This window comes from Rousettus aegyptiacus, unplaced genomic scaffold (genome assembly GCF_014176215.1).
Source record: "Rousettus aegyptiacus isolate mRouAeg1 unplaced genomic scaffold, mRouAeg1.p scaffold_m13_p_12, whole genome shotgun sequence".
Lineage (NCBI taxonomy): Eukaryota > Metazoa > Chordata > Mammalia > Chiroptera > Pteropodidae > Rousettus > Rousettus aegyptiacus.
The window spans coordinates 65039304-65290835 of NW_023416287.1; the positions used below are offsets into that span (position 1 = coordinate 65039304).

General features: G+C 34.7%; 1 protein-coding gene across 8 annotated transcripts; it reads left to right on the plus strand.

Moving 5' to 3' along the window:
- The first annotated feature begins 39077 nt into the window (after positions 1 to 39077).
- ASXL3 (ASXL transcriptional regulator 3) lies at positions 39078 to 199568 on the plus strand. Of its 8 annotated transcripts, none has more exons than XM_016153916.2 (14): positions 39078 to 39258; positions 68689 to 68810; positions 70848 to 70930; positions 76995 to 76997; positions 103767 to 103875; positions 105157 to 105262; positions 120615 to 120736; positions 129132 to 129249; positions 130174 to 130293; positions 139600 to 139763; positions 180652 to 180748; positions 182616 to 182721; positions 186709 to 188662; positions 191335 to 199568. In XM_016153916.2, exons 3-14 carry the CDS (start codon positions 70875 to 70877, stop codon positions 195043 to 195045), a joined length of 6666 nt encoding a protein of 2221 aa, XP_016009402.2. In that variant the 5' UTR covers positions 39078 to 39258; positions 68689 to 68810; positions 70848 to 70874; the 3' UTR covers positions 195046 to 199568. The 8 variants fall into 8 exon arrangements, with proteins under 8 accessions (XP_016009402.2, XP_016009401.2, XP_016009407.2 ...); XM_016153921.2 differs by lacking the exons at positions 68689 to 68810; positions 76995 to 76997 and adding exons at positions 86929 to 87126; positions 87375 to 87377 and having other exon boundaries at positions 39236 to 39258; XM_016153920.2 differs by lacking the exons at positions 68689 to 68810; positions 76995 to 76997 and adding exons at positions 86918 to 87126; positions 87375 to 87377 and having other exon boundaries at positions 39237 to 39258.
- Positions 199569 to 251532: the final 51964 nt, after the last annotated feature.

Sequence of the window (251532 nt, forward strand, 5' to 3'; positions counted from 1 at the left end):
AGAATCAATGAAACCAAAAGTTGCTTCTTGGAAAACATCAATAAAATGTATTAATCTCTAGCCAGAGTAATCAAAAACAAAACAAGACAAAACAAACTCTTCACAGAAGGAAAATGATCCCAAACTGCTACTTGGAAATGGAGGAAGCTATGGTGAATGATAAAATTGTAAGTAAATGTGTACTTATAACCCTAAACTGATTTTTAAAATTATAATAGTAATGTATTGTGGAATGTAAAATACACGCAGAATTAACATGCATAACAATAATAGAGCCAATGATGAGAGATGGGTAAATAGAATTCAAGTGTTCTAGTATAAGAGGGAAGTGATAAAAATAACCTTATCAGATGCATTAAGTTGCATATCTGTTATCTAAAGTAGAGATCTCTAAAATAGCCATGAAAAGAATAGTAAAAGAACGTATAACCAGTTAAAGATGGAAAAATAAGATATTATATTAATTCAATTGTAGATCAGGAAGGATAGAAAATGAACATAAAGAGATCAGTTACATGTAAAGCAAATTGCAAGATAGTAGATATACACCCAAGTATACCAATAATTAAATTAAAATGGAGCAAATATGTCAATAAATGAGTAAAAATATCTGAATCAATCTTTAAAAATAACATGGTAATTAGAAGAGATATATTATAAATTCTATGATGCAGAACATTTAAAAATAAAAGAATGAGAAGCATTACCAGAGTTACTCAGGGACATTTGATAATGATAAGGAGACAAATTCTAAGTCCATGTGTGCACAACTATAAATTTAAAAATATGTCCAACGAAATCTAGAAAATGACTTGGTGACCTAAACAAATCAACAATTATATCGGGATATTTTAATGCACCTCCTTCAATAGCTAATAGTCATTCCTCTTAATTAGGCTTCTCCCCAAAAGACAAAACTTGAAACTCTGATGAGAAAAAAATTTTCCCGAATGAAGGGTGATTATTTGTGGTTTTCTGGTGTCTGTACTTCAGTAATCATAGACCATATTCATCTTCTTCCTTGGAACGTACAGTACTTTGTAACCGGAGATCTGACCTCCCATACTCATTTTCTGAGAGGAGGAAATGTCCTTATAGAATGAAACAACAAGATATTTGAACAGAACAACTATTTGGGGGAAAACGCGCTGCATAAAAGTCATTCAGAAATACAAGTATTAGAATAAACAAATTAAAAATTTTAAATAAATCTAATAAACTAAGGTCTATTAAAACATAAACAGATGTTTTTAATGTGAACTAGAATAAAAACACATTAAAAGAATGAACAGGAATAATGATTTGAAAAATAAGATAGTTGACATAAAAGGCACCATTGTTATACAGATTTGAATTGATATAACTGGGGGAGAAATTAGTAATTGGAAGACCCACTTGAGTAACTATCCAGAAGGGAGAAGTAAATATAAAGAAACAAAATATTTGTTAAGCATTAAGAAATATGGAAAGTAGAATTTTAAAAAATACAGATAATAAAACCCCCAAAAGGTTAGCATATTAGAAATTAAAAGAAGGTAATGTATTTTTTAAATAATAGAGAAACTTTTCCTGGAACTAAAAAATAAATGAAAAAATTCATATTGCAAGAGCTCATAGGTCATTAAAGAAGAGAAATTAGTGGGGAAAAACACCTGGTAATTAAAGAATATATGAAAGACAATAAGAACCTTCTTAAAGGAGCAGATCAAGGAAAATGATCAGACCAACAAACCATTTCTCAACAATGTCACTGGAAGAAATTTGAAGATGGAACAGTATTTGGAAGGAAATTTGAACATAGACACTTAGACACAACCAAACTAGTTTGAATATTAGAACATGATAAAAAATATTCACGTGAATTCAAAATTATAGCTTTTCCCCCAAAAAAACTCACATCAAAAATAGGTTTGGATGTTTTTTAAATAGCATTTAAAATAATATTTTTATCTTTCAATAAATCTATGAGATGTTACAAGATTAAGGAAAGATTAAATATGTCTTATTTAATAAGATTATATAAGTAAGTTTATTTTCTCTGTGAATACAGTGAGCATCAGAAAAAAGAAAAAATATATATATATATATATTACCCCAGAATTAAAATCTTGATAATATCAAACTAAAAAGGAAAGACGAAAGGTGTGAGAGAAGGATGAGATAGTACAGAAAATATATCATCTTGTTAGAAATGAGAAATATAGCAGTTGAAGACAATAAGTTTTAAAGTAGATATATAAAACATTGAATCAGATAATAAAACAAAATATTAGAATTAGATAAAAATACATCAAGAAATAATCTAAATTTAAATATTCTAAAGTCAATGTTCAAGACACATTTTCAGACTGGATTTAAAGAAGGACAAAATCAAGGTATGTGCTGTTTACAAGAGAAAGATCTAAAGAATAAAAACATGCAAAAATTGAAATTTTTTTAAAAGTTAAAGCATTCTATCAGACAAATAGTAACCAAAATAAATCTAGTTTAGGTAAACCACTGTTAGAAAACCTACTAATGTATACTAACGAGGTACAATCTATCTTGGCATATCCTGCTATCTCCCTAGCTTTTTGCCTGGAGACATTTCTGATCACCAACTGAGGGAAGAGGGATCTAAGCAGTGGCAGGCAATCTTACAGGGAGGAGAGAGATCAGAGTTCAGGAGGCAGGGGTAGAAAGGCATTGTAACAAAGAAGAAAAGGGAACCATGCAGAATAAAAGCTCTAGAAATGTACAAGTCCATTAAAAAAAATGGCCAGAAGATGTGAACTGCATATTCTACAGAACTCACATGGAGCTGGACAAATGTGTATTCCAATCAGCCAGAATAGAGAATCTGTTGAGAACACCTGAAGCATTCAGAAGAGACCACTGAAGGGGTATGCATTACTAGAGGGCTAAATGCCAAAGAAAAAGCACTAAAAAGCACCATAAAAGTCTTAAAAACAAGGGTCCCTTGGAAAAACAGAAAATCTGAATAACTCTCTGTCTCCTTTAAAAATTGAATTTATAAGTAAAAAAGTTTCACAAGAAACTTCTGTCCCAGATGACGTCCATGATAAATTTCTATGGAATATTTCATAAAAAATAATACCATTCTTATACAAAACATTTTAGAAAATAGAAGGAGGGGGAACATGTGTCAACTTAATGAGAAAAACAATATAACAAGAAAGTTACAAGCTAATTGCCTCAACTGATATTTAAAGGACACTTCCCCAAAACAATATTTTGTATTGCCCCTTTGTTAAATACCCAGATTTGATGTCCTCAGGGCCAATGCACTATAGTAAGATTCTGGATGGGTGAAAGGCAGATGAAAAAGAAGAGTCATCCTGATTTTAGGAAATGGTATATACAGAAGTTTGTGTCAGAAAACCGATATCCTTAACATTCTTGTTACCATTGATGTACTAATTATGTAATCCTAAATTGGATTGCTAGTAATAGTGTACAAATATCTGCCCTGTTGCCTGAACAGGGTTTAATGATTCTTCAGAAAGGAAATCTGGTCTCCACGACTATGTTCTGCTCTGCTTTTACTTAGTTTACAATAATGTTTTATTTATCTTTCATTTCAACTAGATTGTTTTTACTCACCAACATAATAAGCAAAGAGATAAGTTCATTTAAAAAATCTTCATTATAATTTTATCTTGAAATATTTATTATAATCATTATTGTTAGTTCACATAGGCATGAGAATTCTGTTCCCCATGTGACTAGATGATTATCTGATCGTGATGTTAGAATATTGTAGCATCTGCCTCCAATAAAAGTTGCATGCAAAGTACTTATCACAAGTCCTTAAGGATAGAGATGTGGGACTTCACCAAGTAGAATATAATAGTTTGGTATTTTTATGTCTGCCTGCTAATAAATATTTAATTGTGGCAGAGTTTGTCTAAAAATTGCATTAATTATAATATACAACCTAGTAGAAACTTTGTGGGGAAGGTTCCTGAAGTCCTCACCCCTACCCTGGATTGTTGAAAAATGCCACAATTATATATGGACAAACCAGCTTCTGTCAGCCCTGGTGACAACAATATCTCCTTAAAATTAGAACAATACCTCCTTACTGATCTTACTGATTATTTCTTACTGCTTTCTTTCTTCTCCCTTCTATTCCTGTCCTTTCTTTCCATAAAACAGATATTCCATTATATTTAATCCCCTTTAAATAGGTTCTTAATAATTTATCTGGCTCTAAGCGATCTCCTAAAAATAAGTATTTTGATAATTCATAGCTGGAGCACCTCTTAATACAATGCTACAGTGGCCTGAAAATATACCAGTACTTTTAAATAATTTGATTTAAGTTTAAAATATTTAAGCATTAATAAAATCAATTTTAAAATGTTAAGTAATTGCAATAATTTTTTAGTATCTCGTGCATAGTGATTCTGCTCCTTCAAGTAGAAATCATGAACATTTCTTTACATAAAAACACATACTACATCTATTTCTTCTTTAAAACTGAAACCTTAGCTGCCAGAAGAAGTTCCTTGGGGATTTTAAAAACATCAATCAGTTTCAAAGCTGAAGAGAAAGTACTTTCTTAGAAAACAATTTTAACTGAAAGAATAGGATTTGTCATTTTTGCAGGCATACAATGAGTTAAATTTAAGAAACTAGAAGAAATAGCATTCACTTACAACTGACTTTATTTGAATAGAATAAAAAATAGAGTAGGACATTCCAGTTATATTTCGGTCAACTGTGGTGATGGCCATTGGGCAGACTAAGCCTGGGGACATTGCCACTCTAATCCTACAGAAAGGCCTTGGTATAATAGTGCTAAGAAAAAAGCACTTTATGATTCCTGCTTCTCCCTGAGTGGAAAGGTATTTCAGCCTCAGGTCTGAATCTTGACAGAAAAGGAAACATAAAACCTCAATTGAAAGCATTGCCCTTTACTTAGTTTACAACTTGTGTTTTATTTACATTTCACTTGAAATTGTTTTTCCTTACAAATGCAATAAACATAGATAATTTCATAAAGAGATATCCATTATATTTTTATCTTCAAATATTAATTACAGTTCATTTAGGCAGAACATAGTAGTGAATTAATTGTGCCTTCATGGCACTTTAAAAGAAATACTTTTTTAAAAGGATAATTATTTGACATATCTAATAAAATTTGGTTCACAGTAACTTTGTTTTTACCAGTATTTTAAAGAGGATAATTTCCTTTCCTATGTCATTGTCACAATATTTTGATGAATATGCAGAAAAATCAAGGGGATACTTTTAGCCATTTAAGATAAATGTAAAAATGTACTATTGAATAAAACGTTCAATTTTATTGGCTCATACAAATGAAAGACAACTACCATGCTATTTAATAAGTGAGTCAGTGATCTCTTAAAAGTTTATAAATCTGTGTGCCAAAATGCATTTATCTATGTGGCTAAAACATGAAATAGTAATTTGGTAATTAACATTTAATTTTATTAAAAGAATTGTTTAAAATACACTTTCGAGGTTTCCTTCAGAAGACTCTATCAAACTTAGAAGCAAAGAAGAATGCTTTATTTCTTTTGTAATTTTAACTAGCTTGTATATCTGAAAATGGGAAAAAATATCACTGTGAAGATGGGTTAATATTTTAAAAATCATTTGACATCCTCATTTTCATGTTTATTGCATAAATATAAATTTATGACTCGTAAGAACTTAAGTGTACTTTGAAAGAACAACTTAAGACTTTTGGTTCTTAATTGAAGATGCTTACCGACGTCATTTGTCTTGTGTTATTTGTTCTGACTGGCACTAGTCTTTTATCCGGAATTTATTTTTCAGAATTTCCTTTAAAATTCAAATGTACTATTTTTGCTATCATCTTATTTAAACAGTTTACTTTTTTCATTAACAAAGAAAATATGGACTGAATTAGAAATAAAATAGCCTGATAATGACTGGGGAACCAGTGGGCAGGAGGATCAGCAAACATTGTAAAAGAGAAAGCATTAGCTGAATATCTATGTGAAATCATTCTAGGCACTTTATTTTTAATGCTCAGAGATACGCTGTCAGGTAATTATCATTTTTCGGTTTTATATATAAGTAAGGGAACTGAGGATCCAGAAGTTTAGGTAACTTGCCCCAGATCAGTTAACAAATGCAGAGCTATGGCATGCAAAGCCAGATCCAGTGGACTCCAAGGTCTATGAGATAAGTAAATACAATATTTTGATCTTTCTGCAGAGTCTCCTGCAGGTGAGGTAAGCTAGGACTTCTCCATTAAAAACTGTGATTTAGTGAGTCATAGCTTTCTGATGTTTTTGTTTCCTATACTGTGTGGATGCAAACACATCCACTCTCTCTTTCACCTTCAGAGTCTTCAATAATGCCTTTCTCATTGCACCCATTTCTTCCTGCCCTGTCCTCTGTTCATTCATCTAATTTTTCATTCATTCATGTATGCATTAATTCACCAAATATTGACTGTTTACTATGCTGGACATTGTTTTGACACTGAGGCTACAAATGTGAACTAGAAGAACCCCATCCTTGCCTTTGTGGAATTACCATTTAATAAGCATGGCCAGTTAGAAGTAACCTCTTACATATGCTCCCCTTTCCAACAACCTCTACTTCCTTGCACCAATCCAGTGCCCCCAGCCCTCAATTTCTGAGACTTTGACTGGTCTCTTGTATCCAGCCTCATGCTCAAACACTGCTCAAGACAGAATTCAATTTTCATCCTTGGGCCTCAGTACTCTCTAGGTCAGGGCTCGAGCTCACCCTTCAGTTCTTCCTGCTCTTGGTTGCTTTGGATGACCAGAAAGCAGAAGCCAGCCCCTCTTCCAGGAACTGTGTTTCAGCAGCACCACCTGATATCCTGCCCAGGCCTACTGTAGCTCCTCAGGAAGAGGAATTAAACTCTCACATGCCTAAACCTCTTTGCATTTCCTGCCCATGTGGGTGAATTTAGCTTGGATTCTACTATTGGATTCTCATACTGTGGTTTAAGCTCACATCTGCCTTTGGATGCAAATGTTCACCTTTTCACCTTGCTCCCTTTATTTCTTGAGGTTTGTTTTGACTTAACTGTTATGTCAGTTTGAGAATATCTGTCTGACTTTTCTTAATTAGAATTTCTCACCACCGTGGAGACTTCTGCTCCTTAAATTCTATTCTTAAACATCCTATAAAAATATGTGAAATACCAATTGACTATCGAACTGAATAGAATATAGTTGACCACTGTAGGATTTCCTATCTCTAAGAATTTCAAACTTCCCTCATCTACCTAGAATTATTCAAGAAAACCTCAAATCATCCAGAACAACACCATCTTTGTAATATCTTCCAGATCTTGAGGATTCAACCCTATCCTCCCAGGAAAAAAAAATTAGCAAAAAAATGGAGTAATTTCTACCATTTTAGATGGATATGAGGCTTTAGCTCTGACAAAGTACCTGACTGCTATAGGAAATAATAGAAGCCCCATGCTGTCTCTTCTCACAGATGGTATCCTGTGATTCTCAGGTTAAAAAAGAACAAGCAGAAATACGAGAAATTATCTCCTTCATGACTCGGTATCAGTGAGTCGAATGTCAGCCTGAATGTCTTTACACATCCTTGTTATCGCTTCATTCGCTCTTTCTTTCTCTCTCTCCCCCCGCCCCCCAAGAAAATGGAAAAAAAAAATGACAGGTTAGCTGTTATTTATTTCAGCAATGCTAGTACAAATTTATCAAGGTGCAAAAAGTTCTAGATAGAACTGCACTAGAGTTTAGGTATTTGAATTCCTACTTATCTGAAGGACTTTATCAATTAAGCCATACTTGCTTAAAAGGAAAAAACAATGCAACTAAGTTTATGTGAGGGAATCTTTTATTGTGAATTTCAGAAAATCATCATACTGGTGTACAAGTTACCATTTCATACACACACACACACACACACACACACACACACACACACACATATTTCTTTATTGCCTAAGGGGAATGTTATGGTTTTTTCTCCATTGAATAACTGCATATTTAGTTGTGTTTATAGAAAAATAGAAGAACATTTGGGCAGAAAAAAAGGAGGGTACTCAAGGGCAAGCATGACTTTCTGACCTGAGATTTATGGTCTCTCCTTGATGTGGAGACAGTTATGCACATAAATCTTTGTGCACTAAGAAGTGAATCTATTCCCTATGTTCTGTGTTAGGTTGTGGGGGAGGGGGAGCTCAGAAAGAACAGATGTGACCACTCGCTCAGTTACCCAATGAAAACAAGTAATTGCTATGGCAACTAGAGAATATCATGCAGGACACAAACTGACCTCTAAGACCTAGAGTGCTTTACGCTATAGGAATTGCATGTGCATACTTGCTTGTCATGTAGATTTCCTTCTCCCTGTAGCTCCCTCTAGTTTTATTTTTTGACTCAAAACTGAACAAACTGGAAAGAATGCATACACAGTCTTTGATGTCAGAACTACAAAATTACTATTAAAAGATGTAAATAAAAGATGAACTACCATGAAAACATGAAAGAACTCCTACTTACAAGCAGCTCATGGAATAAAAAGCTCAGGTTATGTTTGAGGGCATTTCAGCTGCCCTTCAAAATAGCTGTACACTGACCCAAAGCTGTATTCTTAGTTTTATTTGTTTAATCCCAATTCTAACCACATTTTCTTTCAGCTGGAAAAGTAATAACAGAACTGAATGGATAAATTGATTTCTGTAACAAATGGATGTGTATGTATAATCTGGATACACTGAAAGTAAAAGTAAGTCATTAAGCATTTACAATGTTTAGTGCTTTTCCATTTACGGAAATTGTTTTAAGCATATGACTCAAACTGGATAATCACAGTGTAATTACCCTGTAGTTAACATTCTCCATATTATGAACAACATCCAAAACTTAACTTTTGCACATGGAAACCTGGGCTGTTTCTAAGTAGGAGTACTTTACTAGAGAATTTCTCCGAACGTGACAACAGTTTTCTAAGAGCTGAAATTGGTCAAACTTCTGCACGGTAGATTCATTTCCGTTCCCTGCCACCTGCTGAGTGGAGTCCCCAGGAATAGCAGCACGTGTGATGTGTACACTTGCCCTTCTCTTTAACTCACTGGTTTAAACAGCCTGATTTAATCTCGTTCTGACCTTCTGTCATTACAAAGAAAGTTGATATTATCTAAAATCTGAGTTCTGACTGTCCAATGTTACTCATTTCTAGAAGGAAAGGAAACATGCTAGTTAAGAATACCATTAATTTTAATTCCAAAAAATGAAATACATCTATTTACTCTTGGAGACGCTTTGATTGTGGTTCAATTGAAATTGCTCTTAATAATGATTAATTCTGGCTGTATATTTCCCATGGATACTGAGTCTTTAGCCACAACATTCTCTGGATTTTGGTTCTATAATGTGTAAAGTGAGAAAAAAGTTATCTCTAAGGGTACATTCAGTGCTGAATTGTAGCAAGTTTTGTGAAACTAGTCTTTGATCTGTAACATATAGTTCTATATCTTCTAAGAATTTAAGTTCATTGATATCATTCATCAGAGAAACATAATAATTATAATGTATTCACAATATGATCATTATTTCAATACATTTTTCCTAAAAGTTAAACTATTGCTTTACAACCTGAATGTTAAATTGAAATTATAACTCAAGAAGAATTGAATAAGAATACTGTAATACTTTCATGGTCAATTAGAGAGACATTATAATTTACATTTCTAATAATTAAAAACAACTCATAAATAGACAGTGCTATAGTCAAAGTTAAAAGGCAAACAACATACAAATAGATATTTGCAACACAGTAAATAAAGAAATTGTTTAAATCTGGAATATATAAAGAATGCCTGCAGATATATCAGAAAAAGAGAAAAGAAGCAATAAAATATAAACAAAAGATATGAATAAGAAATTCACAAAAGAGAAAGTCTGAGTATCAGAAAAAGTACAACTAATAACATATTGAAATTTCTCACTCATGTTGACAAATGTTAAATGTCCGGCATCATTATATTTTGGCTAATAAGTAAAGAAACTGAAATTTCATTCACAGCTGGTGGGAGTGTGTATTGATATAATCATTTTGTTTGACACTTTAATGGAATCTAACAACACTGAAAATACTCCTACCCTACAACCCAACAATTTTCAAATATCTGCTCTAAGAGAAGAATAACTCCCACGTCATCATAAAGAGACAGATACAAAATTGTTCACTGCAAAATTGTTTATAACAACAAATCATGGCTGTCTTATGGAAATGGGTAAAAAAATGTAGAACATTAACAGAATAAAATAGTGTACAGTAGTAAATAATATAAAGTAGGTCTATACATTGGCAAAGATAATTTTTTAAAATGCCAGTAGCAGAATGACTGAAAAATATGCCATTTATATAAAAAATGCTAAAGTAACTACAAATCGTATTTTCTTCATGAGTACACATATACATATGTGAAAATATAAAATAAGAACTGATAGAACTTAGATCAAATTCATAAGATGAAGAGTGGAGGGGATTGGAATGGTGGACAATGGGAATTTTTTTCTTTTTCTTTTGGATGACGGAAATTTTAGCTGTACTTATAACTTTAAATCAAAATTTATGAAAAAAATAAAAGAATATGCTAGTGTTTATTAATTCTAGTATGGGCATGTAGTTGTTTATGGTATTTCTGTGTACTTTTCTCTATTTTAATTTTTTTCAAAAATAATTATGGAAGTATGTGATTTATACATACACTTAAATACTTCTATCCTTCATAGTAAGTATAAATATTTAGGAATCTAAAAATATATTTAATTGAGTCAGTCATAGTATGTATAATGAAATTCTCATATATTTGTTGATACTGTTATTTTCCGACCATAAAACAGTAAAAACTAAAATGAACATACTGTCTCTTTACTTGATGTAATATAGAATAAAATTACTTCATTAAACAAAACTGATGAAAATTAAGTATAATCTCAGGATACAAAATCTAAAAAATGCCAAGAAAATATCTTAGAAGTTTCTGCTCCACTGACATGGGAAAGGAGCTGTAGGCCAATCTTCCACATATTTGCACATTAGAAGAAGTCCATACAAACTGAAGGACCAAAGACCTAGTGGTCTGATAAATGATATTTCACATTTATAGTATTTCCAACTTATAGAACTGATTTATTTAGACACTGGTTTGCTTAACACTGAAAGATTATCAGTTAAGAACATTTTAAAGCATTCAATAGCACAAGTGAGAAAGACTGCAGCTTTTATTGGTGAAGTGTGATATATATCAACCAGCCCTTTATTGTAAGTACTCAGCTAAAGGAAGAGTGAAGCTGAGTTCTGTGAATTTAAAGTATAGCACAAACGAATCTCCAGGGATATATGACATTTACATTGTCTAAGAAAATGTGGAGAGAAATACTGCGATCCTCTATAGGGCATTTGAATATTAAAACAGCAAATTTAAAATATTTTAATTCAAATATTAAAACACTTCAAGTTACAGCATTTTCTGGGTGTTGCACCCTTCAAAATAATCTGAATAATGTCCCTTAAAGAAGCAAGGAAAAAATTACCTTCATTTTATAAAGAATGATCAACAAAATGTTGAGTGGTAGGTGGAAGCCCATTAGAGGGTAGTTTTAAAGCTTTGTGGTTGGGAGAACTTACCTCATAAAGTTATAAACCATTAAGCTGGCAAAAGGAAAAGAAAAAAAAAAGTCCAACAGATCTATTTCTCCATAGGGCAAGGTTTTTACTTTCCTCATTATCTGAAACCAGAACCAATAATCTCATTACTTTTAATGTGTCTCTCCGAATAGGATTAGTCCATTTACAAAAGAGGTACTTGTCTGTGAAGGAGTCTATTTTCAAATATGGATCTTAAAAGAGTAAATATAAGGTTTCTATAATTGCAACCAGGCAGTCCATGACAAAGGAACCAGGCAGGGTAAAGCCAAGGAGAGCAAAAAGTGGTAAGGTCAGAATAAGGGAGAAAGAGAAAACAGAAATGAAATTGAGATAAAATAGAGAGATGTGGTTTGGAAAAAAAATTCAAGCAAAGAAAGAAGAAAATACCTAGGAAAAGAGAAAGGAGGTAAGACCTAGTAATTCTCAATGTTGTATACTTTATAAGTAATTACGAAAACTGGCTTCTCTTAAATGGATACAGTTAATCATTTCAGGAGGAGCTGGATCTTCAGCTAACACATGTAGCAAAGCACTTTCTCCCAAATTAATTTCTAAGTACCTGGAAGCTAGCAAGTTATACCACATTCTGAAGAAGAGGAAAGAGAAGATTTCACTATTCATTTTAGGACTTAGATTTTGCCTAAAGAGACCCCCTCACATAAAAGTGTTAGGCCAGAGTCTCAGGCTGAAGTTTCTGCAAGAATTCTTCTCACCCTTTTTTAGCTACCAAATAAATACCTCTTTAAAGACCCTGAAATTCAAATCTACTTGTGTTGTGTTTAATGTGGGATTAAATGTAGTCGAAGTAGTTCAGAGGTAACCTTAAGAATTCAGGTTACTTTCTCGCAATAAAATGAGTTTATCCTGGAAGTTCTCGGTCATAGAAATTAACAGTAGAGTTAACTTCTATAGTTAAAAGATAGTATTTGAAGATTTTCATTAATACAGAAGAGAAAAATCAGCATAAAGGAAGATCATCAAGAAAAAATTTGTCTTTTTTTTAAAAAAAATTGATTTAATAAACTAATGATTCAATAAACTAAAATTTGATTCAATAAAATTTGATTCCAAAAGGGGGACCACAAAGGGCTAGGGGCAGAGGAGCCCTTCCACATTAAACTTCTGTGTTCTAAGGCAAGGGCTTTAACTCGAGCCTGCATGAGCATGATCTGGAGAGTTTATTAAAACATAGATCCCTGATTCCCATCTTTAGAATTTCTAATTCAGTGGATACCAGGTAGTGCCAAGAATCTGTTCTCATGTGCTTCCGTTCCGGCCTCAGAGACCTCATGTTGAAAACCACTGATGTATGAGATACACATAATTAAACATTGCCAATTTTGTAATGGAAATCCTAAGAATTTTACCTAGACATTTTAACAGAATTTTGGTTTTTTGTTTGTTTGTTTGGAGCCTTCTACTTTTTGATGGCAGTGGTTTAGGTTACCAGGGGGACACCTAGACAGAAAGGAGTGCAATATCAGAAAAAGAAGGATAATTTCCCCTCACCGAAGGAAATTTCCCAATATTTCAACGTCAAGGCTCTCAGAGGTCAAGGGCAGATTTATTAACCAGATGCTCTATGAAGATTTTAACTAGAAAACCATTAGGAATTACCATGGATTGTCTCACATATGACCATATAGGCATGGCAGAGTCACTTTTTAAGAAGAATTTGTGAGTTTCAGGAGGATAGTTCCAGCTCACACGGTTAGAGTTATAATACAGAAACAATGTGCCAGACTGCTCCAATATTAGTTTAAATGAAAAATGTTGACAACAACTCAAGAGAAAAATCTAAATTAATGTCTATTCCAATCAGCACAAATAATTTATTGATCTGTGTGAAGAGAAAGGACAAGTAACATGAGATCTCAAAAGTGAATGTCAAGTGAGTAAGCAGTTAGACATTTATTATGTCAAGTACCTGCCCTTGAGACATGCATTATTGTTGCTTGTGCTTCCATCCTTCTTCCTTCTAGACTGGAGACCCCTGGAGAACAGAGAGCATGTCTAACTTGTGTAATATTTTGCCATGACTATAGCTAAGTTATGATTTTTGAGAGGGAAAGTCTATTTTCAGAATATAAGGAAGATCTCATTTACTCTTTCAAACACAGAAAGTATAGATTGCCTTGGAGCTCTGTAGGCTATCATATTTTCTGTGGCCCAAGGTCAACTAAATTCTTAGTTGACAGATTACGTCAAAGCTCTACTTCTGAAAATTTTCCTGCAAAATGGGGCATATTCATCACTGTATTTTTACATTCCCCTGGTCTTAAATTGATTATGAAGTAGGTGAAAATATCAAGTGACCCAGGCAAGATGGAAAAGCCAATCTAAATCCCAAAGCGTATGCTCCACTACCCCTTCTCCAAAAGCTACTGCAGACCCTTGGCAATTAATGGTGACTTCCAACCAGTGATGTGCTGGGGCCGAATCACACTGGCCCATGAAAGCCTATTGTTTACACCTCTCCCCAACTCGGAATTCAGTGACAATCATATTGGAAGTTTGAAATCAGCCATAGTGAGACTATTTACAGAACAGAGTGGGCAGACTCTACAAATCAAGAGTTCTGGTTTCATGGAGAGCCAATTGTTAAACATTTGCCAGCAGACAACTACTTCCAACTCAACACAATTATACAGCTTGGGTTCATGGCAACTCAACAAGTTTCTGGTGTGATTGTCTAGAGTGTGTCATTGTTTCTTATCTGTGTTAAAAGAGTTCATAACATTTGGTGAAAGTACACGTGAGTTCCAGATAGTGCGTTGCTGAGGCCTCCCGAGGCAGAGGACTTTAAGCCATATCAGGAAAATTCTCCCCTGAAACATTTGTTGATTCCACAAGGAATGGTGAACTATCTAAATTAAAAAGGCCAGTGTCAGATGTTTTATACAACAATTTATTCCCAGATCTTTTAATGAATAAACTTTATTTTATATAGAAGCACTTTATCTTATTGGAAAACCTCAGCAATACCAATAATATGATCTTATGCCCTCCAACCATCTCTTAGATCTTTAGATTATCTTTAAAAGAGAGTAGAAAAATCTTTCTTTATCTCAAAAGTTTGTTATAAGAATCAAGAGATAATATATGTAAAAGTGCCATTTAAACTTTAAATCAATATGCAAATATTTAGTGTGAAAGCATTTCTTAAAGTACGAAAGATAACCATGCAATTCCTCTTATTTCTAACTCACATTTTGAAAATAACACATGTATTTCTATAAGTAATATGTTAAAAATGAAGCTTTTATTATTTTTGGATACTATTTGAATACATCTATTATTAAGGTTATATAGCAACTTTGTATACTACCAATATATGGTTTAAAGAAATTAGTGAAATCTTCCCGGATCAAAACAGCAATAGATAAATTAAAGTTATTGATCTAATATTCAGAGTGATGAGACATAGAAAGAAGTGATTAATGACAACTGTTTACATTTTCACTTGAAGGATTTCAAAATACTTTTGTAAACAATAAAATTACTCACACCTTACAGTATTTATTGTGTTTATTCTCTTTCAACCTGCCTCATTTAATGAAATAAGCCACTTACTTAACTTCCTAGTGCACTTCATTAAATTAGCTCTAAAATGTCTTGTTAGAGGTAATTTAGCCAACGAAAAGCTCAATATTGTGTTCATTAACATCCATTTAGTCAGAGACTGGTGGTTTTACCCATAGACTAGCCCAGAATGTGTAGTAGAAATTAAAAGACAGAGGAATGAATTGATTAGGGATTGAGGCAAAGAATTTTGTTTTAAAAACCTGAATCACCTGGCCAATTAATATAAAATCAAGCCGTGGATATGACTTTTGTAATCAAATGATTCTCAGTTAAATTTGCCAAAAGACAGATTTTCCTAAGGGTTAGTATTATGAATTTACAGCTACATTCAAATGTAACTCAAATAATGGAAGTGTATGTTTTCTTTAAATTTAAAATTCCCACATGGATGATTCTATACAAAAGACATAATTATGATGAAGATGTTTCAGAAATAAAGTGAATAATTGCTCTGATACTGCTAGTTCAAGGCAGTCACTATGAAGTGAATCCCCAGTGTTTTTTATATTAGGGATATTATCCTTTTAGCTGTGCTATAAATTATAATTATTTTCCTGTTTGTCATTTGTTTTTAGATTTGCTTCATTGTGTTTTTGTCGTGCAAAGGATTTGCTATTTTAATATGGAAGAATTACTAAGTTTTCAATATTATATCTAGATTGTGAGTCATATTTAGAAAGCCTTTTCTACATCCAAGTTATTGAGCACCTTACACATATTTTCTTTTACTACTTGTATGCATTTTGTAATATCCATTTGGAATTTTTTTTTCTTATGTATGGTGTATGACATTGATCATTATCTTTCTCTTTTTTAAAATGGCTAGCCAGTTACCTTGGCTCAGAGATTTGTGACACCATCTGTACTATATACTTAATTTCCATATGTACCTTGGTTTTTTTCTGAAATTTCTTTTAGCAGCTGGTCTATTTATAAGAGAATACTATACCATTTTCATTACAGAGTCTATCTCATACATTTTAATACCTTGTGAGACTAGTCCCTTGTAGTTTCTCTTTTTCATTGTCTTTCTAATTATTCTTGCATGATTATTTTTCCACATGAAATTTAATATCAAGTTTTCTAGCTACATAAAACTAGTTTATTGTTATTTTATTAAATTATATAAAATTTACAAATTACTTTTGGGAAAACTGACATCTTTATGCCGTTCATTTGTTCTATTAGAGAATAAGGATGTGTTGCCTTTGTACAAACCTACATTTGTGACTTTAGAAATAATTCAAGCTTTACTTCATATTGGTTTTGCTCATTTTCTGTTAAATTTCTAAGTATCAATTTCTTTAAAGATTGAAAATGGGATTTTCACTAGCATTTTACTTCTAACTGGTTATTTACATGTGTGAAAAGTATTGGTTTTTATATAGCATTTATGTATCCTGCTACCTTACTCATTTTTTGTTGTTGTTGTTTGAAAATATGATAATTGATTCTCTTTGGTTTTCTAGGTACACTATTACATATCTTTTGCTAATAGAGAATTGTTTATTTCTTATCTAATTCATAGGTCTCCAATTAATTTCATCTAGCTGTGTTGAGAAATCTTGCCAGTACAATGTTAAATAACAGAATGTAGAGTGGGAATATTTCCCTTTTCCTGATCATGTATGTGTGTGTGTATATGTGCATATATGTGTGTATATGTTTTAATGTGCGTGTGTTTTAATATGTGTTTGTGAGAGAGAGAGAGAGAGAGAATATAACCAACCTCGCATTCTTGAAATAAATACCACTTAATTGTCATTACATAGTGGGTTCATCTTCATGAATATTTTATTTATTGGTTTGTAACTTTCTGTTTGTTCTAGTGTTATTGGTTTAATTATTGATTTTAAACTGTCTTCTAAAACAGTTGGGCATTTCCTTTATTCTACTCAAAACATTTGATGTAGCATTGTAATTAACTGTTCTTTAGAGATTTGGTAAGTTTCTGCTGGGAAACTAACTGGGCCTTGTGATTTATTAATAACTCTTTATTTCTTAATAACTCTTTAAGAAATAACTCTTTATTTCTTCTACAGAAATTAATATGTTTAATGAGATTAATTTTGGTAAAAGTGATTTTCCTTTTATTAATTTAAACTAGGTTTTCAAATCTATTTTCATAGAGGTTTTAAAGTAGCCTGTTCCAAAAATTTTTTAAAACAGTTCTGTGTCAGTGTTGGTGCTTTCTTATAATTTCTTACTTTATCTATGTATTCTTTACTTCCATTATTAAATTAGCTAGTTGTTTGAATATTTTGTTTTGCAAAGAACTAGTGTATTTATTTGTTAAAGCTATCACTTTTTGTGCTTTACCTCACTAATTTATTTTACATCACTTTATTGAGATATGATTAACATATTTAATGCATACCACTTGAAGAGTTGAGAGACACAAATACACCACAAAACTGATACAATCTATGCCATAAACATATTCATCACCTACAAAAGTTTTCTCCCACCTTCTTTATTTATTATATTTTGTGATAAGAGCACTTAATATAAGATCTATCCTCTTAGCAAAATTTTAAGTATACAATACAGTATTTTTAACTATGGGTTCTATGTTGTACTTCTTCATTTTATATAACTGAAACTTTGCACCTTTTGATTCATACCTTTCTACTTCCCACACTCCTTATCAGCTGGCAAACAGCATAGTGGTATTGCTTGGTCATCTGAGAGTGTTGTTCATAAAATTTCTCTATGAAAAATAGTGAGACTTTTTTTGTGACCAAATGTATGATTCATTTTTGCTAAATTTTTATGTTTAAGAAGTTTTATTCTCTATTATCACAATGTAAAATTTGATACATATTTATTACATTGGCTAATTCATTATGTTGTTTAGGTTTTCTGTATCCTGACATATTTTGTTCTTATATTAAGAGTGGTATGTTAGAAATCTCCTATTATTAGTATTTGTAGCTATTTATCTTCTGCTTTTTAAAAGGTGAATGCTGTGTTGAAAGGACTATTCTTCCTCCACTTAATTACTTTTGAAACTTAGTCAAAAATAAGTTTGCTGTACTTATTTGGATTATTTCCTTGCTTTCTACTCTGTTTCATTGATCTCTGTATTTAGCCCTCTCCAACATCATCCAATCTTAAGGAGTGTAGCGATATAATTTGTGCCAGAGTAGACCGATTCCTCATACTTTTTTTTTTAAATGTATTGTTAGTGGTTATAGTTCATTTGCCTTTCCATATTAAATTTTAGAATAATCTTGTATATATTTACAAAAAAAATACTCTTTCTAATGTCTTCCTGGGGGTATTTGAACATTTTTTAGAGTTCCATTTTGATTTATCTATAGCATTTTTTAGTGTCTCTGCATAGCTTTTTTCTCTTTCTTTCTTTCTTTTTTTTTTTTTTTTAAGTAGCTGAGCAATCCTGCCTGTGAAATGTTAAATAATAGAGTGGAGAGTGGGGATACCTAGTTGCTCTAGGTATTACATTATATATACATAACTTGTCACAGTGTACTAATGTTAAAATTTTACTAGTTCAAGTGAAGCTAGAAACTTTACCCCCCTTTATGTACCTTCACTTTCCCCATTTATAGTAAATCGTCCATAATATACCTACATACATCGAGAACCACATTTGGCAATGTTATAATTTTTGCTTACATTTTAAATATAATTTAGAAAATTCAAGAGAATGAAAGTCTATTGTACTTATTCATATTTTTGCTTACTGTGTTCTTTCTTCCTTATTGATATTTAGAGCCTCTGTCTTTTATTATTTCCTCTCTGTTTAGAGAACTTCTTTCAGCCATTCATTTAGGGTAGGTCTATGACAACAAATTCTCTTAGTTTTCCTCTATCTGAAAATGCCTTCTTATCGAATTTTGCTGGACATAGGATTTTGAGTTAGCTATCTCTTTTTTTCAGCACTTTATATATGTGTTACCTCCCCTTGGCCTTCATGGTTCTTGATGAAAAGTTTGCTGTTCATTCAAATTGATGTTCCTTTATAAGTAATGCAGTTCTCTGGCTGCTTTAAAGATTTCTTTGTTCTTGTCTTTAGTTTTCAGAAGTTTGACTATGATATACTTTTGCATGGATTTCTTTGGCTTTGGGAGTTCTTACAGTTTCTTGAATTTGTAGATTTTTTTTTTTCTTTGGCCAAGTTTGGGAAGTTTCCAGTCATTATTTTATTGAGTACTTTTTAAACTCCACTTTATTTCTTCTCACCTTCTGGAACTCCAGTACTAAATGTTAGATCTTTTGTTAAAATCCTACAGACTCTGAGTTTCTGTTCATCTCATTTTAGTCTATTTTTTTTCTGTTTAGATTGGACAATTTTTATTGTACTGTTCTCAAGTTTACTGTTTGTTTCCTCCGTCCTCTTCATTTTGCTGTTGAGCCCATCCATTGATTTTTAAATTTCAGTTATTATGTATTTTATATATAACATTTCCATTTTCTTTTTATTTATGTTTTCTATTTCTTGCTAAGACTTTCTATTCTTTCCTTTGTTCCAAGTGTGTTTATAATTGCTCATTGAAACGTTTTTATGATGCCAGCTTTAAAATATTTGCCAGATAATCCTGACATGTGTCATCTCAGTGTTGACATCTATTGATTGCGTTTTCTTATTCAAGTTGAGATGTTCTGAGTTTTTGTATGAGCGATTTCTTATGGATACCTGGACATTTCAGGTATTATGTTAGGAAACTCTGGATCTTATTTAAATCTTGTGTTTTAGTAGATCTCCTCTGACGCTGCTCTCACAGGTGAAGGCAGGACTCGGCCTCCTTACTGCCAAAGGTAGCAAAAGGTCTAGGTTCTCCGCTCAGCCCCCTTTAACATCTGGGTACAGGAAAAGGGCTCCTCGTTACTGCTGGAAAGGGTGGGAGTTCAGGCTTTCCATGTAGCCTCCACCATGAGGGTATGGCTATTACTCCTGAGCCCTGGTACAAGTCCTGATTCTCCCATAGCCTCTCCTGATGCCACCTTGGCAGGGAAGAGAAGGGGTACCTTGGGGATAAAGGTCCAGGCTCCCTACTGAGTCTTCCATTAACACTGCAGAAGTAGAGATCCTCTTTAACACCTGGCATGAATGAAAGTCCTAGATCCCAGCTCAATCTTTTCTGACACAAACATGGCATGGGGCAGGAGAGGTTTGGGATGAAGGGGCTTGGGGCACCTTATTACAATCAGGGTGGAAATATAAGCTTCCCATGTTGCCTTTGCTAGCGTGGGTGAGGATGCAGCCGCAGCTTTTTTTCTGGGGGTATTTGGCTGAAATAACACAGTAATTGTCTAAAAGTGTCTGTCTTACTAGATTGCTCCTTTCCCTTCCCTTTGGCAAGAAATAGCAGGCTTTTGTTTGTTTGTTTGTTTGTTTATTCGTGTTTTTCCTGCACCCTTCGTTGTTTCTGGGTAGTCTAATTCTCCAGTAACCTGTTTGGGATTTGTGAGGCAAAAACAAAACCCAGGAAATTCATCACTTTGGGACTTGGGGCCTAAAGTTTCTAGCCAAGATTTCTCCTCTGACCTTCAAAGTTTTCTTATATTTATTTATATATAATATTCAGAGTTTTTCAGCTGTACATAGAAGGAGGAATAGGAAAAAGTAAGTCAAATATAGTCTATCTTCCCCAAATCTGCTGTCCCAAGAACTATTTCTTTTATTTTATAAATAAGCTCAGCATAAGCCTAGATAGTTAGCTTTGGCCAAACATTCAAAATTAGATTAACTTGTTCTTTCATTTATCAAATATTGAGAACTTAAAAGTAATAATGATAGCTACCAGTTATTAAGCTCTTACCACATGTGTCAAACACTAATATATTTAGTCTTTAGAGCAAAGCTATGAGGTAAGAATTAAGGAAACTGAGACTCATAATTGTTATACAACTTTCTTAGTTCACATAGTTTGTAAGCAGTAGAATTTGGTACCAGACCCAGGTCATAATGTGAAATCCTTTTAACTCAGTAGCCCCTGTAACTATCTTTAGCAAATTATAATCTAGTAGATAAAGATAAGCATGTAAAATAACTTGACAGTTACACTGAATGTGAAACTACTAAACTGGTAGCTTTCACCATACTATCTTGCAATGGCTCACAAGCATTTTAAATAATATAAAGTGTTAGTGCATTTATCTTTCATATTGTAATCAGTCTCTTTTTTGGATCTTTCTCTCACATGCTGCAGGCATTATCTTCAAATTTAGAACCAGTCCCAAATGAGAAAAGAAGCATGTAGAACAGATGCCATTACAACATCCAATGGGTCTTTGAATAATCAAACTCATAACTGGGATGTAATGGCCCACCCTGTCTAATATGTTCCTTTATTCCCTTATACTCCTACCCCATCAGACTTCTCCATTGTGAACTAAATAAAGCCCAATAGGTATGCCAGGGCAAATCTCTCATGCACACTTGGCACCTGGTTTCGACATGCTCCATCTGACTGCTATTATCCTGATTTCCAATCCATGATCTGTGTGATGCTATACTCTGTTATAGCATGAGTGATAATTTCTTTCAATGACTATCTTTGCTCTTTCTTTCTGCTGATTTACTGTTACTCTTGTCAAATCTAGAAAAAATGCCTTCCTAAGCCCTGGCCCAAGGGACTTCCTGAAATAGATGTTAAAGGCATATCGTACCTGCTGATACTGAAGACTCCTTGAACCACAACCAAGTTTGAACTATCCTTTATAGTTGTACTCTCCAAAAAAGGATGCATATATCCCAGGGAACATGTAAGATTATATACTGAGGAGCTGGAAACAAATATTACGCTGTTCATATTTATACCTTTCTTAAAAAAATAAAAAATAAAAAATAAAAAAATACACACTATTCTATTTTTAATGTAGGGAATGGTTAGTAGTATGACATGAAGAGAATGTTAGGTATCCCGAAGGAAGAGAAGTTACATGATACGAAGGGCCTGAGAGTGTCTCTCTAAATCATCGATTCAGTTTTAAGTCATTCGGTGTACTGTGAAGTAATAGACTGATGGAAGATATGATCTTAAATACTAGAATCTTTAGAGCACCTTATAAAGAAATCAGGAGTGACCATGAAAACCTTTGTACCATGAAAGACCGGATTATTCAATTACAAACTCTTTAAAAGTCATTGAGCTTAAAGACGAGTTACACATTTCTTTTTCTTTTAACAAAAATACATTTGTTCCAATTTTGAAGATCTTTTAAATGATAATATGTGGCTTTCAACAATTTGCTATCTACAGAGATTGAAAAATAAAAATTACATATGGTTGGTTATTGCTTTAAGGGAGAGATACCATTTTAATGATAATTGAGAAAATAGCTGCTTTTCCCAAAGAATTTCATAGAATAAAAGAGCATTGAAAATAGATGTTTGGAATGTTACTATCATTAAGTGAATTTTGTTACTGAAATACTAAATATTTCAACTGTAAAAGAAAGATTTTCATATTTGGTCAAATTAAAAAAAACCTTGGAAACGGAATTTCTAACCTGTTTATTTTCCAATTGAAGAATATCAAGAATTTATTTGTAATCGATTTGCTAAAACAATTAAAACCCAACATTTTCCAATTAGTTTGTTAAAGCAACCAATTGGTATTGGGCAAAATGGAAATATATTAGCTGAACTTCAACAAAACCTCTGCATTATTAGAGAATGTGTTTGAAAAATGTGTATCGTCATTTAGTATAGCCACTTTTTTCCATTAGTCTTATGTACCTTTATGAAGCATCTTTTTAACTTATATAGCAATTAAAAACAGGATTTTAAGTAAACCTAATTTGCAACTAAACTAGCATAATTTCTAATTTAATTAGTTAATTAAGTTAATTTAGAATTATACCAGCTTTTTAAAAATAATAAAATATTTTTAATTATAGTGCTCTCATTGAAAACTAATATTGATTATTTGATATTTCAATGAGAACAAAAATATTTAGTATCATTAATTAGCTAAATAGAAAATAGCAAATATATATTATTTAATTTTTAGAACATTCTTTTTATTTTTGTATTTTTATATGTTTGAGAATATATGAATCTGCTAAAGTACTAATATACTATACAGTGTAGTAGCAATGAGTGGATTTTGATATATTTTTTAACTCTTTGGGGTGTGTGATTAGCAAAATATGTTGCAGAACCAATGCATTTGACCATGTCAGTATCCTCTAGGTCTTTCCTGAGGCTACCTGTAGGGTAGAACTCCACACCCCCATGAACAGGAAACAGAAAGAAGGCTCCCCATCACAAACTCACCAATTTATAGCCAAAGCTATTTACATATAAAGATATAAACACATACAGAGGCAAGTACAAAAGTAATTTTTGAACCTATGTGAACAGTATATGTGTTTTCATTCCTTCAGCTTTTAGCTTTGTTTAAACATTTTTAAGGTAAAAAGTTTTTAAAATAAAGCTCTTTATGCATACATCTAGTATAAAAATATTAATTTTTCATTATTTCCTGAATCACTTCCATTCAGCAATTATTAGACTTCTGTTATATGAAGATACTTATGAAAATAATTTTTTTTCTGATATTTGCCTTAATTTCCCACTTCAGTATACATATATAAATTCCTTAGTTTCAACTACAGCTGGAATGGAATGCTCACAGTAAGAAATGTCAAGAAGAAGTATTTTTTCCCCCTATAAAGCAGTTCTAATACATGATGAATTCTTGGCAGAATACATTCTACATCTGCTATTTATATTCATTCTATTTTAATATTTTCTTTATCAATTTGTAAACAGGAGGCCAGATAAAAAAAGATGAAAAACTCAAGAGGGTTGATGTTGCCTGAAAAAAAGGTGCTGAATACTCTTCACCATGGGAACCATCCAAAAGACAAAATGTACACAGATTTCCAAAACAGCCTTCCAAATCTTCAACGGCATTCAAGTTGAATTTTATAGGTTTTCTCCCTTCTGCATATGTATAAACTGAGAATAGAAATCATTCCCTGTAAAGATGCTTCTATATATATATCAAAGGATTTTGATGACATTATAATAACCAATAGTGTGGAGCTAGGGCACTTTGTAATGACTTGGGAATCTCAAGACATTTAATTTCTGTTATAAAATATTAATGAAACAGCTGACAAGCCAACGAAATTCTAAAGGAGCACATTTCACAGGAAAGAAATTTGTTGACATTGATTTGGACTCTGAAGTGGGTTTTATGAACTCAAGAGTTATGGATGTGCCTACTGTTACATTTGTGTTAATTGTGTATTCAACAAAGAGAGGGAGTCCTTTCAAAGATAGATGTTATCTTTTTTTTTTCAATTACAGTTGACATTCAATAGTATTTTATATTAGTTTCAGGTGTACAGCATAGTGGTTAGACAGTTATATAATTTACAAAGTAATCCTCTCAATTAGTCTAGTACATACCTGGCACTATACATAGTTATTATAATATTATTGACTATATTCCCTACGTTATACCTTCCATTCTCGTGACTATTTTGTAACTACCAATTTGTACTTCTTAATCCCATCAACTTTTTCAATCAGCCCCTCCAAACCCTCTCCCATGTGGCAGTCATCAGTTTGTTCTGTTTCCATCAGCCTGTTTCCATTTTGCTTGTTTATTTTGTTCTTTAGATTTCACATGCAAGTGAGATCACATGGTATTTGTCTTTCTCTATCTGACTTATTTCAATTAGCATAATACTTTATCTTAACCTCTTTCATTATCTAATGTATTGCAAAGCTATGGGACATGACAGAGCTTGTGCTGGTGCTATTTTTATTTGCTTTTAAATAGAAGTGACTTATCTTGAACAATGAATATGGATAGGTTTCTGTTGTTTTGTGATTAAGCATTTGTGGTTTAAAATTTTTTACTGCTGCAAGAATTCCAAGGCATGGTGCTTTTTATTAGGAAGAAAAAAATATATCTAATGACGATCAGAAACACTTCCCTCTATGGTCAGGGGTTCAGTCGTATAATTTCCTATAGCCACAAAGATTAGGGCAAGAAACTAATTCCTAATGTTGGGATCTGAAAAGTGCTAGGATAATAATACTGCCAACAACAGAATATACATATATATTTTTTTTCTTTCAGTTCTTCATGATACTTCTCCTCCTACCTCCAGGATCTGGGATGATGAACTACAGTATCAAAAGCAGCCTGCAATTCTAGTGCATGCTGGGAAAGACCAACCAACTTCCAGGGCATTTAGTATTTATTTGGGTACTAATTCAGTACATGTTTACCTATCTCCTGGGTATTTTTTGTTTTGTTTTATTTTCACAATATATGCTTTGCAGTGCTAGGTTTTAACTGAGTAAGCTCTTTAGAATATTTTCTCTCTTTATAAGCAAATATGTATATCTGCAAATCAGCAGACAGAGTTAGGGTAGAAAACTAGAGAGCCACCAACACACAGAGGCACATGTATCCAAAACATTTTGTTTCTATAAATCCAAATTACTTACATAAGATTTAACTTCAATATTGACCTCAATAGCATCAATTTTTAAACAACTGTGTTAACTACATACATATATTAAATAATTGTGCCTCAAGTGATCTTGGACAAAGTTTCAAAAATATTTTGATGGAAAAGAAATAGTCTTTTCAACAAATGGTGCCGGAATTGGCCATCCATATACAAAATAATGAACCTAGACATAGACCTTACACCTTTCACAAAAATTAGCTCAAAATGGATCATCGATCAAGTGTAAAATGCAGCACTTCAAAAAAACATAATAGAAAATCTGTGTGATCTCCAGTTTGATGATGAATTTTTAGTTACAACACACCAAAAAAAAAATCCATAATCCCTGAAAAAAAATAAAACCCGGTAAATTGAACTTAATTAAAAATCTATAACATCTTCCCTAAGAAAGATTCTATGAAGAGAATGAAAAGACAAGCCAGAGACAAAGAAAAAAACCTGCAAAATCATATCCAATTAAAGGATTTGAATCCAAAATATACAAAAAAAAATCCTCTTAAAATGCAACAAAAAAAATCAACAAAAATTGGGCAAAAGATATGCACAGACAATTCAGCAACGAAAGTATACTAATGACAAATGAGCATATGAAAAGATGTTCAATTTATTTGACATTAGAGGAATGCAAATTTAAACAATAATGAGATACCATTATATACCTATTAGAATGCCTAAAATCTAGAAAAACTGACAACTAATGAGGATGCAGAGCAGTAAGGAGCCCTCATTCACTGCTAGGAGAAATGTAAAACCATACAACCACTTTGGAAGACAGGTTGGAAGTTTCTCACAAGGTGAAATAATTGTCTTATTGTATAATCCATAAATCACATTCCTAAGTATTTAATATGTCTAAAACTTATGTCACACAAAACCAAGTGTTAATAGCAGTATTATTAATAATTACCCCAAACTAGAAGCAACCAAGATGCTCTTCAATTCATGACTGGATAAACAAACAGGTATATCTGTATAATGGAATATTATTCAGCAATAAAAATGAGTTACCAAAGCAATAAAAGATATGCATGAAACTTAAATGCATATTGCCAAGTGAAAGAAGCCAGTCTAAGTAGGTTATATACTATGTGATTCTCATTACATGATATTTTAGAAAAGGCAAAACTATAGAGACAGTAAAATGAGAAGTGTTTGCCAAGGGTTCTGGGGATGGAGGGAGGAAAGGTTTGACTACATGGGACACAGGAGATTCTGTTAAAGTAATGACGCTATTTAGTATGATACTGGTTTGGGGGATACATGACATTTTAGAATGACAAAGTATATGCAGAATGCGACAAAAGAATAACTTTATCACAAATTTATGAAATAATGTCATCGAAGAGGATGGAGGGAAACGTTGTTAACCTAACTAAATTTGGAGATAAGTGGAGTTTGTAAAAGTAAAGACAAAAAGAACTATTTAAAAAGACTATATTGTACTCGTCGAAATTGTTTTTCTCCTCATGGGGGTGCTGGTTAACAATTCTAATATAGTTATGCATGTATACTGGAATCGAACAATTAAATAAATAGATGTAAGATGGTGGAAGTTGGGTTTCTCACTGTTATAGTGGAAGGTTATAAAAAAAGCAAGTAGAGGAGCATTGAATGATCCATGTGGTAATGAATTAGTTGAAGACTAATTGTATGAACTTTGAACTTGTGTTTAGTTTAATATAGATACAGATGGTTACATTTAGAAACATAAACACGTGCATATACATAGGCTAGTTTTCACACATACATATCTTTGCTCTATCAGCTTAGAGGGACTAGAAAAAACATCTCAGGAACAACAAGCATGCCTAGCACTCAGATTTTGGTTGCTAACACCCTTCTCTGATAAAAGGTTCAGGGCTTCTTGGAGAAATGGCTAATATGAGGACTAAGGCAGTAAATATATAAGATGAGCCTGGAGTATCTTGTAGTGCCCAAAGATAAGAATTTGATTTTTAAAAAATTAACAAAAAAAAGTAAAAATTACAATAATGGGGGTGTATCAAAAGTACATAGGCATGGGGCGTCTGAAAGAGCTTTCAATGGCCAAAATTGGAACAATTTGAGCACTAAAATAAATTGTTTTATTGGTTTATAATCCACAGTATAAAATATCCATGACTCTATAGTGATAGTAGTGATTATTGAAAAAATAAAACACGGAGCATAAACAAATCTCTCATGCAAAAGAATACAAATAATGTATGCCTGCCTCTCCTCGAATGTAACCTGCAAATAGTAACAACCATCCAAAAAGTAAAGCATGGAAAGAAGTGGGGAAAAGGACCTTTGCAGTGGAGAACTCTGACAAACACTACCTCAGCCAGGTGATCAAGGCCAACATCAATATTGATAAATTATGTCGATCATATGTACTCTTGATATGATGTGATGAAAATGGCAGTGTTATCTCTGTGATCTTCCTCACAAAAACACATAACCCCAACCCAATCATCAGGAAAACATCATACAAATCATAACTGAGCGACAGTCTGCAAAATACCTGTCCTGTACTCCTCAACTGTTGAGGGCATTACACACAAGAAAATCTGAAAAATTATTGCAGCCAAGAATAGCTTAAAGAGACCTGGTAACTAAATGTAATGTGGTGTCTTCCTGACATTACGTAAAAGCGATGGAAACATAAGTATGGGTTTTAGTTAACAACATATGTCAGTATTAATGTATCACTTGTGATAAGTGTACCGTACTAAGATATTGATAATTTGGGAAATTGGGCATAGGTTATAAGGGAAATAACTTTATATATCTTTGTAATTTTTATATAAATATAAAACTGTTTTAAAATTCAATATTTATTTAAAAAATAATTGTCTCAAAGGTCCTAAGGAAGTCAAACATATGTTGGGTATCTTTTTCTAAGCAAACATGCATTCTCATATACAAACATGAAGAAAACAGAATGAGGGGCATGTGCTTCTTTTATAAATATATATGGATAAATATGTCCATAATTTAGTGGACTTAGTATCTTTCTTTGTGGCATATATATTTCAGCAGAATCCTAAACATTATACAATTTTAAAATGTAGCCTTACTTTCATCTTTTAACAAAAAGAGAATATTTTGTAGTAGAAAAAATGTACCCTACTATGCTGAAGTGTGCTTAGTTGGAATAGGTAAAGTAAGAAGTTGTTACTGGATTGCCTGAAGTTTTATCTTCCTTAGCTTTGTCACATGCAAGTTGTATGAACTTTTGCAATTTACTTAATCTCTCTGCAATCTAGCTCCCTTATTTGTAAAAAAAAAAAAAAAAAAAAAAAAAAAAAAAAAAAAAAAAAAAGCTATAATGATCATATATAGCTTATAATGCTCTTGCAAATAATAGGACAAATCTTTATAATAGCCCCTATGGCATAATAAAGACTCAATAAATGTTGGCTGCTGTTGCAATTGGCATAACTCCAAGAACCACCCATTTCCATGTATGTATTATCGTTAATGTGAACTAATTTTGACATAAATATAAGTCAATAACATTTCGCTAAATGTATCCTTATAGATATGAAGTTTAGAAAATTTCATAGTGACCATTAAGGCACTGAAAAACAGAATCCAAGTGCGTCTCTTCTCTTCTTCTCTCTCTCTCTGCTCCTTTCTCACTTTTTTCTTTAATTTTACCTGCCCCCTTCAAATGTGAGAGTGGCAGTGACAAGAAATACAAGGAAAAATGGAAAAGGCATGTTAGATTGTCCTGGCCATATTAGAGTGAGATGGTTGGACTTAATTGGGCAAGCCTGAGAATTACATTAATCCAAACTAATAGTATATAATTACTTCATTTTTCTAGCTAATGCAGACACACTAATTAACCAAAATCAGTGAATAGAACAAATACTGTCATTGTTGCTTGGAAGTTCACGCATTACTTCTTTCAGATATTGGGTAACTAATATATACTAAGCCCTGGGCTAATCAATGCTGGCAGTAAAGACAGCATTCCTTTCCTTAGAAATTTCCAGTTAGTACAGAGTATGGGAAGATTAAATACTAAATAGAAAAGCCATTTGAAGATATAATGGCTGAAACATTTTTAAATTTGGTGAAAATTATACATTCAGATGCAAGAAGTTCAATAAACCCCACAAACAAGAAATATGAAGTAAACTACACCAAGCAACTTAATGATAGAATCACTCAAAGCTACTAATAATTTTTTTTTTTTAATTTTAAAGTAGCCAGGGGGAAAAAGACTCCTTATGAACAGAGGAATCATGACGAGTACTGCTGAAGATTTCTCATCCAAAACAATGCAAGTGAGAAGACAGTAGAGGGATTTATAGGGATTTCATACTAGTAGCCTCCTCCTGCATCTTTTATGACAAAAATTGATCAGTTGATTCTATTCTTTTTGTGAAATTTGAGGAATCTTGAGTAGCTAAAACAACTTTAAAAAAGGAGAACAAAACTAGAGACCTTACACTACCCGATTTCAAAATGTATAATAATGCTTCAGTAACCAAAATAATGTGATATTGGTATAAGTATATACATACATACATACATACATACATACATACATACATGTAACCTAACAGCCCAGAAAAATACCTGTATAATTTTGGTTAATTCATTTTCAACAAATGTGCGAAGACACTCCAATGGAGAGAAGAATACTGAATGACGCTGGAATAATTGGATATTCATATCCCAAAATTAATAAACCAATACCTTTACCTCACAACATACACAAAATCCATGCTATAACTCAAAATCAACCATATACAAATATTTACAAGCTGAAACTAAAAACTTCTGGAAGAGAAGATAAGAAATATATTTATTACATTAGGTTAGGCAAATATTTCTCTCAGCTATGACACAATAAGGATACTACATAAAAGAAAAAAATTGACAAATTGGATTTCATCAAAATCGAAATCTTTTTTTCTTCAAAAGACACTATTAAATAAATAAGAATATAAGTAGTAGACTGGGAGAAAATATCTATAAATCATATATTGGAAAAAGGACTCAAAGGAAAAGTATATGAATAACTCTTAAACTCAATAATAAGATAAGCAACACAATAAAAAGAATGGGTAAAATATTTGAATACACATTCCATCGAAGAATATAGTGCCGCTTTGAAAACCGGGTTGGCAGTTTTTTAAAAATGTAAACATATACTCAAAATAAGATAGTGCAAATTGAAAATTTAAACATATACTTATGACAAGATACAGTAATTCCACTTATAGCTATTTACAAAAAATGAAAATATATATTCACACAAATATTTGTATACAAATATTCAGAGTATTATTTATAATAGTCAAAAACTGGAAACCTTTCTAATGTCCTTTAACTGGTGAATGGATAAATCAAATGTATATCTATATAGTGGAATACTACATAGAAATAAAAAGAAATAAACTGCTGACACATGCGACAAACTGGACAAATGGGAAATAGATTGTGCTAAGCGAAAGAAGTCAGACATAAAGGACCACACATTTTGTAATGTCATGTCCTGGAGGCAGGAATGGGGTTTGACTTCATATAGGCATGAGGGCATTTTAGGGGGAGGGGTGATCAAAGGGTCCTATAATTAGATTAAGGTAATGGTTTCATGACTGTATAGATTTACAAAAATAAAAACATCATAGCGTACAGTTACACTGAGTCAATTTGTAGTAAATTATTCTAACTCAATAAAATTAATAAAACTTTAATAAAATAAAGTTCAGAGACACAGTAAATTAAATAGCTTTTCATACATTAAAGAAACTAAATTTTCTGTCAACGACATTGATACACACACACACATATACAAGCACAATTGCTGAAATCCAGGGAATTTCAACAATGAATTCTACCAAATATTTAAGAAAGAAATAATATTGATCCAACAACAGTTCTTTCAGTATTTTGGCACACTAAGGAGGAAGAAACATTCCAAGTCATTTTATGAATTCGTCAACACCATGATATCAGGATATCTCAAAAATACTAAAACGAAGTTAAATTAAAGGCCAATAATTCTCAAGAGCATAAAAAAAATCATTAATGAATACGAGAAAAATAAACCCAGCAACATATAATAGTATAATAAAAAAGACCAAATAGAATTTATTATGGAAATGCAAACTTGGTTTAACACTAGAAAATCAATGTAACACACAATATGAACAGAACAGTAAAAAAAAAAAACTTATGATCATCTCAATAGATGCAGAAAAACTTTTGATAAAATTTAAAACTCACCCATAGTAGGGAAGGGAGAAACTCTTAGCCTTCTAAGTAAAGAAAACTTCTTTAGTCAGATAAAGAACATCTACAAAAATCCTACATGTTAACATGATACCTAAATGAGACATAAATCTCATTACTCCAAAATTTGGAAACAGTCTTACCACTTATATTTTCCAGAGGTCCTAGCCAGAGCAATAAAGCAAGAAAAAAAAAAGCATTATATCAGAAAATGAGTATAATTTCTATTATTTGTAAACAACATAATTACAGGTATAGAAACTACTTGAAACTGTAATAATGCCATAAGTGAATTTAACAAGGTCACAATATACAATATTCTAAACCAATTTTATTTCTACATATCATAAGCAAATAATCCAAAAATAAAATTCAAATACTATTTTCCAAGGAATAGAAAATATCAAAACTTGGGAATAAAAGATAGGAGTATGTCCTCTTGTGGTTGGAGTAGACAAAGATTTCTCAAACAATACTCAAAAGTCCTATTCATAAAAGAAAAAAAACATAAATCGGACCTCATTAGATACACCAGACACCATTATAAAAATGAATAGACAAGCTATAGGCAGGAGAAAATGTAGATAGTCCATTAACAGGCTAAACTCATCTATAATGATTGAAGTCTGAAAGCAGTTATTTCTGTGAGGGGTGGGGAATGACTGGAAATGGCATAAGAAAACATTCTGAGGGGTGATGGGAATGTTCTATATCTTATTGTAAATGATAGTGTAAACACTTATCAAAAGTCATTGAACAGAACACTTGAGACCTATGCACTTTATGTTATTTATATCTTAAGTTAAAAAAAGAAAAAATAAATAAATGCTTGGGTAAATAAAAAATGCAACAATAAGCCCACAAATAGAAAGAGAAAAGGAATTAGTTTTATAAAACAAAAATTAAATAAATGATTAGGGGTTAGGCAGAAAAGTTGTGACCTAGACATTTCGGATCTACTATAGGGTCAATCACTGCTTGGTCTAAAAAAGGAGCCTCCAGAGAAAAGAATTTTCCACTAAAAAATGTTCACTGATCAAAATTCTTGCCAGCAACTCAATCCAGGTATTGTTAAAATGCATGATTCATTATTTTGACATCTAAATGTCATAACTATCTTTGATCCTTTTCCTTGGGGATATCTTGCCTAAATGTGATAGAGTGCTAGAAAGTCAGAGGGAGTAGGTGAGCAAGAATCTTTTTTTCTGGATCTCTCTATTCTCACACAAAAGGTAAATATGCTTAACTCCACCCCTATCCCAAGCCTCACTCCGGCTATGAAAATCTTGGACAGAATTCAGACACTACAGAGTCATTGTTCTCTTTTCTGAAATACAGTCCTGCTGCCTTTTCTCACTGCTACATGGGTCTTTGAGTGGAGGTGGCAATTCCTGCTTGCACATGCATGCGCGCGCGCGCGCGCGCACACACACGCGCACACACACACACACACACACACACTCCCACTTCTTTTCTCTCATCACGTAAACCAGTAGACAATTGGATGGCATTTCCTTGGCTACAATGGACTCCTAAGAGATCTTCCAGTTATTCCTGCTATTTATTTAGCTAATCAATCATGTCACCCCATGGTTACTGTAAGTGTGTTGGCTAAGATGATCAGCCGTGTCCCCTGCAATAAACTCAAAGGGAAAGCAAGAATTCTTCAGTTACAAAAGGAGCCCTATCTCCCCATTGCTTCAATCCATTCTTGTAAAAGTTGCAGAATGGCCTTATATCTTCCTTTGAGCTTTTGGTGCTATGCATGGAATGGAGAGGACATTCCACTGGTAGATTAATTATACAGTGCATATTTTAAACACCTTACTGTGTAACAAAATAGCAGCTAAGTGAAAAATTAGTGGAATAAATTACTTGTTAGTGATTCCTCTTAAGTGCTTTTGTGGGGCCTCAATCATGAAAATTACTCTTTTGGTAAACATGGAAACTGAGGCAAGCAGAAAATCAGTAACATGACCAAGATTACTTTGAATTACAGAGTCTGAGACAGTAGTTGTAATAAGAATTCTTGTCTTCTCCTTTGTGAACTAAGAATGTTCTTCCCACACAACGATGAATTTAGCAGCATGTAATTTTCCTTCTTAGCCACTAAATGTGGGATTGAATTAGAGTTTACCTACAGTAATCTAATTCGTAGTTTTGAAAATAAGCAAAAAGCTGTTAGACTGCAATGTTGATATTCTGATCACATTACATATGCATAAGAAGATGGTATCAAGCAAAGCTTTATTTACATTTCCTAAGTGTTTTTGCATTTTATATAAACTAACGAGTGGTGCCGTTTGGGAATATGTGTATCCCTCTTTGTGTAATGGATTAAGTGTGAGTCCTGTTAAACACTAGGCCATAAATCAGACTGTGTTCTCTATGCCTAATTAAGGGTTTAAAGGGGAAAAAGGTAAATTCTTGAATGAAGGGCTCTACTCAGAAGCAGAGTTTGATATTTCACAAAGGAAGTAGATATGTAAAGCAGAAAAAAAGGAGCAATATAAGAAAGTGAAAAAGAGGAAAATATTTTAGCCACTTTATTCTATTTCTCCTCAGATTTAAGAATGCTTTAGCTGCAAAAGGGTCTGGATAATGTGAAAAATTTTCAGTTAGTACACTAACATCTAATAGTAACACAAATTGATCAGAGAATTAAAAAATGAGTCTCAAAATAGCTCTAATGAACTAAAAAAAAAAAAAAAACAACTAAATGCATTGACAATGCCAATAAAAGCAGCTACAGAAAAGTTTTGAAGAAAATTTACAAGACAGGTTTTTCTTTTTACCAACACATGGCTCTACAATTATAGTACATTGATTGTAGAATTTAAGCAAAAAACAAAGTAATTACCGTTAATCCATTCATTTCCTAGTGGAAGAATTTAGGTACAATTGGTCAAGATAATATTATTAAATCACTTCTGTATATTACTGCTATGCAGCTAGTGTATATATTAATAGTATAAGCTGACTTTAAATTAATATATCGAGAGATTTGAAAAGTGCATTATATAAGATATATAGGATTGGAATAACAGAGACAAAGTTAAAATTTATTAGCCCTCAGGAGCATCATGCAGTAATATCTGACTATACATAATCGACGCTGATATCTGGCTTTATTTCACTTCACTCTTGAACTGCTCAGTGAAATATGAGAAGAGGTTAAATGAAAACAAAACAAAACAAAAAATTTTGCTACTAAAGCAAAAAGAAAAATATATCTTGATTGGCTGGATTTTTATTGTACTTAGAATAAAAAGATCACATTACTAAATTTCCAATTATCTATTTTTTATTCAGTAAATATTTATTGTGGCCTAGATTATGACAAGTAATGTGCTTAGTGCTGGAAATTCAGTGAATTGGGCAGTGGAAAAAGGAGACAAGGTAACTACCTTCATGAAATTTCCTAACTGATTATTAACAAAAAATGTTTAGGAAAAATAAGATTAAATGTTTTGATTTGTAGAATTCAGAGATTGTCAGTTTATGCATAATAAATATATTTAAGAAATAAAACTCATGTTGCATGGTCATCAAGACCACCTAAGACTTCTTCCATCTCCCATACAACTCTTGCCTTCATTCTCTCCCGTCAACTTTTATTACTCCCTCCCCACCCCACTTTCTGCTCTGTGTTGTGCATGCTGGTGGGCATGTGTGGGGGAGGGGTGGAAGACATTTCCATTCATTCCAGACTTCCATATGCAGTGGGCGTGGGGAATGGCAATAAAAGCAGCCCCAGCCCCTTATTCCTGTCTGAAACACCTAAACTTTCCCATATTTGGTCAAAACTTTGATTATATTTCTTGACAGACCAGTCATGACACAATAACTGCTATCCCAAATTCTTAAGTCTCTTTTCTCTTAGTATTGGAATGTTGTATAAATGTTAACCCTTTTCCAGTACACCAACACCTCTATTTTATCTTAAATAAATTGGCATTTATTACTGTTTGGATTTGCTCTGTATTAAGTGTTTATCAATTGTTAAACATCTTGTAATCTAAAACAAAAGAACATTTAAAGAGATGAAAAGATCTGCTGGAATTGATCAAAGGAGACATGCACGACAGGAGTTTGAATTGTTGAATTCTAAACCTAAAAGCAGGCATGGAAGGAAGAAAGAAAGCAGGGGAGTTCAGAGAAGGTGCTGTAACATGCCAGTTGAACTCTGGAGTTATCCTCATTGCTATATAATTAGGATCAGGATCTCAAAAATGGAAGCATAAGGTAGTTCTAAGAGGAACCTCTCCTCTTTGAGTTATTCCTCTTTCCTCATTTAAAGGAATACATGTGACTCTTATATGAAATACATGTGATCTTATATGAAATTCAAATGAGTGTTAGCGGTGCTTGGTAGGTGCCATCTAACTGTTTCAATATTTTCCTAGTTCTAAATTGTCCTGACTTTCACTGCACTTATATTAAAAAAGATCTTCTCCATTCCTACAAAAATTTGAATGTCCAAAACCTACTCATCTTTCAAACTCCATTTCAAAAGATATCTCTTTCTTAAAGCCTTCTTTAATCTTCCCAAGTTATTTTTCTTATTTTCACATAATTTGAATAATACATCCTGTGACTTTTCATTTCTTTCTGCCTCTTTTAAAGAAAGTATTCATGTAATTTATCAAAGAATAAAGGATCTATAATTGATTCCTATGTTCCCTCCTCCCGCCACAGACGTTTATTGAGAGATTGAGTAAGTCACAAGGGAAGGTATGGCTGAATATATACACACACATGTAGAAGAAAAGAATATAACAGCAGCAACAGCTTCTCTGGAATGGTGGCCCACCACTATTCTGGTGCTCTGTGGAACATGTTATTTGACATAGAATACTCACCAAGTCTTTAATTATATTTACCTGCTAGGGACTATTTATACTCAAATAAATAGTATAAAAAAAAAGTGAGGATCTGAGTCAGTTCATAATATTGATTATTTATACTTGGCTCACTATTAGAGAATGGGCGCAAAAAAACCTGCTTTTTGTTTCAGTGTTGTTTTTTTTTTTTTTAAACAGTTTACATCTGCTTAGGTGGGATGATATATTTCTCTTCATTAATATCCAGAATTGGTTATCAAAGAATAATAAGTTACTGCAAAGCAACTGAACATGTATATTTTTCTTTAGCTGGCTCTAAAACTTATTAAGCACTACTTCATATATAATATAACAAATTATGTTATGGTCTAATTGCTTAAAATAGGTATTTCTGCGAAAACATTAGAATGAGAATACTTTGAAAATATATCCATTACTTTAGCCATAAAGAGGATTCTTGAAAATAAAAGCAGATGTGAACGTGATTCAAATTTAATATATTTGAAATGTAAAGTAAAAATATAATACACCTGGATAGAGTTATGTAAATTGCATGGGTAAATTTTTTCCCTACGGATAACTTCAGTGTGTTCTCTAAACCTACTTATAAAAAGAAAGAAGGAAAAGTGAATATAATCTTTCTATATTTCCTTAAATTGACACATAACTTTTCTCATTCTAGTGAATTAATAAAGCAAATATTTTTTTAAAGAATTAACATAATCAGTTCTCTATGATTATGAACTGTCTGCTTAAATTTTGGTAATCATTTTTATTACTTCAGTCATTCAACAGTGTTCTCAAAGGAATCAGCTTACTATAATTGTTCTCATTCTTAGACATATGTTTTTTCATTAGATATAGATGTTCATTTCTAGTTAGTATTTATTTTTAAGCATTGTCATTTAGAATAATAGAACTAACATGGGATTAGGGTCACAGATGTGGGTTTGGTTCTTAAAACTGATTTAGCAAGAGACTTTGAATACAATGTAATGTTTTAAGCTTCCTCATTTGTGCAGCACAAGGAAAAACATGTTTAACTGCAATGTTCTGAAGATCAAATGAGATAATGTATTATTTACATCCATTATTATTACTATATTCAGGAAATAACCTCACATAAGTAAACAAGTATGAGTGCCCTTTTTGTTTTTTAGAAGCTCAAGATAAACACACACATAATTACTGTGTGGGTCATAGAGCCATTTCTTTCTTTGCTTAACAATAACTTTATTGAACCAAACAATTCACCAGCGATCTAAAAAGCTGGAAAGGTTACAATAAACTTTCAAGTTTTCACACATATTTTTGTAGTTCGCTAATAAGGTTAACTAACAATCCAACTCTTCATACATCCCAAACCTGGTGATTATAAATAATTTTAAAAATACACAAGCTTTAGCTGTGCAGTTGTTTACACATACACCATGTTTTATACTACAGAATAACGATTGTACGCAATTTAAAATAACTAGTACTACGGTACGGCATGGCACTGATTCACCGCCACAGCTCTTTGGTCTTGCATTGTTTAAGATGATGTAGGTGGCTCAACGTTGTGTCAAGTTGCACGTTCAACATTAGTTCCGAACGAGAAAAGGCTGGTTTTGTACTCTCTCAATAAGGCTTTGGAAATCCACCCAGCCAAGAAGAAAAGGGTTAAAGGAGTCCAGCAGAGGGGAGTAGTACGGAATGTGTATGTGAGAGAGAGTGTGAGCGTGAGCGCACAGGACAGAGTCATCGAGTTGCGGAGCGGACTCTTTCCTAAGTTCCAAAGGCGGCCGTGTCCGCAGTTTTCGGCCCTAGCGGGGCTGGGGTCACCCGGTCTGCGCCCAGCCGGCAGCGCCGCGTGGATTTGGGGGGCTGGGCTGGAGGGAGAGGGGTCTCGCGAGGGTTTCAGGGCGTGGCTGGAGTGAGGGGCGCGCGGCGAGTGTGCGCGGGTGTGCGCGCGCGAGAGGGCGAGTGTGAGCGCGGCGAGTGTGAGCGCGGCGAGTGTGCGGCCGCGTCGCCATTCCCCGTGACGTCAGAGTGTATTGTTGTGAGCGGGGCAGAGCGGAGCATCCCCGGAGCTGTCACCGCGGCTGCCGCGGCGGCGGCGCAGCGCGAGCCCCGCACGAGCGAGCCCGGCCGGCGCCGCCCCCGCCCCCGTCCCCGGCCCCGCCGCCGCCGCCCCCGCCCGCCGCGCGCCGCCGCCGCCCGCGCGCCCCCACCCGCCCCACCCCACCCCCTCGCTCCATCCCTCCCACCCGCCGCCGCCGCCGCCGCCCGCGCGCCTCCCCCCGCGGAGCGAGTGCGGGTCACCGGGTCACTGGGTCATTGTCTCCGCGCCCGAACCCCGAGCACCCCGTGGAATCCCCCACGTCATCATCAGAACCATCAATGAGATGCAAACATGAAAGACAAGAGGAAGAAGAAGGACCGCACCTGGGCCGAGGCTGCCCGCCTGGTACGTACCGCCCCCCGCCCGCCGCCCGCGCGTCCCGCCGACCCCGCCGCTCGCCCCGCGCCGGCCCGCGGCTGCGGAGACGGCCACTTTTAGCTGGAGCCGCCGCCCGCTCGCTGGGCTCCTGCTCTTTGTTATTCTGCAGGAGTGGGCTCGCCCGGGGGCCCCCGTATGTGTGCGTGCGCGCGCGGAGGGGCGCAGCGATTATCTCGGGGAGCCCCGCGCCCGCCGCGCCCGGGACCGCCCGGGACACTTCTCCCGGTACTTCGCTGTCGGGGCTCAGCTGTGCCTTCTCCACGGGTGAATTTCCGAGCGCTCGGCCCCGCTCCACTTCCCCTCTCTGCCGCTCCGGAGACCTTTGTGTGGCAATTACCACTCCCTCCCGTCCCCTCCACCCCCCGGAATTTCATCAATAACTCTCTGTGCACGGTCTGTGTGTATGTTCGGCGTTTGTGAGTTCATACATTTTACACGTGCATGCACGGTGTGTGTCCGACACGGACTTGTGGGGCGTGTGCATGTGGGCTAGGTCGTTGCGTGTCTATGTGCCGTGTCGTGTGTATTATGTATGCACACCGATACGTGCATGTTTTTGTGTGGATCAAGTTCGTTTGTGTTTGTAGGTATTGTGCTCTGCTCCATGTTTGTGTGTACATTCTGTGCACGTGTGTGCAATTTGTGAGTGCGTGTGTCGGGGTGTGTGTGTTTGGTGAAGTTGGGTCGGTGTCATTTGTAGTGGAAGGTTATTAAGAGTGTACAGCTAGGTGTGTTTTAGGGCTGGCTTCCTGGGCGGTGTTACTTGGCTGCTTTTCCTTTCTTTAACCTTTCGGAGCTTACGTTTTAATCATCGAAAGAATGTCTCTATAGAAATGCTGGTTGGCAGAGGGGCGTCGGCGTCTTTGGTTTGATGCATGTGTATGTGTGGGTTTTTCTTTTTTCTTCTTTTAAAGGACAGCTGTAAATGGATTTTTTAAAGGATATTTCTGTACAGTGTGTCTCATGGGAATGCAAGGCATTACATTTGAAGCTCAGCCTTTCAGGGTTTCAGCTACATAGATTAAATATTTATTCACCAACTTACTGTTATAAATTGGCCAAAAGAAAGCAGACTGCGTGCAGGGTGGGGGGGGGGGGACAGCGGGACGTGTTATTGGCTCGACTTCGTAAAGATTGTTTTACGATAACTGTGGTCTATATTTTTTTTATGGTTTTGAATAACTAACTATATCATACTCAAAGAGAAATTTGTCAAAAGTAATTATATGAGTTTATTTGAAGGGCCTTACTGGTATGTTTCAGGATTCTAGTAAAGGGTTTAAAATAATTGGCCCTATTGCTCTGCGAAGAAGTGACAAAAGTCATTTTTTAATTACAATGTAGTTATTGATAGCGGACGTGGCCAGACCCCTTTACTTCATCTCTTAATTTGTAGTAGTGTATGTTATGATTTCTCCCCTTATCTGTGGTTGTATTAATCACTAAATCATTCACTCTCTGTGGATGAATGGGTAGGTGATAGTCATTCTCTAATGAACTGCGACTGGGAGAAGAAACTTATTTGTAAGGAATATGTGAAAACTACAGTAAGTGTTAAGTAGATGCCGGATTGATGTTGTCACTGAATTTTTGCTAGAACATAGTACATTACTTATTGTTTGCCCAGGCATTAATTCAGAATTGTGTGTGGGGTGTGGAAGGCTTCTGAAAATGCATTATTCAGGTTCCTTCGAGTGGCAATCAAGTATTATTTTAGAGCTTCAGTGTATGTATTTTAAACAAGTGAACAATGGTCTATTTATACATATTTTTAATTAATGACTCATGAATTAGCCATATCTGCCTGCAGAGAATTCTTTAATAAATAACATTATTCTTATGGAATTTAAAGCTAACCATTTGTATTCAGTCAGTACACATTACTATTCTTGAAAATACTGTGCTTTATTTGCTCTAATCATAATATATCTGTATTGACAAATCTTGAAATATATTTCTGAGTCATAGTTTTTTGTTAAAAGTTGCGTTTTCCTCTCACAAAGTTCATTGATGGGAAAAGACACACTAGGAGTCATCAACACAAAAGAATTAATGATAGACCAGATGTCTCTATTTTAACCAGACATATTGAACTAGTAGTTATGGTAATTTTTCAATTTGGTTCAAGTTATTTTTCCCCTGGTAGTTGTACAAATGTGTATGTATTCAAAATGTGACAGTTGAAATAAAATAGTGAACGAAATAGCAAGGGATTGTACTGGAAGTATCTTTTTCAGAAATTTGTGCTTTGTAAAAGTGACTTACGATCATTCTTATTTGTGAATAAAAAAGAAATGGATCCATTTGAGTACTAATGACATTTTCCCATGTTTTCTTTATGATTATATGTGTGCATGTAGACTTAAAATCTCTTCCAAACTTGTATGAAAAACATTATTTTGCACATAATTGATAGTATTAATTTGCACTGAGTGAAAAAATGCTTTTTCCTTAGCATTTCTGTGATGTGAATACTATTATTACATATTTTACACTGCCCCTTGCTGTGCTTGTTGTCATTAAGGACTTTTAGCCTTTTTTCTTCATCAAATGTTAAACTAGGTGTCTGATTATAAAAGTAAAGACTAAGGATAGACTGACAATATACAACTCAGTGTGTGGTTCCTGTAATACATGAACTAAAGAGAGTATTTAAGTTAACATGAAGAATAACCTTCTAATCAATACAGTGCACATTATATAACTATATGTATATATCTTCTACTGGAGAAAGAGAGAATGGGGGGACAGATAGATACAGAGAGATATTATCTTGAAGGAGAGGATATCAGGGGAAAGGAAATGTAAAATAGATTTTTTGAACTGTGACCAAAAGCTTATGTTTAAGTGTAGCTTTGCATTCATTTTTAATAAAAATATATGTGGAAGAACAGTTCTTTCCAGAGTAACTAAGAACTTCCAGTTGACAACAGAATTTTTGTTTTTCTTTGTGAGAAAAGTATACGGTGTCCAAATCTGTAAACTATGAGTGGCAACTCCAGGGATTTTGTTTCAGATAAAGATGCAGCTCTCAAGCTGTACCAGTTTTCTCATAGAACTATGTAATGTTTTATGTGGTGGGCTTGCTTGGTTTAGGAAAGAAAAAATAGTGGTCTAATTTCTCTGTATTTCCAGGAATGCAGTGATTATTAACAGGCTGCCATTTTAAAACAGTAATACTAGATTTTTTTTTCCTTTTTTTTTTTTTTTCTTTCTGCCCTGCATCAGTTGCAGAAATTTCAGCCTTCAGCCTCCTCCCCTCCCCCTCGGCCTTCTGCAGTTGTGGTTGTTACTTTGCGCATTGCCATTTAATATGGAGTCTGCTCCCAAACCAGATGCATTTTCATCTGTTTTATCTGCTCTTCTAAGGTTGTAGAGTCTCAGAGGATCCCATAATCACATGGAAGTATCTTCTGTCTTAATATTTGTAGACCACAATGAGAATAAAAATCAAAACCATAACTCATGTCGAGCTGGGGCTTTGACTTTAATCTTTTTGACTTTTATCTCAAGTCTTCACTCTGTTACTATAAATACAGTTTAAACCATTGTGAAAGGATCTTCATGCCTCTTTGTGAAAAATGAGGATTTGACAGGACTTTGTTTTACTGCACTAAGGGGTTTCTTTGTTACTGGCTTAACAGAGAACATACTGTTATTTATATATTTACTCTAGGTTAATTCTCTCTCTCTCTCTCTCTTTTTTTTTTTTGACATGCAAAAATGTTGTTGCTTTGAGAAGTGCTTTTTGATAGTTTTATTGCTTTGTTCTATAGGGAATTCTGCTGTTAAGATAATGGTTCAATGTATTAATTTGTTCCCTGAGTTTCCTTCTATTTGTTTCATTCCTTACAATCTTCGTTTAGTCTCACTGGCACCTGAAAATAAATCTTAACAATCTTCAGTAGCTTTGTGCTTGGTAACATGGCTGATGTATTTGCTCACAATTTAGATACATTCACACAGATATGAATACCAGTGTTTTTCTTTTTTTTTTTTTTGGTAGTTCAAGGTGACCTTTGGAAAAAATTTAAATGGCAAATTTGCCTCATTGTTGGGAGAAAACAGGCACATATCCCTTTATGCCATAGCAGGGTTACTGAAGGTTTTAGAGGAATTGAAATCTTGTAAATCATGTATTAAAAATTAAGTAGGGGGTTTACTAATTAAAGGAAATTTGTTTGAATCTTTTGCATGGTGAAGATTTTCCTGCATTATGTATTGTATTCTAAATAAACTGTTAGGGTTTCTGAAAACTAAAGCTGAATTGGTATTGATAGCTGTTCAAATAGAAAACCATTCATAATTGTTAATTTGCTGGTTGCTGGCCCTTTGTCTTTGTGTTTTAGAAATAAGCATCATTTTTCAGGAATGATGAACGTGGGGATGGAGGAGAGAGCACTGGTGCTGGTTCTGGCATTGCTCACTGCGCTCATGGTGCCTGGATTATAGGTTATGACCAGGACCTAACGGTTGAGAACATTTTGACTTGTGATTTGGGGCGAGTCCCAAAGGTGCATATGAGCATAATTGTGACACTGTTTATTGGCTTATGAGCCTGGCTAATGTATGTGGCAATTGGAGTTTTATTTTCAGTCGCTTACATTTCAGTTGGTTTGATTCATCTGTTTTCTGTGCTTTACACATAGCATCATCTCTTTATGTCTGTATCTCATCATCTCTTCTTTCGGATAAGGAACCTAAATTTCCATTTTGTAATGTATAAAGCGGAAGAGTTTAGCAATTTCTATGCCTATCTAGAAAAAAAAATAATTTTAAGTTAAAAAAAAAGTGTTTGAATTAATGAGAAATGTGAACTTAGGCCTAGTGTTTAGGTTCTTAATTTTCTATTTCTTGCTGACATGAAAGAGACTTTTAAGAATTGATTCTTTCTTAGGGTTTCCTCTTCTTTGACAGATTCTTTGGTAGCAGATGAATCCTTGGGTGTTAGAAATGGACTCTTTTCTTGGCATACTATTGCTTTTAGACTTGTTGAGTTATAACTGTGTGGGGGAAGAACAAACTTTCCCCTACTCTTAAGGTTCTTCTGGCTGGTCTAATAATTAAATTGACATGAGTCATATTAGCAAGAGAAAATAACCATTTAATATATACATATGTATGGGAACCCACATACATGAGAGAGTCAGAGACCCTACATGCACAAGAGATTCAGAGATAGAAAGAGAACATGGGTATACAAGACATTTTGAGCTAGGGATGAGGTAAGGTGCCTTGAGGGTTCCGAAGGGTAATTGTGGGATGATAAGAGCAGATGCTTAGTAAATAGAAGTTTGTCCTGGCTTATAGATTGATCAAAAGAGGTTACCCTGAAAATCTCTTATGGGGAAATCCCCTAATTATGGTTCTTCTAGGTAGTTAAAGGAAGGGTCAGAAGTTTTTCTTGAGTCTGAAGCTAAAATTGCCTTAGCCTCAAAACAATCTGAATAGCACAGAGGCACATCTTATGGTGACTTGTTCTGAACCCCCACACCTATTAAGGAATTTCACTGTAAAAAAAGTTAATTTATAAAGTAATTAAATTTAATATTTAATAATGTAGTAGTTTCAGTACTTCACTGAAAATCTTTGGAAATAAGAAATATGATTCCTAACATTTTGAGGACTCCTACATATACAGTTCAAATGCTGGAGAGGATACAAAGCTATATCTTCAGGAAGTACTGAGTTCTGTAGAGGAGACAAGAAAAACTGGAGGACGACTGAGCAGACACCATCTGTAGGTGTTACATGAATGATCAGCAGGTGCTAGTTTAAAGACTTAGAGAAGGGAGAAGCTATTTGGTATGTGGTGGTTGTAGGAAGCTTAATGGATTAGATGAAACTTGGTTGTCCTCGAAATATGATGAAAAGAGAACAATCTGAGAAAACTGCATATGTAAATGTGTGGAGTCCAGCAAGAGGACGGGTTCAGGGGGGCAATGAGCAGACAAGTCTAGAGACATCAGAAGATTTGAGGGAGCAGGCACTAAAGTAAAATCGAAAATTGCTTTTTGAGGAGGGATTTGAAAGTAACATTAAGCAGTTGGACCTTGTAAATTATAGCATGGGGCTGGTGGATTAGGTGGTAGTATAAAGAGAATTAAAAACATACACTCAAAAAAGGCACAAAATACAATGAATATCCCTTGTTAAAGAGAGTATACCAGCAGTCTGGGGGTGTCTATGAATACTTACTTTCATTACTTGGTAATAAAGAATCTGAAAATAAAATTGATGTTAGAAATATTTTAAATAACGCAACTTTATTCTGTCTCATATTCTTTGCCAAGTGAGGCAAAGTAAACATTAGTCAGCAATATACATTTGTAGAAAACTTACAGAGAGCATGTATGTTTCTTAAAATTTACTCTTGAGATCTGTAGGTAGCTAGGGTTATTTCAGTAACTTGGTCTCAGAGTGTGGTTTCATCAATGCCCTGTATCACCACCCTATCTATGAGGAGCAGGTCTGGCACAAGATCTTTTTAAAAATTCTGTGCTGTCTTTCTGATTTTTTAAAAATGATACAGGCATTTTAACAGATGTCAATTTAACTGATTTGTTACATGACAGATCCAAGCCTACATCAGACTTCTACCCTGTCTTTGAGATTGCCTGTTTTTCATTTTTCCCTTTCTCCCTTTTAATCATCAAAAGTCTGGATGAAGTTGTTGTAAATTTATAGTTTTAAATTTCTCCCCCCAGAGATTGTCAGTAGTAGATCCTGTCCCCTTCCTGATAGGGCTGGGAGAAGGGGGATGTGTATAGAACCACTTTCAGCTATTTGCCAGCACTGAGTGCCTTGATTGTTCTGCTTTTGTCCCTGCACAGTTGGTAGCTGGGGAAATCTAGCCCTGACTGAAACTTTCCCTGAAGAGCCCTTGGGGAACAAATAGAAACATTATATGATTAGCCACATTGTTTTCATTATTAAACAAATCTAAGTAAAAGGGTAGCAATTAACAGCTTTATCAGCCTGAATTTAGACACCTACCTCTCCTCTTCCTTCAATATTCCCCACTTGAAATGGCAACAATTAACTGTTGCTGGTTTTAATGACAGCAACTGACAACACTAAATTGGGAATAGGCACTTCTCCAGGTTGATTGACATATAGCCCTCTGACACATTTTTATATAGTTTTAAGGCAAATTCATGCCCTGGGGTTAGAGTCAAAGGGCTTGTCAGAACATTGACTTTAATAGCTGAAATATATAACTTAAATGACATCTAAGACCTTTGCTTTGGTGGAACTTTTAGAACCTAAGGAAATCTCCAAGGCAGAGCAATTCACACTTAATGGACAAGCTTAGAAATTTTAAGATTTTTTTTGTAGGTATACAGATATATAATTTACTGTATGATACAATTATGTACCTTGGTTTATTTTGCATATCTTTAGCATAAATTAATCCATGAAACACTTTATTTCTAAAATAATTCCACAATTGGTATTTTAACAGTATTTCTATTTTTCTTTGTGCAGTAGTTGATTTCTGGACATATTATCTGCAACTTAAAAGAAAGAAGGGACTAGGATGGACCTTCTTAACCTTATTCAGAAGACTGCATTTCCAGAATTTTGTTAATCTTAATGTATTGGAATTACAAATTGAGGGCAGGTTTTTAGGCATATTTTCCAACTCAGTCATAGAGAAGACATGATATAGTGAGGCTGTTTATTATTCTTAGTTTATTTTAATGTCAAAATAAACGACTACATATGTAATTGGTACATATATCAAAAACCTTGTTGACATGATTGCTGAGCGAAGTTGCTATCTGGACCATCAGGACTCCGTATGATCCTCCAGCCTCTCCTCTCCCCTCTCCTCCCTGCCGTGCACACACACACAGATAATAAAAGTATGTATAAAAAATCTCCTTCCTTGAAAATATCTTGCAATTCTTCAAATTTTGCAATTAAAACTTCTTTCCTGAATTATTTCTGTTTAGTTTAATGTCTTATTTCTTTTAAATCAATCCTAGAAGTTCAGTTAAAACATTTAGAATCAAACTTCTTGTTCTTTTCCCATCACTCTTCTTACCCATTCTCACTTGCTTGAAGGTCCCTCCTCTGAGTTTCCTTTTTAAAGTTGATATACCCCAGAATTCTGCCTGCTCCCCTCCTTTTCATTTTATTGTCTCCCCTCCTTTGGCAATTGCACCCACCCAATGGCAATTCTCCCATAATGAAGACTCCAGCCTTGATCTTTTCCCTAAATTTCAGACATATATTAACACTTCCTATTGTTTATCTCTATGTACTATGGATATTTCAAATGAAACTTATCCACTTCAGTTAAATAGCTACTGGATACCTCCCACAAATGTGTTATGCATTGGGCACAGAAAGAGGAATGTAATAGGATTCTTGTTTGGGAGGGACTTATCTGTGTGTTACCTAAACACATGTTATCTATGGAGAGTGGTAAATTCTGTCTACTAAATATAGCTCACATTTAGTTCCTTCCCTTTCCATTCACTATATTTTATAATTCTGACATGTCAAATAATTTTGTCTCTAAATCATGCTTAATAAAGTTGTATTTATCTTTCTAGAACAGAATTAATTACCTCTGAAATTCAGCAGGTCATAGGAAGTTTTTTCAGTAGTGGCAACACTATTTTTTTTGTGTTATGTGATTGTTTTCCTTAATGATATGCAGAATTTAGCGTATATCACACCAACCTTCCCATCTTATAGCAGTTTCTGCAGCCTTAGACTTATTTTGTATTCTTTAGAAATACAACAAAGTAGTTATTTTTAACAGTAGATAGTTAATTAAATTTACTAACACGTTTTGTCAGCTTCTGTACTCAACTTTATTTCTTGTATCATACTAAATTCCTTCCTCCTTTAATAGCTTTTTTCCCTAAGTGAGGGTCTTTGGTTCATAAATAGTGTTTATCTAAAATATTTTTGTTTTTACCATCTCTTAAAAATTTGTTTTTATTAAACCTGTATTTTAAGTTAATTATAGATTCAATTGAAGTTATAAGAATTAAAAAAGAAAAGAGTGAGTAAATGACCACATTTTCTTCCTGTCATCCATAGCCTCTCCCTAAATCCTTTCTATCCTCATAAATTTAAAGCAGTCAAGACTGAGTTTACAGAAGTGGTCAAGAGAAGCCTTTAGGAAACATTACCCCCAAATACTATTCAAAAGGAGAACTCTTTACAAAGCCGAATGGATCTTTCATTTTTTTAAAAAAATAGACAAACTCAGCAGGAAAAACTAAGATCTCTGTAGCCCTTACTTTTGAGTGATACTTTAGCTAGTTATAAAAGTCTTAGTTGACAATCTTTTGCCCTAGTACTTCAAAAATGTGTCTTCAGTATGTTCTATCATCAACAGTTGTGATACCTTGTCTGGGGTGAGTTTGTTATTTTTTAAAGAGAGAATTTGCATTTCGTATCAGAATTGTTACATGTTATCTTTATCCTTCATGTTCTGCAGTTCACTCTGTCTTAAATATTTATGAGTGGATTTGCTTGTATTCTGTATGGTACCTTGAGTATCCTTTTTTTTTTTTCTTTTTGAAGTATACTTGTTACCTTTTGAAGTATACTTGTTACCTTTTTAATGCTTTAAAATGTTAATTGTTTTGTGGTATAGAACTTACTTATTTCATTGTATCCCCACCAGGCTAAGAATTCTTTGAAGTCTTTTAAGAGTTTCTTTGGCATATTATATAGCAGATTTAGCATATGTAGCTTATGGATTAGAAATGATTAAGAACAATGCAGAGAGAACTCTCCTAATACTCAACAGGATACAAAAATGAATGTGTTAGCTTTATCAGCTGAAATTATTGGTTACAAGCAACAGAAAACAATTCTTGTTAAGTAATTCATATAATCATCAGGAAAACTCTGTAAAACCAGGCTAGAAAAATAGGCAGGGATCAGTAGAGGCTGGGCAGCAAAAAATCCACAAAGTCATGATGCAAAAATAGTCTAGTTGGGATATTGCTGTAGGTAGTACTATTACCACTAATCGTCACCACTGTGACTTTATGCTGACATGGGATACTGCCATTGCTGCCAGTGTAGCATATGAATGTATCATCATCTGCTCTGTCTTTGCATCTAATGTTCAAGATTAAAATTCATAGGCAGGTTCACCTAATTGCCAGACTCTAGTTCCCATACCTACACCTTGGCTGCTAGGGACTGATGAGAAGGTATATATGACCCTTTCAATACTGTAGTGGAAACTTTTTCATTTTCATAGCAACAATAAAGTCAACAAGATTAAAACCGAATGCCTCATCTCTTCCCTACCTTCTGCTCTCAGCAAGTCTGCTCTCCTTTCTTTCATTTATTAGTGAAAGCCACCACCATCTTCATACTTGTTCAAGCCAGAAACCTTCTGTCATCTTTAATGCCTTTTTGTATTTTTTTCTTTTTATTCCCTAATCATTGAGCTCTGACAGTTTTATCTCCTTTTCTTCAAATCTTCAAATTCTTATCTTTATATTCTACACTTATATGCAATTCCACTGTAATTTACCTTGACACTGGCATTATATGGGAAAGAATATAGATTAATGATGGGCCTTAAAGTCAGGAAGATTTATGTTTGAGTCTCAAGTCTGCCACTTACTATGTATTTGACCTTGGGCAAATTATTAAACATCTCTCAATTTTAGTTCCATTATCTATTAAAAGGAAATAATAACATTAAAGAGTGGCTAGAATATTTAAGTAAGATAATACGTATAATGCATTTAATACAGTGTCTGACATTAGCAGATGCCAGTTAATGATAGTGTAGGTAGCTTCTTTTTTCTTAAGTTGCTACAACAACCTTGTAACTGATTTCACTGAGTTTGGACTTGGCTCACTTGGGATCATTCTTCTTACTGCATCCATAGCTGCTTCTTTAAAGGTAAAACTGATTTATGGTACCCCCTTGAGTTCTGACTAAAAGTAAAACTGATCCATGATACCCACTTGAGTCTGACTTAGGTCCCATAGGAAACAAATAGCTTTATCTTAAAGGAGTGATTAAAGAAAGGGAGGGTACAGTAAAAGAAAAAAACAAAAGATAGTGAGGAAAATTAGAGATTTCACTAACAGAAAGCTGTTACTACCCTTAGACTGGAAGGTCCAAGAAAAGCAGGGAGTAGTTTATTGCAATGTTGTGGGCTGTAATTGTAGGAAAGGGGGGTACCTGACAGAAACTGAGTATAGTTATTTAGTAGAACTATACAAGGGGGAGACATAGACATTGATACTCTGACACCTCTCTCCTTCTATTCTTTGATCTCCAGTGAGTACCTCCTATTGACTGAACCCATCCAGAAGTCAGAGGACAAGGGATAGTCATTGAGGAAATTCTTTGATGTCAACCTACTAGGGCCGCAGAGCTGGGTGGAGAAGGGTAGAGAGTGAATCTTGAGTTGCTGATGGTGGATATACAAATTACCTCTTTTTCAAAAACTATTTAGTTATTTTTCATTATTCTAAGAGTGTAGTCCCTTGTTTCCGAATCCTTTAGGTATATCTTTTGCATACTTCTCCAATTTCCTTGCTCGATTCTCTTGCCATTGGCATTCTAAACACCAGTCATATGAAAGTACTGTTAGATCTTTGAATTTATCATGCTGTCCCATATTTTGCCTTGACTTTGTACATGTTCATCCTTCTCTTTGTAAAGTCCTCCTTCCTTACACTTCTCCTTCATTTATTCTGGTAAGTTCCTATACTTTCTTCAGATTTCAGCTTCCTTTGAGAAATTTTCATATGTTCTCGAAGCAACTCATAGTTATGACTGTGTATTATAATTAGTTGTTTACTTTTTTGTTTATAATTATTTCCTGAGTGGCTAATGCACTACCGCATGTAAAGTTGGTACTGATTATAGTTGAATGAAGTGAACATGTCAAAGATTTTTCAGAGGAGCCATTAGAGTTAAATTTTAAAGATTCTTTAACACATCTGTAGAACTATAAAACTTATGTCTTCTTAATATATTTCTGTGTCATTGCTGAATTTTCACTGTACAATCTAGAATGTACAATCTAGAATCAAATTTCTTAAAAATCAAGTAAGTAGACAAGTGATAGATTTTGAAAGTCTGTTTTCAGCCCACTCACACCTTTTATTTCTTTGGGGTAATAATTTGATAGTCATCCTGCTTAATGGTACTGAAAAATACTCAGTTTCTGCCATTATGTTAGAAGCCATTTGAATGAAATAAGATATGGACCTTGGCCTTTGGGAAATTAGCGTAAAAAATAAACAACTTAAGGCTCAGGAGATAGTTCTCTGTAAATTTAAAATTGTGCAGTATAGTAAAAATTTAATAACCTAAAAGTAATTTTCTATGTTTGATTTTAATAAGGTGTGATGATGATATATAAAGGCTTGCTATCACTTCCAAACCAAGAGAAGAATTATCTAGTACATTAATTACAATACAGATTGGAAATGTTTGCAAAGTAAATAGTATCTTTTATAAATGTAAGTAAAATATTTGTATGTTGGGTATGATAGCCTCTTTTTGAGAGTGTAGGATTCTGGTATAATGATGGGATAATATATCAATTATCATAAAATACTACTATTACTAAAGTAACACTAATTAATAATAATGGTTAAGAGCTAATATTTACTGTATACTTATATGCCTGACATTGCACTAACTTGTTATATGCATTATATTGTTTAATCCTAAGAGCAAACCTAAGAGACACTTTGTAATATTACCCATATTTTTTCAATTAAAAAATTGAGATTTGGGGTGTCTGTCAATTGAGTTTTTTTAGTTGCAACTGAAATAAATTTAACTAAAATTAGTTTAAGCAAAAAGGCTCACATAATGAGAAATCTACCGTCAGTTGTAAGTAGATGTATAGATTTAGGTAATGTCATAAAGATATTTGCTTTCTCACCATCTTTTTTTTTTTTTTTTGGTCATTGTTTTTTTTCTTGGCTTTATACAATGGGCAAGGTTCAGTCCAAGGCCTGGACAAAATAAGATGGTCAGTATCCTCCAAACTTAGCACAAAAAGAATCTCTCTCTCTCTCTCTCCTTCCCTTCTTCTCCCCACCCCCTCCTCCTCCTCCTAATTATTATTATTATCATCAAATGCAATGCCAGGGAAGTCTTCACTTTATCCTACTTGGCTGGTACACCCATTCCTCACCAACAGCAATGGCCAAGATCAGGTAACATGATTGATTGCCAAACAAGAATTACATGGAGCAGAGAAAAATAACACAAAAGCACCAATAAAAGATAGATGGAAAATATGCTGGGAAAACTATAAATGCCATTGCCTTTACTGCAGACAGGGTAAATTAACTTGCTGAGCCAGTAAGTAGTATAGTGATTGAAATCCATGTCCATCCAGCTTTAGAGCTCTAGACCTTAAGCATATAAAACAAAGATAGTGCTTTAGAAAATTTCTTCTCTTTATCTCCCTCTCCCTCTCCCTGTTCCCTGCCCCTCCTCCTCCCCCTCTCTGCCTTGTGGAAATTTACCCATATCTTTTCAGTTTGAATGAAGGTGGGTGGTACTGAGAGTTGACATTATTCGTGGTCTGCTTTAGGCAGAGATGTCATGTGTATGGGGAAAAAAACATTTAATCCCCCAGGATTTTTAATGAGAAAATGAGAAAAAGAAATAAAGACACTATTAGACATAAACAAAAGTGTTATCTCTGTTCCAATCCTTTTTCCAATTTTTAGTATCCGTCTTTTCACTTTTTCGTAAATGTTATCTTTACAAACCGAGTTCCAGTAACTAAATAAGAATAGTTGGACTATCAGCAGGAAAAAAATCATGAGCAAATAGAGATATTTCATTTTTTTAAATCTAATATACTCTGCCTTTTTTTTTTTCCTTCCAGAATTTATACTGAGTTCAGCTTCATGGTAGGAAATGTGAGATTCAGGAAAGTTAAACAGTTTTCCATTTGTTAAAAGGTGCAGTGGAGAATGAGGCCCTTTCTTAATTAGTTCAGTCTTCCCACTCCATCTTTTCATGAAATTTTCTCTTTCTCTTGGTGGTAAGTGATAGAAATAGGCAGCTTTTGGGAAGGAAACAACTTCAAGCACATGAAAGGGTCATCCAGAAAAACGAATGAAGAAACACAGAGTAGGACTTTAATAAAACTTAGTGTTTTGTTATAATTTTTTCTTTGTATTTGTGCATATGTCTTTAATTGTGTTGGATAGAGTTTACAGAGAAAAAAAGATTGTCTTCTAAGTTATTACATTTTTTTCCCTCTGTCTTTAATGAATGGTTGACTGGATATTTCACTACGCTCAGTAAGTTGATGCACAGTTCTTTCATTTTCTCTCCTTAGGTTCATGTGGTAGGGTTACATTTCTTTGCCCCCTTGAAGTTAGGCATTACAATGTAAGTTGTCTTAGTCCCTCTAGCTAGTGTTTGATTCGCCTTCTTTCTTTCCTGGCTGTGTTGATCACAGAAGCTGGTGACAAGATGGCATTTCTGTCAGCCTGGTTTTTGGTTGGACATGTGAGTGAGTGAGAAATTGTGTCTGTTTTAATCCACTACAATTTCAGGCTTGAATTTTGCTATTCTGCATCCCCATCTATCCTGACAGATACACTCCTTATAGCAAAACAGGTGTTTTTATTCCAGGCCACCTTTTACCTTTGTTTATGAGATAATAAATGCATGATTACATGGTTAAGAGGTAAGTAAAGCAAACGAGGTTAAATTCCTTTTTTTCTTCTCCATTACATTAAATTGCCTTATAAAATCATCCTCTCCAGTATTTACGCTTTGATATTTTTAACCCAGCAAACAATAGAGAATTTTTATTACAAGGAAAATATTTTATATTCTCTCTCATGATAATTCTGTTTATATTTTTGCCTTATAAAATAATTGCTTTTCCTCCCATCTGTCTAACGAGGAAGAAAGTTTTCTAACCAGAAAGAGTAGAACAGTTATTGTTAACAGGGAATTAAATTCCAAGATAGTTGAAGAGGTAGAAGGTCACTGGAACAGTTTAAATGTATCCGAGTTCCCAAGTCCAGACAAATTGTGTTTCATCGAAAAGGTATGCCCAGATTTCCACACACAATTGAGAAGAGGAAAGAAGATACTGTAATGACACTTCCTCCTTTCTTTCTCTTGCGCGCTCTTTCTCTCTCTCAATACCTCTCTGTCCTCTTCTCCCCCACCTCTCTCTCCCTCTCTCTTTTGCCTAGAGGAGTGCTGGTAGAGAGGAGCACCCCCAATATGGGATTATATTTCCCAGTCTGTCTCCTAGATTCCTGTCTATATTTCCCTTTCATTGAGAGCTCAGTCACCCTCAGGCTATTTCCCACCGGTTTCCACTCTTCTCTAGATAGAGCATACAGAAACTTCTGACAGCTGACAGACTCCCTGTTGAGCTCTACCCCTTCATGTAGGAAAAGAGGGGAAAAATGAAGAAAACTTGTCTTGAAAGCCTACAGATTTTCATACCAGAAGGAATGTGTTGACCACATGCATCTTAAACCAGATGAACATTTGTCCAGCCCTTCAGCTCACCAATATGCAGCCATATGTGTTCCATGCTCTAAAGCAAAAAAAAAAAAACCAAAACAACAACAACAACGACAAAAAAAACAAACAAAAAAAAACCAAAACAAAAACAAAAAACAAAAACCAAAAACCTCAAAACCAGGTTTCCTAGAATTTTCTTCCAGGCTTTTGCTCAAATAGGAATAGAGTTGTTAATGCACAGTCCTTTACATGGTAAATTATATTTTCATTATGGCATAATTTATCTGCAGGAGACATTGATTTCACAGTGAATTCCTTATTTTCAAAAGTTTTTGGCCTTTCTATGAGGACGTAGGTACTTAATTATAATTATTATAGGTAAGGCCACCACTAAATTGCTGGGGTCATAAAACAGATTTTTTATCTTCCCCTTTTAATTCCCAATAATGTGGGGATGATATGTTTTAAATTTATATTCTTTTTGCACCAGGCTACCTATAAAATATTCCAAGATTTGTTCTCCTATATGTTCTCTATACCTGATGGCAGGCGTAGTTATCTCTTAAAGCCTGGATGTCAAGGTAGTTAACAGAGCTCTCAAAACTTTTGCAACATATAGCATTCTTGGGGGGAGGATTTGATTCCTTGTGGGCTTAGTGTCTACTGCCTGTAGTTGAGTGATCTAAGAGAAAGACATCTGGCTTAATTTATCTTCAGGCGTAATTTAATAATGCTGAATGGCAACCTCTGGGAAAAATCTAAAGAAGACTTTATGTAAGTGTTAATTTAGAGTTGGTTAATAGGTAACTCCTATTTGTATTTCTTTCAAAGGGGAAGATATTTTGATCACATCAGAGCCAATTATTTTTCTTCATTCTGACATCTAAACCTAGCTTTATAGTATAATGAGCCTCCAGCCTGCTTGTATGTAGAACTCGACTGGTAAAATAAAAGGACTAAGGAAGGCTAGAAAGCAATAGGGACTATCTGATTTCATAAAGAATCTTTTGTTGGCAAAGGTAAGTTTTAATGCTCCATTGCCTCCTTAAAGAGACTCAGCCCGTATTTTATATCAACAAATATTGGCTGATTGAAACCAGTTCTGTTTGCTTTGTGCCCTGATAAATATGGCTTTCATTCCTCTAGCACATACTTTAAAAAACAGGACCAAAAAGGAGTGGGGGTAGGATGGAGAAGGTTGGAAAACTTGGCTAATATTAAAGTGGTTAGTACATCAAATAGAACATAAAAACAGTGGCCCCAAGAATGTATTTAGCATGAATCTTGATGCAGATATTTTAATGTCTTAATTACTTGAGTGTAGTAACCCTGGTAGGAAATCTTTGACTTGGTTTTTAATTTAAAAAGTTATGGTAGATTTTTTATGCATGACTCTAATTAGAAACAGGGAAGCACATATCACATAAGTCTTTTGGTCTATAGAAGGCCTTCAGGTTATCTTGCTAAAATATTAGGATACCTGCTTCATGTTTTTTTAAATATTGGCCCTCTTTCCAAAGCCTGGGATTCAGAAATATTTTACTCATCAAACTTGAATTCTAGGTAAATACCTCTTACTGCAAAAATTATTTATAGATTTGCCTAGTGAATTCCTAATTATATATACTTGTTTAATTTTTAACCATCGTCCCTGGATGGGTCAAAGCATATATTTTAAAAAATTTATTGGGTTGACATTGATTTATAAAATTGTATAGGTTTCAAGTGTACGATTCAATAATATATCATCAAGAGCATTGTGTGTTCACCACTCAAAGTCAAATCTCCTTCCTTCACCAAATGTTTGACTCCTTTACCTTTGTCTACCTTACCCCTCCCCCATTTCCCTCTGGTAACATCTCAACTGTTGTCCATGTCCATGAGTTTTTGTCTTGTTCATTTGTTGCTTTCAGTTTTATATCCCACATATAAGAGAAATTATAAGGTTCTCAACTTTCTCTTGCTTAGCATGACTTATCTTGCTTAGCATGATTACCTCATGGACCATCTGTGTTGTCACAAATGGCAGTATTTCATCTCTTCTATGGCTGAGTAATATTCCATTGTATATATGTACCACATCTTCTTTATCTAATCATCTTTGGTTGTTTCCATGTCTTCGCCATTGTGGATAATTCTACAGTTAACATCAGAGTGCATATATCTTTAAGGATAAACATTTTCAAATTCTTTGGGGAGAAACCTGGAAGAGGGATTGCTAAGCCATATGGTAGCTCTATTCTTGATTTTTGGAGGAACTGCTATACTGTTTTCCATAGTGGCTGTACCAATTTATGTTCCCACCAGCAGTGTATAAGGGTTCCTTTTTCCCCACAACCTGTCCAACATTTATTACTCATCTTGTTAATAATAAGCATTCTTACAGGTGTGAGCTGGTATCTTATTGTGGTTTTGATTTGCATTTCCCTAATAGCTCTTGAAGTTAAGAAGCTTTTCATATGGCTTTTGGCTGTTTATATTTTCTCTTGGGAGAAGTGTCTGTTCTGGTTCCCTCTGCCCATTTTTTAATTGGATTTTGTTATTGTTGTTGAGTTGTATGAGTTCTTTATATATTTTGGATATTAGCACTTTGATAGAACAGAATTGAGAGCCCAGAAATAAACCCACATATGCACGGGCAAACAATTTTTGACAAAGGAGTCAAAAATATACAATGGAGAAAAGAAAGCCACTTCAGTAAGTGGTACTGGGAAAACTAGACTGCTATCTGTCACCATACGCCAAAATTAACTCAAAATGGATCAAAGACCTAAATATAAAGCATGAAACAATAAATTGCATGGAAGAATACATAGGTACTAAACTCATGGACCTTGGTTTGGAGGGGATTTTATGAATTTGACCTCAAAGGCAGGAAAGTAAAAATAAAAAATAAATGAATGGGACAATGTTAAACTAAAAGGCTTCTACCAAAAAACAAAACAAAACAAAACAAAATAAAAAACAAATAGACAACCTTCTACATAGGCGATATTTACAAAGTGCATATCTGACAAAGGGCTAACACTGCATTCCCAAGTTTTATTTCATTAAGAATTTGGTTAGCCAATGATGAAGAAATAAATTTTATCAATAGCTACTCTTCTATTCTTTACTTTTCTAAAGGAATCAAAATTTAACATCAGACTTAGAATCATGTATTTTGTACTTCATAAGCTATCCTGTGAAAGGAGCCAACTAAGGGTTTAATAATTAGTATAACAGACACATCGGCCATGAACAGGTAGCCATGAACAGACTAAAATCCAACTCTAACCAATATAACGAGGAGAATTTATTGGAAGACTTGTATAAACATAAACCAGACTAGGAGAATAAAGGTCCTCAGTAACGCTTGGAAGGAAGGAAGGAATGTGTCCAAGATGCTGTCATTTCTGCTTCTTTCTGTATTTTCTGACCCTGGCTTCTTCCACATGGCTAGGAACATGGCTTTCAGCAGATTTCAGGGTCTCATCACATGAGGTTATGACCAGAAAGCAACTGAGATTTGTTTTCTCGAGCTTTAGGCTAACGTATTCTGGGGAAGATCAGTGATTGGCCTTCCTTGTGTGCCTACCCCTGCCATCTAGCTACTCCATCATAGTAGGTAACTCTTTAGTATCTACAGGAATATGATAGCTCCCATTCAAATCAAAGTAGGACATTTTTCAGAATTAGAGAATAAAGAGTTGTGTACACAAAACAACAAATTCAAATTCAGTACATAAATCCTTGTCATTTGTTCATCTTGGTTCCATTCATTAGGCAAGTTTTTATTAAGTGCCTACCATATGCCAAGTCTGGAAATAAAAGAGTGACCATAAAGAAAAATAGATGTGATAATCATCACTACTGCATAGAATCTGAATTACAATACCACACCTAGAAATAGGGTGGGTAAGGGTCATTTCTATGTAGACTAAACTGGCATTTTGAGTGAATATGGAAGAAGGAATATAGTTTAGTCTCCTTCCTTTTATTTTAAATCTGTTTCTGAGTAAATTAGATGTTTGCTACCCTCCCCTCTTCACCTATAATAAACCAGAGGATAAGTGTCTCCAAAGATGGGGATAACATGTTTTATTGTATTTCAGTTCGATGTATATGTGTGCTTGGTAAATATTTGTTAAATCAATGAATTATTGAGGAGATGATGCTGTTGTTTAACTCTAGTCAGGAGAAAAGGGTTATTATTAACTGTGACAAAGCAGGCATCATCGTCTTTGTCATTCTTCAACATTTAAGTGGTCAGAATCAAATAATTCCATATAACAAAGTCATTTTCTACAATTATCTCAAGATATATTTTGCAACTAATTCCTTCTGGCAGCTACATCTGGATGCTGTGTCATTTCAGACTAGTCTGTGAAGATAACACTGAAGAATTTTTCTGACTCAAATTGATGAGTAATGTTTGCTTTGGAAAAAATTCAATATACCTATATTTTATTTTTTTTTACCCTTTGCTTTACAGTATAAGGTAGATAACTTTCTTTTGTTGTGTGAGTATTCAGTTTTGTTTTGGTACTGATTTTTGATTAGTTATTAAATGTTATATAATATACATGATATGCATACATTATATAAATTATATAAGAGATTGTGTTAATATACAATTTAAAGATTATGAAAGTAATTTGTGCTTCTAAATACAAAAACATTTTTAAAAGTGTGAAATTTCTTCCATCAGCTTTTGCTTTTCTACCACTCTCCAGAGGCATGATTGTTCACTGTTTGAATATTTTTACATGGTGTCAATGTGTGCGTTGGGGACTTGTGGGTGTGTGTATATATATACCACATACACTTAAATATGTACTTCCTTTATACACATTATTCTTCAACTTGCTAATATATATATATATATATATATATATAATGGCTGTGTGTTATTTTGTGATGTGTACATGCTTTCATTTATTTAACCATCTTTTTCTTAGACTATATCATTTACCCCCAAATAATGCTTCATCGAACATGCAAAATAGGCTGTGGATTTCCTTAGGAAAAATGCCTACAATGTATTAGGTTCAATAAATGGGACTGCCTACCTTTTACATTTTAATAGTATTGCTAAATTACCCTCCAAGTAAGTTTGGACTCTTTGCGTCAAGGTAGTTTATTGTGATGGTGAGACTCTTGGAGGCCAAGGACATGGGTTTTAATCCCAGCTTTGCTTGCTTCTTATTTGGAAATAGCCTAGTATAAGTGAATTAATATATCTATGTCTCAGTTCTGGTGTCTACAAAAAAAAAAAAATAATACCTACCTTGGTAGATGAATGTGAGAATTAAATATTTTAACATAAGTCTAGTTCTTGTAAAAGTGGCTTGCCTATTTCTATTAGAAAATACTTTTTAGTGTTATGTAAGAACTACCTGCTGCTGTTAATATGAGCACCTTATAATGATTCCCATGATATGGAAGTCTGTAGTCTCAATTGATTGCCACTTCAGAATGTCAGTCTGAAGAGGAAGCTGGCTTTGACCATAGGCTTCCATATGGACAGGTGTTTATTTAATGTTCTATATATGGACATTAAGCACATTTTGTGGACAAAAATGCACATTAAGTTCCTTAATTTTCATAATATTATATTAACTCTGCTATCGAAAAGTCTGGTTTTCATAGCTACTATACTAGTAAAATACAAATGAACTCCAAATTATTGTAAGACCATGTAGTCTTTTTTCTTTATTCTTTTTATTTTTTAATTTTTATTTATTTTTTTTGAAACTGTATAGTCTTAACTCAATAATATTGGACTTTGGTAAGACTGTCTACTTGGATTATTTCACCTAATTATTCTCAATTATATTTTTTTAAAAGGTTCTACGACTAAGTTTACATATGTCCTCTGCTTGCTTTTCTGAAACTCACTGATTGTTGGTCTTGTCCATTACCACTCAGGGCCGCTGTATGAATACCCATATGAGATAATTCTCTTAGTTTAGAACTAGGAAAACCTTTATATAGTCTGGCAAACTAATATTTCTTTTATTCAGCAAATAGGGGTTAACTGACTAATGTTTGCTTCTACATTTTAACTGCCATAAACTTAATACAACATTCTAGATCAGAGCCATAGCAACTTTATCATCAGGTGTGATTTCTCATTTCTGAAACATTTCATTGTATTTTTTACTTTTAAAGGAGTTCAAGGTTTTTTAAAAAACAAGGTGCGATCAAGAAAGTAACATAGAAGTTATATCCATTGTGTTTTAGATGGGATAAGAAATAATGAAACATGAGCTCAGTGGCAAGACACTGAAAGAATCTACAGATATGATCAGGAGCACTGCTGATAATCATGGAGAAAATCACAGAGAACAGGGGAGTGTTTGTCCAAGAATTAAACTACCTAGGTTCAAAGCTAGGCTCTACCACTTTGTAGCTGTGTGACTTGGAGAGTTAAATTAACTCCTCTGCTCCTTAGTTACCTCATCTTTCATCTATAAAATGAAGGCAGTAATAGCCCCTATAAGATAAGGTGGTAGTTATGAGGGTTAAGATTATATGCATGTTAGAATAATGTTTCATACAGAATACTTTTTATATAAGTATTTGTTATCATTATTATAAAAAGAGGGAAAAGAACATTTTCAAAATCACAGACTGTTGAGCTTTATCTTGACTCTCAGTAAAAACTAGAGTGTATTATTAAACAGATGACTGTGAGCATTTAGAAATGGAAGCAGTGATCCCTGGAAGGCATTATGGATTCTCTAAATTAATTCATGTCAAACTAAATTAATTTATTTTTGATAGGATTATTAGACTTACACATCAGGAGGATGCTCCTGTTGGAGCTAAATTTCAGCCAGTCATTTGACATGGTCTGTTATGAACCTCTCTCAAAAGTGATGGACAAATATAAACTAGGTGATAGTGTAATTAAATGGATTTGCAGCAGATTGAACATCCATAGACAAAGTGTATTGATTGGCTAATCCGTATCAGTTGAAAGAGATCCTAGAGGCAGCCACATGGTTTGTTGCTTTGTTTTCCACAGCCTTGTTCAGCTCTGTCATGAATAACTTGGAGGAATTCATCAAAGTCATGCTTGTCAAATGTGTGGATATCAGAAAATAAAAAGGGAAACCGAACAGTTGAACAGAAGAATAATGATTCCAAAAGGACTTTATAAGCTTGAACAAATAACCTGAACCTAAAAAGATGAGGTTTAGCTGAGATAAGTATTTTTCAAATGTGTGTATGTCACAAAGAATAGCTATTACCCTGGATAATCAGATATTTGGGAATAAGATTTCAGAGGCTGCAAAATGTATTGAAACAAACACTAGTGTGCATTAAACAAAGAAACATTTATATCTAGCAAGTTTGCAAATTACACCATAGAATTATGCATGGGATTTTAGAAGCAAATGTTGAAAGATCTGGAAGTTTTAGTTGATTGACAGTGTGAGGACTGCTAAATAAAAAAATGCAAGTATCATATTAAGTTGCATTACTGTAATTATAGAGGTTAGCAAAAGAGAAGTATTAGTTTCACTATACTGTATTATATTTTCATCAAACTACATGTAGGATGTTTATCAATGCTATTTAGTTTATTTCAATGAGTATAATTCTTAAAGGCGTGTTTTACAAGTGACATTGGCAAATAAGAATATTCAAAGAAGAGTGTTTTGGAAGGTAGTATCAGCGAGCTCTTTTATGTGAGGATTGATGGAAGAAACTGAGGCTCCATTAGCTTGGAAACAAAGGGAGACTGGGCCCCTAACAGTGTTTTCAAACAGGTAGCGATATATTATGTGAATCAATTACTAAACCCCATTTTGTAAATTTGTATAGCACAATTCCCTTACTTTAAGCTTAGATGTTAGGAAAGTGCTTGGAATTTAATATTAAATAATTATTACATTCAAAGGTAAAAACTAGTAGTACATAGTAGAAATGATAGAAAAGCAGAATTTTTTACTTGATGCACGTAAAAAACTTTTTAACAATTAGTAGGCTCTGAATAGAGTAGACTGCAAATTTCTATTGGGGGAGGATTTCTTTTTCATTAAAGGGATGTTTTACTTAAAAAAAAAGGGTTAACATTATCATTTAAATAATTATTAATTTTTTAACCTTTTTTTGCACATCGTAGAAATTCTGAGTGTCCCTCACTTTGTTTTAGTTTTTGATTTTTTCTCTTTGAAAAAGAAATGCCAGCTGTTTCAAAAGATTAGAAACTTATGGAGGTAGAGAAAAGTTGCCAAATTCCCACAGGAAATTAGAATTCAGTTCTCAGTATTGTCTGCAAATTCAGGTAATGATGACTCTGAACTGTTCTAGGCCTCAGAAAGGCATTTCTCTACTCTCAGCTATGCTCAGGTTTTATGAAACTGGACAAGTAAAATAATTTTACCTTTGTAAAACAGAATTAACTTCGGATGGATATTCTATGGTACTCTATATCACAGTTGCTTGAAAGTTTGTCTCTAAGCATACATTGTTGGAGGTAAGCTGTTACTGTTGATAGTCTATATTTTTACTTGATTTATAACACAAGTTTAAGATGATAATTTGTCCCTATAGCGTACTATTCTTCCTAGGTTACAGAACAGAGTCTAAAAGAATATTATATAATCTTACTTGCTAAACACAGAAGAAAGACTATTGTATGATGAAACTAGGTACAGCATAGTGCAGGATTACCTCTGAATGTGCAGTGGAATAAATTTGGCAGTGATTAGGTGATGAGAGATGGCAGTGTGGGGCTAACCTGATTATAGAAACTCTGGTACAGTTTATGCAGGAAATCTCAAGGATCACATCTAATATCCATCAATTCGTTGTTATTATTGTTGTTGTTGTTGTTAGCCCTCATCTTTGTATTGAAAAGATTCATGTTTCTAGGCTGAGCTCACTGCCCCCCTCCCCAAGTAATAGTATTAGCTAATGTTTATTAACACATATTGCTGTACAGTCGTTCATCATATTGGAATAACAAGTGCTTTACATTATGTCATTTAGTTCTCAACATATTTACAAATGAGGAAGTGAAGAAACAGATCAGAGAAGTTAAATATCTGAGATTGGACAGTGAGTGAATAAAGGTTTCCTTGTCCACCTGACTCCAAAGCTCATAACTTTCTTTATTATTCTATAAAAATTCCTAATGTAGAGCAACTCAAAACATAGCCCCAAATTGACTTGGTCTTTACCGAAGCCTATTTAGCAGTGATACAGACGTGAATGAGGACCAAGGTTCTTGATCTCAGGAGGCTTGCAGTATGGCAGGAAAAATATCATTAAATAGATAATACTGATTAATGACAGTTTTGACAGCTGCTACCAAGGGAAAGTACTGTTTAAACCATTATCTGAGAGTTTGAGAAAATATCTGATTATTCTTAAGTGTGAGATTACTGAAGTGGGGATTATGAGGTAGATATTGTGTATAATATCTTCACTGTAGGCCCTCAGTTTCTGTAAACCCCGTGTGCTCATGACGAGAAACTATTTAACTAGACTCATCACTTAGAGGCTGCTCATGGACTCTTTATTTTCTTGGAGGCATCTTTCTTCTGGGTGAAGTAGGCCTGATTCTCAGAGCTATTATAACAAAATTTCCATATCTTTTACGTCACAAATATTACATTCACAAATACTACTATGGCATATAATTTCCCCATGAAATGCATGGAAGCGGAATAAAAAAATTATAAGTATCATCTTTAAACCTTTACCTAGTAATCGCATATCTTAAATGTAGAGCACAACCTAATTGAGGTTTAGGCGAGGTGCTGTCACTTTTTATGTGATTTATTTCCTCATCTGAGTACTTTTAGTGATCCAAATTCATGTTTCATCAAAATGACACAGACCTTTGAGGTTTCTCAAGAATAGCGGAAATAGGGAATGTTAAATACATGAATCCTGAAATCAATTGTAAGATATGCATGACCTCTAGAGGCTTAGCATTGAGGAGCTGTCTAATAAGTATTAGATGCTCTTATTAAATTTAAATATTGTAATCATCAATATCATCATGTATACAAGTCTTGTCTTTCTACTTACTGGTTTTGTTACCTTGAACCAATTACTTCAACTTTGTGCATCTCAGAGAAAGTTAATTCTGCCTTTCCTATGCATCTCTTTGAGTTATAAAGGTCAAATAAAATGTGTTGTATGAAAGCAAATGAAATGATATATGTTTTGTGAGCACTCTGTAACTGTAGAGAGCTATGTAATGGCTTATTTTATAATCCCCAAATTATTTACCTGAGACATGAGACTTTAAACAGCTAAACATTTTAATGAACTGCCAGTATTGATCATAGGAAGACATAATACTATTAGAAAGAGGGAGAGAGCCTAGTGTTTGATGCAAATCTAAACATATATCATTGAAGTGATTTTAAATTGTGAAAATCTTTTTATTTTGAAATCAAATAAATAAACTCCAAATATTTTATTTAGGGCCCTCAAACCCAAGATTTTAACCATTAGATGAATACTGGTCTAATGTATTCACCTTAGGGATACTGAAATGACTTTCCTCTTTGAGAGACACCAGGGAAATCTTGAGTAGGCCTTAAAATATTTGAAACATTATATTTATTAGGTTAAAATAATTGAACCTATAACAGAAAAAAATATATTCTTAGCTTTGCCTGTGCCCTTCTCTTGATGGTTTGGCAAACTCTCTCTCCTCTTAACTATGTTACTGTCCTTTTTGCAGGTTTTTTCTCCTTTTACTGGGACATATAGAAGGTCTAGGGGAAGGTTGTTTCTGGGATGAATCTATCTTGACTCAAGTGGCATGAATCTAGATGTCTTTGAGATAGGCTCTGATATAGTCATGTAAGTAAAGAAGATAAAATCCTGTGGTATATTTGGCAATTCTACACATCTGCTCACAGACTCTGAAAAATACAAGAGAATCCATTGCTAGGAAGCTAGCTGATTGTATATATTTGTATTCCTAGCCCTGGAGGTTTTTTTTTATTTTTGGAGAGCAATACTGAATTTGAAACCTGCTGGGAGTGGCAGTGCAGAAGAAAGAAGGTAGTTGAGAATTGAAAGGACTTTAGTGTGTGAGGCGGAAGTGTGAGAGGTGCAAGACACAACTCCTAGGGAGTGAGAGTGAAGTGGAATCACAAATATAGCTCTAACACAGGAGAACAATTTGTTTTACAAAGAAAGATAGGACATTTTATGTGAAGCTTGAACACTGTAACAGACTGATTTGTGTAGAAAAGATAGTGATATCTGGCCAGTGGTTTCCAATTACAGCCTGTTCTTAGCAGTGCTAGCTCTACTAATTCTAGCTGCAAATATTCTTAGGGAAACTTGGTGGTTTTAGGGGGCTATTTTTGAGGACATAAATTATAAAGCAGCTCAGTTTTCAGCAAAAATTTTTGACAAGAAGTAGAAAAGATCAGTTTTTATCCAAAGTAAATAATGTAGGAAAGAGAAACAGCTATTGAAAAGGAGACACAATTCACATTACTTGTAGAAAATATGACTCTGTAATTGTATACTGTTGGATCTATTAAGTATTCAATTAGCTGTTCATAGAAATAATAATAATCACAATTCAATGAATTTTGTATATATTAGCAATAAAATGTGAGAATATTATCTGAAAAAGTATTCATCGTTGCAACTGAAAATATAAAACAATAAAAAGCTTATTACAGTTTGTAAAATGAAACTTAAACACATGGAACGATGTGTGTAAATTTCTTTAAAATTTAATTAACTGTCTCATTTAATTCTAATCTGAATTTCATTTGGAAATATAAAGAAGTGAACAATTAAAAATTTAAGAAGGAATAATGAGAGGACTATCTTATCCAGATAGTAAAATGTATTATGACAGCAATTTAAAACTGTGTGGTGCTGGCACAACAATTGATCAAAAGATCAGGGGGAACATAGCAGGACCCTTGGATCAGCCCCAAGGACAGCGGTTTGCAGTTTATTTGAGAAACCCTGAAAATTCCCAGAAGTTCCTTTAGCCATTGGAGGGAGTAAGAATGGGGGCTCTAAGCTCTTCTGTTTCCACCTCAGCAAGAGCAGCTCTGCTTTTGTGCATTTTGTATATTGGGTTCCCACATTTATATGTTGGTTTTACATCCAAAAGAGTTTTCATTGCTCTAATGTTAATATGTGGTGGAGGATGCCTCACTAACCATGATGAGCTTAAGAAACAAATTATGTTGGAGAATCTCGACTTATTAATAGGAAGCAGGAGGCTTCAGTTAGTGCTTCACCTTAGTACAAAAACATAAATTACAGATGAATTTAAATATAAAAACATAAAATAACTTGAAAGAAATGTTTTTAGATATTTGCATGCTTCTTGGGTTAAGGGAATTTCTAAACATAAGAGCAGTAGAAGTAACAATGGAAAAATCTGATGCAGTTGTTAATATGGAAATAGAAAACTTCACATCACCTAAAAATATCCAAAAAATAAGCAACAAAAGAAATGAATATGTGTTATTAATATGAAAGTAATTAATATTCTTATTTTATAAAGCTTTTTACACATTAATAAGAAAAACAGACATATCCAAAGTCCCATATCCTATTCCATAAGATTCATTTGAAAAAACCTTTATCCTCATTAGTGTTTACAGAAGAAGTATAATAAAAAGAACAATGAATTTCCTGTTAGTTGACCTGCTAAGTTGGTAAATATTACTAAAAAATTCATGCTTAACACTGGTAAAGTTGTGGTGAAGGAGGCAGATTCAGTTCTGAGAGTATAAATTATTAAAATCTTTCTGGAAATAGTTGGCAGTGTGTTAGAGACATGATGGAACTTACATTCTTTGACTCAATAATATTCTAAGAATGTTTCATCCAGTGTATTTTTCGGAAATTCATATTTATTAATTGAATTTTTTAAAACGATTAAAATACCTGTCCTTAGTGATATGTTAATTATGATGCCCATTTTGAAGAATTCAGATTACATAGAGAAAAGACAACTAATAACATATACACATACTTTGTAAAATTATATTAAAAAATAATGTGTGTGAATAAAAAAACTAGAAGGAAAACAAATATTAGCAGTAGTTAATGTTCTTGGTTATAGGCTTGTGAGTGCATTTTGTTTTCTATAATATGAGTGTGAGTTGTATTTTTCTAATTTTTGCTATCAGAAAGCAAGATTATTTTCAGTAATTATCCATGGCAAACTTTAAAATTGGATTTCTTATTTCGTCACAATTGCATTATTATTGCCCGAGCCAGTCTGAACCCGTTTCGATTATCTGAAATAGTCATTAGACCTATTTGTGGAAAAATCTTATTGTGATAAATAGTCTTAAGAATTGTGGCTGATCTTACTCCCTTCCCTGCTCCATTGCGGCCTTGACCCCAGCATTTAAAGAGGTAGTTACAAGATGGAAAACAATTGGAGGAACATGTTAAATTCAAAATAAATATTACATAACCATGAAAACATAGTCAAATACTAGTTGTATTTGAAAATGTGATGAAGGATAATCCAGAGAGTATAATTTTACAGGACATATGAAACTGTAATACCTCAGAGCCAAGAGATTGTTGGGGCAATGGGCAGTTACTCAAGCTAACATTTGGACCTGGTGACTTACGACGCCATTTCACTCTGACTGCCGCTTCTTTCACTGTAGCGTTTGAGTATGGCTGCCTGAGAGTCTGATTCATGTCTCTGCCATGTGTCACATTATTTTGATGGTATCAATGTTTGTTCTGTGAAGGTAATTTCTCTCTATCTTTTGTTCTATTAATGTTCACACAGCTAGTTCAGCGAAGCTTGTTCACACCCAGGAACCTCTCCTCTGTCTCCTTTCTCTGTCTTTCAGGAACTGAGGGTGGCTTCTGGTGTTTTGTGTGGCTTCATTTCCTTCCTGCCTCTCATCCACTTCATGATGTAATTCTTGGCACTTTTACTTCCTTTGTAGAGTAGGATGTGATGTCATAGAGAAGGGGACAGGGCTATCCAAATTCTCTCAATTGCTGGGAGGAGCTGCCCAGGTGTGCTGAGGGGCCTGTACTCAGGAAGAGAAACAGGGAATCCTCCACAGTGAGTAACCCCACTTTCGAGTGCACCCAAATTTCTGTTAAAACGTTGCCCAGTACACTGAAGTTACCTCTTCGGCCCTTTCTGGATTTAATCAGTTTGCCTTTTGGACATTCCCAGTTCAGCTCAATTTTCCTCCTGTCCTTTCTCCTCTATCCCCTTCTTTCCGCCATCCTGTACCTCTCCTCTCCAGTTCCCCCTTTCCTTGCTTGCTTACTTGTGTATGTCTGTGTCTTTTGACCTTCTGCCCATATCTTTTCTGAGAGACCATCAGTGTCCCCAGCATTGCCTATCATTTGGGGGTGATGCCCACCCTATATATGGTCCAAGTGGCCATAGCATCTCCTTTCAGTAATTCATGAGAATGTACTGCTCTGCTTACAGTTCTTATTTTACAAGTTCTGTCAGCTTTTTTGTTCTCATGTCTATTTCTTTTTCTCCCTTCTTTGTGATTTAATCTTTCCCCCTTTCAGCTCTATTATGCAGTTTCCTTCTTGCCTTTTTTTTAAACCAATATTTTTACACTTTAGTCCTCTTCCCTGTACAGCTATGCCTATGTTTCTTTTTCCCCCTTTCCCAGTTTTAAGTTCGGCTCTCCAGTGTCCTCTGTGAGGACAAGTTTCCTTCTTTCCTAATGATATACTTGTTGCCATACCCTCTTTCTAATGTTGCTTTTATTTTTATATTCTTTAAAGAACTTACCAAGTACGACTAAGGGACTGATCCAAACTGGGAAAAATGGGGAAATTTCCTGGGAACTAGACAGGGGACAAGAAGAAAGTGGCCCTAATGGTGAGGTGGGGCTGGCTGTATGTAACTCATTGGAGGACCTTGATGAACAGAACCTTTGCTAGTGACCCAGTTGAAATTTGGCCATGGATAGTAGGAGAGATCACAGAGCTCTTTTGAACAGATGTGGAAGCCTTTTCCATTTTAGTTTTTAGAGTACCCTATTAATTCTTAAAAATTGTGATCCTTCTGGTAAATAATCACAAAATAGAAATCTAGAATCTTTAAGTTGTATGGGGCCATGACTTGTGCAGAAGCTCCTGTACAGCATCTTTAAGTAGGTGTTGTCTGCCCTAGGAGGGAGTCATTGTGAAGATGTGTGTAGACTTGTCTCTTGTTCTCAAAGGTGGTCCCTGTAGTTCACGTTGGTGAGCAGTGTGGACACTGCTATTTACTGCTTTCAGTACATTTAGTTAAGTCTCTGGATAAGTAAAGGAACTTGATTTCCAGGGCCAATGGTCTAATGCCTGTGGAATTAGCTATGTCCCATGTATCATTATGTCCCATGTATTCCTAACACTTTGTTTAAAATAACTCCCTTCTATTAAAAAATAAGTAGGACAGAAGGAGAGAGGAAGAAAATGGGATTCAGTTTATACAACTGAGATGGGCTGAATGGGAAGAGGAAGGGGTTTACTTGAAATTAATTGGAAAAGGCAAAAGAAAGGAAACTGAGCTGAACTGGAAAACGTATTGTAATGAGCCTTGGGTTTCTGTATGCTTCTTTCCATTTTGGCCACAAAGTATTTTTTTCTCACTTTATTTTTAATATAAAAGAGGTTGATCAAAATATAAATCCAGTGAAGTTATTTTTGACCAGCATTTTGTTCTCTGCTATTGGTACTATTCAGGCTCCATGTTTCCAAGGTCCTGGAAATTTAGGAAACATTTTAAAAGCCTGAAAGCATGTCTTTAATCATAAAATATTAGTAATTTTTAGTAAAGGAAATTATGTGCATTTATTAACTTGTTTTTTTAGGCTTCATGTTTCATATTTTTGGTATATACACCTTTGTGACAATTTTTGAAGAATGGCCCCTATTGTTGCAGAATTTCCATAAATGTCCAGAAAAAGAAATTATGTTATGTTTTCACTTTGGACACTTGAGCTGTGTGATGGGACCTTATTTTGATATAACAGCCCCTTACCCTTTAGAATTTTAAGGAAACATTGCATGATTTATACATGTTTTTATTTTGTATGCTTCTGTGCAATAATCTATGAATCTTATGTTTATTTTTATTTTTTAGGCACTAGAAAAACACCCCAACTCACCAATGACAGCAAAGCAGATATTGGAAGTCATTCAGAAAGAAGGGTTAAAAGAAACAAGGTCAGTATTTATATTTACATTTTCTGTTTTCATTGATTAATAATTGCCACTAATTACAAAGCAATAGATGTATTTAGATATTGATATTGTCATTGATTGAGAGTTAGGTAAACACCTGCAAATTCTTTTGTGACTGCCACATACTTGGATGACCCAAGATTTCCTTGGAACTGCGTGTTGCTTCATAAATTACATTAGACAGGTTGTTATGGAAGGTACTTCGTTAACAAAGAACAGTGCTATGTGAATTGGCCACTTATTGGAGTCGCTCCTCTTTCTCTTTCTTGTAAAAGGAGATTGTGTTTCCGAAAGTGAATAATGAAAGAGAAACACTTTTACAGGCTTAATAGATAGATCCCAGGATATAAAGATGAACTCAGCTGATAAAATTCAAAGTGCCAGCAAATGTGGTTGAAAATTTAGTCTTCTTATGTTTAGAACTCCTCTACTTGGAGTGTCATTAATTAGCTTTCAAGCCTTTTTTTAAAAAAAGTTTTATCGAGATATCATACAGCATAAAATTCACCCTTTTAAATGTACAGTAATTCAGTAGTTTTTAGTATATTAACAAAGTTATTCAATTATCACCATTTTCTAGTTTTGGTACACATTCATCACCCTAAAATGAAACTCCAATACCCATTAACGGTCATTCCCTATTCCCCCAGCCTCTGGTATCTGCTAATCTACTTTTTGTGTCTATGAATTTGCCTATTCTGGACATTTCATATAAGTGGAATTATACATTACGTATCCTTTTGAGTCTGGTTTCTTTCACGTAGCATAATGTTTTCAGGGTTCATCAGTGTTGTGGCATGAATCAGTGCTTCAATACCCTTTTGTTGCTAAATAACATTCTATTGTATGGATATACCACATTTTACCTATGACAATCCTTTTTTTATTAGCTTTACAGTTTGGCTGTAGTAAGCAGTTTAGGGCTATATATATGGTATTACTCAAAGAGTAAAAAGTTTGTTAGAGAATAAAATAACCATAGAGTTGTCATATCTGTGCTACAAAGTAGATTTGTTTGTACGAAGTTGTCCACCTGCAAACCACTGAGCATGCAGTAGTTGTACCTCGGTGAAAATTAAACCTGCTGAGCTACCCTTGGAATGTTTTGACTGATGCTGAGATATTACAGCTGAGAAAAATGGATATCCTTATAGGGCTAACTTTTCCTAGAAAATCAGAATTACCTGTAACTCCTGTAATTGTGAAGTGTGGGTAATATCAACCTCTACCTGTTTAAAATACATCTTTGGAAGTTCAATCCATGAACATCACGATTTAATGGATATATAAGACACCTAGTCTCAGAATTTCATTTCTATTTTAGATGCTTTTTCTGCTTGTTCTGAAGAAACAGCCCGAGATAATATAACTACATCATGTTTGCAATAATCGTTCTCCCATATAGTGGAGGCAGCAATGGGCAGGGAAGTTGCTGACAGAGCCCTGTAGCTCTATTAGAGGAGATCCCGTTCTTCTAAGCCAGATGTCAGTGTACGGAGTTAGAGAACAAAATGGGGACACCTGGAAATTAATTTTCTCCTTGCCTCCTGTCAAAAACCCTGAAAATATTTGTGCAGTTTAGAAAACACTGAAAATGTTTGTGCCAAAGCCAGAAGAATAAAAGAGATAAAAATCTAAGGATATCGACTCATTTTGAATATGGGCTCTGTGCCAGAAGAATCTGCCAGTGCAGACAGAAAAAGCAGATCCCATAAGCAGACATTTGAAATTTGTCCATTACATTTTTCTCCACAGGAGTGACTATGCTGCTATCAGTTGTTACATACTTTGAGAGATAAAATTCCTGTACCACAGCTTTGAACAGCATTTTAATTGCCCTTTTTGTGACAGCATTATTTTATATTTTTCAAAATGCCAGTCTTCTCAGAATGGTATATTGAAGGGTTTTAAGCATGCATAGTTGTGGTTAACAAAAACAAAAAACAAAACAGCTTCTTTAGAGAGTGTAGAGCAGTAGTACCTGCAAGGAATTCACAAGTTGAACAGGCAAAGAGAGAGATGATAGTTCCCTTTAAGTTCTATTCTGTAAAATCAGCTGTGCATTGAAGGGCCTCAAACTATGCATTTTATGTTTCTATTTCTAAATTTCTTTAAATCTCCTCCTGCTGTCAGTGGGGACCTGTTCCTTATGACTGGTATATCTGTGATCACTCTTCCGTCTTTTCTAGTTCTAGTTTGCTTATTAGGATCATCTCTAAAGTAAATGTGTATAGATTTTGAATGAGTTTTGGGCTTTCCTGCATGTTATTATGTTTTAGGGAACAGATTGACATTTATTTTGCCTGCTCAGTATATTATTTTGCTACTTTCCACATTCTTAAATATTTTCCAAGTATTTAAGGCAGTTGAATAATTCAAGTATAACTGTACCTATCTTTCTTGAGTTACATTTAGAAATCCCATCATCAAATGTAGTTGTTTAATTTTTAAGTATTTATTAATGGCATATTTTTCAAGCAATGCAGATTTGTGATATGCTTGGATAAATGTAGGGGAGTGACTATGAAAGTTACTAATATGGCCGTGACCTTCTGGTGGACTCTTTTCTATGGGTGAGAGATTGTATTAATAATAGTCTTACCCCAAACAGTCCACCATTGTACCTAGCATTCTAGAAGAGGCAAGATTGGGTTTTTAGTTTATCATCATTCTTAACGTGGCTTTAAAGTAATGCTATTTGTTTCAGGTACCCTAGGGGTCCTTTATTCTATATGTTAGGTAGAGCTCCTATAGCGTTTACTTCACTGCACTATAATTTTGTCCTTATTTGTTTTCCCGATGGTCTGTGAGCTCTTTAAGGGCAGGGCACCTAACACTCCTGGCACTTGGCAGACAGTCAGTAATTATTTGTTGAGTAAATAATCTTTCTTGAGATGTTAATTTGCTGGTGCTTAGCGGTGACTTTCGCTTGCTTTTAGAGTTAAGACTTCTTTTTAACATTACATGTTATATTTTTCATCCTTTCAATAGTTTGTTTTAATCAAAAGGAATCTTAACAGTTTTGTGGGAGTCCCAATTAAATATATGCATGCTGGTAGCCGATTATCTGTGAACAAGTAAGGTTATTATACTGTTACTTGTTTTCAAGCACTATAAGTGATGCTATTTTAAATTTGTAACTTAGAATAAAAAAATACACCAATAGTTTGACAATACTGATACGAGTATTTTAATGTGTTCAGTATATGTGATATTGTTAATTTATTTGAGCTGAGATTCTTGACACTGTATGCTATCTCTTCCTTTTTTCAAGTGACACTTTAAATTACATACTTTTTGTGAAGACATGATAAAAAGAGGACAGCTTTTCTGTATTATGTTCTGTGTATCTTCATGTTATTGATGAAATGTGTAGTATATGATTAAATTCTGTTTGGAGAAGCCAGACTGAAATAAGTACTTTCCATGTGGTTTTAAAAAGCTATATAAATATAATGAATTGTCATAAGGACAAATGGTTTTTATTGAAAAGAATTAATAATATCATGCCATGATTTCCTAGAATTGTTTTTTTGATGAAAATATATTTTGGTAAGTTTTAATTCCCTTTTATATAATGTCATATAAGATTTTATTAATACAGTTTTACTCTGGTCCATCTATATACTTGCTCTACTGATTCTGAGAGATAATTTTCTGGCTTCTGTTACTTTGTGTTTGTGAGTTGTCAACCATTGATAAGACATAGCACTTTGGAATGCTTTTCAGATGATCAGAATCTTAAAATTAGTCACATAGCCATATTGCTTGTATAGAGGAGATAAAAATGCACATATTCCAATCTGCTGCTTTTGTGGCTGGACATCTGATGTGCCTGCTTGGACTCTTGGCTAAACATTCCCACTCCCTCAGGGATTTAGGGTGCTACTGTAGAATATAGATAGTCTTGTCTCCAGCAATTAAAATATTTGTAGAAAAAGAGGAGTAACTCTAGTTATTATGTTGGTTTGACTCACTTTTGGGGTTTTCCTAAGTCGTCTTTTCTGTTTTTGGTTTGCTTGTTCAGAATTGATAATTTCTTAATAAAGAGGACTAACAGATTTTTGATGCCTGAGAATATATTTGTCTAAGATCATATAATTGTTCAAGTGATGCTTCCAAAGAAATGTGTGACCAGTTATAGTGACACATCTGAGTTGGAAGGTCAAGGAACAGCCATTCATCAGTGAGTCATAGTTTCTTATGTGTTGGGCATTATCATTACAAGATACCTATCATTAGTGTAGCATGAACTGTGATATGGTTTTCATTTTATTTGATGATAAATAAATCATTTTCTAGTAGAATTGAGGCAGTCACAATAAGGGTACAAACACACACACACACACACACACACACACACACACACACATACAGCAATAAAAAACCTCACTTGGATTGGGACAGGGCAATATTTATAAGGTACATTTTTGCAATTTTATAGACACCTTACCTTAAAAAAAAATCTGAAAAGGATTTATCAGCCATTTACAGAGCAGCAGCCTGTAATTACATATCAAAGTAGGTACATTTGAAAAGGTTTGTAAACAATCTCTGTTGGATTTAGTGTTACTCAGAGAATGGATATATTTTCGATTTTGCCATGTGGAACATGCAATTGACAACCCAAGATTTTTTAATTATTCTGATATCAATGAGAACTTTTTATTCCCACTGATAATTCTGAGAATAGATTTGTTTTTAGCTACTTGTCTTAAGGCTTTGCATGTTTTCTGTTTTGTAATCTCTGTTATGATATACTGAAATTAGAATCTCTCCTTTGTACAGTGGTTTATTAAAGATGTTACATTTTTCTAGAGGAATAAAATGTCAGAAAATTCTATTACCATGTATAGTGACAAACAATAAAATTTCTTGGCATTTCTCTCAGTGAGATTTACGTTTCTAATTAGTGCTATAGGAGACGATTTTTTCTTGCTGCTGAAATGTTTTGTCTAGAGATAAGAAAGAAACACAAATAATTTCTACTGCAAAATCAATTCTTATCTCCAGACTCCATGTTGGCATCCATTCTTTCAAACTGAAATGGTGGTCGAGTTTGTTTATGTTGGGGCATTTTAAAATTACCGTGTTAACTCACATTGTCATTCCTGCTACTTGCTAACATCTAATCCTTTCATTGTGTAATTGGTGTGCACAGCCAGCTACTTAGAGAGGGATGAAAGAGGCAATGATGGTACTAAACAGAAACACAGGGCAATCTGCATATATTTATGTGTGTGTATAGGTGTGTACATGAGTGTGTGTAAACAAGCCTGTAGAATAAATAATGTATGTCTTATTTGACATAAAATTTTACTTGCCATCATTACTCAAATTAGAAATCTAAATCAGGATCATTTCTAATTCTCTTCTTCCCTACCCCCATGGCCCATTGGTTCTTGGCTAGTGTTAGTTTTACTTTCTAAATACATCTTTCTTTCTTTGTATCCACACTCGTTGATATTCATTGTTTCCACTTATAATGTCTTAACTAGATTAATACATTCACTTCTTATCTCTTTAAATATAGTCTCCCCCTTTTTAAATCATGTTTTTTCTCAAATATTACCACTTATAGTAGAATTTCATAACTGATAATCCACAATATTCGAGAGAATATATTGTAGCTGGTAAACTATGAATCAAATGATATTGTCAGTTGTATGTTTGACGATAATTAGATAAAATTGGGTATGATACTTTTTTCCCTGCCACATGGTATCTGAAGAAATGCATGATATTCTGATAATGTAGGGTTTATGATATAAATAATGAAAGCATACATTATAATGTACAGTTAGATGTGACTTGAATTTCCAATCTAGTCATTTTTATATAATTGGTTCCCTCCAAAATATGTCACTTAAAATGTTATTTGTTGGCATTGTATGCTTTTTCATACCTAATTAGTTTTAAATGAACTGGTATAAACTGGAGAATAAAAATTCATAATTTATACATGGATATCACTCATTATTTAAAGATAACTTTATAATCTGCCATAAATTAAACTATTTTTACTTGGTTCCTTTTTTATAGTGAGAAAGTGATCGAAATAATTCATCAAGGGGATGTGGAAGCATGTCCTGAGTTAATAATTATGTGAAACACCCTATGAGGTCTGTTTCCAACGCCTCAGCACACCCCTAAATCAGTTTGGACATGGGCAACTTTAAAGCCTTTGTAGTCAAGAATCTGATATTGCAGCCACAGTTGACTACTTGCCTTTCACTGTGAAATTCCCCCCCACTATCTTTTCATGATTTGGAAAGTAGAAGTAAAGCCCCACGAGGCATTCATGTATTGTGTCGTGTGTTTGGGAGTGTGTACTCACACTCACATGCACTTCTGGTAGTTATTAATAGTTTCATGAGAAACCTGTATGGTCTGATTACCTAGTGGGGAAGAAGCACTTTTCAGATAGAATGCCTCACTAAAATAGCAAATTTGGAACAGGACACTTCCTGGTTCCCATAGTGAAGTCATACTAGTAGTAAATGACTTAATCTGCTCAGGCTGCCATTAACAAAATACCATAGACTGTATGGCTTAAACAATAGACATTTATTTTCTCATAGCTCTGGAAGTTAGAAGTCCCGTATCAAGGTCCAATAGGGTAGGTTTCTGGTGAGGCCTCTTTTTCTGGCTTGCAGACAGCCACCTTCTCGTTATGTCCTCACATGGCCTTTCCTGGGTGTGTGCTTGCAGAGAGAGAGGAAAAGAGAGAGAATGAAGTCTTTGGAGTGTCTTCTTAACAGGCACACACTCCTGTCAGATCAAGGCCTCATCCTTGTGACCACAGACAACTTTAATCGCTTCCTTAGGGGTCTCTTCTCCAACTACAGCCACAGTAGGGCCTAGAGCTTAAACATATGAATTTTGGGGGAACACAAAATTTAAATTTATAACAGTCATCGGAATTTTGAACTTTATATTTCTATAATTCATGGTATACCATAAGAATATTTCTCAAATTTTGAGTATCCAATTTATCTCAGAACGAATTCAAAACAATATGCTTAATACTGTCCTGTGCTTGCATTTTTACATACTTTTAATATGTGTTTTCAAATGTTATTTCTAACATATTAACCAAAAGAATACTTAGGTTAAATTTCACGTTCAAATGTAATGTATATATTCACATAACAAATTGATTTGAATTTTATTTGAAGCCTTTGGCAAAAATAGCTGTGGCGACTGCATATAACCCTCAAGGCATCAATATTCGCTAAGGTATACAATTATAGCTGTGAAATGGCCACTTCTTTAATACCCCTTTTCATTTTGTCAGGATTTCTTCATTCTTCCAAATAGTTGAACAAAAAGGCAATTTAGCTGATTTCAGCTTTATCAAGATCCAGGTGTAATTTACTCCAGAACTACTGAGCACTCTATAAATATTTCAGTGCAGAAATAGAAGCAGAAATGGATATAAAATTACATCGTATGTGAGTCTTTCTAGGATCCTATGCAGGTGAAAATCTTTGGGGAGGCATTTAACTGGGGTGATTTTATTTAATTTTTGTCTAAGTGGTGTTTTTCTTTTTATGTCTTCATTTCATTGCTTGTGCTCTTAATTGCCACATGCCTAAATGATTTTAGTTTTGCTTTGTTGTTTTGAACTTGACAACATAATTCAAATGCAAAACAGTTGATGTGCTGACATGGAGACTTCTTTTTATAGTTGATTTGTTTTTAGAAGAATAAAAATTATGACATTCTGTTAAGCCAGGTTTTCTAAAAGCTACAGTGTATAATTTCTAAGAATAAGTCTTCATTCTTTCAGGACAATTAGGGGCTATTTATCCTACATCTCCTGATGTGCTTATGCAAAATCAAATTGAAAATTATTGACTGGGAATCTGTCTGAAATTTAGGTTATCTCTATTAGCATTTTTTTGTTTTAAAGTTAAGGCTTGCTCTCGGTGCTGCTGCACAAGGCTTGTGTTCTGGCCTTGCTTTCTCTGCAGTCTGTTGGCAATCATCTTCTGGCCAGGTTCACAGTATTCAGGTGTGTAGGTGTAGAGCTTTGCCAGGTGCTTAGTAGCTAAGTTGAAGGACATCATAGAAATGAAAATAAAGTTGTGGGGATGTAGATATTATAACATGAAATTAAGCAATTAAATACTGTACCTGCTAAGTAACTACTCTGGGCTCACTGTATAAGATACTAGGGTGGAGGGCTGAATCTTTAAGTCATGTATTCATTTATTAAGCACATGCTATGTTCTTGAGACTATAGAAGTTGCTAGATTAATAGATGAATAAAATGTGGTCCCTGCTTTTGAGGGTTTAACAGCATGGTTACAGAACAGTCTTCTCTATACAATTTCATTAGGTCTTTTAACCTCTCCTCCATGAAGCACGTTTTCAGCACAATGTATAATGTTTTTTTTTTTTAATTTTTAAATTTAGAGATTTCTAAATTCTCTCTTGAATTCTTAATAAAATATATAATAAAATATATGATCCAGCATGTCAAGAAGTGTTGTATTTCCATCATAAATATGGAGGCATGCACTCCTTTATATTTATTAATTTACTTGACATAGTGCTAAGATATCTTGCTTTATGTTGTATGTCAATCAAATTAATGAGTAAGGGCTAATGATTAAAATAACACCTAATATTTTTTATTATTAATTTATATTAAGCCCAGTGCTAAGGGCTTTACATGAAATGTCTTTTAAGGAACTTTTGAGATGGGTTGATGATACTGTATTTCTAATTTTACAGGCCAAGAATCTGAAACAAACAAGGTTAAGTGACTTGAGGCTGTTCATCCAGCTATCAAGTGACATGTCTGGGATTTGATTTCTGGTTCAGAACCAATTGCATGTAAACTTTTAAAATACTTGTAGCCTGAGCCTAATAAAATTTTGATTAAATAGAAGTATTGGTATATGATTCTATTAAGTAAACACGCCCTCACCCCCCATCCCTTTTAGTGGCTCTCCTAGCTAATGATGAGTTTCTTAAAATCTAGCCTATATATAGGTGTGTTGAGACACTTTCAATTTATAGCCTAATTGTAAATAGGATTGAAGGGTGAAAAAAACTTTTTCATAACCCATTTACATTTGGACGATGCAAAGCCTCAGATGAACTTTAACTGTTATGATAGTCCAAAGGAGGAGGATGACTTTAAGTGATGATCTGGGCTTATGAACAAGCAGCGAAACATATTTGAAATGTAACTTCTTACTGTTTGTTTTAGAAGAAAATGCTGTGATGGTAGGAAACATCCTTTGGGTAATGGGAGAACCAAGGAGTCTCACTGTTTTGTTGTTGGTATTGGATTTATAGATTTGAACTTGTTTCTGAGGAACTCGCTATTTGTGATCAGTCAAAGCAGAGTTGATAACAACATGTAGATAATCCAAAGGCAATTTTAGAGGGTGGCAGTTACTACATTTGTGAAACAACTGAATGAAAATAGTGGACTGACTAAATCATGCTTAGGTCGGGAGTAGGGGAGGCAATATTATTAACATTGTTCTGTTTTAAGAGACACATCTAGGAAAAGGAAAGGAGTCTTGAAAGAACAAGTGAGTATAGTTTCAGAAACAGCATTACTGCATTTTTCAGGAAATTTTCTTAAGCAGAGAGTAATCAGATATACTTGACTATTGTTGGTAATTTGTGTCATAACCACTTATTCATCCTTCCTTGTCTCATCTATCTATATTGTATTTCCACTGAGAGGTATAAAAAGACAACTATTTCTGTTTCTTTTTTTCTTTTTACGAAAGATATAAAAATTCCAGGCAGAGCACATTCTCCTTCAGGCCACTGCGGCTAGCATGAATTCATTACTTAGTGCTTCTCTGGCTTGTCTGCATGAACTACAACAGTGTACACAATGATTATTATTCAATTTGTTGCTTAAATTGTGTGTATTGAAGGTGCCCTGTTGGTTGCTATATATAGAAAAATGACATTCATGAAGATTTAGAACAAGTTGTTACTAGTGGAATAGTCTAAAGAATGGCTCAAATCTTAAATTCTTAAGTGTTAGGATTAGCAAAGATCACTTTTGGAATCTCCCTGTATTTCCACCCAAAAAGGAAAGCACTGAATCAGGACACAGAAAAGTAATATTTGGAATTAGAATAGTTTATACTGTCACTTCTTTTATCCATCCTTAATATTGAGGATGTTAACTTAATTTTTAAAATTATAATTTACTTTAGTTTTTTAGACACTATTATTTTGAGTCAGCCATTTTTAAACTTTAGTAGTATGTCTGTTAGATATAGTCATATATTCTTATATTTTCTCATAATAATGATGAGGAATTATGAAATAGTATATGTAGAACTGTGAGTAGGAGCAGATAATTATCTAAATTTTAAATCTGGTGTTTCCCTTACTTCATTTTCAACCACCTGGTCACCAAAGCCTTTTATTAAAATTGTTTCTTATGATAAGAGAATAGTGGACTGAATAATTTCTAATAGCTGAGGAATCACACCTTTTGGTAAAGTTAGGAATAGTTTACACAAGGGGCCATTTGCTGTTATCCAGTTTTTAAGCCATGCTTTTGAGAATTTATTTGAAAGCAAGTTTTTCTAAAAACTGAGGACGTTCAGAGCAGCCTCTACTACATTAGGATGCAATGTAAAATGTAAATGAAGTTTTTTAAGTCAGAACTATAATATTTTGTTTGCAGATCATATAGTCTTAAACTTTTATTTTACAGATCAATAAACTAAGGCTTAGAGAAGATGAGAAATAGTAAATATTTGACTTGTCTTTAAATTTAGAAGAGGCTAATCATTTCAGAATTTGAGAAGAATGTGCAAAAGCCCAGTAGTAAGTGAAGGCTAGACTGTATAAAGAAAAGATGGTCAATTCTTTGTTCTAAGGTATTATTAGAAGGGACATGTCTTTCAGCAGATTTCCTGAAGTGATGGGTTTTCATTGATCCAGTCACCCTTTATTACTTGATTTTATTTGTCTTTAGTAGTACATACCTGTAACTTGGCAGGAGTTAGGTGTGTACAAAAGAACTTGTGCTGTAATTTATACTTCAGACGGTGATCTAATATTCTTGATTCTGACCTCATTGGCTCCTTGTTACCATGAAGACCTTGCCCAAAGGAAGACAATGAGAAGAACAGGGGAAGTTGTTGTGGCCACCTTATGTTCCTACCTCTGTGGGCAGATGAAGAAAGCCAGTGAACTCAGTAAGGCACAGTGCCTTAGATCATTGTATTAAATATGCTTATTCCATTTATTCTTTGGAATGCCTGTAATATGAGGTAATACACAAAGCAAGGGCAAATAGACTTGCCTACAGACAATTTGAGGCAACCAGCTCATCCAGCACCCATTGTTCTCTTTTTCCAAATTTTCCCTTTGGATTTCTTACAGCTCATTCTCTTTCTTCATTCACACTGTGATAATATAGTTATGTTTACTTAAGATTTCTTCTGTTCTCTACAACATATAAATGGATAACAATTAAACCTTTCAATTTAATAACAAAAAAATTGAGTTGTCTGAGATGTCCAGTGGGTAAATGAAAACATTGTTAATTAATGTGAACTTACAGTAAAAGTCTAGTTTTCATTTATTGATTATTTTTCCTGCAATTAATAACTCACTTGATTTTTCTTTATAAATGAATCTTTAGTATATCAAAGCAGTATAGAATATATGTAATGACTATTTTATGGATTAAATACTGTATGGAGCTGTCAAGTACTTTTTGTAATGAATTCAAGATATGTTATCTTATTCTTCACTTGCAGTATGATAATTTTGATCTCTGACCTTTCCACTACCTAGTGTGTTTGTATAGATTATAATTTAAAAATAGATTTGAAAGCCTATTACAGTTGTATATTGCTGATTATATTAAACCCTTTGGAATTAATTTAAATTTTTTCAGATTATTTTTCTTAGGTCTTGAGAATTGAAAACTAAGATATAACTTTTAATTTGCATTTACTTTAAAGCATAGCCTATTTATATAAACTAGTGTATATATTTACATGGGTATCATGTAGTCCAAAAATAAGTGCTTAAATCAAGTTTAAGTTCATTTCTCATATCATAGTCTGAAAGTAGATAGTCCCAGGAATTATGAGATAACTATGTTACATCAGAATATCCAGGGAGCCAGGATCTTTTCTGTTTTGTTGCTTTGTTATCCTTAGGATTTTGTCCTCATCCCTGTGGGCTAACGTGGCTTGCCACCAAATCCATGTTCCAAGCAGCAGCTGGATAAAGGGACACAAGCAGTCCTTTTATAGATATTTTCTGAAAGTTGAGTGCCTCAGTTTTCTTCATGTCCTATTTGCCAGACACATAGTTATGCTTAGGTAAATGCAAAGCTGGAGAAGATGGTCTATTGCAGGAGCCATGTTCCTAGGTAAAATGTGGGAGTCTTAAGTTTAGGAAAGGTAGTTATTGCAGAACAACTGCCAGCTTCTGTTGTATCTACTTTTAAATTAAGTCTCATGCTTGGGCATGATTTAGGTTAAATATGTATTATTATTTTTGACAATTGAAAAAAAAAAACTACTAACTTGGCTTTATGCAAATATCTGTATATTTTAAGTCTCTCTGACTCTGCTCAGCCTGTAATGACCTTCACTATTTCTTGTCTTCCACTCTCTATCTTCAAAGCCCAATTTGATTGTCATATAACACCTCCTCAGTAAAGATTGCTTTAACTCTTCCTCTTACCCTCGCTATTCCACTGTAACATAATATGCGTGTTCCCTTCTTGTAGTGTCTAATAAATTTTTCTCTTGTGATAATAGGACTGCAATTTCCTTAATAGTAGAGTTTATGTCTCATTGATCCTCTCTTCTCCATGGTGCCCTTCATATAATAAGTTCATGATATTTTCTGAATAAGTGAACAAAAATTTGAATTCTAGATCTACTTCTGCTTCTAACATAATATGTTATCTTGGATAAGTCACTCAACCTTTTTTTTTTTTTTTTGGTCTTTTCTTTCCAGTAAAATGAGGGAAAATTGTATCTCCATCTGAGTCATAAGGCTATTAAGGAGATAGAATAATTTGGTAATTTGGAAAATGTGCTGTCAATTGTAAGATACTTGATTTATGAGATTCTTTATGCAGTGTTTGCTGTATTATTAGAAATTTGGGCAACTTAATCACAATTGAATGAATTGTCAAGTCAAATTTGTATTCTGAGATATTTCAGGGTAGTATTTTGGCACATTGGAGACAAAAGGTTCATGTTTCAATAAGAAGTATATAATATTATTTAATGCTTAATTTTTATCTAAAACTTCCTGAGAAGTTAAAAAAGGAATTCTAGTTTGTGTTCTTGGCTCAAATTCAATGATAAGATTTAAAACCATGGTTATTGGATGAATCGAAGCCTGAATTGTTTTTAATATGATATCTGCCAATGAGTAATGTTGAGACTTCAGTATCAGGGATTTTCCTGATTTCCAATGTTACCAGTGAGTAAATTATTTTTCAGTAAATGAGATGCTTTTGGGGGATCTTATTTGTAACTCAGAAGATATATTTCTCTAGCTAGCTCTCATAATGAGCCACTTTAGCCTTTCAAATGTACAATATCGATGCAATATTTCCACCGCTTTCTCATCCTCTAAATTTACATATGTTAACATATATCCTGACAGTACCTTCTGCTAATTATTAAACTGGTATTTGGGGGTGGGGGGGGTGGGGAAAGATGTGTCTCAGAGTCCTATTTATACTGTCATTCAAATTCTGTTTGAAATTTGATTAAGAAACTTTAAATACACAAAATGAAATTTTGGAGAATAGACTATAGGGAAAAAACTTTGCCGTCTTTGAGGAGGTCAATGTATAATATGTAAGTAATGATTAATTACATGGAAAAATCTATGCCATTATTTGCTTCTGCCATTAATGTTCTCACGGTTTTTGCTTGTTTAATATTTATTGAATGTCCATAGTGTACTAGGAGTTTTCCATTATACTGAAATGGTTTTGCTGTCCGTTAAATACAGGATAGAATATATTTTACTACTGAGTAGTGATATGATTTCCAAGATTCTGATAAATTGTATATATGATAATCCCTTAGCATCTGTTGATTATTACCATCACTGTTGCCCTTATATCTTCTTAATTAAGATACAGATCATCATCAGATCATCATCAAGAGAGGTTTTTTTAATGTATCTTTATCACAGTTCTTTTTATTTATATGTCTTTCTCCGAACTAAACTCTTGAGTTCCAAGATAACTTAGTGACATATCTTACTCATGTCAGTATATGCTGTATAGCTTCTAGATCACAGCAGAAATCTCAGCAGATGTTTGCTTAAATATGTATTACTTATTGACATCTCCAACTGACATCTGTATAAGGACTGGTTTGAGGAGACTCATGTTACTGTACTTGGTCAGACCCTTAGATTAAGAGGATCAATATATCAAACATGAGGACTAAAAGTTTAGGAGGAAAAGCGTTGTGTGTTGCTAAGCACCAAGTGGACTGTAGGTTTGGGCTAAGCAATTAAGTGATCTGTTCCTTTAAACATAATGTTTTCTGAGTCCTTTGCCTAGGTATTCATTCATTCTTTGTATTTTTTTTATGAGAACATGCCACTTTTTATGAGATGCAGTGAAATTAGTGGGGAATGTCCAGAAACACCTAATGAGTATTACATTTGGTATAAATCTCAGGTCCAAACCTGTCTAAAAGGCTTTTGGATATTTGACATCAGTGGAATAATTGACTTGGGAACCAAAGTATATGCTAAATGGGTAGAGGAGGCAGTGTACCAGGCAGATGTTACCAAGCCTTTTCATTTTTAATACAGGCTGAATAAAACTGACAAGGATTGGATGTGTCTGGTCAGTAAAACAAGTGAAATGGAAACCAGAGACAGAATTCTGCTAATTTTAAGTAGAATTACATATGATAGGCAGTTTTATAGATAGCCATTTATTTGATGCAAATAATAATTTAGGGTGAATATGTAGAAAATAATGCTGCAGTGATGTAACCCATTTAATTTCATTTTAGACACATTCTGGAACTAGAGAAACAAAATTTTGTGCTGGGATTGAAAGGTTTAGCTGTCAGTAGTGTATTAGTTTGGGAGAAAGGGGCGAGTAAAAAGGAAATGTATAGTCTTTAATTTTTGTGATAAAGATCTGAAGAAGATAAAAATAATGAATTCTCTGGTTAAACTTTGAAAACTCTATATCTATCACTTTGTTTCTGAAAAGCCTATTCATTAAGAACTGAGAAGGAAGATTGATATATTTTAAGTTCGTTCTTGCTTTTTAACATATAATAGTTCTCAGGCCTCCCTTGATCATTTTTTATTATTCCTGCCATTCGAAGTTATTCATTTAAAGGTTCCTGGCCCTGTCTGCATGATTAGCAAGTGCTGTCAGTCTAGAGCTCCATGATCAGTGGAGAGTCTGATAATGCAGTCGAGGTGATGGTCTTTAGGACTACGAAAGTGGTGTTGCACAGTGGGATTCAGGAGGAATAAGGCCTGTTTGGTAATCCCAGATGGAGCTTCAGGGGTTAATTTGGCATTGTTCCATCCTCTCTCAAAAAAAGCCAAGGTTTTTTTTTTTTCTTTTCTTTTCTTTCTTTCTTTTTTTTTCTTTCTATTTTTTTAAAAAATAATATTGGAATAGTTTGATCCTGTATACCAAGTTTAGAAGATTAGCCTTGGAAACCAATATTGTGTTTTCTCTCTTCCCTTCAGGACAAAGTATGTTCCATTTGGGACCGCCTCAACTACCTTACCAGGCAGCACCAGGTCTTCATATGCTTTCAGTTTACCCTCTACTATGGAAAGGATCTTTCTTTAAATGTTCATATTGTCACTTTGAGAAGGCAATATATACATATATATGTATATAGGATGAGTTAAGCAGCTGTAAATAAATATGACATAGTAGAATAGTGGTTTGTGGGAGTTTTACTATATATACACATATATAATATTTTCCAGTCTGGTTTCAGAACCCGGCATGGCTTGGAGACAGCGTTGGTGTGTATGAAGGATCTTCCTCGAATGAAGGATTTGGGACAACTTTCCATGATGATTATATTAGAGCCTCAGCTGCTTTCGTGTTGGTCATGAGGTGATGCTGAACCGAATGCTTGAACTAGCAGGAGTGGCTGGGATTTCATTGGAGTGGTTCCATTCATTCCTTCCGGGTAGGTACCAGCTAGTGGCGGGAGAAAATGAACATTGAGAGTCTTCCTGTATGGAACCGCGTAGTTGTTACTCAATCCCCTGTTCATGTTTAGTGGGTTTGAGAAGACAACTGGGCACCTGAAGGCCAGGCAGTGCGATTTGAATGACTGTGTAGAAGGTTATGAGGGTGATTCCCAGATCGATGTTGCTCACATAACGTTATTTTTGTTTTGTCAGTGTGACAGTGCAGACTAGAATCGAAACTGAGAAAGTGTGATTTGTTGGAAAGTGAAAATCCAGGAGGCCCTGGTGTGCTTGCTAATTTCTCTGTCTGAATAACAATTTCTCTAAACTGTGGCCATATTTTGACTACAAATTTATCTACACGAGAAAATCCTATTGCAATGTTAGACAGAAATGTTTTATTTTCCTTTCTGATATATGTATCCAAGCTTTCTTCCCTGTGAACATTGACTTCGTCTCCATGATCTTTCTTGCTAAAGTTGTAGCCTGCTTGTTTACCCTTTTGCTTGGGACTCTTTTAAGCAATGTAGCCTGACTACATTAATAAATATTTTTGAGGGTGATGACTGATTTTTCCCAGAGAATGTTTTGCTTTATCTTCACTGAGAGTGCTTCATTATTCTAACCCTGTTTTACTAAGAATCAAATTGGTTTGTACTATTAAGTTCTGCTGCATAAATACTGCCTCCGCTTCTCCTTAGACTGTTCAGGCATTTTATGTTTTTACAGAGAATGTGCTAGAGTTTCTTCAATTTTGAACATGTTCTTTAGAAATTTGATGCCTCTTAGCTGTTATTTATTTATGTAATTTATTTTAGTTATTTTCCTTTAGGGTAATGAAAATCTTTCTGAGTGTTGAACATGAAGGAAGTTTATTAGGTCTAAGAGTAGAAAATAGGTAAAAAACTGAAAAGAAGAAACACAGATGTAATGTCTGTAAATATCATTAGAACTGTCTGTAGAATGTCATTTTGGCAAAAGGGCAGGAAACTAACATTTATGCAGTAACCGATCAGTGTCAGGCACTGAGCCAAGCAGTTTCTATTTTTTAGCTCATTTAATCCACACAGTAACATTGAGAAGTGGGTGCAATTTCTCCATTCTAGAGATGAGGAAATTGATGCTGAGAGAAGTTAGGTATCTTGCTAACATCATACAATTATAAGTGGAAGATCTGGTATTTGAGCCTGGGTCTGGTTGATTCCAAAGCTCAGTCTTTACAACACAGTCAAATATTAGGCCACAGGAAAATGTTAGGCTTTAAGTGGGGTGTCCCAAAGGAGGAGAAAAAGAAGAAAAAGAATGCCTGTCAAAAGGCATCAACAAACCAAGGAAGAAATGAGAGGTGTAGGAATATACTAGCATAATGTTTGTTTTGAAAATTTCCAGAGTTTTCTTAAAACTCAGTTTAACAAAAGGAACGATTTTAGGATCATCAGAGGTTTACCACTTAAAGGATGAGAAAGTTTAGAATTCAGATTTTATCTTTGTTTATTCTATGTTTTAAAAACGAAGTACTGATACCTCACATCGAAGTAAAGTGTCTATGTCTACAAACCTTTTCTATGTTGGATCCTCAGTTTCCCATTGCCTTTTGTATGTTACATGGTGCTCGTGACTGACGATGTGGTGAATTTTTGTGTCTACTTAATTATTAATATATCTAGATTTCAGTAAATACTTTTTTTTTATCTTTGGATAAAGTTAGGATCAATATTATCAGTTTTCTTTCTTATATTGATGGGCAGCTATCTCCCATGATCACAATAGGTTCATTTCACACATAGCCAGAGAGAACATTGTTTCTATGCATATATACTATCATTGGGCAATAGAAAGGTACTATTTCATATATTAAAGTTGTTGTTGTTATCCTAACATGATACGCTATTAATTATGCTAATAGTACCTCAGAAAACACTCCTCCCCAAAGAGGTAAAGCTCTTTAACTATAACGTTTTTAATTTCAATGCTGTGTTTTATCTACTTGCAGCTTGTGAAGTAACAGTCATAATTGAATGCAGCACCTTAGGATTTCCTGACTTAGCTTAAGTGAGATATTGATTTCATGGAATTAGGTGGCAGGTGCATCGAGGAACTATTTCTTGAAAGCTTTAAGTGGTTATATAAAACCTCAAGAATATTAATTCAGGTCAAATGAGTGGATTGGAATTGTGCTTACTTAAATGTTTGCCAAATGGCCAGAAGTCATGATATTCCAAGTTTTGTATTTTTAAACATTGAAAAATAAAGGAAGGCAGAAAAACATTTCTCTTTTTGTTACATCAACATAGATAGTTCTCTATAATTTTAGCAACTGTTAAATCAGTTACCATGTAGTTAGTTGATTAAATAGGGCTCCAGTTTTAAAATAATTTTTCTTGAATTGTTACCTTGGCTCACAAATTCTTTTCCTTTCCACCCCGATTACATTTACATATTGTTCTCCCATTTTGTTACTGGAATTATCTGGAGGATTTCTGTGTGCCTAGTTGGAACATTGATATTGCTGTAAAATAATGTACAGGAATTCTTGTTTTGTCTAAAGATACATTTCTCCCCATGGGTCATTAAAATGCGCATTTTTTTTCCTAAGAAAGATGTTTATTTCTGTAAAACAGAGGTAATACATATATAATACATCAGTGGCATTGTTTTTGGAATTTATTAATATGTATGTGTGTATAAGTTTATAGTTTTCCAAAACCATTAGCCTGAAACTGTATTACTACTCTCTTTTTACATTCACATTGATCCTAGCCATTCTTACTTTTATTTTATTGTTTTATTCTGTATGGAAGAATATTAAAATGGCTTATAGCAAACATAAGCATTTCTGCAGGCCCTGCTCCCAACTTACGTTTCTCATGAATCCTGTTTCCCTAAGGGTGAAATGAAACAAGAACTAGGTGTATTAAATTTCTTTTAGGACTACTGACAGATTCTTATGTATTTTTAAGTGTCGGATACTAAGTTTGGGGAAGAGAAAGATGCTTAAATTCCCTAGTCTTTATATTTATTCTTCCTTTCTCAAAGCATATTGTTTACATAAGAGATCTGACTTAGAAATTAGGCCTTTTCTAAAGTTTGTTTTTACTTTATAATTCTATCTGAATTTTGTGGATGCATTTCATGCCATCCCAAGTAACTATAATATTTGAATTTCACAAAACTGTTTTATAGCAGAAAGCTGTGTCAATTAAATATCTTTTATACGGTAACACTTCTAATCGAAGCAGATCACTACCACTGAACAAACTGCCTTGAGAATATAAGTGCACAAAGAAAGAGGAAGAGGAGGGAAGAGAGAAGAAAGCTAAATTAAATTTTTCCTGTGATATGAATGCCAATCTTAACAATAGTGATTGGTGTAGTTATTTTTAGTCATTTCCTTTATCAAACATTTAAAGGTAAAAATTTTTTCAATAGCCAGCCAACTTTGAGCTGAATTCTTTTGACATTCTGCTGATCAAGGAATTTCCAATGAGCAGTACTAGAGTCTTCTGCAGAGAAAGGGTAGGAGGATGAATCAGAAATGAAGTAATGGACAAGGGAATTCTATTCTTTATAAACCAGAGAAAGCCATTAAAAACGATAAATATTTATCGAACATGTAATGTGCTAGTTGTGTTTATATTAAGGAAGACACAGACATGATCAAAAATTTAAATACGAAAGGTAATACCATTGGGAAAAATTTACAAAAATTCAAATCTAATATTCAATTTACCTTTGACAGGGAAATGACTTTTCAGGGTTAGAAGCTGTAAAATAAACTATAAAGGAAAAGATGGATATAATTGACTGTATAAAAATTTATGTGTCTGCATGTGAAAAATAAAGCATTAAATAACATTGGAGGAAATATTTTTAGTTAATAAGCAGGAGGTATTATATACAGAGATCATGAAAACAATAAAAAAAATAATGAGTTTTGAACATCGTGTTCAAAGGACACAAGCAGAGGAGGTTTAACTCATAAAACTAAGGAATAAACATATATGTGGATAAGCATTTGATCTTACTAATAATCCTAGAAATGCAAGGTTAAATAACCATTGGAGATTGTTTTTTTAGTTTACCTAATAAGTCCATGCACTTCACCCTGACTCTGAATGATGCTTCTTATATAGTACTGGTGAGACTGTAAACCAAAACAACTCATTTGAAAAACCAGTTGGCATTATTTGCAAAAGGAAATTATGTAACTTATATCTCCTGAATTAATGCCACTTCTGCAAGCCTATCTTAAAGTATTCTTGAATATAAGAAAAAGTATGTGCACTAAGATATTCATATCGATGGTATTTTGATTATAAACAAAGGACATAATTTAAATGTTCAGTGGTGATGTCAATGGTTCTTAAACTTGGCTGCATATTAAAATCATTTGGAAAGTACAAGAAAATGCTGGTGCCAGGGCTCCACCCAGAGATTTTTATTTAATACATTTGGAGTTACTTCAAAACTTGTATTTAAAAAAATTCTCCCTAAAAATTCTAGTATACAGCCAGATAGAAAACCACTCACTTGATACAGTTGGTAGAAAAATTTTAACCACTTGATATATTTATGGTTTTGTAGGAGTATGGAAAGGGTATCATGTAAAGTGAAATATTGTGATTTAATATTTAGATAAATTATAACTTTAAAATAGAAACACACCAAAAAATAGTCTAGAAGAAATTTTATAAAATGCTCAGGTTTGTTTTAAGGAGTTGGGATTTTAAGTGATTTTTTTTCATCTTCAATTGACAGATCCTGCATAATATTCTTATATTGTTTTTTAAAAGAAAAACTATATTTAAAAGGAGGGTTCCTGCTGATAAAATCTAGGTAATTTCCTACTTATAAGTTATTTCTACCTATGAATACGGAGATTTATTCTGACTTCTAAAATAATAATATCCTCAAGTTAGAGTCACACCTCATATTATTATAATGAAATCTTTCACAGGATTCTTTTTTTTTTCCCTTTTTTTTTTTTTTTTAAATCTCAGAAGTACGTTCTCATGTAGTTTTCTGACTTTTGGAATACATCAGCTCAAGTCAGTCATTTTTCTTTTATTATTTTAAGCTACATCTGTGCCTATCAGTTTTTACCTTTCTAAATACCATGTATATGCTGATGATTCCCCAGTGCTTATCTCTAACCCAACGTTAACACTGTGATTTGAGTGTGTATCTGAATTTTGGATGCATACTTCTAAATTAGAAAGTCCAGAACTAAATTTGCCATATTTTTTTCAAACCCACCTCTTATGTTGAGTAACGTAGTTATACCAACATTCACCCCTGCCTCTGAAGTGAGCCTCAATTCCTCCTTCTCCCTCCTATATTGAGTCAGTTTCTACATCCTGCTGATCCCCATTGCCCATATTTCTTCTCATCTAGTTCTTGACTCTTTTCCTACATCTCTGCCCTTACTGTTGCTTTGGTGAGGTCCTTATCATCCTCCCTGAAGTCCAGTACTGCAGGCTCCTAACTGTTCTGTCTTCTAGTTATGCCTCATTATAGACCTATTCTCATGCTACAGAGGGACAAGGCATTTTCCTCCTTATAATCTTCTAGGGCTTTCCGCTGTCCTCTGCATGAAGTCTGAGCTCCATGCCAGGGAATTTAGACTGCCGTATAAAAGTCATGCATGTGGTGTGATGCATACCTTCCCTCTGGAATATGATCCCAGCCCTACTCTCACTCCCACACACTGCTCTGGAAATACCAAATAATCATGTTTCTGTACACCATATTTCAATTCTGTCCATCTGTGCCGCCTTGATGCCGCTCCTCTACTAGGAATGACCTCTTCACCTTCATTTGTATTAGATTAACAAAACATAAAGATTGATATTGTTCACCATTGACTAGAGTGGGAAAAATAGTTACTGTCAAGGGAAGTAATTTAGAAATAATGATTAAAAATCTAAAAGCATCCTTTTAATCTAAAAATACTTTTTGGAATCTATCCTAGAGAAATAGTTATACATATTGTCTTAGTTTGTTCTGGCTGCTGTAACAAAATACCATAGACTGAGTGGGCTATCAACAACAAAAATTTCTTTCTTATAGTTCTGGAGGCTATGAAGTCCAAGATTAAGGCACCCAACAGATTTGAAGTCTCATGAGGGCCTGTTTCCTGATTCATAGATATTGAACTTCATGTCGAGTCCTTAAATGGAAAAGGGGGAGAGCACTCTCTGTGGTCTCTTTTATAAGGATACCAGTTCCATTCAGGATTGCTCCATTCTCATGACCTAATCCACCTCCCTGAGTCCCCAACCTTGAAATGCCATCACACTGGGGATGAGTATTCAACATATGAATTTTAGAGGGACACAAACATTCAATCTATAGTATATATATAAGGAGAATACCAGATTCTTTGTGGCAGCACTGTTTTAATGGGTAACGTACAAACTAAACATTAAATAATAAGGAAATATTTTAAAAATTATGGTATAACATATCTGCTCTATAGACTATTAAGAGCATTATGTGAATATTAAGAGGATTCAGTATTCTCTAGACTATTAAGAGCAAAAAATATTCTATGGGACTATCTCCCTATCATGTTATTAAGTAAAAAAAGCATGTATCTATCAGTATGCACTAAATGTTCTCATTTTTGTTGAAAATTAATTTAAAATAGTGAATCATAGAGTTGAATATATGCATACATATGAATGCAAATAGAAAAAGCTCTGAAGGAAAACATGATAAATCTTTAATAGTCATTACTTTTGAAGCAGTGGGTATGGTGGGGGGAAGTTGAGAGGGACTTCTTACTTTTAACTCTGTATAATGATGGTACTTGTACATTTTCCATATAATTTCCATGTATTTATTTGTTTGCATAAAAATATGTAAACATTAACATAACTCGAAACAAGGGAAGAATATTGTAGATTAGAGAGAAGCCAGATCGTGGGTAGAATAACAAAACCATCAACTTTTTATGTTTTGAATAATTTTCAAAATAGAGTGAAATACTACAGACTAACCACCAGCTGGAATTAATAGTTGTGGAGATGTTGTCATAGTTGCTTTGAGTTCTTTTAAACAGAGTCCAGCAAAAAAGCTGAAGTTCCTTTGATATTATTCTCATCTCAAAGAGGCAAGTGTGTTATATTTTGCTATATATTATTATAGTGCAGAATTTTATAGTTTTATTGTGAAGACATAGGTAAAAGTGTATCTCTCTATATAGCTGTAACTATTGGTGAACATTTAGTTTATTGACTTTATTTTCCTATAACAAATAATGTATCTATGAAGGTGAATTTTTCAAAGATCTATACCCAAAAGTGGAATTGCCAATCTGTATAACATGCACACTTTTTTTTTTCACTAGATATTGCCAGATGTCTTTCCAAATTGGTTTTGTCAATTTATATTCTCACTAGAGTATTTCATAGTTTTATTTCTGGACATCCTCAACCAATATTTGGTATTGCCAAGCTTCAGATTTTGTTCTACTCTCTAAATTGTGAAATGCTAGCTTATCAACAGTGCCTGAGTATTCTCTGAGCATCCAAGTTGGCAGGGTCCTATAAGGAGACCCTGAAGTTGGAGTCATAAGGAGCTGGTGGCCGTCGAGCAATGTGGTGATAGATGGCACAGAACTAAATGCTGCAGTCATAGGACGGGCTGTAAGGCTGCAAAGGTGCAGTGAGGTATTTAGAAGTTTTTAGGAGGTGAAGGCAAGAGGACCTTAACAAATGAGTAGGAAGAGAGGAGGATAGAGGGCATTGAAGATGAAAGGAGTACAAAGGGAGGTAGCGTGGTTGAAATGAACAATAAGCCAATAATTAAACCACTATTGATTGCCTTTGAAACCTTAACCAGAAAGGCATTAGTAGAGCTTCAAAATATACCTGTTTTAAACTCATTTTATAGATGAAAAAATTAAGGCCTAGAAAAATGAGGTCAGCTTTTATAAATCACTTAGACATGTATCAAAAATATATTAAGCAGGTGATTTATTGGTTTGTTTAACTTGGATATCCAATAGGTTGATCTTCAACATGACTAGATAATAAAAGAGTTCAAGGGATATCTTTTTTACCTCTCTGTACTTTCTGTGTTTTGCTCTGCTTTCTTCTTTTTAGCTTTATTCTTAGCAGACTCTATCTTCCTGGAGGCAGAGTTAGGTACAAGCTCATTTTTTTGTACCTTTACAGCTTATATATCTACTGAAAATAATGTATGCCCTTTCCCCTTAATTTTGTATCAGTTCCCCAAAAAGATAACTCAGGCTCCCACCATTTGACCAGATAGTTTAATCTGGCTAGCCTTCGTGGCGGGAAACAGGACCATTTTATTGATGGCTAACTGGAATCTCATTGCTAAGGAAGAGAAAGTCCTGAAGAGAAAGGAATGCAGGGCACGAAATTTATGAAATGTTGAGATTGTAATACAGGAATATTATAAAATGTGTCAATATAAAGGAAGTAGTTAAAATTTTATTCTGAGTGGTAAATGGAGCAAGTAAGTGGAATGTAATTCTTCTTAGAGGATTTCATATGAGCCAAAACAGAGCTAGGAAACCATGGAGGCACATGATTTACTGAGTTGGGTCAGATTATAGGAGAGTAGTCTGAGAGTTGGAGAAGATGAAGACAAGCTAGGTGCCAGGTGTGCTGTACAGGACCCTGATGTAGACTGAGGAGTTTGTGCTTCTTTTGCTTGGTAGGCAATGTCCTGAGGAGTCGAAGCAGTGTTTTTTTTTTTTTTTTCTTTTTTGTGTTTTGTTTTGTTTTTGTTTGTTTTAAATAGGAAAATTGCTCTGGCACCAGTGTGTAGGGTGGATTGGAGCAGGGAGATATTGAAGGCAGGGTTAGTGTTAGGGAGCTTTAGAACTGTCCTCTTGTGATATAGAGATTGTTCAGATTAGGATTGAGGAAGTTAAAATGTAAATTGAAAGATGTTAAGACAGAATAATTTGAATTGTCTGAGAACTGTTTCAATCCTAGGTGATGAGGAAGAGGGTAGTATCCATCACCGAGTGAAAGCAATAGAGAATCAGAGGTAGATCTCAACTGAGAGAGATGAGCAAGATGATTTTTATATTGGGTGATATAATATTGCAAATATATAGTGTTTTCAATCACATGTGGATACTGGCTGTAAATTTTTCAATGCTCTTTAATGTTCCTGGATAAGTTTTTCAATTTTATAAATTTACACAGCAAAAATAATCACCACACTGCCTTATTTTTACACATAGAAACAGATATTTTATATACTTGAAAAATATTTTTAAAGCATTTGTCTAATAAGATTAAACATTACCGAGAGTCTGAGTGCTAGGCGCATTTTCTTAATGATCCTAATCATAAATGTAGCATTTCCCTAAGTTTAGTTCTTGACATACTGTAATAAGGAATGTTGTCAAATATGGTGGGGAGAATTTTTTTTATTATTATTACATATGTTTAAGAAACACTGAGTTAAACAGGTTTGAGTTAAATAGGATTTTTAAGAAACTTTAGTATATATCGTAAATATATTTGATGAGTTCGTTAGATGGGAATGCAGCATCCTACTCTCTGGAAACTTTTTGACACTTTTTTTGGAGCATTGCTTGGGACTGACACTATAGAATACATTCAGGAATGCTGCTGTATGAGTAGCTACAGGTAGAACATAGAAACTTACATTTTTGTATGAAACTAATTTATCACACCAAATATAATTACAATGTCTGTTCTTTTTAATATATGAAATTTGCTATTTTATTTTGGAAGGGTTTTTCTTTTTGGCACAATTTAAAATATTCTCTTTGAGACTGCAGTGATGAGAAAATAGTATAAAGTCCTGAAGAGTCACCGGTGGTCCTAAATTGGCTGCCTCTGTGCTGGAATTGGTGCCATAGGAAATGTACGCATGATCCCATCTCAGTTATCTCTTTGGAATAAACTAAGAATAACATTTAAATTTCAAATGATTTTCTCTTGCTGTGCTACATGCCTCAAGGCTCCTTCCTCCTGAATCCCTTGTCATTTTGTATGTATTTAGAGAATTCAGTTCAGCTTAGCCTGGCATTTCTATTATGTGCAAAGCACTGTCAGAGCACAAATTTATTTCAAGACAAGCTTGACATATATAATGTGTTCAATAAATGATTATTCAGTTAATGGATTGTGTTATTTTTTAATGATCCAATTTTACAAAGAGGCATCTCAATTATGGATCTGAGTTTTCTACATTAGTCTCTCGACGTTCTTTCTTCCTTAGTTTTCATAGGTAGCATTACCTGAAAAAGATAACCAACAATGACACCTTCTACAGCCTAGTCTTTATAATATTTGAAATTTACTCTGGGATGGGAGTTTCATTACCATAGGTGGCATTGAGTGAAAATGGAGCCAGCCACCTTACCATTTGCCAGCGTCTAGCTTTTCTTTGTGTATTTCCTTCACGTGCAAAACATTCTTTTGTCGTATGCAAGGTTAATTCAGTGGAGAAGGCTGCTCTGTGGAGAGAGGACATGGGATGGTGGGAAGAGTATTGGTTTTGGAATGAGTAGAATTTGAATTTCAGCTGTGTCACTTAGTTGTTATTTGACTGGAGTAATATTCTTAACCTCTCAGCCTCTATCTGCAAAACTGGGAATCATGCTTACATTTTATGGTGGCTGTAAAGGAATATAGACAATATTTGTGACAGCTCAGTCACATTAGAGATGCTGAATAAATGGTAACTATAATAATATTTATTATTTTCATCCTTTTCCCTTTACCTTTACGGAATACATTAGTTTCAATTTTATTCACATGTGAAAGGCTGTAGATTAGGAGTGTATGTACGCCCATGTCTTCAATTATTTTTGCTAATAAAATGAAAATGAAATAGACAAATCTCACCTGAACTAGCTGTTTAAACAAGCTATGAAATATTTAATTTCTTTCCATATGCCATTCTTTGTACCTCTAGATATTGGTTACTTTGAATAGTAGTTGTATTCAATAATAATAATAGCTCACAATTTTTGAACACTTAACATGTTTTACATGTTTTAACTCTTTAAGTCTTTTGCATAATCCCTTATGAAATAGTTACATTTATTGGCTGAGGAACCTGAGACCCAGATACGTTAAGTCCAAAGTCGCATAGCTAATAAATAGTCTAGCCTCAGTTGAATACACACTGACTGGCTTTAGAAGCCACAGTCTTATTTATTGTACTCTATTACCTTTCCCAGTATAGCAGTGGTAATATGGCGTGCCACATGACATGCATAGAAACATGTAGAGAAACAGTTGTCATTATCCAGCTATGCATGTGACATATTCTTAACTCTATGTCTATAACCAAACATAACCACCTTACCTCATATTTTAGTCAGAGGTCTTTAAAAATTAGAATTTAGATTATAGGCTTTATACACTTTTATAGGACTATTTCTTAATTTCCTTATAGAGCCTATTGTAAAATAGTACTAAGTGAACTTTTGTCTTAGTATTAATGTTTCGGAATTCTTGTCTCTTAAAACCAAAGGTCAATTTAGTGAATATGGCTGTGTGAATCACTAAAATCAATCTCATGTTTGCTTGGTGTAGTGTCTATAAAGTGAATAAAAGGTTTAAGTTCAAATGTGTGTTTATATTCAAGAAGAATATCTTTTTATATTGTTAAAGGCAATCAGAGACACATGTTTAGGTTTGGAATCTGAAATTGTTTCTCTATATTTAAGAAATAAATTGTACAACATATGTCACTTAGTAATTATTTCTTGCCTCAATATCCCCACCTCATAAAAAAGTACTAGAACTATATTTCTAATTTTACCTTAGAGACATGTTAAATATTGAAAATCATGTTAACATTCTTCACATAGGAATGTGCAAAATATCTTCCTTTTTAATACGACCCATCTCTTGAGTTAATTGTGTTGTTCCTATCTACTTCTATATTTTTTAAACTCTAATTTTTATTTCCCATCTGCCAGTGTTCATCAGGATCTTTTTAGACGGACTGTGAAATTTGGAACATCATTCTTGTGTTAATAATCACGTTCTAGGGTTGCTGTAGGTCATTTTTTGGCTAACATTTTAATATGCTAGGATTATTCAGATAATATATAAAGGACTCCAGCTTTTAAGTTTTTATGATCAGTCATTTTTGGCAATTTCAGACTAGCAATAATATCTCTCAAGAGTAGGAAGTTAGTTTGGCTTGACTTTCTAGGGTATTTTTTAATCATCTAGTTTATTGACATCAATTGATATGCACTGTGTCTATATGTGTTTAGGAGTTATGCACATTCGTTGATAGAAATAGTTTAACCTTCTCCAGTAGTAATGACATGCCCATTAAGTTTGTAAATAGATAGTTAAATCCAAGGGTACATTATTCATTTTTAACATTAAAAAAATTTTTTTGAAGTGTAGCATAGAGTTAAATACACAAATCCTAAGTAAACAGTTTAATTTTACATAATGAACACATCTGTATCAAGAACTAAATTAAACATTACCTGCACCCCGGGGGCCACCCACATAATTTCCTTTTAAAATATTTTCTCTAGTTATTAGCACTAGAAATACTCAAAAGGAGCTATTATTAATTTTTTTGAAAGGAGAATGAACATATAATTGTTTCTATTAATTCATATTTATAGCACTTAGCACAATAACTGTAATAATACTTCTTAATAGGTTTGTTGAATTTGTTGAATTTTTAGACTTATGTGGTTTCAGGATTAATTTTTTTAATGTTCTCATATTTGAAAAATGAGATTTAAAAATGTCTTCAGGAAATAACTTTCATCTGATATTTTTATTGAGATACTTAATAAAATGAGTTGTTTAAGATTTGGATTACTTAAATATTGTCTTGTAAAGCATTATTATTTTATGTATAAAGAAAAGGAAGACCACTGTTATGTTATTTTCTTTGTTGTATTTACTAGTATTCTTCTAATTGCATTCCCCAAGTATTCTTCCTGGTTTTTAAAATTATTCAAATAGACCATTGATTCTCTTCACTAAGTGTGCACTATTAGTAAAATTTTATATGTTCTGTCATCAATCTGAAATGATAAAGCAATGATTTTTCTGTATTTCATACAGCACCAGGACTCTGCAAAGCATCTCTGGGGGTTCTTTGATGTCTAGACAGTTTAAATTATGCCTACTCCCCTGCCTCCAAATTCCACCCCTGTTCTGCTTCAGGGGTTGTGGGAAATGAAAACAAACCAGAGGGTTTCACAACGCTACAGAAAAACAAACAAGTAGAGTAAGCTGTATATCTACCCTGGCAGGTGTATAAGAAAGGGCCCAATTATAGTGAATACTGGAAAGAACAGAATTGAGGACAAATACTGTTCTGCTTATTTATTTCTAATTATATTCCTAATATGGACATACATTTGCATCGTGGACAAAATGAAAACATTATAAAAGTATTAGGAAAGAGCATAGAAGCCACCTATACCCTAGTTGCTCAGTTTTTTCCACCCTACCAGCAGCCAAGTCTGAGAGTTTAGTGTGTTTCTTGTACATTGTCCTATTACTGAAATGGTAAGATTCAGGATTGCATTAAAGATGAAAACCTAACTTCTTATTCTTTTTTTTTTCTCCCCTTTTATAAATCGGGATATCATGATTCTTCCAATTCATCTTTATAGAAAGTAAGTAACTTTTGAAATTCCAGATTTTTTAATTGTTTTATGATTACATATGTATGCATACACATATGCCTATTGTATTACAGATTTTTTAACTTTTAATTCTGAGTGAGGTGATTAACCCTTATATTAAGTATGAATTAAAAAAATTTACATCAGTTAAAAAGTAAGAAATGTTACATAGAAAGTGTTCTGTGCTAAGACTACATACTGTTAACAAATATTCACTTTATGTTAACAAATATTCACTTTATCTTCTTCATACCCACAGCAAATCATTGTTATTTATATGTGTATATATATATATATTTGGATCGTTTAAAAATACTTATTTATATATTTATTTATATCTTTCTTAAAGTAAGCCAAGGCATGCTTGCTAGTTCTATTTTTTCCAAAGACAAAAATAATAAAAATCTAAATAGTACCTAATTCTTTATTCATGTTTATAGCAGTTGATTAAGACATTAATTTGCTCAGGGAAAGCAGTCCAAATTTTCTAGACATCATGGTACTGTTGAGAATAGCAACAACGAGTAAATGGTCTGAAAGATTTTTATAATACATTTTCCTATATATATACTGTATTAGGTGAAACAGTTACCTTCTTATAAGCGCTTGACTCTTTTGATGCTAACATTTTATAGTTTTTAAATAAAATGGGTCATAAAACTAGTTTTTTTTCTGTAAAGAATTGCAATTGATATGCTTCAGACTGAGTGATTAATAAGCCAGTGATTTGATTTGTAAAATTTGCATTTGATTGCAAAATACTTTCTCATTCTTCTAAAATGCAAATGTTATATAATTTTGAAATAAATTTCATGTTTATTTGAGAAATATTTGGGGAAATTATAGTAGTTATTGAGACTTTTAGAGATATATTTTCATGTGATTGTGTGTTACATATTTTTAAATATTTCTGTAGTGATTGCCATTTATGTTTACAGCAAGCATGGCATTAAACTGCTATTTAATAGTCAGTTTACCTTCAATTATTTATTTACTGTCCTTAAGGAAAAAAATGTAAATTACAGTGATTTCAAATAATATTTCTTTAGTATTTTTTTAGCTGTTTTTAAATCTCTATTTTTCTTTAATACTGTAAATCTGAGTTCCTGGAATTGTATATATTCAGACCTTAGAACAAACAGCAGGAAAAATGTGTGTGAGGTTTGATGTTAGGTGGACAATTTCATTAAGTTGTATTTTTTAAAGTCTACAATGTTTTATTTTTACGTATCAGATTCTATTTTGCTTGTAGTGTTAACATCATCTTGCCAAGTCCCCACAGAAAGTCTGTGTTTCTGACAGTTTCACTAAATTAAAACTCCACAAATCTGGCATAATAATTCCCAGCTTTTTGTCTGTGCTTTTGCCTGAAGAGAATAACGATTTAAAATATACTTTTTGCAGTGTTCACTATAACACATGTAGCATTATTTGTCTGGAATTTATTCATGGACAGATATTTCTGAGGAGATGAATATATTTTACTTTATAAGGTATGCCTAGCCCAATTTAAGTATGAACAAAACATCTTATATGAGGAAAAATAATGAAATAAGGCTGCAAGCTTGTAGAAGTTTCATGAGGAAAGATATTACATAAACACACAGCATTATAACCATGTGTACTTTAGTGTTATAGATGCATTGTTCTATGACCAAATTTATATTAGGTCTCTTGATTCCTGTCAAACCTAATGGAATTATATTGATGTGTTGGCACAGAGAGTTGCTTTCTAAAATAATAAAGAGTATTCTTATTATTATAATACTTATAAACCTTTATGACCACGATGCATATGTATGCGGACTTGCTATCAAGTGTGTTGTGACAACTCAGCCAATTTAGTTTTCATTTTCCTGGTGAGTTTTCATACTAAGTAAGAGATTTGATAATCTTGGTTTTTAAAAAACTTCTAATTCAGTACATAAAATTATGTTTCTACCACAGAAATTCAAACTTTAAAATCTTAATTAATCTTAAAGATTCTCTTGTACTAGAATGTTTTGAATTAAATACTCAGACCCCTTAAGAGGCGAATGGGGTGGAATAGAGATTCTAATCAATACTAGTGACTCAACCAAATATTGATCTTTTAGCATATTAGAGAGAAAAATGTATATAAAAACATAAGTAAATGAAAGTAATAATTCTAGCTCTAAATTGTAGTTCACAAAGATAGCAGTATTTCCTACCCCAAGGAAATACATACATTTCATAAACATATTTTATATGCATGAATAAATTTCAGTAATGTTTGTACATATGTGCTTTGATATTTTTAATCACTAGCTTAATCCTGTTTGACTTCTTTAAAAAAAATGTTGATTTCATAATTCAATTACTTGCATCTTTACTACAGAACATAATTATTAGCTGGGCAGAATTCCCAAGCACGTATTTCTTTATTTGACAAATCTGAGAAAAGGATGTCATTGTTGAAGTTGTGTCAGAGATATAAACATAGGTATAAATTTTTATTTGGCCTTGTGAGAAATGCAATCCTGTGAGTAACTTAAATACTTGTAATTTCAAATCAGTTCTTCCCTGGTTTCTTATTATTCCTTTGTTGCTTTTCAACCTATAGGATGGAGCTGTCCTTGAACTTGGTTTATTTGATCATTCAAGTGCAACCATCAAGTTGTCTGTAATATTTAAATACTGAAGCTTCATGGTATTATTTGTAAAATAACACCACATAAACATTTGGGCCTTGGTTTCTTTGAAATGTAGTGTTGGTTGCTTTATGAATAAAAGCGTAATTTCAATTCAGGAGACTTTTTGCCTGAAGCCTATAATACAGATGCATCTGATTAACTTTGGCGAAACTAGACTGCCCTGTTATTGTAATGTAGATGTTTCAGGGTTGGGAGGATATTTTTAAAAAGGCCTGTGAGAGGGTCTTTTTTTTTTTTTTTTTTAAGAGACTGAGAGAACAGTTTTGCCACAGAAACTGCATATCAGACTGCTTCATTTTTGCACACTTTTATTTTCTAGTGGAACTTCTCCATTAGCCTGTCTGAATGCAATGCTTCACACTAACACTCGAATAGGGGATGGAACATTCTTCAAAATCCCTGGAAAGTCAGGCCTCTATGCTCTCAAAGTAAGTTGGATTGTTCTGCATATTATGTCTGTTATTACTATGTATCATGCATTTTTTTTTTCCTGACATGTGAAGGTAAACAAAAGTAGATTTGGGTTAAGGGTAGAAGAATGACCCCTATGCCTTTTAAATGTTTTCAGATGTCTTAAAAATGATTTCATGTTAAGAATAAACAGTGACATTTTTCTTTATGGAAAGAAAGCATATCTGTGGTTTCACTATAACATATGGTAATGGAAAATAGTTGTGGCTTTCTTAAAATTCTTGATTCTTAAAAATTTACAGGGAGGAGTGCCATGACTCATCAGCTAAGAGCTTAAGATGATCACAGTTGCCACAAACTATATGACCCAATAACCATCGGTTTATATACAGCTTCACACCTGTCTGCCTTTCTGTCTTTAATAAAAATAAGAAATTTATCTATTCTCCTTGAAAACTTACTGATTTAAATCAATTATTCAACTTTAAAACAGTGATCTCAAGTTTTACTAATAATACATATTTGTTATATGAGAAGAACAGAGAAATTAAAAGCTTTAGATAACTGATTTCTAATTATTTTAATGCAATTCCCATTCCCATCTAGAGTGGGAAATGGCATCTGAGATGCGAAATTCTAGAGGACAAAAGTTGGTGATCTGCAGATGATTGTGTAACTTGGAACAAATAAAATCATTGTATTATTTCTTATAAATTAAAAATAAGTCACTGCTTTAATAAATGATGGATTACACTTTAAGTTCATTAATTTCCTTTGAGAAGGTTTATATTTGTTTGCTTTGTTTTGTTTTTGTTTTGCTTTGTTTTGTTTTAATGCTAAGTTATACCTGGCAAAGAAGCAAAGGTTCTTTCTCAGCTACTAAGCATCAAGCTCTTGTCACTGTGTGGGTTTCTGAGAATAACATAGGTTAATCAAAAGGACTCATTAGTTCAGTTGCTTTTTGTAATTCTTGAGTTTAAAATTCTTGAGTTGTGAAGCCATTTCCTAACATAAGGAAGAATGTGGAATTGAAAAAAAAAATTAAAACAACCTATGTTGAAAGGAACATTTATTTTTGTATAGATTTTTTTTCCTTCTTAAAAAAATTTTATTAGCTTAAAGTAACAGTACATTGGTTAGACATTTATATAGTTTATAGAATGATCCTCTAAAAATGTAAATCAGTTTTGAAATTCCAAATTACAAGTACCTGTGATAATACTTTAGGATCCTGAAAATATCTTGAATGTTTCCAGTTACTAATATATCTCCATAAATCATTTGTAAAAATAATATAGAAAGAGGAGTCGTCATGCCCAGCTGATGGGACGCTGGATTTAGGCTGTGAGTCTGAATTGGATGGCACAGAAATGGCGGAGGCCAATGCCAGTGAAGGAAATGGAGGTGAGTGCGATGAGTGTCAACATAAACTCTGTTCTCTTAAAAGTTATACAGAATTCTGGTATTTCACTAATTGAATTTTCTGCCACTGTAGGTGCAATTTTCTTCTACATTTTTATTACCTATTAAGATTTATCATCAAACAATTTTGATTCATAAAGTTAGCACATAGGAAAAGTATACAGTTCTTTGCTTTTTGTTTTATTTATTTATTTTTAACAATATGGATTTGCCTGGATAACATTCTTGAGTATTATCTGTATATTTCTCTTGCAAGGTGAGAGGGTTACTGGGGGGATATCTAGTGATTTTATTCTTATGTGAGGCCTGAGAATGCTAATGTTTTATGTCTGATTATACTGATATTTCCTGTGATCACAGTAGTTTTACAATATCTTTGTTCCTAGGCTTGTCCACAGTAAATTAAGTGTAGTGTTAACATTCCTCACAGTGGAACTAGGGCCAAATAAATTATATTCTTGTGAAACACTTTCGAAAAGTGAACAACCCTGCCAGAATTCTAAGGAGGCATTTTCTACCTCTGAATTGTATCCATGTTAATTCATTTTTATCTTTCTCTAGGCATTTGCATGATTCCGTTGATATATGTAATTTTTGTACTACAGTCAGAAAAATTTGTTCCACAAAAGCTGCTGTACTTTTTTACCACCCTACCGCTGGTCCCACAAGTGGACCCAGATCATGATTTGGGAGGAAGACTGTGTCATTAAGGTCTCTGTTGGTGGACTCATAGAAATCAGTAAATTATTTTTAAACAAACAAACCTTAAAGAATCCTTACAGAAACGTCATAATTCACTAATAGCCCAAAGCCATTCATTTTATTAATGACAATAGGATTCCCTTTGTATGTTGCCTGGACACTCTTGCCTTTTAAACTGGTGTGCTTTCTGATACTTCCCCTAAAACTGATTCTGCTTCAGTGCCTATCTAATCTGCAGGAGAGGTTGTGAATTAATGTAGGAAACATAGAAACATATATCTTGTCCTACTAAAATGGCTAAAGTTGACCTTGTAGACTTTTTTTTAAACCAACTTTCATTGAATTCGATCTCTAATTCCTATACCTTTTGAAAACCCAGCTCAACCCGCACCACTGTGATTGTACTGTGAACTTTCGCAGATCCTTGTGGTTAGGCAAAGAACAATGCAGAGCTGCATGGAAATTTCTGGCATTCTGGAAGGGCTGGTGATTAGAGCAAGCTTTTCTTCTTCAGTGGGATGAAGGGGAATCTTATTGGGTCATTTCTCTGTTGCACGGTCTGCTTGCATGAGCACTTTCATGCTTTCTCTCTAAGTATATATTGAGCTTCTACTGTGTGCCAAGCACTGTAGGGCCAGATTGTATAGTTCCTTGACATTGGCTTTTTGTTTTGAATGAAATTTTTAACCCAATGTAGGGTTTTGAGCTAAAGAGACAGTGATCTCACTTAGATTTTAGCAGGATCAAGTAGTTACAATATATATATAGATACAGATATATAGATAGAGATATTAACATAGATATATAAGGGAACAAAGATAAAAACAGGGAGACTGATTAGAAAGTTATTGCCATAACGTAGATAAGAGGTGATAGTGGTTTAAATAAAACAAGTAGCAGTGGGTGAGATGATAAGTGATTGGATTCTGGATTATATATGAAGGTAATAGAACCAACAGGAGCTGCTGAAGTTAGTATGATTATGAAGTAAAGAAGAGTCAGAGATGACTCTAGAGTTTGAGTGTGAGTAGAGAGAATAACATTGTTTTTAACTGAGATGGCAAATCTGCAAAAGAATCAGGTTGGGGCAGAGGTTGTTGATCAGAAGCTTAGTTTGGGCATATTAAGTATAAGGTTTATTTTCAAAATCCAGGTGGATATGTTAAATAATTGGACTTCTCTGCCTTAAATTCATTGGCAAGACCTTGCTGGAGGGGTGTGTGTGTGTGTGTGTGTGTGTGTGTGTGTGTGTGTGTGTGTGTCTATATATATATATTTGAAAGTGGTCAGTTAAAAAAATTTATAAATGTAAAGAAGAACCAATATCTTTTGTTAAAAATAGTCAGTTTATAGATGATATTTACAGATGGGAAACTGAATTAGATCATCAAGAAACTGAAGATTTATAGAAAGAAGAGGCCCAAAGACTGAGCTCAGTGGTACCTTTTAGGAAGTTGGAAAGAGCAAAAGAGATTGAGGATAAATGGACATGAGAACAGGTTATCTGTCCTGGAAACCAAGTAAAGAAAATGTTTCTGGGGAGGAAGTAATTCAAATATGTCAAATGCTTTTGATGTCAACTTATAATAAAGACTAAGAAATAACTATTGATTTAGCTTTGCGAAGTTATTGATGAACTTGACAAGGACAATTTTGTTGAACGGTGAAACCACAAGCCAGAATGGAATGGGTTCGAGAAAATGGGAGGATAGAAATTGGAGACTGTAAGTGTAGACAATTCTTTCAAGGATTTTTGAGGTAAAGGGATAGAGTGAAATGGGAAAAATGGGTAGAAGGGAAAGTAGAACTGGGAAAATCCAATTAAGGAGGAGAATTTGATAATGAGGAGGACATCCTGTTGCTATGTGATTGATTAGATGAAAAGGAATGGGACCTTTTAAATAGACGAAGAGATGGACCTTATTTAGAAGTTTGGAGAGGTGCTCTAAGGAAACAGTAGGAAAAGTCAGGGTGTTTGGATAAAAACAAAGGTAGTTGAGTATATGTAGGAGGGGCTTATGGAAGTTTGCTTATTCGTGCTTAATTTTTTTCAGTGTAATAAAAAGCTTTATTAGTGGAGGGAGAGGATAGGGGAGGTAAGTTTTATAGATTTAAGGAGAAAATATAAAATGTCTAAAGTCTGACAGCATTAAACACACTCTTAAGGTTGCTAATCCTGAATTTAATGAGACCAGTCAGCATGGTTGTACATTTTTCTCCAGTCATGTTCATGACCACTGTGCAAGTGCAGAGTAGATACAGGTAGATTTGACCAGAGTTGGGATTTTGCCAAGTGTGAATGATGAAGTGACAGAGGAACAAGGGAGTTGAGAGTGCATGAAATAGAGTAGTTAAGATCAATCTCTATGGTATTTAAGCTGGTTGTGAAAGTGGGTGAAGACACAGTGTGCGTGAGATGGTGTGAAGGAGGAGGTCTCCTTGGGGTGGAAGGATTATTTGATTTGATGTTCTAGAGAAAATGAGTTAGAAGAATTGGTGATGGGAGAGTGGAATGCATGAAATTAAGTTTAGCATAGAATTATGGAATGTATGTCTAAAATGAGAGGTGAGGAGGCGGCTAGGTTTAAGACTGTTGCAAATGGTTAGGCAGTATGTGCACTCTGCAGAGTGGTCTGGCTCAGGGGGCCATTGGTGGCCAAAATTCACCAGCCCTGCATTTGCCCAGCTTAGTGTCATGGGAGGGAACAGGGTCTGTTGGAAGGAAACATTGCCTTTTCTTATTTGCACGAAGATGTTGTAAAGGCAAGTGGTGGCCCTGGCATAAAACTGAAAAAGACAATTATGATAGAACTAGCATTGAAAGGGTATGACTTTTCGGAGCAAAAATCTTCATTAAATGGGGAGAGTCCCTCAGGAGCTGTTAGATAATTACAGTAAGGAGAAGTGGCTGGTTCTATGGTCTGATGACATGAGATGTAATGCTGGAGGCATCTGAGGAGAAGGGAGGGAGAATAGAGGTCACCTATCCCATTTCCAGGCCCTGTGGTTTAGGATGAGTAGAAAAGGGCTCATCCCTGAGAGGGTTCCAGGGAAAGAAGTGCCCATAAGAGAGAGCCAGGTTTTGTAGATTAAGATTCAGAGGGAGTACTCAAAGAAAAAGTGGAGGTTATAGGATATTTTGCTAATGACTAATCTTGGATTTCAGAGGAAACAGTGGGAGAGTTTTAATGCCTGGGAAGGGGCCGGGGAGAGAGGAGAGCATGCAGCCAGTAATTAAACCAAAGCAGGTATAAGCAAACTCCCCTAATGGGAAATGTGAATAGGTAGTTCACAAAATTATACATACCCACACATTTCCAGATAATGTGACCAAAACTAGACTTTTCTGGCCTCTTTTGAAATTGCATCAGGGAAATTGCTTTGGGGGAATCTCTGAAAGAATAGTAAATAGTTTATTTCCTTGAATATTCTTTAATTTGCCCACTTTTGTATCTTACTGCAAACTACAACTGCTTCTTGTAGGACAAATATATTTCCTATCCATGTAAATACCATATACTTATATGTATAGCCCATTAACATAGCCTTAGGATACATTTTCACCCTAGATATTGAAAATACATTGAGTACTTATAATGCCCAGCCTTTGTGAGTTCTTTACATGTATGTTGTTTAATTCTCACAACATTTCTGTGAGATAGTCACTCCTAGGTTCTTTTATTTATTTATTTTTTTACCAATAAGGAAACAGGTTAAAAGTCTCCAAGTGGCAAGCCCAGGCTCTACTCACACTCCAGTCTGCCAGAATCACACAGAACAGGAGTCATTGATGCGGTTTGCCTTTCTAACATCTGTCCAAATCTGTTCTGATTATCAACTTGAGAATTTGACAGAAAGGAACCTCTGGTTAATCCAAATGAAGACATGGGATGCCACATAATTTCTTACAAATCAGTAATAAATTCCATGAAGCAGAACAGATTTAGGTGATTTCCTTGCTTACTCTGTTTCTAATACATATTTGGACTAGAAGTTAGAATGGATATTATTTCTACACTTCTTACAGCTGTACGAATATACTTTGAAAATATAATCAGGGAGAGAAGTAGGTCATGTGTGGGGATGTGTGGACATGGGAGAAAAGGCAGGGCAAAAGGAGGAGGGGAAGAGGAGGGTACCACCATCTGTTTTATCTCTGTTCCCCTCCTCCTCTTTCGTTTCTCCTTGGAATGAAAGATCGGGAGGTATTGAGGTGAATACTAATAAATATCAATCAGCAAGATACCCTGTGGCGATCCAAAGAATAAGCCCTCTGCTACCATAGAGTTATTTCAAATTAACAAAAATTAATTGACATTTGCTGCACTGTTAAAGGGGGTAAGCAGAGAAGTACATGAAAAGAATGCGCTTTACAAAAACTGATAACAAGAAAGAAATCTTAACAGCTCAATTCCAGTCAGTAACACTTGAGTCCTTAGGTAGGGTGAAGATAATAATAGTAATGCTTTAGTCCTGTACTTGCAATCAACTGGCCAGCAAAACAGATTCTTTTTAAATGAGAGTTGCTTTGCCAAGATATTTTGTTTTATAGTTCTGTTGAAAATTTTTACAATGTGGGAAAAGTGGTATATTATTGATTATAGAATTTACAAGACACAAAAATATAGTTATGTTTCTTTGACTCCAAAAGAGTTTCTCAAGTTAATAAGAATTAGACTTATAGACTCAAGAAAGTAAACTCTTCAAATTTTACAAGCTTAGCTCTAGAGATCGAAGAGTGATTTAGGTGAATCACTTGATTTATCTTTGTTGACAACCCATGACCATTTATGCCAATATAAGTATAGATCTATGTCACCCAAAGAAAATATTTTGAATTTTATGAGCTATTCTAGTCAGAGATTTATGGGTATGTTTGTGTCTGAGTTGTTTTCTGAACATAATACATTGGTATGTCATAAGTTTGCTCACACATATTAAGCTGACTTACAGTGCATTGCTGGCTACAGAACCCATACATATTTTATATAAAATGATACCATCAGTAGATAATCTTCACCTTCTTCACCTCCTACTTATAAATTATTATTAACAAGAAAATGAGTTCATTTTTTGGCCCTAATAAATTTCATGTTTAAAATAAAAAACAACCATCATATTTAATTTTTTTTAAATGAGGAAATTGAAGAATATACCATTTTCATTGACAAAGATTGAAAAAGGTTCTGTTTGTCATTAACCCTAGTGGCTTTCAGAGAGGGAACAGCAATCTAGCAGAGGAATTAATATTATAAGACCCTATTTAGGGGAGAAATTATAGAGAACATATATCCTATGCTTTAGTCCATAGATCCCAGGGTCAATAATAACTCCAACAGTTGAAGAATTTTATATGGTTCCTTTTCATTATTCATTATGGACAGTTTTATAAGCGGGTTTCTGATTGTATGATTCTTGGCAGAGTTGTGTTAACTTAATGAAACGTTATTCAGCTCACTCTTTGTTTTCATTGGCTCCGAGGCCATGCTTTGAGGGGTCTGTTTTCAAAAGTGAAAAATACTTTAAGATGGCCCAAAGTGTGTGGATGGGATCTCTGTTGCGACATCAGTTACGTACGTACAGCTAAGGAGCTTTCTGGAGGAAGTGTGATGTGTAGTAATGAAGGTTCAGGTGTCCTCAGGAAGTAGCGCTGACAGTTTGTCACTGGTAATTTTATACAAGGGTAGGGGAAAGAAAAATGAGGGGGCTGCGGAGTTGTGAAGGGAGCGTTTTGAGTAACTTTTAAGGGTGTTGCCAACCTGTTTGGTGGCTTATTCCTCGTGGGGTTACTGTTCTTGTTTTGCTGGAGGTTTTTCAGTAGCTTGTCTATGACTGTTCCAGTGTGATTTTACATATGATGCGTGTGTGCCTTCATCTTCCGTTCATAATCAATTTCTACCTGACAGTCATTCCTAAGAGTCTCATAGGCAAGGAAAAGGAATTCCTTCAGTCACTGTATCAGGTCTCTTGATTTTCTTAGGTTAAACTAACATGTCTTACACAGCATCTGCATTTTCATTAACAGCTTTGTTAGCTCAAAGGAGACACCTGTTCTACATTGGTGGCCCAGAGAAATTTAAGTCTGTGAAAATTATGTTGTTTTAGTTACACATGAAAGAAAATACAGAGGAAAGAGAATGCTGTTCACAGTCAGAAATGACCATTGGCAGGATATAAAACTTCCTCTGCCTACTCTCTCTCATTCTCCTTTCTTTCATCCCAGCCTGCAGCTTTCACAGTTCATGAAAAGTCTGAGGGACTTCAGAAGCTCATGCAGGCCTATATCCTCTCTCATGCCAGCATTTTACTTAAACTGATTTATTCAATTAGATATTGTTCTAATAGTAAATGTCCAGAGGGATAGGAATCTCACAGTCCCTTTATATTTGTCTTTATGTGTTTTTGATAACCCTTATATTCAAGAACTTTTTCTGTATGTTAAAATATTTTGTGCTTTTAATTAATCTCCCCCCCACCCCCCGATGTCACAGAACAGCTGGGCATCATCTAGATCCCACCCCATTCCCTTCATCTAAACTTTTCCAAATGACTTAGCCTAGCTCTTTCAAACATTACTTATACATACTTTTTTTCCACTTTTTTTTTTTTTTAACCCGTCAGGGATCTCTTTTTCCTACATATTTCCCCTTGAACTGTGAACTTTGTTCTTGTATAAATGGATTTCACTCAATTTTAACAGCTCAAAGTCATGGAGAAAAAAGAAAGTTTTATTTTTAAGTGCAGATAAATTAGCCCATTTAAGTGTACTTTCCCCCTCATTTTCTATGCTGTGAAAGAAATATTTCATAATATAGAGATTGGAAATGGAGCATGATCTCACAATAAAAACAAACTCCCTCTCAAATAAAATCAAAATTAAAAGTATTCCCACAGTTACTCATTTTAACTAGCCAAATTTCTGTTTGATGTATGTAGTTTGTGATTGGTATATAGGAACAAAGCACCCATACTCTTAAAAAAAAAAGTACTTTTTAAAATCAATGCCAGATAATCCATTCTCTTTTTACTCTAAAGTAACAGTGTATAACTGTTTCTTATTTAGCTATCTGAATACTTTAACTTTTATAAAATTTTATTTTATTATTAGTTTCGAGTATGTAGTACATTGGTTAGACATTTATATAGTTTATAAAATGACCCCGTTACTTGCTCTTTCCTCTGGCTCTCCACCTTTTCTTTATTGTACACTGGAGTTATCTTTTCTGTATTAAATTATAAAGTATTTAGTAGCAATGCCAATGAATGAAGTACTTACCCTTGACCTGTACCAACCTTTTAATGATTTTCTTCCTCTCTGCTTTTTTCTATTTCTCATTTTCCAGGTGGATTGCTGTATTTCTGTGTAGATGTTTCAGGAACCCGATGTACTGTAGAACACAGCATTGTTGTGTAGTATAAAAGAAATAGCTTCTAATGTTTTTCCTCACATAGGCAGCTTATTTATTACTACTGTCCATAATTCTGAGAAAGGAATCTAGGTGGCTAATGGCTGGTACCTACAGGATATGTTTTTTTTCCATTAGCTATTCTTATTTCTGGTTTGAGTTGCTCTTTTCTTATCCGGTTTAAAGAAATATTTTTAATAGATATCCAGAGATATTAGCATAACTAAATTTCTCTGGTTATAAATTCAATGTATTCATTAGCTTGGGCTAATTAGGAAGCAGACTATAAAATATAGTAAATATTTCAGATATGTCAGGTATATTTTATTCATAGATTATATCATCCTAAATATTATCAAGTATCAATATTTATAATGTTCAAATGCTTTTTCCCTTGAAAGTTTCTTAGGGGAGAATTGCTGTTTCCATTATCTTACTGCTTTTATTGCTTTATTTAATCCCTGACCTCTCTTGGCATCTCATACCCTTTGAATATTTTCTTTTAATGCAGCAAGAGAAGTCATTTAAAACCAGACACCTATACATATCTTAGAATAGGAATGCTTTGAGATAGGACAGTTTCTCCTTAGTCTGGAAAAAAAAAAGGATTAAGGAAATATTTTTTCTCTGAAAGAAATGGAGTCCAGGAAAGTTTTAGTTCAAGTCAGATGGGTTTGCCTGGTCATTGTCATCATTTTTTAACAGTTTTTGGCATGTACTTTGTTGCTGTGTATATGCAGAGTATCAGATATACACAATTTCAAATGTAAGTATGATATTTACCATTATAATTCAGACATAAGCTTTTTTGATTATTTGCCATCTAGGAATACTTTTGAATTATCTGCTTATTGATCTTTCAAAACAAATTATTATGATCACTCCTAGGTTTTCATAGGCTTAATTTCCCCCAGGTAGATTTAATAATTCTATGCCATTGTTCTTTGAAAAATATATTTCAAAAAATTATGGTCTCAAAATCTGGTCTTGGATCTTATTCACTGTCCCCTCAAAGTACCCCCACATTTTATATAGGGCTGGGCATAAAGGTGCTCAATAAAAGTTTTGCAACCGAATGAATGATAAATTTAAAAAAAAAATTTCTAAGACCCAGCCCACTTTTAAAATTTGATTGAATTCTAACATTGTGCCACACAGTGTTTAATGTACTGTGTGGTTTTTTTATTTAAATTTTTTTATTTGTAAAAACTGGATTAAATCTATAACATATGTCAGGATCCTTTCTACAGATAACCGTTTTTATTTGAGAGTATCTAGTTTAAGTGGTCAGAACATTGAAAGGGAGTAGTTGGAGGGAGAACTAATCAAAATGATATTGACCAAAAGAGGCCTCTCTTCTCTACCGTGATTATATCATTGAATACCATTTACCTCAGATAGCTTGTTTTGTACTGTATAGTTTACTTAGACATATAGCAATGAAGATCTTTTTCACAGTGACTATGTTATGCAGATGTTTTGTAGTCTCTTCCCACACAGCTCCTACCATTTCAAGAATGCATTGTGACGTCTAATTTTGATTTTTAAATTATTTCTTATTTCATTATGCAAAACCTCCAAACTGTGACCCTCTTAAAATAAGGCAATGAGTAAATAAATTTAGTGGCAGGTCATGGGACTCCTCACTGACTTGCATAGGACATTTTGTAGTTTGGTTTCCATATTTTCCCTATTTGACTTTAGGATAATTTAAACATCTTTTTTTAAAAAGATTTTTTTTTCAAATTTTTAAAAAATTCACTTTTGCTCATCTCCTTTTCTATGAATTCTTATTAAAAGCAGTAATTGGAGGTTAACTTTAAAAATAGATACTGTAGATAAATTTAATGAAAATCAAATTTGACAGTTTTGTTTAATGAACATTTTAGATCAACTGCTCTGTGGCTATCTTTGCACATATGTAAGTACTTGAGTTGCTGAGCTTATAGGTGCTAAGAAAGACACAAGCACCAGTGTTGCTGGGACTATTGTAAATTTGTATACTGAGTTCTGAAGAAACATGGGTAAGGGAGGAGTAAGGCTACCTCAGAGACCGGGATAGTCAGGAAAGCTCTGGGGGAAGTTGTTTGAGCTTGGTCTGTCAAGATGAGTTTGTCCAGTCATGTGTCAAAGGACACTTGGGTTGTTTCCATGTCTTCGCTATTATAAATACATGCAATGGAATACTCCTCCGCCATAAAAAATGAAATATTGCCATTTTCAACAATGTGGCTGAATCTTGAGAGTATTATGTTAAGTGAAATAAGTCAGATGGAAAAGGACAAGAACCGTAAGATTTTACTCATGTGTGAGTTATAAAACAAAAAGCAACAAACAAAACAAAACAAAACAAACTCATAGATACAACAGAATAGTGGTTACCAGAGAGGAAGGGGAGGTAAGGGGAGGACAGAGAGGGGTAAAGGGGCCCAAATACAAGGTGACAGAAGGAGACTAGACTTTGTAGTGTCGAGTATGCAACAGAGTATACAAATGTTGTGTTAATAGATTATACACCTAAAATTCACATAATGTTATTAATCAATGTTACCCCAATAAATTTAATTTTTAAAAGATGAGTTTGTTAAGCAGAGAAATGGAGAAGAGTACTTTGAAGAGGGACAATCAGAGCTATTGTAACAAATACTGTAAATATGTGTGTTCAGGAAATGCCACAGGGCCTCGATTGGCTGGATCAGAGAGGGTGGGAGTTGAAGAGACAACCACGATGTGAGACCAGAAAGAGAGGCAGTCGGGATGGTGTTCTGAGTTCTCTTTTCTTTGTGTCTCAGGTTAAAGGTTACAGCTCTCTTGCACACCTGTCATGGCTTAGTAATTAGATTGGGGGGAGTATTTCTCCAACCTTCTCTCTAGTACTCAACTTTAAAAATATGAGCTGTAACCCATATTTTCAAGTCAAATGGTGAATGATAAGGAGAGAGAGGGTCATCTTGGAGACTAAGGAAAGAGGTTGAAATCCAGCCTTGCTGCAACACAGTCACTGGTTTCCTTGGTCTTCAAGCCTGTCCTATGATGACCTATAATCCTCCAACTCACTTCACTCCCAAGTTTTCTAAATAGCATATTTTGGAGGAGGGTTTTGGAAACCTGAATGTAATTGAGAGTAGAGGTAGATGGCCAGCAAATACTGAGAATTCCATTATCTGTTTGAATTTAGAAGTAGTAGATTAGCTTTTAGCTATGATTTTTGGTTTGCCTGGTTTTGTCAGGCAAGCAAAATACAGAAAGAGTATTTCTGTTCTTTTAAAAAAGTTTTACTTCATTTTCAATTTCTCCACCTACAAAAGGGCAGTCAGTTTTGTGGGGTTTTGAGGTAAAAAAATCTGGCATTTGTTTTGTGATGGTGCCAGTGCACAGTTAGAGAAACAGAAAGCTCCCATTCTGTCCTGAATGCTAAGAAGATATCACTTGCTAAGACTGTGTGTCAGTGTTTGATATTTATTGGATAAAACATCTGTCCTACTTCTTTAGCTTCCTGGCTCCTGTTGTAATTTCACACACAGGGGATTCCCCAGGTCCTTCCTTTAACATTAATTTTCTTTGGCTTATATTTCAGAGGCCACACTCAGTCCCTTAGATAAGTATTCAGGCAACTGTTTAAAATAAACCTTGTATTATTTATTTGCCACATCTGTTATTATGAAAGTTATAAAAATAAGTAAAAGTGGAAACCATGTGTTTTGTCAGAGTATGAACCTTCCTGAACATGCACAATCTAACTACTTGGTGTTTTTCGATTCAGCCATCCTCATCATATTCATGGCAAAAGAATGAACAATGCTACACATATGCCCATGTAAAAATGCCTGTATTGTCAAGACACGCACATGTGCACACATGTGCACGCGCAAGCACAGTTTGGAGGCTATGTATTCATTATATTATACCCCACCCATTTTTTTCTCAATTTCTTTTCTTTGAAAATAACTGGGGTTTTATTCTTCCTTTTTTTTTTAAAGATTAATTAACTAATTTTTTATGTTGACATTGGTTAATGACATCTAATAAGTTTTAGCTGTACACTTTAACAGTAAGGCATATATATATATATATATATATATATATATATATATATATATTTACACTGTGTGTTCACCTCTCATAGTTAGATTTCTTTCTGTCACCACATATTTGACCCCCTTTACCACATCTACCTACCCCTACCCTCAAAAATAAGTGTTTTCAACCCAAAGGATTTATAACTTATAGATTTTTTTCTATTACATTTACTTTCTTTTAGAGTCTATAAATTTTTTTTATCAAAAGTAACTAATTAGTGAACAATGGTTTGACTTAGAGAAATAGGACTAACTTCCATAAATAGGAATTGAGGAGGAAAATGACTATGTAGGAAAGGAATTCTCATAATGCATCAGTTGGGTCTATGATAGAATGTAAGATAAAGCAAAATAGAGTTGGGTTAAAGGAAAAGAAATCACCTTAAGGAAAAAAAAAAACATAGTATTTCTTGATGCTGTTTGTTTTATTATCCTGCCCTCTATCTGAATCCCTAGGCTATAAATTGAAAAAAACAAACAAACAAACAAACAAAAAATCTTACTTTTGGAAATGCTATGTGTAAATATATGTGAATCACTATTAATATGGTACAATAGTGACTTTAAACCAAAATATGTAGCATGTATGGTGATACGGAAATAGAGATATCATGATACCTTACGATTTCCTAAGTCAGAGAGAAATAGAGCAAATTGTAAGTAAGATATCTAGCATCCTCAAGAAGGACCACTGATTGTAGACTGCTTATTGTGGCAGTTAGAAAAATAAGAGAATGAGGCTTTAATTAAATATAAGCTGATTCAATGTTTGTTGTTTTTTGATCCTGCTGCATTGAAGTTAACCTGGAAACACTTATGAATAAAACCATTTCCTAAGAAAACTGGAAAATATATTTAGATGCCTAGTAGGCAGAAACACTCTCATATTTTTCATAAATTCCATAAAATCCATGTACTGCATTTGGTTATCCTTTTTAACCAACAAGTTTCCATATTTTCTAGGTGGAACTACTACTCTATGCATGTGAAAGTAATAAAACATATTTGCTAATGCACCGGCTGGGCTTACATCACATCTGTTCAGGTCTGTTAAATTAGGATCATATATCCCATCTGCCACTTTACTCTTACCCCCGCCCCAGTTTGTCACACTTCATAGAGACTTCAGGACATTGAAAAGGCCATCCATGTAATCAGTATAAAAATAACTGAACTTTTATAATATAAACCGATGATTGGTTCTAATATTTCTTGATAAGTAAGCGTTGGCAAAGTGTTGCAAAGGACTCTAGTGATCATTTTAAGGAGAGAAGCCTAGGAGCCATGGTTTATGGAAGTAGTGTTATAAAATGTTTCTTGACTAGGACATTTAGACTGAAAGGAAAATGTCATATTGTATCAAGTAGAAAAAAGTCACCTGATCTTTAATTTAAGGACTTCTCTCACTATATCCATGGGCAAACCCTTTTGCTATTTCAACCATAGCATTTCTTGGGCCAATCATTCTTACCCATAATTCTCAATTTCTTCATGTCAGAGACCAAATGCCTTGTTCCCTGTGCTCTTACTGCCTTCCTGTTTCAATACTGCCAGCATGATGCAAGTAAATTAGACTTCTTTAGACAGTGAATTTTCGGCATCAGTTCTTGGCTTTAAGGCCAGATATTTTAAGTGGAAAATTATGGACCTGGCTTTGGATCCTAGTTCTACTGTTTCATTGGCTGTGTGACCATGGACAAGTTATCGAGCCTTTCTGAGCTCTAGTTTTCACTCTCCAATATGGAGATAATTATTTTTCCATCTTGCAAGAAAGCTGTGAGAATGAAATGAGATTACATATGTACGATGCCCAGCATTAATAACAATTATTTTATTTTCCAAAACGTGTTCATTTTGGCTTCCTGATCACTTTGTGTTAAAACAAAACTTGATTAACTTTTTCTTCCAAACATTCTCTTTCAAAAACCACATTTTCATTTCTAGGCAATATGTGCTTAAGTCTATCTAAAGCAGCTTGACTGTTCTCAACACTGCACATCCATATGCTTCCATTTTTTAATAGAATAATTTTTACTAAACTTTTTTTTTTCTTTTCTTAAACTCAGGTCAGGATCTTCCCCAGTTACTGTTCCTTGGAAATTTTTTTGGATTAGGGTTAACCCTGGTGCCCTTAAAAAGTCATGTTTTGAGCTTTTACAATATGTGCTCAAGTTATTTTTTTCCATCTAACTTCCTTTTACCTCCTGCCTTTGACATATGCCTCCATTCTGCCACAAATCATAGTGCTTCTTCACTTTGGTTTTCCAAGTAACTCCGTCTTTAGTGTGCACAGAAAAGATCCTGCACCTGCACTCCTGCCAAAGCCACCCCAGTATAAACCTAGTCTCTCTGGTGAAATGAGGTCACATTCCAGGAGAACCAAAAGAAGTGTTCTGGTTCCACCAGAAGGTTTCATAGAGCCGTTTGGTTATCCATGTCAATAAGACATTGGTTCCTCTAAAAAAAAAAAAAAAAAAGCAGTCTTTTCTAAGAAAATGTCTTCTGTAGAATATGCAGCAGAAAAACTTGACTGTGGTACAAATGGCCAGATTATATTGTAATCTGCAGAGGGCTTAATTTTCTTGAAAATAATTGTTTTAAATTGGCTGACAACCAGCATCTCGGATTTTATTTTGTTCTTCTCCATGCTATGTGACTTGGCCCATAGGAGAGATTGAAAATGCCCCAGTAGGCCATGGATTGTACAGAACAAAGGCTGTTAAACAGAAGAATCATGATAGCTCTGAGGTTGATAGATTTAAGAAAACTTCTTAATTTAGATCATTTCTTCAGAATACTAAGCATTGCCCCATCTCCATATTCAGATTTGGAAAGTATCTGCTGACTCCCAACTCTTGAAGCAGATTTTGTACTCTATTTTATGTCTGTACAATAGCCCTATGACATAGAAATTATCATCAATTAGTGGGTAAGGAAATGGAGACTTGGAGAGGTTAAATGTAACTGTGGCCACACAGTTATTAAATGATCCCTTCTTTCAAATCGAGAGACTCTTCTTTTCACTGTGCTATTTTGCTTTATTTTAGGTATCCATTTTCAAGTGGAGAAAAGCTCCGAGTTAATTACAGTGGATATAAAAAAAGAGGAATTCAAATTAGTAATATCATTATCTCTCTCTGTTCCTAGTTTGTGCAAAGCAGGTAACTGATGAAGCATCTTCCACTCGAGATTCAAGCCTTACTAACACAGCAGTGCAAAGCAAGTTAGTGTCTTCCTTTCAGCAACACACCAAAAAGGCTCTTAAACAGGTAAGATAGTTGGCACTCATTCTTTGTCCTTTGGTCCTGCCTACTTACGTTAATGGGTGTTATGCAGAGAAAGTAAAATAAAAAGAACAGCAATCAGAAGGCAATAGAAATGTCCCGAATTAAACCACTTGCATAATATTAACAGTAATTTTAATCTCGTCTAAAAACTAGGAAAGGTTTGTTTGATAACTTTAGTGTAAAATAGAAGAGGGAAAATGTGCTTGGAAACATATAAAAACTTGTATTAAGATTTGCATGTGTGTGATTTATAGTAAACATTGAGTTCATAAATGCATTGCATGTTTTGAAAATAGTGTCTCTATTTATGGTCTTGTGTTTATCTGGTAGTTGATATAAAAATAAATAGATAACTTGTTTCTCATTACTGAGATGCATTAAGTTACAAATAAGAAAAACTGTATTCGTGGCTTACTTATATCTAGAATATTGATCAGTGAGTGTTTGGTGCTGAGTAGAGGTTAACTTTGCAGTATCATCTTGCTATTACATAAGCATTCTTGACCTACGTGTCCCTCTCTGGAGATGGTGGTGGGAGGTAATGGTCATAGAGTTGAACCTCGGGCTCTGACATACCCTAGTTTCAATCCTTGCTACTCAATACATAACTCCGGGGAGGCTACTCTTTTCCTCGGGATCTTAAATTCCTTTTCTAGGAAATGTGGTAAATACGAGTACCTTTCACATGGGAATGATCTGAGAATTAAGTGAGGTGTGAGGTGATACACTGAAAGCATGTGGTAGAGTGAGTATGTGGCATGTAATTATCCAAAAAAGTTAGCTTCCGCTGCCACACTGGCAAATGCTGATTTGTGCAGGGAAGAGAAGGAAGAGATGCTAAAGGTAGATGGGAACAGAGCACGATGGTAACTATAATGTCAGTAAATGGAAGGCTCACATATTTAACCCTGAATTCATGGATTTCCCTTGTGTGACTGCTTTGCTCTTAGGTTTTTTTGGGGATCCTTTTTTAACAATCTCCTCCGCCTCCCTCCTTGCTGACCATTCACAAATCTAGCCTCATTCTAGTGATAGAGTATGTATAACAAGGAAAGAAAAACTATGTTTTAAAACAAAGTCAAAATTTTCTTTAAAAGTTCCACCAACCTGTAAAGCTTCTTAATTTTCACATCCAGTCTCTTAGACTTAGAATGTCTCTGCCTGCTTCTTTTCTATTTCATGCAAGAAAACTTAGGAAAGAAACAAAACATTTTTGTCCTGAACTATGTTACTTTCTCATTCTGTATTAATTATTGAAATTGCAGTATTTTCATTCATTGGGATTATATTTATGGTGTAACAATGTTTCATCCTACATAGGTCAAATAATCTTTGCCATTTATATTATTGCTCTTGTGAAAATGTTTTATACGCCAAAGAATAAAAATCAATGTTGAGATCCCTTTTCATCTGCTGAAATAAAGGGTGGAAATCTTGGAAAGGCTTATTCAGGCAGCAAATAGGATGCTGGCAATAAAATACTAACCAAGATAGAACAGAAGATACAAAACTGGACAGTGGTAGTCGTAGCATTTAAGAAACATGGATGTGATCATAAATGAGACTCATACTTCCAAAGGGCAGTGATTTAGAAAATGTACACAGCATGAAATCTTGCTGTATATGAACATAAAGATAAATAGTCACATCTCTGAATTGTCATGTGTCATTTTTTACTTTCTCCATTTTGGTTTCATATCATTTAAACATTTTTAACAATTACAAAAACATGAAACAACTTTGAGTTAGTGGTTTTTTGTTTTGTTTTATTGTACAGCATGTGTTCATGGGAAGTGCTGCTTGCTTGCTTAGGATCTAAGAAATCTGTTCCAAAAACTTAATGTCCTTAAAGAGTTATTTATAAATTGTATAAAACTTCCTATTGTTTAACCCAGTAACAAATTAGTTAGCAGGAGAATATGGCACACTATGTATATAGCAGATATGCTAATGTTTGATTAATAATCAAATTCATATAGGAAATACATTTAGAAGGAAAGCTGTTCTTGCAGAATTTTACTCAGATTCCCTGTAATTGCTGAATTTAAGACAGCATTTCAAAAATTGACTGAGCATGAGGCATTTTAAATTGTAGCAGCCTCAGCAAATCTGCAGCTTTCTTTTAGATAGTTGAATAGCCATGTAGAATTCTTTGTAAGTCTATATATCCATATATATCTATATCTATATCTATCTATCTATCTATCTGTCTGTCTATCTATCTATCTATATATGTGTGTGTGTATGTGTGTGTTCTGTGTTTGTGAATCTTTTGTGTGTATATTTGCATGTATAACTCATAATTTTATGAACACAGGGCCGGCTGAATGACCCTATTAATAATTGTATTATCTGACACTTATTCTTCTGATTTTAGACATCATGCCGTGCATTTTACTGGTACTATGCCATGTGTCCTTATACAAATTCTTTAAGGTATGTACTAGTATCCCTGTTTTTCAGATGAGGAACCTAAGGCCCAGAGAAGTTAGATAACTTGCCCAAGATTGTTCAGCAAGTCTTGGAGATGACATTCGATGCCAGAATCATAGCTTCCAATACTGCCATCTTAACTAATGCTTTCTTTCGGCATATGATATGTAATAGGATAGGTGAAATTTTACATTATCCAAGGAAATTTAATTTTTGAGTATTTGTATAGAGTAAGGAAAGCAAGACAGGATAGTCATTAAGAATATTACTTTCAAGCACAGACTGCTTATGTTCAGTATCAGCACATGTTAATGGTAACCACTCAAAAAATATTAGCTTTTGTCATTTTACTAGAGTGTTTTGTGTGAGTCAATAGGGCTTTGGTAGTTCAACTATACATTGGCTAGTGCACATTCTTAGAAAGACTTAAGTAAAAAAAGCAAAAACAAATTCTAATGGCTTTATAAGCATAAGGGTAGTGAAAAATAATAATTTAAAACAAACTTCCGTACAAAATAAGCCAGACATATTTCCTAGACTGGGGCCTCCACCCCAACCTGGAGCACGTTGCTGTAGAGAATGGGTCCTCTCACTTTGCAGTACTGTTGGCTGCAGTGTATTTATAGGCTGGATGATAAAGAGACTGTAATGCCCCTTGGTCATTGATATAATTTTCATTGTTTCTAAGTGCTTGGGTCCCTTCTCCATTCTAATCATCAGAACGTTAGTTAACATCATTTGTTGGGTGTAATTGCATGACTAGTATATTGTTATTTCGATAGATTTTTTTTTTCTGAATATGCATATTTAGAAGCTTCTGGAGAATAGCAAATTGCTGATTATTATCTTGTTCCCTGTTTTCTTTCTGCCTTGTTATTTTAGTTGTAATGATCCTAAAAAGTACGGTGTGATTAGATTTTGGATTTTAAAGAAGGATAATTAAGAAAGATTAAATTTTGGAAGTTTTTAAATAGCAGAATCAAATGAAAGACTCAAGAAGGATGAGGTCTGTTATGGGAGGTAACATGGCACAGAACAGAACCTTTCTATGTTTCTGTTGGTTTATTTTACTTCATTATTTAGGGTGGTAGAATTTATTCGCAAAGTTGCACATCTTTTTTTCCTCTTCATATCACAAAGCACATAGATTCTTGGTATTTTGCTTTAGCTTTATATGTTTGACCACTACTGTGAAATTTCAAAGGTTATGTTGCATGATAGCAGTTTGTGAATGTGGGCGCTGACATTTAGCGTCCTAGCAACAATGCAAGTTGTTAGTGCCTGACACCGCCAGCTGTTTCGTGTGTGTATGTATGTGTGTGTGTGTGTGTGTTTATAATTATTTTAGCATTCACTTCACAGCATGCGATATTTTCAGATTTTTTTAGTGAAGTGCTTATTGCATTCAGTACATTCTTCAGTTACATTGGTGGTGTTTATTAATAACACAGAAGCCTCTGATTTTAGGTTTTATTTTACTTTTCATTAGGGTGGAAATGAGGATCATTTAATATTTGTAGCATTATCTGGCGAGCTTTCTGTTTAAAAAAAATGTTTATCTAAAGATTTTTTATTTTGTCTCTGTTTATGAGAGAGTATTGCGATTCAGGGCTAGAGAAAAGCATGCTGAGTCAGCACCTTTTGATTTCTTTCTTTTCCCTTAGACTCAGAATTATTATTGATGTATGATAAGATCTTCACTTTTCCTAGACTGGTTTAGCTCTGTTGTGTTTGCTTCCTTTAAAAACTATGTTTATTTCCAATTTTAAGCCTGTAAATGTTCATACTGATGGTACCTGGAAGTATTAAACTTCACAAGTTTAATGTGCTCCGTGTAGCTTGAATATGACGACATTGTACATGTGGGCAGCTCAAAAGTACATTCCTTCATAGTAGACTGCATTTATACTTGCCATCTACTTATTTATTTGGGGTTTTAAAAATAGGGTTTTTTGGAGGGAGTGACGTTTTTTATTTAGGTTTTGATATTGCTCCTTTTTAGATTTCAAATTATAGGATTTACAGTTGTTCAGTAAGTTATTCTACTAGCATTCTAATGTATAGCTAAGGCCTGAGTAGTTAGAAGTGCTTTATTGATATCTTCCTCCTAAAATGAATCAAGACTAACATAGTAAGACTTATTGCATACAATCAATGTCAAAATAAAGTCATGTTGCGGATTAATCAACAGGATCCCAGGGCTAATTGAGACCTTTAGTGTGGAATAGAAAAAAGTCATCCTCACCCCGAGTGGTCACCACAACAAAAAAGTTTTCCGCTTTAATGGTACCCTTGTGCAGAACAAACCTTCCATGACCAGCTAAAGTGACCTTCCTAATTCTATTTTCTTAATCTGCTATATGGATTTATATTTTCTGGGCTGTGGATACCCAAGCTTAGTGACAAGGTAAATCACATTTACCTTCTATTATATTTGTAACATAATATAAAATAGGAATTTTTTTGTTTTCTTAGAATTTTAGCTAAAGCTCAAAGTTGAGGACAGTGGGATACAAGTGTGCCCTGTAGTGAAGAGAGGTGCTAGACACAGCTTCAGAGGACTTACTGAAAGGCCAGATGGCCACTGACCATCTCCCAAGAGCCTATATAGAAACTGCACTTTGGATTTCCTATTAAAACAGTTTAACCAACACTATAATCTCTGTTTTACTAGGACATTTACCCAGGTAATTTACCCTGCATCACGCAGCTAGTTAAGTCTTCCAGTGACTCTACAACCTCGCCCTTCATCATTGCACCACATAGTGATTAAGACAGCTCTGAAGCAGCCTGTCTGCCTGCAGGTCAGCACGTTAGAAGAGGGGGATTTTACCCCCTCTCTTGGGCAGTGGTCAGGCTCATTTATTTAGGGAGGTGAGGAGCATTGGGACTAGTGTTCAGTAGGTGTCAAAGATTGGTGCCTTTGGGCCGACTTTGGCTCAGAATCATCTTGGTTGTGTCTGGCATGTGTTTAGAAAAAAAGAAAACTCACTAAAACTCCAGTTGTGTTGGTTCTCTTGAGTCATTACTGCCCCTTCCATTGGGGTGTATGTGTCCCCACTCAGTTTATCCTCCCCTTTCATTGTCTTATCCCAGCCATGTGGTCCAAAAAGCATTGCACATTTTTTGAAGGAATTGTGAGGAGACAAGCAGTATCCATATGAGGAGTCATTGTGTACATAGTTGCTGAAATAGTTACATAATCACAACAACAAAACATGAATAGCTAGCTTCTTTACTTGTTAGGTGTGAGCCTTATAACAGAGACCAGGAATATAAGAACTATATTAACATGTATGATAATGTTAGGCAGGATTCACTATATGACCCACCTAATGGACGAAACAGATGCTAGAGTTCTCCTGTTTGGAGCCAGTACAAACTATCCCAAACACCTCAGTTGAATCAGCATTGTTTTTCCCCATCCGTCCATATCTTGACCTGCTTGGAGGGTGTCCTCGGTGTCCAGAGTCAAATAAATCCAGCTTTCTAGAAAGTGAATTGGAATCTTCAAGTAGCCTAAAGTGACTCAGCCTAAAATGACAGCGGATCTGGTAAATACAATCAGGATGCTGCTTCTGATAAGCTGGATTCTGATGTTCCTCAGAGTTTACCTAGTAGCCCGCTACTTTACTGCCGTGACTAGCATTATAGTAAACAGACTTTCCAATGTCCTCTTATTTGCCCCTAGAAAAGTTTTTGGGGGTCAAATATAATGTTTGTTTTTCAGAGATAACAAAAAAGTATATATATTTTTTTGTACACTTAAAATAGTCATTTTTCTTGTATGGCAAGTATTTAGTATTGGTCACCTGCAAGTACATAGTGTTGCATTTCAGTATTTTTAAAAATGTTCTATGAAGAAATATTGTTCAAATGATTGAATAAGAAATCCATTTTCAGAAAAAAAGTCACTGAAATGGACTCATAGGATAGCGTTCCTTTTTTCTTACTTTGGTTCCACCTCGACTGTTTAAAATTCGAAATAGCTATGGGTTTTATTATTATTATATTATTGTTATTCCTGTCATGGTTTCTTTTTATCCAACTACTAATTTTTCTATAGCAGAGTCTTCTCAGCTTTAAAAATTGAGGATGAAAATTTTATTACTTATTATTTATCACAAATACTATAAAAAGACATACCATCTTTGACTTTATGATTCCAGTTTCAAGTCTTCTTACTTTATCTTTTTTTTAACCAACATTTTCCAAAATACACTTTTCCACCCTGACATAAAATGAATATTTTTTAAATGCCTATTTGGATTGCCAAGGGAAATAGTTGAAATCAATGATCTATAGATTCCTAAAAACTTGTCACTCGTCGTATAGGTTTTATTGTCTTGTGAAGTCTTTCATAGTGCGCAAAGATGGACTTAATTATAAGTTAAGGCACCATGTTGCTTTGTTCTCTTTTATTATTGGGTTGATAGGTTAATGTCTGTAAAGTGCCTTGTGTTCTAACACAAGGCTAGAGAGATTTCTGCAATTATGTATACACCTTGATGGAAGAAAGAGCAAATGTCTTAAATATTTTATAGCACAGATGCTTTCATTAAATGTATTATTGACAGTAGGCTAAAGGTGAGGAAGACAGAGGATGACATCTTATTCATTTTTGTATCTCTTATCAATCCTCAGTGCCTGGTGCTTTAAAAAAGCTCAGTAAATCTAAGAATTGAAGGGAAAATGTCCTATCTTATCATAAACAACAGAATCATTTGTAACAGATTTCCCAAGTCATTTACTTTCCTCTCTGGTTTTAAATCTCATCTGAATATGCCTTCTCTTATTTAAATGGTATTTAATGTTTCACTTCTGTAATTATTTGATTGCTAAATCTTTGATCAACAAGTTAGACATTCGGCTAATACCCTTTGCAAATAAAATGGAATCATTTCTGACTGATAATACAGTCAATGCATTTCAGGAGACTGTGAATATTGGTCCAAGATCATTAATCAAGTAACTGAGATATTATAAAATTGGTAGAAATTATGCAGAAACCAGGGATGAAAAGGTTTGAGACTGACTGTGGTCAGCCTTTTAACCTTTTGAGGAATTATAACATTCCTATAACTATGAATTTAATGTCTCTTTAGTTTTGTGTGCTTAAGACCCTTTTTATTACAGGTAATTTTTGGCATAAAGCAATCAGCTAGATAAGCTGTATTTCAGAACTTTTAAATGTCTTTTATTATATTACCATCATCGTGCTTGATTCATTTATGAAACACAAGCACTCCCATTTGGAGAGATTTATTCTCACATCAGTATTTTTTTTTTTTTTTTGGATTTGCCAGAACACCATAATGTTCGTGTTCTGAAGGTTAATGCCCAAAGTCAAGCAGACAGAAGCCAAGTGCTGCAAGGTTTCCAAGATTAGGACTGATTCCCTTCACAGAAATAAATGATTCCTGCCATGTTCAGTGATTTTGTGCAGTGCTCCCCACGGCCGAGTGAGTGCATCAATACTGTAGTCCTTACCTGCTGTACATACTGATGACACTCGGTGTTAACTTGATTGACTGAGCAGTGCACTGGAGAGGACGCACCTGCAAGCGAAGTGCAGACACATATATTTTTATCCTGGTCTCAAAACATTTATTTTACATTTATTTTACTTGGGAGTCATGGTTTCAAATTCCATGGGCTTTCAAGCCACACTGCTAAGGTAGAACAAACCTTTAAGTGCTGCTTTGTTTTCAGCATTATACCAAAAATGGTCTCAGGTTTATACCCTTTGCCAAAGCCTGATTTTATGCTTTTCAGGGAAAATGACATGAAGGTGACTATTAAGAATCCTGACGAATTAGTAACTGTGGAATTTAAGTCTCTTAAGAGGTTGTATCTAATGATGGGCAAATGGATCATTTAATTCAATTCTGAGAAATAATTTTGGCTATGTTTTTATGTTACATTTTATTATCGTGTTTTATAGGCTTTGAGGCAGCAGCAGAAAAGAAGAAATGGAGTCTCAATGATGGTAAACAAGACTGTTCCTCGCGTTGTTTTGACACCATTAAAGGTGTCTGATGAGCAGTCGGATTCGCCTTCAGGTAAAGAGCTAAAATATGGTATGCTTGGCCAGGTTCTTCCCGGAGGAAGCTTCCTCAATGAGAGAGATGTCATGAATTCTCTCTGGAACTGAATAATATTTCCACATGAGCTTTTGTTTATTTTTTATACCCTTGACTCAGTGATTCAAAAAAAAAGGGTATTTCACTCTTAAAAAAATGCGCCAGTTCACTCATCATCGAGGACTTCATTTGTCAATAGGTATAAGAAGACGTGTGGGACTGCTAGGTGGATTTTTTTGTTATTGCTTTGGCTTTCGTTTCAATGTTGAACTTTAGTGGTGGACCACACGCTGATGTGTAATGCCTTCAAAAGCAGTTCTCCCGTGAGTGTGAATTTGTTTTTCAGTCCTCTGCTGCAAAATCAAGAATCCTTTATTAGTTTTTGTGTTCTGGCAACATTCTTCTCACCTCAGTGGAGCCCTGACCTTTTATAATTTACCTTCTGTCACTTTATCAGCTTTGTACCATTTTATTTATTATAGACTGATATTTGCATTTTCTGCTCTGATTTCAACATAAAGTTATTTATAAAGGTATACTGTCTCTCTCTTCTTCCTTCATCTTTCTGTCTCTGTCTTGCATTGTCTCTAAATGATATAGTATTGTTGAAGCTTATTCGTGTATTTTTACAGAAGATTTGAGTGTTTCTTTTAAAAGCTATCAGATCAGTGAACGTGTTTTTGACTCCACTATTAGGCCATCTGTTCTTGCTTTTTGTTCTGTTGAATTGATTTATTGGGCTTTTCTCTTTGTATCCAGTAGAGGAATCAGATTGTGACCAAAGGTACTGAATTAACTTTTAGAAAAGGAGATTTTATCTACAGTTTTTAAAACAATTTTAGATTTATCTTTTCAAGGACAGCAAGAGGAAGATAATGACATAATAACTATTTCCTTTTTTAGGATCCGAATCTAAAAATGGTGAAGCAGACAGTTCAGATAAAGAAATGAAACATGGGCAAAAATCTCCCACTGGAAAACAAACAAGTCAGCACTTAAAACGATTAAAAAAGTCTGGTTTAGGTGAGTGTTCAGTAGACTATGACATTTCACATTGTAGAGATTTATATCTTGTTGAATGAAATTATAGTAAATCTCAGAACATTTTTTAATGGTTAAACAAAAAAAAATTTAATCTTTCCAATTTATCTAAACCAAAGAGGGCGCTAAATAAGGAAACAGTTATAAAGGAATGCTCTGAAGCATTAAGATAAGTAAATTGTGAATATTGCTTAAATGTTGCTTAATCTGTAAATGATATTATCGGATGAAGTAGGGGCTAAAGATGAGAGATTTAAAATGATATATGTGTTTAATCATCTGTCAATTTACGATTCTATCTAATGTTCAATATTTTGTTTCTGCAACTGAATTTTACTTTATTAGAATATACTTTATTGGGGGAAAAATGCATCTTGTATAGAGTTCATAAAACTGGAGAGTATATTGTCATTGGGGTCCACTGCGGTAAGACTGCTTCCTTCATCTGTGCTGCTTGAAATATTCAGTAGTGCTTGTCTGAAAAAAGTGTAAAATTTCTGCGAAGTGTGAGAGACACAGTCCATGGGTCTTGCAAGTCAGCACCAGGTTTTCTTGTGAAGATTTCCTTTCTGATAACTTTTCATCAGGAACTTAGTGGCAGCACACTGAGGGAAAAAGGAATATGAGAATTAAAAAGATGAAAATAAATGTATCCTGGGACGCACATTGCAATTCTCTGCTGAATATGCCTTGCTGGATGTCTGGACCTAATGGCTTCATTTCTCTCTCTCAGTTATTTTACCTCTGAGTACGGTAATGATAATGACCAGGATCATTGTAACATTTTGTAAAATGGTTGGTAGAAACTACAAGTTTATTGACCTGAACTTTATTACCGGTTCTGCCACTTATTTTCTTGGCAACTTAGGGTAGTTCTTATTTGCAGAACTTATCTGTTTATAAAATTCAATTAAGATTTTGACTCATTTATTTTTATTTTTTAGTAAAGGTGTATTGATTGCCTACTGTATACCAGGAATTTTGCTAAATCCTAAGAACATGTTTTCAATAAAAAGTCTTTAATTAGGATTTATATATTCTTAGATAAGATCTCTTTGGGGAAGCACATTTTATTTTCTTTTTAAATTCTTAAATGTGGCACAGTTACCTCATTTGCATTTTTTCCAAGCCTAAATAATTTTATAGTTTTTCTGTAGCCTGGAATATATGAGTCTTTGTGTATAACCACATTTACACATATACTGATATATTTTTTTCTACTAGCCTTTTGGATGTTGTAAAGTTAGTATTTTAATATGGGAAGCTTCTGAAATAGAAAACTGTAATGAGAGAATGATATGTAAAGAATGTACTAAAAAATGCTGTTATGATACCCTAAGTAATTTAAAAGTCAGTGACCTTCAGTTAAAAATAGTCTGCTACCAGCCTCTGTAAAGTCAATGTCATAGCATGAATTTAAGAAAATTTAAGGGACAGAGCCCTCTTTATTTAATTACTTAGCTGACATCAGGACTGGGAGTCAACAGAGTGTATACTAGGTAATCAGGAACTTCTCAGGCACTCAGGTCTTCAGTCAGGATCTCTTCAGATATACTTATAACTGAGAAGTCTTGCACACCAGTAAATGTCTTACATGTTAAAAATTGTATCATCAGAGTATTTCATCTGACTTGTTAGCAAATTAAAAAGGTAACAAAGGAGATTACTTCACTCTTTTCTACCTGCTTTCTTTTAGACTACAAAGTCATAGAAATAATGAAACTACCTTAATAAAAGAATAGAGAAGTAAAGTCATATTCACTGCCCATATTTAAGGCAGTGGTCTAGCTATTTTGACAAAAGTTATCTCATTTAGTCTTTACCTCAGTTATGTACAACAGAATTATTTCCATTTTTCAACTGAAGAAACCAATGCCCATAAATGACACAGCTAAGATTCAAGCCAAGGCATAGCTAGTTCCAAAGTTTAAACCACTGATTAACATGGTTGGATGTGGTCTGACTGTCAAATCATCTAGTCTATATCATAGACCTGTAGCCACTACTGAGGAGCAACGTGGCACTCTATAACATCATGAATCTGCCATAGGTGTTAAAATGCAGGCACACGATTACACATAGAAGAGAAGTGAGGAACTATAAGATTACCTAGCTGATCCTGTAAAATCAAACAGACTGAGGAAAACATGGGATTTAAATCAAGTCAATTAGGGTAAAAATTTGTCAAAAGTAAACCGAAAGTGATTACTGGGAAGGAACTGTGACTGACTGACTAACCTATCAAGCAGCCTGGTGTAATGACTTATTTTGTGCAAAATAGTACTTATTAAGTAGTACTTAGTAAGTAAGCCTCTAATATATGCCCAGTACTAGAAAATGAAAAGTAAAAAATGTAAAATGAAAGAAAGAGCCATAAATGTAACCATCTCCAGATGGTAACCCATGTATCTTTCAGAAAATAATATTTTTGATGTTGTATGACCTTAGAAATCTTACAGAGTAAAAGATTCTAGAAGCATTTTAGAGTCAGGATGGTATTTAATACTCCATAAGGCATGTTTATGTACATTTTGATCTTCCCAATTTGCCATTAAGTTGTTAATTCCTTGGGAATTCCTTCCTGTTCATCTTTGAGGTTCTCGCCACACCTATCATATATATCACTCTTATTTAGTAGGTACTGAATAAGTTTTGAATGAATTATTTGTAAGTAACCGAACAGGCTAGTGAGTTGGTCTGGATGTATGAGGCATCCTGGAGAGGGCTAGGAGCACACAATAAAATGTGTAGATATCTTCAATAACCCTCAGTCATTCCAGTTCTGATAGTGATCTTGAGATCCTTATGAGAAATATATCAGTCAGCATAGGGACCTATTACTTTTGACTCTGATGATCTTATGGTAAAAAACAAATAAAACTTTATTAGTCCTCTCCCGTTTCTTAATTACACATGTTAGAAAACATTATTTTGATCCACATAGAAACAAATGCAATAGTATCTACAAAGCCTCTTTTATATCATATATCTTGAAAATTATTAAAGCAGTAAATATTGAACTACCAAATAGTCAGTTGAAACCACATCCAGTGAGATGAAAGGTATGTGACAGCTGAAAATGGAGTTTGAAATGCACATTTTCTTGCCTAATCAGTTATTTTAATATCCTGTCTCCTTATCTTAGCAAAGGATGAAACTCATTTAAAACCTCCCCTATGGAGTTTCCTGAGGTACCTGTGGTACATTATAATCTTGTGGTCTACAGGGCACTTAGAAGATGGATCGTGAACATTTTAAAAAATTTAATGATATTCTCTCTTACCACTTGTTTTGTTTTAATTCCTTATATTTTCTCCTAAAATATGTTTCTTACATTAAGGGTCATTTACCTAAATCAGTTTTTAGTGACACTTCTTTCTATCCCATCACATAGTAAAAGTTTAAAAAGTGCCTGCTAAACAAATCTGAGATTCTAGTGGATGTCTCTGAGGGTTTTGTCATAAATATCCTCACTAAGCTCAACTTCTGGGATGCATTCCAATATATTTTATTTGGTTTCATCTTTTTGTAGTGAAGTATTATAACTTTACTGGTTTCATAAAATGTTATATACTTTTGAAATAATGTAGAAAAATAAAAATAAGATTTGAATAATAACCCTAAATCTGTTATGCAAAATAACTCCCCCTAGTGTTTTATAAACATTATTTGACATCTCTCTATGTATATGTATAGGCAGAGATCATCTTAGAAAAACTATTATATTATTTCAATTAAAAGTATTAAATTTAAGTTCAGGCTGAAAAATAAAAAAAGAACAGAAGTAAAAAAGAAAAGAAAATTGCTAATCATTGCCACAAAATATATTCATATCTAAAAGTACTCTCCAAAGATATTAAAAATACAAAAAATCAAAATAGGAGTGATTATCTTTTTAACTACTCACTTAATTTTGGACCAGGGGTCCCCAACCCCTGGGCTGTGGACTGCTGCTGGCCTGAGGCTGTTAAGAACCGGGCCATACAGCAGGAGGTAAACAGCAAGCAAGGGAGCAAAGCTTCATCTGTCTTTGCAGCTGCTCCCCAGTGCTAGCATCACCGCCTCAGCTCCACTTCAGATCATCAGGCATTAGGAGCATCTTTCATAGGAGCATCTTTCCCTGGTGCCAAAAGATTGGGGACCACTGCTTTGGACTATATATTATAAAGGGTGGGGAAATACAATTACAGTCTCTCCTACCTCCATGTTTTTGTTAGTTACATTATTTTATTAAGCATCAAGATCGTTGACGTATTTATATTCTGTTTTATAATGAGAATCCCCATAATGCATTAACCCTGGTACTCTATTTTAATGGATTCAGTGCTCTCTGATAGACTTTTTACAAAATTTTTTCATTGGTGAAGGCTATGTGGATTGATGTAGATGATTAAATTTTGTCCTCTTGATAAAATCTTTCCCCTTAGACTTTACTCTTTAAAAGTCTGTTTTTCTTCTCTGAGCTTACTCAGAAGCAGTCCTCCCTAATATCTTTGAGACAATGAAGAATTCTTTTATTTTGAACTATTTCTGTTTTTTTGGCTCATTCCTCCTGTAACAAAAGGCCCTGCTCGGCTTCTGGCGTGTGCTCCTTTCTGTGTGACTGGTATGTCTCTGTCTCTGTGTTTGTGGATTTTATACATAAATCCCGTGTGAGTTCCCTTCTGGGAAGTATGAATCTTTCAGCCAGCAGTCTACCCACTGATCAACAAGAGCTCCAAAGTTTGCAGCCTTTTCTCAGACTGGTGCTCTTCCAACTCTCTTTGGTCAAAATAATAAGAGAATTTCCCTGGCTCTGGACACATTCTCATGATTTTTATCATGGGGTCTGTCTAGTGTCTTCTTACATAGCATACACTCTCATTGTGGCAAGTTGGCAACTGTTGCTTCTCCTCTCTCCTCTCGACCTCAACTACTTTATACTCTGGTGTCCAGGAGTTAGGCACTAAAACAGCTATCTTTTTCTTCATCTGAATACTTTAGGGAGATGAGCTACCAGCTTTAACAAGATAAGACAATCATATAATTGGATTGTTCCTAAGCCAATTAAGAGTAAATGCACAAGGATAATTAAAAAGAAATTAAACATTCTTTGGGGCAACAAATTTAGCAATAAGTTTATCTACTCCATTTTGTTCCAAGATTAAAAACATATTTTTTACTTAGATGGATGTCTTTGAAATAGATCTTTTGGTTTTGTCTTAAAAGACTATATACTTCTCTGAATTTTTTTCCCATGACATTCTTAAAGAGTTTGAACCATACTAAATAATAACCAACAGAATAAGTTCTACTTCTCACGTTGCTTATAACATGAATTTCAAAAGTTTTTCAGTTTTTCATTTCCCCACATCCCCTCCCAGTCAGGATCACTCTTGGTAATTGATCTCAGTTCCTTCAGATTGAGACTATTTAGGCCATAAAAAAAAAAAAAAAAAATTAAGCAAATTTCTTTCCTACGTTTTCAACATTTCTGTCTCTAGGTTTTACTTTTACCTCTTCTGAGAAAAGAAGCTTCTTCCTAATTCTCTTCCTGTGGTCTTTTTTGTCATTGTTGTGAAATACTTCAAACGTATAGAAAAATACAGATACTAATAAAGCAGACATCTACATTTCCATCACCTTGACTCAACAGATACTGGAGTTTGTTAGATTTGCTTTTGATTTTTAAAATATAGGTACGACTTCTATATTTTTTATATTTACAAGAGATTGACCAATAAATTTTCTCTTAGTTTATCCTTATATGTACTTATTCTGGAATAAAGGTTATATTAACTTCATAAAGTGAATTAAAGCTTTCTTTCTTAACCGACTCACTGAAATATGTATAAAATGAAGTAGAGGGAGAGTTCCTAGATGTCTTGGTAAAATTCATTTTCAGAGCTATGTACAGTAAGTGCTTTGTGTGCATATGGGGTGGGAGGTTGCTTGTTAATCCATTTTTGAAAAGTTTTTACAAACATTTAGGTTTTCGATTTTTAAGTTAAATTTGAACATTTATAGACATAGTTTATCTGCCTTCAAATATATCGACTGAAGTCATTGTATTATGATTTTTAAAATCTATTTTTAATTATAATTATATCTGCCTTATAAATCTATACTATATCTTAGATTGTGTTCCTACCATTTATTTCCATTCATGTTCATTTATGGCATCTCTTACTAGAGGTATACCTATTCTATTAGTCTAATAAAATAAAAGCTATTTTTTGTTGTTGATGGTCTTCATTGTCCTTATATTCTGTTTCATGAATGTCTACTCTTATTCTTACAATCTTTCCTTCTTGCTCCAGTTTTTATTCCCTAATTTATTTATTAACTTCTTGATTTGTACATTTTTAACACTTGAATTTTTAATATTTTTCCACTCTCTAGTATATACAATTTACCTCTAAAACTAATTGAGCTGCATTTTATAAATTTTGGCATTTTCAGTTAGAATCTGAATATTTTCTTATTTTATTGCAATTTTTTTTTCTTATGAAATACTTAGAAGTGTCTTTTTGAATGTGCAAGTTAATGGGTATGAGAGGATTAGAATGTTTCTAGGTTTGGGTTATTGATACCTAATTTATTTCTTTTTGGACAGTAAGATAAAGTTTTACATTATTCTTCAGCATTTGTTGAGACTCACTGATCAGTTTTGTTTTGTTTTGTTTTGTTTTATTTGTTTTCTTACTGTTCCTTGAATGCTGACAAAAACAAAAACAAAAAACAAAAAACATGCTTTCTCTTACGGGCTCAGTGCAGTACCCTATGTTAAATTCATTGGTTCAAAATTGATCATTGAGTTGTTAAAGTACTGTGTATTCTTGACAAGATTTTTGTCTGCTATCTTAATTTCTGATGAAATATATTAACTAGCATTGTGTAATGCCAGTTTCTCTTTTTAATGATCTGAATTTTAGATTTTGAATGATATGCTGTTTAAATGGATGCAGGCTTAAGGTTGTTATATTTTCCCAGTGAATTACTCTTTTTACACTTAAGGAATTATCTTTTTCATATCCTGTAAGGTCTTTTACCTTTATTTTGTCTGATATTAATGATGTAGTATTGCATTTTTCTGTTGTTTTGAATGCCTAATATTTCTTAGTTTAACTCATTTTCATCCATTTGATGTGATTTTTAAGTAGATCTCTTGTAAGCAGCATGTAATTGGATTAAATAACTTTTAAGTATAATGTAAAAATCCATTTATGTTAATTTTGTGCCAGACTTAATTTTAAACTTTTTTCCTCCTTTTATGCCTTCCATTTGATTGAGTTTTCTTTCTATGCATTTGTGTGAAAGTTTTAAGTCTTTTTCGTTTCTTCCAGGGGCTACCCTATAGAGTTTTAACAAAGTAAAGAACTAGTTTGTATCTCTCTTGCTCCCAAACAGTGTCGAGGTCTATAGTGTTCTCATATCAATCACACTTTCTCATTGTGCATGTAGTTATTGTCTATTTTATTTCCACTTTAAGTATCATTAGTTATTAGTGTTACTTTTCACTATTAATGTTTATTTGGAGTTACCTCTATTAGTCTTCCATTTTACATTGCTTCTGCTACCCTCTCATTTCTAGTTTGATTTAATTTCTTTATTTGTTAAGAACATCTACTAGTGGTTATTTCAGCAAGATTTCGAAAGGGCAGAGTTTCCATTTTGGATATTACATATGTTCTTATATCACTGCCATTTTGAGAGACGTTGTTATTAATGAAATTCTAGATCGACACTTATTTTTTCTTGGCCCTTTGAAGATATTTCACTGACATCTGTTATTTATTGATGATAAGGTTTCTGTCTCTTATTATCATCCCTTTGAAGGTAATCTACTCTTGTTCAAAATTGTTCAAAATTTTCTTTTAATTTTTGATGTTTCGTGATTTCAGCACATCAAATGTGTATTTATGCTTTTTGAGATTTGGTGTATTGCTTAATCTGAGGATTCCTGTCATTTTTTCAATTCTAAAAATTTCAACCATTAGCTCTTCATATATTGCCTCTTTGCCATTTACCTTCTTTTTTCATTCCGAAACTCCTATAAATGTGCTTTCTGACTGCTTATTCTGTTCCCTGTATTTCTTCTCTATCCGTTTTTTGACTCATCATTTTTTATGCTGCATTTTAGATATTTTCGTTAACTTTGTATCTTAATTATTTAATAATTCTTCCTCTGCTGTGCTCATTGAATATATTTTTTAATATTTAAAAAAATAAATTTTTTTAGAATTACCCTCTGGTTCTGTTTCAGATTTCCCTACATATTGATCCTAATGTTCTATTTTTTCATAATGGTTTTATTCTTTTTGTTACTTCTTAATTATTTAAAACAAGAGCCACCCATTTTTCTGTCAAGGGTCAGAGAATAAATACTGTAGGCTTTGCAGTTCATGTGATTTCTGTCACAACTATTCAATTCTGCATGGTAGTGCAAAGGCAAACCTAGGCAATATCTAAACAATTGGACATAACTATGTTCCAGTAAAATTTTATTTACCAAAACAGGCACTGGACTGGATATAGCTCATATACCATAATTTACTGACTCTTGATTTAAAACATACTCTATTAAAATCACACTCAAGTAGCTAAGAGTGGTAATTCTTCTGTTTGATGTATCAACTGATTGTCCATCACAGATTATTGTACTGTGTGTCACAATTTTGAGTTGTGAACTCTACATATAGTCGTCTGTTGGGAGCCAGTGTACCTTGAGTTATAGAATTATTAGTCAAAACATACTGACATTTCAGAACTTGCAGCTAATATTTTTCTAAAGGATTAAATTATTACCCTCAGAATACCTTGATAAAAATATTCTGCAATAATCCACCATTTAGTGTTCTGCCTGACACATGGGGAGCACACAGCCATCAGTGCGACCGTTATCTCTATTAAAATTAATAGCAACATTATTTGTTATTATTCATCCTAGGTCTTATAGAATCTGCAAAACTTATAATTGTTACCATTTATGCTCTCAAAGTTTTTGAAAATTCTGGTTAATTGGAAGATAATAATTAAAATACTTCTTTTTCTAGACCTGCTGCTACTTTGAGTTAAAAATATACATGGTATTGAGTGAAGCATAGATTATGAAAATTAAAGACAATTGAGGCAAGACTAAAACACAAAGAAGCTTTGGTGATTTCCTTCTGAAATATCAGTTTTAAAAGGGATAGAATTAAACATTTATGAATATGTATGCTCAATGTATACAGTATGAGTCTGCTGTACAAGTGCATGATTTTCCGAATCTATAGTAAATTTATGTCTCTCACTTCTTTATCACAGGACACTTGAAATGGACCAAAGCTGAGGACATTGACATAGAAACCCCAGGATCTATTCTTGTCAATACTAACTTGAGGGCATTAATAAATAAACATACATTTGCTTCCTTACCTCAGCATTTTCAACAATACCTCCTGCTTTTGCTCCCAGAAGTGGATAGGCAGGTAAGTAGAAGTTTAGATATTTTATATTAGTCACTAGTTATATTATTATAAGTGGCAAGCCTGTTATTGAAAATGACCAATAAGAGGATGGATTGTTTTGTAATAATATATTTATATAATTTATATACTTATTGCTAACATTAGTGTATTTGTTTAATCTGCCAAAACAAAACCATTTTTTATTATCAATGGTGAGCCAATTCAAATTTTGAAATATAGCACATTGCTGTAGAGTGAAAACTACAGACTTACCCACAATGGGAAAGCAAAACAAAGAAATCAAACATTCCATTATCAAATAAATTTTTGAAGTAGCTGCTCCTTTGCCCACAGGGAATATTGAAGTGCAGCAATAAAAAGCCAGGGTTTCTAAGAAATTATGTAAATGTTTTTATTCTCAACTCTTTCCAAAAGCATTTAAAATTTATGTCTGCAGTTGCCTTCTGAGAGTCTATCATCATGAATATGATTGCCTATAAATAATCACCTTTTATCTTTTTTTAAGTATAACTGAAAATGCTTTAAGTATATTTTTGAAATGTCTCTAAAATAAATACAAATATAGAGCTATAACAGCAAGCATCAATCATCTTCTAAAGCTGTTACCTTAGAAAAGAAAAGGAAAAAAAATTTTCAACATATAAACTTTTATTAAGTTACACAAAAATTATTAAATGGTAAAAAGGAAATATTTTCTTGTGATTCTTATTTCAATAAATTTTGACACTGTATAGTTTTCAGTTGATAGACATAGTGTTTATGAATTTTTATCTCAGAATACTGGGTACTTCCATAAATTAAAAATGGTCAATTTTGATTCAGTATTTCTATATTAATTTGAATAATTTTTTTAGCTTTTTATTTAATTCTGTTTCCTACTAACCCACCTCCTTTCATACATACTTTAAATTTGATGAGCTACATTTCTATGTATCTCTTTGGTAGAGATTATTGTTCATATAAAAAAATATTATTTTGGTTTCGAGTACATTTTTATTTGGGAGCTTGCCTTCTACAAAAATCTTTAATATTTGCTATGAATATAATCTGATTTAGGTGCTTTGAAATAATGGAAAGACAGTGACTATTAAATGTTTATTGAATCAATGATTAAACACACTCTAATTAGATTCATAAGCTATATTTATAAATAATCAAAATATGAGGTAGAAACAGGTAAGCTTAAGAGGAGAAAGTACAAAGCACAAAATATATTGTTTTCATATATGGAAGGTAAAAATCAGAGACAAATTTAAGATCCTTGAATTGGGTCTTGAAATATAGGCAGTATTTGAAAAATATAGATGAAAATGTAGCAAGTGAAGTTTCAAAGATAGAAAATCAAGAGCTAATTTTATGGGAGTCTGGATTAGAGGAAGAACAGTGCAAATGAATCTTGAAAGACAATTTGAAAGTCAATTTTGGGAGATTCTTGAGTCTGAGGCTGAAGAATCTGAATAGTGTTCTCCTTGTGTTTACAATGCAAAGCCATTGAGGGCTTTTGAGCAGAGCTATAATATATAATATCATTGCTTTTTAAGAAAATTATTCTGGCAGCACTAAAAAGGAATGTTAGAGATGGGAAGCATGACAGTAAAGATAGTTGTTAGAAAGCAATTTAGTTGTTTCAAAGAGGCAAAATGAGGGCTTGAATTTTGAGAATAGCATTGAAATTAAAGAGGAGGAGGATAATGCTATCATCATCATCATCATCATCACCATCACCATCACCATCACCACTATAACTCTCATCCAATGGTAGCAATTTTAACATTTCGTCAAATAACAGTTAAAGTAAGATATAGAGAAAAGCCACTGAAGACTCTTGGGTTTCAAGCTGTGACTGAGAATTGAGTTCAGGAAAGAAGAAAAACAATATTCTTAATATTATGGGTTTTTTTGGTGGTGGTGGGGAACTGATTTATTAGCTACACAATGATTCTTCCACTTCAACATATGTATGGTTTATCTTGCTTACAGTCCTGTTCCCAGCTCCTGGAATAAAATTTTGCATAAATAATATAGTCAATAAATCTTTTTGAAATGAAGAAATGACAAATTATCCTATGTTCAGCCAGATATTTCAGTAACCCAGGAGGTCAGTCTACGTCCAATATTTTATTCAACCTGTAACAGTTTCTGTTACTCAGTTTTTTTCTAGTCACTGTGAGAAATATAAATAAATAAGGCACATTACCTGTCTTCAAATAACATCTAGTTCATCAGGAAATTATTTATTTAAGAAATATTTACTGAGCATGTATTATATGTGCTATGCACACTTTGCTAAGTATAGAGGATACAAGAAACTTCTGGAGATATAATAGGAGAAAGGCAACCTGATGTTGAAACACTGTAAAATATACACTTTTCTCATTACTAGGAAAGAAGTTAAATAACTGGATAAACCTCCATCAAATTTAGCATAAGGCCAGGCAAAGTAATATGAATATCAAAATGGAAGTATAAAGAAAGTTCTCTGAGGGTACAGAGGATGAAGAACTTAAGTCTGAAAGTAACATTGGAGAAGATTTCATGGTGGAAAGGATACTGAAAGTTGACCCTTGAAGGACTAACAGGTAGTTTTGTAAGTAGAGCCAAGAGAACGTGAATTTTACAGAGGGAGAGCATGTCATTTACAAAGGCTTGGAACTCGTGTTTCCGGACAATTCAGTAGTCAGCATAACTGGACCGGGGAAAAGCAGTGGGATGCTGTGCTAAAGAATAGTATGGTTAACATACTTAATGACCTAGCTGCAGACCAAGTTCTTTGAACTTTTTCTGAAACCAGTGGTTAACATCACAGATTTTTCAAATGAGAAATAGCATGCATAGAATAATTTGCACAATTATTTTAGTGCCTGAACAGAGGGTAGGGGAAGAAAAGCCAAAGGATAAATAAAATACAGTCTTTTCTTTCTCTTAGGAGCCAGTAGCCTTGTGAATGATGGATTGGACAAGCAGAAAGATAAGACGTAGGAAGACAGGTTAAGAGACAATTGTAGTAGTTGAGATCTGCGATAAAGGTCTGACCTTGAGCATTGGCCTTGGTTATGAAAAGAAAGAACTGAATTCCACACATAGTTTCAACCCACATGAGTAGGAATAAATGACAGATTTCCTGTGAGATGGAGTTGTAAAAGGTCTAGAAGGCAACTGGTGATTTTATTGTGGGTGACTTGGGAAGACAGAAAGGCTCTGTGGGCCTATCAATATTTGATACCAAGAAACTTAGAGCTCTTTCTCTCTGTGTTTGGAGGTGAGCTCAGCCCTCTTTCCTAGCAGAAAGGTAGCTGATGCAACAAGCTATCAAAACTGCTGGTGTTTCAGTCCAGCTTATAAATACCCAAATGGGGATAAACACCACTGTTATCTAGGCCAAAATCAGTAGAAAAAGCGTGGATATGTGAATCAGATTACATATATTTATTTGAACCAATGTAAGGTACTATAATTATGTGAAATATCTAAGAATTTCACTTTTATGAAAGGAATCTTCATATATTTTTACAAAATTTGAAATTCCCAGCTTCCTTGTTTTCTTCCTTTGAGTACCCCAGGGTTCTGCCTAATTTCTCCCCTGGAGTACTACAGGGTCTCTTACTCTGAACCAAATGAAGCCAGGGCTCATTCCATTATTACATCTTTAAAATGTGGGAGGCTACGTTTCCCATTTATCTTGCCACTGCCAATTATTAAGTCAGCCCGTTGAATATTTTGTTTTCCTACATTTATACTTTTCTTTATTTTTAGAGGTATTTTTAGCCTTAGATTACTTTTTTTATTTACCCCTAGTTGTTTTATAACAATTTCACATCTACTTTTATATTTTATTTTACTCTCCATACATTATACTTCAAGTTACAGAAAAGAAGACTCAAACTGACTTAAATAAGGTGATTTATTGGCTCAGGGTAATCATAAGAGAGAGATTAAAGTGGGCTTCTGGTGTTGGTCCTGGTTTCAATTATTATCAAGGACCTATTTCATTATTGTTTAATGAATCAACTTTAAATCTTCTTTGTTTTTTGCACTATGCTAAGGCTGAATCTCTTTGCGGTAGGATGGCTACCTGAATCAAAAAATTGGTACTTGCCTCTTGGTTCACATTCATGGAGAAAATACTTCTATCCCAGTATTTCAAAGAAAAGACTTAAGATTTACACTAATGGTACTTCTTAGATCATATGACCCCTTCTTAATGACTCTAGCCAAGGAAATAGAATATGCAAATTGGTTTAAGATAACCAGGCCTACTTTTGAACCTTAGTGCTCACCATCTCCTGAAGTAAAATGGTGTACTGTGTAGAGATCGAGGATACTTCAGAAATCTGGTTTTTAGAAAGTTCTATTAAAAGGATATGCAATGGGAGTAGGATGGGAAGAAGCTCAGTCATCAACTAATAGTGCCTGTCGTCGTGGGACAGATATTGCGTTTGGTTTTAACATATTGGGCTGAGATGCTTCTACTATATGAAATGTCCAGAAATGATTATATCTTCAGGTTTGAGATTGGATAAAATCTACATAGATTCTAGTGTCTGCTATGGTATTTGATGAGACTATGAAATGTCGTAGTCATCCCAGAGGAATACATATATTTGTAAGAGAGTATGGGTAAGAAAAAGTATGGGAAGGAGTCAGGGAATAGATAGAATATTCAACTCTATGAGAAATCATCAATGTGGAGATCACCTACAGGCAACAGTGTGAAATGGACATTAGGAGGTCATTGGGGAGTAAGTTGGATGTCTTTCCTTTGTCCTTCTAGATCTACCCTTCAACCTTCTTCATTCTGCTTTGCTCCAGGAAGCTAACCCATATATGGACTAGTGTATCAGGAGGACCTATGCCTTCTCTTTTCTTTTTATTTTAAAATAATCATTAACTTCTAGAAAATTTAATGATACATATAGAATAAATTTCCAGCCTGATGATCCATCCTGTCCCCACTCCTGATAAACTATGACTTTAAGTTTATATTTTCTATAAACAAGTACATTCTCATACATATGCACAATCCAAGCAATCAAGATCAGGAAATTAATGACAATCATTATTACCATGTGATTCTTAGATTCTTTTTAAGTTTAGCCAGTTGTTCCAATAATGTTACATTTAGCAACAAAATCCAGTACAGAATCTTACAGAATCTTTATCTCCTTTATTCTGGAACAGTTCTTCAGTTGTCTCTTGACTTTTATGATTTTGACTCTTTTGGAGATTATAAAACAATTCGTGTGATCTTTCCTTGTGCTTAGATTCAGATTAAGTGTCTTTAGGAGGAATATACTATGTGATACTATGTTCTCCTTGCAACTATTAAGTGGAACACAATTTTGATTCGTCCCAGTACTGATGATAATCTGCACTTCTCCAGTGTAAAGTTATTTCTTCTCTGTTTGTAATTAAATAGTATTTTATGAGGAGATTCTTTCAAACTGCATAAACATTCTGTTCTCTAGACTTTCAACTTATTCATTTATTTGTATTTGTATGGTTGCATTGTTTCTTGATTTTTCAATTGGTTATTATGCTCAAATTGTCCCACATTTGGTCACTGGGAGCCTGTTGAAGCAGTTCCTGTGTCTTCTGACTTGTCGCCATCATTCTTTGAGCACTTCATTATTTAGAAGCACATCAGATTGTTCCAGTCTCGTCTTATACTTTCTTTGCCCCTGCTCAGTAATGTACCCTTTGTCCAAGGAGCCATGGTTCCCTTTAGTGGAAGATGGTATTTAGAAATCAAGATCTCATAAAACGTGTTCTCTTTGCTATTAGGGTGTTGCTACTCCCAGATCTAGGACAGAGTTAGGAAATATGAATTGCATGTGAATGCATATAAACACATGTGTGTGTGCACATATGCCTAAGTCCTGGTAAGCCCTTTTCCCCTTACCTTTCAGGTCAAATAGAATCCTCCATTATTAGCTCTAGTTTACTGCACTATCATCTGTGGTTTTGCTGCACCTTGACCACACCTTTATAAATAGTCACATTAATTTATTGTTCTCAAAAAGTCTTAACTTGAATGAGTCACCTGTGCCTACTAGGACTCCTGGCTAACTAATGACCTTTTGAGGTAGTAGGATAATTTGAATGTAAGCATATTCTAGTGCTTTGGGGGAAGGAATGAATATATAATGCATTCATTCAACCAATATTTATTTAATACTTATTACATATAAGATAAGCACTGATGATACATGTATTAATAAGCACAGTACCTACCCTGAGGGAAGTAATGGTTCTAGAGGAGGAAGAGATGTAAAAGCCTATAGTTACAGAACTATACCATGATTATAGTATATGCATTGTGCTATGGAAACATAGAGAAGAAAATTATATTCTGTCTGTGGTAGTTAGAGAAGACTTCAAAGAGAAGATGTTACATGAATTGGGAAGGTGAAGTTCACCAGGTTAAGTCTGATGTGATTTCCTAGTAGAGGAAACATTTTCCAATAATAAATACTGATTATATAAATCAGTCTTAGGCCTTTTGCATAGATTATCTCCAATCCTTCTAATAACTCTCCAAAGAATCTGTATTATTAATCCAATTTTACATATGTGGAAACTGAGGATCAGGGGGAAAATAGAACTTGTCCAACCTCTTCCAAGTAAAAACGTAGGAGCCAGAATTTGAACACAGATTTTTCTGACTCCACAATCATGCTCTTTCCCCTACATGATGTTCTTTGTCCCTAAGACATGAACAGAGAAGTGTATGAGGTCTATCAACATGCAATTGAGATGGCTGGGGTATAAGATAAGTTGAAGCTAGATAGCAGGTTCCAACCTTTAAAAAAGGCCTCAGAGGTGAGCATGCAAGTTAGACTATATCAAAAATTTACATTGAAGCATGACATTATTAGGTTTATGTTTTAGAAAAGGGGCTCTGTTGGAGGAGTGAGGCATGAAGCAGAGGAGGGAGATGCCCCACTTTCCACCTTGCTGTGGTTTAGCTACACTATCCTTTCTGTCCTTCAAACTTAATTCTCTCTTAGGGTCTGTGCATGCTATCAGCTCTGCTAGGAATGCTTTTCTAATATGTTTTGACAGGGCCAGCTCATTCTCAGCCACCAATTAAGTCTCAATAGCATTTTCTCCCAAAGGCTTTTCTTACCCTCCCCTCCCATCTAACATACCTTCTTGAGTTGTTTTCTGTCTTATTTTTCTGTTTATTTTCTTCCTTGTATTTATAATTAACACATGAATTAATTCATATCCTCATGAGAATAAAAGCTGAAGGACAGTGGCTTTGTTTTTTATGTTCACTGTGCCTGGCATGTTGTAACTGTTCAGTAAATGTTTTTGAACGAACGAATGAACACAGTCTGAGAAACCACTTACAAGGCTAGTTTAACATGTTTGATAAACAGCAGAACTTTAGCCAAAGCCATTATAGGATGAAAAAGATAGGCCTAATTTATAAGACATTGTATTAATTTGTTAGGGCTATCATAATGAAATATAGACTGGGTGACCTAAAAGCAGAAATGTATTTTCTCACTGTTATGGAGGCCGCAAGTCCAAGATCAAGGTGCTGGCCTGCTTGGATTCTGCTGAGGTCTCTCCTGTTGGCTTGCAGAAGGCCTTTTTATTAATGGGTCATCACATGGCCTTTTCGGTATGTAACCAAATCTCTAATGTCCCCTCCTCTTTTTATAAAGACACCACTCTTATTGGATGAGGGCCTCACCCATATGATCCTCGTTCATGCTTAATTAACTCCTTAAAAGCCCTGTCTTCAAAAGCATTGGCAGTCAGGACTTCAGCATAGGATTTGGGGGTGGACACAAGTCAGTCCAATATAGGTATTTTAGTAATAAAATCATTAAAACTTTGTAGTTGAATTTAGGGGAGACGGAGGAACCAAATATATGTTTTTAGGCAGTGTTAATTGCACATTTTTTGAATAGAAAATGATTAGTACTTTTTAAAGCGAGGGTAAACTTAAACATGTTTTTGTCCTAAAAGTTGATGGGATAAACTGAAGTTAGGAGAGAAAAGATTGACTTATTGACCAAAGTTTTAGAATAGATGGGAAGAAATGGGGATTAGAGAAGAAGCTGGTTTAAGAAAAAAAATGCTGATTTCTAAGATCAGAAGGAAGAGAAACAGGAAGGAAGGGGCGAAGAAAAAACTAAATTGAAGAGTACATTGGAAAGTGAGGGGTTTTTCAGGTGAGTGGTGGTATATTTGATGAGACTAGAGGACTAGGGGTTTCAAGAGAGTCAAGGGCTTTTGAAAGCAGCGTGATGGATTCGTCTGAGGAAAAAGTCATTGCTGAAGAGCACTGAGGCTTCATTTGAGGTTAGGTGGCAGTGGACACAGTTGGTCTGCTTCCATGCTTTTTATCCCAGCAGTGCTAAGTATTTGTGCATTTAGCTTGGTGATAGATATACCATAAGTTGGATTTTGCAAGGATTGAACGTTTACAGAGGCTCAAATTGAAGGAACCAAGAGATTTTATAGGACTTGTAAAATGCTTGTTATAGTGGTTGATTATGGGGTCCAGGCTAGATATGGAGAAAATTAAAGTCAAAGGGGCTGCAGTGAATGGAGGTCTCAGGAAGTAGAAAATATGGATTTGAAGAAAGAAATATATGTTGTCAAATGGTGTTATATAGTCTCAAAATAACACTTCGGATATGATCAACTTTAGGTAAACACATGGGTCAAAAGCCCTCTCCTTAAACAGCTTTTAGTTTCAGAGATCAAATATAAAGAAACCAAGGGGTTAGAGCAGCATTGGTCAGTGCTGTTCAGGTAGAATTGTAGCTAGTTCTTTGTTCAGTCCCCATGTAGCAAAATTGGTTTAATAAATTCAGAGCTTGGGTTTGTAGCCAGACATGCCTTTGTGCATAGCTCTCTGCAAGCTATGCTTGAAGAATTTTTAGAACCTCCTTGATTATACATGGCAGATCCTCTTTTCTCTAAGGATTTGTACTTTATAAACTGTGTCTACATAGAACAATTTTGTGACCTTTTTAAAATATATGGCAGCTGGTGGAATAAATATCAACTAAAGTGAAGTCATATTTAGGTTTTTATTACACTTTCAAATTGAACATCGCTGATGAATAGGTTGTTGTCATTTCTGTCATCTCTATCATTTTTATGTGATGTTCATCTCTGCCTCCATTTGATGATATCAGGACTATCAGGGCTGTCTTTCTAAATACTTACAAGACCATTCCTCAACTGCTTCTAAATAAATTATGCCTATTATTTTTTGTCCAAATAGTAATTGCAACATTTCAATCCGTTCTTACTGATCCCCCAATTTTGTTCTGCTTTCATTTCTATGTGGCTGTGGTCTGTTAAATGACTAGCCACTGAAGGATATGTACTGTGTAGGCTCTTTAAAATTATATCTAGCTTTGTGCTCTTCAGGTTTTTGCACTCACTGGCAATAATGCACATAATTTTAACTGTGGAGAATGTCATTAAACTAAAATGGAACATTTACACAGTCCCTTTTGCAGAGAATTTTGGACTAGGAAAATGAATGTGTGTGTCAGACATTTTACAGCACATGAGAATGTGATTTATTGATTTCTGATGGCTCTCTTGGCATCAGTGTATATATTTAAAGAAGTCACGCAGCCTTTATAAATGCAAATGGAAAAGGGCTTTCCATCTCTTTCCTCGATGGAAATAGCTCATACATTTGCAATAACTCAGGCTCCTCTTAGAGATTGCTCTATGTACCGTATATATTGATTTAAAAATTATACAGTTATTTTATTCTACAAATAGCATATATAATGAAATGTCAATTTACCTAACAGATTATAAAAATTCAAAAGTATTAAAGATATGAAGAAATACTCATATCTTAAGCCTTTAGGTAAAACTAAGTGTGTACTTGAGATGTAATTATTTTAATGGAACTGACACTTTGGCTTTTTCCCTCCTTCTGAAAGCATATCTTAAAGTACTTAGGAAATCCAATATTCCTTCTAGCCTAAGTCACTTACTGGTGATAGTAAATCAAACATGGCCAAAGATATCCTTTTAGACTGGGCCTGGAGATTTCCATTCTCGCTATTTGAACTCTATACTTATGAAGGAAAGTGATTTCAGTTGAATAGTATTCATTTCGTAGCTAACTGCATAGTTAACACCGAATCATGTTTATCAGTATCTACTTCAGTATATATCAAATAATGTATTAGCTGGATTGAATTACAGATGAATAAGTAATTGTATTTAACAGGCAATTGGACAAACAGCTTCTTTCAACCTTAAAAATGGTTAGGACACCCTGAGGATCATACATTTAACTTGGAGAATATCTCATTCTGTACATTAAGGCAGTTCCTCTTTAGTATAGGATACTTGAGAGGGTGTATTTGAGAGGTCTTGTATAATCAACTACCTCTACCATATGAAATTATTAGATATTTAATATTGTCATTTAATATTTACATAATTACTTTTGTTGTTACCATATATAAATCATTTAATAATATATGTATATGTAACACTTAACCATCAGCTTTGATAGGACTAGAGAATAAGGAACTTTAACTTTGTTTTACCATACAAATGACTAGAGTTTGAAAAAGATGCATGTGGTAGATTGCACATTAGTGCCTATCATTTTAACAAGTGACATTCTAATGCCAAGGTCACCATGGGCCATTATGAACAGGCATCATACAGTGACTCACCCTTAAATTAGGCTTAAGGGTAAGAAGGAAGAAAACTGATTTTACGTATTAAATCACTTTTAGAACTTCTAGTAGTTATTAAACACTATTTAAAAATATAGTTACCTGAGAAAATACTTTAATTCCATTTGTACCATTTATTAAAGACCATCGTAAAGGTATAAAGAATCAGTTAAAAGCAGGAAGTGAACACCGTAGTGACGTTTGAGCCTCTGGATTAAAGTGGCAGTATGTATATTTAATTTCCTTCCTGGCTTCTAAATTCTCATTAAAATGACACTGGCTTTTTCAAATTATTATGTTTCTTTATTAGTCCTGGAACCTAGGGAAGAATGTTATCTAGATGCCAGATACTGTGAGGAATTTCTGCAGGAGATAATGAAGGTGAGACTAGATTGAGCTAAGATTTAACTAAAAGGAAAGTGACTGCCTAGAAAGGCAAACTTTTTTGTGAGATCTGACTGAAAGGGACTGTAGATTTACTCTAGAGAAAACCAGCTCTGAGTGGTCAGAACCTTCAGGAGGAGCAAGTCTCTGTACTGCTCTTGCCCTCTGGGAATATTGTCTGGGATTTAGTCCCGAAAGAGAAGGATACTGCTGAAAATGTTCCAATCCATTTTTGCTAAGGAGTTGCCTTATGTTCTGTGTCCAAAGGCTAACTGTTTTTCAAGCTAACAGGAGGCCCTGATCTCACTGATGTGTCCTTAAATATATGGTTAAGACATTCTTTATTAAAGAATCTATCCCTATTCCTCATAAGTGCCAAACCTCTACTTGGGCAAGCATCATCAGTGGGATAAGCAGGCACTTTTTTCTCACTCCCTATCTGAGCCTGAAAGACTTATGCAGGGTCTAGCAGAGCTTCTGACAGAAACCATCTCAATATCTAATACAGATCCAACTCCCACTGACCTCTCTCTTGAGATGAAAAGGCAGATCAGTAGTGCGACATAGGAAAGATTTGGCAGTTCTAAAAAGAGACTCAGTGTGACAATTCAAAGAACCCTCTTTGTGTCACTGAAACAGGGTAAAAATGATTTCTGCAATATCAATAAATTTTAGATGATTCAGGAGAATTGTTATTTTTATAAATATTGAAATTTTATAATGGCCTATGTAGCAATGTGCTAGACATCGGGGATGTTATGTTACCTGAGACTGTTATGCATCTACCTTCATCAAGCTTGTAAGTCTAGCAGGAGAAACAATATTGGAAGTAGAACTTGTACACGAAGCTCCCTGGGAATATTATTTTGAAAGAGAGAGAGAAAGCTTGTGTGTGGGCATATGAGTAAGCTTGATGTAGTTATTTGGAAATAACGTGATACTTTGGAATTAAATTAAGATATCTTGGGCAGAACCAGAACAGTGCTCAGTGTCTGGCCAACTCTTCCCCATCATCAAGGCATGTGTTTTTACAGTGTCAGTGGTGGGAACACACAGACACTGTGAGAACAGTGCACTGTGACCTCTGTCCATTTCAGGTAGTTATTCCTAGCTCCTGATTTTCCTCACATTTATGCCCTGATCAAGACTCAACAGAAGAACTCCAGAATTTTCTCACCATTACACTCTTCTTTGGTTCTCTGATTTTCTTCTTGTGAACTGTAACTACTTTGGTTTCCTTAGACTCTCAGTTTCGGTTTCTTGTTGGCCCAATAGATGGATGGTGGTGTTATTTACTGAAGAAGGTAAAACTGGAAAAAGAACATGGTTTTAGTTTTGGAAATGTTCATCTGAGGTGCATTTAAGAAATCTGTATGAAAACTTTAAATAAGGAGTTGGCTGTAGAGGTCTGAAGGCTAACCTAAATTCCGAGCTGTAGTTAATAATAATAATAATAATAATAATAATTAATAATAATAAAATAGAAACCACCAGCATATAGATATTAATTAAAACCATGGATATAAAAGATATATACTGTAGAATGAGAAGAGGACCCAAGACTAAAGCTTGAGATTTCCCAATCTTAATGGCTTGAATAAAAGAGATTAAGCTTACAAAAACTAATAGCCAGTGAAATGGGGGAAAACCAAGAATGTGTATCACTGAAGTTAAGGGAGTGCATATTTAAAGAGGAGGGTGAAGAAAGGAAGTAGATAATATAGACATGTCTTTTAAGAAATTTGGTTATTCAGTAGAAGTCATAGGGTAAATAGAACAGTATAATTTAAGGAGAAAGGTGAGGTTTTGTTTATTCGAATTCTTTTTTTAACCTGGGAGAGGATTTACTATGTTTAGTTACCAAAGGAAAAATCGCTTTAAGAGGGAACAGTTAAATAATCAAATAAAAAATGGAAATCAGTTGCTTACTATAACGATCCCTTAAAAGGCAGAGATGCAGAAGGTAGTGATCAGATTATTGGAGGAGAAATTTTCCTTAGAAGTGAAAACTGGAAGAGAGAAAGTGGGTGAAGAAGATAGATGTGAAGCTCGTTAGTGGAAAGTCTAGGATTTCCTGTCTGATCACCACAGATTCTTTTTTTCCTAGAAAAGTACAAGTCGAAATTATGGATAGTTAGTGATAGGTAGGCTGAGAATAAGGAGGAAGGTAAAAAGCTTGAGGAAAATGGAGCTTGAAATAGTCACTGAAGAGTGAGAGTGGAGTTCACTAAAAGAAGCACTGTAAGCTAGCTGGAGAGTGATAAGTCGCCCACAAGTGAAGACTTAATCATCAAACTTGTTTGCTGAAAAGAATGGATTTTCCAAAGTATTGGCTATGGAATGGTAAGGTCCACTATGAACTGGGCTTTTGTCATATGTGTGTATCCAATTGATGAGAAGGGCAAGAATCTTCAGAACGTGACAGACCCGAAAATCTAAGCTTTAAAAGGAAGGAAATGATGCAAGGAGAAGGAACAGTGGACAAAGTGTAAGTTAAGGAAGGGGTGAGTGGACAGCAAGTCATAATGAGGTCAAGAGTGATTATAGCAGGAGTAGGTGAGCAAGCTGGCTGGAAGGAGGGGGCTGGGCCAACATAACAGATGATAAAAAGTTATAGCGATAGAGCAGTTTGGGGGATTCTATTTCCCAGTTTTTTCCCAAATATCTAGTCCTCTGACTTCTTTCTGTTGTTAGTAGCTCTACAGAAAATTTGAGTTTTCCCCTTAAGGTGTGGGGTTTGTGTCTAGTTTAAGAATATATTCCCTGCATGAATTTTTACAAATATCCTTAAAATATTCTATTTTTAAAAAATTTTTAAACATTTTTCTCTTTAGATTTTTAGAAATATGGCTCCTGCGATGTTTTTTTTTCTTTTTCTTTTTCAAGATTCTTTTATCTATTCTGGAGCCCTGAATTTCCTGCGAATATTAGGACCAGACTACCAATTTCTGTAAAGAAGCCAGCTGGAATTTTGATAGGAGCTGTCTCAGATCTTTAGATCACCTTGGAGAGTATTGTCACTTAACATTATTAAGTCCTCTGATTCATCAACCTGAATGTCTTTCCATTTATTTGATTGTTTTAATTTCTCTCAATCATGTTTTTTAGTTTTCAGAGTATAAGTTTTACAGTTCTTTTATTATATCTATCCCTTACTATTTTATTATTTTTAATGTTACTGTAAATGGATTTTTTTCTTCATTTCATTTTTGGATTGATGACAAGTCAGCTGTTAATGTCATTGTGGTTCCCTTGTAAATAGTGAGTCATTTTTCTCTTTCAAAATTTTCTCTTTGGCGTTTTTTACTATGATGTGTCTGGGTGTATATCTCATCACATTTATCCTATTTAAAATTATGTTGAGCTTCTTTGACTTGTAGATTAATGTTTTTCATTAAATTTGGGAAGTTTAGGCCATTATTTCTTTGACTATTTCTCTTTTCTCTCCTCTGTTACTCCTGATACCCATTTGTTAGTGCACTTAAACATGTCCCACACTTCTCTAAGGCTCTGCTCATTTTTTTTTCTTTCTGTTCTCTAGAATTCATAATCGTTATTGCTGATTCTCCTGCTAGTTCAAATTTACTATTGAGTCCCTTTAGTAAAACTTTCATTTTAGTTTTTTACTTTTTAATCCAGAATTTCCAATTGGTTTTTTCATACTTTTTATGTCTCTATTGATATTCTCTATTTGATGAAAATTCGTTGTCATACCTTCCTCCATTTATTTAAGCATGGTTTCATTTAGTTATTTTCAGGTAATTATAATGGCTACTTTGAAGTCTTTTTGTGTTAAATCTGACATCAGGGCTCTTACAGGCAATTTCTTTGGCCCGATTGTTCTCCAATCTATGGAGTCACTCTTTCTTTTTATTTGTGCCCCTCTATGCCCTCCCTTTCCCCTTCCCTCATAAGAGTTTCCTACTCTTTCCTCTCTTTCTCCCAAATCCTTTCCTCCCCTACCTCCAGACTTTTTAGGTTATATCTTACGGCATCTGTATACTCATTCTACACCCCCCCCCTCCCTTCTCCAGGAAGTTTTCGTTGTTGTTTCTTATTAATTTGATTAGAGACATGGCTGGATTATTTTAGCGAAATGGATTTTCCCTGTACTGTGAAGCCTCTAATGTTGCTTGTCCTTAAAGGGCACAGCTTTAGCCATGATGACAATCTTGCTGGAGTTCTCTTTGTTCCTTTCCCTGACCTGTTAAACCATTATAAATACCTATGTTAAATGTAGTTAATGTTTAAAGTATTTTTCCCTAAAGAAGGATAGTATTTTTAATGTAACTTTATCATTATCTATCATAATTTTGAGGAGTTTGTTAATATTTGCTTTGGGGAATGGCATAATCAATTTATATTAGATTTTCAATGGTCGTGATAAAATTACATTTATCATTCATAAACATTATGAGCCTGCTTCTAAGTGGTCTGCTTCCATAGTAGACAATGGGATAAAATTAATGGGTAGGTATAGTGACTGTGCTCAAGGACTTGACAATCCCATTTGATATCACACTCAGCCCCTTGGCTCCGTTGGTTGCTGCCTAATTGCTTTGTTTCAACAATGCCCTGGAGCATCAATTTCTGATTCAATTAAATTAGAACTCCATTGTAGGGATGGCTTTGAGGCCAGTTTTTGAGGTTTGTTTGGACCCTAGGATGGCACTTTTTCGCTCTCTTTTAGTTGACCTATGGTTTGGCTTCTTGCTCTCAGAGAGCTTACCAGTCTCCTCTTAATTGCTCGCCAACCAAACCTTCATTTCTTTCAAGAGCATCATTTGGCTTGAACTTTTCTACACTTGGTTTTAAGTAAAATCATTTCCTTTTGGAAGACCACAGAAGTTCTCTATTCTTATGGACTCCCTCTCCACCTGGGAAGGACTTACAGCCACTGTTTCAGAGCTGGAGACAAGAGTGAGACTCCTATTTTAGTAACAGAGCATTGGGTGTGGGTGGCCGCTTCTGGTCTCTTCATTTTACCTCTGTTGGCATGGAACCTGCACCCTGTGAGGGAGCTAGAGCGAGGGTTTTCGTGGTCTCAGTATTTTGGGCCTGCTGCACCTGGGATAGAGTCACTACCCTCAAGTGATCACTGAGTAGAAAAAAGGAGCCCCTAACCTCTTGGTTGTGCTTGTCAGGAATTTAGCTCTGTGATTCAGGGCTAGAGGGGGTGGGACATTTCTGTTGGCCTGGTCCTCGCATTCAGTTGCTGCATTCCTTTACCGGGAGCCAAGAGGAGAGTCACAACCACCCAGAGAAGAGTTTCCCTCACAGGGAACAGTTGAATGAAGGGAGTGGGTTGGGGCTTAAGTGACATGGACTCTTACTTGTGGTTACCAAGATGTAGATTTTTAAAAATAATTTTCTTCATTTGGTGTATTCCCTTAGGGTAAATTCCAAAAACCTTAAATGATTGTTTTATTAAAATAATTTTCACCGATATGATTGTTTCACTGGGGGACCGGTTCACAGAGTTCTTCACACCAGCAGTCTGGAAATGGAACTCTACTACCTTTAGAGTTTTTATGTAATGTTTTATATATAGTAATAAATAATTTATAATAAATAAATATTTTATAAAAATAAAATATTTTTATCTACTGGACTACCAAGTATGCCAAAGTCATTTATTAACTAAACCATCTTTTTTCCAAAAGTGACACATTAATAATAATACACGGATATTTTTGATATGTGCTGTAATGTAGTAGGTAATAAATTTTTTTTAATAAAATTCAGATTACCATCTTATTTCAATGATTATAAAACACCTCAGAAAACTGCTTTATATTCTTTCTACCATCATAGATTAAATTTCACATTTAGACTTCAAAAAGGAGAGTTGAAGTTTTACTAAACTTGTTTATATTACGGATTCGTAAAGAGGGAGTTGTATTAAACTATAGACAGTCTGAAATACTTTTTCCTCAAAGGAGAATATTTCTTTTGATCGTGCCTTTAACTTATTATTATCTTCCATAAATTTGAAGGGTTTGTGTATATTTTCTTTGGAGAATAAGATAATTTATATTAGATTTTCATAGGTCACAATAAAATTGCATTTTGCAAATCATAAATATTGAACCTATATTTAAGCACCTGGTTTCTTTGGAAGACGTTGGACATAAAACTAAAAACTAGAAGCTTATACACAAAGACTACAATCTTGAAGAAGAGTCTGATAGGCAACCTGTAAAAATAGTGTGCAATAAGATCTAAAACAGAAGTATGCAATTTAAATGTGGGAGTTCAGAGGTAATGGCACTTAGAACATAGGTTTCATTTATTTTTCTTGCCTAGAGTAATTTTGCACCAAGCCTTTAAAGATTTGTTTTTATTAAATTATGTTTTAGTGCCAAAATTTTGGTTATTTATATCTGGTGTTTTGCACGTAGAGATATTGTTAAATACATGGTTAAAGAAAATGCATTAATGATGGTTGATGCACTCCAGGGGGTTCAACTTTTGTGTTTTCTTTGCTCTCCTCTTGGGATTGTTTCTAGAATGTTACTTTTTATACGTGTTCTCATTTAAATCATTCATTTAATGTTTTATCTATTCAGAGATTCCATTGAAGGGAAACGAAGGAAACTAGAAAACAATCTGTTAAACAGGATTTAATGAGCTTTTATTGATACTCAGACATTTTTCGATATATTTAATAGCTTAGGTATATTTATTGTTAATATATTTCAATCTAATAATATACATTTGATTTTTAAGAAATAGAAATATTTTTGGTTTTTGCATATCTTAAAATACACATGCATAATCTGCCAGAGGAGACGAGAATGAGGGTGAAATTGACCCAAAGCGAAGTATGAAACAGGCTTTATTGGTGTCTGCGGGCAAGGTTCACTGGTCCTGAGGAAAGGGGCCAGGGAAGTCGCACGTGTCTGGGGTATAGGCGCGGTTTTTAAAGGTTTTGACCCAAGATGTTGGTGGGGTTACAGGGTGGGGACTTTTCCGTTTAGCTGATCTCGCCGCCCGGGAAGTCTCTGCTGTAACTTTGGTCATGAGCCGTCGACCATCTTAGATATTGAGCCACTTTCCCGCTGGCGTAATGGCACCCATGAACAACCGAACAATGCATACATTTCATATTACAAAAAAGAAAACCTATGGCAATAATGAAACTAAGACTTACTGTGCTTTTAATACCAACTAAATATATTTCATTGGGGAAGGAAAAGTATTGGGATACCATCCCACCAACTTTACATAGATCCATTCCAAAACTTGAAACTATGCTGTAATTATTTTATATTTAACTGGAAATATTGTCCTTATACCAAATGGATTTGACAGTTTTATTTAAATTTTAAAATGTGGTCAATTAATTATTATACGGTTTTACTTTATATAAAAAGCATATTCAGCAGCAAAATCAAGTTTTTACTCTAGATTTTTAAAACTGAATGCTAAACTACTAATTGCAGAAAATATTAAACCTACATTATTTTAAGCAACCTCCCAAATTTACCGTGGCACTTTCTGATTTTATCAGTGCTAGTTCTTCCTTAGTGGCCACGTTTATCTTCCTTGCTATACTACAGGTCAGCTCTTTCTTAAAATGAGAGAATCATGGAAGGAAAAAAATAATTATTTCTTAGTTTTTATGTAAATGTTTTATTGAAGTTAACATGCATATGGATAAATGCCTATCTGATAGTTATATAGTTTTATGAATTTTTAAAAAGTGAGCACAGCCTTGTAACTGGCATACAGATTATTTTAAAAGAGGGAGCATATCCTATTGGGAACTCTTCTTGACTCCCTTCAGTAACACTCAGAAGAACCTACTATCCTGACCTTTGTTATTACCAAGTAGCTTTTTTAACTTTATATAAATGAGGTCATTCAGTGTATATGCTCTGTTTATTAAGGTAAATATTGTTAGTGAGATTCGTACATTTCATTGGATGTGGCAGTAATTTATTCTCATTGCTGTGTAGTTTTCCATTGTGTGATTATATCATATTTTCTTTATTGATTTTCTTGGTGGACATTTGGATTGTTTATTTTGGAGCTGTTTTGAGTAGTACTGCTCTGAACACTTTTTGATCTATTTTTTTTGGGGGGGGGGCGGTGGGGGAGGGGAATTGCCTAAGTACAAAAGTCTTTGGGGCTTATGCCTATGGGTCTGATTGCTGGATCATAGAGTTTGCATATATTCAGCTTTTTAAAAAGTATTTGACAGCTTCCCAAAGTAGTTACTCCAATTCCACAGGGAATATGTGACATTCAGGCTATTCCCTATTCTCACCAGGACTGGATAGTGTCAGTGTTTATAATTTTATATTGTGGTTTTATTTTACATTTCTCTAATGACTAATGAAGTTGAGTAACATTTTACATGTGTTATGTAAATTTTGATTAGGGAATCCAATCAATGTAGGATCAATTTAGGGAAGAATTGAAAATTTCACCACGTTAAATATTCTAATCCATAAATATAGCTTGCCCTATTTATTGATGTATTCTCTAATTTCAGTAATGTTTGATAGTTTCTTTAGGAAAGGTCTTATACATCTTTTAATAGATTTGTTCTTACACCTCTACTGATTTTTGCTGCTATTCTAAATTGTTTCTACATTTCGTCAATGATATAGAAATAATTTTTTTGTATATTGATTTTTCCCAGTGAATGTGCTAACTCACTTATTCATTCTAAAGTATAGAGTTTCTTTTGGATTCTTTGAATATACAATTATATTGTCTATAACAATTACAGTTTTATTTATTCTTTTTAAATGCTCATATCTTTATTACAGTATTGCACTGAATAATATCTTCAACACAGTGTTGAATAGAAGTGCTAATAGCTGCCATCTGTATCTTGTTTTCAATCTCAGGGGATAGAGATTTTACTATTTCATGCATATGCAGGAAGCTTAATGCAGATTTCTTTTAATAGAAGCTTATATTCAGGAAGTTTTATTCTTTTTCTAGTTTTCTGAGTTTTAATCAAATGATATTTTCATCTGTTAAGGTGATTATTTTCTTCTTTATTTTATTAATGTGGTAAATGATTAATTTCTTTTCAGATATTAAGCAAGCTTTGAATTCCTAGAATAAACAAAATATACACACATACATATAACAGCAATTTGTTAATTTTACTAAGGATTTTTACATTTAGGATCCAGGGAGAAATTGGCCTGTAATTTTCCTTTCTGGTAAATCCTTGTCAGGTTTTGCTAGTAAAAGTAATATTGCCCACTTAAAATCATTTAGTAAGTGTTCTATTTGATGAGAAAATTTGTATGGTTATTTCTTTTCAAAATATTTTGAAAAATGTATTTGTAAAGTTATCTAGGTCTGAAGATCTCTATGTAGAAAACTTAATTAGGATATAAAAACTTAAAAACTTAAGATTCAATTTTAGTAGATGTAGAAATCCTCTTAAGTCAATTTTTATATTTTGTGTTTTCGAGAATTAAAAAAAAAACCTAATAGTTCTATTGAAGTATAATTGACATAAACTGAATACAAAGTTGATATATTTTGACATATGTATACATCCCACAAGTAAAATAACAAACTTATTCATCATCCCAAAGAATTTCCTCATACCCTTCTGACATCTATATGATAGTAAGCCCCATTCCCCTCTTTTATTTAGATCGTCTTAAAATTTTAAAACATTTTGTAGTTTTCAGTGTACAGCTGGGGTTTTCAGCCTCTGCAGTAATGATGTTTTATACTGGATCATCTCTTGGGGTGGAGGCTGGGCTTGCGGAGGCCTGTCCTGTGCTCTGTACGATGCTGCCAGCTCACCTGGCCTCTCTCTACCCACTAGATGTCAGTAGGAGCCCATTTCTCTAGTCTTAACAATTAAAAATATTCTCTAGATATTGTCGATTGTCCTTTGGAGGACTAATCTCCCAAGTCAACAAGGAATAGAGGTTCTCACACATTTTACATTGGGATTTATTTATTGCGAAGTATTGTTCACAGTAGTGTATAGTATTATTCTAAATTTCATTTTCTACTTGCTGACATTTAGCAATGACATTGATTTCTATGAATTGTGATCCAACAATTTTGCTAAATTATTAATGCTAATAATTTTCATTAATTTAGGAAAAAAACTTGATCCAAAACTTCAAAAAGTATGTTATTAAAATAGCCAGTAAACATATGAAAAGGTTCTCAGCTTCATTAGTCATCAGGTAAGCACAAATGAAACCATGATGCTACACACCAGGAAGGTGGCTAGTATTGTAAGTAAACATAAGAATTTTATTTAAAAATGTATAGACAAAACAAATGTTGGTGAGGAAGTGAAGCCACAGGGAACTCTCACTTTCATGGCAGTGCACAACCACTTTGAAAAGTAGTTTGACAATATTTATTAAAGTTGACCTAACATTTCAATTCCTACATTTGTACCCAATAAAATTTTATATATGTTTATGAGAAGACATGGGCAAAAATGTTTATAGCTATACTGGTCACAAGATTCAAAACTTGGAAATTACCGAAACTCCTGTAAACAGTAGAATGAATAAATAAATTATTGTATAGTATTCCAGTTTTTGAATTTACCTCAATAAGAATAAACTACCTCTGCATGTCACAGTATGAATGAATCTTACAAGTTGAGCATGAATGTCCAATACAAAAGCGTATGTACTGAGTGATTCCATCTCCATAGGGGTCAAAGACGAACAAAACTAATCTGTGGTGTTACATTATCCTTGGGGATTAGTACCTGGGAGCTGGTACTCTGAGTGCTGCTACTGTTCTGTTTCTTAATATCTGGATACTGTTAATAAGAGAGGTGCAGTTTGTGAAAATGGATCAAGCTATATACTTGTAATTTGTTCACTTTCTATACATGTTATATACTTCAATAAAAACTTATAATTTTTTTTTAAACCACTATTCTTCCTATAATTTGGTTCTGCAATAAGCACTCTGTTCTGTCACACCTGCAACTAGAGTTATCTTTCTCCTTCTCACCACTACTTCCTAATCACCTCTACCCCCATCTTTACCCCCAGCCCATAATGTCCTGAGGTTGGTAGGTCTGACTTAAAAGCTGAATCATGGAAAAAGTGTTATTTTTCTTCTTCTTGTCATACCTTGTTTCATTGGTAACTCATTAAGGGTCAGCTAGAAAACTGTAATTAGCATTAGTTTCAGTTTAAAATATTGTGTCCACAATTGAAATGTCTTGTCTAGAAAAAGTTGTTCATAATTAACTTTTTTTCTTTAATTTGCATTTTCTCTTCCACTTGGTCATAGAGAGAGGGCTGCCCGTGCTTCTGAACATATGTTCAAAGACACAAAAAGTAGATTTTCCCTCTATGTCTTATTAAAGATATATATTTCTATAGTCATTTTTAAAATAGCGATTCCAACCAATATAAATTTTCCTTAAGTTTTTACCTTTGATTTGATTTTCCAATTTTGAATAACTTATTTAGATATGACTCTGTTGGAGAAAATTTTTAACAAATTTTACTTTCCCTTTTTTTCTTTCAAACATGCAAGTTTTGTACATTCAATTACTACCTTTAACCATACAATGAAATATGTGTATTTTCAGTTTACCTGACCATATTAAACTTTTGATCATATTTCTTTATTGAATGTTTGGGAAGTTTTATGTACTTGATTGTTTCTGGAAATGAAACAATTTACCAAGCCTGCATTTTATAAAATTTTTTAAAATTCATGATTAATTTATATATAAAACACTGTTGTCTTATTCATATTATTGTATTCTTTTGTTTAAACTGTTCTTTTTATTTTTTCAGATTTATTATTTCATTTAGATTTTCTGTTTAGTTTCTTTTAGCCCAACAGAACCATTTTGTCATTTTAGAATGAATGTAGACACCATGGTTTTTCTTGGATTCATTTGTAAATTACCTAAATTACATTTTATTTTATAAACAGATGTTTGAATTTATTTTATTGCCATAATTTCTCTATTCCTTTTGAGGAAATCATTTTTTATTTCTAATGTTGATCACATTTGCTCTATATTTTGCCTTTATATGCAAATTTAATGAATTTTCTTCCCATTTAATTTTTAATTTGATCTTGTGCCATATGCTTCAAACTGGCTTTAAAAATATACATGATTTTTTTTCCCAAAATCTAGTTTGGCTCCCCTTCCCTAAGTTAGTACAATATTGATATAACTGCATTTTATCCCTGTTTATGAGGTAAGATCCATAACATGAACTATCTGAACTACCAAATGACTAATTGTTAACTAATCAGTATATGGTTATTATTTAATTAGATGGAAACATTTTTCAGTTATTATGATAATGAATTATGTCATTGTTAACTGATTTTTAAACAGCTTAGGGGGAAAAAAACATTTGTTTCCTTTATCATTTGAATAAAATGTGGTCGTTGACTTGATTGTGTGCACTTAGGTCAGATGTGTCCTGTGGGTAAGAGCATATGGTGTGGTTAGATCACTCTGGAGTTGGCGGGGGTCTGTGGGTGTCTTTGCAGAGACAATGCTGTATTTTTACAGATTGTTTCTCTAAGAATTCTTCTCAGGGCTCACACATTCACGCATTTGGTCTAGTCATGTGTATACCATTCAGCAATACAAAACTTCTGTCAAAAAGATTAAAATTCTGTCCTTTTTTGCAGTTGCTCGGAAAACAACAATGCAGTCATGAAATATGCAATTCTTTTCTTACATTTTCATGCTATAGGAAATTAATTAATTAGTTTCATATATGCCTGCAGTTTCTAGTTTATGGACAATAGATTATCCTTTAGGCATTATTATTGGCTTGCTAAGATGAAAATAGAATTAAAAGGAAATGGATAATGTTTTGGCAAAAATTTGAGAACCATTGTTGATCCTACAGTTGCTTTTACTTTGCTAAAATTTTCATACTCTTTTTAAGTGTATTTGTTACAGTGGTTAATCATAAGGTATGACTTTAGCTCTTCGTTTTCCACTTCATGTATTTATTGTAAGGTGTTTGCTTTAGAAATCCATGCTTTATTAATGACCGAAAGAGGATATAGATGGCAGTGTGTGATTTCTCACATTTAAAGAAGAATTGTGTTATAGTTTTAAAGCCTAAATGTTTGTTGTTCCTAGTATTTACACTGACACACATAAATAAGCTTGATATTCATTAAGATTACTTGCTTGCAAGCCTGAATATAGAATAAGAAGTATGGAAGAATTTAGGGTTATTGGGAAAGGAGCCAATCATTTCATCATGCTTTTCTATTTCAGAATGCTCTCCTGTTTTACCTGTAGAGTATAATACTAGCTGACAAAATGAGTTTCCTTTTGACTGCCTCCAAACAAAAGCTCCTCTGATGTCCTATAAGCTAATTTACCTAATAGACTTTTTAGCTACCCTGAACACCACAAAATTTTTAGCTCAGAGCACCAAGAAAGGCTTTTAGAAAGTCTATAAAATTCCTGAAATTTTGTGCAGTATTTTCATTTACCTACTATTTATCTATTGTATGTAAAATAACATATAACATAAAAGATATATACATATGCATGTGCATGCATGTGTCTGCATGCGTTTGCTTATGTATTTGTCTATTTTCAGGGCATATTAGTCAAGGTAGAGGTTGTGTTGCTGTTATGGAGAGTTTCAGAAAAGCATAGTTTAAACATAATAGCAACTTTTCTCTCACATAATAGTGTGCAAGTAGACAGTCAGTCCATGGAGATTGGACATTTCTACTCTTTAGAATTGCTCATTCCCAAAGGTTGAGTCTGGAACACTAATTTTCAGCTCAGAGATTGTGGACGGCCAGTTTACAGAAGTAACATACAAGATACATGCATCACTTTTGCTCACATTCCTCTGTTAAAAACTTCTCTTGGTCAAATCTAACTGCAGAGAGTCTGGGAAATATTTCTAATGCTGTTCAAACTCAGGGGAGGTGGTTTTTAATATGCAAGAACGAAGGAAGAATGGATACTAGGGGATAGTTCACAATCTGCCACACAGTTTCCATCCACAGTGTTCATCAAATACGGAAAAGGCATTTAGAACCTAAACCGTTTCAAACTACTGATGTAGAGTAAAAGTTCTCAGAAGAAATGACCCTATTTTTAAATGCATATTTCGTAAAGCCGTTTACTGTCTTAAAATTTACAGAAAAGGTAGCTTTCCTACATACATATTTTTAAAAGTATAAAAATAATGTAATTATAGTACACTATAGAAAGAAATTATTATTAATAAAACCTTATATGTTCCAGTATGCAAATGTCAGACATGAGCATCTGTGAAGGCATAATGGAGAGCAGAATAATGCACATATATGTAGAACGACTGTGATTGCCATAGCTGCGGTTGGAGACTGATACACATGTAGTCAATTGCCGATAGAAATTTAAAGCTAACTTCAGTAATGTAATTTTCCATGAACACCTTTAATAAAAGTTCTGAACACTGAATTTTAGTATTTTCTCAAAATACACGTTAGGTGTATTCCTAGAAAGAACATTCAGTATATATTAAAACCCATGCAAAAACGTGGTGTTATATAGTCTAGTCTTAGATAATTATAGTAGGTGTTTTGCTTGCATGCATGTCCATTGAGTTCTTTGTAAGGCATGTGGGGTACAGGGCAGTTTCCCATTATGTGTGACTATGTGCACATTTCAGAGACTCAGTATATATTTATTTTTACTCACTAAAAGTCAGGGGTACCCCCATAATTATGAAAAATATCTGCCCGCCCCCCAACATACACTTCAAGTGCCATTTCTTTTTAGAAAGTTTTCCTCCTATGAGTCCTCCCTGACATTTCTTTGGTGGTAACTGCGTGCGCGTGCACACACACACACACACACACACACACACACACTCTCTTGTCCTTTGCATCTTAGCCATGTCAGTTCATATGTTTTAGTATAACCACCTTCAGGTATTCAGATTACCTTTAGTGCAGGTGGCCACAAGCACATAGACTCACACTACTGATTGAATTTTTCAGCACCTACTTTCTTTCTAACTCAATTTCACCCTACTTTCATTAAGTGGTGCTTTGAGGGGCTTGACTTTCAAGATCACTGTCATCTTTTTTTCCCCTTTGCTCTACCTATGTCATAGAATATTGGATCTGGAAGAAACATTAGAGATCTATTTTAATCACTTCATTTTACAGATCTTTTAAATGAGTTTCATATGGTTATAGTAACTTGCCCAGGGACATATGGTTAGTTCTAACTCTAAAGCGGGCCAAGGATATTTCTTATTGCTCCCATATTTCCCTCGAGGAGCAAGCATCCTTTTTATTCTTTCCAAGTTTCCCTCAACCGAGCTTTAGACCACAACTCATTTCCTGAGTTGGTGGTATTCTCTAGACCCCTGCTGTATATGTCTCCCCACCTCCCACCCCACCCCGCTCCATGGTCCCCCATCCTCCTCATCCTGGTCCTTCTTTCTGTGCAGCTCAAGGTGAATTCATATTAGGACCTATGTCACTTCTACTCTTTTTCTATTTGCATAAATTTGCTTATTAGTGTTGAATCCATTTCTTGGTAGGGACCTTTTCAAGCACCTTGTCTATTTTTTTTGATGACGAGCTCAGTTAAAATGTATAGTTGGCAAAATTACTTAACCGAGGACAAGTTAAATGCAGTGCTTTGAAATACAGCGAACATAAACGAAGGTGCAGGGTTCTTCCACGTGGCAGTAGTTCGCTTTCTTCTCTCAGCACAACCCCGAACAGTAAGTGCCTCAGAACAGTGGGCATGAAGGTTAAGTGAGGTCTCACTGTTTTCCTTTATTTTATTCCTGCTACCCAGCGAAGCACTTTATGGTGTCCATACTCAAGCTGAGTACCATGTTGGAGACTACCGTTTTAGACTCCCTCCGTGAATTTACTGAACTAACTAGCTAGTGTGCATGTATGTTATGTTTTTTAATGAAATTCTGGATCTGCACGACCTAACTGAGACTTCTCAAGTTCCTGTTCTCTCTAGACTTTTGTCTGTTTTCTTCTGAAACAGCAAATTCTCTTTATAACTCAGCGAATGTGTATTCCCAACACTCTAAAATCATCTGCATTAGCATATTAAAAAACTTACAGTAGGCCTATGTATTATTTCTTTGATTCACATTAGCTTTTTAAATGTCATTTAAATATTTTATCACATTCAGTTTAGCCTTCTGCTATCCCTCAAGCCACAATAACTGGAAGAAGGGTGATTTTGCTGTAGGGAGTATGCTCAGTACAGACTTGTAATTATCAAAAATAATGTCGGTTAATGCCTAAAACATTATCATGGCATAAGTAATATTTTTGTCATTAGCAATGATGTTTATATTTTTACCTTTAGCTTTAGCAAGGATAATGTTTTTTTTCTTATTTAACAAATATTTACAGAAAAACCAAGGGTATTAAACATGGTTTTATTTTTTATGATCTCTTTACATTTAGAAGGTATTTGGATACATATAATGTAAAAATCAAACTTTTGAGATATAGGTAAGGAGACACATGGCAGCTAATAAAGGGAAAGGGGATAAAATGTGGTCATTATATCAGAAACCCTCCTGAGTAAAGGCTCTGCATTTGAGCACACAACTTAGTTCAGAGATTTCAAAGATCAAAGGCAAAAATCAAGCCCAAAAAGTCACATGGATCTCATTTTTAAAAAATGAGGAATCATTGGCTTATATGTAGGAAGTACCAAAGAGTATTTGAATAATGTTTCAATGGCAGTTTTATAAGAATGACAAGGACATGGTTTACAAAGGCCATTTTGTATATTGGCCTTTTACAGCAGGTTGAAAGTTCATTAAATTGGAATTTATAAAAATGTGTCAATTCAGGGATTGAATAATAGAGTCTAGCTCTGTACTTCTCTGACACGCTCTCACTTGATGTCCTTTAAATACTATAAGGCAACATTTCCTACAGTAAACATAACCTATAGAATATCATTCCCACAGAATATTCTATGGAGAACAGTGCTCTGAGCTTTCAGGAGATTGAGAAATGCTGCATCATTTGCATAGGAAAGGCTCTAATGCTCTGCAGTGGAGAAAATTGTGGAACTTTGTGTAAACAAATGTTTCTCAAACTTAAGTGGTCATAAAAACTTTTATTTCTCTAGGAATATCTTATGGATTACTATCATAGAATGTATTGGGGGAAATGAAGAAGTAACAAAATGAAAGTTTGGCATGTCATTAATCTGCAACATAAGTATTTCAAATGTCAGGTGATGATAGCCGTTCTCCATTACTAATGAAAGGAGAGTTGTATATCAGGATTTTCTTCTAGATGCTTGGTGTCAGTGTGATTTAGGTGGCCTGTTTGGCATTTTGTTATGAAAATTTAAAGGTTGATTTAGAGTCTTATCTTTATGAAAATCTACCCTATAGCGTGCTATAATTTGAACTGCTGGCTTGTTATTTGTATTGCATTCAACTTTTTTCATGGTCGTTGGCTTTCTTTACAAATGGAATTTCCTTCTCCAATAAACTGCACACTTTCCTCAAAGTAGAAAATGTTTAAAATGTTTAAAAGGTTACTCAGTATAATACTTTCTAGTTGTATTTATTTGGCCTTGCTCAGATTGCAAAAAACAGAGATCTGCTAGCGGCAGGAGGTGGGGGGTGGCGGGGAGTTTAACATGCATTGACCTCTCTGTTTTATTATGTGGTTCGGGGATATCTTTGTTCTTCTCAAGATATCTTTTATGGTATCTGAGATTTTATCTCTTTCCTTGAAATAGGCAGGAGGTGATTAATTGATTATTTTAAGTCATACCATGTTGCTCTGTGACAGCTTTGTCTCTGGCACTGATCTCTGGACCAGCCACCTATGGCCTGTGTAGTAGGACTGATTTTGCTCAAGGCTAAAGGGTTGATTTTTTTGAAGGGGAAAGCAGAGCTCAGGTGACCAGCCAGCAGCACTAAGGCAGCAAAGCCTATCCAATACACTAGACTCTCCAACTCTGATTCCCTAGTTTCAAAGCAGATAGTCTCTTCCAAATGTTGCTTCTTAGATATCATGATATCTGCTGATGTGTTCAGCGATGTAAACTGAAGAGGGCATACTTGAGAATTCCAGAATTTAAAAGATTACAAACTGAGCACTCAATAAATAGTGGTTACTATTATTATAAATTAATCTTTTAAAATTTCACTCCTCATATGTAGTGTCTTTTGGAATTTCACTCCTCACTAGTTAGTATATTGGATTCTTTCCATTTATTATTTATAATTCATGTAACAGCTTTATAGGCATATTTGCTTTTCCCATTTAAACAATGAGACAAACAGAGACTCAAAACTGTTACAAAATCAGAGCATCTTCAGACAGCTGTGAAAATGCAGAGCTAGATCAGCAGCCCAGTTTCTTCAACTTTAAATCCAGTCCTCTTTCCACTGTGACATGCCGGGTTGCTTACTTACCTATGGAGAAAACCAGAACATGTCTTGAACTTACCAGAAGTTGTTTATTTTTTAATTTCTTAAAAGGTATTAGAGGAACCAGGATAAATATAAAATTTGTTTCTTACCAGAATATTCCTTCATTTTCTGGTTTGCACAAAATGGATTGATTTAATTCGAAATATACAGTGTTCACACTTTGGAACATTACGTAACTGTGGCATTGATAACCCCTAACTGAAAGCTAAAATCTGTCGTCTGTTTTTCTTCCTTTTTGTTACATCCAACCCAATAACTACAAGTAGCTTCTGCTATTTGCATGTTCCTTATAAAATTAGTTGTTTCTATACCCTAGCAAAAGTATCATTTGGGGTACCATCACCTAAAGACTAGATGAGGTTACATAGATATATCAAATATTGATACAGCTAAACTTCAATAAAAGCAGTTAATTTAACAATATTTATTAAGTACCTACTATGTCATGGGATGCAAATTTCAGCCCTCGTGGACGCTGTAGTCTGCTCTTTCTTCATGATCCACCTTCTTTGACAATACTAGTTAGAATCCTGTGCTCTCTCTTCCTGTTCCCCAGAAACAGATATACAAATACATAAACAGAAGTTTGCCTGTCAACAGATAATCTTCACTCTCCCTTGTTCAACTGATAAAGAAGTAGCAATCAAATGTTTTTCACCTTCCCTATATTAGTCTTCCATGCTATGTAATAAATTCCCACAAATTTAGAGGCTTAAAATAGCACATATTTCCTATTTCACAGTTCCATGGGTTAAGAGGCTGGGCACAGCTTAGGTGATTTATTCAGATCTTATCAGGCTGAAATCAGGTTTTGGTTCGCTTTATTCTCTTGGGAACTTAAGATCCTCTTCCAAACTCTTTCAGATTGCTGGCAGAATTCCCTTCCTTATAGCTGTAGAGCTAATACCCTCATCTCTTAGAGGCCACTTCTCAACAGAGGTGATTCACATGATTTTTTGCTTCTTCAAGGCCAGTAGGGAGTGTTTCCGCCTGCTTTGGTTAGGATGGAGTCTCACATAACATAACATAATATAATCAAGAGAGTGATCTTTCCCATTTTCAGTTGGCTAGGTTCTTCCTAGGTTCTTCAGGTCCCAGGTTCTTCCCACACTGAAAGGGAGGGCACTATATGAAGGTGTGACCCATTGGGGTACCCTAGGGTATGTCCATCATACCTATTACCAAATAATAATTATTATTATAGCTAAACTTCTTGAGATATTTCCTTAAACCAGCATTATACAGGGCATTTTACATAGAGTTAGATTTAGTCCTCACAAAAACTCTATGAAGTAAGTAGTTTGTTATTTTTAGGTTACAGATGATGAAACTAAAGTATGGAGAGGTGGCTTCTTCTCAGCTAAGACTATTCATTTTTTAAAAAAGTTAAAAGACACAAACAACAGCAAATCTTGGTGCCACATATTTCTTCAGCTGTCACACTGTTACTTAATTTCCCTTCCTAACAAGCTTCTTTACCTCCCTTTTCAGTTTTGGTGGATTCTTCTTTATTCACCCCAGAGCTTACTCCTCCCCAGTCTTGAAGCTACATTTCTGCCTAGAAATTAATACTCAGATTATCCTTCCTGCACACACATATACCTAAACTATTCTCACATTGTGCTTGTTACTTTCCTTTCAGGGGCCTTAACACAATTTATCATTACAACTTTATAGGACAGGGATCGCATCTTTTTTGTTTATTGTTATATTCCCAGCACCTAGCATATCAAGGTTTTGAGTAGAAGAATGAGTAATTGCATATTAATTAAAAGAAGCCCCATGATTTAATGGAAAAGGCATTATTTTGGGGGGTTAAGTCCTGCTTCCTTACCTACCTTTATGATTGTAGGTACTAAATTAATTAGTTATTATATTTATACATTATAGCTATTGTTGAACAATTAAGTGTATTTGGGACCACCGTGTAACTGGGGAGAGGAGAAAAGAGTTGTAGACACAGATATTAACAGACTACAAAGTGGGGAAGTAAAGGCTACTACGTACCCAGGCCTGGAGGTTCTTATAGCATCTTTTCTTTCTCTGAGCACTTACCACACTATTACAATGGATATTATCCTCTTCTCTTCTATCCTAGGTACTAAGCTCTTGTGGCTGCAGAAGCTGTCTGACCATTTCACAGTTCCTGGAACATAGGAGATGCTTATGAAATGTTTGTTAAAGAAAGGAGTGACTAATAGATAGTCACTTAAACACAGCTGTTCAGTGTATTATAAGTAGAAACAGTGATTCATTGATTCCCACTACATTATAACATAACGTTATTTTATCTATACAAGAACATGAGCTCGATTTTCACTAAATAAAGCATTAGTATTCTGTTTCACGGTTGGGCACATTGAAAGTTTGCTTTTTCATTTTTTTCCCACATAGGGAACATTGATGAAAATGCAATTATAAGATTACCTTTTAAGACATACACACATTTGTCATATTTGCTAAAATGTATTCAAATTTTATTTATATACATTTGGGCAAAAAAAATCAGTTCTCATGAAGGCCTATCAGATTGTCCCAATATGTGGTCAGGCATTGTCCACAAAGTTTAATGAAAAAGATGAACCATAAATATCAAAACATACTTCTTTAATTTTGAAAAGTTGATTAAAGTTTGATCTGTCAGTGACTTTACTTTTATCTTTAGATGCCTTTATTTCATTATTCTCCTATTTAACTACAGGCTACACCCCCTTCTGAGCAGGTCTGCTAAAGCATTGGAGACATTATAGCACTTCAAATAGAGATTCTTCCCTTTGAAATTTAAAAGAAAGATGATCCTTAGAAAAGGTGGCACAATGTGAAAGCATAGAATAATGTCATTTGAGAATGATTTTTGCTTTAATATCGTATAGAGGTTAAGGAAAATCCCACGTGTATAGTAATTGAAACTCAATAATTGAAACCTTTTAAGAATCAATATCAAAATTCTTTTTTTCATATGTTTCTAATATACATTCCTCAAATATGGTTTTCTCAATTGTAGATGCTGAAACTCATAGCAGCAATTACAAGAAAATCTCTTTCTCTTATTACTATAGAATTCCTTTTTCCCTTTAATTGGGGCCAGAGAAATTGCTTGCTAACAGGTCTCGCTCCAGGGGATGGCCTCCCAGCCTGTAATTGAACATCTCCTCGGCAGACTTGTAGGCTTGGCAGGTTGTCTGGTGGGACAGAGCATGTTTCTCCCGGGAGGTTCAAGAGATGTTGTTCCAAGAGGGACCATTATTTAGCCAAGTGGTTGGATTAGTTACAAATTGTGTTTGTAGAGAAAGAAGAAAACTTTATATGTGTGTGTATACATGAACACACATATATGAATATACATGTATAGATATAGATATGGATATATTGCTATATATATACACATAGATATGTTTATGTGCATTTTTTAATGGAAGGTGATAATAAGTTCCCACAAGACTGGTTATTATCATGTCATCTTATAATTCTTGCTTTTCAAAACCTTTTGCAATTTATATACTCAAAAACCACATAATTAAGTGTTGCTGTGTACTTTTCCTGTTCATTCCTCTGCCTCTAGAACATTATTCTAGTGAGCAATTATACCTGACATCGTCCTGAGTGTGGTGGAGCTTCTGTCTCCCTATCCTTCCATGCTGAACTTTGTTCCTCATTGATTTCTGCCTTAGTGTGATTCACAAAGCAGCAAGTAGTAGGAAGAAGAAAAAGTGCTCAGAAGAGAGGCTTTTATTACAAAAGCAACTTTAAAGCCCTGTAATAACAGTGATAACACTAAAAAACCTTCCACTTTTCCATCTAAATGTTGACTTATTTGGTACTATTTTCTCTCTGAGATGTCCCCTTTGTTCACATTAGCTTAATTCCATGCATATTTTTTAATAAGGTGGGGGGAGGGTGGAAATGGTGTTTTTTCCCTTTAACTTTCATATAATTCCAAATAGTCTTGATGATAACTTTATAATGAAAACCTCTAATTTCTTAAAAGTTGTTATATGTATTTATATTTCAAAATAATTTCTTTTTAAATGCCAAGTAATTGTTTCAAAAAATAGGCTTTGAAACAGATTGTTTCAGCTTGTAGATAAAAGCTAATTGCATCATCCTTTACAAGTTTTCACTATTTTATTAATTTATTTTGAATATTTGATTCTTGAAACATACTGAAAATTATCCCACATCCAGAGCTTTTGGTTCATTTGTTTAACAGAGATTTAGTATCTAGAATGTGCAAATCATTGTGCTAGGTTTATCTCATTTGACTGCTTCTGACAGTGATACTTTCACAACTCTTTCTTTTCAAATTTTATTAGTTTCAAGTATACAGTACATTGGTTAGACATTTATATAGTTTATAAAACAATCCTCCTGATTGCGCGTTCTCTCCTCTGGCTCTCCACTTAGCCATTACATTAATGCCGGCTGCATTCCCTATGCTGTGCTCTCCATCTGTGTGACCATCTATCAACCGCTAATTTGTACTTCTTTAACCTTTCACCCTATTCTCTCAGACCCCCAACCCTCCTCCCCTCTGGCCGTCTCCAGAGTGTTATCTGTATTCGTGAGTCTTCTTTTGATTAATTTGTTATTTTTGTTCCTTAGATTCCACATACAAGTGAAATCACATGGTATTTATCTTCTCTGACTGATTTCACTCAGCATAATAACCTCTAGGTCCATCCATGTCATTGCAAATGGTAGGATTTCATTTTTTTTTAATGGCTGAGTAATATTCCATTGTATATATGGACCATAACTTTTTTATCCAATTGTCTGGTGATGGGCATTTAGGTCGCGTCTGAATCTTAACACATCATTTCCCAAACTGTGTTCTGGAGAACATTTGTTCCATGAGATAATTATTCTCCGATAGGATTACAAAGTTAAAAAGTTTGGGAAATACTGCATGATAGAAATATTCTTAGGGATTTAAAATAAATTCTGGCATATCAGAGAATACTTAAAGAAAACATATTTGGTTTAACCATATTTAGTAAATATTTGGCTATATTTATTGGATGATAGATTCAGTTTCTTTTAGCTAGATTACCCATTAATTTTTAAATACCTATTAAAATCTCTTTTTTGCAAAGCACAGTTTGAGAAATACTGTCTTAATGCAGTTTTAGAAATAAGAGTCAAAAAGTATTGACCAGATTGCCTGTATGTTGTTGGTCCTGACTCTCTTGCTAATACTCTCTCTCAGCAGCACTTTTTTATTTTTATGCCCAACTTTATGCTTACAAAATTACATTTTCTCTTATGGATAAAACTTGAGCCATACCCTCAGACCAGGATATAAGGAGGTCAGTGATAACAGCTTATAGTTCATCTGCTCATTACTCTTTTGCTATTATATTAGACCCCTGGTTGGTCTTTCACAACCTAGGTTGACTTTGCTCTAAAGACCCCATTGATTGTTTTTATTGGACACAACAGCTAACATAGTGTACCACTCACAGTGTTGACCTGAATAATTCTGCACAGCTTGATAGATGTTAGCACATACGCAGTACAGATCTTCTTGAAACACCTTCTGCCCTTGCGTCTGTGATGTCTTTTGCTCTGATATTTTTCCTACCACTGATTGATTTTTCTCAGTCTTCCTAACAGGATTTATTTTTTCCTGCCTATTCTTTCTATGTTGATGTTCCTCAGGGCTCTGTTTTAAGCCATTCTCCCTTTCGGTAAATTTTTCATGTGTGTCTCATCCATGTCCATGTTTTCAACTATACTTTCTTTGTTAATTTAATTTTCTGTGTTTAATTCCTCTCACTGTTGAGCCCTTCTTGTCCTAGTCTCTGTTACTGATTAGACCACCTTGACTTGGATGCCTTCAAGATATACTTATATTAGCATATCCACAGAAAAACTCATCATTTCTTTGTCCAAGACACTGCTTGCTCCAACTTGTCTTTTCTGCCCCAATGTCTGCTACTAGCATCTACCCAGTTATCCAAGTTTTATTCCTGGGAATCATTTTTCATGCCTTTATTTCACTCACCACCCACACACATGCTCACTCAGCCCCATCAATTCTGGTTCCTGCCCCTCTCTTAAATGATACACATCTTTACTCCACTGCCCAATCTTTTCAGCATTTGTTCTTTGGCCTTCTCTTGCTGCTTAACAGCAGTCCCTGTCTCTAGTATTGCCTCTATCCAGGACATCCTCCGCACTATATGCAGAATGATATATCTAAGATATATACTGGGAATTATAATCAACACCTCAACCTTAATTGGTTCAAAACCAGACCTCCTCCTCTCTTAAACTCCTCCATTTTAATAAATAACAATTTCATAATTTTAATAGCCTAAGCCAAAAGTCTTGGTGTCATCCTTGCCTGCTCTTTCTCTCATCCAGTCCATCATCAAGTCCTGTGGGCTAAACTTTCAGACTAGAATCAGAACCCAGTCATTTTTCACCACGTGTACTGCTGTCACCCTAGTTCAAGCTACTATCATGTTTTTCCTGGATTTTCACAATAGCTACGTACTCATGTCTGTAGTAACTTTTACCTTCTAAAACTATGCTGCCCAATACAGTAGCTGCTAGCCACCAGTGGCTGTTAAACAGTAGAAATATGGCTGATCTGAATTGAGATGTTTTATAAAAATACTAGATATCAAAGAATTAGTATACAGAGGGAATGAACAAATATCTCATTAACAATATTTCATATTATATGTTGAAACAATCACATTTTTGATGGGTTGCATTATAAATAAAATATAATAGAATTAATTCCACATGTTTCTTTTTACTGTCTTAATGATTACTAGAAAAATTAAAATCTCATGTGTGGCTCACATTTATATCGCTGTTGGACAACACTACTCTAAAGTCTTGTTTAAACACAGCAGTCAGAGCGATCTTTTTGAAATGTCAGATCTTTTCAGTGTGCAGCCTCAAATTCCCCAAAGGCTTTTCAGCTACCTAGCTCAGGGGAAAAGCCAGTCTTTCCAGTGGGCTACAAGGCCCGGCACAATCCTGGCTCCTCAGCTCCTGTTCCTCTCATTCACTAAGATCTCTCCAGTTTTTAGGACTGCCTCATAAGCCCACCTGAGGACTTCCGTGTTCACATCCCTTCCTTCACACTTCCTCACTTCCTTCAGGTGTCTGCTCCAATCCCTCTTATCATCAGTGAGCATCAGAGAGTCCTATCCTGAACAACCTGTCTAAAGCAGCAGTATGCCTACATGCACACACTCAGCAAGAACCTTTTCCTCATGTTTTGGCTTCACTTTAAAATGTCTCCCCATTGTCTGTAGAATGAATTCCAAATTGCTTACTATGTCTAGGCATCTCATTATTATTTAGCCACTGTCTAACTCTCCAGCACATTTCTCACTATTCCTCTAAGCAGCCTGCATGCTATGCATTCCGAATCACTTGCAAGAAACCTAGGGTAAGAAAAAGTGATAAACAATATATTAGAGGGTTACAGAATTTTATTAAACATAGATATAATCTAGTACAAAATTAGCATTCATCAAACTTCAAAGATTGAATGTTAAAACATTTTAACCCTTTAAATTCCACTGATATCCATCACAAAAAACATGTATTAATATAATCACCACCAACGGCAAATGATATACTCACCAATACTTTAAACCTTTGTTACAGGATCTCTCTGTATGAATGTTTCCCTTTACCTAATATTTATTTTCCTCGGTAGTAATTAATCTGATTAGAGTTTTTCTCCTTCTAATCCAAAAAGAAGCATAACTTATCAGTAGCTTAATTAGACAGCTCATTGTAAGAATGTGAAGGGAGTTTTCAGAATGAACATTTATATTGTGAGTAATCAGCAGAACAAGAATTTATAGCTCAGTGATAAATAAATAAATAAACCTTTCAGAAATGTTTATCGTTCCAGCTCATTAAAATATTATGTCTTTTGGACAGTATTTCTTAAAGGCCATAAAATTAATAGTGTATTTTAAAAGTTTTATTGGCATGTATTTCCTAAGTCTAATTTAGCTGTAGTGTTTAATTGGGCTGTCTCATACAGGCTGGAAATCTGGCAGTTAATATTATTTTTCTGTTTTAAAAGGCAAACATTTTCCTCCAGGGCTAGCTTCCATATTCTTGAATGTGTTTATTTCACACTGCCTTGCATTTTCATATGCTGAAATCTTGAGACTCTGTCAGAGCTAATCTGGAACTGGTATTTCTTTGTGTCTTAAAATTATGCTAAAATTTCAATTAATAACTAATCATGCCCCTGGCTTGGAAGAATACATGAAACTAAAATCCTGTTTATCAGCTCCTGGGTTAAATTTTAAGTCTTTCACTACACAAAGCAAGGACAGTGTACTAAGCATTTATTGAGTACCTGTGACATCTTAGATGTTGCAATGACTACAGAGGATTAAAGGCACCGTACATGTCCTTAAATGTAGAAAAATTCTAACCTTTTCCACTATGCCTTTTATAAATGTGCTTCATTGCAAACAAGACTCTTTTACCTCTTCAGGGAACTTGCCTTCCACCTACTAGTGATGTTTAAAATCTGCGTGATATGAATACCTCTTCCTCTTTAGTCTTCCTAAGTGGAGTTGCTTTTGCTCAAGACTCCTGTTATAAGGACAAATAGTGTCAACATTCACAGAAAATTTCAGACTTTCTAGAGGCATATCATTCAGATGGACTATCTGCTCCTAACCCTTATTGTCTTTTCTGGACCTCCTCGATAACAATACTTGAAGACTCTGCGCAAGCTCGCCTTCCTTTTTCACTCACCTCATCTCCCAGAGTCATCCTGAGTATGTTTAGTGTCTCTCAAAATACTCTTCCAATGTCTTGACTCCTCAGTCCTGAAGCCCTTCACTCCATCCAGAGTAACTCTTGGATTTGCTGCCTTTTATCACCTTTTATGGTTGTATTCCATTACCCTTCTAGCAATGTCTTTGTATCTGTCTTTTCTTCTCCATTCCATTTTTTTTCCATAGCTAATAAAGTGATCTTTTTAAATACAAATATTTTAAGTAGTTTCCCATTTCCTAGAACAGTGCTTCCTACCTTTCCCTCACCATGACACACATTGAAAAAGGCAATAAACATGCAGGGAAACTTGAGGGGGAAATTTGGACCCAGAGGCCACAAACTTGGGGGCTCAGGCTGATTCAAGCCCTGCCTTAGATTTTTCTGATGGTTATTCACTGTGCCACCTCACGCAGAGGAATAAGCCTAAATTTCTTAGGTCCAGTGATGTAAGATTCTCTCCTGTTCCTTTCTTCTCAAAGTGGAGCCTGGAACAAGAACTTGAATACAAGTGGCTTGGCAACAGAAGCCAGGTACTGGGTGTAGGACACCCAGTGTAAGACAAGGACAAGAGAACCCTTCTAGAAACCTGGGGCTCAGTTCTAGTCTGCAGGTGGTTCCCTGGGAATGATGGTACAAAGGTTCATTCATTCCACTCCTCAGTTCCCAGACCTGTGTACTCTAGGTGTTGGGGATACAGCACCAAATGGCATCCATTAGTTCAGTGTATATACTGCATTCCAGAGAATAGTGTCCGAGAATTGTTCAGTCAGAAGATGAGAGGGTTAGGACATCTATTCACTCACATCTTGGGGCTGCAGTAAGACTATGAGGTGGGACACTGGCATGATGCTATACCTGTACTTTACAGCTGTGCTGAACTTAGGTGGGTAGAAGAGACGTACAAAGACAAGAGCATCTGCTGTATGTAGACTGTGTTCAGACTATAAGGGCAGGAACTACTTTTTACTGCCACTGTACCGTTAGCACACATACAGGTGCCAGGTATATAGATTCATATGAGTGGCTTAATAAGTATCTGTTGAATAAAGATGAAATAACTGAGTGAGTAAGCAATGAATCAGTGAATGAATGAAATCATGAAATTTTCCAAGTGTATTGAATATTTTAGTGTTTCTTAGATAAGGAAATTCAGGGCAGGGCAAACCTTAGATAAATATTTTTTTAAATGAAACTCAGTATCTCAAATCCATGACTTCCCTATATGTGTCATGATGGCAACTGCCAGTGTATCTACAGTTGTCACCGTGGCCGTCTTTTCTGGATTTATTGACCATTTTCCAGTTTAGAGTCATTGGTATAATATTAACTTTTAGATTTAGTGTTCTCCTCTGCTTCTAAATAGTGGTTTAACTGGCACATTCACGAAGGCATTATTTGAGTTAAATTTAAAATAGGGATATTTCAGTGGGTAAAGATGGAGTGTAGAGAAGACCACAAACAAACAAAAACATGGGGATAAGAAACCTCTGAGTGTGTTTTTAGATACTAGTGACTAATTCGAGCTTAGGATATATGAAGCGTATATATGGGAGTAAGAGGGAAAGAGCTACCATTTGCTGAGCCTTTGAGTAGCATGCTAAAACATCCTCACACCTTCATAAACAGTCCGGCCAACGATCGTCTGTGATGTTCTGCCTCTACAGTAAAGCTCATACTTTCTGGTGGTAGAGTATATGTGTTATCTCTGAAACCTTCTGTCCAAATCCTGCAGGTCTCTCAAGGCCCTTCCCCATTTTCACCTCTGGCATCAACTTCCTCCTAAGCATTCATGTTCACATAGATATCTATCTTCCCCTGGCTCTCATTTTTTGCACTTCTTAATTCCCACTCACCTAATGTCTATTTGTTTTGTCTTCACTCTTCAATTACATAAAAATCTATCCAGGACAACGTTAATTCTTTCTGTCTCCATGTCAGCTAGAGAATACATCACTCACATAGAGGAAGCAGTAAATAATTGGAAAGTTAAAAGCAGCCGGTTTGGTGATGGGTATCTGAATCTCTTCTATACATGATTTTTTAAAAAATTAGTATGCCTGAGGAAAAAGGTTAGTAGCATCTAGTTGCACAATATTTAAACTCTTCTGTCATACCTGATTTTGTGTGCATCCAAAGAGGTGAGAAAAGTAGAATGAATGAAGAGTGCAGGTATATGTATGACAGTGTCAGTATATTTGTTTTAATATGTTTCAAACTTTTTGTTGTCTAAATCTCAGCAAAGAATCCAAGTGATCAGACAGGATTGCTTTAGCTTTCACAAATTTTAGAAAATTTCATGTTGATTTCTAATTTGGTACAATTTAAGGCATATTTGAATAACAGACATAAATTTTTTTTGATTAATTTACACACATTCATTATACTCACCAATAATGGGAATGCCTAATAAAAATTTCCTTTAAATCATATTTTGTCATTATAATAGTCACTATAAACAGTGCGGTTTTCATGCTAGGAGATTCATCTCATATTAGGTTTCTTTCCTTCCTCCTACCTGCACTCTCTCTCACACACACTTCTTTTCTTCTTTGCTTCTTTCTGGCATAATTTTGCTTTGAATTATTTTTGATGGAATCTTGTTTTTGTCTGCTTATTTCCTAGATGGGAAGTGATGGAATTTTACGCCTCAGTACTTCAGCTCTAAATAATGAATTCTTTGCATATGCAGCACAAGGATGGAAGCAGCGACTGGCAGAAGGTAAATTTCTATTTCCCATTATTATTTGACATGTTTGAGCACACATGCCGTACTGACGTACTGAGCTTTGCACCTTTGATTTCCAAGTCTTCCCCCCCCCCTCTGAAGTATACTTTAATAAAAATGTACATCCTATTCCAAATGATTTCACCAATTTTTTGTTATACTTGGCATTTTTGATATCTGATATTTTTGAAGAAAGCATGACATCTGGAACATAATAAAAACTTTTGATATAGCAAAGTTTTCTTTGGAATGCTAATTTTAATTACTTGTTTGACGTATTATGTATTCTATCAATGTCCTGGAGCCTAAGAATCTTCTTTTAATACTTTCTTCCCTTTAAGCCACTGTTTCACCTTATTCATTCTTTAGTCACCAAGCTTCCTGAAAAAAAAATTACCCAATGCTATCATGTTTTTACTCCTGTAACCACTCAAATTGTTATAGTTGAGTTTGACCTCACTATATGCAATTGAAATAATCTCTCCTAGAGAATAACAGAGACTTCCTAATGGTGAAGTAGTTTCCTCTTCTCAGTTCTTACATTTCATGTTCTTTCTCTAATATCTTTTTTTAATTATTCTCTCCAATTTGAAATCATCTACCTTAGACATTCATAATTTATTTTTAATAGTTTCCTGAAGCTACATTTCTGACAGTCATTTCTCAGCTTCCTCCAGGATCTCCTATACTAACATCTTAAGGCAAATGTTGATGTCTCCACCATTCTCTTCCCCGATATTTTCTTTTGCAACCATATATATTTGCAAAGCAGCCTCATTTACCTTGGTATCAGCTATAGCCCACATGCTGAACACTTCCAAATCTGGCTCTAACTCCTCTTTTCTGTTTCTCAGTACTCAATTCCAAATGCCTACTGGATCCCCCTAGCTGACATCAGGCGCCTTAAAACCAAAATGCCCTTATTAAACTCACTATCTTTCCTTTAATATCTATGATTCCTTCTGCCTTCTCTCTGTTAATGTCAGCACTGTCCTCATAGCTCCTCACTCTGAAACCCTGAGGATATCTTTGATCCTTTTCCTTCTCCCTGGGTCCATCTAGTCACAAAGTATTAGTTGTGCTGTGACTCTTAGTCCTCTTCAGCATTCCTACAGCTATGGGTGGTGACCTCTTCCTCTCAGCTATACTACTCAGTAGGCTCCTAGCTGGAGTCCTCCAGTTTCTTCACCCAGTTTCTTAGCTGCTTATTTGGCCCTATTCTTCCCTCCTTGGATACCACCAGGACCTCCCTCTGTTTCTTATAGGAAAAACTCAGAACTCTCTTTAGACTACGCATTGAGTAATTGGCCTCAGCCGACTTTCGTCTTTTATTTCATCCTATGCTGTACTCACAGTCTACCACTCAAATGACCTTAAATATACATATTCATATATCTATGCCTTCTGGGTTAATTATGTTATAAAAACTTGATCATCCTTCAGAAGCTAACTCAAGAAATCAGTTCCTGGATGTGGCCTACCCTAATCAATTTAGGCAGAATTAAGGGCTTTCTAATTTCTATACTTTTACTACATTTATTCTATTCAGGGCTTTTGACATTATATTATAGTCAACTGTGTGCCTTTTCTCCCACCAGACTGATTTTATTAAGGGCAGTGAATATACACTCTTTCATTTGAAGTCCTAAGTATGCAGTACATTTGCTAAATGTTTTAGAGTTCATCTGTGACTAAATGACTATTTAAGTACTGTTCATAAAAAGGGAAGCTGTAGAAATATTATGGGTACTCAACCTTTTCAACATCCATAAAAGTTTACTCAAATTAATTACATGTTTTCTTTATTAATTAGCAAAAGAGATGACCACTTTTACTCAATATATAAGCGTTTTCTTTCTAGGAGAGTTTACTCCAGAAATGCAGTTGCGGATAAGACAAGAAATTGAGAAGGAAAAGAAAACAGAACCTTGGAAAGAAAAATTCTTTGAAAGGTTTTATGGAGAAAAGTAAGTGCTAGAGCATTTTTTTTCCTCATTTCTCTTACAAGGAAATGAAAATGTAATTCTCTGCTTCACATAGCACACTCATATGCTGTAAAACTTAATAAACCTGTGATAAAAGGCAATAGTCCCTCAGTGTAAGAAATTGCTGGTAAAATTATAGTGGCATATCAGCACTTAAATTTAAAAAAATGCATTTTCAAGGGTTTATAACTTATCTATGAAAATTCATTTTGGACTGAAAACAGCTCATGAAATACTAGAGAAGTCAATTTTGGCTTTCTTAAGTAAATTTTAGTAAAAAATTTCCTGTTTTTTTTTTTCCAAATATTTTTATCACTGAATAGTTTAGACATAAGTAGTTTTAGACACATGTTTTAATTCTCACATTTTTCTAAAAATGTTGACTATGAATATATATTTTAGTCTTTGTTTTGGAGAGAACATGAGGTGTTACCTTTTACTCTATTTATTTTCCTCTTTGGATATAACCAATGTTTAATTTCTCATTTTTATTTGTATGTTTTAAAAAAAAAATAATACCATCCACACACACATAAGTGTGTTAGTGATGGAACCAAACTCAAAGTATTTCTCCTTTGCTTCATGGTTATTTGGCAGAGATATATTCTACTTGGGCAGAATTAGAGTCTCAGAAACAATTATCCATCACGAAGAAAGGTGGAGGGATTAAGAAGCTGACAATTGATAGTAACTTTGGATCCTTCCTAGTAGAAGAATTTGAGCTTTAACTCCCGTGTATACAATTAATGCTTGAAAGCTGTTGTTTTGTTTAGAGGACACTGAACCTGTACCATTTAATCTAAATTTCACATATTTTTTTTTTCCTGTAAATGGGGGGAAAACATCAAAAGGAATCTCACATGAGTGCACTTCATGAAAAGGGATCGTGTGGCTAATGCCTGCTTATTCAGAGTAGGCTAGCCTTTGGCAAATTGTCCTAAAGCAGTACTCTTGAGTAAGAAGGCTTGTTTTCAATAGCTGTCCTAGGACCTCAGAGGCATAAACATACTTAAGAAAAATGGAAAGGAGAAATTAATGTCTTTTTCTCAGGAATTTAAAATGTGGCAAGTCATATGCCTTCATATATAGTCACCAACAGTATTACTCAAGGCTGACTACATCAGAATCCTCATTGGAGCTTTTAAAAGTAAATACATATTTCTAAGACCCACCCCAAACGTACTGCTTGAGAGTCTCCAGGAGTTGAGCCCAGGAATCTGTATTTTTCGATGCTTCCCAGGTCATGCCAATGCCCAGCAGGGTTAAGAACCCTGGACGATAACACCGAAGACTGCTTAGGAGGTCTCCCTGCCTCTGTGCAACTAAGAATATTAGAAGCACTCTTTTCAGTAAAGGGAGAAGTACAACTGAAGTAGTTACCTCCAAAGCACTGGGCCTTAATTATTATTGAGTATTGGACACATTCTCGTATTAACTCACAATAATTATCCAACATCTCCTCTGTGCCAGACACTGTTCTAGATGTCAGAGGTACGGTCATCTGTAGGCCTTCATAAGCTCTGCCCTCAGAGAGCCTGCATTCTAGAGACCATGCATTACAGAAGGCTCTTCTTCAGTCAACAATCATTGGGCATACTCTGGATATGATAATGTTTCTAAGAGCTTTGCAAATATTATTTCACTTAATTCTTCCAACAGTCCTATAAAGTGGATACCTTTATTATTCTTATATTTAAAAGTGATTTACAAAAGTGAGGGGGGGACAGTGAAACTTAAGTCATTTTCCCAAGTTTACACCGTGTGGTTAAGTAATTTGTTCAGTGTCTTAATCCTGCAAATTCTTCTCAGAAAAATTTACATACACATGCACAATCTTTTACATGAAATTTGGGGGCTTCACAGACTCCCATCAATATCAGGTTACAGGAGCCTGCTCTGGAGGATGGCAGCAACAGTGTGTAAGTAAATATGACTCCCCGTCACCATCACCTAGCTCTGAATATGAACAGTTCTTTCACTTGATCCTTTTCTTGCTGTAGTTTATCCACAGATTTTCTGTCCTCTTACATCACTGAACTTCTCACTTGGCTTTTTCTGTCTTTGAATTCATATTGGATGATAGATGTATTTTGGACATTTCATTGACTGCTCTTCTAATTTTGTTACTTTTAGATTACCTTCATTCTCCCAATATGTAAAGATTTTTTTCCCCTACTATCAGATAACTTTCAGTTGACCAATTCCTGTGCCTTTTCATTGCTTTATTTTCCCAAGAATGTTGCCATCCAAATTTGCATCTAGTTAAAATCTGTTTTATTTTGATTTTGCTCTTTATAGAAGGTCTTTATTTTGGTTCTTGTTGGCTTCTTCTGCTTGTAAAGTAGTACTGTTCTGTATTCATTTTAGTTACTTAGAAATCACTCATGTATATACTAATGAAAAGCTGTAAGAGGTGATCTGTTGATTTGCAGGATAGATATTTGGAGGGCAGAGTTTTCCTTGTGGGGTTATATGATGTGCTGTAAGCATCTTCTCTGGGTTATGTCATCCTAAATCTATTTTCCCAGCAAAATAATAAACTGTTGACATAGACATATCTTATACAGTGCTGTTTTCCATATGATTATATATGTTTTGTACATATGTGTTTAATATTAAATATAATAATATTCTTATTAACAAATCAGAAAGTTAGCTGTCAGTGGATAGATTCTGTATGTTCTACACTTAATCTAGTATCTATCAGTGGTATCTCTGACCTAGCTCCAAGGGACCTTTTTTCCAGCTGATACTTCTGCTTTAAATTTATCTGTAATGTAGTTATTCTGTTCCTCTCCGTGAAGTACAGTTTTAGTTTGAACCTATCTTAGGGAAAGTTGAAAGAAAAGAGAATAATTATGACAACAGTATCATCTATCTTCTTTTCAGAACCTTCTGAATTTTGATAAAGAAAGCAATGATCAAATACCCAAACAGTGTATGCAATTTTATTTCCCTTTTATTTTAAGGATGTAATTTAAGTAAAAGGTTGAAGATTTTACTGAGGTTTTTCTCCTGCATTGATACTATTATAGCTGTATTTCAACTAGGTTTTTTCCTCTGGAAATGTTCTCTCTTCTGCTTATATTTGTGATTGCCTGTAGTACTCTAATTTCATTTAGAATAGCATATTCCTCTACCATCTGCTGCTGATATTATAACCTAGTATGATAGGAAATAGTGATTTGAAAATATCTTTGCTTGTAAATCTGATTAACTTTGTCTTGTAACCTGAACATTAGGCTGGATTATTTCTGAATCTTCTTTACATTTATATGGAATATTTTTACAATAGGAGATCTACATGGAAGAATATGTCTTGCTTTACACAAATGTAATCTAATAGAATCAACTTTGATGACTTCAAATATCTTTGTTGTTCTTTAGTGAAATTTCCATATTGTGTTAGGTTAGATACTTGGTTACTAAAATAAGGTGATTGACAAACTAAAACTTCTTATCGATTTAAGAAAACTTAATCTTTGGAAGTCATTTCAGCTTCAAGATTTTACATCATATTCCTTTTGCATTGAACTTAATGATTTGGTTACGTTGCATCCTTTGAAGTTTATGTAATTTTTTATTATATGATGACATTTCTAGTTTATGACTTTAAAAAAGTTTCAATCTTATACATTGTTTTGCTTTTCTGTCCATATTTCCTAGTCTTTTGTAGTATGTAATTTTCTAATTCCTTTTACTAACACTTAGTAAGGTTCCCATCTCCTTGCTTATAGAATAAAAATCTGTATCTTTCTTAACCAGAAATAGAGTTTATTTCAGTTTTGTAATAAGGTCTTAGAAAAACCAAGTCATTATAAAATTATTTACCTAAATTAAGCATGTTACTTAGTGATTATAAAGTTAATTTGACATATTTACTTTTATCAAAAACTATATTCAGGAGAGAGCCAAGTTGTACCTTTCATAGTTTGTGATTGAACAGTAGTGTTTCTAATTTCTGTTCAGGTTGGGCATGTCAAGAGAGGAATCCACAAAGCTCACTTCTGGACCAAATAATGATGAAGCTGAAAGTAGTTCTTCATGTGGGACCTCTAGTCTTCCAGATCTTTCCTCACAGACTCCCTTGGAAGGACAACAGCCAAAAAGCATGAAAAGTCCATCTTCTCCAGAGCCTGATTTCTGTGCTACACTCTGTCCTATGGTAGACATAGGTAAAGATGTAATGGCAGAATTAGAATCAGATGATATCTTGATCCCTGAAGAATCTGTGATTCAGGAGGAAATTGCAGAAGAGGTAGAGACTAGTATCTGTGAATGCCAAGATGAAAATCATAAGACAATACCTGAATTTTCTGAGGAGTCTGAAAATCTGACCACTTCTCATGAAGAGCCCCAAATAACACTTCCTGAAGATAACGTGGAATCCTGTGTTATGATGAATGATGTTTTAGAAACTTTGCATCATATCGAAGTTAAGGTGGAAGAGAAATCAGAATCTTCCCAGGAAGAAATGTCAGTTGTTATTGATCAACTAGAAGTCTGTGACTCTCTCATTCCTTCCACTTCATCTGTGACTCATGTCAGTGACACAGAACATAAGGAGCCAGAAACTACAATAGAGACCAATACTCCAAAAATAAAAACAGGATCATCTTTAGAAGGCCAATTTCCAAGTGAAGGAATTGCTGTAGAAATGGAGCTACAGAGTGAACCTGATGAACAACTTTCTGAAAATGTCTGTATCTCTGACACGTCCTTCTCTTCTGAGAGCCCAGAGGAAGTATGTACCAGCCTGACATCCCCAGGAGGGGAAACACAATCCACTTCAGAAGAATCGTGTACTCCAGCCTCCCTTGAGACAACGTTTTGTTCTGAGGTGTCCAGCACTGAAAATGCAGACAAATATAATCAGAGAAATCCCACTGAAGAAACCCTTCATGCATCTTTGATGTCAGAAATATCTCCAATTTCCACTTCACCTGAACTATCAGAAGCATCTCTAATGTCCAATTTACCTTTAACCTCTGAAGCATCTCCAGTATCAAATTTGCCTTTAACATCAGAAGCATCACCCATGTCTGATTTACCTTTGACATCAGAAACTTCTTCAGTATCTTCCATGCTTCTCACATCTGAGACCACTTTTATGTCCAGTAGGCCACTTCCTTCAGAAACATCTCCAATTTCTAATTCTTCTATGAATGAAAAACTGGTGCATCAACAAAGAAAGTCCCCTTCCATATCTGAAGAACCACTCTCTCCACAGAAAGATGAAGGCTCTGTTCCTGCTAAGCTTCTGGCAGAAAGCCTTCTCTCTCAGCAGAAGACTCTATCAAATAGTCCTGAACCCAACAAAATGGGTTCTTCTTCCATGGCTCCTGAAGCATTTTCACCTGAAGAATTACACAGTAAAACCCTGAATCAGCAGCCTTGTAAATCACATGTTGAAACTGAGAAGCCTTATTCTGCTTCAATTCCAGAACTTCCTTCTACAGAAATCATAAAAGTAAAAAATCACAATGTCCTGCAAAGAACAGAAAAGAAAGGGGTGTCTTCACCACTGGAATTATCTGTCTTTTCTGAAGAGACAGAGAGTAAAGGAAATGAGCTTCCATCAGCTAAATTACAAGACAAACAGTATGTGTCGCCAGTGGAGAAGGTTTCATTTCCAGAAGGCTCTAGAAATAAAACACATAAGCAAGGGAGTGCACAGAACCGCTTGGAGACCTTGCATACTTCCAAGTTGTCAGAGCCCTCCAAGTCACCCGACGGGTTAAGAAATGAAAGTAGAGAATCCGAGATAGCAAAGAGGAAAACGGCAGAGCAGCACAGCTTTGGAATCTGCAAGGAAAAGAGGGCGAGGATAGAAGATGATCAGTTGCCCCGAAACGTGTTATCTAGTAGCCCACCTGAGAAAGAGCAGCCTCCAAGAGAGGAACCCAGAGTTCCACCTCTCAAGGTATGCTATTTAAACAAGAATAGAAGAGAAAGGCAATTCCATGATAGACTTTTTTAAAATTTAGATATTTAATTTTTCAAAAATTTTCTTCTAGGTTTTATGTGACAGTTAATAATCTAATATTCCCAGCATCAGTCTAATAGTAAATGATTTTTTCTTAAGACGGTGCCTTGAGCTCTTATGATATATATATTTAGACCTCAGCATTTAAAGAAAAATGAAATGGAGAGCTGGGCCTGGTAGAGCCCACAGATCACAGAAGTAGGGGTCTTTGGGGGATTCCAAGGTATGGGACAGAGACCTACATAGACTTGGGAAAATTTGAAGATCATTCAATGTCCTATAAAAGTTCAGAAGAGCTGGAGAAAGAAGTAGTCAGAAGTTAGAGGCACGCACTAAAGAGGTGAAGGTACATATTATCCCTTCGTTTATTTTCCAACAAACATTGAATACCACCATTGCTTAGCAGAAGAGGGACCTGGCTTATGGAAGAGATTCATTAAATATTTCTTAAATAAATCAGTGAAATTGCTTTGTGAACCCTGAGGGAAAATGCTATAGATATATAGGCATACAAAAATTATTGTTTTTTTTTTTTTTACTTCCAAGATAGTAAAGAGGTATTTAACTTAACAACAAAATAAGGCCTATAGACAGACATTCCTATTTATATATTTTCATTTGATCCCAGTAGATTTTTAACATTCAGAAAATAAATCTTTTATATAAATTGGCCTGCCTAATAAACTGAAAATTGAGGTTAATTTAAAAGAAACTGTGTTGAATTAAAAAAAAATCTACTCACTATCATTTAAATTTATTTGGTCCATTTACCTCAGTTCGTTTATTTTGTTCTACAATAAAATGGATTATGCCATTATAGGATTGGTCTAGAATTATAAATATACTCAAGCTTTGTTTTTCTTAATCTCTATTTTACTCTGAGTTACATATTTGTATGTAACTCATGATTTCCATAAAGTTGAATTTTAAGAGAGTGGTTGTAGTTATTCTGTTTAAAAAGCAGTCCCCATTAAATAAGATTCTAGAAATGTAAAAGATAAACATAAAACCCTGCTATGTGTTTCAATTTCTAAAGCAATAGAAAGAAAAAAATATAAGTATACTTTTTGTATGAAATATTCTTAAACATACCAGTCTAGTTTTTTTTTTTTTTCAAAAGCTTATTTTCAAAGTGATATATACTTTATATGAAAGTATATGGTAGCGAGAGAAAAAGAATTATAAGTATATGTGATATTTGTCCTTGAGCTCTTAAGTATACCTAGGCTTAATTTTTTAGATGTTTTAATTTTTTTTTAACTAAGGGAAATATTGGAGCCTTTAAATTAGAAAAGAGACCTCACAGGTTTGATAATGAGAAATGAGATAACCTCAGGAAGATAATTTTATCTACCAAAGTTTCAAAGTATAATTCCAAATCAATGTGTGCCATGTTTATAATGTAAATATACATATGTTAAGAAGAGAAATTAAATGTTTTCTAGGAAAATGTTTATCTGAAAGTCAGATGGGAAGAAAGCATAGTACATGTCAGCAGCTCTGAATGGGGAGCCCAGAGACTCTCCCTGTCACTCACTGTTATATGGCACCAGAACAATTTATCTCTAGTTTTTTCCAACTGTAAAATGAGAGACTTAACTGGGTCCCTTCCAGTTCTACAAATCGATGGCTCTAAGAATGTTCTTAGTGATTAAGACATCATAGGCATTGCTATGGGATGTTGGTTGTTAGGGCTTGTGCCTCATGCATTTGGTGATGACTGCAAGTCTCTTAATTAGCATGAGTAGGATTGGGACATTTACAAAATTCAGCAAATTGTGGATTATCAATATCAAAGGAAACTGCCCAACCCATACTTCCTTTTAGAGGCAAAAAAACAGAGTTACCCTTGCTTTTATGAAAACATAATTATAATAAAATCTCTTTGGAAAGCAGAGCACCCTAACAAATATAGTCTTATTCCATCTTTATAACAGTCCTGTGAGGAAAATAAAACAAATAACTAGTTTCGTTTTACATCTGAGTTTACAAACTCTTTTTATGTGCTTATTATATATGTATAAGGTTACATGCTAGACAATATGGAATACATAAAAACCATAGACTCTGGTTCAGGGAAGTTATTGGAGACACTGAAGGACTCAGCGCTTTGCCCAGCATCTAAGTTCCTTTGAGTAAAGCCAGAATGATAATGCCAGTCTCCTGACCTCTCAGATAGAGCTTTCTTGGGTCAAATTAAGATAGAAACTCAGGTAGAGGTAAGGTCTCACATTTTCATGCCAGCAAGGAAAATAATTTAAAGACTAAATATCTCTCATTTTTTTTTTTTTAGCTAACCTCAATTTTAGGAAGCATGGAGTTTGTTTCTCTTTATATGAGGCGTTAAGATGTTTCATTTCTGTGTCAAGTGAAGTCACCTGTTGATGTTTTTGTAGAGTAAAAACAGAAATTAAAAAATTTTAATTTTCGCATTCATGCTGCATTTCATGTTGCTTTGTACCCTAAAGGTCCATTCAGGGATTTCAATGTATTTCATGTCACATTATAAGAAAATGTACTACTCTTCTCCATTGCATTGTCACATGCCACCTGTCTCCTCTGTGGTCATGGACTAAGCATTTTATCCTTCTATTCTCTCCTTCCTGTAGATCCAGCTTTCCAAAATTGGGCCTCCTTTTATTATCAAGAGCCAGCCAGTCTCCAAACCAGAGTCTCGAGCATCCCCTAGTACAGCTATCAGTGGTGGAAGGAACACAGGAGCCAGAACCCTCGCAGATATCAAGGCCCGAGCCCAGCAAGCAAGGGCCCAGCGAGAGGCAGCAGCGGCAGCCGCTGTAGCAGCAGCAGCAAGCATCGTCTCTGGAGCCATGGGGAGCCCAGGAGAAGGTGGAAAGGCGAGAACCTTGGCACATATCAAAGAACAGACAAAGGCGAAGCTCTTCGCGAAACATCAAGCCCGAGCCCACCTCTTCCAAAACACTAAAGAGCCCAGGTTGCCTCCGCTTGGCTCAAAGGAAGGCCCTCCAAGCTTAGAAGTTCTTTCTACCCCCGAAACAAAAATCGAAGGTACAACTGGTGTCATTATTGTCAATCCAAACTGCAGATCTCCTAGCAACAAGTCTGCGCATCTCCGGGAGGCCACCACTGTATTACAGCAGTCTCTTAACCCGACTAAACTTCCAGAAACTGCCACAGACTTATCTGTGCAGAGTTCTGACGAAAATATACCTGTGTCACATTTACCTGAGAAAATTGTTTCATCTACCTCTTCTGAAAATAGCAGTGTGCCCGTGCTTTTTAATAAAAATTCTGTTCCTGTGTCTATTTGCAGCACTGCTATGTCGGGAGCAATTAAAGAACATCCCTTTGTGAGCTCTGTTGATAAATCCTCTGTTCTCATGTCTGTTGATAGTACAAACACTACAATTTCTGCTTGTAATATAAGCATGTTAAAAACCATCCAGGGAACTGATACTCCCTACATAGCCATTATACCAAAATGTATTGAAAACACTCCCCTTCCTGCCACCACTGAAGGCACCAGCATATCAAGCTCCATGGATGACAAGCAGTTGCTCGCATCAGGCAGCAGTGCTGGTAACTTAGTCTCCAGTCAGTACACCTCCGTGCCAACTCCCTCCGCTGGAAATAATTTGCCAAACCATCTCTCCACTAGCTCTGTCTTGATTCCCCCGACGGGAATTAACAGCAGATTTTCTCCTGAGAAGATAGCCATGCCTGGGAGTGAAGAACAGGCCACCATGTCCATGGGCACCACTGTGAGAGCAGCCCTCAGCTGCAGGGATTCCGTAGCCGTCACAGACGCTCTGGTTGCACGCCCATCCGTCGCAATGTTTACCGGAAGCATGCTAACAATAAACTCGTACGATAGTCCTCCCAAGTTAAGTGCTGAAAGCTTGGACAAAAATTCAGGGCCTCGAAATAGGGCAGACAATTCTGGGAAACCTCAGCAACCTCCAGGGGGCTTTGCACCAGCAGCCATAAACAGATCGATTCCATGTAAAGTCATCGTTGATCACAGCGCCACACTGACCTCCACTTTGTCTGTGACTGTCTCCATTGAAAGCGCGGAAGCCAGCTTGGACATCCAGAGCAGATCGGTGAGGACAGAAGCCGCCATACAACCCATGGCATGTCCTCAGGTATCTGTTATTAGCAGGCCTGAGTTGGTTGCAAACGAAACCATAGATCACAGTTCTAGTTTCATTGCAGCTTCCGTAGCAAAAAAAGACTGCAAAACGATGCAGGCTTCCTGCACAAGTCTCCGGGAAGCACCCCTCGTCGTTTCGGATAAATTAAATGATGTGACTGCTCCTAGTAATAGCTTTGCTGAGCAGACACGTGGCCCGGCCGCTTTCAAAAGTGAAGCAGACACAACCTGTAGCAATCAGTATCATCCAGGCAACCGGATTTGCTGGAATGAAGATGGCATGAGGAGCACAGGACAGCCTCTAGTCAGTCATTCGGGTGCAAGTAAACAGAAAGAATATCTAGAGCAGAGTTGTCCAAAGGCTATCAAAACTGAGCACGCCAGCTACTCGCACATGTCAGAACTTCACCCCAGGAATCTCATAACAAGTGTCACTCTCCCTGTGAAGTCTGAACCTCATGAAGGGGACAAGGGCTTTAGGATGGATACTGAGGACTTCCCTGGCCCTGAGCTGCCTCCCCCGGTTGCAGAGGCAGCCCCCAGTGTGCAACAGACACAGAACGTGAAGGCTCCTGCCTCTGGCCCTGTGGAAGAGGCGATTTCCTTGGCTCCAGACACCCTGAAAAGAGTTCCCAGTACAGGGAGCTCAAGCTGTCGTCTGTCATCTGTGGAGGCGAACAATCCCCTGGTGACACAGTTACTGCAGGGCAACCTGCCCTTGGAAAAAGTGTTGCCACAGCCCAGATTGGGAGCAAAGCTCGAAATTAACAGGCTTCCTCTGCCTCTTCAAACTACCTCAGTGGGTAAAACAGCACCAGAGAGGAACATTGTTGAAATGCCGTCCAGCTCTCCAAATTCAGACACGAAGGGCTACTTGGCAGGGCCTCTTGCACCACTCCAGATGAGAAAGCGAGAAAACCACCCCAAAAAGAGAGTGGCCAGGACTGTGGGGGAACACGCTCAAGTTAAATGTGAACCAGGGAAATTGTTAGCGGAGCCAGATGTTAAAGGGGTGCCTTGTGTCATCAACTCCGGCCTGAATCCGCTAGGACATGGCCAACCATTTAAGCAAGAGTGGCTGAGCAAGCACGCCATGCAGAACAGAATTGTTCACAGCCCCGAGGTCAAACAACAAAAGCGGCTGCTCCCCTCGTGTAGCTTCCAGCAGAACCTGTTTCATGTTGACAAGAATGGCGGCTTCCACCCTGACCCTGGTACCTCACACAGACAGCAGTTTTACCAAATGCCTATGGCTGCCAGGGGCCCCATTCCAACTGCGGCTCTGTTACAGGCTTCTGCCAAGGCCCCCATGGGCTGTAATGCATTTGCCTTCAATAGGCATCTTGAACAAAAGGGACTGGCGGAGGTGGGCCTTTCTCCAGCACCTCACCAGCTAAGGTTAGCCAACATGTTATCCCCCAATATGCCCATTAAAGAAGGTGATGACGTGGGAGGGGCTGCTCATGCAATGCCAAACAAAGCACTCGTGCATCCCCCACCCCCACTGCCGCCTCCCCCTCCACCCTTGGCTTTGCCCCCACCTCCCCCACCACCACCTCCACTACCTCCACCTCTCCCTAATGTAGAAGTCCCAGCTGATCAAAAACAACCTCCAGTTACCATGGAAACCACTAAGAGACTTAGTTGGCCACAGTCCACGGGCATATGTAGCAATATAAAATCGGAACCTCTTTCTTTTGAGGAAGGTTTAGGCAGCAGCTGTGAACTGGGCATGAAACAAGTTTCCTATGACCAGAATGAGATGAAAGAACAGTTAAAAGCCTTTGCGCTAAAAAATGCAGATTTCTCTTCCTATTTGCTTTCTGAGCCACAAAAGCCTTTCACCCAATTAGCTGCTCAGAAAATGCAGGTGCAGCAGCAGCAGCAGCTCTGTGGAAACTATCCAACAATACACTTTGGTAGCGCGAGCTTCAAAAGGGCAGCCTCCGCAATCGAAAAGTCCATTGGGATTTTGGGAAGTGGCTCCAACCCTGCCACGGGTCTGCCCGGTCAGAACGCTCAGACGCCCGTTCAGAACTTTGCCGACAGTAGCAACGCGGATGAATTGGAACTGAAATGCTCTTGCCGGCTGAAAGCCATGATTGTGTGCAAAGGCTGTGGGGCCTTCTGCCATGACGACTGCATAGGTCCTTCAAAACTCTGTGTAGCTTGCCTGGTTGTGCGATAAGAGCTAAATGAAAGATGCAGTATCCCTTTTCAACACGGAAAAGCCAAACGGCATCAGCAGCAACAAGATGAATAACTCAGTGGTTTATATCGTGTTAATTTATTTTACTTTGGAACAGATTTCTCTGTGGGATTATTTTCTTGCATTTCTCGGAAAGGGGTGATCCCATCCCAGCCGAGTGGCTCGGCAGCATGTCTTTTATATATTTAGTTGCCATTCTCAGCTCTGGAAAATTTCTGTCCATGTGTATACGTGTCACTGCCCCATCGGGTTTTTAAAATTTCAGATGTAGCTAGGAAAAGGACATTTTTAATTAACGCAAACCAGAAATGCAGACGTAGAAAGAGAATGGTGAAAGTGATTTGAGGTGGGTGTGCATTCTTCTCTAGATCAACCATTACAGCCAGGGTTTTCACGGTTCACTCTTCTGGAGCTACCTTTACCACGGCGATTAAATCATATTTGGAAAGGGGAATCTGATTTAAATGTATGATTCCTTGTATTTACTCATATCACAAAAGATACATTAAAGGAGTTATGCCATTAATGAACTCCACTGTCCTTATTCTCTTTCCTCCCTTTTTACTCTTTTCAGAGACTGGCAGAAAATCTGCATCTGCCTTGGACGTTGTACATGTGTTGTAGTGAAATGTGTCTTAGGCCTGAAATTGCAGTGTGGGCCTCATGCCCAGTAATCTGGTTCGAGTCCTTTGACACCTGAGACTGTAAGTTGGCCAACAGAGAGCCACAGGCCCAGAGGATTTCAGAGCTTCACGTGTGGCTTTTAAGAGCAAGTACTAAAAAAATTCTTTAAAATTAAAACAAATATAATACTGTATATGCAAAAACACATAAATGAGTTGATTATGTAAATATTGGTCTATTATATTCACTAATACAATAACTAGATATTAAAATTTTGGGGGAAATCATTGTACCCCTTTATTGATGACACCAGTGCATTCTGGCTTTCAGTTTTACAGAGATTGGCCACTGTTTTTTATTTTTTTCTTAAAGTGCCATTGATGATAAAAGGGACTACAGAGGGCTAATTGCTGACATTTTTCGGGACAATTTTTTTTTCTCATGATTCACAATCCATATAATTCTATTTTACTCTGATATAGCCCTTATTTTTTAAATTGTTCTAGGTATTGCATGTTTTGTTTTCTTTTCCCTCAGGCGAATTTAGTACATTCTTCGTTTTTGGGAGAGTGGAACTGTTTTTGAAAAAGGGATACTGCATCTTACAAATGTTGTCAGTGTTTATCTAGTAAAGTCTGAGTGTTGAGTATTTGAGCTGCATTCCATATACTTTGGCCATCCTCATGCCAGAGAACAGCTTTAGTTCAGGAGGCTCTGTTCCCTGAAGCAAGTTCAAAAGCACATGCACATTGTGGGAAGATGAAAGACAACACAAGTCAAGCCCATTTAACTTCAGATTGCAGAGCACAAAATGCAGAGCGCCATTAACCCATTGATTGATTGAGGGTGTAGAAAATAAAAGAATGAAAAACATGGCAGGAAGGCGGCAGATATAATCTGTCCAGGGTAAGAATTTAGACATGGAGCATCCTAATCAATATAAACTTTTGACATTCCCTTAAAATACATCTTAAAAATTAACCGGAATGAACAGAATTTACATTCCTGGAAAAAAAAAAAAAAACTTGTGATTTTTTTTTTTTAAATGGTAATTGACCATGGTATATGTTTTTTCCCTCCATATTTATTATTGTGATGTTGCCAAATTGTAAGTGACAGAGACATCATTTTTATTAACAAATTGCTGATAGCGAAAGATAGTTTATGTTAAAAGCAAAGAAGGGCCTGCCTTTGGGCCTGCAATTTGGTGCTTCAGTATTGTCACTTCTGTTTTTTCACATTAAAATTAGCAAATGACTGAGAAAATTAGCAGTGCACTTAACCAGCCCTACCCAAGGACTGCAGCATAAGTTCCAGTGGATCCTTAGTTTACTATCTACCAGGTTGTATTTAGGTGGCATTCTCCTCAGTGTTTCTCTATGGTCTGCTTGGCTCTGATGTCATCTTGGTTCAGAAGATCATGCTCTAGTCTCAGAGGGGCACCCCTAAAATATAGATACTTGCATGTCAACTCCTTCTAAATTCAGTTGCTACACCACCAGTGTCAGATACTGTCTACACCAGCAGATTCAAAACTACCACATCAGTAACTGACATGTTGAAAGAAACTCCAGTCTACGAAACCTTTGCACTCTGTGTATGAGCTACAGTTGAAGTCCATTATCAGTTCCATCATTGTGAAATTAATGCCTACAAGTTACTTACCGGGAATGAAGAAAAGTGTCCTTCTGAATGTTTTGATTTTTCACATAATAGATTGAGAGAATCAATTGTTGATTGTTCATGGATTCTATCACCCAGGTCCAAAGAGCAGAATTTTTTCTATGCCTGTGCTCTTTTTTTGCCCAGTTTAAATGTTCACATATGGTTTTTATTACAGAATAATTAGCATCTTTGGGCTAAAAAGTAATGGAAAGAAAGAAGTTCAGAAGTAAAAAATGAATCAGATATTTTACAAGTGTCCATTTAAAATACACACACACACACACACACACACACAAGTCAGTATATTTGGATTTAGGTGAGTAGGTTCTTAGTTTCCTGATTTCCACAGGTGTCTGCCTATGTGCAGATGGAATATGTTATTTACTACATGGTTATTTTGGTGTAATGTGCAAATTTTAGTATGTGCATTATCCTGATTATTGGACAGTATCCTGTCCCTATCAGGAATAGAACTTGCACATGTGACTTGTAATTTTTTTTTTTTTAATCACAAAGGATATATTTCCATAAGTAGCACTTTTGGAGCGGGGAAGGAAGAAAACTGCTATTCCCTAATCCCCCTCCTATATGATATGCATATGCCTGAGGTGTACAAAGACAGTTAGTTAGTGGGCATGTTAATAAGAACGTTCTGATGCAAATTCATTTTCAAAATGAAAATACTGTCCTCCCCCCAAGTGAGAATAGCAGACATGTTGGTGAACTGAGCATCATAGTTATTATATTTCCCTGCTAAGGTCCAATTCGATAAAGAAAACTTGAAAACAAACCTATGAGGTTGACCCTGGTTGCTATAAAGACTTCGTGGTGGTGTGTGTTTCCGGGAAGAGCTCTAGAAGGTTTAATTGACTTCTAGACCTTGGATAGTCTTATTCAGAATAAACATACAAAAACAAACATGCTGATGCGTATGGTGCTTCATAATTCAGTCAAAAGTAAGAATATGTGATGCTGCAGCCCAGTTTCCTTTACTAACACACAATTTCAAAAGAGGAAGTTGCTGTGGCCTCGGTTTCCTAGTTTCTCTTTGGTCTGGAGAAGTCCCAGGTTACAGAAGCTGAAGCCAAGGTTAGGGTGACGTCGTCTCTCAAGGCCAAGAACCTTGCTAGCTGCCTGGTGGGAATGAGGCCGATGAACACGCAGAGTCCAGAGTCAATGTCCATTTGTGTTTCCAGAGAACAATGTGAAGAGTCCTAGCAAAGGAACTCATCAGACTGTCAGGGGCCTATGTAGCCAAAATGTCACTGAATATAAAAATCTTGTAGTCTTCAGTCCTCATGCTTTGTCACTGTAAAGCAAACAAAAGCATTTTTACTATAATTTAAAGGAGCTGCTTTTTTATAGCACATACTATTTCGCTTTGTACTATATTTGATAGTTGCAGAATAATTTAGATGGTAGAAAAACTTTGTTGTATTTGTACTGTTCATGAATGTTTCAGAAAAAGTGCTTTACTTTGTTGCCATAAATTTCTTGTACTGCTGTATTTTTCCCCCGGCTTTATGGAAACCTAATCTGATTCATATTTTCAGTACAGTTTCTTTTTGTAATGTGTGTTTGTGTGTACTTTTTTTTTTTTTTTTTGGTCAGTATTCTGAATGTTTACATCTGTTTGACATTAGCCATTTAATGCCTTTTTTTTTTTAAAGGCGGTATTACTCTTACGGCGTAACAGGAAAATGTGAAATGGACCCAGACATAACATGCATGACAAACACAGATTGGGGGTGAAGACCCTCACCCTCAAACATTTTATATCAGCATACAGAAAAGTAAAACCCTCCTTCGGTCCTTTACCAAAGAATATTATTCCCACAGGAAAAACTCAGAAAAGGTGTGTAAAATCCTCAGAAGGGGGAGCAGTTGATTCAGTAAGACTGCCACAATTTAAAACTGTTATGCTTGCTTTGATACCTGACTAAATGTGACTGAGTGCAACAAGCATTTAAACAATTTTTAGACAGTGTTTTGTTTAGAATTCAGGGATCATACATTCTTTAATGGTGCTGTTTGTTTTTATTTCTTCTTTTCTACAAAGACAAAAAAGTGTTGCCTACAAAAGTGACTGCTCACAATACCATAAGTTAAATGAAATGTTTGTCTTTTCATGTTTCTATGTTTTTCCCTTTCTCAAAGTAACAATTTGGGTTTGAATATTAAACTATTCTGGAAAAAATAAAGAAATTAAACATTAAATAATTGTCATTTTTAATTTTTTTCTGAAATGAGGTAGTCGTAGATACAAAAATATGTACTAATTAGTACACTGAAAATTTTTACTTAAGAAAAAATTTATAGGGAAGACAAACCATACATATACTGTTAAATTATCTACTCTTCTTGGTATGGTGAATTGTCAACATATGATTATAATTACTGTTAAAACATTAAAAACCAAAACATACCTTATGCTTAACCATATCTACTGTGCTTATCATTTAAAAATATATTTAGGCCTTTTTGTTTTCATGAAGATCTTGTTAATTCTTTGTATCAAAACACATTTAGGTCAAACAAATTGTTATTATCGTATTTAATTTTAACTTTCAAAATGAAAATTAACTGAAAAAGTTTTTTTTTAATCGTGCTCATTTTTAAATTTCGGATTAAATATTATAGCTAGAATTATTTGAATAAAGTGCTGGGAATCATTAGAACAGTATTGCCTCAGTTATATTTACATCAGTTAAAGTAATTGCATATCTTTACAATAAGGTGAATCCAAAAGCATTAAACCATTGATTGTTAAATCTAGTTCAGCTGTTTTCATCTACATGGAGAATGTTGTCTTTAGCCACCAGATGGCGAAAGAGGATGTTTACTTTTGGAAGAAAAGAAAACCTGCTTCCTCCTCCAAACACTAAATGAAGTAATTATAATGAAGTCCAAGTCATCCAAGTAAGTTAATGGAAGATAGATACTTCCAAAGTTCATGAAGTTATTTTCATTGCATTGAGGGCATTCCTTTTTTGTCCAATTAAAATTTCCTATTAAAATATTTACAAAATGCTTTCTTAATTTTATTTAGCATTGCAGGATTTTTTAATTGTTTGCATTACTCCCTAGACATCATCTATTCCAAAATTTATTAGAAAAATTTGAACAGTCCAATGCTCTTTAAACACGTTTATTGAAACAGCTAAATGCTTTATATGTTTTAATTCACTTATTCTCATAAAATGGGTACAATTATATAATTTTTATACAAATATTTCATTATCCTTAATACTTTAATGTGACCTAATTTGAGTCATAGTTGCTCTTAGGATTTAAAGTAGTTATTTGTAACCATCATAGTGCTTATCTGAGGACAAGTGATTTATCCAGGGATTCACCAGTTTCCACATAGATACTTCATTATTGTCAAAGGTAAGTTTGTTATTTTGAAAGAACTTAGCCCGGAAAATAGTTGATAAAACATTTTGGGGTTTCTTTCTACAGGAAACAATTGAACAGAAATCCTAGAAAGTGTTTTTCACTCTACAAAATTATTTGAAGATTTTAGTTACAGGTTGCCTAGACTTACTATTTCAAGTTCAGGCCACACACAATTATCCATAGTGATACACAGAAATGAGAAGCTGGAGTAGTCCAATGTCATAGCTAATCTGGAAGTCTAAATTGGGCAATAAATCTAGTTCTTTTCCTTACAGAAACTATATCTAAGTTGCTAGGGTAATTAATTACTATACACTTTTACTAATTGGAAGAAGATCACCAGATTTGCAAAGTAAGGGCTGATTTTTTTTTTTGGCTTTTTATTTAAAATAAAGAGTTTTATTTTGTTTTTCAGCTGTATTAAATATCTTATCATGATAATAGACTATAAGTAAAGCTGATATTGAAAATATTTAGCAATCCTGCAAAGCATCAGCCAATCCAAACATGCCAGACAAATCAAAAGAGATGGCTCTATTACAACAAACCCATGAAAATTGGCTGAATATTAGTTCTGTGAACAAATGAGCTTGTGAATCTGCTTTTATTAACAGTTTGATTTATACTTAGTATATCCATCACAGTTATGGGGATATTTGTTTCTGAGGTACCTTTCTTAAGCTAAAATTTCCATCTACAATTTCATTTAAATTATTTTGTAAAGGAAATCATTTAGAGGAGGCTCAAATGAAAGCTTTAACCCAAACACAATAAAATATCCAGGAGTTTCCCCTATTTGCTTTTTCCAAGTACTCTGTTCAGTGGACGGTCCCCACAAATAGCAATTTGGCCAAAGGATCGGGGCACCAGGTGCTTCAACAGAGGGTCCTGGATACTTGAGTCACATAAGATTCATCTTATTTTCTGTGGGCTCATCAGAAAGTCTTTTTTATTTTATCATGTTTGTAAATGAAAACTAAGTTTTACCTTTGATTCAGACTTTTATCTCTAGTCTCAAATTATGGTTTTATTTCAGGAAAACACTATGTTCTAAATCCTTATTCTTCAATGATGGGGAACAGGCGGGATTTCAGAGTAGTGAGAAATCTGGTTCTGCTTTCCTTGATTCATTAGGTTTTCAGTATCCAATTTGAGGATGCTGTAACATCTTCCAGATATTGGAAAATGTGGTTGGCCTCAATGGCTATAACCATATGAGCTTATCCTGGATGTTCTCATCCTATATAGAAGTGGCAACATTTGTGCATGTCTATTTATATAGAAATAAAAACCATGATTTCGTAGTGTAATATAAAATTCATTATCCATCCAGTTTAAATTTCAAAATGAGGAATCAAAAGTCTTGGCATATGAGTGGGGACAGTTCTCCTTAATGGCTTCTAAGCAGAAGTCACTAAAACATTATTTTGTACCTTTTCTTCCTTTGACATGTGGACTCAATGCAGATTTGGTTTGGTTTGGTTTTTTTAGTACTACATTTTTTTTTTTTTTTTTTGGGTAAAATAATCTTTATCCTTCCAGGGGGAAAAAGCTATGAGAAAAGAGTTGGCATCTTTAAAAGAAACGTTCAAAAATTTAAAAAAAAAAAAAATTTAAGCTACATTTAGAGTAAGAATCTATGGAGCTTAGAAAGGTTCTTTTGCAGAATCTTTTCTGTCCAAAAGCATTACTTGGCAAAAACTGGGAAATATCAAAGACACCACACTCTGCAATCTTGGTTTTCTAATTTTGATTCTTTCAGTAATAAATAAATCATTTCTAAGTCTTTAGCCTTCATGACCTGAATATGAAGATTTTGTAAATTCCCTTCATATAAACTTTTAGAGATTTAACTTTATACTACACTAACTATGGCATTTTTCCAGAGCTATTCCCAAAAGACAGATTGTCTTCAGTAGAAAATAATAGATAAAACTTGTGAAATGCTATGGAATGTATATTACGGAGCTACGGAATGTATAATACAGAGCATTTCATAAGTAGTATCATGTTTGTCCCTAAAAAAAATCCTATTAGTTAGGCATTGTTATTATGTCTGTGTTATAAATGAAGAAACTGAGACTTAGAGAGTTGAAGGAAAAAAAAAAAACATAGCTAAGATCTGGAATATGAAAGATTTTTCAGAGACCAAAGTCCATCCTCTTATTTGCTGCAAGACACAATGGCTGCTATACAGACTGCTAGGTACTGGGGCTTTGGAGAAAAATCAGAGGGTCTCAAAATTAGAGGACAATGGGAAAGATGATCAAACAATTTTAATGTGACAAGAGTGTAACCAAGACGTGTGCAAGGTGCAGCGGGGCTGAGAGCAACCAAGTGAGTGAAACCCTTTAGGATTGCCACTGAATGAGAATGAAGCCTCCAGAGATGCATTCTGTGGTCACACCTGGTATAGTTTCAGGGCAGTCCCACTGGAAGGAGGTCATGCTCCTTCTTTTAAACATCCCCATCACTTCCCTTGAACAGGGCTCATCAATAAAGACACAGTTTTTCCTGATAATGTTCACTGCAAGTTGTATAATCCTTACCCATTTTAGAGATTTATCCCCAGGCTCTTCTTACATGAATCTAAGAATTTGTTTAGATGTCTATAGGGTTGATAACTTGATTTTGTAAAAGTTAACATATTGAAACAATGTGATATCCCATGTCCTTGGCGGTCATTGAGTTTTTAATACTTTTAAAAATTCAATGTAATGCATATTCGTACATTAAAAAGTCATATACAGAGACTATAGCCAAAAAATAGTAGTGTCCTGAAATAAATTGCAATGTGGGCTATTTTTCTTTCTTCTTTTTTTTAAGGTGGAAACATTACTTCTGACTATTCATGTCATTCAATAGGATTCCGAAGAAAAAAACAAAGAGCGAGGGATGCTTCTGCAAGCTACAGGTCTGGACTGAAGTAAGAGAGCTCGCAGTGCCTTGTCCAGTACTTCTGAGAAATAAAAGCTTCCCACTTTGCTGGTGATCACAAGAGGGAAACATTTTGGTCATTGGGAAAAATGAAAAAGCATAGAAAAGACATCCAACAGATAACATCAGGGTGTATAATACCAGGGACAAACCACCTGTGTCAATATTTTTTTCAACCAAACATTGAGTGGTTGGTTAAGTGAATCCTACGGCTTCATTTTTTTCCAGCCTGGGAACTGGGAACATGAATGATAGCTGTTACCATACACAGAAGCCCATTCTGTAGCACTTTGTGGCCTCTCCCTTTCTGTCTGTTATGCTACAGCTATATGAGCATGACTTTGGGTTGTTCACATTCCTGCTCAGTGAGTCACTATCTTCCCTACAGGATACAGCCATCTTTTATTACCTCTTACTTATAAATATTTTTCTTAAAGCCATCTAAGCTAGTATTTTAAGTATTTTAATAAGTAATTCTTTGAAGATATGTTAAAGTAATTATAAATTGTGTGAAGAATCGTATTTTGCCATTTCCAAAAAAGGATGCTTTAACTTTCTTTTCTGCTTATGGGGAGTGTGTCTTCTCACTGATGATAAACAGAACGTACTCTTTGACTCTCAATACTTATAAGGGGATTCATACAACTGGGGCACTTTTGGTGCTAAGATTCATCCAACATTCAATAAGCAAACTTTTTTTTGCTCACCACTTCTATGCTAGGTGTTGAATTATAGGGGATACAACATTTTACTGCTGACTTGATTCTTCAAGAAAAATAAAGTTACCAAACATTTCTTTAGTGTGTTCTGCTTCGGAATTGTACCATGAAACATTGTCATAAGACAGAAGGAATTTTCTCAGAAAGTATCATTCAAAAATACCTTTCCAGAACAGTTTGGGTGTGGATGGGGGGAATAACTGAGGGGATGTAAGTTTTGGAAAAAAGATAAATCCTTTCTGAAATCATAATTTAATTTCTTGACTAGGTTCAGAGTCGAAATATTTAGGCAATATGCTACAAGAGCAATTACGTTTCTGCATCTCCTACTGAAGAAATTATACTTTCTCAGTTAAAATAGAAAAAGAAAAAAAAAGCTTTGTATGGATAATGGTTTGTCACCAATTTTGGCTCATCTGGAGAAAACACAGATGGTCTGGCTTGTTTCAGGATTGTGGTTTTGTGCCCTGTATAATTCACCAGAGAAGGTAAGTCAGCATCTGCTCATTTCGTTTTGTTTCCACTATTGTAGTCATAGGTAGCAATGTGCATTAACATTTTTTTGTCACTAGACCATAGCAGGAAAATGAATGTTATCTTCTAGCTAAATTAGAGATTATTTTCCCTATAGTTTTACATTTAAATTAATGAAGCAATGCTTCAAAGATACCTTTGCAAGCTTAATAAAATGTGAGATGACTTGACTTAGAAAGTTTCTTGTCCGAGATCTAGTAAATCATTTTTTTTAAGTGAATATCAAAATAATTTATCAGAAAGGAAAAACTGGGCTCTGCAATTGGCTATTTTTATACATGATCATTATTAAAATGTTGTCACAGGGGATTCTCCTGTGTATAATTTTCCTGTGAGGATGGATACTTAAAACCTACTTCAACACATAAATTTGACCTGTTCTTATGGTTTGCAGTTGGTTCATATAAATATCACCAAGAATGAAGAATAATTTTAATAATGGGAAATCTGATTTCTTGACTCATGGTTCAGCAAATATATTAATTGGTTTAACTCTTGCATAGGAAGTAAATGTAACCCTGGACTGTGTACAGTACACACTTATACATTCCTTTTCAATCACTTCCTGAGTTATAGTCTGTAGTTATAGAGAAAGCTACCATTCATTTACAGTGAGTCTCATGACTAGATTGAAACCTGCTGAAGACCAGGTAGAATATCTTATCTATTCCAGTATCTTGCAGCTTCCATCATGCCTAATGTAGAATTGGTTGTCCATTCATGTGCACAACAGTGTTTATATTGTTGGCTTCTGTACTAGGATCTGTCATGGGTACTACAAGTAGCTACATAAACAGTTAGAAATCTCTGAGTTTTTATTCACGTATGAGGAGACAGGTAGCAAAGAAATAAATATATAGTACGTTCGAAAATGGAAAGTGCTATGAAGGAAAATGAAACATAGTAAGGGCGTAGAGAGTATTGTGGTGTGGAGGCTGTACGTGCATACAGGTCTCACTGAGACAACACTATGAAGTGAACTGTGTCCCCGCTCCCCACCCAAATTAATGTGTTGAAGCCCTAATTTGCATGTGACTGGATTTGGAGATAGTCCTATCAAAAGATATTAAGATTAAATGAGATAATAAAGGTGGGGCTGGTACTATAAGGTTAGTGTTCTTACACGAAAAGATGCCAGAGTGTGTGTTCTCTGTGCTGCCTCACCCCCCATGTAAATACACAGCAAGAAGACATGCAACCAGGAAGAGAGGTCTCACCAGAAATAAATCGGCCAGCACCTTGCTCTTGACTTCCCAGCCTTCAGAACTGTGAAAAAACAAACTTCTGTTGTTTAAGATGCCCAGTCCACGGCCTTTGTTGTAGTTGCCCAAGGTGACTAATATAGAAAGTCAGGTCTGTATAGAGAATTGAAGAAGGCCTGAGAGTGCAGAAGTATCCCAAGTGGACATCTGATAGAGAAGCCTTTGGGTACAGGCAAAAGCAAATGTAAGGCTCTGGGTCTCAATATGCTAAGGTAGATAATTTACATAAAATTACCTCTAACTCTCAGAATGTCCCTTTAAGAAGAGAAGGTTCTTTCACAAGGCAATATTATGAACTTTTCTAGGACTTCCTTTACCAAGATTCTTGTGTGACTTGATGGGATCAGCTATTTTCAAAGGCTCAAATTGAAAAGAAAGTGTAATTTTCTCAGTAAATGATTAAAATCAATCATTTTTCCTTTGCTCATGTTATTAGGCTTCTAACAAAATCTTGGATTATTTATTTGCCAAGCAAGATATTAAAAGGGCCTCCTGTATCGTATCATCCAGTGCCTTGCTAGGTGTAAAGCCATCCCTAGAGCTAAGAAAGTGGTATGAACCCCATTTTTGGATAAGGAAAGTAAGAGTCAAACATATTGTCACCTGAAAAGGACTTTCTGTCTCCAAAGGCCATGCCCTTTATAAATCATGTAAGTTCTAGGTACATGTCAGCATGATTAACTGCTCCAGAATTAGCTCCTTACCCCAGCCTGTTTCTACTAGTGAGGAGCTGTAAATTTTAAAGAAACTGTCAGTAGGGATATGTTTTTTGTCTGGTGAAGCATTTTCTTACACTTTTTCCCCTTAACACCAGTGCATAATGTATACACTATTTTCTGACCTGTAGTTGATAATTGCATCATCTAAAATGCAAAAGCTTAAAAAAAATTCAAAAGAACAAATAAATCCAGTGTTTGCCTCTCAGTTGACTCTATGATGTATAACAAAATCAGCTCTGATGTATTCCCTTGCCAGTTGTAAATATCATAGGGAAGAGACAAACTAGTAAGCATACAATAACTATGGAACCAGGAAGAAACTTTATTTGCTTACCTATATCTGCACCTTTCTGCCTGTAGCCTGACAGAGTTGAATGAACACAGGTCATAGCACCAGAGAAACTTGCTTAAATTCAGATTTTGACATTGACAAACAATGTAACTGGGATTAATTTACTTAACCCATCTGAACCTCTGAGTTTATACATAAAGATGCAATTATGGTAACCTGGCCAGATAGTTGTGAGGGATAATAATATATATAAACTGCTTACCATAACGTCTGTTGCATATTACACTCACAATAAATGATTTCTGGCATTCAAAGAGGCATATCTTCCTCACAGTGTTTACAAAGCCTAGATTTTGAAGTTAGAAATGGACTCTTGATAAACACCAGCATTCCCTTGACATCACCCTAACCTTAGGATATATTATCATTTCCATTTCATAAAGGAAGAAATGGAGACAAATGAAACATAAATGTTTTTCCAAGTTTGTATGTTTCCTATTAATACGATTGTTTAGTTTCTCTGACTATACAGTTTTACTCAGAGTATGCATTTATATCACTCAGGTAGTTTGTTAAAATGCAGATGTCTGGGCCTCAACTTTGAAGTTCTGATTTAGGACCAGTCCAAGTAATTCTAATCAGAAAGTTATGATCAGAAATCTAAAAACACATTGCATCAGGATCTCTAACTATATAAAATGTTAATTTACCACTTAACATTAGAAGCCTGAAAACTGTCAGCTGCCTAGCCTTTAAAATTAGCAACAATTGTCAATAAGAGTGAATATTACAAAAAATGGTAAATAATAGCCATATGATGTAATATTATTCAATCACTAAATATAATATTCTAAAAGGATATTTAATGATGAAGAAACAATTCACAGTATATTGAATAAAAAAAAAACATTTTAAAATGTTAAGTAAAAAAAATATTATTATTAAAGGAAACCAACTACTATACATCAAAAAAGACAATATATATAATAACAAATGATTATCAATGTTTAATTTAGGTTTTGGCATGTTGAGTAACTTTAATTTTATTCTTTGTCTTTCCTGAATTCATCAAGATTTATTCTTTGACTGTATAAGACTTGGTTAGCAGATTTTTAAAGCTATTAAAAGTAATGGCAACTTTTAATTATTAGGAAAAAAACATATGTCCATCTACAAAGTCATCCCAAGTAATATTAAAAATTTATATTCATAGAATATTGGATGATAAGGTCTGATGTTTTATATTTTTTCTTACAGTTGAATATGCTAGTTTATATTAGAGAATTGAGTTAGATGAATATTACCTATCAAAAGACATTTTGTTGAAAATAACATTTCTTTTACTATGCAAAACAGTAAGATATAGAATAAAAAAATATGAAAGTACATTCATGTAGTATATTTATCAAATTTCTGCTGCCACCCAGTGGCTACCCAGTCTCTTTAACATATCTTGCTCACCTAGGTAATTGACTAGTAAAGTTGTTCTTGAAGAACTCATCATTAGTAAGTAAAGCCAGCCTGCTGCCCCAAAGAAGCAGTAATCTAAAGCTTTAAGAATGACCGCTTAAACCACATTAGGTAATAGAAAAATCTTTTAGTAGAACAGCATTAAGATGTTTTGGGTCCACATGAGTATCTTGCCTACACACCTTGTTTGTTCCACAAATTCTAGAATCTCTTTTTTGTTATAAACACAGTCCTTCTTAAGCTAATGTTCCATGAGTCCTGTGGAAGGGACAGTTGCCACATAGTAGCAAAAAGTGAGTTAACACCCACTCACTGAATTGGATCCAGTAACCTTTAACTCTGGTAGCTCTTAGAAGAGAAAAGGTGAGGATGAGGCCAAATTACAGCCAAGTGAAACAAATGTTTTTCCAAGTTTGTATATTTCCTATTAATATGATTGTTTAGGGCGGCCGAGTGCAGTTCGACAGGGACACACATTGGCAAGTCTGCTACTAGCAGGTTCTCCAGAGTGTGATTTGAATGAAAACAAGTAAAAGCATGAAGGAATTGTAAGAAAAACAGTATCTGAACAAGTTCCAATTTCAACGTAAAGAAATTTTAGAAAAGAAGCCACATCTAGAACACGAAAAGTGTACTCAGTGTTTGCATGGGTTTGCAAACTTGAAGACTTGAGAAATAACGGAGAGGTATATACCAAAGTAGTATCATTGTGCACATAATGAGGATGAAATAAAAGAGGAAAACTACCTTTCCCCCATCTCTACCTTTTTCATTGTTATAATGAGTATACATAATAATAAACATGTATATTTAAAAGCCTATGAAATATTTATTGTGAAATGAAGAAAAATATAATAAACACTGGTTTTGTGGCTTCTTTCTGCATTTTTGGGGGTAGAAATTGTTTTCAGGGCTGTCAAAGAGTTGTTTTTCCCAAAGGAGATATGAATGTAAGAAAACATGAAGGTCAAGATGCCTCAACATAAAACGAGGCAATTTAGGGACCAAATAGCAATCAGGTCAAACAAATGTAAAATGAAGACATCTTTTGATTAAAAGACAACTCACAAAGTTGAAGCTAATACTAAATCAAGCTTTTGAAGGGGGAATGTCAAAAAGTAATTAAGGAACTAAAAGAAAATGAATAAAAAAGCACTCATACGGAATAATGGCACATTTCAAATTCTGATTGAGCCAGTAACCTGAAATGGTTGCTCTATACAGGGCAGACTGGAAAATCCTTCAGTAATTGTGAAAATCATAGTAGCAATTGGTGCCTATGGGTTATTAATTCTAAAGCAAGGAAGTGGGCTTTAAGAATTTGGAGGGAAGAGCATGGATTTGTCAGTTGTAAATACTTGGATTTCAGAATCTTTCAGATATTTTTTGGACCAGGTCCTAATTTGAGCTTAGAGATATGGACATAATTTTCACTTAAAAATTTTTTTTGTCCCTTGACTCCTGTCTTTATGACACCTTTTTGGTTTGGCTCATTCCTGTCAGGTTTTGGCTTCGAAAGTCTGTGACTTTGAAAGTATATGAAGATCTGTTTTTTATTTCTCTATTTTTGGAGAATTAGTAAACCTAAGGAAGGTAAACTTTTGATTGCCTTCTACTGATCAATTTAGAAATAAAAATGATTTGTATTGTTAAATTGAGAACATGTAAATTGACTCAACATATGTTTGTTTGATTTATGTTACTAAACAGTTTGAAAATCAGTTAATCAAAATTTATCTTAGTTTCAGAACAGTAGCAATCGACATATTTATATTACTGATGAAACTACCAATTTTGAGTAAATAACACAGGAAATGCATTAAGACTAATTAAAGTATTTTTGCCATGCCTTTATAAAATTAACTACTTGCTGACCACCTGTATACAGTAGTCTTCCCCACTTGCCTCTCTCTCTTTCCCTTATCCTGTTTATTTTCCTCTGTATAATTATCATTATAGAAGACAATGCTTAAATAATGGATTAGGATAAAGATAAAAGCACAATAATCAGTCACACACCATAGATATGTTGCTTTTATATTTTTATGATCTCAAAGTAAGCTCAAATATGAGATTTTTCTTTTTTTAAAGGAAAGAAGAAGGGGAAAAGGACAAGTTTCAAACAGTCTTTAAACAGTACTAAATCTATTTGAGATTTGATTAACATTACTATCAATTAATATTGTAATATTTTAGACATTATTTAGCTTTGTAATCAAACAAATGTAGGCATTCAGTTATTAAATCTTTAATATTTGTGTTTTTAGTTCCTATTCAATAGTTACATATCTTATACTATAATCAATATAATTAGTTTGAAGCAAAGGTTTTTCGTGTGCCAAGAACCAACTTGGATGCTTGTTGATAGGATATATTCTGGGTCTCGGACATAAAAAAAAAATGGTATATCAGATGTGGGACACAAGAATTTATATATGCAATAGGCAACTCAGGTGATTGTGATATGCATAATCTAGAGATTTAAAGTATGTGATTGTCATCTGCTTTTACTATACCTGACATGTAGTGTAACTCTAATAATCTCTTGAGAACTTAATGCCTGGAGAAAAGTAGACAGTGAAAGTCATAACATGGATATCTTTGACAGGTAAGTTTACATTGAGGAGGCTAATTTGTTGGATTTATGGAAAAAGAATATAGGCTGGAACTTTGCAAATATGTGAAATGAACTCATTTCACAGTTTTGCACATAAGCAAATGATATCTTTCCTTTTCCTTGCTTTTTAAATTTAGTTTCAGCTCCAGCATTTCTATCTCTTTCTTTTTACCTTTTTAATTTATTTTTTTTCACCCCATAGGTTATTTGAGCAAGAGGATAAAAGTAAGTTTTCGATAAATTAAAATCCACTCTATGAGTTTTCATGTTCTTAATAACAGTTTTCTATTAGCCTTTTCATTCAAGAGCATTTCATTTGGAAAGCAAATGTGTTCTCTGGTTAAAAGTGAAGTCTCTTAATTTATTTTCTAACTTGTAATCAGCCCTTGTGCTAAATCAACTAGAGTTATGCAATTATTTATCTCTTCTCTTAGAAACCAGAGTGTGTATTTCTTGAAAGGAAAGTTCCATCATTGAATGTGTTATTCCAATATTTTGTATCATCTTAGTTTACATGTATATGAAATCATAAACTATAAATTTAATATGGAGTTAAGTTTATTGCACTTCATTAATAGGGTTAATATTATTTTATAATATCCTCCAGCTAAATTTTGAATTTGTATAGTTAATCACTAAACAAGATTTTGGCTAATTGTATAACACTTGCCTTTGCAAGTACTAATACATGATTTAACTATAAGTTTTGTCTTCTCTGCTGTTTTATTCATGCTTTGGAAATAATTGCTGATAGAATTTGAAAAGAAGAGAATATTTCAGATATTGGGTAATTAACTGCTACTGTGTTAAAAATTGACTGTTGTAAAGTGAACTAATTACATTTTTCTCATCCTCTGGATTATAAAATAGTAACACACCATAACAAATTAGATTACAGGTGAAGTCTTTAAGCTTTTGATCTACAGAAACCAGATGATCCTGGAAAACCTCATAAAAGACACAGCAATAAAGATTCTTTTGATGTGAATAATTGAGTTAACTTTGTTCTCATTTCCTTTCTAAGTATGGTTCTTTGAACCATTATAGAAATTAATGTGACTCATTGCCTTCACTATATATCTTTCCTGTTCTGTGCCTGTATTGTGGCTTTCTCTATATCATCTTCCTGAAATGTACTGCCTGGCTTTCTCAGACTATGTGAAATTTACTATTTCATATATTCAGGTAAATTTGCCATCAACATAAAGTAGCTTGCTTGAAAGGAAAGAGTGTGTTTTATTTCTGGTTAATATCCCACAGTGTTTTTTTATGGGTAAAGTAGAAAGAACTTGAACTCTAGGGTCTCAGATCTGGGCTTTGAGTTATGGTCACAGCCATTAGTACCTATGTGATTTTTAATTCTCTGATTATTAATATTTTTTGCTAATTTACATACATTACACTCAGGAGTGCAAAGAAAATGTATCATCTTTATAGTCTAACTGAGAATAGCATGAGGGGGATTCAGAAATTAAGTTTAGTCAAATCTGGTAACCAGTCTAATCTAATTATTTAAAATTACTTTTTAAATTAACTTCTTTTGATAATTGACTTTATTTTTAGAGCAGTTTTAGATTTACAGAAAAAATGAAGAGACAGTAGAAATTCTATATACCCTGTACTTAGTTTTTCCTGTTAACATCTCATATTAGTGTGATATATTTATTATATTTAATAATAGTGATGCATTGTTATTAACTAAAGTCTCTAGTTTATTCATATTTCTTTATCTTTACCTAATGTCTTTTTCTGTTTCAGAATCCTATCTAGGATATCACATGACATTTAGTCATTATCTCTTCTTAGGCTCCTGTTGGCTGTGACAATTTCCTGGACTTTCTTAGCTTTTGTTGACTGTAACAGTCTTAAGGAATACTGGTAAGGTATTTTACAGGATTCCCTTCTGTTGGAACTTGTCTGACATCTGCCTCATGATTAGACTGGGGACACGGGTTTGGGGGAGGAAGAGCAGAAGTAAAGTGCCAGTCTTATTACATCATATCGAATTAATACTCTCAGCATGATTTAGCACTGTTGATATTGACCTTGATCCCATGGTAGAGGTAGTGTTTGCTGGGTTTCTGTACTGCAAAATTACTGACTTTTCCCTTTTTCCATACTGTAGTCTTTGAGAGTTCACTGTGCACCTTCCACACTAAAGGCACCTCCATGTTAGTTTCCTGGGGCAGCTGTAACAAATTACCACACACTTGGCTTAAAACAATAGAAATTTATTCTTTCACAGTTCTAGAAGCCAAAGTCTGAAATTAAGGTGTTGGCAGGGTCGTGCTCCTTCAGAAAGCTCTAGGGTAGAATCCTTTCTTTGCATATTTAAGCTCCAGGCCTTCTGTGGCTCGTGGTAGCATACTACCAATCTCTGTCACATCCTTCACAGAGCTTTCTCCTCTGTGTTCTGTCTTCTCTTCTTATAAGGACATTTGTCATTGGATTTAGAACCCACCTGAGTAATCCAGGATGTTCTCATTTTAAGATCCTTAACATAACTACATCTTTCAAAATAAGGTCACACCAACAGATTCCAGGTGGACCTATCTTTTAGCAAGCCACCATTCAACTCACTATACCCTCCTTGAGTGTGGGGTATCTATATAAATTACTTCAAGGGAGAATTGTGTCTTCTCTCCCATATATGTATTTATTTAACCATTTATCAGTATGGACTCAGGAATACTTATTTTATATTTTGAGTTATAATCCAATATTACTTTATTTTGTTGCTCAAATCATTTTTGCTTTGGCTATTGGGAGCTTCTTTGATTGACTCCTGTATTCCTTTGGACTATCCAAATTAATGTAGAAGTTTGGTCTTTTTTGTTTGTTTGTTTTTAGCTTTGAGCACTTCTTTATTTTCTGGCACTAAAAGATCTTGAGGCTCACCTTTTATATTTCCTGCCTCAGTCCTAGAATCAGCCATTTCTCGGAGGACCTTCATTCCCTTTATTTGAGAATGGTATTGGAAATCAAGATCTGAGCTCTAGATGTGCTCATTGCTACTGAAGTGTCATTGCTTCAAGGCCTTCTCAGCTGACAGACCAAGGAAGTATATAGTGGATATATTATATATAACTGTATATAAATATATCTACATGTAATTTTCCATATCTATATTAAGCGAAACTTAAGTTTATATTGATATCTCCAACTCTAATCTATTACTACATATATAATCCTAGTCTCCTCCCCTTGTTTATCTCTAAATTCCCACTCCGCACTGAGAAAGCTGGCTCCCACCATCAGCCCAACCATTTATTTAATTGTTCGATTTCAGTATACATATATAACAGTATCAGAAGTGTCAGCCCGTATCACAATGGGAAACAATTTTATCAAGTAGAGCACAGTGCTTATGTGGAGTTCCTATTGCCTTGTAGTTTAACAAAGTCCACTCATTTCCAAAGTTACTTAGGACAGCACTTTTTTTTTTTTGCAATTCCAACCAGCAAGGTTGTTTCATACATTTGTAATACCATAAGATTCTCTCAATACAGTTCACATTTCATTCTGTAGTCCCCTGACCTCATAAATGCTTGTTGTTTAATTTGCTTACATTAATGTTACTGTTTATGGGTTTTGACAAATGCATAATGTCATGTATCTACCATTATAATATTATGCATAATTATTACACTGCCCTAACTATACCCTATATTTTACCTATTTAACATTTTCTCTTCTCTCTAAACCCTTAGCAACTGCTGATATTTTCCTGTCTCTATAGCTTTGCTTTTTCTAGAATGTCATATAATTGGAATTATATATTATATAGCCCTTTTAAAATGTCTTATTTCACTTAGTAAGATACATTTAAGATTCATTCATGTCTTTTCTTGGCTTGATGGCTTATTTCTTTTTATTACCAAGTAATATTCTATTGTATGAATTTATCCCAGTTCGTTTATACATTTATCTACTGAAAAACATCTTGATTGCTTCTGGTTTGCATGATTATGAGTAAAGCTGCTATAAACATTTGCCTGCAAGTTTTTGTGTGGACCTAAATTTAAAATTAATTGGGGAAGTACCTAAGAACACATTTGTTGAATTACATGGTAGATTGTTTAACTTAGAAACTGACTCACTGTCTTCCACAATTGCTGTGCCATTTTGTATTCCCACCAGTAATTAATAAGAATTTATGCTGCTCCACATCCTTGCTAGCCTTTGGTATTGTCAGGATTTTGAAGTGTAGCCATTCTAATAAATGTATAGTGGTATCTTGTTGTTTTAATTCACAATTCTCTAATGACATTGGATGTTCAGCATATTTTCATATGATTATTTGGCATCTGTATATGTTCTTTAGTGAGTCCTCTGTTCAGATCTTTTGTCCATTTTTATTGAGTTGTTTGTTTATTGTTGAGGTTGGAGAGTTTGTGTATTTTGGGTACATGTACCTTATCAAATTTATGTTTTGCAAATATTTTCTCTAAAACCTTGACTTGTATTTTAATTCTCTACTGATGTCTTTAACAGGGTAGAAAATTTTAATTTTAATCCAATTTTATTTTTCTTTCATGAACCATGCTTTAATGTTGTACATGAAAACACATCTGCAAACCAAAGGTCACATAGATAGTCTTTTATGTTTCTTCTATAGTTTTATAGTTCTGCATTTTACATTTCGGCATTCAATTAAATTTGAGTTAATTTCTGTGAAAGGCATAAGGTCTATGTCTAGTTTATTTTTTGCACATGGATATCTCTTTCCAGCGCCATTTGTTGAAAAGACTGTCCTTTCTTTATTGACTTTCCTTTGCTCCTCTGTCAATTATAAGTTGACTGTTTTTGTGTGAGCCTATTTATGGGCTCTTCATTATATTCCATTGGTCAATGTGTCTGTTCTTTCATGAATCCCATACTGCCTTGATTACTGTAATTTTGTAGAAAGTCTTGGAGTCAGATAGTGTCAGTCATCTGATTTTATTTTTCTTCCTCAGTGTTGTGTTGGCTCTTCTGGGTCTTTTGCCTTTTTACATAAATTTTAGATTTAGTTTGTAAATATCTACAAAATAGCTTGCTGAGGTCATGATTGGGCTTGCGCTGAATCTGTAAATCAAGTTGAGAAGAATTAGCAGCAATATTGTAATTCATGAACACAGAATTTCTCTCCATTTATTTAAATCTTTGATTTTTCAAAAAATCAGAATTTTTTCATTTGCTGCATATAGATCTTGCTCATGTTTCATTAGATTTATACCTAAATATTTTATTTTTTTATTCTGTTGTGAATGGTACTGTGTTTTTAATTCTAAATTCCAGTTGTTCATTGATGTTTGTAGGAATGCAATTGGCTTTGTATATTAACCTTGTATCCTGAGTAAAATGTTAGTTGTAGTTTTTTTGTTTTATGTCAGTTTGAAGAGGTTCCTCTACATTCCTAGTTTGCTGAGAGTTTTTATCAGGAATAAATTCTAAATTTTGACAAATGCTTTTTCCGCTTAATTGTCATGACCGTAGGTTTTTTATAGCCCTTTGGCCTGCTGATGTAGTATTGAATTGAATTTGAGTTAATTTCTATGAAAGATATAAAGTCTAATTGATTTTTGAATGTTAAACCAGCCTCTTATACCTGAAAAATTCTCACTTAACCAGCATGTATAGTTCTTCTTTTATATTATTGATTTAAACTTAGTAACATTTTGTTAAAGAAATTTGCATGTATGCTCATGAGAGATATTGGACTGTAGTTTTTCTCATTTATCAGATTTTGGTATCAGGATGATATCGTACTCTTGAAAGGAGTTAGGAAGTATCCTCTCTGGTTCTATTTTCTAGAAAATATTGTAGAGAATCGGAGCTATTTCTTCCTTAAATTCACCAGTGAAATCATCCAGGCCTGGTACTTTCTTTTTTAGAAGGTTATGAATTATTGATTTAATTTCAGGAAATAGAAGCTAAGGTAACAAACAAACAGATAAACAAAACACTTTTTAGTGTGAGGTGTTGTGTGTTACTGGCTAGTAGTTAGTCTGCAATCAATATTTTCTGTTTCTACAGGTCCTAGAGGCATAAAATTTCTCTAATGTCTTGTTTTTTTTTTTTTTTTTTTTTTTGGTCTTCTGTAGTCTTTGGGTTTCCTTAAGAACTCCTGAAATAAAATAAAGCCTGTGCCTTAAAGTGTTTCAACATGGATCCAACTAGAGCCCTGTTGATATAGTGCTAAGGAACCAGAGAAGAAAAGCCTTCAATAATCTTACTATTAAATTTCATTCTTTTAGTGGACCTGAGTCCCTGGAATATAACGTTTATAAGAGTTCTCTCCCATTATACCCCTTCCCCCGCCACACACACAGGAGCTAATTTTTCTTGTCATTTCACCATGAGAAGCTGGTTCATCAATGGAAAGCCCATGAAAGTGGGGGTACCCCCCAGACCGTGATCCCCAGAAGTTTTCACTTTCAAGCTAGCCCATACTCAATCCAGCAAGTTGTTAAAACTATCACTTAAGTATTCTTACAGTTATGGATTCTGTAGCTTCTGCTTTAGGTAAGCAGATCTTGACTGTGTTTCTCTCTACTCCCCTGTCTCTCCAGATTTCATGGGGGTCATTTGCCCTATGATATCAGTTCTCTCAAGGATCCATGATAAGTTGTTGACTTTTAGTTTTTTTTCCCAGCATTTTTGTTGTTGTTGTAAGGATAAGAGCAAGTTCTTTTCATTTCAGAGCTGAATCCAGAAGCCCAGTAACATCCTCTTTTAAATAGTGGTCTCCATCCTCCTTCTTCCCCTGCTCTTTAAGATAGCATCTGGGCACCTGGGAGGAGTGTATGCAGTCTTATAGTGGAGGGGAAGTAGGGAACCTTTCTATATGTTCCCAGGTACTTGTTCTGCCCTGTGTCTTATTAGGTCTTTGCAGAGGTGTTGCTTGCATATCCGTTTATTGCTTACTCAGCCAAGTGTCGGCAAATGAAGTCTGTGGCTAGCGAGCCAATGATCTTTTTTTTCTGGCTCAACTGGCCTTCTCTGCTGACCCACTTTGGACTTGCTGAAACTGCAGACCTCCACAGTTATGGCAATGCAGCCCATCTAATCTGCATCTTATCATCCTTCATGTAGCCCCTTACCAGAGCAGAGGCCAATCTGAGAGAAGAGTTTTTCTCAGAGTCCCAGATAGTCAATGGGATAAAATCTTCTCTGCTTTTGATTTTGTTCTCCATATATCTATGTTTCCTCTGGGATTTTAGCTCAAAAGGAAACTTGATACACCGATATCTATTTAATGGTTCTCTTAAAGATTGGAATAATATAGTTATAAACCATTTGGAAAATTTTAATCATTATACAAATGAGAGCTTTATGTTTTGATACTCTAAAGATAAATCTAATAACCATCATAAAAATAATACTAAAACTACAATGCAGGGGTATATATTATATGTATTTGAGGTGTTGAATGGGAAATGTTTAGCAAAGAAGTAGCTACCATCTGATTTCTAGAGATTCTTAAACTGGCTACTTCAATTCTAAAGGAAAAAGATAGTTGCAAATATTAGAAAGTTGTTTCAATAATGTTAGTCTATTACTCACTATAAAGTTCTTTGTTTGACCTCAAAGCATTAATAATGAATAAAGTTCTGTGTTTTTTCCCCTTGGATAAGTATGCCTTAGGCGTCTTTGCAGGCATCTCAAAATAATCCTAAGGAAGAAAGATAATAAAGATTCCAAACAGGAGATGCATAATTTGTTTGATTACTCCAAAAGTAATCAAAGCAACGTATGCTATTTTGGGAATGTCGTGAATCTTCCATCTGGTTCAATTAGACTGCAGAATTAGACTCATTTTTTAACAACAAACACACAGAAGAACAAATTCCTCAGGACCGACGTAGTAATGGACATTTCAGCAAAAATTTACTGTGTTCCTTTCATAGGCAAGCTTTGAGGTAGGCTGTGGACATAAACAATTAAAAATGTTCAGTATACACAAGGTCTTTCATTTCAGATGGGAAGATGAGATCTAAACAGAAATTTTTAAATAATATTATGATATAGATAACTATGGCAGCACAGGGAATCATTACCTAGGTCAGACTTGAAGTTGAAAAATGGCTTTTGGAAGAAGCAATACAATCTGAATCTTGCATATTGAGTAGAGTTTATCCACGCAAAGACAATGGAGAGAAATATTCAAAGTAAAGGAAGAGTAGAAAGATATATGTGAGTATGGCAGAGACAAGAAATTTTAAGCAATTTATTGTTGCTGGAGCATAAAACATAACTTGGGAATAGAAGTGGGACAGAGTCTGGAGAGGGAAACCACAGCCAGTTCATGGCAGGCCTCGCAAGGAGTATGGGCTTTCTCCCATTGGTGATGGTAAGCCAATGAGGGAACTCTAGCAGAGCTGAGACTTGGTTGCTTCTGTGTTCTGGATAAACCATTCTGATGTCACTGTAGAGAGCAAGACAGAGGCATTCGAGAGGAGACTGTTGCAATAGTTCAAAATGGCGATGATAGCAGATATAATAGAGGATAGATTTGGGAGAAATTTGAAAGCTAGAATAGACAGAATTTGAGAACCCCCTTAAAGTCACAGAGGGAACAGATAAATGGACATAGTTGGGGAGGCTGAGACTAGGGTAATTCCTAGTTTTTAGTATTGAGTACTTAATAGCACTGATATCTAAGTTACCCACTACAAGAGGAGCACCATTTAGGGAGTGATGTAAAATTTAATTTGCTACTTTGGTATGCTTGTGAGACATCAAAATTATAATTGTAGTCAGCAATTGAGTAAATGATTCTGAAGCTTTGGAAAACGATGTGGACAGAGATAAAAATTAAAGTGCCATCGTTTTCTAAATGATTGTTTATACCACTAGAATTAATGAGAACATTCAAGAATAGTGTGTACAGAAAAGAAGCCACTGGCCTGAGGACAGAACTCTGGAAATCCCCATTGTAAATGGGGCAGGATGCACTAGCACTCCCAAATGTGACTAAGTCATGGTCTAAGTCAGAGAAAGAGGAAGAATAAATGACATGAAATGCAATGTCAGCAGTAGCTAAAAGGGCCAGTAAAAGTCAGGATCTAAAAGAAAAAAAAATATATAGTTAATAGTCAATAATATTGTAATAACTATGTATGGCATCAGATAGGTACTATATTTATCGGTGGTAATCGCTTTGTAAGCTATATAAATGTTTAATCACTATGTTGTACACTTAAAACTAATATAATATTGTATGCCAACTGAAATTAAAAGTAAAAAGTTATTATAAAAATAAAATAAAATAAATAATAAAGAGATCCCATATATTTGGAATTATGAACGTAAGATTTCCAAAGCATTTTGTGATAATTCATATATATGTATATATATTAAGGGACTGAATGAGTAAAATAATGAAGTTCTACAATAATTCAAGGTGTTTTTTTTTTTTTGACGGGCCACAGGGCACACAACACAAGCAGTTGAGAAGTGAATTAAAAGTGATAAATTGAATACAGCGAATATAGACAAAACTTCTCAGAAAATTAAGAAAAGTGGGAAGACAGGAGCAATAAGAAAATTGTGATGCAAAATTAAGAGGATTTTCTTTGTTCCTGTTTTGCTATCTTTATTTATTTGTTTGTTTGTTTGTTTGTTTGTTTATGGAAGAGGCTTTAGCAAGTATATGGATTAAATTTCCTTCAGCCAGAGAGAGAGTTGTTGAAGATATGGGGAAATGAGGAAATATTGGAGGAATGAAGAACTGGAGAAAGTGATGTAGAAGAGCTGAAAATATTGGACTTTGAAGGAACTAGGTCAGAGAGAAAAAACTAGGAGAGCTGTAATACAGACAGAACGCTGGACTGGAGAGAAAAAACATGATCTGCTAAGAGGGAGGGGACTGGATATTGAGTACATATGTAAATTTTTCATGAATCTTACTAGGTAAGGATTGCCTGTTAAATCGTTTAATTAGAAGTGCTTATTGAATCAATGCTTCAGAGCTCCAAGGCTTTGTTTTCAAAGATAGTCAGAATTAAAGCCTTTTATCTGGGTTGTTAGGCAGAAATATAAAAACAAGCAGTCACGATATTGACTTTCCTTCTGATTAACCTGCCCATACCATTTTAGAGGGAGTAAGAAAAATCACATTATGCCAGAGAGTTCTTTTCGTCCCTTGCCTTCTGGGTTGTACTGTGTAATCTGTTGCCTTCCTGTCTTTCCCACTGGAGGCAGTGTGGTAGAGGTGGGGAAAACCTAACCTTTGGTGCCACAGAGCTATATCTGTCATTCTGGGTTACATCTTATTTGTTCTATTTAGTAGCTGAATGTCCTTGGGCAAATTACTTCATGTCTCTGAGCCTCAGTATCCTCATCTGTAAAATATATAGTTCACAGACCTACTGCACAGGTTTGGTACAAGACACAAACTCTGAATGTATGGCCCAGTGCTTGGAACTCAACAGAGCTGTCAGTCTCAGATCTCTTCTAGGCTGTTGATCCCTAAAAGGCAGGGAGTATCTTAATCCTGGATTCCTTGTTCTTAACACAATCCTGAACACACACACACGCATGCATGCACACACACATTCTTAGTAAACATTTGATTGATTGAATAAACAAATGAATTAAAGTTCTGTCACTATTAGTATTTTATAATTAAAAAGAAAATCTTAATGAGAACAATATACACTGATTTGTTTGGAATGTTTTTAAGCAGGGGCTTTTCTAGATCCTGACCTCCCCTAGATGCCTAGCACAATGATAAATGGTAACTATTTAAAAAATATGATAACTCTGTGCTATGGGTGCCTTTGATGCCTAGTGAAAAACAATTATCCATTTCACTCTCTTTGTAATTTGGTATATTCTCAGGTAGAGTAGCTACTGGATAGTATAATATGAAAGGTAAAAGCAAAACAGAACAGTGAGCAAGTGTACTCTTGAATAAGAGTTGATTGTTGTGTGTCTGTCTTTTTCTATGTGATTTGTCTCATTATGGGGTTTCCTTCCTAGCCTATTGGTTAGACCTAAAAACTTACCATATGTAAAGGTAATGCGCAGTTCTGTGCTTTGTTTTAAAAGTTACCCAAACACTATAAGCGAGGACACCCATTGCAATCTGATTAAAATCTAGTTTGGTTAAAAGCTCCTATTCCCGGGTGATCAAAAACTGAGTCAGGGAAGAGAGCTGCAATATAAAGAGGGAATATGTGTGCTAACCCTTACAGAAAACAGATTTTAAAAATAATATTGGCTCGTATTTCCATGGTTACAGCTGATTTACTAATTTATTCTTTATGTACAGAGAAAATTGGTAACAGCATGGTCAGTTACTGAGTGGTGGTTACTGTGTTTTCCATGCACAGAATGAGGCCGAGTGGGAGGGATCATGGCATTCGCTTGCACTGGCCTTGTCTACACTGCTGGCTCATTAGTGGATCCTTATAGCTCTCATCATTCTTCACTTCTGTATATCTGGACACACAAGAGGAAAATTGAAAATGGAAAGATGGATTCTGACAACCGTCTTATGCTTCCACCTAAGGGAGCTGGGTGGAATTGCCACTCATATTTTTTCTTTCCGTAACTCAGTTTGTTGCCTCTGTTTGCAATTAATTAGCTTGTTTGTGAAATGCAAATCAAGGTTGACATTCTGTGTGAAACATAGAGGACAGTAGAAGGGGGCCGTCAGTCCTTGCTCAAGACTCAGTGGATCTCTCTCCCTTGTGGTTTGGCAGGAGAATTGAGGAGCACAGGCTCCAGTGGGCAGGAGTGGAGAGCTGAAAATGGAAGGTGTTTTTCCTCCCTAGGAGGGGATTGGTAGTAGATTATTTAGACTCCTTTCCATCTCTCCATATCATATGTTATCCCAGGGGAGCATTACCATGTGGCTTTATTTTAGGAAATTTTATTTACTAGTCATCATAACTCTGCACAGGAAAGTTTGCAGCACAATCTCTGAGCAGTAGTGATTTAGGCAGGAAATTTGTTTGGTTTTGTTTTCTGTAGCTTAATTGACCAATAAAGTATGAACCCGATTTTTTTTATTATTATTTATTTAGAGGACAAAATTAACCCTGTCTATAAGGACATCATTTATTTTAAAATTGCCTACTATTTTGCCAGTCATCAGCTTTTCCCACCTGTGAGACAAAAAGCTTTACTCTCCTCTGTTGGACATATTTTTCAAAAACTTTTTTTCTAAAAAGTTGTTTTAATTGCCTTCCCTATCAAGAAAGGAACTGATTACACATTATTTCAATCCAATTTCCTTGGTATTGGTTTTAACCGCTTCAGAAATGTAAAACTGACATTTCATTATCCTAGGATTGATCCATCATCTATATTATTCCAGTGATTTTTCTCTCTAGTCATATTTTAGTTGTTAATAATTAATTTTTTAACAATTTTTTTTTTTGGTCCTCACCCCCTTTCCACTGGGATCAACATTTTTGCAACAGTGATAGTCACTATGAATTACTGAGCATATACTCATAGAAGGTCTAAGTGCCTTGCAAACATTCTCATTTAATCTTCACAACAACGCTGAGACACAGAATTGTCAGTATGCTCACCTTACATCCTTCAGGTTTACACACAGCTGCTGCATGCCTGACTTGGGATTCTGACTATGGCCAATAAAGGCCCTGTACGTTTCACTGAGCTTTACCAAAACAATTCAAGCATTTATGATTATGTATTAAAGATTTTAGAAACCAAAAATGTGGCCAAAAAGAAACCTTAATTGCCAGCATATAAACAGTGATAAATGCATTTACTAAGCAGAAAATATGAATGCTGAACTATAAAATCAAATCTACATTTTATGTCTTAGAAATCCTTCTTTTAGGAATACTTAAAGATATAATTATTAAAAAATATATTAAACGCAGTAAAAACTGGAAGTAACATAAATTACTATCAGTAGAGGAGTATTAACATAAATTGTGTTTGCCAGGGCAATGGTATTCTCTGTAGCAATTAAAAAGAACAAAAACCTATATATTTTGAATTGGAAAATGACAGTGAGCAAAGCAAGTTACAGAGCAGTATGTGCTATATTCTAGTTTTGAATAAAAATACAACATGGTTGTATGTACATATAGCTATATCAGTTATAAGGGTAGCAAAAAATGCAATGTGGAAATGTTTTAAATTATATTTACCAAAATGTTAATAATGGTTACCTTTGGGATCTGAAACAAAAGATAATTTTACTTACTATAAATATTTGGAAAGGAAGTTATGGGATTAGGGTGACTTTCATAGCTTTCAGTTTTTAAAAATTAATTTTTTAATTAATTTTAGTATCTGACCTTTACCTCAAGAAAGTAATTTCTCCGTGCTTTCTCTTGAACGCTCTTTTCTATGGGCATATATTATCTTCATATAGCAACCTCACTTCACTGAAACTAGAAGAAATCACCAGATAACAACAAAAAAGGTCCTTATTTCAAGCTAATGACTGATACAAATAAATGAAAGAATTAAACTCCAGAGGGATGAGTTCTTCTGTATGAGAAAGGGACAACTGATGTTTTCAATACTTAGGACAACTGTTGAGGTGAGGCAGGGCTAGGGGAGGATCTAGCCTGCACAGCGTTTGCCTAGACCAGGAGAAGGCTTTAATGAGCCCGTCCACTGGCATGCTGGGTTTGAAACTGTAGGAGCCTCAAATGCAAAGTCAATTATTTCGAGTAATTTTCTACATAGGAATTTTGACAAGAGAAGCTAGGGATAGGGCTGGAAAGTGGAAAGAGATCTCACAACCTTGGGCTCTGTACTGCACTCCTACAGACTTGAAGTCTCCTGATCTCATAATCTCATAGTTTCACAGAGGTGCAGTCATGAGGTCCTCCAGTCTTGTCATCTGGTGCCGGGGAACTAGTGTAGGGAGAGGACTAAACGTCAAACAAGTGGAAGCCAGAGATGAACTGAGTCTAATCAAAGTCATAACCAAACTCACACCCAATTTAACTTCTGTTGAGATCAAATATATCATTACTATGGCAGTTTAACTGGGGCTGAAAAGCAAAGAGAGATCTGTGAAAGTCCTGTTCTCTTTACAAAGCCCTACCAGAGGAATTAAAGCCACAGCCTCTCTCCAAACCAGCTCACCCTTTGAATGAATCAATCGAAACAGTTTCTCATCCTATTTCATTCACCCTAGCTAGCTAACATTAACACAGGAAAGGTTTTTTCTTTTAACTTTTTTCTTTTTTTTAAAAAAAGAAACAACACACACACATTTTTAGATACACTGTCCAGCATACAATAAAAAATAATAAAAAAGACATGCAAAAAAAGCAGGATGACTCACAGTTAAGGAGAAAGATCAGGTATAAAATACAAATAAAGAGGTGATAAAGATATAAGAATCATCAAACAAGAATTTTAAAATAGCTATAATAAATATATTAAAGAATCCATCGAACTAATAAGTCTTCTGAGTGAAGGGATGGAGAATTTCAGGAAATAATTTTAAATCCTGAAAAAGACTAAATGGAAAACCAAGAACTGATGATTATAATTATTTGGAATAACATTATTTACTAGGGAGGTAAGCGGGGGGGTAACACCAGACCAGACAGAAGAAAGGATCATTTAAATTTAAAATAGATCAATAGAAATCATCCAAATGGAAGCAAAGACAGAAAAAGATTGGAAATATAAAAACAGCTTTAATGGGAAAATATCAAACAATTTAACATTCACATAATTGGAATAGCAGGAAAAAAAAGAATCAAAGAGAAAAGATTATTTGAAAAAATATTGGATAGAAATGATCAGATTTGATTTAAAAAGAACATAGAAACTCAGGATATTCAGGTTAAACACAAAGAAAACCTCATCTAGGCTCTTCCTAGTCATAGTGCCAAAGAGCCAATTATGATGGAGAAAAACCTTAAAAGTAGGCGGAGGAAAAACCAAAGAAAATACCCTCCAGAATTGTTTCAGTGATTCTAGTTTCTTTGGCTTTCTATGTAAAATTTAGAATTAATTTATTGATATCTATTTTTAAAAAGCCTGGTGGGATGGCTATTACTATGCCTCAGTCTTAGGTAGACACTGTGCCTGGGTATCACGAGTGTGGCCTTGTCAGGATTCTTGTCTCTTCTTAAGCTGTAATTCTGAGCCCAGTACTGTCCACCTGCCAGGAGGAGAGGTAATTTTTGTTTCCTTCCTCAGCTACAAAGGTTTCCTCTGGTGACTTCAGGGTGTTGTGATCGACTTCCCCCTATCCTGCCTCATTTAAAGCTCTGGTTCACTGGGAGAGACTAGAGAGAAGGAGCTGGGTGTGATGACATGCCTTTCTTGCAGCAGCTCTTGTCTCCCTCCACATACTCTTTTTCCCAGACTTCCTTGTCACCAATTTTCTAATCTTAGTCTTTTCAAGTCCTTAACCCTCAGCCAAATCATTAGCAGCTGCCTAAGGATCATGTAGATGTGATTTTCTTGCCCTCTCACTCCAGAATGAACAGCCAGATGTACTGTTCAAGGTCTTGCCCACTGAGACTGCCCTTTACTACTGTTGTTTAGGGTTACCCTGGGGACTGGAGCACTATATTTGTTCACTTCCAGTTAGTCTATCATATTTTAAAGACTCATTTACAAGACTTGAGGTGTTTTTTTTTGTTTTTTTTTTTTGTTTTTCCCTCAGACACCTTGTTATAAGAAATACTCCAGGAGCCCATAGGTATATTATTGGGAGACAGTGCCACCTGCTCATGCAACTTATTCATACCTGCCCAAGCTTGGTGTCTTATGCACCATTTTATACGATTTCCATTTGATGATAGATTTCTGCTCTGCTGCTGCTGCCACCTAATCTTATGGGTGCATAAATCATACCTCATCAAAACTGATAAAAATATTAATTGAATAATTGCTTAGGTTCTATTTTGTGCAAGGCATGATTCTGGGTATAAAGCTTTAACATACCATTTTATGTTACTTAGAAAAGATAATTTTTCTTTTGTATTTAGATGTTAAACTTCCCTAAAACTATATTGATTGATCCTTCCAGCCTGCTCTCCACTTTTATCACCCACATGCAATCTAAGTTTTTGTGGATTTCTTTTTAGTTTTTGAGACTAGCTTAAGGAAGAATAACGATTTTAAGAAGTTTTGTTTGTTTTGTTAGTCTTGAAAAGATCTACTGTATCTATGTTTTTAAAAAATTAGCACTCAATGGAGATGAACAGACAAGCACCCAGCTTTCACTATCATACCTACCAGTTATTTCATACAGTAGTTCCATGAATGTCGGTGTGTTCTTGCCTTTGTACAGATGAAGACTCTGAAGCTCAGGCCCAATAATGTTCTCAGATTCACAAATCAAGACAGAAAAACTCTGGGTTTCAAGTGTCATGATACCCCCTTTTGTATCTGTGAAAAAAATAGTTTTTGTTGTACAATTCTATTTATGTATCTCAAATATTCATCTATTTTTTCATGAATAAATAGTACTGCTCTTGTCACAGTGTAATCCAGATCATAAAACTTGCCCTTCTTTTGTATCTTAAATATTTCTTTTCCTCTTGGCATAGCAGATGTTAAAAGAAAGCATAGAATAAGAGGAAAAATTAGAGTGATCTTTTTCACTGTTTTCTTCACATTTCATTTGTATAACCTACATAGGTCTTGGCTAAAATCATCTAATTGTTTTTTGGAATTTCAACAAATTGGATTCAACAAGGCCCTAGAGATTTCCCCATACATTTCTGAGTAAATTTCTCTCCATTTGTACACTACTAGCCTTTTAATGGTTAGTTTGAGCCAAGACAGTCCAAAAGTGCTTTATGCTTTATTTTGTATAAGGTACATCACTTTTATTTTATTTAAAATGTATAAATATATGCGTTCGATATAGCAAATTGACCAGTTGCTCTAAGCATGATATAAAAAATAGTTATTCGATTTAATAACAACTTTGGGGCCTTAGTATATAATTTTTAGAAATGTTAAAGTGGAAAAAGAAGTCGTAGACTGATTTTGCAGAAATATTTTCTTAAATCGATAGCAATAAATAATTAACTCATCTCATTGGAAATATTCTTCAACCTCAGACTAGCTCACAATTGCATTATTCTTTTTGATAAAAATGGCATAAATAGGCCATAAGCAAAACACTCTGTTGGCTTTAGAATCTGAAACAGACTTTTGATCATTTGCCTTCAGGCCTATCCAGTCTTTGTTCTACTAGGCTGAATTTTCTCTGTGCTTGTGTTGAAAACAAAGAACCTAAAACATTGTATATTCTAGTATATTTCCACCTATGGTTCATAATACTCCTTTTTTTTTTGTCTCTTCTTCTCAAGGCTGTGCTTATATTGTTGTGTGTTTTTCCTGTTGAAAATGTACTACCTCTCTGTTAAACTGAAGCCCTTTTCTTTACCATTTTTAGAAAACAGTCAAGTCACAAGGATACTTACACTGAGTATTAAAATACATAAAAATTAATTATGACCAAAGCCCAATTCATCTTCATCTGCTGACTCTAAGAATATTAAGTGACTTGCTCTATGAATTAGTCATAGGTGGTTTGTCTTTCCCCACCTAGAAGTGACTGCATGTTTCAATCAAATTCAATGCTTTCTCCAGTGAGAGAGAAGTTTATGGCTTGTAGAAGCTGTGAACATTCACATGAATACTTTGGGATTGTGTTTCTCCATTGTACACTTTCTTTCCATTTTTCTGGCCTGTATTCTGTAAAGCCTGAACTGTATTTCTTACTGAACCTTAGAATGGATGTTGCTAAAAATCTCAGAATACTGTATGTGTGTGTATGGAGCGTGAGGCGACATATCAAATGTGAGGCAATGTTAAATGTGACCTCACTCTTGCTTCAGCAGATGAAAGCTGAGCTGCCCCTACTTCATAGTAAAGGTGATAGCTATAAAACCCATAAAACACTGAAAATTATCTTTAAAAAAATCCAGCTGGAATATTTATAAACAAATATATTGTGTTACAGCCCCATTTTCTGGTCATGGAAGCTGAAAGCATGGATCTTTTGATGGTCAGTGGAAGCTTTTTCATTTGTATCACTTCTGTCCTCCGTTCTAGATCCCTAAATAGCTGTTGTTCATAACACAGAGAACGGAAAATTAGAGCTATGTCATCTTATGTCAAAGGATTGATGAGGGAAGGAAGAACTAAAAGGAACTGTTCATAAGGCAAATTTAGTTATTCTGATTTTCTTATGAAGGGGTTGAATTAAGTGCTCTTAAAAGGCAACCAAAGGACAAATATCTCATATATGCGGGAAAGAATCAATACCGACACACTGCTACTAATCTCCTAGGTCACTTACATTAGTTCAAGCTGCCTGAGTTACCTGGTGTCTCCTGACTGACCAACAGTAAGGTCAGGATTTTGCCCCAGCAGGTGCAAAACCTGTTGTTTACTTAACCATGTTGGCAGCAGCAGCTGCTGCTTGTGGTGTTTCAAAACAATTAAAGAGTGTGCTGTTTATTAGGTTGCCAGGTGCTGGCTTCCCTATGTGCTGTGACAGGTGGGGCAAAATTTCATGGAAACACCTGCCAACCTCCAAGACAGACCTGTGCTAACTGGCTATTATGTACATAGCATTTAATCTCCTGTGGGTTTAGCTGACAGAGCAGGAAGCACCCTCCACCAAAGGTTGAAGAGATATGATATGTAAGCACTTTCTTGCTTGCCAGTGTAGACAAATATATTTTGGATATTATGAAGATTTTATGACTTTATCAGCTGTGTTTAGAGAGCACAGAAAACATCCCAAATAGAAAAAAAAAAGTATTATCTAGAGACATAACACGTTAATTATTAATCATTACCGAACTGATTTATGAAAAAATAAATACTATCAAACAATATTTTCCCAATGCTGAAAATCTCACTTTTTCCCAATTGACACAGGAAAAGTACCTTAATATTCTGGGAGAAATAGAAATCTAGAGATTTTTCAAAGGTTAGATCACAACTATTTTTCCTTTGGTAAAATAATCCCAGATGAATTCAGGTGACGCACAAATGCTTCTTTTTAAAACATGTTTGACAAGTCTTAGCCAACTACCAGGAAAAATTTCTTCCATCAATTTTAGACCTGTGGAAACTTAATAAATTCAATAAAGAAGTCTAATGATGCTATCTTAGAGTCGTAGCCTTTGTAATTCTAATTTTATCCTTGAAAAAGTGCCCCCACACAGGGAAGCCATAAAGTGTTAACAGTTTGTAATATCTTGAATCTATCCCTCATGCACCCCATTTTCCGTTTACTTTCATTTAAAGTTGCCTTACAGAAATAAGTTCATTCATACTAAAGCATAAATGACTAATATAGAATACTCTGTGACTTGTCCCTAGAAGTTTGCTTTTAGAAGAAAATGATAAATATTAAATCAAAGGTTTAAAAAAAACACTGTGAGGTGTGAAGGATTAGCAAAGAGAGAAGGCGTATATGGGAAGTACAGGCATTTCTGGTTTGCACGTGTGTGCATGACTGGCCCTTTCCTGTCAATTCTTAATGAAGCTTACATATGTTTCCTTAGAAGAGGCTAAATGTTGCATAGAAAAGGGATTTGAATCCAAGTTTGGCTAGTTGCCAACTACATCAAACATTGTAAGCCTCTGTCCCCTCATCTGTGAGAAATGATGATAACGATATCAATACTTTCAACAGAAGGCTATTTTGTAAATTTCAATTAAGTGTCAATATATGAAAACACTTAGGAAAGTACAGGACACAAGTGAAGCACTAGAGAAATTGTGATTTTTCTTCCTTTGCTTAAATTCAAAACTAGTTGAAGTTTCTTCAGTAAAGTTCACTCTGAAAGTTCCCTTGCTGGTTAATATTCACTAAGGGGGAAACTGGCCACATCTTGGCATTTATAGTTGTAGGGGACCACTTAGTATATGATTTATTACTTTCGGTGGGGAAGACTTTTGCATGAAATGTGAGTCTTTGGTGCTCTCCTCCCCATCGTTCAAGGAAATAGCTCATAACCACTGATTTAATGCTCATGAAACTCAAAGTTAGTTTTATTAAGTATATCAAACTTCATGTGACCTTCAAGTTTCCATTTCTTCTGGCACAAACCTTCATTAATGTTCATCATTGTTATTAAGGTATCATTTAAAAACTGTCAGAATAATTTAGAGGTTATTATATCTGAGAAAAAAATATGCCACCATTTCCATGTAACTGCTAAGAATCTACAATTGCCTCCATCAAAACTTCTTTTAATCTATGTTAAGAAGCCAATTTTTTTAAATCGGGAAAAGCACCAGGTGGCAAGTGTACATTTTGTATAACATAGGCCTTGACCTTTTGCCGTTGCTGAACACAGGAAGAGAAGAAAAAGATATGAAGTAGAAGCAGATGGAATTCACACAGGAAAAGAAAATTTCCTCCTGTGATAGTCCAAAGATGTACCCCATCATAGATGCTATAAGAAGTTAATGTTATCAAATAACATTAGAGATATGAGACAGTTGATCTCAAGGGAAGAAAGCAGGATGGTGTTTTTATAGGAAAAAAACATAGAAGAATAGAAGTCATTTTCTAGGTAGGGAGTCGGGGGCGGGAGGAATAATAATGAATGACACGGTGGACAAAAAGATTGTAAAGAACATAGAGAACATGCATATCAGAGAAAAAAATATGAAAAAAAATATACCTATAAAACTCCTAAGCTTATATTTATAAATACTAGAAATTAAAGAGAACTTGTTCTTTGTTTACTTTTGAAGTACTCAATGCTATAGATTTGGCATGTGTTTGTTTTTGATGTTTATATTACAATTTTATATAGTTTTGTTGTTGCTGTTGTTTTACTGACAGTGACTGACGATCAATAAGAATTCTGAGTGTAAACAGTATACTCATGTACACCTAATGTGAATAGGATGTTGGAAACAGTAATGTTAAGATTAAAAGAACAAACTTGAACCAAGCCAGCTTTGATTTCTTGCAATTCAAGCTGTGTGCTTGGGGTGAATTACTTCCCCTGTTTATCTGTTTTGTTTTAAGCAAAATGAGACAAACTTTTATACCTCAGAAGGTTACTGAAAAGACTAAATAGATAATGCAAGTAAAGCATTTAAAATAGAACCTGGCTGTCAGTAATAAACACTAATTGCTAACTATTGTTTTTAGCTACTAAGATTAGATTTTAATTTATTTTTCTTTTAGCATGTAATTTTCTTGGAAGAAGTAATTCCTACGAAATGCACAACATACAGTCCTTTTCTTTCTTGCTTACTTTCTGGCCTCCAGAAAGTAAATTTTATCTCTTTCTTAGGTAAAAATGGGAAAACTTCATATTGCGAATGTATAATCTCATAATTATTTTCTACTAATGTAAAAATAAATGAAGATGAAAACTGAATTTATATTGGAATGTTAATGTCTTAATATTTATGTACTCTCCATGTCAGAGACTTAATAAAAAAAGGAAATGGGTGTTGAGGAAAGTGATTATCATAGTTAAAAGAATGATATTAATGATTAAGTACTTATGAGCATGGGTGGAAAAGAACAGCCATAGCTCACCATAAAGAAATTACTACCCAAGTTAGTTTAAATAGAATATAAATTTGATTTACAGAAGAAAGAGGTAACTTATATTATGCCAACAGACACAGAAGGTGATTTTGTGTATGATTGTCAAAGAACTTTGCACTGAAATATAATTGCGGTCTGCTAGAGATACTATTATATTTTATTTGTAATCTATAGGATAGTAGACTCAGAGATCTGAGTGTTTTTCTGACTAACAGAATAGCCCATATAATTTATCTATTGATATTCAAGCCTGGTCAGTTCATTTTCAATTTAAATGAAAATACTTTCTGTAACAAATAAATTCTATAAACTAAATTAAAAATACAGTAATTTGCATGCATCATGAAGGTTGAGTGTTCTGTTCCTGGGAGATGAAACATGAGCTATTTAATGTCCCAAGAAAAACAAACACCAAACTAACTTGCAATTCCCAGTGAATATCTCCTGAATATTCAGGAGAAAATCTCCTGAAGAATATTATTCTTTTTTCTGTATCATAACCAAGACAGCAAGAGACAGAACCTTTATGAGTGTGAATAGAACCTTTTCCCCTTCTGACTTGCCTTTTACTGTGCACTTGGTTTACTTTGAGTCTATGGTCAAAGAATATAAATATTCGAATCCTATCATAAGACTTTTAAATGTCAAGTATTGGCAAATAATATTATTTCCCCTAAATTTATAAAATATTTGTGTAACATAGTTTATTTTAATTTTAACAACACTATCAAAATTTTAAGCTTATAATCTACTTCCAAAATGTCAATATTAAACCTTTGTAAAATTTTAAATGTTATGCAATTACTTAAGAGCATAACCAACTGCCTGAGGAAATCTCCATCCTTTTTCTAGTCAAAACCAAAGTATAGAATCAGTACCAAGAACTGACAGTTTTGAATCACAAGCAAACAATTAGGAAGTTCCTCTTTGAGATTAACCAACTACAAGGGAAGCAAACTTTTTTCAGATGGTGGATTTCCCTCCTTTGGGAATCTCTTAGGTATTTGTTGGGTGGTATTCATGATTATATCATGTAAATATACAAAAGAAAGAAATCCCACAGGCTGTTAATAAGGGCATTATAATGCTATTCCAGGAATTTCTTTTCTAAAGAATTCAGGTCCGAGGGTGCTGAACCATCATTTATCTGCCATTCTATTTGCTGACCACAAATTCCTGAGTCCTCTCTACCTTGACAAGTCTACTGTAATGAATTTTAAACGAGAGGAGATTCTCACCTTAACTTTAGTGTTTCAGTTTGGAAGTTCCAGTATTTCTGATTTCCTGCTTAATTTCACTTTCTCCTCTTATTCTTCTCCTCATTAATTTCTTCCTCTTATTTATATTCTTATCATATATAGAGTTTAAGCATTTTAGGAGAGATAAACAATGCCATTTTTTTCTATAGCATGAGTGGTAAATACATTCATTTGTAAAACAATCAAACAATATGTAAACAGACAAAATCCAACATAAATAAATTTTTCATTTTTCCTCCTCCAAACAGAAACTGTCCTGAGGGGTAACCATCACTAAAAGTTTGATATATAAATTTTCGTGTGTATGATATCCACCTATACTCATACTCAAACATGCACATTTTATTCATACGGTTGTATGGTTGTATGCTTGCTTCTTTTTACATGATGTTTTGGAGATCTTTCCAAGTCTGTATATATAATTCTACTTCATTCATTTTAATATATATATAGCATTACAAAGTCTGGATGTTCATTTATTTAGTAATATTTAAGATGAAATGTATAAAGATTACCGCCCATGAAATCACTATCCAGTTTAAGAAATGACTGTTAGGTTGGCGGGGGAAGGGCCAGCCTGATGCCTACCTGGAGGCTACCCAGCTTGATATAAGAATCCAGACCTCCCAGCTTGACATCAGAATCCGGACAAGGGCCCACACTAAAGCCCTGCCACCACGGCCCTAATCTGGATGCTCAATTGACATTCCCTATTCTATACCTACCCCCACATAATCCTATGAAAATTACTCCCCCCAATCCCAGGGCACGACTTCTCTGGCCCCTCTCATCTCTGGACCAGTGAACCTTGCCTGGGAGCCCTCTCTCAATAAATGCTTGCTTTTAAAATTTCTTTCGGCATGTCACGCTTTTACCTTACAATAATATATTACCAATATTGTGGAATCTCGTTGTGTAACCCTCCCTGATACCGTTGCACTCCCTTCCTGCCCTCTCCCCTCCTCCAAGAACGCCAAACCTAAATTTGAAGTTTACCATTCCTTTGCATTTTTATACATTCTTTACACTTTTTATTACATATTTACATATGCCTAAATACTGTATTATGTTTTTCTGCATATTTCTAAACTTTATAGAAATAGTATCAAAATAAATTTGAGTTTTTTCCCTCAGCAAAATATTCATGCTATGCAACAGTATTGACATAGAAAGTTATGGTTCATTAATTTTAAATTTTTATTGATGTAAAATAATGTTATAACACAATATATTTATTCACTGTCCTGATAACAGGCATTTATGTGTTTTCAACTTCCATAACTAAAAATCATATGTTGAGAATGTCTGGTTTCTGGTCCAGCACATGAGGACTTTGGAAGTCATCATTCCTATCCTCAAAAAAGCTGAGCTCATTGAAAATTAATAACTCTTCTTCTTACAGTCATCAGAAAATTGAAGTCATAAGACAAACTGCTAGTACCCAAACTGAAGAGACGGACAGGTAGACACAGGGTATTATAGCTTACTAATGCAGAAGCCCAGGAGCAGAAAAAGCCTCAGAAACAAGTACCAGGGTAGAAAAACCTAAATGGCAATTATCAAATTGCTGGAGGCTCAAGATAGACACATTTGATCATTAAAAACTCCAGTGGGCCCAGGCTCAGGGGAACTCTCTTCTTTAGTGAGTCTTACCTCCAGAAACCCTACCAAGTTCTCACAGTAAAGATCAGAAAAATTCCCTGTGCTTATGGCAGGGAGAGTGGAAAAGTAGCCATATTGAAGTATGTCCAAAGCATTCTATTCTTCTTAATAAAGCCTACTATAAAGAGAAACCATTTTACTGAAGCTTGACAGACCGGAGGCAAGGGAAATACCCAACTCCAACCCCCTCTACCTTTCCAGTCTCACCTAAAGGGGAAAAATAACTGAGAAATACTGGTAAAGGTCACATAACTAGGGGCACAGGTTCACTAAAAGCCTGAGACCTAATTATAAGACTATAGAATGCTTCCTCTCTCCCTACATCTCACACTATATTGGTAGGACTCCTGTGTAAGAACGGGAAAATACAACAGAAAGAGCTACATGTCTCAGACTTTATTAAGAAGAAGTCTCTAGGAAAATCTAAAGACTAGAAAAAGAAGACCAAATTAAATCTAAAGTAAGCATAAAATAAAAATTTAAAAATAAAAGCAAAAATTCAATGAAATTGAAAACAGGAAATCAATAGTGAATAATCAGTGAAACCAAGAGCCGGTTCTTTGAAAAGTTTGATAAAATTGATAAATCTCTCTTTATCAATTGAAGAAAAAGATAAGACACGAATTCCTAATATCAGAAATGAAAGGGGCCATCACTACTGATTTCATGGACATTAACATAGTATGAACAACTTTGTATTCACAAATTTGGCAACCTAGGTGAAATGAACCAGTTCCTTGAAAGACATGATCTACTACAACTCACACGAGGAGAAATAGATAATCTGAATAGGTCTGTACCAGTCAAAGAAATTTAATCTATAATTAATAATCTACCAAAACAGAAAGCATGAGGCCCATATGCTGAATTTAATGACGAAATCATACCAATTCTCTACAATCCAAGAGACAGATGCAAAGGGACTACTCTTTAATTTATTCTATGAGGCCAGTATTAATCTTATATCAAAACAGATTAAGATATTGCAAGGAAGAAAAATTATAGGTTAATATATAGGTTAATCTTATATCAAAACAGATTAAGATATTGCAAGGAAGAAAAATTATAGGTTAATATGAATACGGATATAAAATTCCTCAGCAAAGTATTAGCAAATCAAATTCAACAATATTTAAAAAGGTTTATATACCACTACCAAGTGGGATTTAGTCCAAGTATACAAGGCTGGTTCAACATTTGAAAATCAATTAATGTAATCCACTGCATCAGTAGGCTAGGGAAGAAAAATGGTATGATCTTATCAACAGACGCAGAAAAAAAGATCTTGACAAAATCCAAACTCTTGACAAACCAATTCAGGATGAAAATTCTAAGAGTGTAGGACTAGAAAGGAACTTCTTCAAATCGATAAAGAACATCTCCAAAAAACTTCAAACGCTTGCTGCTTCTGGAGGATGGGGACAAGTAAAATTTGGGGTGATTGTACTGTCAAACTTCTTTTGCCATAAAAATGTTCCAAGGTCAAAGATGAAGTTGTGTGGGATACTATGAAAGGGAAAGAAAATCCACATTTAGAATGCATCTATTCTCACAAGGATTGCAACCAGTGCCGGAAATGTTGCAAGGCAGGTACAGAGACAAGGGAAAATGCTATGACCTCTCCCTTTCCATGTCTCCATCTCTTCGTGTGCCCCACATTAGCCAAACTCCCTACGCAGAAAGTAGGGACCCCAGTCTGCACATAGTAAGCAGAAAAAAGAAAGAAAGAAAAGAAAATGGTTCAGAAAGAGTGGAAAATTGGGAATAACAAAACACATTCACATTCTTATATTCTTCTTCCAATAATAATGTCTTCAGCATTCGGAATCTCTGATTCTGTCTCTACATCAAGATCAAAAGAAATGTCGTCTCAAAATGGAGAAGGGATAGAGCTGCCTGGGTATAAACTGCATGCCAGCAAGCCAAGAAAGAGAAACATGTCTTGATTATTCTAGTAAACTGTCAACAAGCATGTGGCCAACTTGAGCTGGCAATAATAAACATAAACAGAACCTTCACATAAAAAAGCAGCTATCATGGACCATTGATACTCGTTGCCTCTCTCAGAGTAACCAAGTGCTAGAAGGAAAGTGATTATCGTGAATGAAAATGTATTCTATTGGCAATTAAATGAAATGAGGTGGGCCCAAAGCCAGAGAATATTCTAATTGTACTCTTATTTTATTGCCCTAAATCTAGCTAGCCGAATTTTGTTAAGTATCATCTATTCAGTTTTTGAAATGGAGGTTTGGGCATTTATCATAAAATCTCATTTTCATTGCAGAGATATCATAGGGCTCTATAATTACCCAAACAGAAAGTAGTCTTTGTTTGTTTGTTACAATATACACAGCATATAATAAGTCCCAAATTACATTATAGTTAACAGGTTGCCCTGGAGGAAGCCAGACATAAAGATTTGGAACCTTGATGAGAGAAAGGGGAAAAAAAACTGTCATTTACAAGTTGCCAGCAGTTTTTCTCTTCTCTAGAATAGAGCCTTAAACTCACATTTGGGGTAGAATTCTCTTGCGTTAAGGAAACTCCAGGAATCAGCCCTTCGGTTACACAAATGTAAAACATACATCTACATGTTGCCAAGCAGAATGTCATTTCCTGCACATATTTAATGCATCTGAAATATTATTTTGGTAACGTAATATTTATATATCTTTGAACCTGAGCTGGGGGATAAAATGTTTTTGGAGTTTATTAATCAAATCCATGTTTTCTCTGAATTCTCGCACATTTCTAAAGAGATTTAAAAATATATATATTTTGAAATAATTCTAGATATAGAAAAAAGTTTCAAAATAATACAGAGTTCTTGTATAGTATAGTCTTCAACCAATTTTCCCTAATGTTAGTGGGTTATATAACCATAGCACAATTAACAAAACTAAGAAATGGACATTGATATAACACTGTTAATGAAAAAGACTCGATTTGAGTTTATCAGTTTCTTCACTAACATCCTTCTAAACCCTCACCACTACTATCCAATCCAGGATCCCACATTGAAGTTAGTTGTTATGACTGCTAGTTTTCTCCAGCCCGTTATGTTAGCTCAATAAAGAATAAGAAAAATAAAAGTTTCTATTTTGCCTTCACTTTTTTCTTCCTCTATGTTCTTCCTCTCTTTTTGTAAATCTGAATTTCTGACCTGTAACTTCCCTTCTCTCTAAAGAACTTCTTTAAACATTTCTTACAAAGCAAGTCTACTGACAAAAAATTTACTCGATTTTTGTTTGTCTGAGGAAATCTTTATTTCTTCCTCATTTTTGAAGGATAATTTTGCAGGGTACAGAATTCATGTTGGTGGGGTTTTTCTCCAAACACTTTATTTTTTTGTTTTAATTTTATTTTATTAAAATAAAATAAATTATATAGTACCTTGGTTAGACATTTATATAGTTTATAAAACAATCCCCCTGATTGCTCTTTCTCTCTCTGGCTTTCCACTTAGCCATTACATTAATGTTAACAGCATTCCCTATGCCATGCTCTCAACCCCCTGACCATCTATTAACTACTAATTTGTACTTCTTTAACCGTTTGCCCTTTTGTCCAAGTCCAAAGACTTTGAATATTCCATTCCACGATCATCCTGTTTGAACAATTTCTGAGAAGTTGGATTTAATTCTTATCTTCATTTCTGATTTTTTTCCTTTGGCTTCCTTCAGAATTTTTTCCTTTCTCTTTGATTTTCTATACTTTGGAAATGATGTTCCTAGGTGTAGGGTTTTTTGTTTTGTTTTGTTTGGGGGAGGGGCATTTATTCTGCTTGGTGTTCTCTGACCTTGGATCTGTAGTTTGGTATATGACATTAATGTGGAGAAATCTTCAGTCATTATTGTTTCAAATATTTCTTCTGTTCCTTTCTTTCTTCTTTGTTATTTCCTTTATGTGTGTGTTACAAACATTTCGTAGTTTTCGCAGTTATTTGATATTGTTTTGTTTTTTTAAATGGTTTTCTTTGCTTTCCTGTTTTTGAAAAATCTATTGTGTATCCTGTAGCTCAGAGATTCTTTCCTTGGCTGTGTCCGGTCTACTAATAAACCTATAAAAGACATTCTTTATTTCTGTTACAGTTTTTTAAAAATCTCTAGCTAGAACTTCTTTTCATTTTTTTTCCTTAGGATTTCCATCTCTCTGCTTCAATTGCTCATCTGTCCTTGCATGCTGTCTACTTTATCAGTTGGAGCCCTTAGCATGTTAATCTTAGCTTGCAAAAAATTCCCAATATGATAATTTCAAAATCCCTGCCATGTCTCGTTCTGAATCTGCTGTGTCTCTCCAAACTGTGTTTTTGTCCTTTTGGTGTGGCCCGTAATTTTTTCCTGATAGCCAGACATGATGTAGTAGGTAACAGGAATCGCTGTAAATAGGCCTATAGTAATGAGGTTTTGAGGAGTGAGGGGAGGAGGCGTGTGCTGCGAGCCAGTGTCTCTGGGTTGTAAACTTCACGAGTGGTTCTGAGTTTTTTTCTTTCCCTTTAATGGGACAAGGGAGCAGGATGGTTTGTGTGGGCTGGAGTTAGGTATTTCCCTTCCCCAGGTGAGCTAGGTTCTGATAAAACCCCAGCAGGTGATAAACCCCAGCAGATTAGGCTCTGGTTAATGAGTTTCTCCTGAGGGCAGGCCTATTTAAGAAGAAAGTGCGCTGGTGTATATTTCAAAATGGTTCTCTCCCCTGCCTCACGCCCGAAGGGATTTTTCTCTAGTATTTACTGTGCGAATCTGGTTGAGCTTCTGGAGGTAAATCTCACATATCGTGGAATGGGGGGAAGAAAGGGAAGGTGGGTCAGTTGGGTGTGGGGGCTCTATAACTGGGTTCTCCTGAAGTCTATAACTCTCAGACTTGCCCACACTGAGACTCCAGTAATTTGTTTGTCATTTACAGGTTTTCCTACCTGCACTGGTTCCCAGCAGATTCCACTGGTCAGTTTCTGCTCTGGTAAGTCCTATTCTCTTTTTTTCTCCTGATGGGCTCTCCGTTCATGAGGACAGTTGTTTGTCCTGCGTGTTCACCTCTTTTAGGAATCTAAGGACAGTTGATTTTTTTCAGTCTGACTTTTTACTTGTTAGGAGGACTGGCAGCTTCTGAGCTCTTTACATGAGAAACCAGAACTAGAATCTGGTTTCTAGAAATAAAATACACACACACAGAGTTAAAGTCACTCTTGGTGGAGCACAGTTCTACAGGTTTGATAAGTGTATAATACAGGACAGTTCCATCACTCCCCCCAAAAAATTCCCTGTGGTGCCCCTTTGTAGTCAACCCCCAGTTGTATGACAAGTTCTGTCTTGTCGCATAACAGGAATCGTACAATATGTGGCCTTTTGGATCTTTAACTTAGCAGAAGGCATTACGGAGTCACCCACATTGAATTATCAATGATTTGCTCCTTTTTATTGTTGATGTGATATACTGTAGTTTCTCTGTCCTCAGATTTAAGGGCTTCTGAACTGTTTACAGATTTTAGCAATTATAAGTAAAGCTGTAATAAGCATTCATAGATATTGGGTGAACATAAGTTTTTATTGTTTAGTAAAATACTGAAGAGTTTGGTTGCTGAGTCACCTAGTAAATGTCTCTTTAACTTTCTCTGAAACCACCAAACTGCTCTCAGAGTAGCTGTACCATTCTGTTTCCCGCCAGCAATGTGTGGGTTCCAGTTGCTTTGCACCCTCACCAGCACTTGGTGTTTTAGCCCTTTTCCCCCTGCAATTCTAATCATTTTAAAATTAGAATTAGCACATAGTAATATCCCATTTTGGTTTTAATTTGCATTACACTAATGACTGATATTGAGTTCTTAGGTAAATGTTTCTTATTTTTTTATGCTGGTTGGTAAGTAGAGGGAGAGTTTGAGAGTTCTCTGCAAGGGTTGAGGTGTGGAAGGAAGAAGTTGAGGGATTTATTTTTATTTTTGCATGTGTGGAGGGTGGGGGTAAAATACCGGATGTTAGCATTGTTGGTTTGTAGTCCAGATAATTTCCCAAACTCCATGCCTCGCCCACCTGACAGAACTCTGGCGTTATGTAATGGGTAGAAAGACGAAATCACTGGGAGGTGGCACCCCAGACAGAAAATAACTGTCTCGTGAGGGGTCATCAGAGGTTATAGTTCAGGTCCTCTTCCCTGTGCTGGAGCCTAGGGGAGTAACCCAGGATGACTGCCACTCTTTATTTTATCCTGGTGGTGAAATTATAAAAGGTAAATTTGTTTTTTAACTACTGAAAGAGGCATTACATTTCAGAAATATTTCTCTTCTGAGTACTTTCGGCAATACTGCATTAATTAGTACTAGAAGGATGATCTTAGCTGACCCTAAGTTGCAGTTCCCCAGCCCCTCCTACTAAGTACACACACTGGATCTGATGACTCTATGTTCAGGGCTTGATGTCAGAAATGGGACAGCTGAGGAATTGGACGCCTCTGTGATATTTCTCTGTGATATTTTTCTCAGGCCCACAGGGACTGGGCCTGAGTCCCAGAGAGGAAGAGGCTCTACAAACCGGCAAAACATCCAACAAAAAAAATCTTAAGAGACCGTTTTTACCAAGGCCATTTTGGCATAAGTTGTGCTGCTTTGGATTCTAGTAGACAGCAGTGCAAGGAGAGTTCTAGAGTCCCCAGCTCTATGTGTGGGACGGAGTGTGGCTCTGAGCCAGAGGAGAGTGAACGCAAAGCAGTGCACATCCCAGATATTCTGCAGCTTTGGGCCAGCAGAACCGGCCACGTGGCATGGAAATGCTACTGTCCCACAGGGGAACACCTCTCTCATGGAGCTTGCTACCAGCCAGCGCGTGATTTGAGGTGCACAGTGGGGAATTACCCACTCCGAGAGCACATGGGAGACATCCTGGGGCTCCTAGAAACAAGCGAGGAACCTGGGGGTTGTCAGTGAGGTCCTGAGGTAAGGCAGCTATCAGCTCAGTGTCATCCTAATATGACCTCTCAAGCCCACAGGCTGATGAGGCCTGGTGAAAGCTGGGTTACACCTGAGTTACTCTCTGTTGGTAGGCATTACCTTCTCATCAGGAGTTTAATTAGAAGTGTGTGTGTAAATGAATTTAAAAAGCCAGGCTCTGGAATTAATTGACTGAAGGACACTTTGAAAGTTTTCACCTTATATGAAAAGTAAAATAAAAAACGAAAAAAATTCCACTTCCTCGTTAATGGGCCTTTTACCTGATATATCTCCACAGCTTTCCACATTCCCTGGTGGATAAGTTTCTATACTCCCCATCTTTATAAGCAAAACTTTTTGCTCTTTGTCTAACGGCATCATCTTTCTCTTTAGGATTGTATAGTAAAGTTATGTAGGTCATGTGACCTCACAGTTTCCATAGGTCAGGACAAAATATGGTCAAAAAGTCTTCATTCCAGAATGACTCAGAAAGTAAAGCTGGCGTTTGTCCTGTTTTGTGTAATTGCAGGGAACAGAAAGGTGACTGGCAACATAAATATCAAGGCATGAATGTTTTGTTTTTATTTTTCCTATCTGAGATCAGTGAGAGAGCTCTAACAGCCCCAGATCCAAATATTCATGTGTCAGGAAGAAAAAGCCCTTCCCTGCTGTTTTCCTAATAATGCGTGTCAGCAGCCAGTGATTGCAGTTTAGCCCTTTCTCAGATGGCTGCTTTCACAAGCTGATGTTCTACATTGACAAGAAGCAGCTGTTGATCTTTTCTTACCCATCCCGTCCCCTCCCTCTACTGATAGAGAAAAAGAGCAGTTTCTCATCTGGCTGGAGAAGCTAAAGGCTCATGGGTCTGAATAGAGGAATCAGTTCTACTTTAAAAAGCTGGTTCATCATAAGAGCACATTTTATACTTGTTACGTAGGTTCTCATGAGTGCTTGTGCCTCTGAGGGTGGATAATTTCAACTGGACAGGACTAACTCAGGTAGTAGTGACAACTGTTTCCAATCTGTGACTCCTTTTGTTATAAAGTAAAGACAATGGTTTAAGGTACCATACCTGGACATTAGCAAAGCCCAAATCTCTTCTGTCTTTGAGATATAATATCGAAGGTCCTTGGTTACAAATTTCCAGAAGTAATGGAGGAATGATTTAAAAAAAAAAAAAACAACCCAACTGCATAACAGTATCATCAATGATAATAGCAATGGTTAAAGTTTCTCGGATGTTAATCACTATCGGAGTATTCAGTCTGTCACTCACAGCCCTCAATACTGTAAACTCAACCTACCATTTCATCCTTATATGTCCATCACATTCCACTCCCCCTGTGACATCCTCTACCTCCAGGGTTCTGGGCACTCTGGCCTACTCATCTCTCCGCTCACTGCTCAATATTTTCTGGATTTCATACCTTAATTATCCTCCCTTCATGCCCTTCTTTCTTTTTTCCTGTTCAAATCTTTTTATATATCAAGAACCATTTCTCATGATGGTGAAATATTTACCAAGTCGGCAAGAATTACTTTCTCTCTTCTAAGATTACTCATTTTGTTTATACTTCTAGTTTATCATTTATCATTCTTTACACTAGAGCTTCTTATCGTAGTAGAGAATGTCCAGTATTCTTTCTCACTTTCTTCCTCAGTATTAGAACTTATCATTTTTTAGGAGTCCAGAAACAGTTTTGTCTAAATAAAAAAAGTAGAATTGGTGTGTGAAATATCTAGGAAAATGGCATAAAAGAAATGTACCACCCCACCCCACCCCCGCTTTTCTCTCTCATTTCTTGCTGCTGCTTAGAATATAGATGCAATGGCTGGAACAGAAGGAGCCAGCCTGGACTATGAGGAGAAAGGCGCCTGTGATCTTAATTATCATGGGACTCCCATAGCTGCATTGCACGACTTACATTTAATATGAAGGTGATACATTTATATCTTGAGTCTTTTATTTTGGGTTTTCTTTCTTTGACCTGATGTCTAGTCTTAACAATTAGACCTTTGTAAAAGTATCTCTCTCACTAGTTTGTGAGACCAGGGTGTTAGGTTTTATGTCTTATTTTGCATCTGTCTCAAGCCACTCCTCAGCAACTAGCATAGGGTATAACATACATCAATGGCCAAAGAATGTTCTACAATAATACATTTATAGAATCTAATCAAGGCAAAAAATGTACTTCCTGGTATTTTCTCATCACAAGACAAGAGACAGAAAAATAATGGGCAGTCCAAAGACACATCAAAGTAGTGACTATTCAGAACAGAATTCACTTGAAGAATGTGCTAGAGAAGGGGCATCAGAGTCCACACATATTAGACATATATACTGAAGAGTGTTCAGTTATAAGCAAAGTTCTTGTTATTGTATAAGGGGTATTTAAAGCTGTTAAAGAGAGCTAAGGTGTTTACTAAATTGTATGTATTCTATCAGTGTAATTTTGGGGTTATCTACTGTTGTCAGGTCTAGAAGAGTTGGTAGAGATAGAATGGTAAAGAATCAGGTGTGGCCTTGCCCTCATGTACAGGCTAATGAGAGATTTTTATTGGTTAAAAATTCTCACAGAATGAATATAAATTATTCACATAATTTATAGTATATCATTTATAATTCATATAATTTATAATGAATACTGATAAATTAATGTAATTTATTCCTATAATTTATAATTTATAAGTATAACAAGTACAATAAAATAAGTTTAGCATTCTATTAGAGCACTAGAGATAGAAATGGAAGACTTTGAAAAAAGAGATAGAGGGGGTAGAGAGGATATGAGAATGAACGTATGAATGTGGGACACCTGGATGATTTTTTCTTTTGATTATGAGAAGTTTTGAAAATAGTCATCATGGAGAATAGGAGAGTGAGCTCTCATAGAAATGGTCTTCCTTGCAGATTTGAGCATCATTTGAGGCCAGCATTCATGAATTTGATGCAGAGATAGTCTTCCATTGTATGTGATTTTCTCCATCAGCTTTTGGCTTCATTGTTGCAGCCACAAAGAAATTATATAGATGTATTCACCTAGGGGCAGGGTTTTGCCCAGTGGGTATGACAGAAAGACAGATGGACCAGTAAATGAGGGTGCTGAGTTATTGGCAAGAACTTATTCAAAGGACCACTAAAGAGATCTTAGCTTCATTAAGTGAAAAAGAGGTTTGGAAAAAAAGTACAGATCAACAGACTGGAAGTCCTAACGAGCCAGGTAATGGGCACAATTTGAATAGTTCAGCAGGATAGGACTATCAGGTGGACAGAGTGGGTGGTCGCCAGTTGGAAAGACAGGAGACTGGGTGACAGAGTGGGATACTTGAAGTTATAATTTTAGAGATACAGCCCTGACAGATAAGAGCCAGGCTGTGAGCATGGTTGTTGGAGGCTTAGGTGGAGGAGAGATAGTGACTTGGAATGAAGAGGGCAAGGACCGAGTGACCTGTGCATCCAGGACACTGGGGGAGCAGTCTGTGTTGATGTTAATGTCACTAAAGATGACAGAAGGTGAGGATGTAGAGAAAGACAAAACCATGTGGGTGCCTTTGTCTACAATAAATAAGGGAGGCAGACTAGAAGGTTGATAGATAATTATAACAGGGGAGAGAGAGGGATAAAAGACTGGAATAGAAATTGTCTTTAAAAAAATTCTAACCCTAAAATTTTAAATGTCCTAGAATGAAAAATTCAAAACTTAATGTTTAAGAATCCTCTTTTATTTCAAAATAAGCTTATGTGAAATAACTGTCTTTTTGAATAACAAGTAACAATGATATCTGTTGATTTAACTTACCTTTAAATTATACTTATGACTGGGTTAGAAATAAATAAAGCAAGTGAAGCTATTTTAATTTCTATTTTTCTCAAACCTTTTTAGTCTAAGCTATTTAAATATATACCACTGTTCTCCAAAGTCTTATTCGTACTTCTGTGGCAGGATTTATGGTACAAATAAGACATTGGAGAGGAAGATTTGGAGGTATGGGAAATGGGTTAATATTTGTTGCAAATAGTTTTCATTTATCATTTGCCTTTTAACATTTTTTATGACTTTTTTTGGTGAGATTTTTGTATTGTTTACTATGTCCATCTTTTTCTATATTTCTTCCTTCATCTTCATTCTTAAAAAGTACTTATTCCAGCCAACATGTTCTAAAGCACTGTTTCACTTACGCTTCGCATACCCCTGACCCAGCCTGAAGCCTGGGTGACAGCAGCCTGAATAACCCTGTCACATGCGGCCGCAGCTGGGTTGGTGGGCATGCTCAGCAAATGAGCAGAAGGCCCAAGTTTGGCTGGCCCATGGCTTGGGCTAGGGGAAACATTAGCCCCTTTCGAGCCGGACCAGCCCTAGTTGATCCCTAATCACGAATGGAGCATGCTTTCATTCTTAAAAGTGTCTTGCTTTATGTGAGAAATTGAGTCGCCTTCCGGATGAGTGTGACTAGGCTCAACAATATGAGTTAGGTCATATTACCCCTTTCTAGAAATATGAAACAGAAGCTCATGGAGTTTTTGCAGGTCATTTGCAGGAACTTGAGCTGGTATGTATGCTGCATATGGAGGAAGCCCACTCAACTTATCTGGAGTGAGAGCTACAAGTAAGCTGGTTTGGAGGGGAAAAACCAGCAGATAGGTAGAGGGCACCAGGTTTAGAATTTGAGTAACCTTTAAAAAGAGAGGTAAGACACAGGACCCAATTTTTTAGTTTCCTATTTTCCTTGTGAGGACTGGCTGTATTTCATTTCCTATTCTTTTATGGAGATTACCATGGTAAACCTGACTACCATGGTAAACCTGACCATAAAGCCACTTTTTAATATAGACTGATCGAATCCTTCATTAGTATATAAGTCTAAAGTAGAAAAGTGTCCATTCACTTTATCTGAAAAATGTTGGATAAGTTATAAAATTTGTGTGGGTGTGCATATAAATACCTATGTTTTTAAAGTACTTTTTATAAACTCTAAAATGTGTCGTTACATCATATGAAGAGCTCTTCTTGATTATTCCATATATTTAGTCAATTCTCTCAACATCATCTATTGAATAATTATTTCCCTATTTATTTGATAGTTTCTTATAAAGTTATTCTCTCAGAGCCTCAAATATTTTAATTTACTTGTTGACTCTTTTGCCAATACCACAACTATAATTAAGGAAGAATTGTGATCTGTATTCATATTTGATATTGAAAGCTTTTTCAAAAATTTTTTAATTTAGTTATAGCAATTTTGAAATAATTTTATCAAGTTACTAAAAAATTAATAGTGAATTTTTATCATAATTGCATTAAACCTATAAATTAATTTGGAAAGCTTTATCATTTTATATCTATGCATTAATGTGAAGTATTTTTTCTTTTGTTCAAACACTTAAATCTTTTAGCTAGATTTCAGTCTTCTGGATAAGGGTTTGTTACATTTTTCTTTGAGATATCCTAAATTATGTTATATATTTTTCTATTGATGTTAAATATTTTCTCTGTTACAGCCCCTAGTTGTATTGCTTGTGTGTAAAAGGTTAAGTTATTATTAATTTTCTTATACCTGTACAGTTTAACTGTGATTTCTTAATTCTAAATTTTATAACTTATCATGACTTCTCTAGCTATATGATCACATCACCTGCATATTAAGATAATTTTATCTCCTTTCTAATAATTATGCTTTTAAATTTTTATTTTATTGGTCCTATTTTATTGATTAAAATTTAAAACAATGTTAGAGAGTAATGGTGAGATGTAAATGGGCAATCTTCTCTTCTTGCTGATTTTAATAAATCCAGTGAAATATTTCCCAACATATACTCCATGGAGCACTAGTCCCACAACATAATCCGTGAAAATGAAACCCAAGGATTTCATAATTGAGGAAACACTGCTCGCTATATTGCCCCTCCTGGAAATGAGCACTTTGCCTTCTGTCTCCTCAAATCTTCTGCAAAATCATTTAACTAGTAGATGATTTTGTACTTCATGGAGTTTTTAATTTGGGGGAGAAAACGGGGATAAAAAAAAATGATTTGACACTGGCTCAAGGAAAGCTAGGATGAGCTCACATGGGCAAAGCAGGAGTCCCTGTTACTTTGACAGGATACAGTTGGCAGTTTCTTAAGTACACATCCAAGTAGGGAATGAGATTTCATCTTGCAAGCATCCTCAGTCTTTACAAGTGTTTCAGACAGCTCTTACATGGTTTGTAGCAGAAGGCAAAAGCAAGGAATGCAGTCAGCACAACACTTTCCCATAGGCCAATGCTTCAAGACAAGATTTGTCTCTTGCTTTGCAACATCTATTTTTTTTAATCCTTTTTAAACAATTTTTTAAATTTATTTAAATTAGTTTCAAGTATACAGTACATTGGTTAGACATCTATAATGTTCATAAAACAATCCTGCTAATTGCTCCCTCCTTTCCCTGGCCCTCCCCCTAGCCATCATATTAATGCTAACTGCATTCCCTCTGCCGTGCTCCCCATCCCTATGAGCAACTATCAACTACTAATTTGTATTTCTTTAACCCTTCACCCATTCTCCCAGCTCCCCAACCCCACCCTCCCCTCTGTCCACCGCCAAATTGTCCACTATATTTTTGAGTCTGTTTTTGATTAGTTTGCAACATCTATTCTTATGTAGCCTAGGGGAAGTTAGGAGGGACCTGGCAAGATGTTACAGTAGTGTCAGAGTCTTTTGTGGCTGCCTCCTGTAAACCCACGGGGACTGAGGTAATCTGACCTCATTTTTTATAGCTCTTTAAAATGTAGGGTATTTTTTTCTCTTTACCCTAGACTAAGAGTTTTAATAGCGATTTCCCAGAAATAGAAAATGTTTATTGATCATGGTATTAAATGTTTTCAAGGAACACTAAAATGTTTACTGTAGATAGAGAAAGATTTGTGTGTGGGTGTATGTAAATTAAATATTCGATATTCAGTCTGAGTTTATTGGAAGAAAGTATAAAGATCTTTGAAAAGCTCTAGAAGAACCTGAGGGTTCTTTTAATTGGGAGCTTTGCAAATAATTATCAGCTGATAGCAAAGACTAGAACAAATGATCCTTTGAAATAGATTCCAACTCCAGGATTACATGTTTCTGTGAAATGACAAGTGTAAACCACATCACAATAATAATCCATGTTATTTTTCTGGCAATTAATTAATGCTTTTCAAAGAGTGACAAGTACTGTAATAACTATGTGACATAAAACTATAGTCGAAGATGACAGAACCATAGTGACATTATTGTTCTGTTAGTGTGGTTCAAAGACAATGAGGCAACCAAAAAATAATTTCATCAGTGATTAAAAGGATAAATGCCATTCCGTTCACTGTAAGTGATAGCTATAGTTCAATCTAATCTTCCTTAGGAGTACACTTAAAATAATATGGATTCTCTTATTTTTACCTTATTTTAAAGGTTTTAAGTTTACAAAGACCCACATAATATAGCATGGAAAAATAGCTGAAAATGAAAAAGAAAAAAGTAGGCAAAAGGAGTTTATGTAAGATTAATCCAAGATAGAGTGGTTTAGTCTTCCAAAAAACATGTCATAAAACACTTTCTATGCAAAGAGAAACCCCCAAAAGTACATGATTTATAAGATCCATAATTTAGATCAAAATCAGTTTCTATTGGAAGCAAAATTATATCTGATACTGAGCTGACACCCATAGGTGTTCATACAGAGGGCACCATTTATTGCAAAAAAAAAAAGTACTAGATGATATTAAACACAGTAAAGAATTTTATGGGTCTATTACAAATTGTGTCATTTTAAACTAATGTAAGCCCATATTCAAATAACTCTTTTCATGCAGTTCAAGTACCTTTTAACAGTTTTTTTTTAATTTTATTAAAGTATACAGTACATCGGTTAGACATTTATATAGTTTATGAAGTGATCCCCCTAATTGCTCTTTCTCTCCTCTGGCTCTCCACGTAGCTGTTACATTAATGCTGACTGCATTCCCTATGCTGTGCTCCCCATCTCTGTGACCAGTGTTCTTAATTCCCCCATCCAAAGCTATGATACTATTGTCATTCATTTCACTTATCCATGTGTTGTTACATTATTATTATTTTAAACAAATTGTTATCTTTTATACCAATTAAGAAGAAAAAAAATTATTTTACTTTCACGTATTCCTTCTCCAGTACTTTTTCTCTATCTATCTAGATCTAAATTTCTAACCTATATAATTTTCCTCTTGAAGTTCTTTAACATTTCATAAAGATTGGCTGACTAGCCATGACTTGCATCAGCTTCTGTATTTTTTTTTTCCTGAGAAAGTATTTTTCTTTCATTGTTGAAGAAAAATATTGATGATTGGGTTTGTTTTCTTTCAAAAATTTAAATATTTCACCAGCTACCTTCTTGTTTTCATGACTTCTGACTAGAAGTATGCTTAACTCTTATTCCTGTTTCTCTATAGATAAAATGCTTTGGCACCCCCTTGGCTTATTTCAAGGTTTTTTTTGTCTTTGGTTTTTATTCTTTTGAATATGTATGCCTACCAATAGTTTTTTGCTATCATTGTTTTGTGCTTTTTAGGGTTTACTTTTTACAGCAGTTTTAGTGTCACAGCAATTTTGAGTGGAAGATACACTCACATGCATAGCCTCGACCATGTCAACATCCCCCATGTCGTAGTTCATTTGTTACAATTGATGAACCCACATTTAATACATCCATGCAACCATAGTCCATAATTTACATTGGAGTTCACACTTAATGTTGCACATTCTATGGGTTTGGACAAATTTATGATCGATATTCACTATTAATAATATCATACAGAGTGATTTCCCTACTAAAAATCCCTAAAAAATTCTTTATGCTCTACCTATTCATCCTTCTAACCCCTGGCAACTACTGATCT

Coding starts and splice junctions, on each gene's coding strand:
- ASXL3 (XM_016153915.2), top strand. CDS start 39,205: ATGAAAGACAAGAGGAAGAAGAAGGACCGCACCTGGGCCGAGGCTGCC. Junction 103,876..105,156: donor CAGGCCTCTATGCTCTCAAA/GTAAGTTGGATT, acceptor AAAATAATATAG/AAAGAGGAGTCGTCATGCCC. Junction 139,764..180,651: donor TCCCAGAAGTGGATAGGCAG/GTAAGTAGAAGT, acceptor CTTATTTCCTAG/ATGGGAAGTGATGGAATTTT.